Here is a 243925-nt window from a genome sequence, read left to right as displayed (position 1 = left end):
CCTGTGAGAATGTGCATATTACTTGATCCTTAAAAAATTTGTCCTAGTGTGCGAATCTCTTCTGTCACTCTCTACTGTGTGTGAATGCAGAGCCAGACTCTTTGTTCGCTACGATAAGTGGAGCTGTACTCTGCAGACCTGCACATTTTCCACTCAATTGAATGGCCCTCTCAGATCATTAAATGTCCATTCATTAGCGAGGGACACCGAGAGGAACTCAGCAGCAAGGCAAATAAAGGGAGGCCTGTCTGAGGGGCTCTGTCAATGTGGTTTACCACACCATGGGTGGTAACAACGTTCAACCATAGCACCTGAGATGACCACTTTAAGGTAAAACTGGAATTATCACCTCATATTTGTACGCCTACTCCAATTTAGTCAAGTTACAGTTGGGGAAATTGTACCGTGATTAGCACATGTTGCAATCACATTGCTGCAATTCAGTGCATTTAGGCATGTAGAGGTGATCAAGACAACTTGCTGAAGTTCAAACCGAGCATCAGAATGGGGAAGAAAGGGGAATTAAGTGACTTTGAGTGTGGTGTGGTTGTTGGTTCCAGACGGGCTGGTCTGAGTATTTCAGAAACTGCTGATCTACTGGGATTTTCACACACAACCATCTCCAGGGTTTACAGAGAATGGTCCGGAAAAGAGAAAATATCCAGTGAGCGGCAGTTGTGTGGACGAAAATGCCTTGCTCATGTGAGAGGTCAGATGAGAATGGTCAGATTGGTTAGGGTTGACAACCAAGGAATGCAGAATACCATCTCTGAAAACACAACATGGCGAACCTTAAAGAAGATAGAAGACCACCCAAACTGAAAATGATTTAAATGCCACAACCTACCTGAGTATTGCTGACCATGTCCATCCCTTTATGACCACAGTGTACCATCTTCTGACGGCTACTTCCAGCAGGATAATGCACCATGTCACAAAGCTCATATCATCTCAAACTGGTTTCTTGAACATAACAATGAGTTATTGTTATAATATAGTGGCCGGTTTATATATATATATATATATATATATATATATATATATATATATAATATATATAAATATTTATATTTATATATATAGTACTTATATATATATATATATATATATATATATATTGCCCACATATATATATTTATTTATATGTGTGTGTATATGTACAGTCAATTTCTGTTATCACTGTCTACCTACTGTCTATCCCTCTTAGCTAAAGGTGTAAGCTAAGACTTCAGACTACTAGACTTAGTGTTGTCGTCACTTGCCCACATTCAGTGTAAATGTCTGTACAGGAGACAAGGGAGTGGAGATAAGAGGGAGGTCGCTCACATCTTGAGGCCAAATATTTATTCAGAAACTAACACACTGACACACTTTATTTCACTCTGACACATATCACAAAGGTATGGCAGCCACTTTATAAGATGGAGTTTTTGTATCCAAGAAGAAAGGGGGTAATAACAGGAACTCCCAACGAAGACCATGCTCAGACATGCCTGGTGAAATGACATCTCTCTATGCTGTGTTAACAAGCCCACCAAATAACTAGGTGGATGTGTTACACAAGCCCTTTCTGTGATTTTACCTCACACAAAGGATTTCCAGTCAAAGGTTTTTGAGCAGAGTTGAAATTGGGCATTTGAAATTGGTTTATGTTAAATACCTTCACAATGCTGGATGTCAGGACTTTGACACGTGTTTGGAACTTTAAACTGTTTGAATTTATAATTAAAAGTTCATCTTTTATTGTATGATAGAATACAAAAAAAAATCAGTTTGTGAGAACTTTAGGCAGGCATTGACATTCAGAAGATAACCCAAGCTCTCTTTGTAAAAGTGTGAGATAACACATATGAAGGCTCCTCTCCTGAAATCTGCTGTGACCCTTTTGACATGTTGTATCTTGTTAAAAAGCAAAAAAAAATAATTTACTAGAAACACTAGATTTGAGATCTACACCATCTTTCCTGCATATCCAGTGGAGATCGAAGCAGATCGAAGGGAGCAGTTTTATCTAGTCTGTGCGTTTTGGTCTGAGCCAAAACAAACATGCTTGATTTAGGGTGGAGCTTCCTGCCTGAATCCTTGGAGAGGGCATCTCAACCTAAAGTCTGAAGCTATCTCTAAGGCTTCGTATTCACTCTGTAGTGCCAAAAGGGCCTGTGACATAAGGGGTAAAGGGTCAAGATAGATCGTTGGATTGTGGATACAAGGAGTCATGGGAGACTGAGATATTTGCAAATGTTCTAATTTAAATGAGTCTTGGTGGGACTTTGTTTGGAACTTTGCTGCAGCAGGTGGCTCTAAAATACCAATAGTAGATACAAGTATAGCACTGTGAATTCCTTTGGCTGGCAGCCCACTCAGTGTGTCCCAGTGAAAAGAAAAGTTTGAGTGCAAGGTGAACAAAGAGGTAGTAATCAAAGAAGTCCCCCTCTTTGATTAGATCGCTCTCTGAACAGCTGTTTTTGGAGGCCGGTCTTACTCATCCACTCTTGGCAAAGTGGAGCCAGAGAATAGATGCATTCTTGTCAGCAAGGCTGCCGTTGCCAGGATGGGGACACTTGTGCAGATGCCTCTGTGCAGCTTCTGGATTTGGTGCCAGCTAAGTGAGAAAGACGGAGAGGAACTTGCAGGACATGATGGACTGAGAGAGGAGTGTGGACACCAGAGGAACTAAATGATGTGGCATAACTTAAAAAAAGAAAAAAATATATTTAATGAGAAAGCAAAGTGAACTTTGCATCTTCTTGAGAACATCACGTCTCTCTCTGTATATCACACAAACAGTAATTTGTCAGGCTGCCTGTTGTCCAGCTTGCTGGTACTGGCACAGCTCACACTCCACTTGGACAACACCAATCAAATTAGCACAGTCCACTCTTTCAAAGGCTGATTAACATGGAAGCAGTTCAGGTCCGAAGGCCTGTTGCCTCAGTCCAGGAGGTTGTTTGTTTATATCCCCGTTTTTAAAAAGTACTAAAGACTCAATAATTAAGTAGTCGGAGGTCTGGATATACACAACCATGATAGAAGAGTAAGGAAGTGCAACATGTAACAAGGTCGGCATCAAACCGGCACCACTTTGGGGAGGGCAGAACCATGTAAACTACAATATAAAAGTACCTCTGTCATAACTTGCTCTCTTAACTTGTCATAACTTGCGCTACCTATTTTGACTTTTTACCCAATTATCCATTATTATCCATAAGTATTTGAAATATCTGTCCACTTTAACCAATAAGTTCAGCAGTTTATCTTTAACTCAATACACTTATGTTTTCACTACATTTTGAACTATTTAAAACAAATTTCTTGTAGAAAAAGTTTCATCAATTAATTTCAGGCTTTTTAAGTGTTTGACTACCCACTCATTATTACACAGGATAAGATGTTATAATCTTAAATCCAAGATCCAAGGCAAAACACATTTAGAAAAATGACCAGCAGGCTAGCAGTCAGCTACCAACCACCAACAAACAAGGAGACACCAGCTAACTAGCCTAGCCAGCAGTGGGCAGTATGCGCTACATCATTGGGGTTTCCAAGTGGGCACCTTCCTTCAGAGATGTTTCGTTAAGTTTGGCCCACGACACCTCAAGAAGGCTTATCAGTAAGTTCCAGCGTCCTGGAGTCATCCTCCCCTTCCTGCTGCTACCACCCAACCGTGTGACTTACAACCAAAACATTAGCTTAGCCCTACTACTAACTTCTATAACCTTACCTTTAGCATGCTCCACTCACTTTAGCCATAGCCACTCACTTGCTCGCTCTGCTGCTAGGGCCATGTTGTTTACTGAACTGAACTTTGCTGAACAAACATACCACAACCCTTAAATTTGGACCTTAGTGATAATTTCCCCTTGAAAGGTGGTGGTTAAACTCTTCCTGTGAAAAAAAGTCACAGCAACAATTTCAAGTACTTATAGAATTTCAGTGTCTTTGCTCATTTGTTTTCTGTTTTTATATATATTCTCAGCACAGCGCATCAAAAATAACACTGGCCAGTTATTTTTCTCTTGTGGGCCTTTGTCTATGTTTTATTATTTTTATTATTATTACACGCAGAGGCAAGGGAATTTAGTCAAATAAATAGAAATTCCCACGACCTTTTTATCATGTCAGCAGTTATGGATAGGGTTAGGGTTAGAGGCTTGATGCTTCCACTTAAATGCCGAGCATTTTCTGTTTATGGCTTCACAAGTTCCATTTGAAGGTAACGTCAGATTCTAGTCAGATTTCTCTTGGAGTGATTAATCAGCATAATGTGGCTGTAAATTAATAAATACACTCAGAAAAACAATACAATAATAATGAAAACAATCTGTGCATGTAGCAATCTATAGCTGTAGTCTTACAGGAAAAACAACAGAGTCAGATGTTCAAAGGAAGTGTGCTGAGTCTTCAGCGTGACAGCAGCGAGACAAGAGTCATTAGTGCAATTAAAGTCAGCAGATGGCCAATATCAGTGGATCCACTGCGTCTGTCAGCTCGCAGGAGAACCAGTATGGGTGGAAGACATTCTGCAGGGGGAGCCTTTAACTTTGGATATGTTTGGATATGTTTACTTGTGTGTGCGTGTGTGTTTGGGGAAAAGGGTATGCCCTTTAACATCTGGCCACATCTGTCTTCCATTAGCTCTTTGACTGATGTGGCAGCTGTGGACCCCATGGGAACACATTACCCAGGCTTTACCTGGGCTTCTTCCTTTGGTCCCCTTCAATACAATGCAGTGCACACATATGCACACCACCTCTGCACAACTGTCCTGGTGTGAAGCAGCCTGAGAACAGCGGGGCCTCAGTTCCATGTAGCTGAGCCAACTTACAACACCACTGGGAAGTTGGAAACGATCATTTGTTCCAGAAAGATCTCAGATCCAGTTGAGTATTTTTAGTCCTGTGGGATGGGAGCGCTGAAACCTTCTGCCAGTATCAGGGGAAGTAAATTACTATAATTTTTAAATGGCCTTGAGTTTCTCTCTGCGCTGTTATACTGCATTAAGTCATTGTCTGGATAATGCATTTTGCAGAGGTGCACTTAAAGGCCTCCTGAAAACATACAGAGAAAAGGCTGACAGGAGTTCACGCATGAACAGGGAGTGTAAATAAAAAAGCATCACATGTTCTCTTCCTGCCCCCACAGAGCGCTCAAAGTCCTTGACACATTGTTATTTAGTCTTTGTATCTGTAGTCAGAACTAAAAGAGGGAGAAGAGGAGAGAAAGAGAGAGTTAATAGACTTCCAAGTCTCCCACTCACAAGAGTTCCCTGGTCCCCTGAGGGAGCTGACCGTTCAGTCACATCAGCACTAAAGTGGCCTGTGGCACTTCATTATCTCCAGGAGTTCCACGCGGGTGCCTTGAAGTTTTCAAAGGGAGATGAAATTGCATTGAAGGTTGAGGGGGCGTAGGAAGCAATGAGTGGAGTTTGTTTTTGTGGTGCCACGGTCCCCGTTTGTAATTATTAAAGTCTAAACATCCTCCACAGCGTAGGTGTGTGCGTGCGGGGTTATGTGCGCGTTACTGATGGGGATACCTTCGGGTTGCTTATGCATGTTGGACATGTTGGAGATGTAGCGTTCACCGCTACTACAGGGGTCTCTACAGCACACATGGAACAGTAGGTCGTAACTGTATAAATGTTTCTTTCCCTTGCGGTTCAGCTGAGTTTTCAGAAAGGGTTCACAAGAACAGAAGAAAATAGAATGTCCAGCATTTGTCTTGAGGCGTCCATGATACTGTGGGACACTCAGTTGAGTCTGGAATGTAGTTTTTATTTTTTTTATTTTTTTGTCAAACTGAAAAAACAACCGAGCAAGACCCTGGAGGAAAGATATCAATACAGCTTGTACTTGAAGTGAAGCCTTGATAAGCAGAGCTCATGTCTTCACATCAAGGTCCTGATAACATTCACCAGACTCTTTGATTCTCCTGCATACGTTGCATGTCAGGGTCACTCTCATTAGCGTTGCTCTTTTTGGCCCACGGGGTCTCCCTTAATCACACTGATGACTCCCAAGAAGGTTTGAAAAATTGCTTTCTCTGAAGGAAAATTGCTCCATTTGTAATGTAAAGTACAAAAGATACTCCTTTTTTTTCCTCGTCAGCAATCAGACCAAACCCAGTAATTGCGGGATTTTCTCTGTGCATGAACTGAGCTTTTGTCCTGTATTGGAACGATGCCAGCTGTTCCACTTTTGCACACTGCATTAGAAAAGTACAAAACATACTGTCTGGATGCACTCTCGTGTTACTGCGCTGTGAAGGCTTGATTGGCTGAGAAACTTGTGGAGCTCATTTCACCATGTGCAAAATTGATCAGAATTACGTATTAGAGACTTCACAGTACCTGGTTTATACGTTTATACCAGCAAAACATGCAGTGGATAAATCTCATCAGATCATGAAGCAGTATACTGTACCTTTTGTGGATCAAAGAAAACAATCATGTGGCTGGTTGGAGAGTCTGGCTTCTGCGTTATCTCTGAGGATCCCTGCTAATAAATAAATAAATGTTCCGCAGTCTTAGCAACGAGGAAGTCTGTCATAAACCTATAATTAAATTGACACTGTACACGTAGATACAACATGTCAATGTCACATGCAGTGTGCTCTTCCAAAATCATTAGTCAATGAACTGGCCTGAAGTAGTTAAGAAAAAGGAATTAAAAAAAAATAAAAAATCCACGCGCGTGTGGGTAAATTACGGGGGCCAAACTTTTGATGTTCTGATGTTGTTCTAAAAACTGGTTTTACTGTAAAGACTGCACTATGGTTAGTCACTTATTTAGGATGTTTGAGGATAGGGTAAGCGGCTAGGGAACCAGGGAATGCATTATATCACTTTAATGTCCCACGTGAAACGTCCAGTGCCACCACAATCATTTTAAATGGATGAGCACCATCTACTGGATATCGTGTGATATTACAAGCCCTCTTTAACTCATGTCACTGACTGGTATACTGTATAAAAGTGCTGATTATTTTCTGTTCTAACACTTTCTGTGCAAGCGCAAACCTGCTATAAACATAACACGTGCCTCAACAGCTCGATGAAACCGCAGATTTTAACTTTATAAAAAAGCTTGAGAATTTCACTGTGCTTTTCAGACTTGCTAAAATATGCAGTCGGTATATGGGTTCCTTTTGGCAAAATGCTATGGGTGGCTTACCAGTTAGGTAATAAATACTAATCCTTTATATAAAGAATGAAATCTGTCACAGTGTGACAAAAATGTCTGTCTATGAGTGACCGTTCAAAGCAACATAAACATAGAATTATGATCTACACAAGTAGGTAGGTGTAAAACGTTTGGCTGCCTGGATATTTTAGGATCTACTTTAAAGTTATTTTATTATTATTATTTTATAATTTTTTATATATTATTATTTTATTTTTATTCTTTAAAGTTCTTGCCCCACCACACCTCTCTGAGATGCTACACCTTCATAAACCCACCCGCTCTTTCAGGGCGGCTGATCCATTCGTCCTGAGTGCTCCAGCTCCCCGATCATGGAATGATTTGCCTCTCCACATCAGACAGGCCTCTTCTCTGTCTGCTTTCAAGTCACTTCTCAAAGCCCACCTCATCTTCCCTGATGACTTTATTGGGCCAATTGATGCCCTTTTTAACTGCATTTCAGATATCGAGTCATGGATGGCAGCAAATTTCTTACAGCTCAAGCGGGACCAAACTGAGGTTTTAGTTATAGGTCCTGAAGGCCAGAGAGAGAATCTTTTACCAAAACTTCAAGATCTTAAACCAACACAATCAGTAAAAAAATCTGGGCATGATTTTTGACTCTGAGCTGCATTTTATTCCACATATCAAAAATATGACGAAAATAGGTTTTTATCATCTTAAGAATATACCCAGAGTCCGCCCGTTTCTCTCTCAGGCCATTACAGAGGTGCTGATGCTTTTATCTCCTGTTGATTAGATTATTGTAATGCCCTGCTCTCTGGTCTTCCCAAAAAGAGTATTTTAAATCTTCAATTATTACAGAACTCAGCCGCACGCGTGCTGACGAGGACCAGAGGGCGGGAGCACATTACACCGGTTTTAGAGTCGCTGCATTGGCTCCCTGTATGCTTCAGGATCGATTTTAAGTGTCTTTTACTAGTTTTTAAATCTCTTAACGGCCTGGCGCCCTCTTACTTATCTGACCTGCTTTTACCATATCAACCCTCACGGATCCTGAGATCCTCTGGCACTGGCCTTTTATCCATACTAAAACTAAAACCTATGGTGAGACGGCATTTAGCTAATATGGCCCCCACCTGTGGAACAGCCTGCCGGAGAGCCTCAGGACTGCAGAGACTGTTGATATTTTAAAAAGACAGTTAAAAACACACCTTTTTAATCAGGCTTTTAACTAGTATCTTGTTTTTAAGATGATATTAAACTTAAATAATTTTATTTGTTTTACTTATCATTGGTATTATTTTACTCATTATCTTATTTTTATCTTCTTTTAGCTGTTCACTCTATTTACTTATTCTTTTCAGGGTTTTTATCCTTTCTTATGTTTTTAGTTTTTAGCTTTAACTCCAGTGTCTCCTCAGGGGGGTCCTCCACGCTGGGAGCGGTGTCCGGGCTGCTGCTGGGGACGCTGCCCCTGGGTCCCTTCGGTCAGGCTGGCTTTCGTCTGTCAGGGTCGGGGGGCCTGGTGCCCCCTGTGGCACAGCTTGGATGGCTCCAAAGTTAGCGCTTCCTTGATCCTCAGTGTCATCCCATGTTTCCCTATTGTCAGTATTGTGAGTTTGCAGGTGTGTGTGTGTGTGTGTGCGCACACACACACACCTGCACACTCACAATATGGAGGGTGGGGGGTAATTGTTTTTGATTTATGTACTTGTAATTATAATTTCTGTGTTTTTGTTTTTGTTTTTGTGTGTAAAGCACTTTGTGTTGCATGTCTATGCATGAAAGGTGCTCTATAAATAAAGTTTGATTTGATTTTGATTTGATTTGATATTATGTATGTCTTATTGGTTCACTTTGGTGCTTTATAAATAAAACACACTTGGATTGTGAATGAAACTGCTGTTGTTAATTGCAAAACTTTTATATCTGAACAGCTTTCTGCCTCATATAATATTTTATTTATTTTGAATTGCGTGTTACTTCGTTTAATCGAGAGAGGGCGCTATTGCACCAGCCATGACGGGCTCTAAATGAATGCTTTAAAGAAAACTATAAAAATAAAAGTTTCGTTTAAAAAAAAATGTGGACATTGTTTGCAAACTGCTCATTTCACGGGGAAGACCAAGGGCTTCAAAATACAGTTTATTATACAGCTTCAGCTGCGGAAAGCTGTATTTATTATTTATTTGACTGGCGAATATTAAAGTTACATTTACAAATGAATACACCAGGGGGCGATGTGCACCGTGCTTTCAACAGAGGGCAACCAAACTGGAGGGAAAAACTACTATGGACACGTTTTATTTGTTATAAGAGATTGAGAGGGTGCAATGTAGGCTGTGTAGTATATCATGTTATTTAAAAAAATCTACAAATTAACTGAGAGGGGAAAACATTTATACGGTACAGTTCATCTCCTAACAAGATCGGATTTGCATAAACACACACTCACAACACGAACAGCGTGGAGGTATTTGCCCGCAAGCAGCATCAGCTGAATGAGTCTTTTACCTATCTCTTCTATCTCTTTTACGTAAAGTTCACTGTCCGCCAGCACCTTTGAATGACAATGGGCGTCGGTGGGAGACCGGCTGGCCGCCTTTCAATGGACTGAATAAAGTGTGATCTCTAGGCACTGTTAAGAAAACATTGCATAAAACATCAAGGAGACGGTCTGGCTGCAGGATTAGTCTTTGGAAAAGCTCCCTGCTGCTATTGTGTTGCAACATTATGGTGCCACTGTGCAGCCCGTAGAGACGAGTGTTGTTTTTGGACTGACGGTCCCCAAAGGCCTTCAGAACACCATGCTCACCAAGTGAACAGGTAAATGCAAATCTAAAGGGGGAAAAAAACTCACGGCGGTGAGGTATGGCGCTTATGGCTGAAGGCTGGCTTTCACCACGACTTCGCCCGGAGCACAAGGGAGGGGGGGAAACAGTGGAGCCAATGGGAGGGCAGCATCCAGCCCAGCTCTCTATAACTCCGTGTCACAGGCGCTGAGCAATGCCACAACCAAGTTTCTGCAGCTTGAAGACTTTCGGTGGACTATAGGCTCAATACAAGCCCGTGCGTTCAAAGAGCGCGCACACACCACTTCTCTATTGCGATTTTCTCTTTGAACACTCCACAGCAAAACAATCCATCAGTGGACTTTAAAGAAAACACATTATTCTGGAGGGCTGCTATCACCATGAGCGCCGGACAGACGTACGAGAAGAAGATTGCGAGTATTTTGACCGATCTTCCCGGATCTATGAGTTGCCACCCGAGCTCCAAGGACTCTCCTACGCTCCCCGAGTCTTCGGTGACGGACATGGGCTACTACAGCGGACAGACGGCCCATCACGAATACTATCAGAGTCAGCCGTACGGACAGCCCATGAACTCTTACCACCACCAGTTTAATCTGAACGGAATGGGAGCCGCTGGAGCGTACGCCACCAAATCTGAATACCCCTACACGAATAGCTACAGACAGTACGGACATTACAACAGAGATCACCTCCAGGCCTCGCCGCCGGGCTCAGGTAAATGTTGATAATCGCATGTTAAATTGGGGTTTATCTCAGGTGTGCATAACGATGTCTGCGCCAGGAGTAGAACTGTTTACTTATGGTCACTTGTTGAGGCAACTGCTATCTTGTAAAAAAATAAATAAATAAATAAAAAAAAAATAAAACAAAACAGGACCATCACAATTTATTTATTATTTATATGTTTAATTTTAAGTTTGAGCTAAACGTTTGGAGACAAGTTGTCTAAGAATTGAGAGAGGTAAATGCAAGACCATACGATTGACGTATATTTAGACGTAAAGACAACATTTACTCAGCGGTAGCCTGCTGCCTTTTGTTAATGTTGTGTTTTAGCAGCATGGTCGTGAAGGAGCCAGACATTAATTAGAGCCCATAAAACAATGATGGTTTCATCAAAGAAGTAATATTCTCTCCATTCATTTTAAATGTTACCACTGGCTTGCTAAAATGTCAGTTTGGCCTTAAGTCAAATCTGGACAACATTATTTAGTCTGAATAATTTAATTCAGACCGTCCTTTTGAGTCTTGTTGTGTTTTACAAAGGTTCCCTGCTTTCGTTTTTACTCCGGATAATTTTTGTTTACTTCAATGTGATAAAAATATTATAAATTTAAACCCTTTTACGCGGACAGAATTCCCGCATTACTTGAGCAATCTTAGAAGTTTCGTTTTGATGTCCTTACCCTTAATGTTTTGCGCTTGGTTTTACGCTCAACGTTTGCGGTCAGTTGTGTTTACTTCTATTTTATTTTTGTTCACATTTGCAGTGAAAGAAGAGCCAGAGCCTGAGGTGCGCATGGTGAACGGAAAGCCGAAAAAGATTCGCAAGCCGAGGACGATCTACTCCAGCTACCAACTCGCTGCTCTCCAACGGCGCTTCCAGAAAGCGCAGTACCTCGCCCTGCCCGAGAGAGCGGAGCTTGCGGCACAGCTCGGCCTCACTCAGACACAGGTAAGCTGACTGAGCCGTTGTGACACCTGATGTTTCCATTCTGATCAACACTGTAGACTCACGTGAATTTGGGCTTCGAAATATTTCCAGCAGTACGCTTGGTAATTATACTACGGTGCGTAATTACGCACAGCTTTGATTATAGAAGCAGAAGTTGATACATTAAAATGCTTTCAACAAGAATTGAGTTTTGTTAATTTATTTGCGGTTAGAAATAATTATGTGTTGATATTAATTTTAAAGAACGTTTTAATCTTGCATTGCAATTAAAGTCCACACTCCCTTTTTTTCCCAGGTCAAGATCTGGTTCCAGAACAGGAGATCTAAATTCAAGAAGCTGTACAAAAATGGCGAGGTTCCCCTGGAGCACAGTCCCAACGCCAGCGACTCCATGGCCTGCAACTCCCCGCCCTCCCCAGCAGTCTGGGAGAACAGCACCCCTCAGAACACCCCGATCAGCAGACCTCAAGTGCCGCAGCCGACGCACAGCTCTTCGCCGCCTTATCTGGAGGATTATAACAACCACTGGTACCAACAGGGTTCACACCTACAGCACCCGGGGACCGTGCACCACACAGTCCCACAGCAAAGCGTGGGAGCTGTTTATTAACAGACTCCAGAACAGATTCGTCTAATCTGTTGTTTATCTCAAACGAGGTCTCTCCACAATGACTCTGCAGAGCAAATGTTGACTGGACCGGGAGCAGGCCTGAAATGAAACGTCTGTCGTTTTTGTTTTTGGATGAACAAGAATGTTCCAGAAATGGGGTTCCATACGCAAAGCACATGAGGGATGTCGAATCACTTTTGGCAGCATATTTAAAGGACATCTGGCGTGTTTTTTTTCCCTGTTCTTTTAAATTATTTATCGCTTCTGTTGTATTTCCTTAACTCCTTTTGTAAATGAAAATGCAAAGTTTTTTTTTTTTTTTTTTTTTTTTTTTTTTTTTTTTCAAGAAAACAAGTCGCCTAACCACAAACCGAATAATGACAAGAAAAACTGTGCGGGTGATCCATGCTACATTCAAATCATGCATGTGGGTTTGCCCTTACAAAAAACTCAGGTCATATATTTATATAGATTTGTTTAAAAAAAGACAAAAAAAAAAAAACAAAAACTGTCGAAGGCTGTAAATATGTGTTTATATGCAGAACCACTATGATCATTTGTCTGAACGACTGCACTGTGGTGCTCTCAAAACCCCTTTTTATATTCATGTAATTAGTCCACTTGTTGCCTTCCTGTCAACTGAATAAAGGTGTTAATTGCATGTTGTGTGTCTAGCCCTTTTCTAAACCGTCTGTTGTTCAGCCGTATGTTTGAGATGCAAGGGAAAGCGGGAAGATAAGTAAATGTGCGGCCAAAAAGCTCTAGAAATAGAAGGAAAACACAGGCGATTGCATCTTTTTTTTTTCTTTTTCAAATCAATTTAAAAGGATTGTCAGTCATGTACATTATTTAGATCAGCTGTGGATTGGAGTAAATTTGGTTTTATGGGATTAGAAGCGATTTAAAGAATTAGAATATATCACTGTGTTCTTGCGTATTACAATGAAGACAGACATTCACAGGTTACTTAAACTATTTTGTTTTAATTTTAAATTTTACTGGATATTTAACGGGAAAACTAAAAGTTTAATGACTGAATCAGAGCTTAAACATCAAAAAAAAAATAAAATAAATAAATAAATAAAATCTCACTGACCAAAGTGCAAAGACTCCACTTAGATAATAGCCACATTGTAGTGTGACGTGTGGTGCGCACTGATGCAGACATGTTGGAGTCACTCCGGTTTTATTACGATTCTGATGCCAGATAACGAAGGAGAGAGAGAGAGAGAGAGAGAGAGAGAGAGACAGAGAGAAAGAGAGAAAGTGGGCGTGGGTGGCTGTGTGTGTTGGGGGGAAGCAAGTCTGTTGCTGAGGGGGATCTCCCGCGCAGCAGGATGGATGGAAACGCTGCCAAAAACTGAAGGTACAAGAAAACACAACCCCTTTGTATTTTTTTAACGCTTCACTTTAGACACCGGGTTCCCTTCTGTTGCGTTTGGCAAACAAGTTCTCTTGAAAAAAGATCCAAGAGTCCAAATATATTTTTTTTGTTTCAACACGTGTTGTGTAATTTATCTAATGACGCACTTTTACCTAATACACAGTTTCCACAGTTTAACGCAAAACGTTTTTATTAATTAGGATAACTGCGTTGAAATAGACTCGAGGGGGCCGACTGCGACTAAAAGGAAACCTGGAGATATTAATTAGCTAATAGATAAACAAGAACTCTGATCATTCTTGTCAAAGAGGCCCACTCGAAAAAAAATAAAATAAAAACGCACTGTCTCTACGTCATATAGCAAATAATGGAAATGGACAATAAGCTCATTTTGGCTACATAAACCATGCGTTATTAAATATGGTGCATTAAAAAAAAAATTACATGATGGAGAAACCGCTAATGGTGATCTTAGCCACATGGACCACCAAGGCGCACTGAGAGAAAATGCACCCACGCCTCTGGTGGTTTTTATAACATTTTCTACCGCTTTTAGTAAACGGAATGGTATGCGCTTAGTACTGGAGGTGTTACTGTATCAAACTTTATTGCAACATTGTGTCGGTGTCAGTACGCCTCACAGCCTGCCGTAAAGTTCAGATATTCTTAAATTGGATAATTTCTCTTATTTGTTGGGATAAAAAAAAAGCATGTTAGGGAAAAGGGCTAATTACTGTTATTAAGTCTATTGTTATCGCTACTAAATGTCAAATCACGTTAGGTTAGCTGGTGTTACTTTATTCCATAAAAACGTTGCATATATATTTGTTCACATTAGTCTGGTCCAATTTTAAAGTGCAATATCACGAGTGCGTCTCAACACACTTCATAAAAGGAAACTGTAAATGCAGCAATAAAAAGGGAGAAAAAACGTTATTATTAAAGTGGAATTACATCAGATGGATATAAAGCCGTAAGAAATAAAACGTTACACTGAAATGCATTTATCACTTCACCTATTTGAAGAAACGTCTCTGCATATGGCCTATATATTAAAAATAAATCCAATTAAAATGTAATTATAATTAAAGAATTCCCTGACATAATTAATAATAATTCCCTGGCATATTTTCATCTATAATCAACAGATGCTGATTTTATTGTATTATTATGAGCACACATATCTAATAATAATAATGTTGGCCGATATACACCTTTCAGGGAAATAAAGACAGAAAGTAATATTGTGTATTATTTCCAGAACTGTTATTATTAGCAAGTAATTCTTCTAGGTTTCAGTATTGAGGATTGTTCCTAAAATATTTTTAAATATTTCACACTTGGTAGTGTTAATGAACTGTAATTAAATCAATATTTTTGCCATGTTTACCATGAACCCGGTGAGTGCATTTTTCTTTGACAGCTGATGTTTAATTTATTCCATAAACCTTCACACACATTCTCCGATAATTCTGCTAAACAGCGAGCTTTGTCACAGCTCCTAATCCTATTTCCCTAATGTCTTCTTTGGCTTATGTCCCTGAACTCAACACCAGTTGTCTACGGCATCAGTCATCATGTCGGTGCACTGTGCTGATTTGACAGAAGCAGCGTGATTACTATTGCCTTTTAATATCAATGAAATCTCATCAAGAGTACATGTGACCTCCCTCTGGTGGCTCCCTCAGCATGTGTGGCCCTCGGCTGTGGCTGTCAGGGGAAACATTTGTGCCGAAGACAAACGTGTGTTCACTGCAAACTGCCCCGTGTGTGTGTGGGCTGCTAGACATGTCCATATATGTCATCCATAAACATTAACTAGTGTAAGTACCCGTGGAGGTGGAGGTGAACTGTTGAACTTGAATGTGATCCTGCATGGCACAGCATTACAGCACCCTAAATAGAGTCGGTGCCCAGGCCCCTGTAACCCTTCTCCCCTCGTTCCCCCTGCAACAACCAACAGTGCGATGTCAACACTTGTCTCTGGGGTGCGGAGATCATGGGTTGAGGTGGAGGTCGGGAACTGAAATGCATCCATGGAAAGACTTCCAGCAGCTGTCCGACGTTTAGTCCCAGGCTGGGTTGGGCCTCTGCAGCATTCGGATCACTCACGCTCCCCATTTTGGTGTAAACTCCGAAGAAATGAAGGGAGAAAGGCATCTTGACAGCTGTGGACTCGTGAACCCTGGCCGACCTCAGGCCAAGGCAGGGCTGGGCAGGGCTTGGTTGGGCAGGGCTGCGTTGTGTGCTGATGCTTCACTGCCAGTCATCACAGCTTGATAAAGCCTCACCCTTTATGCAGCTTACCTTGACCTAAAAACTAGAACTGCCGCATGTAAGCATGTGTTTTAAAAGGGTAAATGCCACAAAAGACTATAATTCAAACAGAAATGTGTTTTTGCATTTCTGCCGTTCTGTGAATCTAGCACGTGTGTGTTTACGTGCGTGCCTCTCTGCCTGTCAGACTGTGTTCCATCTTTTAGTCCCTCCAGTGAGTGTGTGTGCACACCGTGTCCCAAAATGAAGTCGAGCTCTCCTCGACGCATTCGCTCTCCCTAACAGGGAAACTGCTCACAATTACCCGAGATGTCAGATCATTCAAGTTAATAACAATAATCACCCCAGAGACCTGCTTTGCCGTTTGCCCATTCAAAGCAACCGGGATTTAATAACAAGCTATTTTCCCTCTTATTGCTATCCTGCAATTAAAACCCATCAGACACCTCGTATTTGATAACCCCGAACATCCACATCACTGATACAGTCAGACTTGCCTTTATCATTAAGCCTCAACCCATTTCGCAGCCTTCCATCCCCTCCTCTTAGCTTGTCTATTACACGAAGAGCCTTTTCACTTTCCTTTCAATCTGCCTGCATGATAATTGGTCCCCGTTTGAAAGGTCCTACTCTTCTCTGTCCAACTCCACAAGCCATTATTCTAATCTGGAGATGTGAAATTGCCTATAATTTTCCCTGATGTCCCGTCACTTGGTTCAGCAATGCTCGCCTCTTCTTCCCTGGGCCCGCGTGTTTAACAAGGCACATAATGATCAGGAATGAGGAAAAGGGCACGAGGGTGTATATATATATAAAGAAGGAGATGTTAGTGTAACACAATGTGTCTCGTTATGTGAGAATTTCAGCTCGGAGGAGTGAAAACACAGGGATCTGATGTGGCTTTGTTCTTCACAGAGACACCCTCGAAGGCTTGAGACGTCCCGAACAAGACTGCACTTCTCTGACTAGGTAAGGGCTGAACGCAAGCTGTTTGACTGAGGCTCCTGGAGGCTTGGTGAGCTTCAATGCGGGTTCTGAATGCATCAGTGTGCGGCTGTGATTAAATGGTGTGTTATATGCTGAAAACTACAGGTTTATCAAGAGCTAACTGAGAGAAGCGCATTATTGGAGTTGATTTCCCTTCGATTTAACCGATATGCCAGCTTGCTGCATTGAGTTAGGAACATCTCTGCTAAAGCATGTGATGAACCCTTTAAAATGAGCTCTTATAATGATGCGGAAATATTGTTACTGAAGTGCTTCCTAGCTGCAATAATACAGGATAAATATCACCTGGAAAACTGCACGTTTGATTTCTTATTTTTCCTCTTTGGGAGTGTGACATCATACCAGTGGTGTCTAATGTTTGCCAGACAGCAGCGTGATGAATGAAAACGATAAAAAGAAGTCACTGGATGTTTCTTTAACGCACCGCACAGCTCCATTAATCTGAGATCAGCTCTCCATTTAATCAAGAGCCCACTCCGCCCAGACTGCGGCGAAGTATGTTTGCAAGGATATAAATAAGTAATTGTCTTTATTTAGACAGTATGGGCACTAGAATGAGCAAATCAGTGCAAACGACTATAAATCAGGCGCAGTTTATCGGAAGGACAGCACAGCCATTTATCACGTTATTATGTTTGCTGTTTCACTCAGTGGAGAAGACGGTAAATATTGTTAAAGCTCTGGCTCTCTCTGTTCTCCTCACGGCATGTTCTTCTTCACCAAAGAAAAAAAAAAGAAAAAATGTTGCCTCAGATGTTCTTAACCTTCTTTAAAAGACGATGAAATGTCGACTTTAGGTGTAAAATAAATTAATTAATACATAAGGTTATTCCACAGAAAGTGGAAAATGTAAAAACATATGCTTAACAAATATTTTAAAAAATCATAGAGAGAGAGAGAGAGAGAGAGAGGGAGAGAGAGAGAGAGAGAGAGAGAGAGAGAGAGAGATTGAAATGCTGTAATGATGGATTTCAATTCCAGTTTCAAAGAAACCATTGGAAAGAGACACGCCATCCCGTGCGTAAAAGTTGAAGTATCGTGCGTAAAGGTGATACTATGCTTCCCTTTGTTTCACCCTGCCTGAAATTATGTTTTTACTCTAAGTAAGACTTATTATCTTGAATTTCGATTCAACTTAATCATATTAAAACGTGCAAAGTAAAACGGCGATTTTTCCCCCCAATCCCCGTCATTTCACAAAGCTTGACTACAAGCAGAGTTGCAGGTTTTCATCAATGGCAGCGCAGGAGTGTTGATAAAGAAAATACAGCTGATGATCTTGAGGAGGTCGCTCAGCTGTAGTGCTTAATAAAATGATGTCTATTACAGTAAGTACAGACTGTATTTAACCCAGGGATCCAGAACAGGCGTTTGTTTATCGGGGCCTAGTCCGGAATCTAGATTTATTTAAGTAGTCCGCGGCTCTGTCACGGCTGGATGAAGAATGAAGAATTATTTTACAGTGAAAGTATTTCACTGATAAAGCAGCAAAATAAACGAGCGTGGTACATTATTAATCGCAACCACGTAAGTTGAGCGGTCTGCTGTTTGTGCAAAGCACACCAAAATAAACCAAATGCACACAACATATATTTCTTAAAGCTCTTTTATCCAGAATGTCTTATCAAACACACACAGTTCAGAGAGGTCGCGCAACAGAGGTTGCAGCGACATAAGAAACCTAAAAAAAAAAAAAAAAAACAAAAAAAAAAAAAAAAAAACAACAACAACTACAACAACAACAATTTGATGCCTGGTTGAATTTTGCAGTAAAAACTGGATTCAAAACGCACACGAAATACAGTGAAGAAGGTCTGATAAACACGCTTTCAAACTCAGTTCAGTTCTGAAAGGAGGCCTCAAATGGTTTAGTGTAGGCTGACGTGCGCCTCATAAAGGCCAAGCAACCGGCCTGCGAACACCAAAAACAATCCACTCACATCATCTGAGGCCTGGGCATCGCGTCCTGGTGAGGGTGGTGGTTCGGATACCAGTGGCCGAAACTGTTCATGTAATTGTTCGGGTGCACTGGGGCTCCTTTGTTCGCCATGGAGACCTCCCATAGCTGAGGCAACGCGGGCGAGCAGGGAGACAGCGAGCTGGTGCCGTGGAGATGTTCTCCCTCTGATCCGCTGCCATGCTTCATGATCTTTTTATACTTGGAGCGCTTATTTTGAAACCATATTTTCACCTAAAAGTAAAAGAAGACAAAGGAAAATGCACATAACTGTCATTGTGGTTGGCAGTCAGAAGTCATATAATGCAATTATTGCTGCCAGTGACTTATTTTTATTAGCATATCGCCCCCAATTAAAGTCAAAACACTTTTAATCATAATTGCCCTGAAATTAATGTTGTGAACAATAAAAAGGGAAAACTCCTAATAACATTCTTTTGTGTTGTTTTTTATAAATCCCAGGCCTACCCTTGGCGCAATATTGGCTATGCAGCCTCACGTCTGAGTGGCACTTATAACCCATTAAAACTGAGCTCTCTTATTGTTCGCTGTTTTATAAGTCCAGCGGTGCGTGAGTGTGACAGCAACAAACCGACACTGAGAGTATTGTAAAAATAAATAAAAAAATAAAAAAATAAAGATCTCCAAGAGCGCTGTGGTAGGCCAGAGAAATTTCTTCTGGTTCAAATCAAGATGGCGACACACATAACGCTATAACAATGGTGTGAATATTCATAAAACGAGATCAAAGAACCAGATGAACATCTGAGCAGTAACAGTAACACGAAAGGCAATTGCTGGGAGAAGTGTTGAGGGATTGAGATTGAAGCGCAGGAGGCGGCACTGACAGAGAGGATTTCGTTCCATTGTTTATCTCTTATTTTGAAACTCGGCAATTTCCGCGATGAAAGCAGAGAGAAATAAAAAGCGAGTCGACGTCTAAAGGCCTCATTTTTTTGCCCATTTGATAATGATTACTTGTCACTGACAAGTGCACTTGATTGCCTCCAAAGTGCGCGCTCACTAGGTTTACGGGCCATGGTGCGTGTGCGCCTGTTTTGCGTGTTTATGTGTATAAAGGAATCATCAATCTATCGAGTTCATCGTCTTAGGTTAAAGCATATAAAACCTGACGAAGAAGCTAAGAGAAATTGCTACCGCGGAGATAAATAAAATAAACAAATAACCCCTTGAAAGCAGCTGGCAATCCTTACTTCTGCAGACCTGCAGTGGCATTTGTTTTTTCCCTTTGATAATATCGTAACTGCTCTGTAACTCTATTCACAAAGACTACTTCAAGAACCACGTTTGACAAATGAAATATGGCCACGGTATTAAGTACAGTAAATAAGGCATGCATTAAAGGATTGACCAACAAAGTTACTTTTCATTTGAGGTGCAGAAGCTACGTGATCCTCGATAATGGTGCAAATAAGAGGTTTCCCTTTCAACCGCAGGTAAATAACCAACAACAGCCTCTATCACTTAGATTTTTCTTCACTGTGCTGTGAGTCAAATGGACGTGAGAAATTTAAATATTAGGAAATTCAATGAGCCACTAAAATTCTTAATGTTGGTGGTGTTTGAGGGTTGAAGGTTGTTTAGTTGCAACTTTATTAATAATAAGATAATACAGTGCACGCATCGTCGACCCTGACCCACTCAAGATGCATTGAAGGCCCACCTGAGTCTGGGTGAGCCCCAGCTTCGCCGCCAAGTCAGCGCGCTCCGGTAAGGCCAGGTACTGGGTCTGCTGGAAGCGCTGGTGCAGAGCCTGCAGCTGCAGGCTGGAGTAGATGGTCCGAGGCTTCCGGAGTTTCTTCCCCTTGCCATTTAGTCGAAGGTCCCTGCTTTCAATCACAGTGGACCTGTCGCGGTCTTGTAGGTGAAACAGGGAACAGAAGCATTTAAGTGGAGGCTGTCTATCATCGAGGTGCACGTCAAGACAAACACCAAGTTCCCACAGGCAAACAAATTCGTAATTGCAAACAAGATGAGAGCGCTGAAGTAGAAACAGGATCAGACGAATGTATGGTTAGATTTTGCATATTCAAAATTCATTTGTTCACTTAATTTAGTGGAAATTAAGTGGGTTAACACTGCAGCTGACCGACCCAACATAAAAGCACTGGGGCCTAAAATTAAATAAATTATCCCACAACTTTATTTTGTGAAAATGTTAATCACATGACCACCACTTAAATTAGTCCTAAGATTAGCTGTAATATTTCAGGGAGCAGACTCTAAGTCTCGTGGGTGAAAATATCGTCACACTTAAACGACAAAGAATACTTTGAGTTTTCACAGCTTTCCAGTAAGTACACATGGGATGGGGTTGTAATGTGCACTAACAATGAGGGCAAAAACTAGTTCCTGGGGTAGGCCCAGGCTATAATTGGAATTACCCACAGAAAATTATGGTCAATAAATTTAATGGCACCATCTGCCTTCATTGTATAACGCAAGTAGTGGTAAAGCCAGCATCCCCCCAAAAGACGTGGTAGTTTAATCGTTGACCTTATTTGTACATTAGTGATTCAGTGAGAATAATCTCGCTCACGCCAGTGCTCATTAAACATCGGCCGTCATACATTTTTATGTGAAACAAACACTCAATTTATTTGTGCGAAGCTTGAAATTAATTATTTTTGCCAGCAAGAAAAAAAAACAAAAAAACAAAAAACGCGCCACGGGCGTAATTACGCACAGTGACAAATCAATTTTATAGCCATTAATGAACAGTTTTGCCCTCCTCACTTTGACTCTCTAACATACCTGTCTGCTCTAATCTGCTGTGGGCCAAACTGCTGCTGTTGCTGTGATTGCTGTGCTGGTAGGGCATGTAAGCAGACGGGGGATGAGGGTTCATCGCGCCTGGGTAGGCGTAGCCCAAAGAGCGGCCGTAGGACGTGTTGCCGGGAAAAGGACTTTCGTGCTGGGAATGCCCAGCAGCGTGCAAGCCATGGACGGGGTAAATATGAGAGAGTCCGGGAGAGTGCTGCTGATGCGCCGGATGTCCATGGCTAAATTCCAGAAAGGCAGATTTGGAGGGATCCGAGCCATTCAGACTGTCAGGCATGAAACCCACAGACATCATTAGCTAAAACGGGAGTCCATAAACCGTCGCTCTGAAGAGGGTTTCATGAGTTCTGTCGGACAGCGATGAAAACCTGGGAAAAAATCCACACTTAAGTCCAACGCATCGTTCGTTTAAAAAAATCTCCGAAGTAGTAAGTTAGAATTCACATGATCTCCAGTGTTTGGAAGAATAAAAATAAAAGCGAAAGGGATCCTTCTTTACATCACCAGAGGAGCTGACATGGTTCTTCAAACACCTCCTGCCTGCATAGTCTCAAACATACTGCCTTCCATCTACGAGCTCTGTGATTGGTCTTCAGCTGCCGGCTGTCACTGGAGCTCCACCATTAACTTCATTAACATGTGATAGAGAACGCGGCTCTGCACCATGAGGCGCCTCCTTCCAGAGATTATGAAATAAATACAAAGTGGTCAGGTAGAAATATGATTCAGTGAAATATGCAAAATATATCGGAAAGGAAATGCGGTGTTAAACAATAGAAAATAACAGAAAACGACAGAAAACTCTACCTGGAAAAAAACAAACAAACAAAAAATCTCATTTCAAATCAAAATGTTTATTTCTCCAATTAAGAATTCATGCATTTATTAGCCACAATATACGAAAAACTCTATTTTATAAAGATAATTAACGATCAGAGTAAATGGTAGATTTATTAGGTTTATGACTCACATGCTGGTGCCGTTTTCAAATTTCTTTCTTTCCGAAATAGTTTTAATTAACGTCATTTAATAACAGTTTAAGATCTGAACAGACTCCCTACGTTTATTAGAAATTACCTGTTTATAAATTTCATTAGTAAGTTTATTTCTAGAGAACAACAATGTCCTAAAAGATTTTTTTTTTTCCTGTGGCATTTGTTAATGAAAAGAGGATCATCCCGAGGAACCTGTATTTTTATATTTGGAAATTTGCTTCTTTTAATTCGACAGCAGGCCCTCTATTGCAATATTTTAGCTCTCACAGAAGGGGGGTTGTTAAGACTAGGTGCACACCTGATTTATGGCTTGTTACACCAAGAGAACTACACATTTTACGTCTCGTCGTCAGTACTCCTCAGTCATAGCTTAAGAATTTGAATTTGCACCTAATCAAAAGTTAGATTATAAAAGGTGCAAAATCTAGAAATGTTCAGTGACACATTTCTGAAAATAAAAATGGGACAAAAGCTTTAACATCGTGTTTTCACAAAATGTGAAAGATAAATATTTTCCTGATCTAAACTAGAAATGAAAAACCAAAAAAAAAGAAGAATCCTAAAGGATGTTTCATTTCAGAAACAGAAATACTCGGCCCACGTGTCGCTCATGTTATTAATAACTAAACATTAGGGTTATTAAATAGGAAAAACTTGCCAAAAGAGGGCAGAATTGTGGTGTACACTGCAAAGTCAGCAAAGTTCACCAGGTGTGTGTGGATATCAGTGGGAAGTGGGTAGAGAAGTGTGGCCACTAGCTCAGAGACTTACTGTGCTGTTATATTCTGCCCTGACTGGTACTGACTCACTCTGGACCAGCATGGAGAACGGTGGTGAAACTACTGCTGGCACTGAGGCTGTGTTTTTTATTTATTTATTTAAAAAAAAAAAAAAAATACACAATCTGATAGTCACCAGCATGATTTCACTTCTCATCTCAGTTAAATCACACACACACTGCAGTGGTATAAGTATAAAGAGGGTGTTTGGTGGGTTGAGTGTGGTGCTGAGCTGCTGTCCAACCCCGTCATTTTGGTCATGTCCTACTCTGTCTGCAACTACTGGGAATCCAGAAGCATTAAAGGCCTGCTGGGGGCTGGACTCCTTCCCGATTCCCCACAGGCCTCGGCCGAGCAGCCAGCCAGAGCGAAGCCACAAATTATTATCATAGTAAAAATTACAGTCACAATAAAAACACACAAAAAAAAGAGAGAGAGGCTGCAGTTTTATATTGTGGGCAACAGCTTCAGACCTAACACATGAGGCCTCGCAGCTGTAAATCGTCGCTGGGAAATTATTTCACTGAAGAATGCAGCGCTGCGGCCAAACCTATTAGGAAATTTCTTATAATTTAGAATGATATCATTGGTGTTACTGGCGCAAGACGGTGTCTGCAGTTGCAGGGCAGAGATTGATTCTGCTAAGGAGCAGGGGCTGCGTTCAGTGTTGATGTGTTATGATGAGGAAAACAACAACACGGGGTGACCTTCAGGTTCACGGTGTTCACTCTTTGACGGATGAACGCCGCCTGCGAGGCCTCGAAAACACAGAGGCCCATGGGCATGTACGGCACATGCATCTGAACGCAGAAGACCAAGTCCGGGATGAGATGTGTCACAGGGAAGGTGTGGGCACGAGAGGTGTGTGAAGGCAGAGTGGGAGAGAGAAAGCAAGGCGAGGAGGCTCTTTAAAGGCTTGTAATTATGTCTGTATTATGGGTGAAGAACAAAGGCGAGCCCTGCGGTCATAGAGCAGGGATGGGTCCTCGTCCTGGCTCTATTAATACACGCAAAGGGATGGTGTTAAAAACAGTCACACTCCTGAATGCAGCCCAGACTTACTGGCGTCTAGTTTGCCGTGCAGCACGCATGAGCATACATCCGCAGAGGTGTGTTTGACATCTTTTTCACACACACACACACACACACACACACACACACACACACACACACACACACACACACACACACACACACACACACACCGGTCGAGTTTGTCAATCAGGCCGCTCCAATGCAGAGTAACAGCATTCTTTGTGTACAAACCAAAAGCATATTCTCAGGCAACTGCTGCTGCTGTGATCTTCCCCGCTGGTATGTCATGTTGTACAAGTATCCCTCTGTTAGTGGGGCCGAGCGGAGGCCCTGACTCAGACTGACAGTCCGCAACCCTGACAGGATGCAAGGATTTATTATCATAGGCCCAGCTCACCACATAATAGGCGCGAATACAGGCCCACATGTCCAATTTTACCAGCACAATGTGACGGGGGGGCGAAGCTGAGGTGGTATTGGACACAACTGTCCAACCAGACGTGCATCGAAGTGCAAGTAAGAAATGTGAAAATGTGTTTTAAAGACTGGCAAACATCCGCTGAAAGACTTAAACGAGATGTAGTTATCAGAGTTTAAAGGGCGCACGCTGAAGTCGGTGCCGCGTCCACACAGATCCAATGCTTCCCCTCTTTGCTGTCGTGTAAAAATAAGAAGGTGCCTGTCACTGAAACACCTTCCACTGAACAGGACAGCCGCGTCCCAATCCCTTTTGCATTAACAAAGCCAATGCAAACAATGGGACTGACATTTTTCTGTGACTGTTTTGTGCCTCAGGAGAGAGAAGGGAGCCAAGGAGGAGCCGGAGCAGTGCAGAGGATGAACGGCCTAATCTCTCCTCCGGGCGCCTTCACACAGAAACGCTAATATCTGCACGGCCAGAGTCTCATTCCTCAAGTGCAGCCGCGTTGCTGGTGATGTGTTTTGGCCTTTCTGGCAGCAGCAGCTGAGGGCCCAGAGAGTTCACAAGGCGCACGATCAACATCACTCAAGACTGGCACATGGAGGCCTAATGTTTACATGCTGGGTCATCTGACTAAATAAAGAAAGGAGCCTCTTCATTCTGATTAATATTTAATTCTGCATGAACTGTGCACCTGTAATATAATGGAAGACTAATTTACTGGTTTTACATTTAGATGAAATCGTTCCCTGTGCATACAAATGAACATGGTGCAAGTAGTATTTTTGTATTTTGTTGTAAATGCATTCATTTAAATTATATTTGTTTATTTAATTTCCTACTTTACAAATTGGTAAACCTTAAATAAACCATATAAACCATTTCTTCTTCAAATGATTGCATTTGAGGAAGTGTATGTATAAATTAAAATTAGTTTTGGCCTTTGAATATATAATTAAAATGTTAAAATACATTTTTATGTGCTTGAAAAAGGACTTATCCCTGATAATACCTTTAAATTATTTTACTTTTGATTAAACTGATGAATGATTGATGGATTACATTGATTATTGTTGCAGCAAGAGTTAAAATGACAGTAAAATAATGTTGTGTAATTCAAATCATTTAAGCTATAAATATTTAACCTGTATTTCTCTCTGCATCTATGTCTAATAATAAATATGCACAACAAAGTTTTTTTTTACTGCACGTTATTTAAATTTATTTTTGTATTTATTTTTGTAAATTTTTTGTATTTGTTTTTTTTTTCGATGTCCTAAATAGCTATTTCGAAAGTTCGAAAGCAAATCACGTTTTTAATGCGGAATTACAATTAATTAAAATTAACTGGCCTATTTAATGAGACAATTTAATTAGTACGAAGACACGTACTATGAATTCCATCCCTTCAGGTGTGGAATAGATAAAATAATAGATAAATAAAATAAACGTAAAAGTAACTACAACAAAAGAAAAATAGATTAATGGAAGTCGTAATTAAAAGAAAAAGGCCACAATTAACTCCAAAAACTAAAGTGACTCGGAGTGAATAATGCTGCGTGGGAAATGGCGGAGTGTGTGTGTTTTTTTGGCCCGAGCGTTGAATCCATCACTGGCATAATTGTTGCCAGACAGCGGATGACAGCAGCATCGGCACTGACGCTTAGACTTAAACTTTTAATTGATTGGTTGAATATCGAGGCCTTGGCAAGTCGGCGAAAAGAAGAGAGAAAAGCGTCTGGAGTCCGTTAACCGTAATACCCATAAGCCACTCAGGGTGCAACCCGAGCTCGGTGTCACACGGGGTCTCTGATTTAAATGGCTTCATTTGTACAGAGCGGCGGTCATATGTCTAAATTATACTTTTTTTTTTTTTTTTCAAACCGTCCACACTGCGGCTCAAATGCGCATTTGGTTCCAATTGGGATTGTGGGCGCTGGCACACACAAAACACCCTCACAGTTTACTCACTTTGAAAATCCTGCAGAATCAGGCAGCAAACCTGTCTGTGCCGAATGCAGCAGCGAGAGGCCAGCTGATGGACAGGCAGTGGGACAGCAGTGGCAGTGTGTTGGGTTACAGCTCACGGTTTGGTTGGAGCTGCACTCACAGAGCGCGCCTGCTCCACATCTGGAACAAAGAAGCCAGTCTGGGTCTACCCTCCTGTTTACAGCTCTGTTGTTTTTTCACACTCCTCGCAAAATCTTGCCCAAACACACATTCCAGACTCACCAGCTCAACATGGGGGGAAAAAATATACTATATTTTTCCACTGTAAATCTTGCCCCAGTACCAGGGGGAGAGGCGGGTAGAAAAACAAAAGCTCGGAGCTGGCACGGATCTGAGGTGGAGACGAGAGGGTGGCGGAGGACAGAGATGTCTCCGTGTGAGAATTCTGACTGTGGCTGAGATGGACGTCGAGGGAGGTCAAAAACAGCTGACACGGGTAGCATCTCAAGGCTGCTGAGTTTGCGAACTGTCTTTGGAAGCTTCCGAGGAGACATCTGATGTTGCATTCCGGCAGTATTTCAAAAAACCTCTACTAAGGCCTTTTGTGAAGAAAATAAAAAGTATGAAAACTGCACAGACAGTGTCTTCAGGCCATCAATCTCCTCCAGAAACAATAAAAAGATTCATAACGCTCATAAAGTCACTATGGCGGCCCACAGGTTTAATAAGATGCAGATGCTTAGATGAGGAAAATCATTTTACAAGTGAATTTCTAATGGTTTTCTGTTTTGTTTTGTTTTGTTTTGTTTTTTCTCTCTGTTGAGAGCAGATGAGCTGACAGCCGGAGGTGGAAATACTTAATATACCTGAGTATAATTTACCCAGAGGAGTCACACATGCACACCCAATCAACACACAGTGACACATGGCCCAGAGTTGCCAGGCATAGACACTAGGTCTGTTAAAGACCGGTTTACCAGGTCTGAGGATTATCCATATGAAGTTACCTGCCCCTCTGGTAACGTGAACCCATTTTGTGGACTACAGGGCAACACGGAGAGAGGCAGGCGTCAGTTCGAAATACCAGAGATGAGATGATGGAGACGGGGACAGCCAACCCGGGAGGGTGGGACATCCGTGTGGGCAGCAGGCTGGGTCATCTGGTTTTCCAGGTTCAGCGAGAAGCTTCCACCATTATCTCCAATTAAAAAAACGTGTTATGAAAGTTCCTCGTGCAACCTATATGCCAGAACAGGTTTCCAGCCCAGCACAGCAAAAAAACACCTGCAGTGCATCTCCTATAGATATCCGTCATGTAGAGAATTAATATTTGGCTCCATATGGAGCTTTCACAGCCGTGAGGTCAAAGCCCTTTCTTTGTAGCTCTTCAATGGGAACAACATGACAGGATCAAGTTCAGCTCCTGACAACAAGCCCCAGCTCTGTCAAGTGTTAAGTTCCATTGTGACCTACAATAGGACACAATGGCCCCGCAGCACCGCGCTGCCGATCAAATGACAGCCCCTCTCAGAGACGAACAGGGAAAAACGATATTGAGATATATGGCGATATTAATGTTTATATTTTTGGCGTATATACGGTTTGTGGGATTTTTATTTTATTTTTTTAAATGAACACAAATGTGTCAGTAAGAAATCCTATTGTTTTTGTTCGTGTGGCATCAAAACTCTGAAGTATACAACGATAAAGAGCACAAGAGGTGTTCGGCCCCTCTGAAAGAAATGATTGTGTGAAGCAATATACAGCCAACGGTGACAGATGTCTTGGCCTCTCTGAGTGCGTATTATTATACAAACAATAGCTGAGTCAAAGCAGGCTTAGAGATAATATCTTTAATTATGTGGCGCAATAATGATAATAATAAAAAAAAAAATACTATTAGAAATATTTTCTGCCTTCTTTTTTACCCCCACATCACTGACACCTCCAAAGTATTTTCTTTTCAGGATTCAAGTTATTGTAATTAAAACAGTGCAGGAGGATGAATGAATTAAATAATCACTTGAGGAAAGCAGTGTACACTGCATTGATATATTATTAGATTTTAGCTAGTTAGCGTAATGAACTTGTTAGCAAATAGCATCACAGTACATGGAGAATCACTGGCACTCATTTAGAGTAACGCACGTGTCCATAAGACGACGGTAAGCATTATAACCTTCACTTTTAGCTCTATATTTAGCCTCCGCTGCTAGATGCTTCGCTAGCTAATTGCAAATGTTTTTTTTTTCCATCAGACGATTTGGTGGTGGAGTGAATTCATTAAATGTATTTAGCGGGAGAGAAAAAAGCAGTGGGAGTGAACCAAAATGATAAATTCAAGGGTTTAAGGAGGTTGTAAATCTCCACAGCTGCTAATGATTCTCTGTTTAAGTTTAAGTGCACATCAAATGATATGAAGATTATTGCAGCTTTAATAGCTGTTTTAATTACACATTGTTTTCCTCTAGATTGCATTTACAAAGGGAGAGGAGATCTGTCGTGTAAAACAACCATAAATAAGTGAGCAGTTGTGGTAAACTAGTAATCCGCCCGTCGCTCCCCTGACCCTGGCTTCATTGTGCCATTTGCTGCGGTGCTTCGGGTGTTTAACCTTGTCATATTAAAGCGTTTGTTACTGGAGGGCGAGACAACTGGGGCCAGGCTGGGCCGGGGATTCAATAAGGCCCGCGCTCCCTGATCATCAGATTGTCAGTGGCTGCCTGCCTGCCTGAAGCCTGCCAAAAAAAAAAAAAAACATCAAAGAAACTTGTTCATTTCATCTTCAAACCTTCAAACCTCACTGAACCGAAACACACCTTCCCTTAACCTACCCGGCATGCATCCTCGCCACCCTCCCATCACCTGTTACATTTGATAAATAATAATAAAAAATAAAAAAAAGTACTAAAAACCGGGTTGATAAACACAACTAGACCGAGTGGAAAATTAAAGGAGAAACCGCTTGGGGGGGGGTTGTTGCGGACTTTTTGTGGCGTTTTGTAGTTGTCTGACATGTCGTGCCACCGCTCTGTCAAGACAAGGAGACAGTGTGAGTCTGAGCAAGCCCGTTCTCAGAGGGAGCAGCCTCCCATCAGCTCCCGGGCCAAGATTGATGGCTGTGAAAGAGCTACCTGAGGCAGAGATCAAAGTCAGGCAGGATACATACGCCTCGCCATTTAACTCTTTCATCTCTCGCCCGGTTCTGCGTGAGTCATGACCCTTCACCTGTCTTTCTGTTTCGCTTCTGACTGCCCGTCGAACGGTGTATCGGCGCAGAGAGTGCAATTATATCAATGATAATAAAAAAGAACACGACAGAGAGTGTATTGATGAAAAAAAAAAGTAATGTCTTGTGATACCGCCGTGACAACACAGTGAAAAGTAGCATGGATGTGAGTCAGTATTCTTTCTTTTTTATTTTTTTTCACCCCTCATCCTAATCAGTAGGACCTCGGTTCCTCAACGTGGGCTCTCCTTCATGGTGGAGGCCAGTGGTGGAGGGTTATTTGCATTCCAGCAGTGAGAGTGTGGACAATTAAGCCATTTCCCCTCCAATCTATCTCCCTCCAGCCAGCCATCCAGGCATCCCAGTAGATCAATGGGAAGTGCAGCTGCGCAGCTCATGTGTGCCAGGCTGTGAGACGAGAGAGAGAAGATTGGGGTTAAAACCCTCCTGGCCTTCAGATTGGCTCCATACCTGAGTCAAGGCGCAGACAATCCAGCAGCTGTTGCCAGCCAGAGCAGGGAAACAGAGGTTCTCGTCCCATCTGTAAAAGCATTACACCGTTCCTGGCTTTGGGCCACTGTTTATTTTCTTAATGATTTGAGTTCAAACGTCTGCTTTTTGTATTCAGCGCCTCACACCCGAAGGGACAGAGCTCGCATAGAAACAGGTTCATTTTCCCACCTGCACTGCTACGCATGAAAGAAGCAGCCGCAACTTCCATCATAGTCCATCTCCCCACCACCACCATCACCACCTCCAACTCCACCCACCCCACCCTCAGGCACGCCAGACTGGCCACTCCAAAATCAATTAGGCAAATCACATCTCACAAAAGTAGCTGGGTTCTGCTTTCAGTGGCCAGGCCCCTCAGGTGTCACAGAATCAGCTTAAAGGTACAGGCAGCGAGTCTCGCTTTAAATTGTGTGGGATTAGACCAAACAAAGAGCCATAGATATCTAGCTGCACCTGTGCAAGTTGCTCCTCAAGGACCGCTAATAGGGAGAGGATTTGGTCCAAATGGCAGTTGCTCAGAACTTAATCTCCTGGCTCTCGGGCCATGGCAGGTATCTGTTTCCCCCCCGTTCCCGGCAGCAGAAACTGTCCTGAACTTTGACATAATCGCAGAGCCCTCATGTAACAGGGGACAGCCATCTCTGCCGCCCCTGCCCAGTTCAGGTGATCAATCATTTACATGTGTAATTAGGAACGGGTGTCAAAACAGAAACTGTACACTCACTCTGGGACCCTGTGTGCGGCAGGCTGACATCAGACTTGGCAAGTGGTGGGTAAACAAGGTTGAGAGAAAGAGACAGAGGGAGAGAAGAAGAAAAATGAGATGCTGAGATGTGCAGGTTTTTTTTTCTGACACTTTCAACTTCTTACCACCCAGGGGGTGAAATCCTCTTCAGCATATCAAGTTATGTAAGAGTATATCTCTGTTTATGTGGTTACTGAAATTACCATGTGTTCATCACCGGAGTTACTGGAAACGAATCCACCTATACTGAATGAAACTAAAAACACTTTAGCAGCATTTACACATTACAACATCAAAGAGCTTCGAAATAAAACCCTTCTATAAATCTATATCACACAACAAAGACAGCAACAATGGCCAAAATAAATTCTATTATGGATCATCAACCAACTCTTTATAACCAGTGCCCTTTCCAGAACAAGTCAAACTACTTGTGTTTTACTCAAGTGGCTCAAAGGGCTACTGAGTAGCCAATCAGCCGTGCATTTCAGGTCATAACAAGGGATTACCAGCAACAACAAACATATCCCAGTGTAAGGAGATACTTTGAATACACATGATAAAATGGAAAGGGGGGCTAAGCAACACATTTACATCAGTTTTGATCCCATGTACAAACTTATTTATAGTATTTTTTCGCCCAGTGACCCCTGACCAAATGGGTAGCAGCACGCATTTGACATTTCCACCCTCCTAAAATAAAAAAAATAAATAAATAAGAAATCACATTAGATTACATAGAAAATTTGCAAAAATGAATAAAATGGTGAAAGTGCCGTTTTCCCACGCTCAGTGGGCGTGCCTACGACTGACCGAGAGAATGCTGAAATACCAATGCCCAATAATCCACCTGTCACCTGAGGGGGATAGGTGTGGTGCTGCAGGGTTAAGGAGGGGATATGTGCAGGCCACCGTGACTTATGTGGACTCATCCAGCCGCCACCTCAGTGCCCAGGGGGTTAGTGGGTGTTTAAAGGAGCCTGTCTGGGGCCTAAGTTTAAGGTTTCCCGGTGCAGAGTGGCTGAGCTTTGAAGAGGCAGGTCCAGTAATGAATTAGAGCATTGTCTACTCGGAAGCCTCTGGGTGGAACATCAGATCAAAGGAGGTCTTACTTTATTACTTACAGCGTCAGTTCAGGTATGCAACTGGACAGAGGGCAGATACACTGACCCTTAAAGAAGGACCGCGAGCAAATGTTTACGATGAAAGTTTGTGCATTAATAATCTGACAACAGAACAGTTAACATACTTTGATATTTCTGCGACACCTACAAAATAAGTTCTGTCTTAACAAGAACATCACATAAACTGCATTGCAAGTGATGCCAATTTAATTAAAACTCAATAAACTAAACATTAGGAAACAACATAATTACCTTAGCAAGATAGTTACATTAAAAAGTGACCAAATAGTTGTACAGTGCACTATAATAGGAATATTAAAGATTTGCCTTCATTGATGAGAAGATTCTTAACATGCTTAAACACTATGAGAACATACACCATACAGCTGGCTAACTTAGTTTAGCACAGAACGTGATATAACCTGGCTGTACAAAAGTAACAAGTATTATCAGTTATCAGAAAACTGATACTTTGAGGGTTAGGGTTAGGGTTAGGATTAGGGTTAGGGTTGCACCTACTTCTTGGCCTCTGTTCATTACCAGACAATGTTGGCCCGGCTCGCTTGTTCTTGTGCTTTCTTGAATGCATTAAGAATTTTCTCATTTCTATATATTTTGGTCTGATAACATACTGGGTGTGACACATCAAACCAAAGGTCAGATGAGACCGTGAAACAGGTTCTCTCTGAGGCATCTGGTGGCTCCTTGTCCATGCACCAGGCCACTCTGCCTTTACACCAGAATGCTCTGACCGCTCCTCTTAGGTGGCTCCACATTGTCCTGGGGCTGGACCAGCCTCTCGCAGGGTCATTCTCCCATGACATCCTCTTCAGCGTGGAGAGGGAACAACACACCTCTGCTTTGATGTCAAGAGTGGTCAGGTTTAGAGGATGGGGCAGCGGCGCGAGAGTCACAAACACCTGGATGCGGTGGAACTAAGCAGGAATTCAGAGGTGCTAGATCAGAGCACCGGATCATTTTCCGTGGCTGCATACAGTACATTCCAAAACAATAATGGTGATAATGAAGTCAACAAATCTGGACCGTTAAAATGACACTTCTTTCACACCTCAGAGGTCATAAACACACACCTATGAACACTGATTTATAATATAGCATTAAGAAGACTTGCTATGTTAAAAATGTACACAGTGTCTGTGTAATTTGTAGAAAAATATACAGTATGTTGACTGTACAAAGAAGGCCTCAAGAGAGTGATTGACGAGTAAGACTTTTCATCATCAGCTGATGCAGTGATATTGCAATAGTAATTTTTGATAGTTATGTATGTATGAATGTATAATGATACACTCTAACCCTAACTCTAGCTTCCATGTTGCCTGCAAATTGGAAAAACTAAAACTAGCATCTGTTTTGTCACTACATAGTGTCTGACCAATACATCTGGTCCGCTCTCCATCTCCAAAAAGATGAACTGTGTATTTAGCGTTCAGAACTTAAATAAAAAGATAATAAAATATAAAATTATTATTATTGCCTTGGTACAGATAAATGTCTGCGTTCCACCTATTCATGGACTCCACCGGTTCCAGGCCTTACTTAAAGACACGATTTGGAATCAGGTTTTATTTTTATATTGAACACTGGGGGGTGAAATTTTCTCCCTAGCAAGTGCAGCTACCTAGGGAGTGTACAGAGTCTAGTGTTATAGACAATAAAACTTTTAATTATTCCAAATATTTGGATCACTACTCAGTAATCTACTATATACATTATGTAAAACTATATTTCAGTTCTGATTTGATACGTTTTGTCACTTGTCCACCAGAGCCCATCATAAAAATGAACCTTTAACTGGCCTCAGACTACAACTTCCAAAATGGATATTCTGCTTTCAAACATGCACACACTACATGATTTCATAATGAAGGCAAGGTGAGACTGATGTTGGAAGTATGCCAGTTAACCTTAGTCTAAAGGTCAGTATGTAAATCCTAAACATATATCTAACACATTTTTTGGCGTTCCAGATTGGTATGTGAGTGGTTTGAGGCGCTTTGGAAAGTATCTGTGAAAATGCCATGTTACCAGATCATCCGGGGCTGAAATTTGATACCAAACAAGAGCTGGATCCTATTCCTCCTTCTGCCAGAAGAGGGAAATAGGATCGACTTGACTGGTTTGGGCGTTAGGAAATTATGCCAGCAAGGAAAAGGTTATTATTATTATATAAATTTATGTTATGGTCCCAAAATTATTATTTTATAATGTCATGTACTGACCTGCAATTCATGGAAGTGAATATTTTCCCAAAAATGAATCAAAATAATTCACACCTTGAGCAGAATTCACAATGAGAGCCGAAATCAAATTACTGATGGCTCAACTCGCTACACCTCTACTCCCGGCTGAGTGGCCCAGCATCGGAGCCCCTCTCTGAGGAAGGTAGGATGTTTTCTCTCAGAGTGGTGGATTGCTTTCCTGAGAGAACAGTTGCTCTCTGGTTGCCCATTCCTCCCTTCTGTTTCTCACCAGCTGGGACTGCTGCTCAGCCACCCAGCCATAATGTCATAATTGTCCTGTTCCTCTGCTCCTCTTCAGCAACCGGGACACAATGGCAGAGTGTGAATAAGGGCCCTGACGAACTGGGTGGGTCCCGGATTATTCCCACACCTGCTGCTCGCACCTTGGCAGCATGAAGGTCTCTTTTTAGCCACGCGGCGCCGAGGTAAATGTGCTGTTTGTTTTCACATGGTGTAGAATGAACCAAATGTGGATGCAATGTAGGGAAGCTGCTGTAGCTACTTTTTTTTTTTTTTTTTTTTTTTAGGTGTTCCACGTGCCTAAATTATTGTTATCATGTCTGCTGAGAAAACATTCAGCAGGGACCAGGCTGCACCACAACACCAAACCACCTGAAAACTAAATCATCCGTCAGCGAAGCTCCCCAGGTTTCAATTAGGCCTGATGACATACCAAGGGGGAGCTGGTGTTTAAATCAACCAGGGAAATTATTGCTGGGGAGACATATTTGATTGGTCCTGAGCCCCAGAACCACAAAACAATTACTGATTACTTATTTCTGTTTGTCAGCTACGACAACAGGGGTTTCAATAAAGCGACAGGAAGGGAAAACGAAACTGCACACAAGGGACCGGACCTCAAACTAGAAAAAAAACTGTAGTGGCAGTTTGTTTATACGTAGAAGGTAATGTATGAAGACAGGTTAACGTAAAACTAAATCTGTGTTATATCACAGATTACAGAAATAGATTAAATTCAACATATATTTTTGTGTGAAACACCTTGTGTGATTACTTATTAAAACACAAGCACAAAAACTAAACTGGGGTTATGAAAGTGCGGGGAACAGGTGTACCGTAGACTCGCAGACATCATTCACAGTGTGCACACAAGCACAGCGAAATAATAGGAAGGGAAAAATAAAAAGGATTTTAAAGAAGTTAGTCACCCAAATGTGTGTTTTCCAAAATGTCCTTATAAGTCTCTGTAGCTCGTTTGTGGCAGACGTGACCGGCGTCAACAGTGATGCATTTCCTGTGGGTTTGTCCCTCAGCCTAGGCCATGCAGAGATCCCACGATAAAGGTTTAAACCGGGGCCTGCTTCTCGCCAGCTGCCTCCTCCGGTCACGTTAACTTGGACCTCATTAGTCATAATCTGCTCCCCAGGGCCCGCCTTGAAAAACCTCTGACTGGCAACCGCTTAGAAACGCTCCGAGCAAAATGCTCCTCTTACGACCGAAAGACGAAGAAAATTCAATCTTTTATCTGATGGATTGAGCTTTGGCAGTTTTCCTGTCGGAACGAGGCAAAAAAAAAAAAAAAGGGAACTCTTTCTCTCTGCTTTGAGCTTCGGATAACAGATAAAGCTGCTTTTTAAAAATCTGAATGGGTCGATAAATAATCCTTGTGGTGGTGGACGGGCAGTTGAGACGTTTTTTTTTTTTTTTTTTCTCTTCCACTTATAAAATCATGATCTGACTCGTGAAATCTGCCAAAGCCACGCACGAAAGAGTTTGTATATTTATTTGTGGCCACACTTTTTTATGGAATTTTTTCTTTCTTAAGTCTTTTTAAAGCGGACGCACACGATGGCCTGGTTGTGGCAACTGAGGAATTTGGCCAAGCTTTAGCAGACATGACGAATCGGTACGGATAACGCAGTCAGAATCACTGATCCTGCTCATTCCTGAACATGTAACCTATTTGTTGGCTGTGTAGAGGCTAGCACTTCAAACACATCCATATTTCAGTGACAGGAGGCTGTAGGCTAAAACAACCCATTTACCTGTTATCTGTTTTTTAAGCTAGGAGCAACGAGCCAGACCTGTGACGTTGGGAAATCTGTCTGAGAGGATCTGCCTTGGGAGAATGCGTCAAGAGTTGAAACAAAACAACAACAACAAAAAAAAAAAAAAAAAAACAGAGAAACGAGAAGATATGAGGAGCTTAAATTGACCAGAGTCTGACCCCCATAACTCTGGCTAAATCACTTCAGGCAAACTAATGATTTGTTTTCATGTGGGCCATTTGGAGTGAGGATATCTAGAGGATTTAACATTAAGATGAACAGGTAAACACTTTGAAGTGTGTCTTTAAGATGTGCACATATGAAAAAAAATGAACCCAGTGAAGTATTACAAGTAAACCCAGTGGGATTATTAGATTATTTTTCCGCTTTAAAACCACGAGTAGTTCAGAGGTAAATACGGTAGTTAGTAAATCTCCCTCAGGTGACTTTTCTCGCTCACATTTTTTCTGCCTGTTTACTTTCATTGTCATGCAGTTTTGTCCTCAAAGCCCCGAAGGCCACGAAGGCCCAGAACTGGGGGGGGGGGAGCGGAGCGGGGCAGGGGCGGGGGCGGGGTGGGTGGCGGTTCACATTCTATTGTTTCCCTTAAGATTTAAAAGTCCATTTGTTTTGTTATGTTTCCCCCTTACTGCTGCTGTCCTCCGCTACACACTCGCTGCAGAGCCGGGAGGAATGTTGTATTAAGACCAACAATTACAACAACAACAACAAAAAAAAAAATTCACAAAAGCCAAAGAGCCAAACCCGACTCGTTCACCTCCCCTTGATATACAATGCCCACGCTCACCTCTATGCTTCACCCTGCCCCTCTGTTTCAACGCAGACCTTGCTCCCCTGCCAAGACGAGATTACTGGGGGACAGTGACCCTTTCACCCGGGAGCCCCGTCTTGGTTTCTCAGGAAGATTAGGAGGTGGCAGAGGAACTGGGAGGGTCTCGTGAAGCTAACTGTTGATCCCAGTTGGAGAGCTGTGCGGAGAAGGACCACGTCTGCAATACCCAGGTCTTGAATTTCATTCTGTACTGCGGCAACCTTGTAGGCTTTTGTATGCTTCACTGGTTTGGCTATTACTCAAAAATGTGAAACCGATGCAACTGCAACACAGCAGTTTTCTATTACCGAGCCTTCCATTATGAATAACTGAACGCAGCCTCATTAAAGGGGCTTCTCCTCAGTGGCAGCAGACTGTTAGCAAACATAAAAGTGTGATTGGTGATTTTATGAGCTTCCAAACGCGGTTTCCCTTGACTTCCGTGTTGGCGTTGGAGGGTTGCTCAGAGCCGACGTTCCAGTCGCCCGCACGGCTCCTGGGAGAAAACAACCGCAGGGAGCGCCATCAGGTGTGTTCATCAGGCTGAGGCGCTCATCAGGTGGCCTGGGGCTCCACAGCAGCTGTCTGGGTGGCAACAGAGGGCCACCAACTGCTGACATCCCACAGGTTCCACCGGCAGCATGACAGCGTCTATATGTTTATGTGTGTGTTTACAAGTCTGATTAATTCTTATATCCACACTGATGAAGTTATTTAAAAGTCTTTTCTTCCTTTTAACTGCAAATTGAACTACATGTCTACGATCAAATAAACCTCAAATAAACATACTTTTAACATAGCAAATTAATGTCCAGACGCGGGGCGCATGCCAAAACAAAACGTCTCGAAGCTAGAAGTGTAAAAGCGGCTATAAGGAAATCTCCTGTACATCTGCACAGCACATTTGAGGATTACCTCAACCATATAAAGTCACACCATGTTACACACTGGTGAAAAGACAAACAACAGCAATAGTGGCAAGGAAAACTCCTGACGCACTCCAGATTTTAAGATCTCTGCAACAGCTGGGCGTTACCTCAGCAAACCAAACCAAAGAGAAGAAAAAACTTTTTTTTTCGACAATTAAGGCTTTCACAAAGTCTGAAATTCCGACGTTGAGATAAAAGAGTAATCCGCATCGCTCAGTCCTGATAACCAGGGTTTGCAGCCATTATTACAAAGTGTTACCAGATGCTGCCTCAGCATGATTATCTGTCTCCAGGTTATCGCGTCTTTGCGCTGCAGTTTCTTTATATCACATTTTTGTCATATCCTATTGCATCGAAGTGACGGAAACTTGAATGAACGGATACAGGTATTTAACAGGTGAGTGTGAAAACACTTTAATGACCTAAAACATGATCCTGAAGACAATTTATGACAGAAAATGGCATCGATCAATTGCAGCGCCTGTTTAAAAAGGTAATAACAAGCCTCAAGCTTCCCATCAAGTCACAAATATAACCGTCGTACTCTCACTTAAACTATCTGGGAAGAAGAAATAAGCACATCTGAACAAAGCAAGTGAACAGAATCTTATTTACGCAATGGAAAATATTCATAAACACAATCATTCTGTCATTTGGCAACTTTAAACACTCTGTCAGGGTAAACCTCGTTTTAGTTTAGGGGCCACATACAGCCCAATCTGATTCCAAGCAGGCTGGACCAGTAACATAGCAGCATAATATCACATAATTTAATGACAACTCCAACATTTTACCTTCGTTCCAAAGAAGTACAAGTGCATTATGAAAAATAAATGCAATTTCGGTCTGCTGTTTAGTTCGGGTGTTGCGTTTGATCCAATTCTCTTACCAAAACAGTGGACAAATTAGGAACAGTGTTATGAGCCGTACGTGGCGGTTTTGGCCCCCAGGCCCTGTGTTTGACTCCTCTGCTGTATATGTTGGGCATGATTCAGTTTTACTGTGAATTTTAATCACCTAACACAGACAGTAATTTTGGCATTCTCCTCCTGAGTATTAAATTAGAATATATTTGCCAAATATAGGTTTTATTTTGTTATATTGTTTTATTTACTAATCAAATTAATTGCCACTGTATAAGCCTCATCATGCAAATTAATTGCCATGCTGTCATAATGAAAATTTTCCAAAGTTGCTTTTGGGCTGGCTTTGAGTTTTTTTTTCTTTCTTTCAGGAAACATCACATCACATAATAGCTCCCTGAAAAGTCTAAGTGGCGTAATGCATTGCTCTCGGGTGAATATGTATTTTCTCCAGCTCGATGCTTCGTTTCTGCAGGAAGTCGCAGATTTGTGTGCATCTAGGTGCAGAGGAAGCCCAATCCATCAAGGCAGGGCAAGGCAGGTGGGCCTCTGCTGTTTGACAATATCCAGACACCTTTGTGACAGCCCTGGATTCACAGCTGACATACTCATTACCAAGAATGTAAGTGAGAGACAAAAGATTAGAAAATATAACATTGGAAATATAGTAAGCCTATATAACACCAAGATTCAAGATCACAGTGAGTGTTTATTTATAAAAATACTGCAGGTTCCTATTAGAAAGAAAATTAAGATTTTAATATAATATAATATAATATAATATAATATAATATAATATAATATAATATAATATAATATAATATAATATAAGAATTTTATTTTAATTTATTTTTATATCCATATATCGGTATATATATATTTGTCTTTTTCCACTTTTAACCGTGTCTACGACCAAACAAAAGCATGCACTCTCTGTGTCCAGGGCCATCTGCTAATCCACACAACCAGCTTCCTACTGCAATCAAACCTTTGTAAACTTCACAACTTCGGCAAGATGGCCTCCTCTGCTGCTTTATTTCAACCTCCCTCTGACCACAAATCGGCCTAAATCGACCCAATTACTTAGTGCTTCCTTAAATGCTCAAACCAGATTCACTGATACTTGCCAGTGCTATCTGCTTCGTCTGTTGTCTTTTTGTGTATCCTGTGACAAAACAATTCAGTGGGTCCACAGTGACTCTGGGGAATCTAACGCTGCGGCGCATAACTTGGACTGAAGTGATACAAGTCTGATTTATTTCCATCGTGGACAATTGTGCATAGCAGCTTCGAGGCATCATGTAAAGCTAATTATTCTGTTTAGAATGCAGAATTTTCCATAAAGTTTAATATTAGCACTTCTAAGCCATCACTGAGGATATTTCAACAACGCACACTTGAAACAAAGTGCCTTCTTGCAGTTCTGTGTCAACAGAAAAACCACGGACAGACAGTGTAGGTGACAGATGAGACTCTCCTCTCTGAGTGGGTTAGCATATGGTAACAATCAGGGAAAGTGCGGGTCTGCTGGCCCAACAGTAATTAGCAGACGGCCTCATGTTCATGTTTCTTTTAATAGCTCAACACGACCCACTGTGGACTAAAAATAAACAGGGCAATTAGAGGCGGCAAGGAAGGCCATCATTTGAGGGTCTGACCTTTGAACCCGGGTCAGAATCCATATAGAGGTGTCCATGTGGACCACCTGCATCCCTTTGGGTCACTGGGGAAAGGAGCCATGTTGTGTTTATGTTAGGGGTCAGGCACAGACTCAGGCCATTGTAGGGTAAACTAGATGTGTTAGTTAATAGTGTCTATTTATATCATACAAGGAATTCAAAGCCGTGTTGTTCTTCGGATCTAAGATGCAACAGCTGCACCAGCTGTTCGCAAGTTCAGACTTATCTGAGTAATAATAACATACGTGTTTACAAGTGGAGGGACATACAACAGCCTCAGTAAAATGCATACATACATGTCATGTAATCTAGTCCTCACACTGGGACTAGATGTTCCACACACACCTTACTGTGTCGCCACCTAAACCAACTGAAAGGGCTAATGTTAGCTTAAGAGTGCACCAAACAAAATCAACACATAATGGCGCCTGAATGTAATGTAATATAAAAATAAAAACAGACCAGTATAGCTCTTATGACAAAACATTAACCCTAATATGATTAGATAAAACCAAAGTGTCTGCTAGGTAAACATAATGTGACATTTCCCCATTGATTCTACCGTAATCTGCACAAATCCTCTAGCTCATTAAACAAACTGTACAAACAATGTATTTCTCCATGCAGGCATGAACTAGAAAACCTAAGTGACATGAGCTATCGTGCAGAAATTTTACAGACGAACTGTGCATCTGCAGTAACATGTTTTACATCAACCAGCAAAGAGCTTAAGATCATAGAAACTGTAGCAACAGCGCTGGAGTAGCCAACAGCAACTAGGAGTATGGTGGATCACATGGCAGAAAAAGCTATTGATGTAACCTTCTGTAAATTCTGGTATTCATGAAGAATAAAATGAAATCGATGATGCATCCAAGAAAAGTTACTGAAAATCCAGATAAAAAAGAAACTCTGTTTTAAGAAGAAGACTGAAAGAAAGCAATCTATGTAAGGATAAACTTCTATTTGTGTGGCTACGCTTCCTTGTTGGGGAGCATAGCTGGAAGAGAACTGGCTCCAGACTGTGTACATATGAGCATTTGTGTATTTACTGTCATTACCAGAAGGGGGAGACATATGTCCCGCATTGTAGCTTTAACTTAATATAATTAGCCGCGTAAAACTCTTAGATTTGAAAGCTATGTTAAATTCTAAGAAAGGAAATTCTTGTTTGAATTATGAATTTTTATTTTTATTTTAATGAATAGCAAAATAGCAACCAATTTCTCCCAAATCGTTAAGTTTAATAACGCCAGCCTGAGGGTTGAAACTAGTTCAAAATTATCTTATGGTTAGTTACTGTTACTAAATATACTAAATGTGCCTAAATTACTGATGTGTATATTTTGCTGAAGAAAGGTAACATCTCTGACACAGTGATGTTTAAATCCTATCCTTAACCCACCCATAAGTATGTTTTCTCAAAATTACAGATTCAGAGACTTGAGCTTCCTTCGGCATGACTGTGTTTCTCTGGACTGGCTAGCAGTTCAACACAGATGTTCACATCAACCCAAGAACAACAAGAAAAGTCTTTGACACCTGGCAACTCTCAAACAGAACTTGGCACCAAAGACCATAGAAGGTTGTCCCAGACTGACCTTTCACCTCTTCTGATGTCAATGTTCCTCTTGACCAATTAGATGTTGGAAGCGGCCCTCGGACTTGCCGGACTCCAGACACAAAGACAAATGAGTCTATCAGATTAAATGTTTTTTAATGGCAGACAGAGAGGCCAAATGTGGGTCTTTCACGAGAAGCCATATGTGCATTTCTCTGGTTATCATTCAAAATGAGGCTCATTTGTAACCAATATGTGAATGAAGGGCTAAGATCTGGAAGAGTTTTCTTGTTTGTTCGCTTCGGGGACAGTACACAGAAACGGCAGTACAATAATTTATTTTCCTTCAGTCAATATTGTTCCATCAGTGACATGCTCTAGGATTTGATTGACCATGAAAATAACTGGCAGGTTGTAACGACATGGAATCATATTATGTAGCTTTGCATATGAAGCGGATTATGGGTAATATGTTCTGACCTAAATCTGCCAAGAGAAACACTGAGAGCAAGCCGCACATCCAGAGGCCTCTCTATTTTTAAACCCACATTTGGCCTCGGCGCGCAGTGCCTACCACAGCAAAGGCTGTTGGAGCCATCATCAAACCCGACTCAAAAACATTGTCCCTGAGAAGGGAGCTTCAAAGGAGCAACAAGGTCAAACACTGTATTTTTAATTGTTGGTTCTGGACCACACCATAGAAGTAGACCTCATGAAATGGTACAGTGATGATTTTCCTTATGCACAGGCGTCTGATCACTCACCCTTTGCCCCATTACTCAGACACAGTCAGGTTGTGGAGTCGTCCACCTGGCCACAGGTCGACCTGGTCAATCCCATGGCCCCCCGTCAGTGGATTAGCCCCCCCACCCCCAAGAGAAAAAAGACTCCTGCACCACTTATGAAGTGTTTGTTCTACCTGTCAGCCTTCAATTGAGGATAATTGTCTCTTTTAGATCTTGAGGGCCTGTGATCTGCCATCCATTGAGCCCAAAGGAGGTTATGTTTCACCTCAGGTTGAAAGAGGACAAAGATAGTCCCAGATTCAACAAGGAAGGCCTTGATATTGACGTGAACACAGATTTAACATCAAAAGGTTAAAACTGAATTCTTAAGAGTTATAGTTATTATAGTGTTGTCTCTACTGTGCAATACCTGTGATGAGCGAAGGTACCGAAAAGGCGTCTGAGCTTCAGAAGATGATTCATGTAAACATTCAGACTGAGGGTTAATGTATGCAATGTTTTTATTATTATTATTATTATTATTATTATTATTATTATTATTATTACTATGTTGGCTTTTGTAAAGATGCATCTGTATCCAAATTCACACAAAATTAAAACCCCTCTAATCCCACCTTAACCCACACATGCAGCGAAACGCCCTGCATAGCGTAACAACTTTGGTCCAGATTTGCATTCCATCTCCAGCTCCGCTGACATCAGTGAGGGTTTCCTGCTCTTTCTGCCTTTTACACCTGCAGCAGCTCGGGTCACATAATCAAATCCCAATGGCAGTCCTTTAGCAGAACAGCTGTGTACCACTGCGAGCATGTGGGAAATTAGCATAAGCTAAGCCCCTGCAATGATCTGTACGTCTCCATAACATAGAGATGTAATCATTTTACTTAATGCAGCCTGGATGTTGCCTCTTCCAGGAAAGAGTCACCCACACAGCTCCCCTCCTTTCTTCTTTATCTCTGTATCTCTTTCTGTCTCTCACACACACATACTGTCTGAATTGTGGGTCAGTACCTCATGTGGTGACAATGTGTGCGCTGTGCTGTGGCGGTGGAGGCAGCAGTCAGTCTGTAAAAAGAGGAAGTGGTGCTGCATACCCTGGAGGAGTAGCTAGGGTCCTGGGGAAGAATGTTTATCCTGTCCACCGCCTTTGATCTTTTACTGTTAATCACTTCCTGCACACTGTATATGAACTAAGCTGCTCTGCGTCGCAGTGACACAGGCAGAGGAAGAGGAGGAGCAGCCATTTTGGATTTGCTAAACAGAGGAAAAAAAATAAAGGAGTGAAATTATGCTGTGTGTGGTGCTTTTGAATTATCACGCAATGAATGTTCTGACCACCAAGAGAAAAATATATTAAAGTTTAGAGCTGCCTAATTGTCTTTTAACATGTAACAGGATTGGACGCATAGTGTGGGACTTCCAGGAAGACCAAGCACGGAGAGTTACAGTAAAGCTGCCGTGCTGCAGACTTATGAGGCCCTAATGTGCAACTACCACACCGTGTGGTTTGAGTGGCGGTGACAGTTTGTGGCCATTATAACTCAAAATCTCTGCCAGTGTTACAAAAGTCTCCAACCCTCAATGCCACTGATCGGATGAGGAGAGACTTCTCTCACGTACAGACTGGCTGTCTGGGTTTGGTTTCCACCTCTGTCTCTTTCTTTCTGCCTCGCTGTCTCACAGGAACTTGTGCAGCACCTAACCTCTGAACATTTAACCCTCAAGCATCTGAGAGCATTTATACAGCTTTGGAATTCAAAGGGTCTGAACCTCACACCTGGTGGCTGAAATTAAGATATGCAACCAAGGACATTTGGACTTAAATAAAACGCTTCTGACATCCACACAAATCTCCACGCCTGACTAGATCTGTGCATGTCAGAAGACGCACACTTGCTCTCCACACACACACACACACACGCACGACCATAAGTCTGTGACAGGTTGAAAAGCGCCCATTGCCTGTTTTGGCAGTTGCCACTTAGTTAGCTGGTATGTGCCAGTGGGTGGATGCAGTGCTGAAAGACAAGACATGAAAGCTTTTGTCTCGCTGTGAAATACAGTTGCTGCAGCACATTGCGTGTGTCATGAACTGCTACGAAAAAATAAGTGACGTCACGAGAGAAAGGAGACGCCGAAAAAGATTTCAAGAGCTGCTACTCCTATTCATTTTGGACGCATGTTACGTGTTTGTGTAGACAGGCGGGCTGGTATGTTCATGTAACGTGCATGCGTGTCCGTGTCTCCAGAGCTTTGTTTTAAAGGTCTCTCCTATCAGTCATTCAGCAATGCCCTGGAGCCTGTTCTGAAGCATGCATCCTTCTCGAATAGGCCCTCCTCTCTGGCTCTTTCTGCCTCGCGCACTTTTACTAGAACTATGCGGCATGCTCACACACACACCCCGATAACTCGCCAAAGTGGATTCACTGTTGTCTTTATTGTTACTTTGCTGTTGTAGTGCTTTTTTGTGTATTTTCAGCGGCTGTGTCAAGTAAATGCTAATGCAAATACAAGCCATTGATGCCACAAAGCTATCTGAGAGGCATAAAAATACAAAAATCAGGGCCACAAAAGGTACAAGAATCCCAAATAACCACATAAACCACAAACACGGGCTTAAACAACACTTGAATTTATCATGCCGAGTAGCTCCTCTGACTCATTTGGAGGTTTTTGTCTGTGTTTTCCTGTGACTGTGAGTGTGTGTGTGTGTGTGTGTGGGTATGTGCCTACCTCTGACAGGGCTTGCGTGACTAGTGGAGAGCGTGAGCAGAGTGGAAAGGTTCTTCTCCTGCCTTAGGGAAATAGCAGTGTGCTGTGAACATCTAACCTCATTTAATCCCACAGAAACTTTTAAAAGGCCATGTAAAACAGCGAGCCCCTCAGGTAGTTGCGCGCACGCACATTATCATAATGTTAACACGCGTGAACACTACAGCTCCCACAAAGCCTTTGAGCCACATGTCAAATGTGTGTAAAGACGGTATTTTTTCTCAGATTCACAGGCTTACGCAAACTTCACGTCCTCAAAAAAAATAACTCGAAAATGTTCAAACTGAGGACGTTGCGTGCTGCTCTGTGTTCATCACAACAGGTTTCAGCAGCTGTCTGCAACAGTTGAGTTGAGTCAGACCGTGCAGTGCAAAGTGACTCACTGCCTATCATCTCTCCACCATAACATTTATTATTTTAACCAGTATTTATTTAACAAAACTTTACCAAGCGTGCTCACTCTTCCGTAGTCGCTGCGTATTGACACGACAACACAAATTCACACCTAGTGTCTGCTCTGTAAACCACAGTTGTCTACAGTTGGCTGCAGATCGGCTCCACAAGCAGCTGGGGGTTAAGTGTCCTGCTGGAAGCGGGAAATCCTTTTCATTATGAGAAGGTAGGGAGCGTGTTCAGTTCCCTTGTATTTGAAAAAAAAAACTGGTCGGGCAATTTAAAACAGTCTGGCATTCGCACTTGTTGACATTATGGTCGAAGCAACGTTTTTAACTATTTGTGCTGTCGACAGTAACAGTAATAACAATTACAGTGATGATGATCTGTCACAGAGTGGGTATCTGTATCATAATCCTTTGGCATCTCACCAAAAACAGTTACTCAGCAAACTTTCAAATTATATATGTAAATAATAGATTTAGATAAAGTGGCAAGATGAAGCTGATGTTGTACTGAAATCAAAGGTAAACAAGTGATATGTCTGCAACAGATCCGCACACAGCCTACATTGTTAGCCTAAACGAGTGGCTTACAAACGTGGCCTATGCTGTTGTAAGCAATCAAACTTGTGCACTGGCGTGTCGTAATTATGGCGCTACAACTTTGGTTGGCGGTTAGTCAGTTGTCTTGAGTTTCTTTATGTACTTCGAAAAGTGGTGGTTGGAAATGAACAGCGCATGCTACGGCTGCAGATAATAAAGGCCGAAACAACTGTGGCGTCTGCTGAAATCACTGCAGTGCAAAAAAGATGGAAGGCCGCTCAGTCACTGACAGACGTCAGTGAAGGAGTGGACCAATCACAGCTGCAGTGGTCAGCATCGCCGCGACATGCAGTTACTAGTGATATTTGATACGACCGATTTCCTTTCCGATCCGATACCGAGTAAAATTCAGGCTGGTATCGGCGATACAGATGCGATACCGATACTTTGTGTAAATACACCCTAATGCAGGGGTCTTCAACGTTTTTCAGGCCAAGGACCCCAAACAGACGGACATATTAAGTAGGGACCCCCTACCTTCTATATGTGTTCTATATTAAACTCGGCCTAGTGCTATTTATAAATATACATTATTATTATTATTTTGCATTCAATATTAAGCTTTCCCTTGTCTCTTTACTTAAATATGTTGGATTCATGTTAATGTGTGTTTGCTAAAATGTGTACTAAAAATGTCTAATCAACCAAAGATTTTTGCAACACCCCCCCGGCAGTAAAACCAGAGACCCCCTAGGGGGTTGCAGACCTCCTGCTGAAGACCTATGCCCTAATGTGTCTGTAAACCTAAAAAAATAAAAATAAAAAAAAATAAAAAAGTGGTGTATTTCAAATGATAGCTTCTTAAAGAATACAAAACATCAGAGTGATTTCTTTATTTATTTTAAACTCGGATGTATGTATATCAAGGTAGCGGCCTCATTAACCACATAGCCGAGCTAATACAACAATAGAAACACCAAACAAAGGACACAATCATACAACACATGTGAAAATGCTTTCAAAGAATAAATAAAAAAATGAGTAAAATAATAAGCTTCATTAAAATAAATTGTTGATTAGCTACTATAAAATGAAAACTTGCATCTTGTGTCCTCTTCTGTCCTCCTCATTGTAAATGCCTCGTATTCTCTGTGTTGTGGTTTCATCAAAGGTGTTTCACAAGGTTTGTTGTGTTGCCACAACTCAGTAGTTCAGTTACTTTCCGCTGTTTTCCTACATTACACTGAATGACTTAAGTATCGAAAGTATTGATATGTTTTGATTTGAGAATCAAACTTGGAGCATAAACACCTGGTATTGGAAGTATCGATATTTCAGCATCGTCCCGCACATCAGGCTTATAGGCTACACAGAAAGTAGGCCATAACTTCTCTAGAGCTGTGCTGCTATAGCGCGCTAAAGAGCATGGTAAAAGCAGAACTTTTGCCAGAGGTACACAAACCAGTTTTTTTTTTCAATCACTATTTTTGCTAAAAAAATAAATAAAAAAAAAACTAAAACAAAAAAAACCTCAGTAACGAATTAATACCACATTGAAGTCTCTTCTTTGGTGCTAAGTAGTTGTGGTGGTTCTGTGCTTCAGTTCCCGAGAGATCACTTGTTAATCAAAGAGTGTGGGCTGAACTGTGGTGTCTTTTTTGGATTTTTCTGTTAATGTTGTTTGTGTTTCTTTTATTTGTCTGTTTAAAAGTGGCAGATGTTGCTGCTCACGCTAGCTGCGGAGATCTGCCAGACCAGCCACTGCTGATGTTGCTGGGAAAGCAGAATTCTGTTTTTACTAAACAGACTGGGGAGAAAAAAAAATCAAGACTTTTCACATCCCGGGTGTTTATTTGAAATGATGTTGCATTCAATCGGTGTTACTAGTTAACTCTTCTTTTTTTGCTTGTTTAAGGCAAAATGGGCAGTCACGAACATTCACAAATAAAAGGTCTACACGAGAACGGGGATGGACGCAATGCAGAGAGACTAAAATGGTGGCAAAGAAAGAGGCCCCGTCCCGGAGAGAGGGAGGTGGGTGTAGCTGGGGTGCAGTGGAGATGGATAGAAGGAGGTACCCTGCTGGTTCCCAATCCAAGTGACAGGTGGAGGGGGCTGGCCTGTGTGTGGGTGTTTGTCTCTGTGTGTGACTGCAAGCAAATGAGAGCAGGGCCTCGGGGATGGGGGTTTACCTGTTCCACTCAAGTCCCGACAGGTAAGATACACCTTCTGCCAACGACCCCAGCCCCCCTCCCATATCAACCACTACCACCCCGTACCCACACAGCATCCGAACGGTTTCTTTTATCTCATTTCAGTGTTCAATCTGGTCAGTACGACCCCCCCCCCCACCCCCCCCCCACCCCCCCACCCCCCCCCCAGCTTGAGGAGTCTGAATGTGTGGCAGCTTAAAGATTCCCATCTGCCGTCCTTGACTCCGCGCCAGAGCAGTTGTGAACGGCCGTCTCTGCTGCAGGAAGTACAGCAAATTGTTGAGGCTTTGCTTCCTGGTTGTTTTCCGTGCTCAGGGTTAGGGAGTATTTAATATTTGTGTTGGAAGAAAAATCATTGAGAGTTAACATTACTGATGTAAAGTCAAACTCTTTGTCTGGCTCTCTCACACACAGATGTTAATGAGATCACTCGGAATGATTCTGCAGATGTCAGGATCAAATCTAGTTAATACTAATGCAAATCTTTAAAATGCACTTCCCTCTCGCCGGTTTTGAATTATATCTCTGTAGGTGAAATTACACTAATTTTGATTTGGACGGTGGAAGTTGCAGGAGAGATTCTTTCACTATAGATTATATTGAGGGTTATAATTTGAAAACATGTGGAACATGAAAACATTTCTGCAGGCATCTTTGTTTCTTCCTCCCATTAACTATTTTCATCCACGAAAATGTTGCAACATCCTGGTGTTTTGAGCTACTACAGTTGCTTTCAGACACTAAAGCATGTTGACCAAAAAAAAAAAAAAAAAAAGCATTTTTTCCACATTACCATGTGTTAGCTACTCTGTCATTTCCCCCGTGCTCTTCTGTGTGCTCGCCCCTGCAGGAGACAGGGAAGTGGTCACTTGGTGCCAGTAAACACAGAGCTTTTGTTTGTGGGAATCGGCCTCAGGTGCAGTTGACCTCTGACCCGTAAGCCTGCAGGTTGAACAAAGGGCCATTAAGGAGAGCAGGGCATGTCTCCACTCCAGAATGACTGAGACAGAGAGGTTTAGCAGAAAGTGTGCAAAGGGTCAGTGCTTCAGACATATGAAATTTGCATTTTTCACATGGAGATTTTAAAGAGAATGCACGATTTTTTTGGTGTCGTTTTTTTTTTTTGTTATCATTATTAAATAGAGTCAAACAGCCAGATCGTGCAAAATAAAGAGGATGCATAATACAATACTTTACATAATACTTTACCTACCTCATTGCTAAATTTGCCCCAAAATGTGTATGTGTATGTATGTATATATATATATATATATACATACACAATATATATATATATATATATATATATATATATATATATATATATATATATATATATATATATATATATATATATATATATATATATATATATATATATATGTGTGATGTTCATTACACTACTCATTTTCGCACTACTTATAATTTATTATTTATTTCATGATTTATTTATTCCATATGTTTATCCTATGTTACCTAAGTCTTTAACTGAGCTTTTCCACTCAGTCTTGTGTCTATGTGCCCTTAAATACCCCTGGGGATAAATAAAGTTTTCTGAATACACAAAGAGCCTGTTATGTTATACTAACATTCATCAATCCTCTGGCATTTCTGAGGGACAGCCACCTATCGAGCAAGAGCCGACAGCCGCTATCAACACTCGCGCATCCAGGACCGGGTCACTTCATCATCATCTGATCACTAAAACAAGGTTCTCTTGGAAGTAGGGAAGTAGCCCCTTGTCCTCATGTCACTGCTATAACAAAGTAGAGAGAGAGGGGCGTTCTCCTCCGGGCCATGGCTGGTGACAGGTAGGTCCCTCGAATTCAGCAGCTACACACAATGACTTCAGTCACTGGCAAGCCCGGAGGGAACAATGGGATCACTCAGTCAGAAAAAAAGAAGGTTTGGTGTGTGTGTGTGTGTGTGTGTGTGTGTGTGTGTGTGGTGGTGGTCTGTGTCCTGACTGCCTTTACACCTGAAACTCTCCGGTGCATGATGGCCCGTGAATAATTAAAACATTAGAAATCTGAAATGATACACAAGGGTGTGCAAGTGTGTGTGTGTGTGTGTGTGTGCATACCAGACAAATCGTCCCGTACCTTCCTGCATTCACATTATTCATCGTGGTTATTACACTAATCCCACAAAGATAACCGGTTGTAATGAACTACCACTTCATGAGAGTGACGAAGCGAAACAAATTCCTTGAAGGATTAACAAAGTATTCAGATTCTGATATTGTGCCATTTATGTCATACCTTATTATGCTGCGATACCACAAATTAGCGTTGTTGTTTCTTTATTCTTCTTGTCTCTCTTTATTGTTTATTCACTGGTTTCATCCACCACATCTCCTCCTTTTCTCCCTTACATACATAAACCTCCTAGATTCACCAGTTTCACCGTGCACCCACACAACTTGGTACGCCTACACACACAGTACATAACCTCCTATGTTTTGAAAATGTCTTGCACCAGCTGTTTTGCCTCTGTCCAGTAAGTGTTTCTGTTGTTTGTTAAAAAAAAAGAAAAAAAGAAATCGGAAATAAATGTCCTCTCTTGCTCTGTTTAGCATTTTAATATAACATGTGGAGGACATGCTGTACTTTAAGCCACAATCCAGTCCTCCTCTCATCTCCTCCCGCCCTCCTCTTTCCCTCCACTCTGGCTCAACACTGCCACCCAGTGAACCAACATCATCCAGTCAGTCAGTCACCAGGCTTCAGTCCTGAGGCCTGTGGTTAGGTAGACAGCATGACCTCACTACCAGGGAAATACAGAGGACAGACTGGGATTTTCCATTGCACCCTGGAGGGAGGGTGCCCAGGCCCCTCTCAATCCTCACATGATGAGCTAACAAAGACAAGTGCTTGACATAACCAGACAAGCCTGCAGTGGACACCTATGAAAGTCTGAAAATGTGATTTACGCTTCCGAGCCGCTCTCTCTCTCTCTCTCTCTCTCTCTCTCTCTCTCTGGGAGCCGCTCTGATTTCTTTTCCTGTTGCCGTATTCATTATTTTTGTTCTTTTATCGTAAATCCCGAAAAGCAAGGCGGGCAGCGGCTATGGAGTTGTCACAGCTCTCAGATTCATTCTCAAACACAGGAGAAGGGTTGTGCCTCTGCGCCTAGTGTGATTTAAAACACAAAGTAGACTATCGCACGCGTGCTCGTGTCTTTGATGTGGAGACAAAAGCCTGTCAAGAGTGTCAAACCTCTGAGATGTCAGTGAGGCGTCCTGCTGAGTAGTCAAACAATACAGACACAACGGTTATCATTAGAGGTTATCATTAAAACAAAACATATGACACCTCGAGGTGTTGCTCTGCATGGAAAGATAATCAATGGCAATTCTCACTTTTGGACAGCGAAGCAAACTAGTTTAGACATGAGTAATTTGGAAGGCATTAACAAAGTGTTTCTGTCCCCAAAGCCTCTTAGTTCGCCGTCTTCTGCTATTATCCTAATTGAGAGCACTTCATTAGTGGTTCTCCGGGGGAGACGGGCAAGCCATCAAAATGTAGATGTAATTAGTTACGTGGAGGAAACAGGAGCTGAGAGGAAGGGGGGGGGCGTCTTGTCTCCCGGAGATGTGAGATACGGTTGGTAAAGGTGGTTGAATAATTCAGAGTGAACGTCAGTGAAGGTGCAGCTGCTGCTGCTGCTGCTGCTTTTTGAGCTGTGAATGTGGTCTAACATATCAGAATCATATGTCTGCGAACACGGTGACATTCACATACATGCACATGACGAAGGCAACACCAATCAATATGTTTGGAATTACCACCACAAGACTCTAAAATCCTACCCTTTTGCCTCCTCCTTGTCAGGTCTAAAGAGTATTTTCAGATTAGAAATATATATATAAATATGAAGGTCACCCAATTTATTGAAGGCTAACACACACCACACACACACGCGCGTGTTGCAACATGCTGTGCAACACACTCAATTCTCAGCAGCGTGATCCTCTTCTGCTCTACACCTTGTCGGGATTACAGGTGTTGGTTTTCTTTCCACTGTGCAAGAGGAACCAAGGTCCCGCTCCTACGTGTCTGCACATTTGTATGTATACAAGAGAGCGGGAAACCCGATCGCGTTCAATAATTGATGACAACTCCGAAACCCCTTCATCTCCATCCATTAGCTACTCTAAGACCTCTGGCCTATCGCTACTTTGTAGCTTCTTGAAAACAAGAGAGCGTGTCTCCCAATTGCCTCCACTAATGCCGCGGCTCTCTCACAGTGACAGTGACTAATATGGGCTTTCACACGCAGCTCTGGGTCTGGCTGACTGTTGATCAACTGCACCTTCGAGTGCTGGATATTTATTCAAATTGGATATGCATAAAGTGTGGAGGAGGAGGGTGGCGGTATTAAGTAGGTGTCAGTGTGGTCCAGCTACACTTTGTCTCCGTTTCCCTAATTAATGCGTGCGTCTTTTTCCTGCCACCTACACCAGAGGTAAAAATCCTAGCTGGCACAGATAGTGTGTGTGGGTGGCGGTGGGGGCTGGAAGCGACAAGGGAGCAGCTAATAAATAATGCACGCGGCACACCTCAGAGTGTGACTAATCCAAACCTCTTGACACGAGACGGCCCAGGCTTAGTCATGGCATTAGTCCTGACACTTCCAGGACCCTGGCACCTCTCGGCCTTGGAAATGAGCGCAGCCAGCGCCTGCTTCTGTGTATGTCGCAGACTTTGCCCCCGTTCTGCGATGGCAGCGAAAGTCACACACTCATTTTGATTTGAGTTCATCTACAGTAACAATCTGGCAGCACAACAAAGAGCGCAGGGCTAATTGGAAGCATGCCTGGAGCACTTTATTTTTTTTAACTTATGAGGTCGGTTCGCGTGAGGTGAATATTTGATTACACTGTGTCAGCGGCAGTTCAGAGTTCCTGATCGTTTGTCCAAAGCTGTGACCAAATTTAAATATCAAACGAGCACCAGCAATTATTTTTATTACCTATACCTCTGTTATAATCAAGCTCCAGCTATTTGTAGTGCTTGTTATTGTTATTTAATGGTACAGCTAATGTCATAACTCTCAGCCGATCCCTGCTCACTCTACCACCTGCTGGAATGCAGGTTTCCCTTGATAATTGGGGCAATTAGAGATTCCCCTGCTTCACTCTCCCTGGTCATGGGGGAACCCTGTTATTACTATTACACAACTCAACTGGGAAGACTTACCTCAGGGTCTACAGCTATCTAAATTATCATATTAGTTTGCCTGAGTCAATGGACAAAGACTACAAATACAGCTTTAATGGAGATTACTGACAAAAGAAAGAAGCTCAATTACAGCATAATGACTGCTATTATGAGGTGAATGGGTATGCAAATATGCGAAGTTATTGGCTAATTTTAACTGACCTGATGCGAAAACTCGCTCAATGGGTTTTCATGCACTCCCTGACTGACAAACGAAAAATGTGGATCACAAAGGCCACAGTGTCAAGTGAGATCAAAGAGAGCAGAGCATTTAGGTGTGGCAGTGCTAGAAATGCAACAGAAGTAGTTCCTCTGTTCATCCCACTTGAGCGAGTGTTTCATCTTACGCCGTATGACAGCTCATGGCAATCATCTGCTTTTGTTTGTCAGGCAGTGCCCCAACAATTTTTTTTTTCTCCACACATAAACCCTTTCTTTTTCTAAGAAGACCTTTGCTTTTGTCTCCAAGCTGCCAGAGGGAGATTAATATTCCTCACACACCTTTACCTCACGTTTGGGGCCAACTTGTTGTTGCTTGGCGTTGGGAACCATATCAGAGACTTGAGGACGACATGGGAGAGAAAAGAATACAAGAGGAATATTGTGAGCGATACCGCGTGGTTTCAACACGACCAAAGCCAAAAACAAACATCAAACATGTAACAAAAAGCTCAGGGCCTGGGTAGGATACCTGGGGTACCCCTCAGATCCAACGTCTCCACCAAAGCTCTTGTTTTCCAGTACACAGCGCTGGAGACAGCAGACACAGTAGGTAAGTGTTTGTGTCGGGCCAGGCTAAGCCCCTTAGACTCCGTTAGTCCCCTGACGTCTACTCAGGTTCCTCAGGTTCTCAGGGTTGGACCTGCGTTGTGTTCCCCGAGAGCTATCATGACACTGGCCCTCAATGGCCACAAACACAAACAGTAATTGTGATAGACTCATACAAACAGACACATAAGCGCACACACATACGCACACAAACACACACACACACAGTGTAACACCCCGCCCTTTGCATAAAGAGCATCCCAGTGGAATGTAGTGGTGTGTGTGTCTGACGCCACGTTAAGCCACCTCAGTCCTGCTGAGGAGTCTACTTTTGCAAGCCCTGTCGTCTGCGTCTGGCCATCACAATCATGAGAAAATCACTAGGTGCCTGCAGGGCACATCTCCCAGGTTACAGGTATGCCTGTTGACACATGCCAAATCCTCGTCTTTCTCCCAGGTTGGTGGTGAACACGCTGGAACGCCCTGTCTAAACCGCAGACATCACACAGGCCGCGGAGCACGGCAGGACATGTTGGGTCACATGATGGAACCGCTGCCTGCGTAGATGCCTTGTAAACATGCATGAGTGGAAGAACTGCGTGCTGATTTTTTTTTTTTTTTTTTTACCTGCGCCACATAGACACACGCACATGAGCGTTCTGGCCGTTTAACCAGGTAAGGGGCTCCGGCCCCCGGGGGGAGCTCTCCGGGGCCAGTGCTACGCCTGATCTAGTCAAGCTGCTGATGGATGGGAGTGCTGGCACATTCCTCTGACAGGTGACGGGTGCAGCTCCTATTTGATCTGCCTCCGAGTGCAGAGAGAAGAGGAAGAGCCGGAGAAAATAAAACTGCCCTACATACGTCTCTGGTGACAAACCTGCGAGGTGGTTACGTGGAGATGATGATGACGAGGACGCTGATAGGAGTTCAGAAGTGTTTCAAATCAGTTCCAAAAACGGTACACTAACTGCACTTAAATTACAAAAACCTTACCTGTTTTATTCATGACACCTTTTATTTTTCTGCTCAACCACAGTTTAATAGCATTAGCTGAGACGGGTAGAATGATCATTTCTAATTAAAAAAAAAAAAAAAAGTTTCTTACTATGGATTAAGCTTCACAAAATGTAAATATTACTGTAATAGCTGTACTTAAATTGCTGTTGCACAAAAAGTACATGAACAATATAAAATTATAAACTATTGAATGTACTATTGTTATATAATACATACAAAAATACAAAATACAGCTTTAAGTATTAGTCGTTCAAATAGTTTTGATAATTGTTCAGAACGCCTAAGAGCGTTTCTTCCTATTTTTTTTTTTTAAATTTCCAGTTAACCGATTCATTTAGAATATAAAAAGTAGATTATCCTTAATAAAAACAGTCATTAGTCGCAGATGGATGCAAATAGTTCAAAGTGAGTTCCACCTCAAACAACCGCCGTAAAATCCTGCTTTTAACTTGGTAGTACTCTGGCAATATATAACAGTCACTTTTCATATTTTATGCAAATGCTTGCACCATGTTTACTTAAAACAAAGTCAATCTGCAGCGTGGTAACAATGCTAAGGCAAAGGATCGGAATACTACCGCATTTCAACTGCTGCATCTCTTAACTGTAGCTAACTGTATTGACTAAACATTACATGGAAGGATGAAAACTGATCCTACAATCATATTTCCTCACACATTTCAGCCAGACTTGCGGGCAACTGTCGCAGCCGCCACATGTTACAATAGGTCATATACGGCCCCTGCCGGGAGCGCTTCATCTGCATCTGTGACATCACGAAATTCTCCCATTTATTGTCAGCCAGGCTCGAAACCGCTCTGTGTACATCCCGATACACCCCAAGTCTGCCCACCACATATGCAAGCCACGCCACAGTTCATCCTATGCGCCTAAATGGCCTATTGTCTCCACTCGCAAACCATGACATCCTTTAATGTGGGTGGAAAAGGCAGGGTTTTGCGACTCAGTTGCTACCTTAAATGCATGTATTTGCTTTGCTGCCATAACGACCAGATCCAGGCGGCGGCGGCGGCGGTGGCCGGGGCGGAGGGGGTGGCAAGAACAATAATGGAAACAGGAACAAGGAGATTCAGGTTATCAGCTTGGCATTATAAAAAGAAATATCATAATATATCATCCCAAATCTGACACATGAAATGTCACTACGGCGAGAAGAGATATTACATATGCTGTGGGTGCATCTATCAGCACCAGCTCTACTTGTTTGTTTTCCCCTTGCAGGTATCTGTCATTCTAGCGCAGAGACACAACAAGCTCATTCACACCCCTGGAGATGTATTAGATTTCAAAGCCCGCGGTTGACATACACAGACAGGCAAGAGCAAGTCTGAAGCAGCATAAAGTTCACTGGTGAGGGGGGGGGGAAATGTAAATAAAAGTCTATATCCTCATCAAAAGGGCTACCTATTTCGTTGCAGACTGTAAAAGAGGTGTTTAATTAACGCGGCGCTCTTCTGGCACCAGCGTTTCTGGTGTGTGTAGCTGCCGCATCGCGAGCCGTTCTTGTAAACAAGGCCGTCTTGTATGTGCTGTTGCTTGTCTGGCACGCCGTCTCTATACGGAGAAGAAGAAGAAGGAGGAGGAGGAGGAGGAGGAGGAGGAGGAGGAGAAGGAGAAGGAGAAGAGGAGATGAGGCCCGTGAGTGTGTGCTCCCACTTCTACGTCTTGTACGCTCCTGTGAAACCGTGTGTTTGCTCATGCTTGGGGAGTGGGGTGGACCGTGGAGGGAAGGTGGTTCGGCCACCGCCCTGACTGACTTCCAGGCCCCCCCCGCCCCCGGCAGGACCGCAAACCCCCGCGTCCCCCCTTCGGCTCACCCCTGCAGGGACCGGTGCCAGATTCAACACAGCATCCACGAAACAAACACAAACTCCCACTGTTCTCCTCTACGTGGCCCGCAGCGGTTGTGCAAGACGCTCGGTCGAAAATCCTTGTTTATTTCGCAGCCATAATATGGTGGATCTACAAAGAGAAACTCCGGCCCACGCCAGAACCACTCAAAACATTACTGACCACCTTCTAAACACTGAAATTTAGCCTCGTTTGCAATGTAAAGGTGTGGGGCTACAGAGGTCTGTAGGCTCAGCCTGGAAAAATTCTGTTCATACGCTTTAAATGCATAAGCATCAACAGACGTATACATGAAAAAGTTTGATGTTTGGTGATGTGTGTTTGTTCACAAACCTTGTGCACTCTACTGCTGGAGAAAATTCAGTGATATTCATGCACGAAAGCGTGGTATTTGAATCTATACGTCAGGTTGTAAGAGGCTCAGGAGGGCTGGTCCCCTCATGTCCCCCTCCATAAACCTCCAGCACGCCTCCCAGTCTAAGCACTGCCACTCTGTAATTGTGGGGAAACCACAGCACACAGCCCCATATATAAATACTCTATTCTCCCAGCCTTGTCAAAATAAAGGTTGTGTGGGGAGAAAGAAATAGGGCCTTTTTGGTGGCCCTCTCCCCCACTTCGGAGCTATTTTTGAGCAAGCGAACCCTTTACCTTCGGGTGAAGCTGCAGCGAATGAGTGATACACGAAGGCAAATTCAAGGAGGTTCCTTCCTCGTCAAGAGTATTTTTAAGCGCAGCTCAGCATCAAGAGAGCTAAAAATACGCCGGCTGCCCTCGCTTGCGAAATTTCCACAGCTGAATGAGAAACATAAAAATATGTTGACACAGACGCCGTAGCCGATTGGGTGCCTTTATTACAACATCCAGGTGAGCTGACGTGACTGGGTTAAAAAAGGCGTAAATCCTTTGACACAGTGGCAAAGAAAGACATACAGAGGGCTGTAAAGCGTTGCCTGTGCTGTGTACACATGGCAGCCCGTTGGCGCTGCACGCCTGCTTTGATGTGTGTTTTCAGAGTGCGGAGACTTCCTCGTTGTCTTTGGAGCACACTCACCTGTCTGCGCCTACAGCAGGTCTCCTCTAAACACTCCCCTCAAGACAAAGGAATCTTCAAAATGCCTTTGTCACCTGCTAAGAGGAGACTCCAGGCGGGCTCTTAAGACTTCAAAAGAAAATTATGTAAATACAATTTGTAAAGCTGCATCGGTTGGTCTGCAAATATATCATTAATCAAGGAACAAATTAATTTTAAGAGTCTTTTCATTAATTGCAGGCTGTCTCAACAACTGTGAAATGTGTCTACAAGCGAACATACACACATGTAACACTAATTTACATATTTTCCATGGAATTTGCATTGTATCCTGACAGTAAGCAGCAGGTTGCAAATTGCATGCTGCGAGTTATTAGAGTCTAAATCAAAATAATTGCTGGTGAAAAATATTCTATTTTTTTTTTTATGTGCAACAGTAGGGTGACGGTATCATCTTCTGCCTCGATTTATCCCTTTACTAAAATATGTTGGATTCAGGTTAATGTGTATTTAAAATAATTTGTGCGGGAAAATTAAAAAAATATATAAGAATGTCTAATCAATCAAAGATTTTGCTAACACCCCTCCTGCAGTACCTCTGCAAACCCCCTAGGGGTCCCGGACCCCCTGTTGAAGACCCATGGTCTAAATTATTATTGCAAAGGTTTCTTTTAACCCAAAATGCACGTTGAATTTAAAAGGTTCAAGAAGTAGGTAAATAAACTCTTCCATGAATAGATGTTTTTTTTTTCTCTTGCGATCAGCGTTCAAAGTTTTTCCAACAGTTTGGCACTTCACGTTTAAGTAAACTACCATAGAAAACAAACTGGATGAAAAGGTGACAGTGAACTTACCTGAAAGCGAAGCGGTATATCATTAAAGCGCACGTTTCAGAGAATGACTCACACCACTCAAACATGTTCCTAATTACCATTGCATGTTGCACCATTTACACCTGACAATCACCGAGGCTGTGTCTGAGGGTGAGCTGTGCAGCAATTGTAGAAAATTAAAAATTTTACGGTTCTTGAATATCGAGTGGGAAAATATACGAAAACCGAACTTTGCTCTGATTTAAAACAGTCCACAGGATATTATACTGCTTGTGCATGTCAAAATCATTAAAGACTTAAGTCATACAATAGTGCCAAGGAAATATGTCTATTCGGTGTCAGCGATTTCATCAAGGACTTAGCTGTGCTTCTCCCTCTCAACTTAGATGTCGCGACAGACCCCCTGCTCGGCTTGTTTGCACTATCCATACAGCCAAGATGCAAAACGTGCACACATCCTGTGCACACATCCTAATGCACACATATTGCATCTTTCACACATTTCCTTCCCTTGCTTTCTGTCTCACGCGTATCCACACATACACATACAGGCAGGCAGCCATGGGAGGAGGGAATGCGAGGAATGCTCCAAACCCCGGGCTGGTGTTCTGACTCGTCCCAGACTTCATGCCGTCACCGCCGGGGTCTGTGGCCAGACCTCCCTGTGCCAGACCCACTGGCTCCAACACCCGCCCAGGCCAGCCGAGCAGCAGCTCGCGACCCATAATTAACCAGCAAGCCGCACTGGAGAGCACACACCCCCACACCCCCCCTCCCCCTCCCCTCCCCACACTAGTACTGCAGGGGCCCCTCGGAAACTCGGAGGAAGAATACATGTCCTCATTCTCATTCGGCTCATACGCGAAGATGCTCTGGAAAAGTGCAGAAAACGGATCCATGAGGCATATATGTGTGCCTTTGACAGCATTACGTGTCAACACTTTTAATCATTTGCCTTCAAGTGTTGCAAACTCCCTGGTTGCAATTTAGCGTGCAACGTTTAACTCATAATTATAGCCAGTGATCTTGGCAAAGATCAAAGTTGCATAGCTGAACGGTATTCTGAGGAGTTTACAAACTAGAACCATGAGAAAACAAGAGTATAGTACCTTTTCATAAAGAGAAGGTAAATGTGTGCGCATTAGGAGCACTGCCAGGGCACCAATAATTCTCCCAGACTGGCATAATTACCGATGGGAGACGTCTGGAGGTACACTCGGGGTGTAAGCAGTGATCATCTTCATTCTTCTAAAGGCTGCGCTCGTGTTCAGGCAGGAAAGACTTTTTATTCAAGGTGAGGTTTCTTTAGATCAGCCACAGGGTCTTATTCAAGAATCTTATACCAGCCAAATTTGGTATGCGCAAGCGTTAGCGCTAAACCATGACAGAAGTGCCCAAGGTGTCTGATTTATCACTTCACTTTTATTTTCTTTTGGATGTTGTGCCAAACTCAAAAAGCTTCTGATTACCTGACACTTGGGATTTTTTTTTTTTTTTTTTTTTTTTTTGAAAAGCAGCAAGTTAGCTCCATCAAGCGCCAGAAATAAAGACATAAACCTACATTCATGCCTCCTCTTCCCCGTCGGAGGAGTCTCCTTCCCGCTGATGTGGGGTCATGGCTTGTAAATTTAACAGGGCTTCCTCGAGGAATACCTCATCCTTTGAAAGAGAAACAGGAAAATTACACGCTAGCCAGCCCACTTGGTTTTTCACCCCCTTTCTTGCACTGTAATTTGCTTCTAGAGCGGGTCGGCCTAAAATAACCTTAACCTAATATTCACAACATAAGGAGACTTTGAGTGATGCTGGAGGTCTCCCCTTGGGTGGCGGTGGACAGTCCTCACCCTGTGGGCGTTAAGAGATTGTTTGCTTGCTTACCTCTCCTAGATACATCAAGAACCGAGGTACTCATTTTAGGTCGAATGCCTTCCCCCACTTTTCTAAGTACGATGCGATTTACTGCGAACATATATCAGATCCTCTGCATCTTAGTAAATGGATCTACAGCCTTGTCTCAGCCTTATTCCACAAGTCTACAGAGCTCCGCCAGAAAACCACAAAACCCAAGTGATGGGCATCAAAAGAGAATGCCCATGATCTCACTTGAACCAAAGTTTCCTACAGCCAGGTTTCTCATTAATCTGAGCCATCGCTCTTCTCCATATCCTCATCGTATTTCCACAATCACGAAACCATGACGCCCCAAATGTTTATACAGGCAAGGTTAGAAAAGGCTTGGCCCAAAATCAGCACCGGTATGCACTCTTTGGATTTAGCATCCATATATTTGACAGTGATTTATCATTTTTGATGCGTGGAGGGAGCGTTTGCGGTTTCGGTTATTTCTATTCTTTGGCACCTGAGTGTGTTGTTTGGTTGTGTCACTAATTATTTCTGTTCTACAAGTTATAATAAAGGTATAAAGTCATTCGTTTGTAATAGAATGTAATGGGTTTTAATGGAGCTTTAAATACACACGCATTCGTATGCCAGGACACGACACACATGCCTGGAGACATGTATATATGTTAAGGCAGCGTTTCCTCATAAAAGCATAAAAGCAAACGTACAAACTTACCCCGCTACCCCCATTCCCTCTGTGTAACCCCCCCCAATTCCTCAACCCCCCAACTCTCACACACACCGCAGGCACCACACACACACTGGTTCTCATATGGAATATCGTGGGTGGTGCTGGACCGGTAGAGGGCTCTGTAAATAGCTCAGGAGCAACCCCTCCATTTGAGCGACCTAAATTTCCTTTTCTGAGGTCGGCTGCCTGGGCTGGAAGTGCTGTGCAGCAAGCCTCCAGTCGCCACGGGAGACCACAACGGCCACGCTGACAGCACTTCACAGGGACCACGGCATGGCAGGGGTGACCAGATGGCCCTCCGCACACATCACATGACATGGGCAGACGGAGCCTTCACACACACACAAACACACGCGGGCGCTCCATGCGTGCATAAAACGAACGCACCGGTGCATTTAGCCATGCACGCATGCACCTTCCCAAAAATGCTGTTATGCTTGCAAGAAGACACATGAGACACACCACACAGACCCAGGCACACAAACCGAGCAACTTCTGTCTCAGGCACCGCCAAGGAGAGAGGGGCAGTGGGCGGGAAAGTGGGAGGATGCGTGTGGTGCATGTTTGTGTGTTTGGTTTGTATCTGTGTGTGTAGGAGGCAATTAGTTTGCTTTACTGTTTGAGTTTAAGCATTTGAGACATTGGTTTGCGTTACATGTGTGTGTTTGATGGGAGGGCACAACTCCACAGAGGAGACATGGAAAAACATTGAAATGGAAGATGGGTCCTTTCCACCACCACCACCACCACGTATCATTTCAATTTTACGGCTAGTCGTTTACACTGCAGGTACTGTGTACATTTGTTAAGTACTAACTAAGGTCATTACTGGCACTGCAGCAGGTGTTATTTTTGCTATTACTGCTATTTTGTATACAAGATTTAAATTCATTTAGCATTATTTCGGGAATATTAGTCAAATTTCCATTTTGAGAAAATGCACCTTTTCGCAAAAGAAACTGAAACACAGTTAAATTTTACAGGAGCCCTGGGTACACGTGCTTTGAATCCACATCATTTGGCAAATAAGAACAGGCCTCAGCTGGTCGTTAGATGCCATTGGATCAATAGGTGTCAGTACGATGCTAGCAAAACAGCTAAAAAAGAAGAAAAGACTGAGAAAAATATGGGCACAATTTCATATTTTTCTGTGATAGTTGTAAGTTGTATTTTCCTCATATACACAAAGACAGTTTGTTTGATAAATGTCAAGCAAAACGCTCCTAATTTAAGACAATTCCATTTTATCTACTGAGTTCCAGACCTTCAGCAATGAGTGCATCTCTCAGATTTTAAGTTTCAACGCCCCTTAATTGATATTACAGTGGACATAAGTGAACAGTGTTCGGTGAACGTTCTACACATTGTTAAATGTGTTAGACTTTCTGTGGCCCCTTTAAGGGTTTGGTTATTGTTTTTGTAAGCTAGCAGGGTGAAGAGTTGGCGGCGATCATGTTCAGTCAAGAAAAATGAGAAATTCTCAGAGTCTGCTCTGGCAGTTTCCACAATATCAAATTAAACTGTGGTAGCTGAAAGAGTGCTTGGTTGAGATCATACAAACATGGGATCAAGCAGTTTGTCGTGTAGTGTACTTCCAAAATATTAAAACCTGATCTGGACGTGCAAAACTTTTTAGGAACGTGCACGTTGCGCAGTGCACTAACAGCGTTTATATTCTACGGCGTTTCCAATTTGAAGCCATAACTATGCAGCGTCAGTGCCAATAAACAGTTAAACGTGCCATTCTCTGAGGTTATAATACCCGATCATGTATCTCTACCAGGAAACACACACGCAGCACTTACTAGAAACACAAATGGACTATGAGAAACAAGAGTTTGGGGCAGCAAAGGCAGGGAAAGCAACAGAGACTTCCCCACGTCAGTCCTTCAAAGGCCTTTTGTTTGTAGTGGAGGGACTGAATGTTGCCATTCATGTCGGCCATTTTTACCCGGGACAATATTTTATAAGCCCTTCAGAGAGAACCTTTTGCTTCCTTTTCCTTGTGGTTTGGCCTGGGCCGAGCTGTCGGGAGAGGGGAACAGCCAAACCCAAATGTAGATGCTCAACTTGGCAGGCAGTCGACGGAGTGTCCTGACCAGACAAAAGCAGGGAGAGAAATACAGCCATTTATTTATATTCACTGTGGTTTTGCGTGTTTCGTCCTAGACTTCCAGACCCCGGGTGGATATTCTGTCTGAGGATGAAGACAGATGGATGGCTTTCCATTGACATACTTAAAGGAACCTTCTGGATTAATGTCAGATCCATATGTGTTAATCGAGTGTGAGTATTTGATGTGTGGTCCGACCCCGTCTGCCATTTTTCTTACTTTTTTATAAACAAAATGCTGTAGGTCCATATCTGAAAAGAGGATATGGTTGAAGACACACTATCCTCTTGCGAAGACCTGACATTTCAGATGACTGTCTGTAATGACAGCATCAGAAAAAGTATGAAATTCGAGCATTGTCGGAATCACCGGCTCCGCTTTTCTATGGGGGTGAGCGGGGGGTGACCTCACCACTGTCAGCAAAGGTATGGAACCAATTTAGAGGAGCTCCCCTGAATTGCTCGTGTCTTCAGATTTGTCAAACTCCAGTACATCTGGGCCCACTTCCACTTCAGTTACATGCATACTTTACTACGGCAGAGACTTTGTGTATGGATTGGGGGTTATAACAAAAACTGGAAATTCTTCCAACAGAAACTGTGTGCGAGCCTCTCTGACTCACACCTATGTAGTTTGTCTATGTGGGAGAGCCCATAAATGAGTCAACCAGAGCTATTTCTATATAGGCTCAGAAGCTGGAAGCGGGGAGGATTATATATGTTCACACACAAAAAACACACACATATGCACATAAACACACACACACACACACACTGGCTGTGGCTAGCTAGACCTCTATGGTCAGGAGTGGATGCCAAGTGCAAGCCGAACAGTGGAACACTGGGAGTCTTGTGCCTGATTTTGGAGTCTCTGGCTCTCTCCCGACCTTGCTTCAAAATACACTGCGGCTTCGAGGAACAGCACTCTCAGCAGTAGGGAAGCCAGGCATGGAAAATTTAGATGAGAGAAAAGAGAGGCAGGAGAAATTTATGTGCTCATTCACAGTTGTGGGCATGAGCATTTTCTTAATGTTTTTAACACACTTACTGTAAAGGGGAGAACTCGCGGAAAAATGTCAAATCTGAAAGTGAAAGAAAAAACTGCGCTGTAACAGTAGCTCACTATGTGCCCCAAAACAACTACGCGATTATGCATATGTCGCAACGTGATGACAAGCTGCACAAGCAGGCGTTTTAAAGTGTCATGTCGTATCAGTTTCAGGCACTTTTAAAACAATCAATCCACAGAAATAACCAACCTCCCCCTTGTGACTTTCCATTCAGAAAAACATTATTGTGTTTGTCTCTCTGTTAACGTGTTTGTACTACTCACTTGTTACCGTATAAGCCTGCTGATCCAGCAATTGTGAGAGCATGACGAGTTTCTCTGACATCTCCCCTGACACCAGGGACATAATAACACCTTGTCTTGCTAATAGTGAGTGTTATTACCGCCGTAACCTGTAATCTCTTCCCGTCCTGACGCTGGTAATGACTTGAAATATCAAACTGGCCTGCAGTAACACAATCCGTACAAACGCATGCAAACGCAAATAGCATGTCATACAGTGTGGCATAAACACACACACACACACGTAAACACGCGCACGTTTCGGTATCCGGTGAGCTCACCTGAGCCAGAAAAGGCCTCTTGGCTTTGTCAACAAATGACAATACCTTTGTTTTGGGAATGTTATTCTACCAATGTTTTATTATTGTGAAAAGAAATTTCAGTATTTCAGTCTGTAAATGTGAATAAAATTTGGGAGTGTTTATAAGAATATGGATGCACATGGTCTTTGTTTTCAAATGATCGCATTAAAAGAGAAAAAAATAATAATTTTCCACCTAAAAATCAGCTGGCACAAGATCTGCTAAGCTTAAAGGCCGTCAGATTATCATTATTATTTTTTTTTGTGAACCTATTTGTGCACATGCACACACGGACTGAAATAGCGTCTGTGTCTGTCAGAAATCTTACTTTGTAAAAGTCCCTTTCTCCGTTTAAGAGGATCCTTTACAGTGCACAACTTATGTGTCACCGCTTTCAAAGAGCACAGGTGAGAAGGCGGCCACATAAGAACACGGCGGTATGGTTGAAGTACCATCAGAGGCTCATATCAAACTCAGTGGAAACTTTCTTTTTTTATGTATGTACCACAGCGAAGGCTTCTCTTTCCCTTTTATCGTTTTATTAGCTTGACTGGGAAGAATCACAGTGAGCGTCTTGTATTTTCTCTCACAAAGGCACGGCTAGCCCATTCAGCAGAGCATATCTGAAGAGATGTTTGATCAGTTCTGTGTGGCCCCATCCTGTCTAGCACAGTGCTAATCCCACTGCTCCGGTGCCACAAATTAGTACACAAACTGAACATTCCTCCAGTGGGACTGTAAACAGTTAAATACCTGGAAGACTAGACAATGTTCTCAGGTATTTTATTGGGGATTGTTTTATTAGTCTGGACGCCGGATACAGTTAGTCAAGTGCCTTGGGCTTGCATATACTAATGCATGTAAAAAGTATCAGCTGTGCATATACTGTATATATGGAACCCACACTTTTGAGAAGAATACTGCTGCTTTCCGTTCTCACCTGAAAGGATGAGTAATGCCTGAGGATCTGAAATCAAGCATGTTTTGTCTGGTACTCACTCACAGTTTACCCCTCAACACACCTCAGCACACTTCAACACCGAGTGAGTTATGATGCATGGGCACGCCCGTGGGTGATGGAGGCAGGCGAGCTGAAGGGGGGAGGAAGTTTGGGAAATTCACAGAAACTGGGCCTGGAGAGAGGGGGGGGCGGCGAGAGAGAGAAGGGTGGAAGGTGGAATATGGAAGAGGAAAAGGGGGTGGTGGAGCGGGGAAGACGCAAGTGAATGAGTGAGTGAGTGAGTGAAAAGCTGAAGGAGGGCAGGAGAGGATGAAGGGAGGAAGGAGGGAGGGGGGTTCGCTTCCTGTCGCCATTCCTGCCTGCCCACATAGACAGCCCGAGAAAGAGAGTATCTGGGCGGACTGCAGGCCACATGACATTCTCTCTGGGTCCCTTTGCTTTTCCTCCGCGCCGAGTGATGTGCTCCCTCCCTCCCTTCCCGTTCCCTCCCCCTCTCCCTCCCTTCCCCTGCCCTTCAAAGCTTCGACATGTCATCTCCCACCACAAAAACAGAGGTGGGAAGACTCGCTGGCGCTACCGCTGCCTCAGGGTGTCTGGCACTAAAGCTGACTGCAAATACAGCAGGGAGAGGCGGAGGAGGAGTAGGAGGAGTGAAGAGACAGAGAGAGAGAAAGACATAAAGGAGGGAGGGAAGGAGGAAGAAGGAGATGGAGACAGAAAACTCAAAAGAGAGACAGACACAGAAGCAGAAAGCAGGACAGTGTGCATTAAACGAGACTCATAAAGCCCTCGGCATCAAAGTGTGTGTGTGTGGAGAGGAGCTGTTATTAAGGTGGAGAGACTAAAAGACGAGTCCTGTCTGTCTTTTAAAGTGACACTACTGCAACCGCACTATCTGTCTCTCCTGCCTGTCTACTAAGTTTATAAAGAAAGAGGGACTGAGGGAAAAAGCTGAAACTATGGAGCTGTTGTGGGGGGAGAGGGGGGCGCCTCACAGGGGCAGAGCTGGGACACTTTTGCTATCTGTGTGGCCTGTCCCATAATCAGAACCACAAAAACACAATAATAACCATAAAGGTCGGACAAATGGGATAGATTGCACTAAGGCCAACGTGAAATGCTAGCAAACCGCAGGCTACATTATAATTGAATGTATCTTCCCCACTCGATGTGTAATTTTCCCCAGGACGCTGTAATATTTTCTGTGACTCTAAATGCATACTATTTACGGCCGTTTCTCGTGAATAAACGATTCCAGGCCAAATGTTTGCAGCTCGGATACCACGAAATTTGCAGATTGATTTAAGGAGCAATTATGCACTTGGCTTTTGAACCTCTGAGGCTTTGGGAATGAATTGGTGATTGGCTCCCCGACAAAGTAAGCACATCTGACCGAAAGAGGCCTGCCATAGGTTGAGAGTGTTGAAGAAGCCACAAGGGCCCGGCAAACGAGGACACTGGTAACAGGGCTAATTCTGTTCTTCTGGGGAACCTGTACAACCAACAGACGAGCAATCATACTGGGACAGAGGGACCCAACGTATTAATGACCCAGTCAAGGTGTAAATTAGAAGGGAAATACTGAGGTGTTAATGATAACAATTTCACACATGATTGCAAAAATATGAAAGCACATAGTGTGCTAACGTCAAGTCGGAGTTACCTGATTATACGCTTTGCAATTCTAAATAGACTTTGAGTCCACATTGAAATCACACAAGTGGGAAATGAAAGCTCCAATATGTCCGACTTGGTGCTAAAATGTATTTGAAGTGCGAGCACAGTAAAGTAAACACTGATGACACAGCGACAGTCATGGGTAATTAAATGTAGAAACGTTGCAGCAAATCAACCCTAACTCAATCTAGCTCAAATTACATCCTGAGTGTTTAAGCAGTTTCCTGGTCAGTAGTGTTATGTTGTTTGAAAAGAAATGGGGCTGAAATTTCTTTTAATTTGTTAGTGTTGGGGTTGGCAGAAGCACAGGAAGACTGATACCTGCCATCTTTAGTTTCCAATAACATGAATGCTCACAAGTCGTAAAATTGAGAACCTCTTGTTGTCACCTTCCTTCCATGACGTGAGGACAGCATGATGAATGGGAAGATTCCAGTGTTTGCGACTCGCCAAGCAAGGAAATTCTTCGGTAAAAATAATTTTAATGGCTGCTTTCTGTAAAAGTGTATTCATTTTCTAGTGCAGACTTGGATACTTTAAGGCTACGTCAGATTTCAGTGTATCAAATTTAACAAAAGAGACACCAATTTCCTGGCCTATTTTTAGCGAGGTCTAAAGCCATTTAATCCTTTTAAGGTACAGACACACCAAATCGACATCAAGGAATCATCATCAAATAGAGAGGCGCACCTGAACAAACCATTACACGCCCTGTGATAATTGCAATTTGGGTTCGTTTTTGGGGCAACTGCAAACATTTTAACACGATATCAAGATGAGGCTGTCGTGAATTTCAACATTCACCTCAGACATATTTTCAAGCGACAAAGCAAACTTGGCACAACCAAATTTAAATACATCAACGAAAACTGAAACGTCTGAAAAACACGTCGCAAGTCCTTACTGAGAAAGTCCAGACCTCACTCAGAATTTTGACTTATGAGCTAATTTAGCTTAGCAAAAACACAGGAAAAGGGAACACAGCTAGCTTGACTCTGCCCAAAAATTAGCGTCAAAGCCGACCAGTAATACAGCCTGGCACATTTGAAGAACTAATCCAAATGAGGTTTAAGGTTTTCACTTTGCGGGACCGTGTCCCCATCTCAAGGTTTATGCTAAGCAAAGTCTACAGACTGCTAGCTAAAGCTTCAAGATTGGCTTGCAAACATCACAATGATCACAATCCTCTCATCTAAACTCAACTTTCCACCAGAGGGCGTGTTATGCAAAATGTTCATCTAGTCTTTTCAGAAAAATAGGGCAACCCTAAGTCATTTGCATACAAGCCAAATGTTTTTGGTCTACATGTCTGATGGACGGCCAAAAACAGAAAAAGGAATTACAAAACTAACTAGTTTGACAACATATCAGGGCAGGCTGCTAATATAACCTGTATAGTAACTTACCAACGCTTAACTTGACACAGTGTAAAATCAAGATACTCAGAAGGAATTGTCTTTGAAAAGAGATGCCAGAGCTATAGAAATACTGAGAATATGTTGGTAATGTGCAAGGTAACACCGAAGCACAAACCTCTCTTTCTTGACTTCAAAGCCAAGAATCAGCTGCCTTCAACACAGGCCTCTCCTAGAGAATCTGTTGCTGCTGTTTATGTTTGAGGAGGATCCAGCGAACCTCCGCCACCTGACATCACCTCCAAAAGAGCGTGACCAGTGCGATAAGACGATAACAGAACCTGCCGATGTGTGAGTGTCGCGGGCGGTAGAATGCCTTTATCGCCTATCTGTGAGGAAATCGCTGGTGTTTAATCTGGAGGCCGATCACTTGGCTACTTGTGCAAAACTGCTGTCATAAATCAAAGCCAAGCACCTGCACTTTCTCAGGAGAAAGTTGAGATGGAATCGCTCCGGTGTTTTCGTCGGCATGGACGGAATCGAGCATAAAATCTCACATCTCACGCTGTTTTCGGTGCAGCCGATCACATGACACCAGCCTGTCTCACACTAAAGACAGAACCGCCACAGTACCAGCCTGAAGCCCCCAGTCTGAGCATGCAAAAGCAGACAGTGGTATTTCATTCTCAGAGAGCCTTGAAGAGCCAAATTTATGCCTCTCCAGAGAAACCACACTAAAGTGCCACAGGGCACCAAACGGGAAAAACAACTCAAGGAACAAGAGAGTTCGGAGGCATCCACGCTAACTGCAGCAGTGAAAACTTCAAACATAATTTATAGTTACGTGTACACTAGGATGCGCCGCCTACCATTGTATGAACAGAGTATATCATACAATGTGTGATCTATTCTGGTGTGTGACACTGAATATGAAAACGATCAGGCTCCGCCCTCTCAGTGTATTATAGAAAAAAATGGTCCGTTTTAATTTAATCTATAATTGTGCTTAAAAAGTCACTAGATTCACTTTTGCTTCGTACACAACCTACGTAATGGAGACAAAAATAATTAGCACAATACCCGTATTTGCTATTGATTGTGATTCCAGTTTGGAAACTTTCTGACACTGAAAGCGTTTTAACATGTTTTCTGCATTGTGGTCTGAGCAGATGTCATGACACACAGTCCCATGTTTTTCTTGATTTATGCAAAACTATTTCAAAAGCAGGGTTTTATTCTTTTAATGGGGGTAATTTAATGTCAGTTCACTGAGTACAACAGCAAATAAACAGATATGTTTGTGGGGGCAAAATATTGTATGCTGTTTCCATTTATAAAAATGAACAGCAATGAACCGCAAAGGCTAAAGACAAATCGTCAAAACAATACTTGCACATTCCTTAATTTCTAAGTGTGTCCTTGAAACAGACAAAATACGCCTTACAAGAGGAACATAAAGTCATCATTCTTAGACTTTAAAGTCCTGATGAAATATGTCCAGCGAGTTGGAAACATTTTGGTAGTGAGGCCGCGAGCACTGCAGGCCACGGTTGTCTGATTTTACGTACTATACAACACTGCCACCTCCTGGACAACATGTTCACAGATATGAAAAAAAGAAAATAAAATAAAGATAAATAAAAATAACAAAAATTAGAACTATTTAAGTTAATATGCCACTAAAAGCACCAATATAATATTAAATAAGAAATGTGGTTATTACAATTATTTTCAAAACTTATTTATATATTTAATGTGTATATTTTATTACTTCCTCTGCACAAAAATCTGTCAACAGTTAAACAAATATCTCATTAAACGCAGTGACATAGTATTAAATGGGTTGCAATGAATTTATAAATCATGCCTTAGATTGTTATTTCTGTTTGTATTTCCTTTTGAATGTGTCATGGGGTAAACTTCTCCCCTAAACTTACCATCCAGGTCCAGTGGAAAGAAGTGCAGCATTAGTAAGATGTCTGCATCTTACAGACATCTCTGAAGATTCATTGTTCTTCACTAGACCTTGTGAAACCTGTAAGGAAATGGAACACATGAATTGTTTAATATTTATATGTGCACTGTGTAGACTTTAACTTTTTTTAAAATACATATATGTGCGTGTGTGTTATGAATAAAAATACTAATTATAGCCAACATAAAACAAACAGGGAAAACACATAGATCTCAGAGTGGTATGTCTTTCCTCTGCCTCATCTTGGTTCTGACCCAGAGTTATGGTCTTAATTAAATTAAATTAAATTAAATTAAATTAAATTATGGACAGTCTAAATGAAAGAAAACCTTGCATATAGAGCACAACATTTTTCTTAAATATTATTAAGGTTGTAACATATTTATATAGACCAAGTTATCGATTGGAACAGCTATTTATTTTATTTTAATGGCTGTAATTTACTGTATAAACATTTTAATTTTATATATGTGGAATAATCTCAGGCTGGGTTGTCCAGTTTTTGTGCATATGAGCATGACACCACAAAATAACTCAAAAGAATTAATTTGTTTTAGTTAAATCCTTATACTTTATGAACAAAATTAGGAATTTTAAATTATTGTCACAAATGTTTTGCACCATTTCATGTTTTAGAGACGGCTATATTTCCAGGTCTGTAGTAGTTTTCGCTGTACGTCCTTCTTGCAGCACACGCTTCTCTCCCTTACATTTCCGTCTCTGCTTCCTGGACTTACCAGCTCCAACAAAACTCACTTAGTCTGATGAATGGACTAATTTGTCGGTATTAAGACGGATTAAGATTGCGTGGAGACACAGCAGCGGGACTAACAGCCTTAAGCTGCTCTGTCAGGATCAGAGGTGACGATATCACTCATCTGATAACACAGCTAACAGGAGATTATGGTCCTCAGCTCTGAAAACACAACTGGTTTTGTTAACGTGCATTACTCCTCGATACCGTACCTGCAGCGTATGCTCCGCTTTAAAACTGAACCCAGTCGTGTGCTCCAGTAAATCAGAAATATGGTGGCAATGTGGCAGAGTTATGTAACGCACTCCACAATGGAAAAGATGATGGTTTCTATTAGTGCAGACCACAAAGAAATTAGGCACAGACATTGTCTATTATATCTGTCATGTACCATTTCCCCAGTCGCTGAGAAGTGTAATACAGAAGCCTCTCTCCATGCTCGTGTTATCAGATTTAAATTATGTGACTCACTGAAAAATGTTGAGTCGAATCTATTTCATTCACGCCGAAAGCACCTTTGGAGGCTTGTGTAAACATGACATCAGTCAGCAGCTTCCCCCCAGAGTGGCAGATAAACAGTAAGCAGCTGTTTTCAAGCACTGCAATGACAGCGCCGCACGCTGATCAGGCATAACATTATGACCAATGACAGGAGGAGTAAACGCCACCGATCATCTTCTGACAATTCGGTGTTCTGCTGGGAAAAATTTGGACCTGGCGTTCATGAGGATGTTACTCAGACATGTGCCCCCGCACCATACCAATGACGATGACGCGGCCTGACACAGACACGCAAAGATGGTTTAGGAACAACTCAACAAAACATGCAGGACAGCACAAGGCCTCCAAATTCACTAGAATAGATCAAATAGATCTAGTATCTGTGGGATGATCCTCAGAGGCCCCTCCCCTCGACCCACTAACAACGTTCTGTTGTCAGACACCACAGGACCCTCAGAAGGTCCATGTCTATTCTTGAATGAGCCGCAACTGGTTTGGAGGCACAAGGGGAGACCTACACGATACTAAGAAGGTGGTCATAATGTTACGCCTGATCGTCGCATGTGTAAAACAAGTGGTTCAACAAAAAGACCCTCGAAGAGTCACATTTGAAGGCGAAATGGCTCCGAGGTTAAGCTTCAGACTCGAGAACCTGCAGAGAACCATGGTCGGGCGAGCGGCGCACATCCTGAAACAACCCACCCTGCGTCACATGGAAATGCAGTGTCCTGTCATTACGGGATCTCTTTGTGACTCAACCATTTCATATGCAAATGCATGTGCCTCTGATTCCTTTTGATTCAGCTCTCAACGTTAGCTGTGGGTTAGGCTATGTGCACACGAGGGCTGTTCAGGTGTAATTGCCTTTCAGGCCTAATTGTCCCAGGCTTTTCTTGCTTTCAGAAGCACCTGTGTGCGGATCAAAGCATTTGATGTGTGTGTCAGCTTTGTTTCGAGTGGCCGTCCTTATAGCGCACAGATTGTCAAGTAATTGCCTCTCCAGAAATGTCTATGGCCAGAGTGTTGGAAAAAGAGCCCAGCTTTCATTAGAACCGAGCATTTAAAGGGCTAAGTAAGTAAAGATCATGAAAAGGTTTAATAACAGTGCAATTATCTCAGTGGATGGAAATGAAATGACACATTGCTTCATCTGAGCGGTGCAAAAATTTCAGGTTCTTGCGTGTGACATTAAACTTAATGTCTACTTTTCCATCAGCTGCTGACCATCATGTGTGCAGCCTAATACAGTCTTTGGTTTACTCCTAACAAATCAGTGCAGATCCAATGGGGCCCGTTTTGACCCATCCGCAAATAGCAATTCTCCAAGTCAATTGGCTAGCCAATAAAACCTTCAAAGTGGACGGTTATATTTGCAAAGCGTCGCTCAAAGGCCCGACGCAGCCCGCTTGTCCTGCCCTCCTCCTGGGTGATATCAAAGACGCACACAACCTGGTCACAAATGAGCAACGGGAGAATATTTTTAGAGCAATCCAGATGCGTAATAAAAATGGAGACGAGAGGCGACTGATGTAAACCTGTGAGGCTTTGTTATTTACTGCTGGTAAATATTTGGGTGATGTTCCAGTTCCACCTGTGGAGAAACTAAAGGATTACGTATATTCTATAGAAACTGCAATAATCTTTAATTGACTGTGTAGAAAATTATATTATAAATAAAGTATCTGATCTAATCTAATGTATACCCTCTATGGATGCAAATATGGGACTTTTTAAATCCATGGGAGGCAAGTGCGTAATTATGTTTAGAGGGGAGGGGTCTCGTAGCCGGGGCTGAGGGGTATAAATGCACCGCGGACAGAGTTGGGACAGACAAACTAATACTGACTCACATCCTCCTAACGTCATCCTTTAATGAGTTTTAGCTTTCGTTTTTCAGCCAAAAAAAAAGAAATAAAATAATAACCTGCTTTAATAAAAAAGAAACAAAAATTTTGACCGTGATCAAGACATGGATAACTGGAAGATCCAGCTCGCCGTTGTGACTTTTTGTGCTCTGGTGCAAACCTATGAGGGACTGTCCTGCTGTGCAGAAGAGGAGAGGGGACTTTCTAAAGACTTTCAGGTGAGGAACTACGTTCAGCATGATAGGTTTACTTTGAGATCTTAGATTTGTAATTTTTTTTTTATTTATTTTTATTACAAAAATGCAATAAAAATAGTACCTCTTTTTTTTTTCTGGCAGGATGAGTCCGTGGAGAGCGGTCTGACCAACCGTGCAGTCGGTCTGATGAAAAGATCGAAATCCCTTCGCTTCTACGGGCTCATGGGGAAACGCTCAGGTGGCCTCCAAACTCATCCCTGCAAAAATAACTAAAAGAAAAAAGAAAGAAAATGAAATTATTTATGCATAAATAATGTTTTATACCACTTAAGATGAACATTGACAGCTTGTTTGATTCCCTCACAGGACCAAAGAGACCATTTAAAGTAAACAGACGTGAGTAATTTGATTTTAGTTCCAAAATGCATAAAATGACACTGGAAATATATATATATACACACACACACACACACACACAAATAAATTCTCCTTCTGTAAATGTGATTATCTTCCTTCTCACAGGAAATAAAGGAGAAATGTTCGTGGGCCTAATGGGGAGAAGCATTGCAAGTGACGGTAAAGCAAGAACACCAAAGAATTTTAATTTGAAAATATCATGGCAGCTTTATTGATATTAAAAAATATCAAATGGCTAATACACGTTAAACAGCAATGATTAAAAGCAGAAGGCAAAGACAGTCCCGTTAAAAATGTTTTCTGTTTATTACAGAACCTTTAACCAGAGTGATCCCATCCGCAACAACCACCGCGATCCATGTTTCAGAGAAACCATACAAGCAAGGTATGATTGTGTCAGTATAAAAACCTGAGGTTGTTTTGTTTCTATGTGCATTCCTACAGTGGTGTTATCATTCTTTTATGTTCCCAGAAAACTAAAAAAAACAAACTGTTTTTCCATTATTTGGCAGGTTCACCAGTGGAATGGATCCAAATCATGTATTGATGGAGCTAAATTTTAAAGTAAAGTACATGTTATTATAATCTATACAATTTTACACCAACCAAAGACCATAAATAATACTCCTAAAAACACACCCTGGTCGTAGTTTCAATTCATGCTAACAATTACTGCATTAAATCCAAACAAGAACAACTACCATTTTTAAAACGCACATTTCATGTAAGAAATAAAAAGAACCTGTAAATGCTGCCAAATGTAGTTGCGTTTTTTTTTTTTTCTTCCTTCAACAGACAAAGCAAAACATTCATGTTATCCACCACACTGGACTGTTTATCATTTGACATTCAAAGCTCAGCACACGTAGGAAGCTTGAAAACAAATAGGACTGATTGTTTTGAGTCAAAGACTACTCAGCTTGGAACGCATGATGCATGAAATATAAATGAAGGTAATATATAAAAGTAAAAAAAAAAAAAAAAAAGACACTGATAAGCAGAAATAAACGGGGTAAAAACGTGAAAGAAACGAACACTGATCTTTATTATTGACAGTTCATTGGTCTAGGCTACTTGTGGCTGGTGAGGCTGGAGGTGAGTTCATTCAGTAGCCTGAGGATCTTAGTGCTTATGTCCCTTTGGGAGGGGTCCACTTCAGTGAGCTCGGGTCGATCGTTTTGTTGCTGTTGCCTCGCTTGATCTCCTTCGCTTTCCACTCATCAATCAGGTCCTGGGATGAAGAATAAAAGGTGATGGCAGATTTCAATCAAAAGACAATGCATTAGAAATGAGATGGCAAGTTCATTTAGAGATCAAAGTTTCAAGATTAATGGAAATAATTAAAACAACGCAAGTTTAATGCATGATTTCATTCAACCAAAGGCAAATTAATATTCTTTTGATTCGGTTATACTATTTAAGATGTCATTTTTTATTTAGGGCTGAGGGAAATTATGCAATATGATGGCTTATGGATATGGAAATGCGGCAATAAAATGACAGACTGTAGATAATAGGGAATTAGCAGCGTGCTCTGAAGTCTTGGAAAATAAAACATAAAACAGAGGCTTCACAACAAACCGTCATCTTACCTGCCGCTTCAGTACTAAGTGCTTTCCCTTCCAATACTTCAGCATCTGAAGAGACTGCAGCGTGCTCACTATGTCCACCGGGTTGACGGCCGTTTCCTGACTGATCTCTGCACATCAAGAAAATATTAAAACATTTGTCGTACCTACGTCTACGGCCTTAAACACATGGAAATGGCTCTTGTAATGTGTTAAGAACTCTCTGCCATCACTCAGTCACATTTTAGCATACGTAATGAGCAACCTGAATTATGAGCTCCGTGTTCTCACCTTTGATGGAGATCTCCTTGCCTTGAAAGTTGTACATGTATCTGAGTAACACTTCCTTCCAGTAGCTGCGGTAACTGATAAGGCCCAGGTCAGACAGAGGTCTCTCCGGTGAGCCCACCTTCTCCTCCACTTTCGACAGCAGGTAACCTAAACAAAAGAAGAATTTGCGTTCATTATAAAGCTACGTGAATCATTCTCTCTGATAATCCTCTGAATCAGTCTGACACAGTTAACATATACATACTGAAGTCAATGAGCATCTTGCCAAAGCCCTGTCTCATGTACTGTGGCATCGTCAGGATACAGGACACGTTGTAGTTCAGGAAGGAATTTTTCTCCTTGAAGCAATAAAAAAAAAAAATGATTAAATTGTCCTTTAAAGAAAAGATTTCACTTATATATTATAGAACCTTTTAAAGGATAAATTCATGGTATACATATGTAACATTATTGAGCCCTGTTTTTCTTTTACCTTGGAAAAATATCCCACTAAATGGCAACCGGTGTTGTCAGCCTCGGTCATGACATAGAAGAGGAAAGGCTCCACGTCGTAGTAAAGCGTTTTGTGGTCCAGGAAAAGCTTGGCAAGTAAACACAGGTTTTGGCAGTAGATCTGGGGATGAAGTGGCATTTAATTACTTCATTATGATGGCTTTTTTGATTGGCTTTAAAAGCCCATTGTTCTGATGTTTGCCAGACAAAATCAAGTGGTAAAAGAAAGTCTGAGTCTGCCCACCTTATTCTTTTTGCCATCAACTTCAAATACAGATATAGATCCCTTTCTGTACACCTCGTCTCCTGGGGGATGCTTCCACACACACTTAGCCTGAAAAAAAGGAAGAAAACATTCAATCACATTTGTATTATTTTTCAAATAACTGAGCATGAGAGGATATATTCAACACATTTATTTCAAGGCGGAGAGCCTTTAATTACTATTATCAGTTAATTCCACCACATAATTTGTTTCCGTAGCAGATATCTCAGAAACAAGACGCCCAATATCCCTGGTGTGTCACAGACTTTGGGACTTCAGTCTCTAACTCTCACCATGTGCCGCCTGAGGATGGTCTGGCTCTTCATGTACTTGAGGCAGAACTCGCAGACGTAGAGACGACCCAGTCGTGCATACTCCTCCGGATATGGCGAATGATACCAGGTGTCTAACTCGTAGCGGCCGAACAGGATGGTCTTAATCATGTTGCTGCCTTCAGTGATCTGGCCCTGGATACGTAGCTTCTCCTGCAGGACACAATGCAAAAAAAAAATTAATTAAAAAAGAAAAGATTGCAAAGGCACCCTGTGGTAGAAAAAGTATAAAAAGCTTTTATTTAAACATGGCAAAGTATAAAATCTGATCCAATTATCTAGCAAAAAGTGGGGTCCTGAAAAACTTTATAGGGACACCTGGCTGTTCTAATAAGTGGAAACAGAGGGATACTAGTGTGTGTTGCATCCAACACTACACTTCACAAAAGTGACCCCATTTTTCCTTTCCAGGACTATGAAGAAAAAGAGAGATTTCTTGCAAGCATGACACTGGTGGAGATATGAAGCAAAGCCTCACCAGGTCTTCAGAAGCACGGGCCTGAGCTTTCCTGAACAGCTCCAGGTCATAGTCACTGGTGATGTTCTCCAGCAGGGGCTCTCTGGTGTTGGCGTGCGCCTGCCGATGCTCCTGCAGACGAGACAGAAAAATCAACAAGAGATGAGATGAGGAAACGCCATGGAGGAGTCTTAGTTAAAATGAGCGTAACTGAATGTTGGAGTCGCAGTGGTTTACCATGTGCTTTTCTTTCTGCTCCTTCTGTAGGCCAGAGTTACGGCCCTTCCTCATCTCCGCCACTTGCTCTTTGTATTTGCTCTGTTTTGGAGTTGGTGTCTAGAAATCAAGATAAAAACAAAAAAAATTACTTGCCAACTAGTAATATAAAAATTGGGCAATAACAACTGAAATCCTACTCAAATAATTCAATTTAATGTACATCGGCTCAATTAACAAAACCACTTTCATAACATTCACAGACTTGCTGTTAAAAAAGTAAATTACAATCACTGTAAACCCTACTACCTGGTGACGAGTTGCATGGCGTGAATTGCTTTCCTCCTGTGTCTTCACCTCCTCCTCTTGTTTCTCCCGGCTGATGGCTTTCACCTGTCAATGAGAAGTCACAAATGGGTTATATTTTTTTTTTCCCTCCCTCAATTTTGCTCTTTGATACAGGGATTAGATGCAGCTTCAACTGCCAAACATTATTTTAGGTGTGTTAGGGCTTAACTCATCATATGATAACAATCTTTTGGTACATTTTGGGTGTGATCTCAAGTTGTTATAAAGGTTCAGCTTTAAGCCAGAGATTCTCACTCAGTAAAATATAATTAACAGCCCACAAATCAAATCCCTTAGCATACCTTTCATTCACATTCTCTATTTGGTTACGCTGTTGCCACAAGTTGACGCTGAAGGAATCAATCAGCAAAAAAGTCATTACTCTACTCAAACTCTGGAAATCGTTTCAAAAGCAGTTAAACTGCAATATGCAACATTATAGGAGAAGTCTTTTGTTTTGTGTATTTATAACAACAACATGTTAAATAACATAAGACTCGTGAGGCTCTTTGTATTATGATAACTTGAGAATGAAGAGTGCTCAGCCTGTCAACACGTATTCTTCCCAACAAGTAGGTCTTCAGGTAACATTACTTACATAGTGCATGCAAAATATCAACTATTTATTTAAAGGCTACTTACTGAACAATAAAGATTTCACAATTTCTCTGTACTGTTTATAAAGTTATAGAGCAGCTGCAGTGGAGCTCCAAGTGAGGATCAAACGACTTTTCTCTTTACAGCACAAATGAATAATGAGTCAGACCACGGTTAATGAAAACCACATAAGCGCTAAGGTATGAGGTGGAAGCCCTGAAACTCTTCAGCACAATAAAATATCTGCGGTTTAGGTTTCGTATTTAAATGACATTGTTTCCAGTGACAATTCATGAAGTGGCAATTCATGAAGTCACAATTGAAAATGTTTACTGGATTATTTCTATTCCAAAACTTTAAGCGAAACTGTTGCAATTTGTTTGGCCACTAGCCACTTTATAAAATAAGTGCACATATATTGACTGTACTATGAAGAGGGAAAGCTGTTATAGAAAATAAGGGACAAATATGGGGGTTGCTGCAGCTCAGTAGGTAGAGCGAGTCGCCCAGCGCGATATAAAAATGAGACCATTTACCATATGTTGGTTAAGCCATATGCAACAAATTTCAAGTAAAACCTAACAAATTATTTCCGGCATGTAACTAAAACATTTAACCAGCTTTTAAAAGATACTCACTTTGCACTCATCAGCTGAAAGATTGTGGTAAAGAGGGCAACCCGATACAGCAAAGTGACGTTCATGTTTCCCTGTGAGGTGACCTGAGGGATTAGAGAAAAGAAAGTTTTACTAAATTTATAATATTACGATGATACAGGAAGTTCAAATATAGAAAGCTTGATACTTATGTTCTCATCAAACAATTTTTTTGACAAGATATGTATAAAAAGGGCACAAATATTACCAAGAGAATTACACCCTGGGGTCGGACATTTCATGTTGAAGTTGTAGGTTTCGTGACAGCGGCGGCGTTTTGGGCGATGGGAAAGGTCCTTATCTGAGTCTCTGCTGGCTTGATCTTTGGCCTGGCTCTCATCGTGAGAGGCATTGGGGCTGGAGATGTCCAGCTCAGATTCGGAGGAGGGTGCATTACCCGTGGGCGTCAGTGGCGGAGACTCGTCGTGATCTGCCGCTCGCTTCAAGTCTGGGGTATCTGAGGGACAAGACATAAAACCATCATCCCCTTTAGGTGAACGAAGAACACTGCAACAGCTTTACATTGCCTTTACTGAATATGATGGCCCACCCTGAGAGCTTTGGCTAAGGCGAGTAGAGGCTCTGGTGAGGCGCTGTCTCTTTGTCACGTTGCCATCGCTTTCTGAACTATTGGTCTGTTCCCTTTCGGCAGAGGAGTCTGAGTCTTCAGTTCCATCTGAACCACTCCCAACCATGTGTCTCTATCAAGGTGGAAAAAATCATTAATGAGCAGCACCCTACACAATTACAAGATGAAGTAAATTACACAATAAGAGGTTTTACACACTTAATGGGGCATTTAGATCATAAATATTCTCTTTACATTCATTTGATCAGCAACCGAAAAGCAAGAGCTCTCTGTGGGTTTTCCACTGCAATGCTTTCAGAAATGCCACAATCAGCTGATAGCTGGCTTTGAGCTGTTCTTTTTGTTGTTGTTTTTGCATAGGGCTAACCAGCTGTTACCAACATTTCAGTCTAAATACCTAACGTACGTGTGTTTACCACTGTTCGTAATTGCCACTTGATGAGAAAGTCAAGTAATTTTACAATTGTTAGTCACAGTAATAGCTTATACGAAAAAGTAGCTCGTCTGGATAGCCTCCTCAACCCTATTATTATTGTTGTTAGCTTAGCAGGTCACGTTATCCAAGCTGCTACCGCTGCCCCGGCTAATAGATAAACGGCACCAAATCGTATTGACAATTCTATCATATTAGGATGCAAGGCTTACGGACGATATGTTGGCTGAATATATTTTCACATCACCATACATAGTCCCAAGTGATGTAGCCTTGTGGCAAATTCGGCATACACGGTACCCACAAACAATCGTTAAATTCGAATAAAGCCTAAGGTAAAGTTTAGTATTTGGTTTAGCTCCTTGTTACCGCCCACTAAGGTTTAACCTACTTCAATGTTTGCTAAAAGAAACGTTGACCAACACAAAAATACAATGAAACTGAAAGACAACGAAAATGCTTTAAATTCAGCTTGGTGGTCTGAACAAATAACGCAAATGCCACGTTTTAGCGCGTCCGACTTGTCGGATAATTGAATGGAATATGGTGGGAGCTCCGAGCTAGAGAGAATGGAACACATCGGTGCTAACTTAGCTAACGTTACCCTCCTGTGCGACCTACATGTCTTCTTACCTGTCGTCTACGAGGCATATTCAACTTCTCGGCTGCTACTTCATGGGTGTTTCAAGCAACAAACAAGACAAGCCCAGTAAACGTTAAATAAAAACGTCCAAAGAAACTATTTATTGATTTTTTCCCCCTGCATTAGTTCATATGTACACAGCGTTGTCTCGGTCTCGCGCGCCACATTCCAGGCACAGACAGAGAAGAGAATTGCACTTCCGGTAACAATGTGAGGGCTTCCAGGCCAGCAGGGGGCGACGCCGTGCCTCACCAAAGAATTATGGAAGGACGGGAGTTGATCGACAGCCTCAATGAAAATACACCATATGGTTTGGTACATTCAAATTAACATCGTATTAGCACAAAACGTTTCACTAAGCTTTACAGAAAATAATAAGGTTCATTACTCATCTACAAGCTGCAGTGACTATATTACCTCTTACTGTTGATACTATTTTATTGAGCATGAAAAATTGTAACACTATTTTCGTTAATGATTTTATTTCCAATTACCACGCAGTGTCTTAAAGATATAAATAGTATTTACAGAATAAATATACAGTATTTTGTCCCTAAAAAATGCCCTTGTTCTTTCTTGCTTCAGTCTTCTCCTGTTACATTTTCATGTTGGTGGAAACTTATTTGTAGAACTAAAGTAACCATACAAAAGATAATCTGAGAACTATGCTGTATGTTGTGTTTATTGTATGTATTTACCGTCATACAAACTAATCCCTCACTTTCCTTCATTGCATGGTCTAAGTAACTAAATAGAAAGAAAACTAAAATAGAAGTGTAAGCCAGTGTTTTCCTGTAGGTGGACCGATTTATATATATTTATATATCACTAAATGTAATCTCTGTAGAGAAGAAAAGAAAAAGAAAAAAAATAGTAGTATTTAATGTATTTAACTTGCATTGTCCTGAATGCTGTTTCTGCATTTGTTCCATTTGTTGACATGTTGTTTTCTTTCTCCCTCCCCCGCTGAAGTGTTGCAGAAGATGCCTCTGTTTTCCCGAGTGTTCCACCGTCAGACTATAAAGGGCAGGGAGAAGGCTGTTGAGGGCAAGACTACGGGCAGCTGATACCAAACCGCTCTATATATAGATTCCTGGGCCTGGTCACTGCGTTCGAGGACACAGCCACACACGTTTTGCCTTCCCGTGGTTAAAACTAACAAGAAAATAGCTTCTCTTGTAGTTTTAAACAAGAATTAAAATGAACAAACCTAAAATTGCCAGACCGGACGAGAGGTAAGTGCTGCTAGTCTCTTTGAGTTGTGGGCGACTACTAACGTGTTTTTTTCTTAGCATTTTGATTGTGAAGCGGTTTTATTCTTGGAAAAAAACAAGATGTATGTAAACTATGATACATTTCAACCTCACAATCTTACCTTTTTTTTTTTAACAGTCAGCCTGCACAAGCACTGTGGTATGACAGAAAGAAATATGTCACCGTTACCTTCTTGGTTCACAAACCTAAAGATGTTCAAGTGGACTTCCAGCCAGACAAAATGATTTTATAGTGAGTTCAGTAAAATTCCCCAGACTGAAATCTTTGCCTTGGCTTCTGTCTTGTGTAACTTGCTCAGTGCGACAACAGCTGGGTGGTAGAAAATGTGATTTACAGTTTCTTTGACAACCACGTTCTGTCTGCACAACAGCTGCAAAAACGACACAGATGACGTGATCTACAATGAGCTGCACTTCTACGAAAAAATCTATATCAGTGTAAGCACCTTCTAGACAAAATCATGTAACTCATTTGATCTGATGCATGCTCAGATAAGTGTTCAGCCATTGTGATGTTAAATATGTGTTTTAATCCGGTTATCATATTAAAGGACTCCAGAGAAAAAGTCTTTGACCGCACCATCAATGTCTTGCTGAGGAAGGTGAAGCCTGATTATGCATGGCCTCGTCTCCAGAAGGATCCAGCGAAGGTACGTGTGTGTATGTGTATTCAGACTGATCAGTCACAACATTGGCTCAGCTTCATGTGGATTTTTATAAAATCTATTACATGCCTTTAAAAAAAACACCCTAAGTAGACATGATATTTTCAAGGTGAAGCTTTAGATGAGAATAAATTAAGATGCAGTGTTTCTGCCTTACCCTACTACTGTATCTTTGTACATAAACATAAAATTGGGTGTCCCTTTTCTGTCCTTTTGCAGCCCAGTTGGATTTCTGTGGACTTTGACAACTGGAGGGACTGGGAGCATGAAGAAGATGAAGGAAAGGAAGAGTACGACAGATACGTAGATGTAAGTGATTTTAATATGCTCAGTCGTAAAATATAGGTTCAGATTTCACTTTGTGTGCCTTACGGTCTTTTTCAAGTGTTTTGGTTTTGTTATTTGTGTAAAGAGTCTGGTTTTGTTTTGCAGATGATCCAAGAAATGGCTAGCAGTAACAAAGGAGAAGCACCAGATATGGGGGATCTCAGTGATGTAAGTGACGTGTTGCGGTTGGTGTGAATCTTACCTGTAAATATCATGGAGTACAATCTCTCAATTATAGTTAAATTGGCAAACCATGCAAACAATAGTACTTGCTTGACTTAAACTCCTTTAAACTCCATAACCTTTGCTTTAGAAATTATTACAAATCTTCTGAACATGTATACTGTGAATCATTCGTTTAAATGTGAACACTGACCATTTGTCCTTTCTCTTCTCCTACAGTCTGACTGATGTTGGAGGCTGCTAGAAGTCTGTAGCTATGGTTACTGAAGAGAGTCCTGTTTTCTGAAGCTTGTAATATTGCTTAATACTGTTTTTACATGTATGACTTTTCTATGAGAATATTTATTGACATATTTTTGTCCACTCTACACTGGCATATCATTTCATTTTAATAAAAATATGTTTCATCTACCATCACTTGGTGTTATTTAATTTACAGATGATTATAGATTTTGAAAGTATCACAGAGTATCATTCACTAATTCGTCCATGTATTCCACAATACACAAAGAAACAGATTAAATAACAAAAGTCATAGGAAACCAGTAGTCTATGATACATGTCACTAGATTTTCATTTCTTAACTTGTGTTTTGTTTTTTGTTTTGTTTTTTATAAAGACTGAAATCTGTCAAATTATGTTAATTTTGGTGAAATGAAAGATCGTTTTTGGTGTTGATAGGTAATGACTTTTAAAAATGTGTAAATGTTTTAGTTACTATCCTGTCATTTTATACACGGATTTTTATGACGGATTATAGGTGGTAGAACATGTTTTCTAGGGATGGTAGGAAATTAATTATGTGTGATTATTTTGTGTGTTAATATTGGGTAGACGCAGAGACACCAAGTTTTATTTACTTTCTTACTCTAATTCCTTTCTTTACTAATTTACTTTTTTTATAGCCACAAGGTGGTACTGTTTTACCGTTGAAATGAACTACATTGTTTAAATAATAATAATCTTTTAAAGACAGAGTTTGTTGTTATTTGATTGGTTCGGTTGATCTCATTTCAAGTAATTAAAGTCAAACGAACAGACTGAGAATTTTATCTTATTGGAAAAAACAGAAAGCATACTTGGGTTTTTCTTTGGGGACAGTTTTTGCAGGAGAAACAGTCATAAATCGCAAATATACCCTAACCCTACTTGCTAGTGATTAGGTGCAGTGAGTGGTACAGTCCTGCACCAAATCTTGTCTTCGTGAAGGTTGTGGTATTCAGCATTAAAATCAAATGCTGATTGATGTTGATTTAACGGTATTTTCATAAGAGAACCAGGGTTTTGTTGTACTATCGAACTGTTATACTGGGAGCCCCACTTTAGTCAGTAGGCTAAGCCAAATGGCAGAAACACAATCATGTTTAACAGCACCACAAACTACATCCTCCAAAGTGATCATCCAGTGGAATTAACAGGATTGTTACATTTGAATGCATTCGTTTTCACTGGTGTACTTAATGAACTATTGCTATTTTTCTCTAAAACTACAATAATATAATATGGTGGTGTACTCTTTAATATGCCTATATCACGTGTTGAATGTATTTTATTACCTTTTACTGAACCTAGTTTGTTTTTATGCTTCGGTTTCAAAACAAAATTATGCTTTCTTTTCCCTTCCTTTCCCTTTTTTCTTTGTTTAGCATGTTACATTCACATTCGGGCAACTTCATTTAAAGGGGAAAAAAAAGTCGAAGCCGCTAAGTTTGTGCCATGTTGCTATCCGTCCTGAGCTGACAGCTGTGGTCCGGTCTGTTTCACTTTTCTGAACTCGTGTTAAAACCAGGCAAAGTTTTCCTCACAAACAGCCCAAAATGGCCTTTCAGTGTCAACGGGACTGCTACATGAAAGAGGTATGGACGTGTTTGATTGCACGAGAAAGGACGGCATCGAAATATATCAGATAGATATAGCAATAATCTGCAAAAAGGATTAGCTTGGGTGCTAAGCTAGCTGTGACCACTGTGACTAATGGCACGTTTATTGAAGCACTTTTCACTTTTATTGTTGATTTAACTTTTATTTAAGTATAGGTTATTTGTTTTTTTTTCATGTGTATACTGCATTTACTTGAATTGACACAATTTAAAGAAATCTCCCAAACGTTATGGTTATAATAAAAATCTGAAAAGCGAGATTAATTACCGTTATTAATTTTGTCAAAACAGACTGTAATAAAAAGGTTTTGCACAATTCATACTTCTCCCACGTTGCAAGGCTTTCAAGCTTTTTATGTCCTTTGTTTCCTTTAGTTTGTTACCTCTGTGATATCCTGCTGCCCAGCCGAGCTGAAACATGAAGTCAATGGAAAGAAAGAAACTCTGAAAGGATTCAACGTGAAGCTCCAAGACACCATCTTGTTTCCCGAGGGAGGAGGCCAAGTAAGCTCCTTTTTCAAAGTCTTACTTCTCCATTTCAGTATTTACTGCACACCAATCAAGTCCTATGACTGAACATGCATATAGGGACTTGTTTGTGTCTGAAGTGATACTGAGCAAAGCCACCTCCATAATAAACGGGCACGTTATGTGTTGTAATCTTTCAGCCGGACGACCACGGTCTGATCGGAGATGTCCCAGTTTTGAGGGTGACGAGGCAGGGTCCAGAGGCCGTGCATTTTGTGGCCTCAGCTCTGGACGTGGGTCAGGAGGTGCAGTTGAAGGTGGACTGGGAGAGGAGGTTTGATCATATGCAGCAACACTCAGGTTAGGAACACAAAACGCATGATGTGTGTTTTGACTGGTGCCTCCTCCGTTAGGTTAAACTGTGAATTCATGTTATATTATTATTATTATTTTTATCAAGTACCTTGTGTTCTTTTTTTTTCTTTTCTCTCAGGTCAGCATTTGATCACAGCTTTAGCCGACACGATGTTTGGATACAAGACCACATCCTGGTACTTCCCCATGGTGCAGATTACCGTTCCTGTGAACATGACATAAGACTTGTGGCGTTACTTCTTCATATGTTCTTTTCTTCAGGGAACTGGGGCGTCAGAGAAGCACCATTGAGCTTGACACTCCCTCTGTGAAACCTGCACAGCTGCAGGAGCTGGAAGAAGTTGTAAATGCGAAGATCAGAGCTCAAGTTCCTGTGACTGTTCAGCTTCTCTCTTTAGATGACCCTGCTGTGGAAAAGGTGTGTGTACGAAGATTTTTATCAATACGGGCTTTCTTTTAAATGTATTAAACAAGTCTGTGTGTGTGTGTAAACCAGGTGAGGAGTCGAGGGCTGCCAGACGACCATGCAGGGCCCGTTCGGATCATAGATATAGAGGGTGTCGATGCCAACATGTGCTGCGGAACCCATGTGTCCAACCTCAGCCACTTACAGGTGCCAAGTCATGCATTAAACATGCTTTACACTTAATTTATGCCCCTTTTTATAATTTGATTTATCAGGTGATTCTAAAAATGCTTAATTTTCTTTTTCTTTTTATCTGATTTCTTTAGGTAATAAAGCTATTGGGAACTGAGAAGGGAAAGAAAAACAAAACCAACCTCATCTTCCTGGCAGGAAACAGAGTTCTGAAATACGCGGAAAAAAGCTACAGCACAGAGCGTTCCTTAGTGTCTCTTCTGAAGTAAGTTAAAAGTCAGAACACCACCTGAGTGAAAGTCGTTTTCAAAGGTGAAAATAAGGAGAAAAAAAGTCTTTGTTTGTTAACAAACAGGACTGGACCCGATGAGCACGTCGAGGCAGTTGACAAGTTGCAGAAGTCTGTGAAGCTGCTACAGAAAGTAAGAGAGTTTCGACCGTTATTTCTTCTCTCTTTGAGAAGTGTGTAGGAATTTAAAAGCTTTTGCATTATGTTAGAACAGATGAGGATGTGGAATAGCTAGTAGAATGCTATTTATTTCTTCATTATTATATTGTTTCGTATAAAAACAGATCCACGTAGGCCACCCTCCTCTTAAAAAGTTCAGTCTGCTCAGATTGGTTTGCTCCAGTAGCCTCAGTGCTTCCCACTGTACCACAGTGTGGCTGGAGAAGGAGAGAAGCAGGGGGCGGCGAGAGGGGAGATCATATCTTGAGAAACGTCTCACTTGTCTGTACAGTTTTAACTTTATTTAAGTTCTTTGTTTTTGTATAAGTGAGCAAAGTGACCGGAGTCAGATTCCTTGTATGTCCACACATGCTTGGCTAATAAAGCTGATTCTGATTCTGATAGTGCAGGATGAATCATTTTTCAACAAATTTGAACCCTCTGAACCATCATTATTTGTACTGGGTCTGATACCTGCATATAGATGATGTGTAGCTAATATCACACAAAAACATACCAACAATTATTTTTCCATTCACTTTAAACTGTCTTTGTCAGACTAACCTGAGCCTGCTTCGAGACATGGCTGTCTTAGTCGCTCAGAACTTTAAGAATGACCCCCAGAGAGGCAACTTCTTCACCCTGCACAAGTAAGAAATTCTGCTTCAAGTTCCTTTTTTTTGTGGGTATAGTATGATACATTGTAACCCAATATCTTAGCACAATCATCAGTACGAGAACTTTGGAAATAAAACTTTTTCTTCCTCCAGAAAAGAGGGCGACAATGAGTTCATGAACATCATAGCCAATGAAATAAACACTGAGGTAGGGTCATAGCCAAACTTCTTAGCGCTAGAAATCAGGAGAGAATTGTTATTTTAAAGCCCTTTTTTGTCGGGTCTTAGGAAACTTTGGTTTTCCTGACTGTTGGGGAGGAAAAAGGACCAGGTTTGTTTCTGCTGGCTGGACCCAGTGGACCAGTGACGGAGCTAGGACCACGGTAAGAGACCCCACCACGTATTAATCAAACCACTACCAGCAAAAACAAAATGTGGGTTGTGATTGTTTCTTTGTACCCTTCAGCGTGTTAGAGTTGCTCCAGGGGAAGGGGGCTGGGAAGAACGGACGTTTCCAAGGCAAAGCCAATAGCCTGGCACGTAGAGGAGAGGTGGAGGCCTTATTGCAGCAGCACTGCAAACATCACACCACAGATGAAGAATAAACCCAGCAATCCTTCAGTCACAATACATGTTTGATATTTGCATAAGGGAAACAATTAATTTTGCTTAATCACATTGTGTAAAGAAAATGATGTGTTAAAGTACACATACTAAGAAATTCTCTTAAAAATGTAAATAACTGGGAATGACTGTACAACATGTGCTGTACATATCTTGTCTATTTTAAGTATGAAATGTGAAGTATTGGATTAAGTCATTCAAAAAACTAATTTGTCAACCTTTGTCTTGTTAAGATTATGTTTTCATAATCCCCCCCCCCATGTGAAATCCTGTTTTACATTTACATGAGTTAAATTTATTACATGCCCAGGTCAAGGTACACTAGACTCAATAAAATAGTCTTAATGGAAAAAACACTTTCAGACTCCCGCTGCTATGTTTTACATTTTTAATATTATGCATTTTGTTGTGAGAATGACATATACAAGACAGACAGTACTGAAATTTGTCACAAGTATTTGGCATATTTAAGGTAAAATAAGTAATGCAATCTAATACAACAGCTGTGCAAAGAAGACCTTCGTGATAACATAGAGTAGTGACCTTAGTGATACCTATAACAAGTTAGTGTCTTTTACATACAGTGCATAGTTACTAGAACATTTCAATAGTAAAACCCAGTACACCATAACCACTAAATACCGCCTTAATATTGCCCCGGCAGCACCTTAAGCACAACATTTATTATAGGAGTGTTGTATTAGATTGCATCACAGTGTGCAGTGGTTTGAGTTCTCTGGCGAGCTAACCACAAACGTTCTGGTAATCACAAGTCCTTATGTTGCCACAGTGCAAATGTGCAACTCCCGTTACCATTAAAAAATACTACAGACATTATAAAACATTAAAAACATTTGTAGATATGTTCTGCCAGTATTCATGTCCAGTCAAATGGAAGTACTGAAATGTCCTTGGCGTTCAGCTTCCACTGCTCCTCTAGTGAAGAGCTATTGGAGCGGCTTTACAATCTTCATTGAGATGTAGTTCTGGAACAGTCAAAAGAGAACAATCACATCACTGATTGGTCAGCTGTCTTATGCATTACGTTTAAATTAAGTCCTAAAATCTTGGGGAAATATTCATTTGAACCAATCATTAGTGACATAATGACAATAGAATTTATGACACAGTATATCCAGTGGTTTCCTTCTTGTTAGTCCTTACCGGTAAAGAGTACAACAGGATGGCGACGAAGAGGAGCACTATGGTGAGGATGATGAGGCCGATGAAGAGGCACCTAAACTTTCTCCACAGAATGAACTTCATGGTCTTACATGGATTTGTGAACCAAAAGAAGGATGTTTCTGGGCGCCTGGCAATCATATAGAGAAAGCATGTTTGTTGTTTTGTTTGCCACTTCTACTCACCAGCCAATCTTGTACAAAAAGTTAGGCTCTTACTTGGGTGGGTCCAACTTGGGGTTCATGTTGGGTTCATCTCGTCCTTTTCCAGCAGGTCTCTCATCTGCATCAGTTTCACTGACAATTTCCAGTGTCATCTCCACTTTGCCCTAAAAACAAGACAAATAAACTTTACAAGATGAACTTATCAATCAGTAACTTTATTATTATACCCTAGTGCAGCATTCAGTGGCATGTAATGATATAGAGTAAAATTTATTTCCTTCCAACTCTGTTATTACTCGTTAACATACTCAAAAGTGCTACTGTGGACAAGGCATCATCACATACATATACATATTACATATACATATTACTCTATCCCTGGTGTAAAAGCCATTTATACTTACACCCAGGACCTTCTTCCCATCCTGTTCGATGGAACAAGGCCACCAGCCTCTGACTGACTGCTGAGCAAACAGAGACTTGCTATCATCTGCCTTCTGCGGAGCGTTTCCCTCAAACTCCATCATGTCCAGAGAGCACTTCTCTGGAGTCTTTGTAGGAGCCACCAGGTTACGCAAATCCAGCTCCAGCGCACCTGGGATTACAGCGTATTATGTTCAGTCAGGTATTGTATAGGTTGTCTAATGGACACATGTAGTTTTGACTTTGAATAAAGTTTCTAACCTAGGTAATCATCCAGTGAAAATTTGTCGTTATCCCAGACCTGAACGATCAGCTTGGGGGGAATCCTGAACTCTGTTTTGTCAAGACTCCAGAAATGTTCCTGGTTGGATGAACAATCATCTTTTAGCTTATTAATTTCAACAACATAGGTCTTACTTTTTATTATAATGGACTTTATGCTATACTAAACCAATAATGACAGGCCTCACTTTCTTGGACACGAGGCAAAGCTGTTCAGTTGGCAGGTAGTCAAAGCCAAAGACGTAGCGCCAGTTAAAGTTGCCATCTCCATCCAGAGACCTATAGTGGACATCTGTCTTCTGCTTGTCCTCCTCCATTCCTGGCATCCAGCTAGCCAAGGGATCAACATGTGTGATCATTCATTGTCCTCTTGACATGAATCCTCCATCACAGTTATTCATCTCATGAATTAAATTAAATAAGTACCAGAAAGGCTGACAAACTGTGGGAAAGACAAGTACTGTACACGACTACACATACAACTCTAAACTTGAGCAAAGTGAATGCATTTGGGCAGAATTAGCTCACCCTTTCACATAGATGTCACTCATGCGTTCTCCAGTGATGCTGGTCTCATCCAAAGTCACATCTGTGGTGTTCCAGATGACAACACGCAGAAAATACCTGAACATTAGAACGTGGCCGATGTTAAATCAGTGACATCTAATGTGAGCGGTACTGAAAGCACTGTGGAGGAGCACAGCACATACTTTTTGGGCTTGCGTGGTGTGATGTCAAAGGGAGGTCCAGGTACTCCAATGGCTTTGGGGAAAACATCCACCCACATCTGAAGTTGTCCCTAAAGTAGCACAATATATAAGTTTTAGAAAATAACCCAGTCTGAAGTGGATGCACGCATTAAAAAAATATAGTATGTGTATTTGACCTGAGAAAGATTGGGCTGGAAGGTGCTGTAAAGGGTCCTGGTCTCCACATGTTCGGGGACAAGTCCTTGTGTTCTGAGCACGTGCAGACAGAGTCGTTCATGAGCTGGACCCAAGTGCTGATGAATTTTTTTGTTGTTCTCTTCAAGTAAAAAAAACAAAATCATATTTCCATTACAGACTAACACTCTAAAACACTATAGTGTGTGCAAAGCCTACAAAGTACACTAAATCGTTGCCAAATAAAATAAAGTAGGCTGATTTTAACTGTATTCTTGTAGTACATTATACTTCATTAGAGAAATAATAAGCTCCTGAACCAGTACCAAACTCAGCCAGTGTGTAGTCTTTTCCATTGAAGGTAAGTGAGGTGCCGTTATCTTCGGTCCTGGGTTTGGATAGCCCTTTCATACGAGCCAGGTTCTCAAGGATCTGAGACGGCTTCAGCTGATCCCTCCACTGGTTGACACCGGAACTACAACAAAAACAGGGAAAAGATTCATTAAACTACTGGACTACATCTTTTCTGAAGAGCATTTCAGATTTTCCTAACCCTAACCCTAACCACTTGAACAAAGGTCGTGTCCAGGTGCTTCCTTACATGCAGTAGGTTTGCGGAAGACCGCAGTAAGAGTTGTATCTAGACAGGAAGCGGTTCTCCAGGTCAATCACCGTCTCGCCGACCTTCTCGTCACGGCTCAGTTGGTCATAATCATAGACCGAGATTTTCAGGTCCTTATCCTGGGGCAGGAAACACGTCATCTCGAACATCCTAAACGAGAAAAATGAGTGCTTACTAAATATATAGTGGTTTTTCCATTTATTTGGAGGACAGTTTGTCATGTCACATTTTCAGATGTTTTAATTCCTTGATATGTAAAGTTTACCTTCCAAACACGGGGTTGATGGTGTTGGGTAAGTAATGATCTCTGTCATCAATTGTCTTTTTTCCTAGTGATATTTTTATGTATGGGTCACACTGTGCAAGAGAGAAGAGACATGTTCAAGCAGACTATGTGGTTGTTTGCTGCTGTTAGTAACGTTAATATAGATCAATTCTCACCATGCCGTTATTGTCTTTGGGCTGAAGGTCGATGGCCCGGACCACGTAAATCCTGACCAGACATTCCTGAGGTCCACTGTCTGGTAACTCTCTGAACTGTCGGGGTGGAGGAGAAACTCCGGGGTCGTCTGGCAGGGGGTAAACCTTGAATGAACCCTGGAGATGCGAGAACACATACCAGACAGTACAATCAGGTCATTCTAACCATCCACTGGCTTTGAGGTCAACTTTACTGCAGTAGCTAATTATAATCAAGCTAAGGTCCAGCAAAGATCTCTCTCCAATCATCTGTTTGCCTGTTTCGCTAAAGTCTCCAAACCAGTCAGTCTTTGCTATTTAAATTCATTCTGTCTCTTCTTTTCAGACCGTCTGTTGTGAAACCCTCCATCACCTTGTTCTCCCCGTCTCCACCTCATCCTGGTTTGACCAAAGAATCTAAAATAAACATTAACCCTACTGCTTCACCAAAGGCAGTATCTGGATTCCAGGGGTACTTGCCCCTGTAGCAACAGCTGTGATTGCTCCACTTGGTATTGACTATTTGTGCTTTAGTATTTCTGGCTGCTTCTCCATCTCCGCAATTTTCAAATTGATTATTTTGGATCAATTAAGACGGAAAACGTAGAGGAAAGGTTAACTGAGGAGGATTGGAGATACAAACATTGTTAGGACTTGTCTATGGCAAAATTTAGGTGAAAGTTTTAGTCGCCACTGTTGAATGTGAAATAGGAAGTAGAAACAAAAATTGGCCCAATTGGCAAAAAAGACACGCCATCAACTAGTATTTGGATGGTGTTTTTACAGACAAGTATAAATTGCTTGCACTAGCTTAAGTTACATGTGTATGTTATACAATCTATGTTCCCCATTTAATTGTGTGTATTTTTTCTGAATGGCATCAAACTACCTTGAGCTCTCCAACCACACTGGGGTCATCATCTCCATTTTCATTCTTGCCTCTCAGCAGTTTGAAGGTGTTGCAGAAATCCGTCAGCCCTTTGAAGTCTTTGACATCCTCTAATTCGCATTCGTAGACCTGTAAATCCACACAGTCACATTCAGAAAATAACTACTCGTACATAAATGAATGGCACTCTATGGGTATTGTTGAGGGAAATCAAGCTAGCTTACTGTCAGGGTATCATATCCTTTCTTGACGTAAGGGCGACATTTCTCTTGGTCACCAGTGGAAGCGTAAAATTTACTCCACCAATCAACTGTCTCCTTTTCCTAAAATTGCATTGCATCTTGATTATATATGTCTGTATAATTTTCTACAATTTGTGTCAGAATCTGAAATTTCATATTTTACACTCACCTTCTCTGCAAGCTTTGGGGTAAGAAGTTGTAACAGGGCACAAAAGCAGAAACAAAAGTCACAAACAGGCACATAGAGCAGTGGCTTAAATGCAGAAAGACATACAGTCTACAGTAAAGGTGAATTGTGGTGAAGGGAAGCTCAATGAAAGAAGCTGCAATTTAATGATCGACCACAATTCTGTGAAACAAGGGCGTAACAAAGAGATGTAGACTATTGTGCACGCTACTTTACTGTTTCCACAGCTTTCTGGGACACTCCACTTCACTGATGGGTCCAGATGGGCCCTTTCTGTCTACTGTGAGGGGGCAAAATGTCTGCTGGGAACTTCATCTGTCCACTGTACATGTATGGACAGTTACATAACTTGTGTTATTTTAGCGATTTAAGTTACAGTTGAATATGAATGAATATGGGCTTAAAATGCTACTTTAATTTGATTGCATTCACATCCAAAATGGTCAGACTTGGAATCACCTCCAGACCTTTTACCTGCTTAATTCATAGAATTGATGGAATATCACAAATATATGCAATGCTTGGCCGTTCATGTGTAAACAGATTAAAGCTGAATTTTAACCACATATTCATTATGTATCTGTAACTTGAATACGTTAGCTGTAAACAGCTAAAATAACAGTTCAAACATGTACAGTAGATACCACATATATTCTGGCACAGAGCCCTCCAGAAAAAAGGTCTCCATGTAGGAGAAGGTTACCTTTGGGCTAGTTATTTCCCTCCAGTTCAAATGTTCGTGCTGCGCAACACTAACAGTTGCTTCACATTTAGCCTCTAACTTTGGAATAATTTTTACATCTAGGCATTTTTAATGAGATATCTCCTTTATGTGTTACGCCCTTGCTGTGATAAAAACAAATAAATAAATAAGAATAGTGCCAACTACATTTGGCCAAATCACAGTTATTGTGGCAACATGTATTCAGATTTAAGGGATAGATTTGAATTCTTTGGAACGTGGTTATATGAGGTCTGGTAACTCTGAACTGACGTGGCAGCAACATAACTTATTTTAATAACCTACAACAAGTACCACCTTAGAAAAATCCGCTTTAGTTTATGTGATGTTTTTTCATAGCGCTGATGTTTTCAAAGTTTAAATTACTGTTTCTGTCAGCGGAGTCTGGTGGCTTTGAAGAGAGCAATATATCATCATGATAATATTCTGAAGCTGTGATAATTACATGATGGACAAGTACCTCATACAACCGCATTTCAAAGAAACCGAATTATCCCTTTAACGGCATTGAGGCAGCATTGTGATGGCTTTGCTGAGATGCTTGCTGTAGCGCTGTGGACTGAGTGATTCTCTGGCTTCCTGTGTGATTGGTGCCAAGCCTTGTGGATTAAAAAGCTAAATTAAGTAACCATACATACAAAGTGGGAGGAAGGAGTAGCCATTTTGTTGAGAGCGGTTGACATGCTGTGAATGAACTGTAAGCCAGAGTAATAACGTTTGTCAAATTTGACTTGAAAAGTCAAATTCTGAACTGGTCAGAAAGAAGGCAATTCAGTGAGAGTGTGTGTGTTTGTGTCAGACATGGCTGGCGGTTACCTGAGCTTCTAGCAGAGGCCTCGATTCATCCATGGTAATAGAGACGTGTGAGGGAGGTGAGGCCATCATCAGAGCCACTGTTGATGATGAGAGGACAGCATTAGAGCGAGTCAGATCAGAGATCAGAGATTTTAAGATGATTTTTTTTTTCTGTTTTTATCCTTACTTTTAGAAGACATGGCTCCCTCTGCAGTGATGACGTACGGGTCACATCTGAACTCCTCCAGAGAAGAGATGGTGCATTGGCCTACCACAGGCTTCCTGCCAAATGGACGGTGGTCGATCACCTTCAGCACGATGGGAGGCGTATACATCTCATTCTTTGGAAGGAGCTGGATGAGAAGTGTAGAAAAAAATTAATAAAGGATTATATTAGTAGATGGTTTAGATTTTATATATTAGAATACAATGCGAACTTAAAGTCAGGAAACAGTCAGTTAATTTATTTTTACAGATAGTGCTCAACAGCTTTATATTACTTCATTTTTTGTCCCTCTCTGAAACTTCCATGATTCATTGCTGCGCACACCCCTATGCTGTCATTACCACTTTGATGAAGAGGACGGAGCTGGGGAAGTTGGGGTTCCTTTTCATGTTCTTGATGACTGCTGACTCCACCCTCTGCCCCCCACACTCCACCACAAGGCTGGGCGACGACACCGAGGCCAGCTGGTATGTCTTCATGTTTCTCAGACCCCATGCAAGAATCTGAAATAAGAAAAAAAAAACACACACAAGAGGAGGATTTAGAGACAAAAGGGATGCACAGTTTCTGCAGTGTATAAATTTGCGCATTACCTCCACGGCAGTGAGCTGCACAACAGGCCGGATGCCCTGAGGAACCATGTAGAGGTTCTCTGCTCTCATTGGGGGAACCAGAGGAAGATTTTGGTCACCTGCCTACAGAAACAGAGATGCAATGTATCCATCCAAGATAACTCCCAGAGACACAGAAAACATACCCGTGTTTTAAAGCAACATTATACTGTCAGTCGCTGTGAACAGTAGAGTGCTGTAATTACCACTTGTGGCCACAGATTGTCACTGTTGTCACTGCATTTCCAAAGTTTTATTGCGATAGTTTTTTTTTGTTTGTTTTTTTTAAACTTTCATGCCAAACCTTGTCATTTAGAATGAGCTCAGCGGCCACAAGTGCCTCTCCCGCCTTCTGCCCCTTCTGGAAGATGGGATGCCACAGCAGCTTGGGCGTCTCATCCATGCCAGGATTCAGCTTTATCATTGGGGTGCAAACACTGCGGCCCAGCATCTCATCCTTACCCTAGAGAAAACAAGTGCCACAATTACATCCAAAATAACAAAAAGGGGCACATTTAGGCGCAAGTGGAGAAGGTTAGAAGAAATGTGGACTTCAGGGGAAGCAAAAAAAACTACACAAAATGCAAATATCAAATCAAAATTTTATGATAGAAAGTATGTTTGTTTTCCATTGTTCCAAATATTTCAAAAGTGAAATAAATCACGAAAAATGTCAGGAAAGCATAAAAATGCTATATAATAAAATCAAGAATGAAGCACTGAATTGATACAGTTAATTTTTGAAAAGCCTTGTCTCTACGCAGTATGCATCTCCCACAACCTACCACTTGGTCATAGTCGTAGAACTCCATGACAACATCAGGAGGATTGCTGGCAATGTTCTGAGGGTCTCCATAAATCTGCACATCATTGAAAATCAGGGTTTGGTCCCAGGTTGGGTTCAGCGTCGATCTGAGCTTCTCTGTTGTCTTGCTGACGTGCAGGAAGGAGACGTGCGCGTATGGATCTGTGATGAGGGGGGAAAAAATGGTGCTTAATGTTCAAACCTAAAACCACTGGTATTCTTGACAACTAAATGTTCAAATACGTTTTTACCACCAGGAAAGTTTTACCAGAAAAACTGTCTTTGTCCATAGATGTTATATTCCGTGCCTGATAGACATACACACGGAGGTGGTAGGTAAACGGTCCTACGGAGGAATAAAGGGAATAGTGAAACAAGTGTCACTTGCATTTTGATATTTGCCATCTGTGTGGACTATTAGCACTCACTGTCAAAGGAGCAGGACACAGTGGGTGTGTTGGCACCAAACATCTTGGTGACAGACTTGGAGCCCTTCTCCTTCTCTTCTGTATCAACACCCTGCAGAGTAAACCAATCAGTTAGTAAGTCAATATTTGAAAATATGTGATGACTCAGATTCACTTCCTGCTTTCACACTCTTTTCCTGTCAGAATTCTCGCGATTAACAAGCCACGGTCAGTTTCTCCTTTTTGTGAATTCAAATCTGAACAAGTTGTACACAACACATCAGAATACTTTTTTTTTTACTCACTAGTGCCCCCTCCAGCTGAAAGATGGCGGATGCTCCAAGGCGATCTTCTGGCGCCATCTTTCTCCTCCAGCGCCTACGCCGAAACTGATCCGATGAACGCTCCTGTCTGTGAAATTTCCAGCCAATCAGAGAAGAGAATTCCCAGCCCTCTGGGTCACCTTGGTCCCTCCTCTGTTTGAAAAAAGAGGCACACATCTCAGAAATAAACATTTTTCTGCATTCATATTTTTATAGAGCGGGAAGATAACACGTATTATATTCATCAAAAAAAGCATCCGTTAAAAAGAACTCCTCAAAACACAAACAATACTACGATATACAGTCATGTACTAGTGTCTTCCTCTGACCTCCACCGCTGTTCCTGCAGGGAGGGCAGCTCTCTTGCGAGGTCGGACCAGCCTCCTCCTGCGGTGGACGTGGTATACCTTCTCTGCAGGGACCCAGGACCGGGGCTTGTCATCTGGAGGGATGGTCACTCCGTACTCCCAGCCTTCACAACAGACACGTCGCAACAGTTTGAATAAAAGAACATATGGTATAGACGTTTCATCCTGTTATTGGTTTGAATTCACTTCTCAAATTTGGGCATCTTAAAAATGTGACAGTTCAGCTTTGAGGTGAACGTCTGCACCTTGATCATCCACAGCTCTGTTGTCATCTACGGTCCAGTTGTCCTCCCATCTCCAACCCGCCGGACAATCAAACTCTGCGGGGTTGCGGCTCTTCTCCCCATTCTGTACAACGTAAAAACTTGATTAGCTGCACACGTGATATTCATTTAAAGGCACTGATATGTGCATGTGTGTGAACACTGACTTGTCTGCGGCCCCACACACAATAAACTGCAATGCACTGTGTTTTCTGACACCTTTCTATCAGAGCTAGTGTCAACTTCTTCAGTAATCTGGGATCAGAGAACACAGGCGAACCTTCGCTCCCTGCTGCTGGTTCACCTCTGTTACTTCCTTGGACCACTTTTGATTGATACTGACCACAGCAGACCGGAAACACCCTACATAACTTTAAGGACAAAATGTCCACTTACTCCTTATGACATCATGTCCAATAACAGGTGCCTTGGTGAACAGATCAGTCAGTACGTTTACATGCACATGAAAAAAAATGAATTATTGCCTTAATCGGACTATAACAGGAGAATTTAAGTGCATGTTAACACGTTACTCATTATCCGATTGAGACACCCAGATAATGCGATTGGAATCGGAGTTTTCAATCGGATAATGCGTGTGCGCATGCTCCATGACCACTGCGCTGGGGTGTGACCCCGGAACAAAAACGTCCAAGAAAGTCGGCCGCAGAAGAAGAAGAGAAACAAAGCCGCTAGAAGATCCGTCTGAGGGATAGCGCGGATCTTACCTGCACCATAAGTAGCGCGAACGTTACGTACAAGATTAAAAAATGTACTATTATCCCTGTGGTGGTTGTTTGAAATGCCGGTCTGACGCATGAACGACTCTTGTTTAACGTGGTATTATCCCGCTGAAAAGACACATATCGCCACCCAGTGTGGAGGAGGAGAACAGTTATTTGATTTTCTTGCGCTGCGTGTAAACTGGGACAAGGCCTGTAGTCAGAAAGTCGAATTTTGAGCATAGCTCAATTAAGCTCTGCATGTAAACGCACTGAGTGTTATTTACTTCACGTGTGAGTGGTCATAATCTTACGCCTGATCAGTGCAGGCAAGCAGATTAGGTGTTACGTTTGCAGCTGTACTGCACATTATTTGCATGTTGCCGTGCTGTTCTCACCACGTCGGTGTAGGGCTCGGAGGCAGCCTTCCATTCTCCACCAGGGAAGCGTGTCTCATTCTGGAAAACCTCATCCATGAATTCATTGTGTCCCGCATCTGCCTCTGTTAGCAAACTGAAACGCAAAGCCAAACATATGTTTTCTTGTTTTATTTATTTATTTTTTTAAACAGGCGGTGCTTAAGGTTAGGTTTTTCGTAGGTACCCCTATGTGGCAGCATCCAGAAGTTACACTGTGCAAGATGGTTTTGGTGTGACGTGAGTGAGGAGGATGCGTTTCCATGTTATCTCAAAGACTGTTTACAAGTTGGGAGTTGCCCATCTTACAGTCAACCTCCAGGAAAAGCTGAAACTCAAGTCAAGCTTTCTTGATGCTCCACATAGATGATACTACTTGATATATACTGTCATGGTTCATAAATTAAAGGAAAAAACAACATAAACGTTGGTCTTTCCTTCTCTACAGAGAACTTCAACAGATGCAGAGATTCCCTCTGAGAGATTTCATACTTCTAACTACAGCTTGGACAAAAATCTACTCGAGATGCCAGAATGGAAAACCAAAAAATGCAAAAGCTGATTTCAAGTGAATAGAGGGGAGCTTCCCAAGTTGACCAAAGTAGTTTAAAATGTAAATAGTTTCAGGCACAGGCTGATACTTTACCATTAAATCATGCTCTATGGCACGAGAGGAATGTAAACAGTAGAGAGCCGTCCACTTCCTTCAGTCTACACAGTCCCATGTGCGTTTAAAGGGAAACACTCCTTAACTAATATAAGCTGCATCAGAGTTTTCATTTAACTTGAACAGAAACGTGAACAAACTGAACCAGTGTGAATCTCAAAAGAACGAATTAAAAGGAAGGAAACTTAAATTTACTCACGCTTTTTCTGGGTCAACGAACCAGTCAGACTCCCACTCCCATCCTCTGGGTGGTATGAAGTGCTCCTGTTTCAGCTTCAGTTTGCCCGTTACATCTGAGAATTTATAGCGCCCCACTAGTCCTGTAGTCCCCCACTTCCCAATGATTTTGGCCTGGTTTTCGTACTGTAATGCAAAGGACATGTTTAGTTTCTAGATGCTGATTTAATTTAACAATTAACAATCATTACTTTCTAGTAAACACTTGTAAGGCTGATAACTGTCCGAAAATACTATTTAAAAGGTCCAGAAAGTACGTTGACAGTATTAACCATTACTTGAAACGACTGAATGAAAAAGGACATGTTTGCTTTGTGAGGTTATTTTGAAGGTGAACGCACCAGCTCGGCAAACACACTGAAGGTTCCCTCAGAGAATGAGTTGAACTTTTTCTCATGTGTAGACAAACCCAGCCACATGTTGACTCTGATCTGGACCGGCACCTTCAGGCCGTTGGTCTTGTCCATGGGATACTGAGAGGATTAAAAAAAAAAAAAAAAAGATTACCATAAACTTTATGATCCAGAGAGGCAGACAAAATCTGTAACAGTCTAAGTCTGTTTGACAACTAACATATACCTTTAGAAAGATAGTCTGTGTTTTGCCACAGTGCCGTCCACAGGCCTGCTCACTGTATGTGGAATAGAGGATTTGGTGAGCTGGGATACGACTGTAGGCCACCCTCTTCTCACCTCGTAGCATCCAGATAATCACATCAGGCAAGCTGTTCTGGGGCTGGGCACAGGGACAATAAAACACAATAAAACCATAAATTATGGAAGTTGAGCTTGTAGGACTAGATGGTACAATCCCGTAGATAATCAGAACTTGGCATCGAGTGGGGTTGGGGTAAAAGCTTCACTGAGGTCATCAGGTGGGCACTCTCTTTCACCGGTGTTTCATTGATAGGCCCACGACACCTCCAAAGAGCTCAACGGCGACACCTGGCATCCCAGGAGTGCCCCCCTCCGCTTTTACCCCTCCATATTCATTTTGCAGCCCAGTTGGGGTCCTTTCTCTTGATCCAAAGCCAGTTGCTGCTTCGCTCTGCAGCTTCTGACAGTGACTTGACGGCTTTGCGGAACACCTGTCCTCGGACTCCCATCCTCTTAAGAAGCTTGGTTGTGGACGTGGCAACAAACCCTCTACATCCGACCTCGACCGGAAGCACCTGCGTACGCCAGCTGCGTTGATCTGCCTCGGCTGCTACGTCAGCGTAATTCAGTTGTTTGCGTTCATATGCTTCACCAACTGCAGCCTCTCATGGCACAGTTAGTTCAACAATGAACACAGACTTCTGGGAGGTTGACCACAAGACCAGGTCTGGTCTGAGGTTAGTTGTTATGATCTCAGGCGGGAAGACGAGTTTCTTGTCAAGATCAACCAGCATCCTCCAGTCTCGGGCAGAGTCTAGGATGGTTGTTTCGACTCTTGCAGATGGTTTTGTTGGGAGTTGTCCTGCTCTTACAAAGGTGGTGGTGTTCGAGTGTCTGGGCATTGGTGAAGGGAGGGCGTTGGTGGTGCTTCTCCTTTCTTCCAGGGTGATCGCCAGTTGTCGTAGGACCTGGTTGTGTCTCCAGGTGTATCGACCTTGGGACAAACTGGTTTTGCAGTCAGTGAGGATGTGCCGCAGTGTTCCAGGAGTTTGGCAAAATGCACAGGAGGGATCTTCTCCCAGCCACTGGTTTAGGTTCTTGGGCGTGGGAAGAACATCATAGGTGGCTCTGATGATGAAGCTAATTTGGCTTCCGTCCATTACCCAAAGATCCTTCCATGTGAGCTTCCGATGCTCGATGTTTTCCCAGCTAGTCCACTGCCCCTGTTTGGACTGTGAGACTGCCTTTGCGCATCTCTCTGCCTCCTCTTGTTGCCGCACCTGGCCAATCACCAGCTTTCTCCTCTGGGTAGATGTTGCCTTGTGCCATGTGGGTCGACTCGTTGCAAGTCCAAACCCACCTCTTCCATGCTGTACCTGTCCTACAATGTCTCCATGCCTGAGAGCAGATTTAGCTTGCTGTACGGCCTCAGATGGGATCAATTTCCTTCCTGTTACCAGTCTGGGAGCAGCCGCTCGGATCACATCATCTTGAGAATCAGTCAGGGTCATGTTCAGCCTCACTTTGGTGCATTTAAACTCCTCTATGAGGCTAGAGACGGGCAGTTCTAGGGCACCGTGTCCATACAAGCCGATGTTGCTGAGGCACCGCGGGAGGCCAAGCCACTTCTTGATGTATGAACTGACTGTCCTCTTCAGCTTCTCGACTTTGGTCATAGGGATCTCGTAGACTGTTAGGGGCCACATCAGACGGGGGAGCAACCCAAACTGCAGGCACCATAGTTTCAACTTGCCAGGGAGCAAGGTCTTGTCAATACTGACAAGGCCTTTGATGGCTTCTTCCCTCAGTTGATCACTCTGGTCTGAGTCTTTGAGGCTCGTGTTGTACCATCGCCCCAGGCTCTTGACTGGCAGCTCTGACACCAACGGGATGGGTGTGTTCTCGATATGGAACCTTTGGTCGACGAGTTTTCCTTTGACGATGGATATGCTCCTGGATTTGCTGGGTTTGAACTTCATCCGTGCCCATGAGATGTTTGAATGCAGCTTTCCCAGCAGATTTTTGGTGCATGCGATGGTTGGGGTCAAAGTGGTCATGTCATCCATGTAGGCACGAATGGGAGGCAGCCGCTGTCCACATTGCAGACGTTCTCCTCCCACCACCCACTTAGAAGCCCGGATGATCACTTCCATTGCCATGGTGAAGGCTAGTGGAGAAATGGTACATCCAGCCATTACTCCCACTTCTAAAGATTGCCAGGATGTTGTGTATTCTGGCGTTTTGATACAGAATTGCAGATCTTTGAAGTAGTTTCTGACCAGATTGATGATGGTATCGGGGATGTGGAAGAAACTGAAGGCTGTCCAAATGAGAGAATGGGGGACCGATCCGAAAGCGTTGGCTAGGTCGAGGAATACGACGTGCAGGTCTCTTCCTTCGCGTTTGGCAGATTGGATTTGGTGCCATATCATGCTTGTATGCTCCAAGCATCCTGAGAAACCAGGTATGCCAGCTTTCTGCACAGACGTATCAATCAAGTTGTTTTGCTTGAGATACGTTGTCATCCTTTTGGCAACAATGCTAAAGAAGACCTTCCCTTCAACATTCAGCAGATTGATCTGCCGAAATTGATCGATGTTTGAGGCTTCCTTCTCCTTGGGTATCACCACTCCCCCTGCTCTTCGCCAGGCTTTTGGGATGTTTTGCTTAGTCCATGTCATCTTCATTTGCTTCCACAGAAAGCGTAAGACGTTGGGGGAGTTTTTATACAGCCGGTATGGAACTCCATTTGGTCCTGGAGCTGAGGCTGCCCGTGCCTTCCTCACTGCTTCCTCGACCTCACTCCATCTTGGGGGACTGTCGTCCAGCTGATGTTTTGGTTGAGGAAGTGGTGGCATGTCTGGTGGTATTTCCCTCTGTTCCAGTCTTTGGCTGTCTGTGTGCGTCATTTTCAGGTGATCGTCAAATTCCCTCTTTGGCACCTTAAGTAACCCGCTCTTTTCTTTTGTGAAGAGTCCTTTGACAAATCTGAAGGGATCCTTGTAGAAAGATGTTCTCGCCCTTTCCTTCCTCTTGCGTCGAGTCCTGAGGTTTTCAGCTCTCCGCAGTGTTCCCAGGCGTCCCTTCAGGTCTGCATGTAGGAGGTCAATGCCCGATCTTTCCTCCAATGAGGCTCTCTTCCATCGCTTCCTCAAGACTCTTCTCTCTTTGACTAGACGCTGGATTTCTTTTTGCCTTCTAGACTCAGGAGGAGATGTTGGTGTCTTGTTCTTCCTTCCCGTGTCTTTCGTTCCAAACCTTTCTGCTCCATAAGAGTAGATCAGATCGCCGATTTTCTCCAGCTTCTTCTCCACTGTTCCTTTAACTCCGTCGAGGATCTCGATCAGGTCTGCATCGATTGTTGCCCACTCTTTCTTGCTGCTGGATTTTGGCCACTTCACATGAGGTCTGTGGCCTTGAATGTTCTTCTCCAAAGCAGGTTGCACGGGGCTTAGTTCCAGGTTCTCTAATGTTGTGCTTGAATCACTTTCAGCCACTGGGGTACTGATGCTCGACGGGCTGTGGGGTAAATCCTGCCGCTGAGCTTCACTCGCCTGACTTGACCTTTCTCTCAAGAGATACTGGTCAATGCGAGGTCCCGGCCTCACTTTCTCCAAACACTTCATCCGCCCTTGATGAATTCTTAGGCCTCTGAAGGATGTTACCTTGGACCAGCCACAGCAACATACTTGACATTCCTGTCCTTCAGCTGATGGTGCTTGTGTTGTGCCGATTATCTGGTTCGTCGTCGTGTTCGTTCCAGGGTCAGTTACCGGGTTGTCATTCGATGAGTTATCTTCCGCCCCCGCTCTCGCAAACTCTAGGGTGTTTTCCTCTTTGGACTTTTCGTAGCAATGAGGGTGGCCTTTGTGCACTTATGAAGCGACGGAGCCTGCCATCATGGATAGCTAGTCCATGACAGCCCCGTTGGGGTCTTTCCTTCCTGTCAGCTGTCTTTCCAAGCCGTCACATGGTCTTTCCCTTGTTGTCAGCTGCACTTTCACAGCAGTCACCAGGATTACGGAAACACGGTGCATCAGAGAACAGTAAATCCATTTCCATTAGTTAAGATCAGGCACGTGTTTTACGCCACTGATTTGCCAAACTTGCGGCCAAAAATTATGGACTGACGTAGGCAATTCAACTCATATGTCGTAACACTGGCTAGTTCAAATATGGGCTGAAGAAAAATTCTTTTGAAATGCCTTGGACCAATATGAATTCATTTTTTTCCAAATGACACATTGTTTGCAAACGGTATGAATCATTACAAGACTCCAACCCCACAGCAATTATAGTTTCTTACTTGCATATACAACAATAGTTCCTAGTTTTATCTTATTTACTTGTTATGATTATTGCACCAAACGCTCTTACATAATGGTTCCTTTTCAATCCCTATGACCTGAAGACATTTTTAACCAAGACAATGAAATGTTTCAAGCTTTAAGTCTATCGTTTTGTACCTCCTCCGCCAGCTGTTGAAGTTTTTCTATCCAGGACTCTATGTCAGACAGAGTGTCCTTGATCTCTGTGGCTTCCTCTCTCATTCGTCGAGCTCCCTCCTTGATGGTTGCCAAAGCACTGTCTCGCAGCTTCTTGATTTGCATGTCTAGAGTTGTCAGGTTAGAGTGGCCCTCCAGCTCAGGTGTTGGGAAACTACAGGAGAACACAGAGGAGGGTTTTACCATCTGTGACTATTTTCGGCTAATTTGTTTCACATCTTTGTTCCATTTTGTCAGGCCCTTTTGGATTCATCTGATATTGGTTACATTCACATTGGTTGTTCAGTTCCCTATCCCTAGGTCTTAGATTGGAGGCCAGAGCAATGTCCCTGGCCTTGTGATGGGAAGTCCTCCGATGGGAACCTGAGTCTTACACTGAGAGTTGTGGAGTTACATTTGTTAAAAAAAAAAAATGGCTCTGATAGGTTGAAGGACTAGCCAGAAGCTGAAGCTCACGCCAAAATGTAATCAAATGGAAACTCTGTCTGTCTACACCAGGCTGCCTAGGTCTCTGCAAATATGATAAATTTAGTCCAGACCAAAGCAGAAAAGTCCCGGTTTGCTTAGTGTTCACAAGCATTTTTAGCATCAAACCAAACTATACAAAACTAAAGGCATATGGATAAAGTCATAACTAATTTGGACAACACAAGACTATCTGCTGGGGTAAATGTGCTTTGAATTAATGGCATTATTTTTTACAAAACACAAAATTCCTGTATTTTTGCTGTGTATTGCGTGGCTTGCACATCTATGACAAGTAGAACATGAACCAGCATCATTGGTCCATGCAGTTTTCATTTTTCAGTCACCAGAGCTCTGTTTATTCAAGGTGTCTCTTTCTGCTTCCATATCAACTCTGGTGCTGTTGTTTGGTTTACACACACATTTGAATAAACAGCACTTACAGAGCTATTGCATCTATTCTGACACGTGTGAACACACCCTTAAAAAAAAGAATACACCCTGCTGTATTTCTCATGAACATCACACCCTCTGTTTACCTCTCCAAGTCTTCAATCAGCTGATTGAGCAACTTCAGCCACACTTCGGTCAGTTGGTCCTCGGAGAATTTTGCCGACATGGCTGTTTTAAATGCCTCCAGGTTGGATTTCTGCAACAACAACGGAATAAGGGAGAGGAAATATGTTTTCGTCATACCAGACATTAGGACAGTACTGTGATGAAGCCTTAGGCTAGGGGTCCTCAAACGTTTTCGTTGTGGGCCAAATCAACTTTCCTTATTGTGATGGTGTGCCGGAGAAACTATATGGGCCAAGCTAGCTTACTGCCCTACATGGCGGGACTCATAGCATTGACAAATGTTAAATTCTTTGAATACCAGCACTGTATCTTTACAGATTAGACACACTCAAGCCTCAAGCGGCCACTCAATGAACTGAAGCTTTTTGCACTTCCACATGGGCTTCACCTACACCGGAGGTTAGTCTGCCTGTGGGTAGGGGCAGCGGGGCAGTTCGCTGAGAAAGGTAAAAAGAACGATACGTGCTTTCACATCCGAGTCGCCAAAAATCTCCAAGAGTAACAGAAAAAGTCTCTAGATTTGTCATTAGTCGCTTTCTTGAGAAAAAAAAGTCGCTACAGAGGTTTGAATACTATAGCGACAAAATCGCTAAATTGGCAAAAGGGGTGAAGATGAGCCACTTTCATCAATAGAATTATATATATTTACAATAATATATACATATATAACAGTATTATATTATTGTATAGCCTATATTAAAATGTAATTAGAATGCCACCCTTTAAGTACAGATATGTGATAGGAAAATGAAATTTATCAAGTGGGCCACTCCAATTGGTCTGGGGACCCCTGCCTTAGGCAATAAATTATTTCCTCTGATTCAACTGATAAATTATTCTAAATGTTTGAGGATTACAGATGATAATGCTACATTACCAGGTGTTGAGTAATGTAAAGGATAATGTTGACCGAGTCCGTGCGGTGGCTGATGTCCTCCCAAAATGAGGTAACTACAACAACTGGCTTAGTGTCCGCCCAGGGCAGGTAGTAGTAGTGGTTACCTAGAGAACACCAACAAAAATGGTCAAAAATCAGAGTTTATATTAATACTCTCATCATCCAAAGCAGATTTCACTACTCACCATCAAATATAGCGCAGCTGTACTGTGTAGTGGAGGCCAGCGGTTTGCAGGTGGTGTCCAGTTTGTTGCCGTAGTTACCGATGCTGACCTCAAACTGGATTGGTTCTCCGGGGTCCTGAATCATGGAGGCGCTGTGGAAGACTGCACACAGACAGTATTTTCTCCGCCTCTGGTACTTCTGATTTAGGAAAGGACACAGTTTGAAACTTCAGTGCCACGCCAGGTACTTAAGGGAAAATAATTCATATCCAGTCATACAAGGTCCCGAATTTTGGATAAAATCCACTATCAAACAGAACCGCATGTGTACTTGGTCTCAATACTGTACCTGTACCACCAAGATGTCATCACTGTGTATGCTGTCTACTGTTTTATCTGCTTTTCCCTCCAGTTTAGTGGACAGCTCGACAAGAATCCTGCCCCTGTACGCCACTCCTTCTCCCTTTACAAAGGCAAAGCACGAATATAAAATCCTGACAGGGACAGCAGGAAGTGTAAAAAATGTACTGTAGGTGTTATTTATTAAAAAGCAAAAACGCCTTCTATTCCACTACCTTGCCAAAATTGAGGTCCTCATAGGGGTCCGGCAAGCCAGTGAACTCTCTGGGGCTGCCATACAGGTTGACATAGCAAGGCCCAAACACAGGCAGGAAACCCACCTCAGACTCCCCTGAGTTAGCTGGAGAGACAATCATCTTCATGTAAATATTTAAGCGAAGCTAAGCGTGACCTTAATGTTGGTTAAGTTGGAGACGGAGGGTTTTGGGAAAGCAGGTGGTAGAGACTAAGGTATTACAAAACAGGGTGAAATAACATTTAAATCTTAAAACGGAGGCAAGCACAGAAGTGTGCACGGACAGGATGTTAGCATGCACAACATGCTTAATGCAATATGTTCCATGCAACACAGCGAAAAAGAGCTCAGGTGAACCTTCGTATGATGGTATTTCCAAATCTCCTGCGTGTTCCGCTATTCCAAAGGAAAAAAGGACAATTTGAACACCATGTAGAACAACTTAACACATAAGAGTAAAGCAGATTACACCTAGCAATCCAACTGTAAAGACATGTAAAAGGCTATAGACTTTCACTAATATCAAGACCTCCTGCAACAAACATTGAATTATTGTTCCTTTTTGATTTTCCACAACTAAAATAAAAAAAAACACCTTCTATTTCTCCACCAGAGGAGGCAATCTTGGCCAGGTTCAGGTATGTGGTGCCAATGGCATCATTTCCTGTCAGTCGATCCCTGAAACCACAGACGAAAACTTCAGACTCACAATGCATGCACACATAGCTCTGGACTCTTTTGGTTAACTGTTAAATAACATGTAAATATACTTATTCTTGTACACTGGCACATTCCACATTTTAATATCTCTATTTAGAGACATAAAGGCATTTGGCGTGAATGTTTTTTTACTTCCAAGAGGAAATCTATTGGCTTCAGGGTCTGAGTGTGTTTTTCTAACTTTCTCCACTTGTGCTTATTTCCTTCCAGCCTTCCTGGACCTGAGTAATCTGCACTTGATATCTGACAGTTTCATTTTCATAGAAACACACAACGATGAAAATTTAAGAGGCAGTGCCAACATAGCAATGAGGGGAAGGGAAGGGCCAGCACAGTCTGAGTCACGCTCACTGCTACATTATTCTGCAGTGGTGGGGGCAGAAATACAGACTGACCACACTGAACTGCACAGGCATTGTAGTAACCTTTTTCTAACTCCAAGCGTGTTACTTTGTAACATTTTTGTAACATGGCTTAAATCTAAAACATTTAAAATGTGATCTTGTTCAACTCACCAGTCGAAGACTGTCAGTTTGACACGCTCACACATGGAGGGGAACTTCAGAATACACAAGAAACAGATCAAACAGAGTGAGAATAGAAAATGAATTGCTGATTTCAACGTTACATCGCAGCTTTTCATCCTTAGGATTCATTACCTTGATTTGAAGGTTAAGAACTTGGTTCCACTCAGGGTTTGCATTCTTCTCAATGATCTGAGTGCACAGCTAGATAGATATAAAAACAAGAAAATATATATATCAGCCTTTCTTCAGGAGGCAACACTAGGATTTGCTGAATTAAGCAACTGTGGCCAATATGAGACAAATGTTCGGGAACCTTTTTGCCAGCAAAGCAAGCTTCTACAAATGGATCCACCAAGTTCTTCTTGTTCTCTTCTCCTCCAAACATTTCTTTCAAGGTCTGGACAAATGCATCATCCACTAAAATGAGATGACACCAGAAGAATGAAATGACCATAGTTTATTTAGCAGGGTTCTATCATGCTAAGTTCAACAAACAACTTTCTATTTTTTTTATTTTATTATTGTTTTATTTTTAGCCTGCAGCTACAAATCTTGGATCCCTTCTGATCTAATCCTTCTCTTACTCTGGGGAACATCCTCAGCTCTGAACACCTTCAGCGACAGGGTGGCCCACCGCAGGGTAACGCCCGCTGGCAGCAGCATGTTGCTCTCTATATCATCCTGGTCGTCGTTAGGATCCCTCTTTTCCACCTGCGGTACATGAGATAGACAGAAGAGTCCATAAGAGAAAGTGAACAGGATAACCATCATATTTACATGGGCGAAGAGGAAGCAGCCATAGCCGGTGAAAAGTCATATGGGGCCTGTCACTCCTACCGGAGGCTCATCTCCAGTCCCAATGATGAAGAGGCTGACTTTGAGGTAGCCTTTGGCCCCAGAGCTGCTGTCATCTGGGTCATTCATCAGGAGCCACTTCCTCATCACAGAGTGGGCTGCAATGGGAGCACATGTACAGATTAATGCAGACAGCAATACCGGGCAGAATATTTTAGAAATACCAGATTATACCACTTATACCGCTGCAAAAATGCAACAAATAAATGCTATAGAGCTTATGTGCAGAGCCATGTAAATGATCTAATAATTTGTGGCTTCATGCTACTAAAATAATATATATACATCATATCATGTAAAAGTAAAAGAAAAAAGACATAAGAGTAAGAACGACAAGTTTAAAATGTTTTATGTTCAATTACAGAAATGTGGCAGAAGTCTGTGTGAAATAACATAATATACTCGTACTCTTATCTTCACTGGTCAATGTAAAAGAGCAAATGCAAATGAGAGTCAAATCTGTGGTTTCTAAGGAGCCTACCTGGTTCATCATAAACGTAACCAACGTCCAGCTGCATGAGAGAACAAGAAGAGCTCAGACGGACTCATGAGAGCACATGAACCACACCTTTATTTTAATATTTCTCATTAAGCATTGACAATTTTGCGAGGAAAACATTAAACCAGGTACCTTGAATTCTCCCATGAGGCTGTCAGCCCTCAGTGAGTACGAGTTGTACACCTGCAGGAAAGGAGGGCAGCAATTCAAAGGTCGCACTGACAGAGGACATCGGCACAGACATGGATTGTACGTACCCGGAAGCTGATGTTCTGGTCGAACAGATCTGTTGGTAGCATGTGGACGTTGTAGAAGAACATCTGCAAGAACACAAAAATAAATTAAAATAGACCAAAGGAAAACATTTCACTTTTTAAAAAAAAAAATTTTAAATCTGTGTTGCATTACTGTGTAAAGTGTCAGTACCTCATCAAAGAACGGGTTGTTTCCCGTCCTGATTCTTGTCCTGTGAGTCTGTCCACACACATGAACCTTCACCACTGGTTTGATGTTGTTGCCAGACAACTGACGGGCCTCGATGATTCGGACACGAATCTGAAAGTCACAGAGCATCACAGTATAATAGCACCACAAACTACATCCTCCTAAATGATCATAAAGTTGAATTAACACCTTTCTGGTATTGCTTCAACATAAACTGAACATTATAATGCTCAACTAAAGGGGAGGTAGTGCACGTCTGTTACATCAGCATGCATAAGTTTTAACTTGTGAACCTAATGTTTTGGCAAGTGAGTGTATATGTAATTTATCAAATTTATCAAAGACAAAAAAATAAAATCATGGCTATTTTTTTATTTTTTTTTTGGTTGGTTGGTCAACATGTAGCAAATTAAACTGACCTGGAAGTCCTGGGGTTTATTAACAAGCCGGTGGCGATTCTGTGACCTAGAGAGCCTCTGGCGGAAGTTAACAGGCTGACCAGAGGATGAGGAGAAGCCTGCAGAGCCAATTTGGCCCCCATCTGGTGACATCCCATCACCTCCATCACCACCAGCGCCACCACTGCCTCCTAAAAAACAGAAAAAAAAATGTTTTGTTTAAAATTATATAGAATATAATAGAAAAACCTTTTTTTGTCCCACAATGGGGAAATCGCAGTTTGCAACAGCATACACAGAGCATAAAAATAACAGAATAAAGAGTGGACAGTGTAAAAGTATTGACATATATGCAAAAAGTATTGAATTGCAACAAAAAGAGCTGCAAACAGACGGTGACTGTTGAATATTGCACATGGTTGTAAACATTACAGAGTAAGTTGTGATAATATTAGTAATAGTTATATTGCACATATTACGAGTGTTCATTGTGTTCATTGTGGAGCCTGACAGCAGCAGGAAGGAAAGACCTTCTGTATTGTTCCTTCACACAGTGAGGGTGAAGCACTGAAGCTGCTCCTCAGTGCCGTCCAGTCACCCTGCAGGCGGTTGGTGCTTATTGTCCAGCATAGATTTCAGTTTAGCCAGGACTCTCCTGTCACCCCCCTCCCTCACCGAGTCCAAGGAGCAGCCCAGGACAGAGCTGGACTTCCTGATGACCTTATACAGCTTCTTCGTCTCCCTTTCTGTGATGCTACTGTTCCAGCAGACCACTCCATGCAGAAGGACTGATGCCACTGCAAAGCCATAGAAGGTCTTCAGGAGTGCCCCCCTCACTCACCTCAGTCTCCTCAGAAGGTAGAGTCTGCTCTGTCCTCTGTACATCATTGGAAATCAAATACTGGATATGCCCTGAATCAACTGTAATGCTACTCTGTGCATTATACTGCATCAGTGAAAATGACATAAACATACCGCCATCCAGTTCAGCATCTCCAGCCTGAGGATCATTAGGGTTTGGTGCAGCATTGGCTGGAGCATTGTAGGCAATCACAAGGTTGATTGTAGCCTAAAAAGAAATTATTGGTTAGCCATTTTATTTATATAAAAAAAAATAATAATATGTAAATATTTAATATATGTATTTTTAAATTCATATTGATGGAGCGAAACATACTCCAATATTCTGTCCACTTTCATTGACCAAAGGAACATTTTTCGATGGGAGTGACTTCACTTGACCTGAGGCGAGTTCCCTTAAAAAGATTTTAGCTGACCCAAGGAATCTGGAAAACAAAGTGTGGACACGTTTCATTAAGGAACAGATTTGCATCAGCAGTCAAATGGTGTTATTTAAATGTACATACAACGTTTGAATAGGAAAAACTCGCTGGGACGCAATTCTGTACTGATTTCCTAATTTAAGGCATACACATGCTTCTGATCTTGTCGGCAAACAGATCAGCAATCATATTGCACACAGAATGAAACACCTTGTGTGTGCTCAGTGAAGTCGCGTTCATAAAAGCGGAATAGAAAAAGTCTCCACCCAGAGCTAACAGCCGTGCCCGGGCAGACAAACAGAGCCAGCAAACACTCAACAATACACAGAATTTACCAGCCTGATTTTATGATCCATTCTGATCACCAGCGACTTCCTGCACTGAGAAGTGGAAAAAAAGTCAACTGTTGTATGACTTTCTATTGGGGAGTTGGGCTGAGTTTGGTTTGACGTGTTAAGAACAGAGAGGATGTTAACAGAGGTGTTAAGAGCATTGGTTTCAAACTTGACTCTACATGGTTTTTCTACATGTTTAGCCCACTGACTGCACAATGCCCAGCGTAGGCTTTCTGTGAGGTCTTTTACCTCCGTGAGGAATGTTAATTACAGTGTTTGCCAAGAACAGGATTACTTATTAATTGATGATTAAGAGTTAAATGCTAGTCAAGAAAATCTCATCTCATTCCCCCGGTTAACTCGGCCTTTCATAATTCAAGGGCATGAGATGGTGCTCAAATGGTGATACCGTTTTTACTTTGTTTTTAATACAACGTCTTCTTCAGAGGCATGTGGTAAATAGTCCTGTCTGTCCTGGTTTTGCTGCCAAAAACTACACAGCCCGAAGTGAGGCTTGTTTTTGCTCTGACAGTCAGGACTGATTATGAACAGGACAACAGGAGAACATCTTCAAAAGCTGCGAATAAGTCTTTAAACACCTCTGTGTTTGGGTGGGTGAAATATAGCCCAAGCAATGATGTTAATCCACTGGAGTGTTGTGTATATCATGTAGATCTGTCATAAATTCTTTGGGTGGACTGAGTCATTTTATTTTGGCAGCCTTCCTGAGAATTTTTGTAAGATAGAATCACACACTAGTGGAGGACCTTCAACTTGGCACTGAAGATTCAGACACAACTGGCCAGAAACGAACTCTACAGGCTGTATCCAAATATTTAAAAGGGTTTTCAATTTTGCTAATGTTTCTGCTAACAATCACAAAGCCTATTTAAAGTTTATTAACCAAGAACTTTAATGTCAAAGTAATATTAAATACATACGCCAAAGCTTGATATTTATATCTTAATACTTGTTTCTTGATTTGGTACTTGGTATCATTGTATCACAATGATTTGGATGTCTGTGGCGACATTTCTGGAAAACAAAAATGCCGTATTAGGTTACTACTGATGCAACCTCAATAAACAGATACCTCAGAATGAAAACTCATCAGGCTTAATATTAAAACCACATTTCTAATATTGCGTAGGTCTCCCTTGTGGCTCCAAAACAGTTTTGACTCAGTCCTGTGGTTTCTGGCAACAGAATGTTGTTAGTGGGGGGCTTTGGGTCCTATGTGTTGAGGGGAGGGGCCTCTGTGGATCATCCCACAGATACTTGATCAGTTTGGGATCTAATGAATTTGAAGGCCAGGTCAACACCTTGTGCTGTACTTCATATTTTTTTTAGTTGTTCCTAAACCGTTTTTTTGTGTGTGTGCATCCTGCTGGGGGTGGCTGCTGCCATCAAGGAGGGTCATTACTATGGGGTGGGGGTGTCTGGTCTGGTCTAGGTGGCTGATACATGTCTAAGTAACGTCCACATGAATACCAGGTCCAGAAGTTTCCCAGCAGATCACTGAATTGTAACAAGATGGTCAATGTTATTTACTTCTCCTGTCAGTGGTCATAATGTTATGCCTGATCAGGGCGTGTAGAATACTGAATTGCCATCAGACAATAACCGATGGTTTCAGTTAGTGCAAAACGCCATCAGTCATCTACTAAAAATGACAGTGCAGCCCATCAGTTTGAAATATTGCAGGGACTAATGGCAGAAGAAGGTGCAGCCACAGTGAGCTGTTAAATGAAGAGCTGCAATAAGGAAAGATAAGGAAAGAGGAGGGCTACCCCGGAAAATCAGTGCCTCTATAAAACTGGTATGTAGCCTTAAGTTTTTTGTTCAGTAATAAACTGAACAAGATTTTATAAAAACATTCTCTGCATGCCGAAACCTACTGTCAACAAACCACGAAGGAGGAACGTTTAGGGGGAACGGCTTGTGAGGAGACCCGATTCAGACACAGTAATGTTCCTGGACACATTTAAATTTTGCATCTCTCTTGTTGACTGTGACTTGCAGACACCGACCTTAGCATCTACAGTGAGCTATGGGAAAATGATTACAGCCTTGTGAGGCGCGTATTTTGGACAGATTACGGAAGACGTGTTTGGACTGACAACTTCCCACAAGCTCGCAATGGCAAAAACAAACTATGTGACCATTGTCAAGCCGCGGTGAGTCACGGAGAAAGAAGCAGCAGTCTCGTTCAAAACACCGCACTCACCCACGTTCAGGGAGAATTCCCTGAGGAGTTGTTATCGGATGTGAATGGTTTTCCCATATGTCAGGATGTCTTTCTTTAACCAATGGACCTACAGATAACGGTGCTTCATGTCAACGTGTAGACAGAAATAAACAAGTCTGACCTCTGACCTTTCCACATCTCCTGATATGATGAAGTTGTCCTTTAACTCAGATCAGCAGTAACAATTAACTGTCTGCGAAGTGACTTGGCACAGGCAGCTGTGAAGGTCCTTGGTTGGGTTTTGGCTCAATAAATAACACTCTCCCTCTCTCCCTCTTTCTCTACGTCGCTCTCTCTCTCTGTCATTATTCATTTCCTTGCACACAGCTGTTAGGACGAGTGAGTGTGATTATTCCAGCTCTTCTCACTATGTTAAAAGGAAAATTACAGGAAATTACTCAGGACATGGGTTTTTTCAGCCATATCCTGGAATTTTAGCTTAGGTCTTATCACTATTTCTATATTCCAGCAAAATGGAAAAAAGTCACAACTCTGTTGCTGTTTCCCTGCCGTTAAAAGTCTGCAATGAAAGAGAAAACAATGTTCTTTCAGAGAAGAACGCAAACCAGGTGCATGGATAACAGGGCAGAACACAGGGTTTCAAATGGGTTGCCTCACAGGTTAATTTTTAACCATTTACCGGATAGCTTTTCCTGAAACTTCTGTGTTCTACTAACTTGTAGCCAGACTAGCGCGTGGTCACATGGACACAACTTTGGTCACAACAGGTGATGGTTAGTCACGAAACTGTACACATGTATTATGATCCATGATGATACATTTATGATACATTCTATCTTTGGGGTTATTTTGGGGTTATTTTCCCAGCCCTTGGCCCACAAAATGTGACGATGTCTTGACTTTTCCTCTTCTTTTTTTTTTTTCTTCTAGTGCCCCCATCAGGTTACTGGTGCTTCAATCTCAGCTGCACTAGGCTTTTAGATGTGCAGCTAACCAACATTAGCATGCTACCACACAAACATTATTTGCCAAACATGTTGGCATAGTCAGTGCTTCCATGCTAGTGTCTACTGTGGAGTACATTATGCCTAAGCACAGACTTGAACCGTCTAAAATACTTACACAGACCACATGGAATTCATGCATCAATCATGTGACTAAAGAAATGAGACATTTTCCTATGCACTTATAAGACTGATCCACGGAGTCTCTCCAAAGTTTGTCACGAGGACTTTGCTGTACAATTTTCTGATTCCTTTCTGAAATCTAATTAGTCAAGCGGACAGATTGCTTTTTGGCTCCGTCCAGTTGCCACGACGACAGGGATTACCCAAAACATCATCTGGAAAACTATTTCAAGGAGAGAGAGAGAGAGAGAGAGGTCCTACTCTGATCCTGCTTTGTAGATCTTTTGGGAGTGTGTCAGAAGGGCCAGCCCAGTGGAAAACTTTACTCAATTTAACATGGACTCGCGTGCTGAGAGGAACATTAGAAAAGCTCCTCCCTCAGTTATGACTGCCCCATGCACAAGAGAAACTTTAACTCAGCAAAGCATATCCACAGCAAATGCATTGACGTTTGGGCACATTTCATAAGCAACAAGAGCTGTGATTTCTTTTCTTCTTCCAGACGAGACTGTGATCTTGGTAATTAGTGATGTCAAGGAAACATTCTTTGTGGTTGGTCTAAATTGGTCCCATATGTGACTGGCTTTATTTGGAAGTTTTTTTTCCCCCTGTTCTCTGAGGAAAATGTTTCCTGGTCTGTGTCACATAGTAAAATGGCAGAGAGAAACAGAGCGAGAGAGACGGGAGACAAACAGCAATTCATCCATTGTTACCCAATCGGGATCTGACGTCCCACACAGTCCGACAAGTCTTAGCATGGCAAGCAGGGTGTGGGTCACAGAGACAGCACCACTGCATAACTCAGCCACTGGGTTACTATGAAAGTATGTAACTCTCCTGGCATATTAGTGTAAGAGTGTTGACAAATGCATATCATAGCACCGCATGGCAACCTTGATCATATACTGTAGTGGGTTTGGATTTGTACTAAATGAATGACAGGTCATGTTACTATGAGACACAAAGAAAACCCATACCTCAGCTACTGTGTGCCAAGCAGCGGCCTGGCTAAACACACTTCTTTCCTCGAGAGTCTTTGCTTAGACATGTACGAGTTTGCACTGTGATTGAGCAAGGCGAGGCCCACCTCCACCTATCGTGATCCGTCCTCTTGCACAAAGTATAAAACTGGCTAATGGAGAGCTCAAGTCTTAGACGCTGCACTTACTTGTCTTTCCCAATGGTTTCATAGTCTTTCACAATTACATCAATGTAGGAGCTGGAGTCCAGGGCAGAGCCCTTCAGGTCGAATTCAAGCAACTGCAATGAAAATGTGAGAAATACAGTCAGTCAGACGTGGTACTTGAGTTGGCGTCAGGTCCCAGAGAAGCATACTTTTACAGGTCTAAATGTAAGAAAATGTGTTTTATCAATATATTGAGTGCAAAACCAAACACTAAAATGTCTATAATGGACTTCTAGACTCAACATTATCAGGCGGATACTAATCAATTAACATGGTAAACATAACATTGTGTATCATATGATGACTGGATTCGAAGCATGTGATGTTCAGTACTGCAATTAAAGTGGAAATATCTGGGGACGTAATCTGTGTCGAATGGCTTGGCATAGATTTACCTCGTTCCATACAGGATTGACCTCACTGTCGATGAATTTGGTTTTCTTCTTCTCCTCTGAAAGAGAAACACCGTATTTACGTGGCTTATTCACCACATGACAGTTTAATTGTTTACAGTAAAGAATGCAACAGGATATCAAAGGATCGCACTGTGAGTTGAGAAGGTGGAGGAGGAAAAAGACCACGCCTGTACTGATGATGGCACCAGGAAGAAACGGCGATCTGTATCACACCTGATATCAGCTGAAAGCTGGGCTATCTAAGGTGTTTTTCCGCACAGCCTTTTTTTTGTTTTTTGTTTTTTGTCTGGACTGTTTTGTACACACTATATCCTACAGACCCAACCACAAACCCTCACCCGGGTAATGCACAAAGAGTACTGTTTTATAGTTCTTATTAAATGGGTTAGGGACACTTTATATGCATCACAGCATCATTAAGTGAATAGAGTTTAATCATTAAAAAAGATAAATGAATAATAATAAAAAAAATCTTAAAACTTACTAAATACTTCCAACCAGGGTATTTCTTTCATATGAGAATTTTACCCTAAACTACATCTAATCTGAACTCAACAGATTCAAATAGAGACTTACCTTTAAATATCACAGAGGCAATAGGATCAGGAGTTCCAAGTTTCTTTTTAGGCAGACCTTTGGCCGACTCTACCACGACCCGCAACATGGCAACAAAGTTATCTAACTAAACCAGAGAACTTAAAGGGATAAATGTTAAGATTCCCGTGCTTTGGCATCCTCACCGCCCCATCACAAAGCAGGACTGAGGGGAAGTTTATTTCTAGGACCAGCAAGGGGAGGGAGAGTGAAGGCGTGTCACGGGAGTCCCATTATTATGAGGCGAAATTAGTGGGCCTCTGCTGCCATCTGTGAGGGGACACGGTAAAGACGAACAGCAAGGGAAGATGAGATGCCGCTGAGATTTTTTTTTTTTTCGTTTTAAAGTGAAAGTAACGGCGATGGTTCGGTCAAAGCGTGCGCGTCCCCGACAGCGTGACGCGCAACAGCTTCATACTTAAGCGCTGTTCTGTTCAGTGACTGCAAATGTGTCAGATTTCTGCCCGTGTTAAAGATAGAGGGAAATATACAATAAAAAGAAATAAAAATTCACACCAGGCATCACACCAGGGATTCCCACGAAATGAATTAGAACACGAGCTGCTGTTACATTGCATTGTTTGCATCAGTGCGTCTCAAGCTCAGCTATATTTTTCTCTCCGCGGCAATTAAGAGCCTGTTTACACCTGAGTCCAGGTGGTAGGCAGTGATGGGGGAATTATTCAGATTCCTTTTACTGAGCTAAAAGAATACAGCACTCTGCAGTAAACACCCTGCATGAAAAATGTGGTAAAATTACATAGGCAAAATGTAGTTTAACTGTTACAGCATTAAAAAGTACTGGTTTGGTCCCTTTTACTGATATATATCACAACAGTATGACCACCTTCCTAATACTGTGTAAGTGTCCCTTGTGCGTCCTAAGCAGTTGTGACTCATCAGAGAATGGACATGGGTCTTCTGAGAGTGTCTCGTGGTGTCTGGTAACAGCATGTTGTTAGTGGGGGCCTTTGGGTCCTGTGGGTTTAGGGGAGGGTTCCTCTGTGAATCATCCCACAGACACTTGATCAGCTTGGGATCTAGTGAATTTGACCTTCAGTGTGTTGAATCTGAAAGGCTTGTTGTCTTTTTATGGTCTGGGATTGGCCTCAACATTTATGAATGCACCTTGTGGCAGCTGCAACTTTCTTCTTCTGCAAGACATTAGTGTGAATAACACAAAATACGTACGGAACAATTTATAGAGGGGTTCAGACTGCGAAGAGATCAGATTTATTTAATCAGAAACAACCAAAATCTGTGGATGCTTTACTCTGGTGTATTCTCATTTTCTCACAATCCTTCTTTAAAGTGAACAAATGCAGAGTTAAATCTTTAACTATCTGCACTATTCATGCATTATTCATATAACTTCTTATTTATATTGTATAGCATCACAAAGATAAAATAGGGGACAGATACTTTCATACTTAAGCACTTTCACCAACCTTATAAATCGGATTAAACTACACTTCCAGTCCTACTGGTTATACACCATGTTGTGGTTCCACTCTGGTTGTCACTTGCAATAACTCACCACTAACATTAACTACAATGACTGCTGTAAACCAACTACATGGGTGGCGACCCCAACAGTGCTACAAAAAGGCATTTTGTTTAAAGTAGAAATGCAATAGTGGTTTAGGAACAACTCATAAAACATGAAAAACTTAACAAGGTGTTGACCTGGCCACTAAATTCCCTAGATCCCAAACTGATCAAGTATCTGTGGGATGAACTGGAACAAGCCTGGAACAACGCAGTCTTTAGTATGATTAGTTCCACAGGGGCGAGCTCACTCGTAGTGACGACAAACCAAATGTTACTGTGGGTGAGGGATTTCTCTGTCCATTATTAGTCATTGTACACATTGTATCAGGTTAATTCCCTCAATATTCGAGGCTGTTGGTCTAAAATTAAAACAGGTGCAGGGAATTCCCCCAGCAGACCGCACTCCACGGGGACGTGCGCCTTCATTAAACACAGGACACTCTGGATAGTTCATGCTCACTGGAGTGGGAAGCTAAACTGCTGAGAGTTGCCTTTTGAATAATTAAACCACCTTAGTTAGTAAAGCAAAGAGGAATATGACGATGTAGGTGTTAGTTTTTGATTTTTGGGATAGCTACTCTAGACAGCGTCTTGTTAGGGATCCTGCATAATAGTTGATCTTGATATCAATCTTTATTCCTGTGGGTCCTGGCTAACTTTACCTCTTTAAATGATTAACCCGCTGAGGGCTTGTCTTCGGAGTTCTCGGCTCTGCTACCCCCAGCAGACTTGCAGTTATTTTGGAAACTCTCAGCTCCCCGAGGTCTCCTCTTCAATGATGTGTTTACTTTTCTCCTTTGGTGTGGTCAAACGCTTGTGACAGATCACTTATCGGTCTCTGGATGCGAGCATTCCTTCTCAGTGTGAAGACAAGACGCTTTGTTTGAGGTCTGCACAACAAGACAGAGGAAAGACCGCAAACAAAGGCTCTGCATGTGCAGGCTCAGCGCGTGCTGAGGATCTCAGATTGGCCTCGAGCTCTTGTGAGTGCAACTCGCCGTTGCCGCTGCTGCTTCTTTCTTCGTTTCTTAATCTGAGGACGATTAAATATGGACGGAAGAATTTAAAGAGGGGTTCAGACTGTGAGGAGATCGGATAAGATTTACCAGGATGGCTGCCTCAAGAAACTACAAAAATCTGTGGATGCTTTATGAGAAAGAGGTGCCACACAGCAGGTTTCGGTGAGTTTCATTAGGTTTTGTCTTTGACATTTGATAGTGTTGGAATGAAATTTTTTTTTTTTTTTTTTTACCTCTTGTCATGAAAAGATTGTGATAACGTGATTTATATTAATAGGCATAAAAAGAGAAAAAACACATTATCCTAACTTTATGGACAGTAGTCAATGAATCTTAGATATCCTCATTAAAATTTTCCATAAAGTAAAAAAACAAAAAAAAAAAGTACGTGGTTAAAATCTTAATCTTAATCTTTCTTTCTGATCTTTCCACTGATTTCTCCTCCTCTTTAAACTCCATTCTCAGCAAACTACCTTGTGTTTATTACTTAATGATTTTATGGCTCCATTGGCTGATTGTGAGAAATGGGCAAGATGTAAAGAGCCACTCATGCGTGTCCTGGCAGACCTGGAAAAGAGCTGACAATGCTGAGACATGTGACTTATTGTTTCTGTCTGTAGTCTCCCTGAGCGACAGGACCACACAGGAACTACTGGTGGCAACGTGCGCTTTGATTTTTTTTAAACCAATTTCTTTATCACTCTGAAAAGGGGGAATGTTAACCTTCTTTGTTGGGTCCTGCAGTGTGTTGTCCCAGCTTTGCCACATGGGGGTGCTGCTTTCATTCTAGCCTCATTCAGCCTTTCACCAGACGGCTAAACAGTCAAAACTCACTAACAAAAACCAAACAATGGAAAGGCAACACATTGCCTGTGATTGATTTTACTTTATAAGCTGCTAAGAACTAAATGCTTAAGGAATTAAGGAATTATTTATTACTTAGGGAGTAAGCATGTTTTGTCCTGCTTGTTTTGATCAGCCTGTAGTGGTGGAAACTAACAATGTGTTGAGTTGCACTTGCTCTTAAAAAATATAATAAAAATAGGTTGTATCTAGAGTGATAAACTTAAATTTCTGCCAGACTAACATTTACCTTTAACTGACCGTTGCTCATTACTCTCTGCAGTGATCCAGCCTGTGGCGTCAGTCCCGCTGAGAAGCTGAGTCCAGAGCACCTGGAGCTCTTGAGAAATGCATTTACCTGTCCAAAATCTGGACCACAGAAACAGGAAAAGAGTTTGAAGGGAAGGGATAAGGGTGGAAGTGAAGAACATGGAATGAAGTTTGAAGAATTTCGGGAGGTTCTGAGGTCTGTGATTGGTCCAGATATTCAGGACGCATGGGTTGAGAGATTCTTCAGCGAGGTAAATAGAAAAAGAATGACAGCACAACGCAGCCCATGAGAAAACACAGTCACACAGTCACAATCTTCTGCCTTGTCCATGCCCAGGTAGATATCAGCTGTACCGGGCTTTTAAAGTGGCAGCAGCTGTGCTCCTATTTGATTCTGGAGTACACAGAGAGACAGCGCGCCTCCATTCCCACAGCTGCTCTGCTGGACTCCCAGCCTCAGATCAGACACTGTTCTCACAACAAGGTAACTCTGGGGAAACGCGAAGGAATGCTGCATCTTTGTTAGATGTTCCCGTATCTGAACAAGTACACCGAATGACCCCTTGCTAAAAGTTTTATGACATCAAATTATGGATGCATCATTTATAGACAACAGATTGTGTCCATTAGCTGAGGAAATGTTTTAGCCAGTTGATGAATAGCTAAATCTAAAAGCATTACTGTTAAAGTGGAATCCATTCACTTAGGAAAAACAGCATTTGCCCTGTTTTTCAAAATAATGAGATTATTATTTTGATAATTCAGGAAATAATAATATGTTTTTCTCAGTTAGCTCATTAACTGTCGATAATAATCGTGTTTAAAGTCTCATTAATTAAAAAAAAACGGGATAAATATATTCTTCTCATGTAGATGCCTTTATTTCTTTTCTCTATGCATTTCGTCTAGGTTATTTAATGTTTTTTGCACATGACTCTTTACAATAAATCTTAAAAATATATACATATAATTCTGGAATTCGTACACTAAATTCACCACAGTCAGATTAGTGTTACAAAATGAAATCAAATTAATGTATTTTATGTCAAAATATGTAAAATATTCTGATTCCAAAAGAAACCTTACTAAGGTAGTAATCTGTGCTAGTTCCTGTTCACAACGTTAGCATTTAGTTAGCTAGTACAGAAACATGCAAGCTAAAAACATATTTGGAAGTTGTCCAACAGGAGAAAAAAAAACTAACTATGTAGTATCTTCAATAGGAAGATATTTTAAATAATGTAACATGCAAGTAGCCACATTTTTTGCTAACATGCTCCTCGGGTTAGCTCCTTTCAGCTTAGCCTGATAGCTGTGGTCAAGAGACCTGGTTTGTCTGTTCATTATTTTATTCAGTGAGTACTACAATTCTGACATTTTGCTTCACTATAGCAAATACCATTGGCAATTTTATCGTGTCAGTAAACGACAGTGAGACACAGTGAGACAGCTTGCAGAGTACCAGGATCTTATAGTTAAAGCAGCTGAATTAAGCTTTGCTGGCATTTTTTTTTTCATTTGCAACTGAAGCAGTCTTCATGTCAAAAAGTTTTCAGTGAAGAAGACCTAGGGGCTACTTAAATCATTCAGTGTTAAGTTATAAATGATATAATACTTTCTTTCCTCCACTAACTTATTTTTTTATTTTGCTCTGCAGCGGGAGCCAACAGTCCGTGTGGTTGCAATTTCCCATCCTCCTCCTCTCCGCTACATTAGTGTCAGCAAAGGGGGTCAGATCACTGTCTGGAACAGCAGCCTACACATCATTAAAACTTTAGGGGTGAGTTAAAGTTAGTACTTTAACATCCACATGGATTTGCAAGACACAAACCAACGCTTTCCTCTTTAACGCAGCTTGCTGGAGACCCATCAGAGGAAGTGGCCAACACGAGGAGATTCAGAGGGTGGACCACCGATGCAGTGTATATGGGCACTGTCCATAGGGTTGCCATAGCAACGGACTGCAGGGACTTGCACTTTGTCAATGTCTCTCCAACCAGTGTGTTTGAAGACGTCCACATATTTGGTAGACTATGTTGCTGGCATTACTAAATCGTAAACTGAGCTGATTAGTGTTGAAAATAAGTTAAAATAAGAAATATAACTACTGACTCTTTCATAATTGCTAATAGGGTTTCGCAGCGTCTTGACTGCTCTTTGCTATTGGCACGACACACAGGTAAGACCAATACTCATTGTTTCGACTAGATTGGTACACTCTCCGAAATCAATGGTCATCACTCTGATCTAAGTGTTTTTTCCTCCAAGTGTCCAGAGCAGCCTCCTCTGCTGCTGCTGGGGGATGAAAAGGGAGGAGTCCACCTGCTGTGGTTCCTGAACCCATCTAAAGGTCTTTTCAAGAATCCATCAAAGAAAGACAAAGGCCCACAAAGGATTTTTTTCCCAGTAGGTTTTAACTTCTGTATTCAATAAACTAAATTACTGGTTGTTGGAGAGAATGTATTGTCAGCTCCATTCTCAACAGGACCTTGGAGAGCATAGCAACACAGTCTCCTACCACCACATCCCCAACATCCACCAGGAACCAATCACCAGAGTGATGTTTGAACCCAGCACCAACGTCATCATGACGTCATCAGAAAGTGACACTACGTCTGTGGTCTTTGTGAATGTGTCACTGAAGCAGCAGCCCTACGTTTGGAAATTTAAGCAGGTACCTGACATTGTTAAATGATATGGTGTCTTTAGCAGCTATTTCCATGAATCATAGCTTGTTCTTTGGGTAACATTAATAGTGAGCTTGAATGAATTGCAGCCATCAGAAACCCACATACCCACTTTACAGTCTTAATTGAGTTTCCATGTTTTTTTAGTCATTTTGCGAGCTTTTAAATTACAACATTGCATATTGCCTAGATTAGACTTAGACTGAGACAGACTTTAATGATCAACATGGGAAATTAATTGGTCATAGTAGCTTAATTACCATAAAAACATGGGCTGTTATACAGCTGGATAGAATACGGATTAAAAGAAGTTATGTAGCGTTCACTATGGCAGCGAAGCTGAATCATTCTGCTGGAGAATGAGCTCCTCTACCCCTCTAATGTTTGATGTAGTGGATAGGATGGATTGTCCATAATGGAGAGCAGTTTATCCTCCTGTCCCTCACTGAGACACATGACGTACCAGCCTTTCGGATCAATGTGTTGATCCTACTGAAGTCTTTTTTGCTGGTACAGGTACAAGTACTCACTGCAGCATTGAAAGACCTGAGCTTCCTCAGAAAGTAGAGTTTACTCAGGCCCTGCTGGTACACAGCATCACTGTTGTCTCTCCAGTCCAGCCTGTTGTTCATGTGGACTCCCAGATACTTGTAGTGGTTCACTACTTCCTTCTCCAGACTCTGAATGGTGATGGACTCTTCCTCCTGAGGTCAATGACCAGCTGACCAGTAGGTGGTTTCTCTGGGACCACTCCACAAAATCCACGATCAGTGTCCTATACTCTACCTCCTGTCCATCCCTAATACACCCAAACACTGCAGAGTCATCAGAGAACTTCTGCAGGACCCAGAGCTGTATCGGAAATCAGAGGTGTAAAGAGTGAACAGGAAAGGAGATAAGACAATCCCCTGTGGTCCCCCCACATTACTGACAACAGTATCTGACAGGGAACCCCCCAGACGCCCAAACTGGGCATTGTCAGACAAGTAATCACCAATCCAGGAGACAAGCAATCCACATATACAGTATGTGTATAAATTTCTAAAATGTCTAAAGTTAGAAGAGAAGAAAAGGGACAGATATTTGTTTGTCATCCACTGTTGACATAGATGAAGGTCAAACTGACACATGTAGGTCACAGTACTGAGGCTCGGGTGACACCGACCGGAGGGGGTTGGTGGACTTTTGAAACTACAAATATGACATTTGAGTTAAGTTACTAAGTTATAAAGTCTACCCCTGGCCTGTGTGCACTGGCAGACAATGTCACTGACAGTGGAGAAAGGAGAGAAAAGTCTGCACAAAACATTATTAAACTGGGTGGAGGCGTTTCCTGTTATTCACAACGGCTTGAAATGAACATACTAAGTTTATACTCCAATTAACTGTCTGAACATTTTAACATCATAGCCACTGGTAACAAACTCCCCAATTTAAGCTAATGGCAGTGGCCGACTTCTTTTGTATTCTCATCTATGTACCTCACGTATCTCATTTCAGGGAGCAAAATGCTTTGACTACAATGCGTCTCTGCAGCTGATGGTCACAGGGGGCTGTGACCAGACAGTGAGATTGTGGAATCGATATGTGACCACAAGTCCTGTAGCTACACTGCGGGGTCACCACACTGCTGTATTGGATGTTGCAATCTACCAACCCGTTGGGCAGATCTTCAGCTACTCCAGAGATGTTGTGAGTCTGCTGTGACTAGGATGTGTACAGGGAGCGACTTGTGTCCTCATATTTACACATAGTAAAAGTCCATGCGCCTTCCGAAAAATATGTTTAGTTTAGTCGCTAATGTCTAGATCAGTCATGACTAACAGCAAAATAAGACACATGGAAATTTCTTTCATGGGAAGCATGTCCCCAAATGCAGAATGAGTCTTTCTAAAAATGTTATGTTGTTTTTAAGGAAATGAGAAACTCTGAAGTACATTTCACAATACCTACAAAGCAACGTCTATGACAATGCTGTATAAATAATTAGTTCTTTTCTTTTTTTTTATATTTTATTGTCTTATGTTTGTTCTGTCACCAGGAGCTGAGGATATGGGACATTTCTACCCACCACTGTCTGAAAACTGTCCTTGTGCAGTTTCCCTGCCTCAAACCAGGTCGCATCCCAGAACATGGCAACTTCCCTTTCCTGTTAATGACTCCTCCTCTTCCTGAAGAGACACGACCCCATTTGGTGGTGGCATGCAAAGATTACCTGGCTGTGCTGAGTTTGGCTGAAACAAGACGAGGAGGAGGCGGTTGGTTGAGAGATGAAGGAAAGGAAAATGGAACGGAAATTCAATGTGCTGCATCTCTGGCCTGTGCTCTGTACAACCCCACCCTCAGGCAGGTGGTAACGGGACTTTCGGACTCCTCTATATCTCTGTGGGACGTAGAGACAGGGAGGAGGCGACTTCACATTTCAAATGCTCATGGGGAAGAAGAACTCACCTGTATGACGTTGGACTCCACTCACAGAAGATTGATCACTGGAGCTCGTAATGGCACTATTAAGGTTCAGTGCCACATCTTATAACCATTAGTTTGTATAGAAATGTTTCAAATTCAATGGCACCGTCTGATTCTATTCACCTGTATGTAATCAGTTCAATAAGAATACCCTTGTACTGACTTTCCAAGCAGGTATGGAATCTACTAAATGGTCTTAACTTGCACAAGTTGGAGCCTATCACAGACTCTGAAGTCACTGGGTTGACCTGTCTCCATGACAACCAGCTGCTGGCTGTGGGGTGGAGCCAACGCATTGCTCAGTACAACATTGCAGGAGCCAAGGTAAAAGCAAGGGCATTTTAAATCATAATCCGCAGCTGTTTCACATAAACATAATTTTTGTTAAAGGCTGAAAATCAATGTTTCACTGCACTCTGTGGTTAAAAGTTGTTTTGTTTTGTTTTTGTCTTTTTTACCTTGGGTAGAGGTTGGAGCACAAGATAGGCAAAAGATATTTCAGGGAGAGTGACCACAGCCAGAAATTTATATCTTGCTATAATAATTTAATTGGTTATACCAGGCTTGGCTTTCTAATTTTCGAACCTCAAGGAACAGAACATTAGAGAGTTGAGTTCTTTACAGCGCTGTGCAACAAGCAAAAGCCAAACCAGTCCAAACCAGTTTTTGTCCTTGGCATTGATCTCTTTTTTTTTCTAAAGACTTCCTTGGACTTTTCTTGGATTTATCTCAGTCTGAAATGGAGAATTCACAGAACCATGGTTACATGTGTAACTTTTGTTTCACCACCATATTCCTCATTGTTGTGGCGTATTCTGTCTCTGTCTCTAGGGCTTCCCTCTTCAGTTCATACTAATATCATATCTGATATTCTGTGGACTATCACCATAGATATCAAAACCACATAGCACAGTGTGAACTTATTTTGCAAGAGCTCGAGCTGACATTTATTTACTATATACTGTATGTAGAACTGACAATGGCTATAAAACCTTTACAAAGCCCCTTTATGGAAATTTTTAAACATAAGTTGTCCATATATGGCATATAGCAGTCTTCCATTTCATTTGTTTTTCCAGCTCATTGCTGCATTTCCTGGCATACTGCCAACAGAAGCCATTAAAAAGTGTAACAACATAAAACTGTCTATGATTGGGAAACACCTATAAAATCTTGGCTTTATTATGCTACCTGTCATCGGTGGTACTTAATGCATGTAAAGCTTCCAGTTGTGTGTGGCATGCATTCAATAAACCATATGAACCAGAATTTCCTAGATTCTTGTGCATAAAATATCTCTAACTGTTGGGTCTTTTTGTGGGGGAAATGCTCAGCAGTCAATTCTGGATTAAAAGTAATGGCTGTTTGTTTCAAAAATGGAGGATAACTGTATGGTTGGCAAGAGCTGTGACATTATTTGTTAATTGAGGGGGAAGAAAAAAAAATAAAAGCCACGCTGTCCAAAAGAGAAAATCCCAACATTAAATACATTGCAAAAGATTGATTACCTAGACTGTGATTCTGGGAAATGCAGCAAGCCTGTTAATTAATCACCAAAAGCCTCAAAATATCGTCTCTCACTCTCTCTCTCAACAAGTTCATGGCTGGATGAGTCCCACACAAACATCTGTCACCATAGCAACTAATCTGGTACAGTCTTAAAACACTGCATTTCTCTTAAGAATATTGGCAACAGAGTTTGTCCCGAGTAAGCTCAGAAAATACTTCCTTCAACACTAACCTTAAACTCAACCAAGCTATTCAGTAAATTCACAAATTTACATCAGACCTTTGGCGTCTTTATGTTGCTGCTGCTGCAAAAAATTTAGAATACAAACCCATAACCACCTCCACATCTATACATGCCGGCACATGTGCCTTAATGTTTAAATATGAAGCAGTCTGGGAGTGCAGACTATATTTTCATGCCTTAAATTCTTGTGTTACATTCAACCTACAACCACAATCTGTCTGTGGTTTTTTGTCGTCCCTTAAAGAAAACAGTCAGCCTTCATGATTCTCCAGCAGATTCTTGATGTTGATTTTTCTTTTTACCCAGTTATAATGTCTTTGATTGTGAAGAACCTTGTTATCAGCCAATTATATTTACGCATTGCACCTGGTGAGAACAAAGACGTGTGTGCCAGTGTTTCTCTAATGTCCATCACGCTGAGCGCCCACATAATCCATTTAAAAGACCCTACCGCAGCACGGTAGCCCAGAGGTGTAAACAAAACCAACAAACCGGAGCAGGAAATGGGGCTGCTTTCCACAAGGCAATGCAAACAATTACATGCTATTTCAGACCATTTGCAAACTGTCACACAGTGTGAGCAAAGTGAGTTTCACAATTTCAACCTGAGAGCTCGAACAGAGACAATAAAAACAATACTGGACTTTTTCTGGGAAAAAAACCCTCCGCGTAAGCACAAACCTGCTAGATCTGGACGTGTTTCTATACATTTTAGAACGACGATCACAGAAAAAGACGTGTGTTTGTACTGTGCTTTCAGGATTTGAAAGTGAGAGCAGACATGTCGTGGAAGTCCACCGGGGTCCACAAATCAGACATCCTGGCCGTCGGTCAGTGTCCCTCTCTGGGGGTTGTTGCTACGGCGAGTTATGATGGAGAGGTAGTCATCTGGAGGCTGGAGACTCAAGGCCCACTGCTGCATCTACGGAACAAGACACAGGGCCGGTGAGGCCATCCAAACATGTGTGCTCTCTGCTAGAATTTGTACAAACGTTCATTTACTTGACACCTCCGGACAGATCTGACTCTCACTCATCTGCAAGTTTTGTCATGATCAAACTGCCATTCATAGGTCACTGTCTTTCACCATTTGATTTGTAAATTGTATGTGAAGTCACGTTTTTAGGTTGTCATTCTCTGGGGACCTGTGGATGCATTTTCGCCAAAGGGACCAGGGTTTAAATCAATTTCTTTGGTTAGTCCATTGCGTGGCGATGTCACAGTTGGTCTTTTGCAATACATCACGAGTAAAAACAGCCGTTGCTTTTTCATGTGTCTGTGGACTTAGTCGTGATGGAAAGAGAGACAACGAGCGGTTTGATGGAACCTTTTAGTTCCTTGAAAAGAGTGGAGATTAAAAGTTCTGAGTACTATCTGTGGAAAAGCCACTACTGACAGAGCAAAGTGTTCTGGCACTCTTTATTCAAAACATGTCAAGGATACCGCAATAAAGACTTATTTCTAGTGGCGCAATTTTCATTACTGAATAATTTGCGCATGAGCTTCGGGTTGTCAGGGGGTCTATAAAAAGAAAAGAAAAGAAAAAAAGGAAAAATGCACTTAATTCACGAAGCTCTCAAGCTCATAAAAGATTTAAACAACAAATTCGGCTGAATAATGAACCTCTGTGATCCTTGATGGAAAGATGAGCTACATAATACAACAAAAGCGACTCTTTCATCGTCCCTGTCAGTTTCATCACACGTGCAAATCAAACATCCAGACAGAACAAGGTTTCATGCATCATGTGTGCATTCATGTGCATTCCTGGTGCCATGGAAGCTGAAAAGCTATGTGCCACTGTTGCTTTTGAATCTCTGCAAGCAGAATTTGGCAGCTCTCACTGTAGCCTAGTGGTTACCAACTTTGTCAAAAGCTACCACATCCTTACTTTTTTATTTTGTTTTTTATTTTTTTTTTTCTGCCTGTGTGCATCCAGAGCGACACTCCCCGTGGAGAACCTCTTGTTCCTCCAGCACCGAGCCGGCAACAAAAAGTTGAGAAACAGGGGCGTCCTGGTCCTGTCACAGGCTGGCTGGCTGCGGTTCTGGGGTATCACCGGAGAGGAGCATAGTTATGGTGAGAGTCACGCGCGTGGTCAGGTTGCTGGAGAGATAAATGCGAGGCCGTTCAGAAAGAAAAGAAAAGTGGAAGCGAAGCTAAGAGGCATTAAATTCAAATAAAAGTCAGCTGACAAGTAGCTGTCAGGTTTAATGATCCTCCTTCATTAAGATGGATTTACAAACAGCACGAGCAGTGACAGTTAGGCTGAACTGTGGACTTGGACTCCTGCCGGTACCATTCCTGGCAGCCCACAGCTATGTCTCTTTCCAGATCCCATCTGTGTTTAGTGGTGAGGGATTCATGCACTCTGACCGCTGCATATGTGTACGAGCTCGCTGGGGCATGAGTGTATGTGTGTGTGTGTGTGTGTGTTGGGGACCAGTGTGACTGTATACGTCTGTCCATGTATTTTTCTAGCAGACAAGAATTCCAGGTCATGACATAACAGGAAGACGGTTGACATAACAAAGAGTATTTGAGGGTAGCAATTTGTCTCAGAAGTAAATTTGTCATTTAATTCAAAACAGAAATGTTGAAATTGGTACAAAGTGTGAATATAAATAGATTTGTGTGCATGCAGCTTTGAGTGAACCGGCAGACCTTTCTGCTGCTCATGAAAATATACAAGGGTCTAGCTAAAGGTTGGTAGTTTCAGATTGTGCTTCATATTTTACGTTGGTATTTCTTTTTCCACCTTATTCCAGGTCAGTTCTTTGCTCCAGAGGAGTCAGGTGAGTGTGTGCTCTCCCTGAGCTCCGATCAACCCAAAAACACAATTCTGGTCTCAGGTGACACAACAGGGAGGCTTCAGATCTGGGACATCTCTTCCTACGCATTGGACGTCCAGCATGAGGTGAGCTGGTAAACTGATATGAAACTACAAAGCGTACTCTACAGCAGATATCCTGTGCTTAGTGATGTGCTCCCTTTCCGTGCAGCCCATTTGTGAACGTCCTCCCTTGCTCCAGTGCTGGCTGGCTCATAAAAGGGCTGTGGTGTGCGTGGAAGTCATTGAAGTAGCTGACAGGCTGTTGGTGCTCACAGCATCGGTTGACGGTTCAGCTGGACTGTGGACGAAAGACGGAGGCCGTGTGGGCCTCTTTGGACAGGAAGCGATTTGGAATGTCTCCACCCCAGCTGCTTATCATAGGTGAGGTCAGTCAGCCTTTCTGATATTTAATCACCAGTGCACTGATTACATCCAGGGTTTATCAAACACCAAACTGCAATATGTCTAAAGTCCCAAAACAGGATGAGGACAGGATCAGTAGGGCCGAACAAATTAAGCAAATATGACTATACTGACTAGCTGAACTGAACTCAGCAGGAGTTCATTTATTGTCACTCAATTTTGTGCTAACTTTTTCATGATTGGTTCACTGGGGCAACATAGGTCTTCAAAGTGGGGTCCGTGACCCCTAGAGGGTCCGCGGTGGTTCTGCAGGTGGGTCACAAAATCTTTGGTTGATTAGACATTTTCTATATGGATTTTTTTTTTTGTTAGATTTCCCCACACACATTTAAATTTCTTTAAATAGACATTATCATTAATCAAATATATTTTAGTAAAGGGATATATATATATATATATATATATATGTATATATATATATATATATATATATCAATGTATATTTGTATGTTTGCGTCAGGTATGACAAATGTATATTTGAACCTGTGTATTATTTGATTGGCTTAATGCAAAATGGTGATAATAATGTATATTTAGAAATAGCACTGGGCCAAGTTTAATATAGAACCCCTAGGTCGGGAGTCCCTACTTAATCTCTAATCAGTTTGGGGTCCTTGGCCTGAAAAACGTTGAAGACCTCTGCTCGACGGCATTTCTGCCATCTGTTGGGTAACATGGACATGCCAAGATCAGGTGATTTAATTTACCGGGGAAGAAAAAGTTGAAGTTAATGTGAAAGATGGAGCAAACGCTTGCTCAGAAACATAAATAAATGTCTTTCCACACAAACGTCAGCACGGTCGGTTGTTACGGTAAACCCCGGCATCCTGTTTCTGTGCTCACGTACGTCCAGCCCGTTCTTGTAACTGGGATACATGTATCTCAGGAATGTCTTGGCAGGACTTGTTCAGATTTGGCGCAAAAAAAAATTTACTTGATAGGATTTAGGGAGCGAAACGCCAAGAACACTGTGACCCTGCAAAACACATTTTAGGCCCTGAATCAACTCATTTTCAGCAACGCTCACTTGGACTCAAGGATGAACTGATTAGATTCTGAGGGCTCATAATGTTTTTGCAAAACCGCTTCTCTAGTCCTCCCTATAAATATTAAAACTGTTAAAACTGAATCCAGACCTCGTGAAGAGTGTATAATTTATGCTTTAAGTGTTTATGGAGGACGCTGACAGTAGAAAAATACTGTATCTGCTAACACATTTGATTAATGGACGTGTAAAATCTGAATTCCAAATATACTGTATGCAATTGTTGAATCATCAGACCTTTTTCCGATTTTTTCCCCCCACGAATGACTCAAGCAATTAAAATGTCAACAACCAGCGTAAAAACGCCGCGTGGGCTCACAAGCTCATAATTTGGGAAGCTGAGATTCGGCGTGTGGCGACATTATAATATCGGTTTTAGCTTATCCTGTAAAGCTGTTCTAAAACGCGCCCTCGCGGAGCACACACAGTACTCAAACAGGGGGGGGGCAGCCAGGCCGCAGAGATGGAGAACAGTAACAGTCCTGGCTTGAATCAGATCTAACAATAAACATCCTCTCAGAAATCAGCCCCTGTGACAAAAAACCATGCAAGCGGCATCAGCAGATCTAAGTCCTGTCTAGTTTTAGGAGTTTGACGTGGGCGAAGCTGGGAAACCTGTGTCCAAAGTAAATCCCTTTGTGTTTGTACAAGTGGTTTCTCTTCCATAAAGAGGGGAATCTTTTGGTTCTGACAGGAAGATGGAGAGTGATCAGAGGAAAGAGGAGAAGACTGACAAACTGGGACTCGAGAGGGTCAGATGCCAAGTACCTGAGTCCGCCAGTCGGGGTCCTACTTCACAGGAAGAGGAGGAGGAGGAGGAGGAGGAGGAGGAGGAGGAGTGCTGTTCTGATGGTAAGCACTCAATAGAAACAGGTGTTTTTACAAGCAGTGCACACACACAAACAGATGGCCTCTCGCTGACCCACGCCTGTATCAGTCATATTATGTGCCGGGAATGTCCCTTCCAGTAATTACCACTTGTATCAGAACCCATCTGTCATAAAAAAAAAAGAAAAAAGAAAAAAAAAAGACTCAAACAGTACAAGTCAGGTACTTCAAGGTAATTAAACCAGATTCAATCATGTCCAGTCTCACCACGTTACGAAGAGAAGATTCTTCACATTCCCCCTCCTCCCGAAGTCTGGAGCTCAGCTTTGGAACATTTGGGCGATGTTGTGCTCCAAAGACCCGGGCCAGGTTTTTAAAAGCGCACAAATGCTCAAGGTTTGTGTGTGTGAGGCTGTGTGTGTGTGTGTGTGTACGTGTGAGTGTATCTGCAAGACATTTCCTACACTTTCCCTTCACTGTCTGCCCGTTACTCGGGACTTGCCAAAGTAAGCGATTAGCTGTGCTTTCTCTGCTGCCACACCCAGACACAAACACACACATTCACTCACTCAGATTTGTCTCCTGTCATCCACTTTAGCGTCATCCACCGGCCCGGCAGAGAACGATCAAGAGCAACCTCAGCAGCCCATGGTAACCAGCACACACAACACACGAGCGGCGGCTGACGAGCGTGAACTCTGGGATTTGTCATTTTCACCGTAGTCGTCTCGTTTCCCTCCCTCACGCACGCACGTCCGTCAAATCCATCATCTGCGCGTCGGGCTGTGTCAGTATCTGTGTGAGGAGGTTTGCCAAACAGTGGCTTCATCCCGCGGGAGGAGACGTCTCACTGATGACATCGACCGCAGCAGTCACCGCTGATTGGCTCCGCTTCATCAGACTGCATGCAGGTCCTGCAGGTGAGCTCGGTACTGATTACTAGAGGCCGGCTCCTCTCTTGTCCTCCGTTCTGCTTTATGAGTACCTTCTGTTTGTGTGCTGTTGTTTCCTTAGTGACGGCAATAACGAATAATTTATATATTTAGTTCCTTTTCGGTCAAATGTGTTGCTCCACAAGAATAACAAATATTGTGCAAATGAGCAAATCCATTTAAAATAAATTGTTCGGCACTGCGCTTACATGTAAAACCGGCCAAAAGTTAGATGAGAAGATGGATATCTCCCTTAACGAGGGAGGTCACTGGTTCAGATCTCATCAATTTCCATGACCACAGTGCCCTAAGCAAGAACATAATACCGCTGCAAAAGCTCCCATGAGCACCCTGCATGGCTGCAGGGAACTAATTCCATGTATTTATACATATACACATTGCAAATAAGGCTGATTTCATCTTAATTGTGCTGCAGCCAGTTGTCCGGGCTCATAGGTCTTCAATAGGGGTTCCGCGACCCTTAGGGGGTCCGTGGAGGTACGGCAAAGGGGTCACAAAGGCTTTGGTTGGATATTTTCATATATATATTTTTAAATTTCATTCACAAATTTAAATTTCTTTAATTAACATTAATCCAACATATTTTAGTAGCCCTAAATAGCCCTAATCAGCTCTTACAACTGGCTGCTGCTACTGGCTCACTGGCTACCTAGCCTAGGTTTGAGGACTACCAGATGAGGCCAGCATAAAAATAGTGGCGCACACAGGCAACAATAAAAGGCTCAATCAATTCTGGAGGAATGTGACAGCGCAGTTCCACTTCCTCTTTTCCTAGTTCTGTGGCTGCAGCTCAACGGTCACGCTGAAGTTGTCCAAAAAAACATGATTGATGGGAAGGGATAATGAAGAAGGAAAGAAGGAAGGATTACTGCCATTCTATTTAAGATGCATTTGATGGATAAGTCTTTGTTTTTTTCTATTTCTTTATAGACTGGATCCTGCACGGCCTTCCTGATTCCTCCTCTATTTCATGTTTTGTCTTATTGTTGATCCTTCTCTTCTTTAACCTCAATGTCTGTCAGTCTCATCCCTTTAAATGTGAACGCCGCCACATTGTGAATTTGTGGCCCAGTCGCTGGTTTGTGTGTAGAGGCCACTGGGAGGTCAAACGGGTATTTCTGTTCTTCAGCTGTTCTGTGAAGGAAACGTCTTAATGATATTGCTCCGTAATCTCCACGTTTATGAAAAAATATTTTCTGAAGCTGAAAAGTCTGTTTTTTATTTTTCTGTTTTTTTTGTTTTTTTTTCATTCCACCTCCAGGAGGATTTACCCACAATCCACTGAGACTGGTATCAGAATCTGACTGGCAACACGCAGCCCAGTTCACTGTGTCTGGAAGGAAAAGTGAGTTTCCAGTCAGACATAGACGAAGATCCACAACATTGTTTCTCTGCATTCCTTTGATTTTATGAGGTCGCCTCGAAACTGCAAACTGAATGTGTCCATTTGAATTTTTGATATTGATACTGTGCTACAGGATATCCACTTTGAATCAGGCTGCAGTATACTGTACAATGCACTGTCTGTCCTCCACTGTAGATACTTGGTGTTCCCTTTCTTATTTTATTGCACTCGCATCTTTTCTTGATGTCTGGCGCATTTCTTGTTGACAACATACATTTTTTATGAAGAAAACGATTTGGCATTTATATGCTGAGACTACGGTGGCAAAGTTTAGCTTAATAGAAAGACAGTGATTAGAGTAAATGGCTAAAAGTAACACATAGTAGCATTACAGAAAGTTGTGAACTATTGTACTTTGCGCATCTGTTTTGGCGTTTTAAGACTTAATATCTAATTTTCTCTGTCAATTTCGACCATAGACGGTATAAAAGCCAAAGCAAATAGAGCTCCCCCTGGTGGCTGGCTGCTGTATAGGTTATAAGCTCCACCTCCTCCATGTTAGTGGATGGGCCAAAATAAAACACCAAAACAAAAAAACAAACAAAAAAACACCTTAGCTATACCAAACTAAGCTTTTAGCACATACCAAAATTGCAAACTGCTCCTTTAAAGTAAGCTGCGGAGTGGCTTGTTACAGCTCTGATATCAGCAGATAATTTGACACTTGATAGGAGATATCTGGGTCATCCAGACAATCATCTAGACAAACAGCCAAGAAAGCCATCGCACCCATTCATCTCAACAAAAGCCACCCGGCACACGCTTATCAGCACAGATCCGCTAGATGGCACAAATTGGTGACACGAAACCCGGTGCCCTATTTTTTGTAGGTTTGTTTTCCATATTTGATTTTGCATCTTGTTCTTTTTTTGCATGTGTTTTTGTGCTCGTGCCTCAAAACTGGGTTATTTTGGGAACCGGCCTGGAAGTTTAGGCAGAGGAGCTCAGAGCTCTTTATGGAGTTTGTGTCAGGGATAAATACAAACAGACACAGCTGAGGCATTTCACCCAGACAGCTTGTTGTCCCCTAAAGCATCCATAAGGCGGGCAAATGCATCGTGTTGCCAGAAATATCTCGAGCTGATGTACATTATCAGCCAAACTCGCAGCTCTCTCTTGAGCAGTGGGCTCTGCTTGTTGTTTTGATCCAAATGCGTCGAGTAAAGAAGCTTTCAGAAAACAGTGTCTGTGTTTGCTTTTGATGTGTATAAAAAAAAACTATGGATGTCAGTGACCCACTCAGAGTGGAGGCAAAACAGATGTCCCTCTACGATCCGGTTAAATGGCAGGTTCCTTTAACTAATTTCCACCGATGCCGCCTCTCAGCCTGTTTTCTCTTCAGAGTGGGTAAAACACCCCGGAGAGCTGCTCCCAGACACTGGTGCGCAATTTTGCCAGAGTTCCACATACACGGCAAACGACAGATGTTCCAAAATACCACAGCAACAACAGCGCAGATGCGGGCCCTGTGAGATTTTCATTGCTCCACTATAAAGCTGCTTAACCCCTTCAGACGAGACGCGAGCAACAAGCGCCAACCGCAGTTTATGCACATTTAATGTTTTCACAGTGTGGGAGAGACTGAAGAAATGAGGGCTTGAGGTGTTATTTAAAGTTGTGCAAGAACTTTTTTCTTTTTTTTTTTACCCAGAGGGGCTGCCTGCTCTGAGCGCGTGTCTCTCCGCGGATCAGCGTGACAGGGAGAAAAGCGAGGGATTCATGTGTGGGAAACTCAGCAGGAAGGGAAGTGCAGCTGGGAATTTTTCGCCTGGAGCGGAGACGAAGCGCGGCGAAGACGCAGCGCGAGGGGGGGAGGCGGGGACGGGAGGGGAGAGCTAATGAGGAGGGGCAGGGTGGAGGGCGGCGAGAAGGTGACGGAGGGAAGGGAATCCTGAGGGCGGCGTCGAGGCAACCTGCGAAGTTGCGTTCAGCAGCCCTCCTACCTGTGGTCCTGGAGGAATTACAGCTGGCTAACACACACACACACACACGTGCTAATAAAAACTGGATCTGCACACACACACGCACGCACACACATGCGTTGCATCTGTGGATCTGCTGGCAGGACGTGGTTTCATTGAGAAGTGGTGCATCGTATCCACCTCTTCCTGCTTCCTTCCAGGGACTTCTGCTGTGACTCTTCAAGAGCGTCAGAGTGTGTGTTTCTCAGTCTGCAAACCCGTAATTTGATGTTTGTGTACATACCTGCACACACGCCGCCCTCTCTCTCTCTCTCTCTTTTTCTCTCTCTCTCTTTCTCTTTCCCCAGTGTACACACTCACTCGCACACACTGCGCCGCTCTCCCTCGGAGCAGCAGGTCCCTGGAAGCGGCCAAACTGTCAGTGACTGCTGCTAACACATGCTCGCTCTCAGCTCGGCTTTTTCTTTAGTTGCTGCCAAGGGAAGAGGAGGAGGAGGAGGAGGAGGAGGAGTAGGAGGAGGAGGAGGGAGGAGGAGAAACAGTGAGGCTGGAGGGAACAGACTGAAATAAAGATAGAAAGGAGAAAGAGGGAGAAGTGGACCAACCTGTGACTGCTCTGCCTCTGCCTTGGCTGACTGTGTGTGAGACAGGAGGAAGCCTGAAAGTGATGCCTCGCACACTCCGGAGACGCACATAGACAGGACTTTCTTTATCTCCCTGTTGTTGTTGTTTTTTTGTTGTTTTCTTTTTGTTTTCCCTCGTCTTTCTGTCACTAACCCCCTCTGCCTCAATGATGAGAAGAGACCGCCTCTTCTTAGCCGCGACCCTCGCCGCTATCTTCTCCGCCGACTTCTACTTCATCCTCCTGCCAAAGCTGCGGAGCATGGGCCGCACGTCGCCCGGACACCTCTGCACGTGCGGCCACGGCAACCTCACCCTCCCCAGGCAGGGGGGCCTCGCCACGCCCCAGCTCTCCAACTGGACGTCTGTGCTGCTCCTGGATGGCTCCGCACCTGAGCTGGCGGACGGAGGCTCCAAACTGGGGAGGCTGTTTTCTCACCCTCTGTACAACATCCAGACTCCGGCGCTGGGGCCAGAGGAGAGGCTGCTGCAGGCGGAGCAGCTGATTGAGTACTACAGGAAGAAGGTGTCCCGCTGGGAAAGGTCAGTTTGGGCGACGTCGTCTTTAATTTTGCAGCTGTTAACGTCAACACTTGTCAGTGTTACTTAACTTTATTGTGAAAGGAGAGTGTGTCATTCTTGGAAGTTCCTCCCGTGGGAGCACGTGTTGAGGCTCGACTGTGGTGGAGAGGCAGGGGTCAGTGACATTACGGTCAAACGCGCCCGAGGCTCACACACACACAGACACACAAACACAAACACACATCCATTCATTTGTTCAGAGGTACGCCCACAGACGCGCATCGATAAGTCTCCGCGTGTCATAAAAGTCCAGCGCTGAGAGCTGAAAGCCCTCGCAAACACGCCGCTCTGAGAGCTCGAGTCTGCTCAAGGTAAACAAGGACTTAAAACTGCCAAAGCCCCGTCTTAATCTTTGGAAGCCGTAGCTGTCTTGGCTTACGAGGCTGTCTGTCTACCCCGACACAGCTCTCTCCCTCAGAGAGATACAGATTTTGGGCTGTTGGGTGGAAAATAAGAAGAAATATGAGCAATGGATCTCCCTTCTCCGCTAGTTTATAAAAAGACATGTTGCAAAATATTGCAACAGCATTTCAACACCTTTCAACAGAGGCTGCCGCTCAAACCGACACAGTGAGCTGCTCGCATATTCTGCACGTGTGTCCATTCTTCTTCACCGCGCTCCGTGGCCTACACCCGTCCAGTGTCCTTATTACCCCGATCTGTCACCTCACGGTTGCTAGGTGACCAAGTGTGTAGGATTGCCCAAGGAGCAAACTTGTATTTTTAGCCTTTTGCTCCATTATCTCAGTGCATTATCCCAGCCTTGGACTTTGTTTGGGCAGAGACTTGACCAACCCACTCAGTGCGGTCAGCTCTGGCCAAGTAGTGCCCCTCCGCACCGCAGACTCGTTTCTTTTTGTGTCAGGTTATTGTTGCTCCCGCTTTAGCTAGAGGGGAGAGGAACGGAGGTGGGGGGTGGTGGGGGGAGGCTGTGGAAATGTTGATTTGTTACAAGTGCTCTTCAAAACAACAGTGGCAGCAATGTAACCAATAAAACTAGAGTATAAATCAAATACGGGGGCGAGTGTCTCAACGTGGATTCTCAGATTTTCCTTGGTTTTTAATGAGCCTATATGTAAGACCTGAAAAACTGAAATAAAAGAGAGAAAATGTCATAGATTTATGGCCCTTAATATTCTGTGGTCTTACTTCCTATAAAAAAAAAATGTTCTGTCTGCCCAACTAGACTTCTTTTTTTATTACAGTGTGCAATCCCCGGTTTAACAAGAGCAATATTGTGTCTTAAATCTCTGCTACCTCATTCATTTAAAGAAATGGAACATTTATAGCAGCTTTACAGAGACTAATGTGCGATATATAAATGTGTCAGCCACTGTCTATATCAGGGGTCGGCAACCTTCAACACTCAAAGAGCCATTTGGACCCGTTTCCCACAGAAAAGAAAACACTGGGAGCTGCAAAACCCCTTTGACATCTAAAATAAAGATAACACTGCATATATCGTTTGTTTTTTTTTTTACCTCTATGCTATGTATAAAAAACTATAGTGTGTTGCATTTATGAAATAAAAGAACTACTACAGAGAAAACAAAACTGTATTTATGCATATATAACAGGGATTTATCCACGGTTGGCTTACCTGCGGTCGAAAAGTTCAATAAATAGCGACCTGGACCTGACGACGGGTGTCGCACATCGGCAGTTGTGACGTATATTTTGAGCGTCAAAAAAATAAACATGTTTTATTTTAATGTTACAAGATCACCATAAATTCAAATTTAGAATTATATATATATTTAAAAGTGAAGTGAAATAAAATGCATTTGAATTAAATACTCGATAACAAGGAGTAGACTATATGTGCTGCAATGCACTGTGAGAGTCGAGTGCTTTTGTTCGATGTTATGTGTTAAACCATGAGTGTGAGTAGTGTGGCATTCAATATTATTCTGTTGTTGAGTAGCTGCTGTTTGATTTTCTACTATTGACTGGACAGCTATCGCTTTTCTAAGGCAGTTAGCGAAAAACAACTTTAATCAGCGTCCTTGCCCCGCACGCCATGGAGAGCCGCAGCAGAGGACCGTAAGAGCCGCATGCGGCTCCGGAGCCGCGGGTTGCCGACCCCCTGGTCTGTATCATGGGTCCCCCTAGGGGGTCCACAAAGGCACTGCAGGGGGCGGGGGTCGCATCCTAGCGCCATGCCTGTATATACCTATTTTAAATTTCTTTAAATACATATTATCATAAATCCAACGTATGTGTCCCCAGTTAACCTATGGCCTATATTCCTCTGCTTGACGCCTTACTCCTCCTCAGGCACATGAAGCTGTACAGCGAGGCAGCGGCCGTGTCCAACATCACCGTGACGGAGCATGAGGTGACCTACGACCCCGACGCCAGCTGGATGAATTTCCATCTGGGGATCAGCCGCTACGCCCTGTACTCGCGAGACGACCCCGCTATCCCCCGGCTTCTCCGGGACATGCGGAGGATGGCGGTCATCAGCGCAGGTGAAGGGTTGGACGGGGTTTAAAGCGTCTGTGTCCCAATAATCAGTCAATCAGTTTTCATGATGTGGACGTTTAAAGGTCTGTTTACCCTCCTTCCCGTCTTCCAGTGCCATCATGTGTTCAGATGTCAAAATAAATCCGATTACAAATAATGACAAGCATATTATTTTACAGATTACACTCAAGATGAGAAAGCCTTAAAAGGAGCATGCGATTGCACCCAAGGTAACTTGTCATTGCCTTTAATTAGATTTGTATTCTGTCATCCTTTGGGCTTTTATGGTCTTTATCTCATATCTCATGTTGTGCTGCTCTGCGCTTTGTGCACAGCAGCAAACTGGCCTCCTTTGTTTCCCTTCCTCTCTCCCGTTTCTGCCTGGTGGTAACATCAGGGGCGGACACACTGCTGCCTTTGTGATAGTGAGAATTGTGTTGTCATTTGGCACAGAAATCCAGAAATGTCTTCCCCGTGTACACGACGCTCGCTCTGGGGCAAAACACACTGGTTTGTTTTTCGGAGGCAGAGCCCTTAATTAAATGTTTGATGTCTGCATGCTCCGAGGGAAGCCGACGTCTCGCACACCACCTACGCTGTCATCACCGGCGTGTACGGTTGGATAATTGAAAGCTAGCAGCAAACAATGAGAAATATGATAGAATATTGATAGAGTACACGCGTGAAGTCTCTTTTCCAGGTAGATTTATGAGGGTTCAGGGTCTCTCCCACTCAAACAAACCAGCACAGATTAAGTCAGCTGCACTTCCTGTTTTCTCCCGTCTGTCCACACCAGCATCCCATGCACAGAGAAGTGGGCGGCCACACAAACACCATCCACTGCCAAGGAGAAGAGGAACAAAACAATCAGTCCCCCCTGTTTAAATTTAACCTCACCAGGCTTTCTCATTAGTCTGCTCGAAAGCAGCTTGCGCCAGTCTGATCCCCTTTGATTCGGTGCCAGAAAATGTTTGATTGTAAACCATATACGAGCGTTAACTATTAATACGCTGGAATTTCAGCCGCCGCAGCGGGGGGGGGGGGGGGGGGGGGGGCGTGTGTGCGGTTAGTGTGGCCCACTGCTGTGACATAACGTACAGCCACACAGCTGAGCTGAGGGAGCGCAAGCTGCATTACCAGCTTTCAGTTACCACAGGGAACAGGAAGGCCACGATTTTCCGGTTTGAACTAACCTCGGGGGGGTTTACGTTAAAAACGGACTCCGTTACCTGATGATCAGTGCTTGCCAACCTCATGTTTGATCTCAAACATTTACTCAGAGGTATGTCAGTTTCGAAATAACGTTGCTTAATGTTTTTTTTTTCTTCTATGTCTCCTGCAGTGGTGAAACCCAGCGGACATCACTTGAAACTGGCTCTGAAAATGCGCAACTTTGCTAAAGCCATGTTTAAACCAATGAGGTGAGGATTCAGTTAACGTGTGATGATCTCTATCCTTTTTTTTTTATTAGCAGGAATGTCACTAAAAAGTCATATAGTGTGTTTAAGTACGATTTTGAGCGATCAGCCACAACATTAAAACCACTGACACGTGAAGTAAATATCATTGACAAACTTGTGACAATTCAGTGGCCTGCTGGGAAACTTTTGGACCCAGCAGTCGTGTGGACCACCCACCTAGACCAGACCAGACACCCCCACCCCATAGCAATGACACTCCTTGATGGCAGCAGCCATCCCCAGCAGGATGCAGCCTGACACAGACACACACACAAAAACAGGAACAATTCAAAAAAAGTAAAGGCCCAAGTCCATTCTCTATTACTTCTATTTTGGAAGCACAAGGGAGACTTGCACAATATAAGGCAGGCGGTCATAATGTTATGCCCAATTGGTTACTTAAGTATGTACATTTGATACAGCTTTATACTTCTGTTCCTCTACATCACATAGACAAATACTGTACTTTTTTCAGGTGGCGTTGCTTTTCACGTTGCATATTTTCAAATCTTTTCTTGTCCTGTGAAAAGCAGAGGACGCTGCAAACAGAAGATGATCTTGTAGAATATGATGCATTGCGGACGCAGCAGTAAAATGCAATGATAATGTAATAAATCCAAAGATATTGTATAATATATAGTAGTAAAATACTAAGAGGAAGTATTTGTCACTTGTAATACCCATACAGTATTTTCACAGCGTAGGATAAATTATTTTTTTTACTTAGTAAAGACAATTAATATTATTTATTTTAACCAAAGAAGCTTGCCAGTTCATTAGGTACGCTTGTGAAAACAAATGCATTCTAATAAAATAGTCCAGCTCTACGTCTCAGCTTCATGAAGGTTTCCAACGTTTGTTTGAAATAAGAAATGTTGATTAAACTGTGAGTTTTATTTTAGAGGCTGTGGTTTGTAATACCACAGAAATGTATTGTGTACCACTAGTGTACCAGATGGACTGGCAATTAAGTATATATATCCAAAAGTGCCCATTTTAAATACTTGGCGAGTTGGTGTCCATAAAATCTGATCAGATGTTGATGTTAAATTATGTCATGTTCGATCTTAATTTATATCGGGTTAAATCTCAATCAGCTCTATTTGTTGTTTATTATGTACTCCAGTCTGTTGCCACTAACAGCTTGGTGGTTTCTGTGCGTCTCAGGCAGCAGAGAGATGAGGAGACTCCAGAGGACTTCTTCTATTTTGTTGACTTCCAGAGACATAATGCAGAGATTGCCGCTTTCCATCTGGACAGGTGAGGCGTCTTTACCGCTCCGTTGTTTCTGCTGTTTCACTGTCATCAGTGTTTTTAGGGTCTGCTCGGTGAAATTATGTGACAGCGGTGCTTGAGGGCTGGCTTAGTTTCGGGCCGGACAGCTGTCGCTTTATTGGTGCAGGTTGTGTCCTTGAGGTGCAACAGATTGTTTTGTGCAGGGGCGCGTGGAGCCATTTGATAAACAAAATACTTAGTTATTGCCTTTTTACCGTGTTTATATTGAGCCATTCAGCCACAGTGCTGCTCTTAATGGAAATGTTGGTCGGTCAGCCGTCATTCCCCGTGTCTTCATGTCCCCGGTGCTCTGTGTTTACTCAACCTGGTGTGGGCTTTTATGGGAACACGTCAAAGGGGTTTAGTGTTCCCCAGCACTGTTGTATGTCTCTGAAGCTAAACAAGAGGTTTGAGGTAAATTTTCTCCACAGATCAGTAAAGATTCTTTAGCATTCGGTGCAGACACCAAAGATATCATATATTTTGTATATTTTTTTAGAAACGTTCAAAATAAAATACATCACCTTGTTGTATTTATAGCTGTTGATGCTATATTTCTGAAATCTTTTAACTTTAAAAAGATCAAATTTGACCCACATAAAATATGTGTTGACAGAAACTTCATGCGAGGAACATAAAACCCTGGGAACTACATACGTCCCTGTTCAGCTGAAATATCCCATAATCTTGTTTGTTCTGAAAATATGAACAGAGTACCATGACACAACTGACATTTGTAAATTTTGATCAAATGTTTAAATATTCTTGCTTCCACGTAGAAGAACTTGAGTAACTTGTCATCCAATGTTCGCTCAAACTTTACTTAACTCAGTTTAAATGATATCGTAGCTTAAAGTAATGTATTAATAAGGGTAACAGGTAGCTAGCCATCAGCTTGGGCATCAGCTGCCCACCTCGACTCCACCCCTTAGCCGGGAAGCTCTTCCAAAATGGCGGCGGCCAGAACCACCTGCATTGAGCTTCGAAACCACACTTCATGAAATCTGCGGGTGACCTCACAGAACATTCATCCATCCTCATGTCCAGTCAGAAATCAGCACCGTGAGCTTATTGCCGCACTGACATCAGCAGTCAGCACAGAATCAGCGTGCCGCTGTCCTTGCTGACTTTTCTCTTACGGTAAAAAATAACTGAAATGACCAAAAACACGAGAAGCGGTGATGAAATTAAACAGTAATCACACGTAGACGTAGAGGCATCCACTGACAAACAAAACAAAAAATTCATTTTAAAAAATGGACTGAAAAACAAACAAGTCTCCTCCTACCAACAAATGTACAGTACACTGTGCCTCTTAAAAGATTGCGACATAGTTGCTCAGCCCAGGATTTCCCAACATGATATCTCATGAGTATGAACCACAGTATTTGGACACAGACGGGGATTTACACATCTTTGTGCGATTGCACCTTGGGTGAGGCGAGGTGATGACTCACTCTAAAACCCAGACACCTGAGCGAGACGGTATCATTAGCAAGCTAAAGTCATCGCCTGGCCACACAAGGCCGTCAGCACGGCGACTCAAACAGTAATTACCCCCCAAACGTGCACCCCCTTGACCACATGCTTCCACTTTCGATATGTCTTATAAATGTAGGCATCGTGTACAGATTCTGCTCTCCCCTGTTTTTATTGCGATGTGTGTTTTTAATCTGCGGCAGTGCGTCGTGTCCCTCTGTTGTGTCTGACTCAACTGCCAGAAGGCCTTTTCATTATCACTCGCAATCAGGGGTTGGGGAATGCCAACAATTTTAGAAGCAGCAATTCAGCTCCACACACTGATTGTTGTGTGATTACTGTTTGTGAGACATGACTGAAATACAGCCCTCGGGGAGATATAAGCTCTTGATAGTGTGTATGACCACAGCTTGGAGAATTACACAGTGCACAGGCTGACAAGTGGATACACTCATTGATGAGAATCAGCGAAACCGCAGCGTGGGTCCCCGCGAAATGAGGTAGGGATGGTAGGGAGATAAGGCTAGCATCATCTTCAGAGGGTTCGCTGTGCGTTTGCATTTATGCAAGTGGGAACTTTTCGTTGCGCACACACACACACACACACACACACACACACACACACACACACACACTCTGAGATAACTCACCTCCGTAAGGGTTTTCACTCTGATTCTCGACAACCTGTTTGCCAGGATCTTGGACTTCCGGAGGGTCCCGCCGGTGACTGGCAGGCTGGTGAACGTTACAGGAGAAATCCTCCAAGTAACCCACAATGACGACCTGCGAGCTGTGTTCTTCACCTCACCAGGTAGAGGATCAACACGCGTTCTTTAAAACGGGGCTCTTCAACGTTTTTCAGGCCAAAGACCCCCAAAACTGATGAGTGATTAAGTCGGGACCCCCCATGTGTTCTACTGTACGTTAAACTCGGCCTAGTGCTATTTTTAAATATACATTATTATCGTCATTTTTTAGTCAATATTAATCTATTCAAATAATTTCACCTGGGGCGGGGCCTGCTGTGTCTTAGAATGACAGGTCTAGTGTGCTGTTGAGACAACTCCTGTATAAATGCTGACTTAAAGATAACATCGTCTGCCTCCATTTATCCCTTCACTAAAATATGTTGAATTCATCTTAATGTGTCTTTAAAGAAATTTCAATTTGCGGGGGGAAAATCAAAAAAATATATTAAAAAAATGTCCAATCAACCAAAGACTTTTTACAACCCCTCTGCAGTACCTCTATGGACCCCCTAGGGGTCACGGACCCCCTATTGAAGAGCTATGCTTTAAAAGGAATGAACACGATTTTCAACTAGTGTTAGAAAAACTAAGTATTGTTGTTATGATGCAGAAGTTAGACGATAACTGGTCTTTTTCTACCATCATCTACATAATATAGCCTACAGGCATCAACATTACATTACCGGTAACTTAATACAGCATTTCTTCCACGGGTTTAGCCACACATGAACAATAATACCAATACATACAGTAAGTACTGCAAACAAGCTTTCATCAGTGTACTGTAGACTCAGTCACGGTTGTATTATCTCATTCAACAGCAGATAGTCATTTAAACAACTGTGCTCTGCCAGAAGGTAACCAGATTGCCTACATTCTGATTTTTTATTTATTTATTTTTTTACTTATAGGATCTTTATAGATGAAATATTTGCATAATTATCTAGGAAGTTTTACCGTCATGCCAAATATTTAGATATATAAAATGTGTCTTCGTTGCAACAGTGTGGCCACATTAATATAATCTGCTTATTCTGTGTAGGTGACATTAAATACCAATCCCTGATTTAAACCTTTCCTCATCCCCACCCTTATCCCTTTGTGAACGATCAAACCTGTGTGAACCCAAGCTCATCCGTGGGATATTTTTTGTGCCTGGCTCTGTGTTTTTCTTAGTGGGTGACACGGCATCCGGCTAGAGGGAAATGCAGAGCCGATCAAAAAGCATGTAATTGTATATGATTGGGAAACTCATTTTGGATTCTGCTCTGCTTCCTCAAACAGCCAACAACACGTGCTTCTTTGCCAAGTGCCTGTATGTGTGCAAGACAGAGTACGCTGTGTGTGGGAGCCCCGACCTGCTGGAGGGCTCCATGTCCGCCTACCTGCCCGGCCTCAGCATCGCTCCCCGCATCTCCATCCCCAACCCCTGGATACGCTCCTACACCTTCAGCGGGCGTGAGGAGTAAGACCTTAACCTTGCATCTTATATCATGTTTTTTTAGCGCAGTACTTGCTCTCAATGATCGGTTCATGTTTGTAAGTATATAACAATAACAAAATACTACATTTCCCATCAATCCTGTTGATGGGAAATCAGACTTAATGTTCATTTCTTAGGTCAAAGAGTTTTTCCATTTTAGGATAAAACTGTAGTTTTTAATCACGCACTATTTCTGTCCCCTCTCAAGTCAGTTTGCAGCAGACGGATAACAACCACGTCCTGTTTTGGGCCATAAATAAGCCGAGCACTTTTCAATAAAAAAAAAAAAAAAAAAAATGCGTGGAGGTTGCCTGCCTTTTTAAAGACCGTGTTGGTTCACATTTTTGCAGTGGGGCAAGAAAAGCGCTCTGAGATAATTAGGGACCAAATATAGACACGTTTTCAGACATTATTCCAACTTTTTGTTTGAATTCCAGAGATTATCTTCCCCAAATGCTAATTTCTTTTATATATATATATATATTCTTTTTAGGTGGGAAGTGAACCCATTCTACTGTGACACCATAAAGCAGCTGTATCCCTACAACTCCGGCAACAGGCTCCTCAACATCATAGACATGTCCATCTTCGACTTTCTCATTGGTATTTTATCCTGCTCATATGAGCTCTAAGCATTTCATGACAGACGATCCAGCTGATTCTAAGGGTCTCTGCTTCTCTAAGGTAAAGTTTTTGTTGCAGGTAACATGGACAGACACCACTATGAGATTTTCACCAGATTTGGCGATGAAGGATTCCTTCTCCACTTGGACAATGCCAGAGGGTGAGACAGCAACACTTCTGAGCTTTGACATACTGTGAAATTATTAGTTTCAGTTGTTTGATTTTTTTTTTTTTTTTTTTTAACCTCATGCTGTGTTTATCAGATTTGGAAAGCATTCTCAAGATGAGATGTCCATCCTGGCTCCTCTGTCTCAGTGCTGCATGTGAGTATGAACTTGTGCATTGGTCTTCAAAAGGGGGTCTGCGACCCCTAGGGGGTCCACAGAGGTACTGCAGGGGGATCACAAAATCTTTGGTTGATTAGACATTTTTAATATATATTATTTTTTATTTTTCCCCACAAATTGAAATTTGAAGCACTAGGCTGAGTTTAACGTAGAACACGTATGGGGTCCCTACTTAATCTCTCATCTAGTGTGAGGCAGCTTAATCTGTTCGTTGTGAATTTAGATTGGAAAAATCTCAATTAAAAAAAAAGTCGGGAAATAAAGATGTTCGGGAATCATTCTATTGGTTTATCATGTGCTATCCTCAGGATAAAGCGCTCCACGCTGCTGAGACTGCAGCTCCTCGTCCGGTCCGAGTTCAGGCTCAGCGACGTGATGAGGGAGTCCCTGCAGGGAGACCCTCTGCGGCCCGTCCTGACCGAGCCTCACCTGTCGGCGCTGGACCGCAGGTTACAGAAGGTCCTCCGAGTGGTCCAGCGCTGCATGCGGAGGCGGGGGGAGGACGAGGTGATCACCAATGACTTTGTCAAATCGACAGCGACCCCTCAGGCTGACACAGAGACGAGAAAGGCCAGGTAACGAAGGAGGAAATGCTCGAGGGGCGAGCCAGCGGAGGAAGGCGGCGGGGAGCTTTCAGTGATCACGAGAAGGAAGGAATCTCATCGTTCAGGTTCGGAACATGAATCGCTGAGAGACCTCAAGCACAGACGGAGTCTCCCCGTTTCCTTCTGTTGCTCTCGTGGCCATAAATTCAATTCAGGCTCCATTTTGGGACAGAACCCTTGTTTTCCAAGTTCACCATAGATCAAGGGTTTAAAACCTGTGAAGGAAAAACTGAAGACCTGTTTCCCAAAAGCAGCATACAGGAGATTTAACTCTAACTCTCATACACATCAGTATCAGCAGTGGAGTTATTATTTATAAGACGGAGCTGTGATGCACTGGACCAGCTGTTCAATAAATGAGCGGTGGTGTGTATTGTATATTGGGAAGAAAGATTGCAATGACTGTAAATTAAAGTTATTTTATGTGATGGCACTGCACATTCAGAAGAGCCGTTACTGCCGAGAAGTAAGAGAAGGGTGTGTAAGCAAAGTGCTACCTATTAAACAGCCATTTAGTTCACTCCACCCCGTCCTCCAGACATGCAATCCTCCGTCTCATCAGAGAGCTTAAAGAGCTTCACTGTCAACAAAAAAGCGAGGCCGAGGCAGAGAAACGGCAGACCCGGGGCAATGAACAAAACTCTATTTTATCACGACACCGTGCCGACGCTGAACCGATACCAACTTTCTGCTGTCGTGAATTTACGGGCTGCGTTTCCCCCTCTGTGAACATGTCACAGCTCTGGCCTCCGTTTCCTTTGTTTTCATCCAACATACCTGATGTGTTCCACGCCTCTGTGTGATGTAAAGCAAGACGAACAACCGCAGCTATTTTTAAGAGGTCGTGAAGCTGGCGAGTCCCTCCAAATAAGGAACGGAGCAGACAGTGATAAGCAGCTCCTTATCGTAAAATGTGATCTGAAGCGCACGTGAATGCACGCACACCACGTCATTTATACCGTCTACATGCCAGCAGGAGTGGAGGCTTAAGGAGGCTGTCAAGGATGAAGGATTCCTTAATAAGACATGAAGAAACTGTGGCTTTTTCTATCACAGCAGCAGCTTAAAGTCTGCTTATTTGAAAGTGTCACTGCGTAGAAAAGAAAAACCTTTCAAGTGTCTTACCGACGGTATATTAAAAGCTGGCACAAAATGAATTCTGAAAAGTTACCAGTGGATTCATTTATTTTAGCCCTGTGTTGAGCAAATGGACATTTTCGGAACATACAGCAGCTTTATGTCTCCCCCTGCTGTGTAGTTGCGATATTACACCTACAGATGCCAGTACACAATAATGCGGAGATTAGGATGAAAACACTCATTGATCTATTGAGTTTATGAAAGAAACTGCAACTGTTTTAATAATTGATTAAAATCTGTGTGACAAAAAAAAAAAATCTCTATTCAGTTTTCTACTGTTAATCTGCTCTTGTATCGATTACAAGATGCTACGACACAAGACGCCTGAAACTGGAATGGATGAATAAGATTGAATCACTCATGACAGTTGCAACATTTACATAAACACTATCATCTAGCATGTGTTCAGTAGGGAAATATTAGTGCCTAACCTAACAACCATGTAAACCGTGTGTGCATATTTGCTCCATGGGGGGTAAACATCAGATGATGTGATTAGGGACAGAAACATGGAGGTAGCAAAAAATGGACAAAGCTGGATCGTCATCTTCTTTCAAATGAATTGACCGTGTAATGAAGTTGAGGGAAAAACTTTTTCTATTTCTAGATCCACTTTCTGATTGATTGCACAAGTCGTGCTGATCAATCCCATCTTATCAGATCGTTGTGTTTAACATACTTGTAAACAGCTACTTTGCAATCTGAATGATCTGACTATCAATCGGTTAATAGTTGCCACAAGTTGCCATGGAAACACAGATTCAACATCCGAAAACAATGATCGCCTGTTGCGCTACAAGTCTGGTTTCAGTGTGAATTGAGAGACGTTTGTAAGTCCACAAAGACAGATCAAGCCTGAGACCGGTTCTTTTTTACTTTTTTATTGCTTAAACTGCCATCTGGAACAATCTATACCAAAAGGATAAACATCTTTGCACATACAGGAGGTCAAACTAAATACAGGGTAGAATAGAAAAAGAATGGTCCTCTGGTGGCCTGCAGCTCTCAGTGCCGCAGGCCTAACAAACTCACTGGAGGTCGGGCTAGCAGGAGTGACTGACTACTACTGTAAGCCCAGGTTAGGTAAGCTAAGGCAAACCGGGACGATTGCAGTGTGGCTAAAACCTTTTGGACTAAAACCAATGATGCAGATATTTACATGAAAACAAGGTGAAACCCTCACCCCTAACGGAGTCAACTTCCTGTGGAACGGGACAAACAGGATGTGTTGTCAGTGGACACAAACCCACGTGTTGCCACATCCACAAGGATAACCTGAGGGTTAGGGGGGAACAGATGATCAGTTTTAAGTGTAAAGAAACATACACTCGTGTCCGTTAACGAAGGGTCTTCTCGCCAGCCTGACTACCCTGCAATCGGCACCCAAATCAAAAACTTTTTGGACGTACAAACACACATCTCAATCCTAAACGCGCACAAGTGCTGTGAATGAAACATAAACATGACTGAGTACAGGTCTGGAAACAGACAGTGAGGCAGGAATGAAAAGCCTATAATCCAGAAGTTGTGTTTGGTGAAGATCTTTAAAAAAGAAAATAAAAGATATAACATTTTATACCATCTAAATAGTCATGAAGCAGTTAAGCTAGAGAGTAACAAACCAAATATTTGACAAAGTTCCTGCTTCTCCACAAAGCTGCAGGACACTTTTTTCTTCTTCTTTTTTTTTTTTTAGTTTTTTTTTTAAATACACGCTTCCATTCATACCGGATCACTGGATGCCTAAAACATCATGCCAAATAAGCATAAAGAACAGGTCACAAGCTACTCTGATGAAAAGACAGCCACCTTTTCAAATAGGCAATAAGCAATGACACTAGTATTAAATACACATCTGCTCGCTCTGCCCGTCAGCTCACCGGCGTGAAGCCTCGACACATAAATACTTCACATGTCCTGAAAATCCATCTCGCTCGTTTGATTCCTTCCACTTCCATAAAACTTTAACTAAACCTCTTGATCTATTTTTAAAAAGTTTTAACCCATGACATTTTTACACAATACAATTACATACTGTTTCGTCAGTTGACAAGAAGAAGCGTTTATTTACTTTGTGGCACTGGACACCTAAAATAGAATTTATGGAAAAATAAGTGTTTACAAAAGACAGTTAAACATATTTTTTTTTAAAGATCACCAGCACTCCAAACCATAAGATCATCATTTTAACTATACTATGATAACATTTCTGATTACAAACCATAGCAGAAGAGTGACCAAGTTATTTGGTATATACTAAATAAACTCAATACTGAAATACATTTAATACTATTTTTTTTCCTTTCTTTTTATTTATTTATTTATTTTTCCTCAGAGTAGTCAAGGCAGTTCTTGTATGTTCATTCTATGGATTAAGAGGACAGCAAGAGTGAGAACTACTTCCTGTTCCTCCGACACACACTGCATCTCCACGGCTATGCATCTTTGCGTTGTGACAATAATCATTTGGCACTAGCCTGGTAGCTGCACATTAAAAGTCTTAAGTTGTACAAGCTCTCTCAAACTAAAACAAACCCCGTCAACGTCGTCTCGTCTTTTACAAATCAACCATAAACGACAGGTGGAGCATCTTATCACAGCTGAAACCTAAAAAACAATTTGATGCGACCGTATTCTTCCTGCCTTCTAGGGTTTCTGCTCTACTCTGTAGGTCTAATCAAGCTAACTCAAGGAAACTTTAAATGGGGAATAAGCAGTCTTCTCACTTTACTTCCATCGAAAACAGAAATCTGTAACAAATTCAGCGAAAGCGCCATGTAAAGTCTTGATTGTCTGTCTCATCAGTCTGAGACCCTAAAGTCTTTCTCCTGCTTTGTGTTTAAAAAGAAAGCATAACCAGCAAATACATATATAAGTAACATGTGATGTAACTGTGCCTACAAGGTAGCGTACAGCAGCTGGTACAAGCGCTGGTGAAGGGCTAAAAGTCACCTCTGCGTGACGGGCGGTAACAACAAAATCATGTGTGTGTGTAAAACAAAGAGAGAGGAGGGTGGGGGGAAAGCAAACAGAAACGAGAAGAAAGTGACGAAAAGCAAATTGCATTGGTGGACCCTGGGTCTGAAAGGAGAGAGGACAGGGTGAAGGGTGTGGGGAGAGGAGGGGATGGGGAGAAGTGCTCCCTCAGACGGACAGCGAGACGAAGCTGTTGTACTGTTGGATGTTACGTTTGAGGATGTCTGAGCAGGGGCCCAGCACGCGCTCGAAGCGTGGCCGGTCCAGCTTGACGCACTTCAGGGGGCCGCGGGCGACCACGGTGGCAGCGCGGGGACGGTTCATCAGCAGGGCGATCTCACCTGAAAGCCACAGAGGAACACAGAGCTCACAAACACTGGATGTGCGCAAAGACGTGCATTTCTGTATAACAGAAGTCTAATCCTTTAAAAAACGTCTAACAACAAGGAATAATTGACTCTTTGTCAAAACCAGCCTCCCTGTGTTACTGCTGCTGGGTTAGACAAGCAATAGGAATGCAGGGACTCCATTGCCACAGAGAAACTTTGAAACCCTGTTTACTTAGTTTAGATAGAAGATTACCACAACTACTGTGAGTGTGGTTGTCCATGTTCACTTTTGGGGTTGAGTCACACACAACTTTTAACACTTTTGCTTTTCTTAATTCTCTCTGCTTTAAGTTCACCGGCTCGTTTGTCAAACTGCAGATTTGTTAGCAGCAGTAACCATGGGAGGGAACCTCCTGATTGGTGGATAATAAACTAATAACAACATAAATTAAAAAATAAAACATCATGAAAACATTAGTGAATAATTGCAACTACAATGCTTATATTCCTACCAAAGTAGTCCGATGGTCCTAATCTCCCAACTTCCACAAACTCCTCGTTCTCTGAGCGACGCTGCAACACTGCAGCAGAGCCCTGAGAAGACCACACAAACACAACCATCAGCTTTGCCAGCGTTTTGTATTGGAGGAGAGGGCACTTTAAAATGAACAAATGTCTGGAAAGTATCCAAGAGTTTTTAGATAATTGTTGACGCTTTATGACGACTCAGATTTAAATGATTCAAATGGCACATTGAGAAAAATGGTCAATTATGAAAAGAAAAAAAAAACAATTATCATGTATGTAGACTCTATCACAGTTCAATACTGTTTCCCAAGACTAAAAAAGCTTTAATACTTTAATGTAACCAGGTCTGTGTCTAATTATTATTTCCTTAAATAGTTGACTGCCTATAAATAGAATTTAGCAACTGTAGCAGTTTAGTGTTAATTTAATCTAAATATTTTAATAATGACCCTCTGATCAACAAATGCTTAGGATGAAGCAACATTTTTACATCGCCACAAGAGGGTGTTTGTGTACAATATAGTCCAACGACGGAAAATACAGCAGCCGACTGCAGAGCTGATTAAATAATACAGGCAACATTAACAGACACCTCAGAGGACAATAATAAAACTCCCTAATGAAAGTGTGACAAACCTAGTCTGTATGAAGATGTGTGTGTGTGTGTGCGTGTGTTTGAGTTACTAATCAAGTGGATACCTCCAGGATGATGAAGAACTCATCTCCAGGCTCTCCCTGCACAACAATCTTTTGTCCGTCCTCAAACTGGACGGGCTCCAAGGCATCGGCGACTGTCAGACGCTCCCATTTGTCAAGAGACTCTGAGGAGGAAGAACACAGGACCATTTTCAGGTGGATGACAGAATCGATTTTGACACTTTTTACTAGTTGTGTTTTAAGGCGAGATATTATTGAAGGTTATTTAACCTCAACAAAACTAATTTTGTTCTTCCTATATTTTTTATGCTTTGGAACAAGGCTGATTTTAAAAGATTAACTCACCTAAAATGGACACTTTCCTGAGGAATTCTTCATACATCTTCCTCTTTCTCAAAGTGCTTCCCTAAAGAGACAGACAATTTGTTAGCGCAACAAAAACAAAACTAATGACAGAAGATTTGAAATAAGATATAAGAAAGATGCCACATATTACAATAAGCCAAATCATAAATATATGCAGAAAAACTACAATACAAAAAGAGCTCAAATATTTTGGGACACAGCTACAACAGTGGTCTCCCTTTTGACCCTAAGATACTACAATATCCCTCCTCACCATAAGTATTCTCCTGTAGCTGTCTCTGTCAATGCCCCACAGTTTGACGTTGGTCTTGGCTCTGACTGTAGCCGCCCTCGGGGTACCGTATATCAGTGCCAGTTCTCCAAAGCTGCCTCCTTCCCCAATGCTGGTCACCCATTCATTGTTCACATACACCTGTCATAACGGAACGATACACGCCAACATATTGTTCAGTAAAAGACACAAACAAAATTGTATTTAAGGAAAAATATATTTTTCTCCAATAACCCTTGACGTGGATCAGATACTCACATCCATCTCCCCTTGGTCAATAACATAGAAATTGTCCCCTTCGTCACCTGGAGACATATAAAAAACCTGTTAGTTTCACTGAGACACAATATTTGATTTGGATTAATATTTGTTTAACTGAATGGAAAGATGTGACCCTACCCTGCAGAATAACAGTCTCCCCAGCAATATAGGTGACTGGAAACATTGCATCAAATATGTCACTGGAAAAAAACAGATTTGTTAGCCAAATGTTTGGGAACCATAAAACCGAACACTGTCTGAGATATGTACCTCCTCTCGTTGTCATCCAGGTGTGAGAAGAGCACGTTCTTTTCAATAGCTTTGGCTAAGGCAGCCATTGTTTTGTAGTCTTTTGGAATGACCTTAGAAAACGAATGAAAGCTGGTGTGAGGATGTTTTCACAAACGTTTAAACCAAATGTAAAATCTGAAAGCGTAATGTCTTGACAAATATTTCCATCTCTACCTTTCTGACATATGAGGCTGCATCCTCCTCTGTGTAAACCTCTGCGCTGAAGGCTCCTCTCCGCCGGCGACCCTTCACCACAGGGTTCATGGGTGGAGACACCTCCTCATCACGTGAGTCTGAACGGGAACTGCTGGCCTTCTGCTGGTTCTGAATCTGCTTGGCCTCCTCCTGGAGAGGATGGAGGGGATGGAGTCAGTAAGAGAAAAGATGCTGATGTATATACAGTTCAGCGAATATTTGGAAAAATAAAATTTTGTTCACTGTGGAAAATGACTAATACCACATTAAAATCCTAGGCTTTCCCAGAGATTTATAAACTACTGAGTGGGAGATATAGCCCCCATTAACAAATAGGGAGGGGGGTTCAAAAGTCTGCCTTTAGTCTGGTGTTCAGCGAGGGGAATGTAGCTCAGCTGAACTGACATCAGGTGACTGGTTTGTCCAATGAGTTCTGGTGCATTTTCTGAATCTGGGCACAAAGAAGGCCCCTGCATGCCCTTTATTCATCCTGGGGCTTCTATCACTGGTTGAATCATCAATACATTCGATTGTGCCAGTTCCTCTGGCAGCAGTATGTGTGCAAGCCACAATTCCCTCTATGTATCACTTTGATAACTTTTGCTTTGTCAGTCCATACAACATAATCAGATCTACCAAGTTATTTCTTCTTGTTCTCCTGTGCTTACCTGTTTTATACACATGTACCCCACTGTTGAATTATAGACTAGCTTTCCATCAATGTGTTATTTATCATAAACAACTAAATCAACTAAGACAACTGAATTCATAAATGGCCTGTGTTTTGTGACTGAACTAAAATAATCACAAATTTCAAGAAATATTAAGTGTCCAATTACTTCTGAACATTTCGAATTTGGTGGAAAAAAATACATCTGAACTATATTTCACATGCAGTTCTTTTCATATGAACATAATAGTCAAAATCGAAATTAAAGACACACGGCATTTTGAAATAGTATGATTTTTCCCAAAAAACATATTAAATGAATGTTTTAAAGCAAAGAACACAAAGAACAAAAATATATATATATGTATATACTGTATATATAAATACTTGTGATGTGGAAGAATTGAATGTTCTAAAAATAATAATAATAATAATACAAAAATTATATATAAATGTAGTTACTTATTATCGTATGTTTACTCCTCTAGTTAACATATATGCTGTGGTTTCCCCAAAAAACATTTCCAAACTATTTATAATAACAATATTCAATTATTGTTGTGCATTGCAGATGTGTCATCATATTATCATGACTGCAAATTATTATTGCTTTTAATGGAACAATTTTTATAACTGAAAAATTGCTGAAAGTTTGTTAAACAAACTTCTATTTTCAAATATAAAGACAAAAGAAATAAAAGTTACAAAAACTTTAATCCAAAACACTGGATCTATGAGACTGAATGTGTGGAACTGATAAACTGATTTGATTGAAATGAAATGAAATTTTTGTGAAAGCAAAAATCAGGTGGCTAACGACACAGTAATTCTTCGTGTGGTATAAGGGTGTATTCAATATTCAGTGTTGACTGTGTAAAGATTTGCTTTCTGCCCCCCAACCAATAGGAACAAAAAAACATGCATGTGCACAAACACAAACCTTCTCCAGCCTCTCGAAGTACTCCCTGAGGAAGGCCATGGGCCTGTCTGGCCTGGAGGTGCACAGCTGAACAATGCAGTCCTTCAGCAGCTGTTGAATGTTGTGTTTCTGCACGTACTGCTCACACTCTCGGAGACTCCGCTCCTCCTCACTGCTCGTACTTCCAGATGCCATGACGACAACCGCAACCCTGCTCTGTGACCTCTAACCTTTGAAGTGGACAGGGACAAGGACCGTGACGTTAGATCATCGCTGTGCAACATGGACTTATTTGCTAAAGAGAGAGTGTGCGGGAGTCAAAGTGTGCGAGCGTCAGGATTAGAAACACACAAAAAATGTGAGAAAAATAGAGCCAGAGTGAGAAAGCACGGAGAGGTGGGGTGCTGTTTTGTCACTATGGAGCCTGTTTGCTCCAAAGTGTCAGGAATGAATACTGGTCATATGATGTGATCACACATATCTGACTGCAGACAAAACAACAAAGATGAGCACACTATCTGCCCTGAGCTTATTTACACAAAACAAAATTTCACCAACTTAAATGAACCTTTCTAATACAGTCAGTTCCTAGTATAGTCAGTTAAACATTGTCATACACAAGGCCTAAACAGGACAGGAGACATATAGGCCTGTGAATTAATCTTCTGTGACAAAAGTACAAACCATAAAAATAAGTGCACATGCTTTAGATTTCAGACCACAACGTTGCTTGAGCAACTCTGCCTGACTTATCCGAGATCATCTGATCAGTCCCTGTGATATAAGTTCCGTCAGGCGCCTCTGAGCTTCAAGTAACAGTGTAGTCTGAAACAGGAAGGCCCCTGAAGCCCTGCAGCAACCAATGTGTGCATTCTAGAGGAGCAAACAAGCAAACAAAGTCCTATTGAGCAAACGGCACAATCCATTCTGCACCTGCAAGTGTATCATGCATGTGCATCAGTATAATAGGATTCGGATCATTTCTAATCTGACAAGGCCCAGGGGAGATTACTAACAATGTTATCAAAGATGAGGCTGGCAGAGTCTTTACGCAACTAACTACACTATTTGAAGAAACTTGGCAGACAGGAATTAATCTAAACCTACCACAGGAATAACCAAGTGGTAAATGATACTGTTTTTAGAACAGCTGGTATAAATTAAGAGCCTCAGGCAACATCTACGAACAAGGCTCTTTAGTCTTATGTAATAAACAAGTCTGCTTAAGTTGGGTACATCTAAGGTCGTTAAATATTTTGCTAACACGTTCGTGTTCAACGTTTTATATAGTTTCTATGCAGCATCATCACCTCGGATGTCCACTATCAAACGAATGTCAATTAAATTAAGAGATGCAGAATGACCTTGCTGAAAAAGAGAAAAGACAGCACGGATGGGGTGTAATAACGCATCTAAGGGTGAAAAAAAATAGGAAACACTACCGCCTTCAGATACCGTATGGGAGCAAATGCCCTGTCTGTTGCACCGTCTAGGTCAGGAAGGCTTCACGGGAAGGCTGACGGCTGCAGTCAAGTTACTAACAGCAGCAAGATTAATGCTTAAAACACGACCAACCAAATATGATAAAATCATAACGTGTTAGCACAAACTGAAATAAAAGATAAGCGTGTAATACTTTTGTTCAACTATCTTTGGCCTACGTTATGTCAGAGCGTCTGGTTTGATGCCTAGCTGGCTAGCTCCGTGCAAAGGCAAAGCGCTCCTCCAATGACGCCATCTTGAGTTCTATCATAAACAAACGAGAGACGGAGGAAACAAATTTCACCTATACAGAGGTCACATATTCCCCCCGTCGAAACGACACGATACTCACAAGAAACTGTAAAATCCTTCCGAGCCTTTCGATAGCGACTCGGGGCGTATGATATTTCTCAAAGCGCACCGTTACCAGATCCTCCTCCTCGCTTCGATTTTTTTTTTTTTTTTTTACCGAGCCCTGGACCGCTGCCCCACCGGATACGGCTGAGAACCAATCAACAGCCGTCACTGACGTCAATTCTCCTCGTTCTGACATGTGAGCCCGTAACCCCTGGCAACCTTAAAGGAGACAGCACGGAAATCGTGACGTCAAGGAAATGGTTAAGAAATGAAAAAGAAAAAAAAAATCGATTGATATCTGATTAAAATGGTGAGCTAACGAACATATCACTTTATTATCGCTATGTAGAAAAAGTTATAAGTCAGAAATGACGAAAAGTATTGCGGCTGGAAGATAACGTTTGCTCTAAAAAAAAGTAAATAAAGGCATTAGTAAATCTTTTTATGTAGATACTTAAATAAATAAAAATAAATTGTAGCCCATAGGCGAAATAATTACAGGGTTAAAACTCAGTATACGTTTCCTGAATTCAATATGAATATGAAATACTAATTTAGAACAAATATTACATCTAATATTTTTATTATAATAAAATAATAATAATAATAATAACCAAAAGCATATTATTTTATGTTATCATAAGTGTAAACGTTATTTTTGTGTTAAATGTCCGAACCGGTGCACAATGTGTTGCGTAGTTTAAGAATAAAGCGTACAATAATTAGTAATATTTGTTAAGATAGTAGCATAACTAAATTGTATTGTACATTTATTTTTCATTTTTATTTAGATATTTTATTCTTTATAGAATACAATTCTAATCTAGAAAACAGACGCCTTCTTTTTTCTTCTTCTTTTTCTTTTTTTTTTTTAACTTGGTCAAATATTGCCTAAATATCTGATATCTGAGCAGTTGGACGTCCCCCTCAGGCTTGTTGATGTGTCGCTGTGTTTTATCCAATCAAATTATGAAAACAATTCCTCGTGACAAGACTGAAAGTACAGCTTACCAATCAGAAGCGTTTCCTCTACATGGGCGTCTCTTGTTTGATTAACAGACGCTTTATCGAATCATTCACGGACACTTAAAAGCTTGTCCAATTAAAATGATGAAGAGGTGGGGCTTGATTTGTTGCAGTCAGCCAATGGCGTTGCACCTCACAGTGACGCATCCTCCCATCAGCTGTTTTTGTTTTGCTGGGGTGAACGCTGGAAGTTAATAACATAATAATAACAACGGTGTCGACTGACCGAAGTGAAACGGCTGCTGAGGGAAGTGCTGCCGCAGATCTTTCATCCTGTTTGACGTCGGGATAGTAATACACCGGGCGTTATGATGTGTGCCATCTGAGCCAGCCAGCCCGGACATTCCTCTCCCTGAAGAGTGTGAGCGTGGCGCTTGGAGTCGGGGAGTAGAGGAGGGGAAGCGGGCTCCGGCGGGGATCGACCCGTGTCCAAGGCCTCCGACCTCCACCGGGAAGAGGAGAGGGAATTTGGCAGCTCGGATGGAGTCCCAAGATGTGCCGGACGACCCCGGGGTGCACCGAGGTTTCATCTGTGCCTCGTTTAACCAGGACACCACGTAAGCGACCTGCGGGCCGGGCCCAGCATGAACTCAATCTCCTTGATGCACCTGACTGTTGTATAATTACTTTCAGTTGCATTGACATACTCTCATTTATTTTCTTATAATAGCGAGTAGGGAGTTGTACAGCGTGGATGCGTCCACAAGGAATGCACAGGCTTCTGTGAACTTCTAGATGAGTCACTATGAGCTGAAAGTGAAGTAGGCCACTGTGTTAATCTCCAGGGCCTGTTGCACACTTAACTAGTCCTTTATTACTGTCACCAAACTTCTGAATGCTGTGTAATGAGACACTGCTTCATACACTGTTTTAAACATAGGCCTGTTGAGTGGCTCACTCTTTCTTCTTGATTAATGACTCCAGATCACATGCAAAATGGCATGTTAATAATTAACATGTAACAACAGCAAGTCCCAATGTGGTGTTTTCTGCCTGCTTTCTGTTGTCCCACGCCTCTATATTGTCAGAGGGTAAATTGTGAACCAACAGACAAATTCATCAGATCATCCAGCTGCAGGTGTGCCTCCTTACCTAAACATCTCCCTCGGCTCGCATCGTAAAACTAAGCAGGTGGCCAAACAGTCAGCGCGACCTTCTTATCTCTGTGTTGTTTTCATCTCCAGCCATGATAAGATAAGACAGCTTTCCCATGCTAATTAGCACCTTTAATAGAAGCTGTGTTATGGTTGCATTGCCTATGAAAAACACGATAAGAAAAACATAAATAAATCATGTCGCGGGTGTCTTGCCAAACACGCTGCACATGAGTGAATCAGACCTGGTCACCACATCCTGCTCCTCCTGTCAGTGACGGCTATATGTTGACCTCGTGCTACTACACTGATGTAGACATCAGTAGTTAACCTCAGCTTATTTATAAGCATATGACGACCACACACTGTATGTTTACGTGATGCCTCCAACAATCATTTCATGCAGTTTTGCAGCACCACACTAGCGACTAAACGTACAGAACTGTATGTTCAAGCTGTCCCTTCTGATCACATCCACTCATTAAACTCTTTTTGGTGGCAACAAGCTAAAGAAAGAAACTCCCCGTCATTGTTTTACTCAAACAATAGCAGTGTATCAAAACAGAAAATGTTGGGTTGGCATGTGTTAGGTATGTGACAGCAAAAACAGTATAATAGAAGTAGAAACCACCAGAGGCCCCACAGTACGATTTAATCACAATGCGCGATTCAACTGTGTTGAATGTTCCCAAAAGTTCATTTAAACTTAGACTTAGAGACATACATATGGCACATTTCAACGTTCCTCCTCTTAGAGTCCTCCATCTTAGTTTTACCAACATCCTCCTGCATGGTGACCAATCTACTGGACCACTACAGAACGACTAACAATTGGTTTTATTATTCTAGTAGCAAAAACTCCTTGATATACACTCACCAGCCACTTTATTAGGTACAACTGTTAGTTAAAGGCTCAACTGCTTTTGCCTTTAGAGTTCTAAAGCCTTAATTCTTTGTGACATACTTTCAACAAGGTGTTGGAAACATTCCTCAGAGACTTTGGTCCATATTGACATGATAGCATCACACATTTGCTGTATATTTGTCGGCTGAACATCTATGAAGCAAATCTCCTACCACATCCCAAAGGTACTCTATTGGATATAGATCTGGTGACTGTGGAGGCCATTGGAGTACAGTGAACTCAGTGTCATGTTCAAGAAACCAGTTTGAGATGATATGAGCTTTGTGACATTGTGCATTATCCTGCTGGAAGTAGCCATCAGAAGATGGTACACTGTGGTCATAAAGGGATGGACATGGTTAGCATCAATACTCAGGTAGACTGTGGCATTTAAACCATGCTCAGTTTGTACTAAGGGACCCAAAGTGTGCCGAGAAAATATCCCCCACACCATCACACCACCACCACCTGCCTGAATCGTTGATACAAGGAAGAATGGATCCAAGCTGACCCTGCCATCTGAATGTCCCAGCTGAAATTGAGACTCATCAGACCAGGCAACGTTTTCCAATCTTCTATTGTCCAGTTTTGTTGAGCCTATGTGAACTGTAGTCTCAGTTTCCTGTTCTTAGCTGACAGGAGTGGCACCTGGTGTGGTCTTCTGGATATTTTCTCTTTTTCGGACCATTCTCTGTAAACCCTAGAGATGGTTTTGTGTGAAAATCCCAGTAGATCAGCAGTTTGTGAAATACTCAGACCATCCCGTCTGGCACCAACAACCATACTACACTCAAAGTCACTTAAATCCCCTTTCTTCCCCATTCTGACGCTCGGTTTGCATTGATCACTTCTACACGCCTAAATGCATTGAATTGCAGTCATGTGATTGGCTGATTAGCTATTTTTGTTAACAAGCGATTGAACAGGTGTACCTAAAAAAGTGGCCAGTGAGTGTATATTTGCAGCTGATATAAAATATCATGTTACTATGTTGTATTGATTCTTTTTCTACCTCTAAAATATAATGCATTCGATGTCAAGTGGATGGTTTAAGAGGCATTTTTCAGTATTGTTCAGTAAGATGTGTTTGTGTGTGTTTTTATTGTAGCTCTCTGTCAGTGGGCACCAAGACCGGCTATCGTCTCTTCTCTGTAACTGCTGTGGACAAATTAGACTGCATCCACGAGGGAGGTACGAAGAAAAACAGTTCATATGTACGCAGGGGTCATGAACACATATACAGGAGTGCGCTCTTCATATGGGCAACCACGCCTGCAGCGCATGTTTTTGCTAATTTATAAATCAGCCATGCACACAGCAAGTACACAGTGACATACCTGCATTCCCTCCCTAAGATGACATGATTGCAGAGTGACAGAAGCCTACAAAGAAAGATATGAGCTGTGGTCACGTTCACCTTGGTCATGCAGCAGCTCAGATAGAGTGCAACATGTTTGCTCTTCTGAATGCGGTCGGCAGAAGCTTTCCAATCCTCAATATCCACAGTGAAACAGAAAGTTAAATGTCTGAAATCAGTTCTTCTTTTCTGACAGTTTCTCTCCTTGTTTTGATAAACTGGATTGGTGGTAATAATCGTAGCTATGTAATTATTAAGCAATGGGAATGTGTTAGTATATGGAAAATTTGTATCTTCCATTGTTAATACACTGTTAATACATTGCTGACTCAAAGATTTCTCCCGTCCTTCTCCCAGTGGAGTGTCCAGATGTCTATATAGTGGAGCGACTGTTCTCCAGCAGCCTGGTAGTGGTGGTCAGTCTGTCCATGCCTCGGCGAATGAACGTCTATCATTTCAAGAAAGGTACAGAAATCTGCAACTACAGCTACAGCAACAACATCCTCTCCGTCAGGCTCAACAGGCAGGTAGGAACAGCAAAACTCACCTTTCCGCAATCTTCTGGTTGGCGCTGCGGAATGTGAACGCCCGCGTGCAGGACTGATGCCGTCTCTTTCCGTGTCTCAGCGGCTCGTGGTGTGCCTGGAAGAGTCCATCTACATTCACAACATCAAAGACATGAAGCTACTCAAGACCCTGCTCAACACACCCACCAACCCCTCAGGTACGCTCGAGCTGCTGGACGCACTGAAAGAGGATAAAGGAGAAATCTTACACCACGTCTGTTACTGATCTCTGCCTGAACATTTTCAGTCTGTTCTGAAATCTTATATACGGCTGAAACGTTTGTAATTGTAGTCTCCAGTGAAGCCACCATCCGCTAGAAAAATAAAATATGTTTAATAGCTCCAAAAGGGGGCAGATTGGTTAAACAGTTGTGAAATTGGGAAAAAAAATATTCTGAAAATAATCTTTCCCTCTCCTGCCTCATAGGTCTCTGTGCACTTTCCGTCAATCACGGTAACTCCTACCTTGCGTACCCTGGGAGCGCCACCATCGGAGAGATCACGGTCTACGATGCCAACAACCTGGTGAGGTTTCATTGAACGCAACGTAGCAGCAAAGGAAAAACTGCAGCTGTTGTCATGTCACTTGAAAACCCCATGGCAGGAAAAGCTCTGGTGTAATCAGAAAGCTCTTGTTTGCTCTTTTAGAGCACCGTGACCCTGATCCAGGCCCACGACAGTCCCCTGGCAGCCCTCACATTCAACGCCTCCGGTACTAAACTGGCCAGTGCATCGGAGAAGGTGAGGGCTTCATTTCTGTTCATCCCTCCTTCTGTTTTATCACCCATCGGCCTGTTTGACCACGCTCTCCTCTACAGGGTACAGTTATCAGAGTCTTCAGCATTCCTGAAGGACAGAAGCTGTTTGAATTCCGGCGAGGGATGAAGAGGTCAGCGCTCGTACTCTCTCGCGCTTCCGTTGTAAAGTATTAAAAAGGAAACAGTGGACAACAAGATTCACAGTGTACGACAAAGGTTAAACAAGTTCTTGTGAGAGGAAGGATAGCAGTTCAAATGACCCACTGATTCCTTTAACAGACGTTTTGGAGAGAAAGATACTTTCCTCCTCATGAGCTCAGTAGCCAGTAGAAGTTTGTGAATGCTTCCAGCGTCAGTGACTGGGTTTCAGTAATGTGAGTAGTGGACTCGTGGAAACGTTAGACCGAAAGTCAGACACAGCATTTTAGTACTCACTCTGTGATCAGACTGTCCAGGAGATAGTCAATTTGTGTATCTGCTAAGTCATGAGCATCTACTGTATTGTTTTTTGACAATTCTATTTTGTGTTGTTTTCCTGTTTTGTGTGCCAGATATGTTAGCATCAGCTCGTTGTCCTTCAGTGCTGATGCACAGTTCCTGTGTGCCTCAAGCAACACTGAGACCGTCCATATCTTTAAACTGGAGCAACACAGTCCCAGGTAAACACCCAAGACACAGACTAAGGCAATAGGATGTCTGATTATAGGTAGTGATGAGTGGCGTCCTGCTTCATCAAAATAAATATAGCACTGTTATAAAGCAAACGTAAAATAATTGTTTCTTTCCAGTGGGATTTTTACTACAGTGAACTCTGTACCTTTAACCATCTCCCATCATGCTTCCTTGCAGTAGAGAGGAAGAGTCCCCGACATGGTCAGCGTACGTGGGCAAAATGTTCACAGCAGCCAGTACCTACTTGCCCACACAGGTGTCTGACATGATGCATCAGGACAGAGCCTTCGCCACTGTACGTCTCAACATGTTTGGCTTGAAGAACATCTGCGCGCTGGCTACGTAAGGCAGCACAAGACGTTAACAAGACAATGATGCTTGTATTTTTTTGTATGTGTGTATTGGTGCATGATCAATCATCGTTTGTGTGTGTGTGTCAGGATTCAGAAGCTTCCTCGCTTGCTTGTGGCGTCCTCAGACGGCCATCTTTACATCTATAATGTGGATCCACAGGATGGAGGCGAGTGTGTCCTGGTCCAAAAACACAGGTGGGATTCATCCTTAATATATGTTTGGATGTAAAGTCCAACCTTATATTAGAATGAGAATACTTTTGGAGTGGATTTTAGTTTCAATTTGAGGTGCAAAAAAAAAAAAAAAAGAAATTGGGAAGTGAAAGCATTATTCATCATTTGCATTATGCACTCAAACTACAGCAAAAACTTTAAGCTGATTGAAAACTGAAATCATGGTTTACAATTCCAAAATTAACAAAAATGTCAAAGAAGAACAAGATGAATTTACTGTACACGGCACCAATGTGTTGGCTATCTATATTACACAGAAGTAAACGGGTCCAGATCTTGCAGATTTCTACTTTTAAATGTCAGATCTGTTGTGTGTTGCATTGTTAAGCCGTTGTTTGCTCCCTTTCTCCAGGCTCTTTGACTACAGTGAGGAGCAGGTGGAACAGAAGGAAGATGAGAACCCAGAGGATGTTCCTCCGCAGCCACAGCCGGCCAGCCAATCATATGCTGCCACTGTGGCTCTCCCTTCAACTCCACCTTCCTCTGCCACTCTCATGGGTAAGGCTTCCTTAATCACAAACTGTTCAAATCTTTTCCAAGAAGTGGAATTCTGAATTCAATACATGGGGCAGTACTTCTTTTTTTTTTAACCTGATTTTTTAACTAGGATTTCTACAGTTGTTTATGCATATGTTATGTTTATGCTGGTGTGTATATAGTTTAAAAAACTCATGCAAAGAATAACAGAAATACTTATTGTAATGTATAACATGGTTTTTACCTTGAATAGTTTTATTAACAGTGTGTATAGCGACATCCAGTGGTGATGTTGCTAATTGCAGACACTTGACCCAAACTTTGGTAAATGGCTAAATGGTAAATGGTAAATCCCTTAATTTGTTCATTGTGGGCTACTGTAGCAATATGGTGAAGCAACATGGTGGCCTCTGTGGAAGGAAACTCTTCCTCTGAGGATACAGATATGAGGATTATGATCACTAATAAGGGTCTGCAAGAAATGTGTATTTCATTTATTTTCTTCTCAGGATATTCTGAAGATGGAGGAGCCCAAAAGGGCGAAGTAATCCCAGAGCATGAATTTGCAGAGGGCCCCGTTTGTCTGGATGACGAGAAAGAGTTTCCTCCAGTCGGCAACCAGAGTAACTGACCAAACCCCCCCCCAAAAAACCAATCTGCCCCTGCACAAAAATCAGACCAACTTGTTGCAAGCAGGGAGGATGGACAAAAAATATTCCTGTGGTGTTGAGACATTGTGGCACCTCCAACCTACCACAAGTTCCTCTGCTGACGTAGGGTCAGATCTTATAGGGTTATTACTTCCTGTTGTTCCTGTATTCTGAGACTCTCTAAGTTTTTAAAGGGAATATAGAAAAAAAAAAACACTACAGATGATCCACTCATCTTAACAAAGCATCTTCAGAACATTTTCAGAACATTTTCATTAAGACTAGACACATTCGAAAGCTGTCTGAAGAGTCGAATCTACTGTGAACTCCTGTGTAATGCCATTAACGACAGTGTTAAACACTTAGTAAGTAACCAGTGCGCACAGCAAGAAATACTGACGATACACAATTACATTATCATTGAACACAGGTGCTGCTGTTGGAGAATACTATGTCCCAACAAAATATTGTGATGGTAGCTACCAAATGAGGATGCAAGTATTATGAACAGAATGACAATACTAGATTGGATTAGATTTCACTAATTGTAGCAGCTTCGTTCGAAGCCAAGTGCAATGTAAAAATGGCCTAATAACATCTGTCTAAATCTGACCATCTTAATCACATTTGCTGTCACAAGTCTTAGGATTTAGGATCTTAAATGTATAATATGCAGAGATTTCATGAAAACTTAGATTCATGCGAAAGTCATCATTCTCAGTCATCCCTTGTGACACATTAGAAGAGTGTGGAAGTTTATTTATCTCTGGAGACACTCCCTTGGGGGCAGTATTTTCTTCGTGTTTTGCTGCGTTTGGGACATTTTGGGGATGCAACTTTTGGAAAGTGGGTGGGCACTGGGCTGAGAGAGTGCTACATTCACACAAAATCCAACAATGTGGCCTTCCTGCAGGGTTGTGTGTTTTAGAGCCTAAATGGAGTGAAACCGACAAAAAATAATGGCACATTTCTCTGTTTTGTTCTGACGCTGCTCCCTCTCTTCATTCACTCTGTAGATGACGCTGCTCTCTCTCTGCTCGTTGAGCCGGGGGAGGAGGGGCCAAGTTTGAATGTTGTGTTTACAAACGGTAACCAACAAATACTACGTATTAAACCTTAAAGATCTATCATTAGGGGGGGTTCCCCAGGACTTTTGGAGCTTATCAGTGGGCATTAAATGTGTCATACCTCAAGAGAGAAGCAGTAGTTCACTCAAGAAGGTAAAAGATGTTGTGTGATACACTATTTAAATCATGATACATGCCGCTAGTATCATATGACTCGCAGATGCAGCTGTGATACTAATTATGGTAGCAATAGACGAGACTGAAAACTTGCAGAGTCACAAATGTAACCTAATAATATATTTGGAAGAGTGGGCTCAACAGCTAAATGTTATAAGCCTGGAGACGAGCTGTACATGACAAAGTTACAGGTCCTTCAATTTCAGCGATACCCTGAAGACCCTTTTATTTACTACATGATGCTGAATATGTTAACATGCAAGTCATAGTTATTTTTACATTGATGTATTAAATATTCTTTTGCAAATTGTTTAAAGTATTACACATCAACACATAGACTTACCATGCGTAAATATAAAGTAAGGATTTCTACTGTGTGTATAATGTATATATAACATTTCTATATAGTACTGTTGTAATAAGTAACATAGTAATACCATATGATTTGCCAAAAGATGGCGCTGTTAGGACACCCTTGAGCTGCAATGAGCTGTTCAGTACTGGACATTTACACCAGAAACTCATTAAACCAGAGAAATGACTCAACATCTGCATTGTGTGGTTTTGATTTTTAAAGCTAGCATAATTTACTCTGTACAAAAAGAAAAATCAAATATCCAGTAAAATTAAGCATTGTTGAACATTTTTAAATTTTTGAAAGTTAAATTGTTGCTTTAGCTACATTGCCAAATAAATGCGTCCATAACTTTTTACGTGTTTGATAAGCTGGTATTTGTTATTTTTCTCAAATGATGGACCTCCCAGAGAATCACATCAGCTTCACCACTTCTCTACTAAGTGGACGAAGTTCAGCCAGCTGATTCTCTCTGCTCCGTCTCTTGTTTGCACATCTCCTACTGCATCTGGACGTTGAACCTCCCAAACAACAACCTTACACAAACAAACTGCCGAGCTCATCCAAAGGAGATGTTTTTCACAACATCTGTTTGCTCATACACATCTGTGTGCCTCTCTTATCAGCCATTTGTTTACATGTTCGGCTTTCGCCCCTCAGCCCAGTGTGTGGCACCTGCAAACAGCCTGTCGGGGATCACAGCATGGTGCAGCTGATTCGTCTGTTCTGTAGTCTGCGGTGGACACTGACTTGTCTGTGGCGATGTCCCATAATAGCTCCTCCCTCCGGCGGGCGATCCTCTCTGCTGCCGCCTTGTATTCAGGTGTGTCGACTGCCAGGGGTGTTTCCTCAGCCTCGTCTCGCTCCAGATCAAATATTAGCGGCGGGTTGTGGACCTTCTGCATTCCTGTTCCACCACCACATGCCTCTGCTGCACCTGCACCACATTCCACCGCATTTCTCTTAATATTACGTGTTACAACAACATTACAGTTAACAATTTTTAATTAAACATGAAAATATTAATTTCAACGTAGCTTTAGGAATTACTGTGTAATTAAAAATATGTCTATACGTAACGTACAACTAACACCATGTTGACGCGGATACTCTCCACCATAGTGGCAGCGGCTGATTTATGTTGTTTGTTGTTGTATTACTTACTTCTCGGCCCATCTGACACATATTCATATTTGGAGAGTACCTGTGATGTAAAATGCCTTGTGTTTCCCAGTTCGAACTGTCTGCAGGTCACCAAACGACCCAGCAGCACCACTGTTAGGGTGGAAGAGAAACTACAAGAAAGACGGGAAGTAACATCATATGCAGCAAACTTGACCAAAGTTAAATTTACTACTATGACACTTCACTTGTACCTCGTGGCCCATCTCTTCACGGCGCATGAGGACATTTGTGGCATCGATGCCATCGTAGCGCCTGTCTGTGGGCGGTGTCACCCCTGCCAGGGACAGAACAGTTGGAAAGATGTCCATACCACTGCATGAAAAGAAAATTAGTTATTTATTTTAGTCATTTTTAGTTTAGACTTTTTAGTAACTAATAGTGTACTAATACATGGGAATATCATCAAGTCCCTACTAAGTCCTTATATACTACTTGAGTTTATGACTACATCAGGTAGATCTATGTAGTTACTCATCTCAATACACACATGCATGTATGTATATACATATGTGAGAGTGTACCTGAGCAGGGCAGAGCTGGTGGTGTTTGCAGGAATCCTTCCAGGCCAATAGGCCACTGTCGGCACTCTGTGACCTCCCTCCCAGGTGGTCCGCTTAGCTGATCCTCCACCTAACACACAAGCAAAATCTGACTTTAGAAATATGATTGCTTAAGACAATACGCGCAGGACATACAGTCGCTACCATATAACTGAACCCAACAGTGCCCCTCATTAAGCATTGCTGAGCTTGACTCCAAAAGTGCATTTTTTATACCCTTGCTGGTCTGCCATTTTCCCGTGAAGGGTCCTACACTTCCTGCGTATTGGCACTTCTGTTCCCAAGGGCCATTGTCACCTAAATAAAATGTGCACACATTAAACAGTATTTGAGGACTCGTCAGGTTAACAGACGCTGGTATGAGGACATAATTACTCCATCTGACTAACCGGTGAACCAGATGAGTGTGTTGTCTTTGTCTGAGTTATCAGAAACTGTCTTTATTGCCCCGACCAGGCTGTCCATCTCTCTCAGACTGGCAGCGTACACTCCATCATTTGAGAGCTGAGCGGTGGTTGGTGCTTCTGTAGAGAGTGGAGGGGCCAATGGGACGTGCATGTGTGCCAGTGCGATGTAGAGCAGGTAGGGCTGTCCTCGCTCCCTGAAAAGACAATTATCAGTTATTCTTCAATTTAGTCCAAGCTGCAAATGCTACATATACACAACTTCTACATCAGTATAAACACATGTCCAGTCAAAAACATATTTGTCAGTATTTTAAACAACATAGAGTTAGTTATCCATGCAATAAATATGCATTTGTATTCACTGTTCTTCATCACCTGCACATAAAAACAATTATCAAACCATTTTAACTCTTGTATATGGTGATGAGTTCTATGTGACATTCCTGTTTTCTACATTTTGCAGGAATGTGGGTCTTTGCATCTGGAACGCAGCACTCACTTCAAATTACTTTGATGAATGAAAGCTTGCTGTTGAGTCTGGGCTGCATGTGACTGACAGAACTGTTCTCGTTCACATGACCTCGTAGTATAGCTTCAAGGCATGATGCCTTTCACACACAGCTGCAAACAGCAGGGTTTACCGCCCTCCTCCCATCCCTCCAACACACACACACACACCCACAGACACACACAATACAGTACACAAGTAGCACAGTTCTGTACAACTACCAATATTCTCCTCACAGATATGTACATTCATGAATCTCCTGAATTCTCAGTATAGTATAGTTCATAGCTGTTGGTTTTGATGCCATTATATTGTATCTAGAAATTATTGACACTTTGTCAGGAAGATACAGGCTAATAACTCTAAATAATTTATCCTTAGGTCAGAACCCAGAGATGGTTGTTGAGTGCAGCATTTCCTCATATCCCATCCAAGGCAGTGACTTGCACGTTGCTACAAATGTGAGCAACTCATGTTGATTTACTTAATCATCACTCATCACTTCCTTAAGTAATATGTTTACATTATTCAGATCTCTCCAATAAAAATGGCTGCACACCTACAAATTCTCGGAACACTGACAAACTTAAGGGAAGCATGAGAGCTTTTAATAATAAAAAAAAAACAAAAAAACAGCACCACCGTGTTTTCTATTGTGGTTCACAAGGTAATTATGCAGGAATTCATAACGAATTTCAGTTTGGTGCTCATGACTACGTCGAGAGATACTCTGACACTGTTTGCTTAGCCAGTTTATAACATTCGGGCACAAAATAGAAACTTGTATGTCATTTAATGAGCACCTGCCGGTGTCACACACACACACACACACAGGTCAAACGCTATGCTGCTGCTCTGAGTCTCTATGACCTCTACATTAACACCATATTTGCATTGTAGCAGAAAGTCAACATCTAACACAGGTTATTCTGATTTTCAGATCATTAAATTCTGTTATTGTGAATAACAGATGAAGTTCATTGTGCACAAATGCATATTGGTTTATGATCTCTGTATCAATGCCCCACATTATTTAAATGGTTGCGATTGGCGCGGCTTAAATGTCAAGAAAGCCAGATGCATTCAGAGCAAATGAAACACAAGCGCTCTGATCACCATATCCAAACACCTTGTAGAAACAGTTTGCTCAATAACACATGGATCATCCATTTTATAATCCGTGTGTATTTTTGCAGCTGTGTTGTACCTTGCACTGTGTATAATCCTGAGTGCTGCAGATTTGTATTGTTCTGTCAGTGTCCACAGGTCAAGTGGCTGCTCCACGATACTCCTGTTTTCAATGAGAGGCAGCCCCACTTTGGAATAACAGCCTCCATGCACGCTCCTCCTCAATCTAGAGCATGAGAACAATAAAACATACTGATGATAAATTATATGCGTGTTTGTGTGACTGAGTGGTTCTAAGGTCTGGAATTAGTTAGAGTGTTGTAGGGAGACTGGATGTGGACTAATCAGAAAGGATTAATAGTTGATACTATTTTGTAAGCAGCGTGCTAATGTTGGTCTTAAGTTAGTTAAATAGCAGAGTTTGTGTTTGTGTTACTCAGAAACGTATAAACCTAGATCATTTACATGCTAATCATCATGATGTTGTTAAGTCAAGATGTCACCAACACCATGTCAAACACCAGAATGGAAACTAATCACCTGATCACTTGAGGTCCAGATGTGTCACAGGGCAGACACTGGGGTAAATTATATCCTGGTCTGTCTGTACAGCCCATGTCATTACTATAGGGAATACCCAAGTAGTAGTCAAAACCTGTGCAAGAGACAAGTCTGGTTACTAAGACACTAAGTACTTCTATCAATTAGTCTTTTGAGTATTATTACAGATTTACGCATTACTAACAACGATCCTGTTGCAATAAAGAAAAAGGTCACACATCTCACTGGGACATTAGGGCTTCAGAAGAAGAAGAAGAAGAAGGAGGAGGAGGAGGAGGAGGAGGAGGAGGAGGACTTTAATGTCAGTGCACATAAGTTACAACGAAATTTTGTTTGGAAACAGTCTCCAGTAGCAGGTCGATGTCAGGTGTTTAAGGTAATAATATATTAAATATAAAAAACATAAAAAACACTCATCTGCAACACACATCATCGCTGTTGCATATGAACCGTAAAAATTACTGAGCACAAGGAAGGCTTGGCCAGTCAGTGGGATCGGCGAAAGACTCTGATGAGCTGAGTCAGCAGAAGGAGAAGAGTCAGGTGCAACCGCGTCGTCACAAGCCGACACAGCTGGACGGAGTTTGTGATTAGTGACCCGGTCTATTTCCCGGGGTGAGGCTGACACACGCTCAACGTGTTTGGAAAAGTCCAAAACCTGACACACTACGAACTGGAAAAATACAGCATTGTGCAACATATTCCTCTGTTTTACAAGGCAGATGTAAATTAGATTTTTAGATAGTTTCAAAAATGTATTTTAAAGAAAAATAATTTGTATTTAACTCTTTCAAAGTTCAAGCAGATTGCACAAAACGAAATTTTCCAAATTCCAGCCTGACCCATGACTGTAGCATCCAGTTGAACCTCGACAAACAAAAAGTTTAAATACCAAGCTCCCACTTACCTCTGTGAGTTGGACTATATGGGCCATTGTGTCCGAGGTGCCATTTTCCAATCATGGCAGTGTAATATCCTTCCCCCTGTAGCAGCTGGGGCAAGGTGACTTCAGACAGAGGCAGACCAGCCACAGAACCCACCGCAAAGTTATGAGTCACGCCGTTTCTTAGGCCGTAGCGGCCTGTCAGGATGGCAGCACGGGATGGAGAGCATGTCGAAGCTGGGGAATGGAAGTCTGTCAGTCTGCGAAAAGAATATTATATTTAGCCAGAAATGATCTCTCAGAAATCTGCCATGTTGACAGGATAAATGATGTAAAATACGCAGTCATTCAAATGATGGTACAGAATGTTAAAATGACATTTTAGAGCTGGTATTAAATGAATTCAGTTCCCTACCTCAATCCTTGTAGGGCCATCAGGTTGAGGTTAGGTGTATTATTTGCCTTCTCCTCAGGCTGGTTAGCATCCAGGTCACCCCAGCCTATATCGTCTGCTAGTATGATGATGAAATTGGGCTTTCTATTGAGCTTATCAACCCTGGCTTCATGTTGGGACAACGTGTGGAGCAGCATCCCGAACAACAGCATCCCGGACAGAAGCAACTGGGTTACGACAGCCACCATTTTGGATCAGGATCTGTCATGGGTCACACAGGTGTCACTTAAAAGATTGTCAGACCAAGTTATTATTCAAACACTGAATTTATATGAGGCATTTCTTGCGATTAGCTTGAAAGACGATGCACAACTACATAATTCACCTTAACAGCTGGCTACACATCTCTTGGATAAACAGTGCAACATGTTCTGCAAAAAACACGTTTCTCTGAAAACTCTCAAACTTTTTGCTGAGACACTGGATAATCTGAATGTTTCTTGAAATGAAAACATGAGTAGTTTAGAAAGACAAACTGGCTCTTTGTGAGAAGATAGAATCTGAAAAGGTTGGAGAACAATGATTTAATATTGAATGAGTTGTATTCTAAATGTGTTTTTTATTCATTGTTGTATGAAATCCTAATCTTTACAGTGTTAAATCTGTCAAACAAACATTGCTGAGTATATAGTATAAAAAGAAAAGATATAAGTCCACATACCTCAAAACTACAACTTAGCACTTGAGTACACGTACTTAGTTTCTTTCCACTACATTTAACTGGGCGGTATGAGAGTTGGGATCAAATGAACGTGTAAGCGTGCAAGACTAAATTTCAATTTGGAAAAAGGCAAAACATTATTTATATTTACTACGATGCTTGGCAGAACTGAAGTAGATGTGGGACCACTGACTTTCTGGCTGTTCATGTACAGCACGTATTATCTGATCAACAAATGCACACAACATTTATTCATAAAGCATTATATGGTGGTCAAAAAAAAAAAATCAACAAAGAAATCTCAGGTCGAATAAAGTTATGACACAAACCAAACATTTCTACAAAATAGGATCATTCTAATTCCTTCATGTGCTAATCATGTTCACCTGCCTTAACCCCATCAAATAATCCATTGCATGCAATAGTAAAAGCGAAGAAACTCATTACCGTCTCTCCATCCTTCTTCATCATACCAGTATATCTTGACAAACTTGTATCTCACATGTAGAGAACATGTTGTACTTGGGCTGTCCTCAGGACAGTCTCCATAGATCAACAACTTTAGATATTAAGATAATGTCATAATTTAAATTTAATTAAACATGTATAGACAGAAAGTCATTTTAAAGGTGCAATCAGATTTTATGAGAGGACTTGGTCACTTCGGAGAGGAAGTTGTAGTAGTACTACAAGCCGTATGATGACTGAAAATATTGTGGTGTGGGGAAGCTGTAACTTTAGACCGTCACTTAAAAATTGAAAAAACGCACTGATTTGTCGGTAGTGAAAACAAATTCATTCTAATATAACAGTCCTGCCCTAAATCTCAGTCGTATGAAGGTTATGGTCTCCAGTATTTGTTTAAAATAACCTAGAGAGCTGTAATTCAACTGTTTCCATTTTGAAGTTTGTGGTTTCATAGTACAATTGAACCGTGCTGTGTTGTATGAGTGCATGCTGACATTGTTTTGAGAACCTTTTTTTGATTTTAATCAGTGGGCTAAATTAAATTATACAAACACTTCAGTGTTTAATTCTGTCCAGTTTAACAGCACCACAAACTCCACCCTCTAAAATAAAAAAAAAAGGATCATATAGTTGAATTATTACCATTGACGATGGTTCAAGATAAACTCCTTCATTAGTGTGCCTAATATTTTGGCAAGCGTGGGCTTTCAGAAAACAGTGAATGATGCAGACTCAGAATTGATGCCATACAGAGAGACATATTTGATTATAGTACATAGGGGCATATTTCCCAACAGCGATAACTTTACGCAAAAACACACAGTGTTGTGGTGGTGGTGGTGGGTTGAGGGAGTAAGCGCCATGAGCTCAGACCTCACAACTGCACTCCAAATTGAAGGAGTGTGTGTGTGTGCGCGCGCGCGATCAGAGACAGAGTAGATCTGCACGCGGATACGGAGAACTGGTTTCAACCAGATCTCTTTAACCCTTCTTTCCCCCCGGTTCCTACCCATGAATGTAAACTCGTCTCAGACATACATAATGTCCCAGTGTCCGGCGAGTGTTTACGGCGGACAAGTTCTCGTGAGAGTACGTGCACCCCGTAAACCACTGAGGTTTACTGAAGAATCGCGCGGCACTTAAGGGATTACACGAGTGGAGGGAGGACTATCTTTTTGTTATTTTTTTTTTTTTTATTTTTTATCTGAAACTAGCGACCTGCAGGTGAGACAGAACCTGAAATAACTTCAATATAAACCGCCACAATTAGTTGAGTTAAATCTCACTGGAAAAACGCGCCTTTATTTAGGATATTTGGCCCAAGTAGGCGATAACAGGTACTTACAAAGTGTGTATGTTGTTGTTAGAGTATCATTGCCCACTGACCGCACGAGCCGCCGCTGGACTGAGTACATTGCGTCAGCCGCACGAGGACTGGCTAAACGGCTCCTAAAAATCAACAACCCCCTTCCCTCCACTCTTCATTTGAAAGTATAAACGACATAACGTTCCCTTTAAATCCAATGTATTATTATTTTTTAAATGGTTAACGGGAACCAAATCCATACAGCATTCTATACGCGTGATAACTATTATAATTGTGTTTATTTATTTATTTATTTTGTCGGCTTTTACCTAAAGGGAAATCATTGATTTGAATAAACTGGTTATGGTCTTGTTTAACATACATTCAGTACTTTTGTTGGGCATACTTAAGAACACAAGTAATAAAAATCAGAAACATTAAAAAACACTCATTGAAAGAGCATCCTTCCAAACTATAGGCTATTGTTCGCCAATTATCAGTATTTCAACCCCATAGTGTCAAACATATCTTTGTCTTTCAGTTTCATCTTGCTGACTGTTGTTCTTTATTGTGCATTTATTTGTTATTCAGAAAGAAGCTAAACTGTAAGCTATGAAATGAGCCGGTTTTGGGCCATTTGTAAGTATTGTGTATGTTTGAAATTGCTAAGACTTTATAAAAACTCTCCATATTAATATATTCACGACAAAGTGTAATGAAACATTTTGCATGTAAGAAGCAGATGTCACTTGCATTAAAAGAATGTCACTGCACCAGTCACTACACTGTGTATGGGTAAGTCTGCCACGCCTATATTCAGCTTTAGCAGTATCAATAAAGGTTTGCAAGACTACACACTTTTACCTTCTGTGCAGTCATTCATAATTCATGTTGCTTTAAATAATAAAGTTTTACCTGAACAACTATCATGAAGAGTAGTTGTGTTAATTTAAACTTCACAGCAAGATTATGGGTGTTGTAAGATGGAATATGTGAATTCAAGAGTTTTAAAACAAAGGGGTTTACACTAAGCTTAACATACCAGTACAGCTTATGAGAGGTATCTCCTATTATTACATATGACAAAGCTGGATGAATTGTGAGGTCAAATGAAATGCCATGTATATTATTAAAGCAAACATACTAGGTAAAAGAAAGCATGCATGCACAACAATGTAGAATATCTCTGGATGGCACAGTTCCGAACTAGGTCTTAGCTCCATGGGGGTTTTTGGTGTTCAGCATTTGTTTAAAATAATAGAAACAGAGCTGTTAATTCCACTGTGTTTACATTTTCTGTGGTTCGTAGTTCTACTGAAATGTCTAGGGTTGTACAGACCACTTATTTGGACCACCCCATTTTAGTCTGTAGGTTGTATATAGGTTTTAAAGGCACCATGATTTAAGTAGATGACTAGCTTATACCAAAACAGTTTATGTAAGGGATAATGTCCAACGAGGTGTCCAATATCAGAAAGGTGTTCAATATAATTTCTGATAATGGACACCTCGAAGGGCATTATCCCACTTATACCATGGTCACTTACGAAATAAATAAATATTAGGTCAATTGTTAATAAGTTAATGATGTCTTTTTTTTGTTTGTTTTTACCGTTTAAATCATAAGTTTTTCCACAAGAAGCGGCTGAGCGGACTATTTAACCGGGATGAAATAACGTATGTTCTGTGTTTCTGTTGCCACGGTTACCAAAGCGTTTGAGCCAGCGCAATGATTTAGAACTGTCATCAGGCAATTTGACCGGACCGTCTTTATGGTGTCCATTATCCCCTTTTAATGTACACCCAGTATATACAGTCAGTGTGTACACCCCGCAGCCAATCAGAATCGAGGATTCACCCGGACCATTGTATAAGTAGCGTCATTTCATACATTAATTAAGAAAAATAGCAATTAAAAAAAAACAGAGAAACATTAAAGGCGTTGATATCCTGCTTGATGAAGCTGTGTAACATTTACACCTATATATTTACACACTGGACCCCAGCTCTCAGTCTGTCTAGAATCAGTGCATTGTAGATCTGATTTAGCCTCTATTGCACAACATGCCAGAAACATCTCATTTAGCCAATTCTCCTCCCAGCTCATTAATAATTGATTAGGTCCAGTCTTGTGCAGAGAGGGGCCGAACTTAAACTACCGCTGCTTTCCCCTCCTTGCTGTCTTTGGTTACAGTGTTTGCACTTTAAACAGTACTTAATAACGATGTACAGAAGTAGCTAAAAAAAAGGGGAGGGGGGGATATGAGGGAGGGGGTAAGATTTTTTCAGCACCAAATCAGCTGCGCAAGACTACTCATATCTGACCACAGGAGTCCGCTTTAGACTTCTTCACTGCTGCTTAAACTCATTACTTATCCTCAACCTTGTTGCAAAAGCCGCCGAATTCGCTCCACCTCTGCTCGATTAAAACACCGCTTTTCTGGTTGTGCTGCAGAAATATTGCCGAAATATTTGTGAATTACTCACTGTGGCTCCAGGTGTTGTGAGGAAGCTCTGGCTACGGTGGGCTGGTACGCGTTCACGCTTACCCGTGGTGCGCGTTCACGATTTAAACGAGCATTTATTAACGGATTCATTTTGCTGCCAAATTAGTTTATTTCGTTAAGACAGAGATCCAGTCTAAGTAAGCGCATTTTTTAAATAAAATTTCATGTTTTTTATTATTTCTTAATCTTACTTCTTTTTCTCTTTCCAGGACATGTCGCTGTGTGGAGTCATGCATATACGATTCTTGGGGCCCAATGTGTACTCGGAGGCCCCGGACGGAGGCTGGGGATGGGTGATCGCTGTGGCTTTTTTCTTGGTGGAAGTTTTCACCTACGGCTCCATCAAGAGCTTCGGCATCTTCCTCCAGGCCCTGATGGAAGAGTTTGGAGAGAGCAACAGTCGGGTCTCCTGGATCGTTTCCATATGTGTATTTGTTATGACCTTCAATGGTGAGTACAGACGTCGTGGTTAAATGGGCGTAATCCCAGCAAGGTTAGACTTCTGATTGAAACCCTTTCACCATGGGTCCTCAGGTCCTCTCTCTTCTGTCATGACTAGCCGGTTTGGTTTCCAAGTTGTTGTCATGATTGGAGGATTACTCATTTCCTCGGGGACCATCGCCACCAGCTTTACCACCTCCATCAATCAAATGTACCTTACGTATGGATTCATTGCAGGTATCAAACTGGTTGCTTATTCCTTAATCTACCCTTTTAAACTTTACCAGACTATTATTTGTTCCTTAACAATGCCACCAAGTAAAATCTGTGTCTTTTTAACTCTTCAGGCTTGGGTTACTGTTTGACCTTCCTGCCCACTGTAACCATACTTTCTCAGTACTTTAACCAACGAAGACCCCTGGTCACAGCTCTGGCTTCCACCGGAGAGTCACTATCAATGTTTGCACTGGCACCGGGTGAGAGCAACAACTTCCACTGACGTTTCGATGCGTACGCTTAGACAAGTTGAAAGAAAACTGTGCAGCAGTCTGTATAAATTGTTTAGCAAAAGGACAAAATTAAGCCTTCATTTTAAGAAACTATCAACAGTTTTCAAGAAATTAATAGCAATCAATGTACTGATCCTGTTTACCAGCAGAAAGGTGACAACCTCTGCTCCTTCATATATCACAGCATGCCTCTTCTTGTCTCTTAGCCTTTTCTGCATTAAGGGATCGTATTGGCTGGCGCCATACCATGGCAGTGATTGGAGCTTTGCAAAGCATCATCATCATCTGTGGCGTGCTGCTTCGGCCAATCATTATCAGACCCAAGGCGAGCCACAGGACAGAGACAGACAGGTTGTCCCTAAAGGAACAAGAAGCCAATCCTGAAAGTTTAGAGGCCAAAAACCCAGAGGACAATGTGATGAAGGAAAACGAGCTGACTAAAGGCTCTGTGAGCACTGGAGACTCCGGGGTTCAGTCTCTGAAGGACACTGACAGCTGCAGTCATGAGGAAAAAAATATACTGCACAGAGAAGAAAGGTCGGAGACACAACAAAATTCTGCCGAGCCCAGAATGTCAGAGATTAAAGAATCTGAATCAGACGGCAAAACGGACAGACACGCAGAAAAACAAGAGATGAAACACGAAGAAAATCAGTCGGGTAATGAAAAGAAGAATTCTAAACTCTTAGACTTCTCGGTCCTCAGAGAGTGCAGCTTCATCTTGTATTCTCTGTTTGGACTGTTTGCCACTCTGGGCTTCTTCGCCCCTCAACTCTACATCATTGAGCTGAGTGTGAATCGAGGCGTGGAACGGGACCGCGCCGCCTACATGCTCTCCATCATGGCTGTGGCTGAAATCTTAGGGCGATTCTCCATTGGGTGGATCCTGACACGGAAGCTGTTCAGGAGTAACAAGCTTCTTGTGCTTCTGGTATGTGTTGTCATAATGACTGTGGATCTGGTGGGATTCACCTTGGTTAGAGAGTTTTATGGCCTAGCCGTGTGCTGCGCAGTGTACGGCTTCTTTATGGGAACCCTGGCGTGCACTCACATCCCCTTGCTGGCTGAGGATGATGTGGTGGGAATTGAGAGGATGTCCTCAGCTGCTGGCGTCTATGTGTTCATCCACAGTTTTGCTGGGCTGGCTGGACCACCACTCGGAGGTAAGGGAGACATTTCTAATGTCACATTTATCATAAATAACGCTTACAATTATGCTTAGGCCATAACTTGTATCTTGTCATAAAAAAGCTTGAATTTATGATTGGGAAAAATATCATTTAATATAATTTTGGTGACATTAGTCATGAAATGCATGCATTTTAATGTGTTTTCTAAATAAACTGGACAAGTCATTGGCTATATCCTTTGGTAATGTAAATATCGTGCAATCAAATCCTAAAAACAGAGAGAAACTAAATATCACAGTAAGTACACGTCTACAAGTCCAATCTGATATAATAATAAAAAAAAAATTATTACTGCACTGAAATCAATATATATGACTTCAAATTAATTATCTGTTATATTGGATGGAACAACATAGCAGCCACCTCAGATGCTCAGTATGCTTTGTTCTAAATGGTCTTAATATAATAAATCAGCGCTTCTCTTAAGTAGTGATGTACATGTGTTTAACAAGCATTTGTAGACGCTTAAAGAACACCTGAAGGCAGCCATGGTTTTTCCCACTTTCTGTGTCAAGTGCATGGAGGTGGAAGGTGACATGTTTTTGGGTTTCAGCTCCCCACTTCCATGGTAATGGTCCAGAATAAGTGTTAACTGAACCTGATGTGTAACATTGTTGGAGAGCCCCCTTACAGCCTCCTTTTAGCTCTAACTGTCCTCCCCTCCACAGGTGTGCTGGTGGACGTGACTCAGGACTACGGGTCAGCCTTCTACTCCTGTGCAGTGGGCATGGGACTGAGTGCCGTGTTCCTGGGTTTGGTAAAACCGGCTAAAAGAGGATTGCTTTGTAAGAAGAGAAACTTAAACTGCTCAGAAGAACAACGAGAAAGGAAAGCAGAATGCAGTGAACAGAGCGGAGGGCCGACGATGGAAACAGCAAAATGCAGTGAACAGAGCGGAGGGCCGATGATGGAAAAAGTCTAAACAACTGTTCTGAATCAAACGACAGCGTGGACACGGCAGATGTTGAGGTTTTACATTTTGCTTGAGATTGCACATTAGGGTTAAGCCATATAACGGTGAAAGGTAAAAACTACAGGAGGCAGAATAATGAAGTGGCATGAATACAGTGAGGATGAGGACAAACGCTAAATGTTTCGGATCCAGTTTCTGACACTAACCATTTAGATCATAATGTCTGTGTAGCAGTTATGCCTTAATTGCCTGATATACCAAACTAGAGCCACTATCACTAGGAGTAAAACCAAGGTTCCTTTAAATAATCTTCAGTGATACATGGTCTTGGTTTACCTGTGTTGAACCGTGAATGATGCATTATTAACGGAGGTGCCGAAGATTTAGATATTTCACTCAAACTTGATAATTACCTGCTGTTAATCCATAACATAATGATACCTGGAAAAGCTATGAACCAAAATGTAGCTGCAGGAATGCAGATAAGCTGCACAGATTCTGTAACACTTGTCGTAGGAAATACTTAAAGCTCAGGAGTATGATTAAAATGGTTTCTTCTTAATCAAACCGTCGCACAGTTGATCTGTAATGTGAGATTTCAAAGTATTTTTGTAATAAAAGCGTGTTCAATCACAATAAAGCAACAATGTGACTGTCACTGACTTGTCACTGATGTGCAACTGCTGCTGTTTTTCTAAACCTTTAGCTCAGACGATAGATACTTAATAATATTTAGTATATTTCATGTACATAAAGAAATTTCATTTACAATTTAGAAAACAAATCTAAACTCATTTTTATTTAGTTACAGTTACTAAAGCTGGTCTTCCTCCAGTATGCCCAGACACCTGCGGAGCCACTGTGTGGATGGATGAAAGGCCTCTGTGGGTTTGGGAAAGCAGGGTGCAGTGTGACTGGCCGAGGCGCTCTCTGCTCCTGATGTCTGACTCTGATCCTCTTCCATCCATCGCAGTAAGGCCTGTTGAACACATAAATACTGACTTACTGAGTACGAAGCGAACCAAACACCTGACTCTGTGAGTTTGGTGAACTGATTTTTTTGTCAGCTCACAATAAATATGTGTAGAAATCCCTCCAGGTTGAATACTCTTTAAAGGAACTGTTCGTTCACCTGTCACAGAAAACTGCTTTACTGTAATGCAGTTGCCATAGTAAAAATGATCCCTTCTATGCACGGGCCGTCATTGTCAAACAGTCTGTCTCCTTCGGCATCTACTAGCTCAGCACGTTGAGCTTAAAATTCATTTTGCTTTAAGGACTCCCTGTGAACCGAAGCATGGCAGACAGCTGAGGACATTCTCGTCGCTGTGCATACATGCTGCTAGAAAGTGGGTTGAAATACTTGTGTGACATGTGATACACTGTGTGAACTCCTGACCCAGCTCTGCATCTGCGTGTATACCCAAATGAACTTGTGCTATTTTAGTTGATCATGACCTCCTGAACATTTGAGTCGGTACTACAGAATTATATAATGATAATGATGTTCCCTGTTCACCTTCTTCCAGTTAAAGGTTTTTTGGACATCTTGAAAAGTCAAAGCAGGAAGAGCCCACCTGTAACTTGTGGTGACAATGATGACTGCATTCCATATAGGTTAGTCAGCCCAAGGTTTCTACAGTGCATTGTAAGTCGTTTTGTTTCATTACCTTGTATCTTTCAGCTATTTTGAAGCCAATGGATGTGTGTAGTTTGCGAAGGCAGATGGGACAGAAATCCAGTGGCCTACGATCTGACTCCTCGAGGTGGTTGGAGCCCTGCATGACACAGTTCAGCCACTGGCAATGCCGTATTCCAAACATATGGCCAATCTCATGGGTCATAGTCTGGAAAGAAGTACTTAGCGTTATAGTACACATTAGACCACACAAAGGTTCATAGCACTGAAATTGAGCAAGTGGAGAAGTTTCTTAACAACCTTGCAGGATCGAAGCAGCAGAGTGCTGCTGATGGGTGGAGTGTAGTATCCCTCAAACACAGAATAGTCCCCTCGCCTTGGCTTAAGTCCTTTCTTAAGTCTACCAGCATAACTTCTGGAGTAGAAGTTGTCATCATATCGGGCAAAGCTGAAAACACCCATTCCTGTATATATGTACAAAAAGGATTCAGTACACGAGGAAGAGAAGCACCAATATGTTCTAATAAATATCTCTTTAGCATCATCTAGTGGCTACTCAGCTGCATTACATCACCAGATCAGCATCTATGTAGTACTTGGACCAAACACTTTTACTGATTAAGACATTACTGATTCTCTTCCCTTACTACTCACAGAGCAAGTAAATCCTCACCCATGCTGAGAGAAGCCTGTCCGAAGACAAAGTTCCAGGACTCTCTGGGGTAGAGGTCAATCATTGTGATTCCAACAATGCAAAAAGCATCTTTTGGTTTTCTTTTCTCCAGAAATCGAAGCAGGTCACCTCAATTTCAATAGGAAACAAAAATATAATCAAACAAATGGTGAAAGTTCAAGCTAATACTTCTGCAGTTTCACCCTTAAAGAGGCAGCCCAGCCTCAAACCAAATGTACATTTTTTCAGTACAAATCAAGTGCAAACTGATTGATTGAAATCAACTCTCTGCGTTACCGGTGAGGATCTGAAGGTTGTGTGAGTTACTGTTAACCCTGAAAGAACATCCTGTTTCGGACACAGTTACTGATGGCAGCAATTTGACTGAAAGCCCATAGAAGAAGGCCTGGGAGTAGTCCTTGAGCCACTCCACATACTGGTCCGTCTGTGGCCCTCCTTCTCCAAAGGAACCTATAACAAACATATTGCAGAGTTAGATCAAGTAAACATGTTTACCTGTAACACATGGGAGTCCCTAAAATGCTTTATAACATACAAGATAGGCCAAAACCATCTGTAAAGCACACAGCTCAATGAAAACCTTGCATGTCTTAGTCACTGAGGGCAGGTTTATTTCTCAAAGACAGAGAAATAATAAATATGCTCAAATGTCAATGGATTGAAAGCTTTTGTACTGTGAAAACACCAGCAAACCGAGGAAAGCAGAGGCGTTATACTCACCTATGGTTTGAATATAAATAGTGTTGCGGTTTTCATTGGGAGTTTTGCGGTAAGGGTCTCTATAAAATGACTCAAAGTCTTGAGGATTCTCCGGGTGAGCTGGGATCCAGTCTGAGTCAGAGTGCACAGTGATGGGCTGGAAAAGGGAATCCGGCTGCCCCGGTTTGAATGCTTCCTCCAGAAGGCGTCTTTCTCCTTTCGTATACTTTTTGTACTTTTTAACCAAGTCCCCAGAATTAGAGACCAAAGCTGTGTGGAGTGTCTCTGGAGTGTGCTGGATCACCTTCATCTGCAGGACAAATTCACAGCATTAACATTTTGCTTTATGTGCTGGTTCACGCGCCTTTGTCAAAAGTCAACAACTGACTCCAACTGACTCCAAGTTGTTGCTAACCTCAGTTCAAAAACTACTGGCCAAACACAAAGATCCATAGTACAGCTGAACACTGCACAAGTCTTCAAGCAAACATATACGATTATAAACAACCCCTCAAATATTCCCTAATCACTTTAATCTAAAGCCACCAGGGTTGTGTTTTGGATTGCCTGTGTGAAAACAACTAGAAGGAAGACACAAGAAATGGTTGGTTTGCTGTGTGCAGACTTACTAACTCATAAATTCATATACTAGTATTGCTGCGCTGTGGCGATATTGCTTGCCATTTATGGACTGGCCTCTACCCAAGGCCTTCCTTTTGGTACTGCCATTTTGTTGTCGTTTGTTGTTATTCGTGTCATTTGGTGTTTCAGGAATGGTTTTGAAAAGCATCTTTAGACAATTTGCATTACTAATGATACATCAATCTGTTTTTACTTTCATGCTTTAATGGGTGAATGGTATTACGTATACTATGTGTTCTTGTGTGTAGTACTCAAAACCATTTTCATTTGACTCTCAAGTAAAAAATGCAGTGTTTTAAAATGCAAATGGAATATCTTTAATTAAATTTGACCTTGAAGACTTGAATATGCCCTGGCCACATCGATTAATTGTCATATATACGTGAAACTATAAACTAGTCTACAACCGAATAAGGGTAGGCAGACGTTAGCGGAAATAGGTAAACACCGAATATTTATTAGCATTACCATTATCTTACTACTTCTACAAGAACGCCCCCAAAAGTAAAGTCGTTTTAATGTATCTAACTATGTTGTTAACTAAACTGTCCTGTCCTCTGTACAAACACGTACCGAGAACTAAATATGCCCCGTCTAAAATCCTGCCAGGACACAACAGAGACATTGTTGATATCGGGTTAGCTCAATGCTAAATGAAATTTCTTATTAAGTATTCACGTTGGTAAACTTCCGCGCGACAGCAGAGCTCCCTGTCCTTGCATATAAAACCCTTCTTCTTCTTCTGTGACAATGTAGTTTGCATACTCGTTGGAAAGGATAAAAACTGGAACATACAATAACCAAACAGCTCAGTGTTGACACCGGAAGCCGTGGGCGGTGGCGTCATGTAAACAGGGGGCGGGGCTACTTTCTTAGGGAGGAAAATAACCAAAGACAAGCTCACTGTAGCGGTACACAAAATGACTCGGGAGTATCGGTGAACTTACTTCAGAAGACGTTAAATTGGATTTACCTTTAATGTAATTGTCTGGTCATCAGCTGTGCGTCTGACTGCTACCAACAACTCGCCACAGTTAACGGCAAGTGGACGAAATACGAAAGCGGAAGAAGTTTCAGTTAGCATCAGTTAGCAGCTAAAGTAGTTAGCTTGACAACTAGCTGTCAGAGCGTTACATCGTAGCAGCTAGCGGGCTAGCTTGCTCCCTTTTCGCTGTCATGCCAGGAGTTCTCCGAGATTTCACTGCGTAAACGTGAATATCCAGCTCGTTAGCTCGCTAGCTGTTCACCGGCAGGTTGTACCGCCATCGAAACGTTGTCAGGGCGGACGGGACCCAAAGCGGTGACGGGTCTGAACTAGCTTCACAGTTGAGGTTCGTGCCTTACTGCGGCGACCAGTGCTTCAGCCGGCTGGAGATAGCAGCTCTCACACACCCTGCACTTTCCCATGAGATAGGAGAGATCTTGCCATACAGAGCTTCAGCGAAATGGTCGTGGAGCTGTAACACAGCCAAAGCTTTAAGACGAGACATCTCAGCCCGGCTGACAAGAAGTGTCAACCTTTCTCTTTGCCAAAAAAAGAACCCTTCAACTCTGCAGAAATGCTGACTGACAGCAGGTAATGAAACATTTTTACTATACTATTCATTGCAGGATCATCATGACATGCAACGTTACATCGACCAGCATTGTAACGTCTCGTAGTGGATAAATCACATATTGCAGTAATTGAAATTGAAGTCAAACTCCTTGTCAGATAAGTCAATTGATGCAATCTGAGTGTTTCTACATAGACCATAGTGAAGGTGTAATAGTCATTTCATCCCTAGAATGGGAGTGTCACATGCCTGATCATGTAACTGCCTGAGAGTGTGTTACTATTTTTGGTCCCTCTTCTCTTTCTAATACTCTGCCTTTATGTGCTCAATCTCTCTCTCTGCGTCATTTCTGTCACATAATCTCATGGTTCCTTTCACTTCTTTACTGTGCAGGAAACGACACCGTAGCTGTGACAGTGAAGAGGACCAACAGCTGAGACCTCAGGCCAAGAGGTCAGGAGGAGGGGGTCCCTCCCTTCTTGTGTCAGATCTGGACTCTGAGGTGAGACGGAATTGATTTTTACATTCATCTTTAAATCCTCACGCAGGCATGAAGGTCCACTTGCTGGTATTCGTTGAGAGTGTGTGATAAAACATTTGTTCTGTCTATAGGCTGTTGCCATTTACAAATAGAGTACGCGACTTGGCGTCAGGCATATAAATAGATGCAGTGTACCGCTGTCAGAAAAGGCTCACAATGTTTTATTTACAGCCTCTGCATCTATCCATGAAGCTGCTGTTCAGACCCCCCTCTCTGTTCTGTATTTGTAGTCTTCCAGCAGCGACAGCAGTAACGGGATCAGTAGTCCAGAGAGAGCAATAGTGGCCACCACGAGACCATGCATACACAGCCAGAACAACTGCATCACCCAGCACTCCCACAGCCCAAAGCCTGAAGACTCGGCCAGCTCTTTGCAGCACGGTTTCCATGGTGACGGTAGAAGTGTCTCATACGACTACATCAACAGAGTCCTGAGGGAGGCGCACTTCAGCAGTCTGCAGACCAGGGGTCGTCCAGGCTCGACATGACCGTGACCTCTGACCTCTCTTCTGACCCTTTTCTCCCTCACCCATCAGTGCTGGCACTACTGACATCATGATGGCTCCTCCTTGAAAGCCTCAAGCGACACACTTGGGTCAGGGGGTAAGGGGATGATGTGTGGGGAGGTTTACAGATTTTGGGCACAACGGCTCATGCCCACCTCAACATGTACCATTTGTCAAGACCATAAGCACATCCGCCTTTCCATGGCCCAGCCACTGTGGTTTTCTGTGCAGTATTGATGTGTACGTGTGTTTGTGTGTGTGTGTGTGTGTGCGCGCACCTTGTGCACTTTATAAAGAGGTATCGGTCTCTTTACATGCGTGCGTCAATGCGTGGACATTTTCATTGGTGCTAATCACAAGAAAAGTGTGATAATGATCCAAAGTGCTTGCAAAACTAAATAAAGCTTAGCACTTTACTCAATAATTCCTTCTGTTTACTGTCGACTGGGGAGGTCAGTCGCGCTATCTGTGAAGTGGGAGTTCAAAAAGTAAGTTGATGGAGTCCAACAGATTTACTCCTAAGGAGCATTATTGAAACAATCTAGTTAAGAACATTTTAGGCCTTAGTTGTTTTCTCTAACCAAAGTTTTTATTTCTTAATGACCCTTAAGTCTTGGTGTGGTAGTTTAGTGGGTTTAAGGTACAGGAACAGAGATTCTTCAGGAGCCTCACCACCAAAAACCAACCTTAGATTAGACCCTGGTTAATTATAGAGCAGTGAGCAGGCACTGGAGACTTCAGCTCAGGCAGCAGTATGTTCAGCACAGTGCTTCCAACAAAAACAAGCCCTCGAAAAATGCTCTAAGTAGAATTTAGAACCTGGTGTTTACTTTTAACATTTTACGCATTGTGTATCTGTTCGTCATAAGCCTGTCAGCCATACTTGTTTATGGATGGTTTAATATGACCAGTACACTGTGTTGCAAATGCAAAATGTGAAAGTGATTCATTTGTTATGTAATTTTCCAAATCATTAAACATTGAAATAAAGTGTTGCTAAAAGTGATGTCTGCAACATATTGCATATAAATACAGGGTATCAAATGGTGTAGTTGGTGCTGTAACAAAAATACAGCATGTTTTATTGTTCAACAGAATTGCTTATGTTTACTGAACAAAATACAGCTGTGGTGTTCATTACAGTACCTGCAGGTTGAATTACTTTTTGGCTGTGTACAGTAGTCAACACTGCACTACTGTATGTAACTGAAACCACTGTTGAAAGAGTAAAGGCAATGATTGTTCTTGAAGTTGCAAATATTTGTAGTTTGCTGACTACATATGTTTTAAACACAGATGCCATACATCAGTTATGCACATACAATATCTCAGTAATCAGTTCCTGCATTAGTTCCCCTTAATTTTTAAACATGCACACTACAACCACTCTTATGGATACATGAGTCAATACAGGGTAAACTTAATAAATAATTATTAACGTTGATAATAGCTTAGTACCAAAAATAATGGAAGACCACTATCATTTGTAGATAAGACTTCATAAGAAAAGCAACTGTAGTGCAAATCACAAGTTGAGGAATTCTCCCTCAAGAGGTTCACGCTGTGCTGCGGAGGTGCAGGTTGTTACTTAAAAGAAATCCTGAGATAAAGCAACCGTCTGCACTGCCATACAAAGTCAAAACACAGGAACTTCACGTTTGGTCAAAATGGAGATCAGAAGACAATCTGACTTTCTGACACGTCAACATTAGGACTTATTAGTGTGTAATATGAAACATATGTAAAAACAAAACATCAGTGGCTGCACACTGGCTAGTTAGCCAATAGCTGCTGATGTAGCATTAAGAAAAGCCAAGTCACCCACATTTTTTTCTATTTCTATGCTCCAATAGTACATGGGTTTGCAAATAAAACAACAGAACAAAAAATACTACATAAACCAATGCAGCTAAAAGCTAACTAGCCTAGCTTAGCAAAGTGAAGAAAATGCAGTCATGTGATTTTATTAGATTAAACTTCCTTTCAAGGAGCAGTGCGGAAATGTAATACAGTATCCATGATAATGTTTCCTTTAGTGTAAGACCACCTGCAGCTACTAATCAGTGTGTCTTTGTTTACTTAGAATGAGCCCTTCACAGTGCATAGGAGCCTCTTCCACCGAGTCTGACATGATAGATATATGGATAGATACTTTATTTATTCCAGGGCAAATCTGGGAAAGCGGCTTTTCATAGAACTATCATGAACAATTTGGTGGTGCAATACCCAACGGTTAAAGTAGGTTCTCCGACCTGCTATTCAGTTGGATACAATCTGCAACCTCACCACTAGATGTCACTAAATCCAACACATGGGTCCTTTAAATCATATATTTCAATTTAGTCTTGTGAAATTGTGTTTACCTTGCGCCTTTGACTTGGAAATCAAAGGAATGGACATAGCAAACTGACATCAAGGAACTATGGCTCCTGATTCAACATGTTGAATTGACTAAAAAGCCAGTGACACGAGTCCCAAGTAGTGTGAGACACACCATAAAACAAGACACATCATGTTAGCTTGGTGGCTTAACCTTAAAACACTTTTCTTCTTTGTTTGTGTTAGAAATGTCCTCTTGACTTTGTAAGGCAGAGTAGTAACATCTACTCCAAGACAACCTTACTTGTTAAATACTTTTAAAGAAATGAAACCTCAGCCAACACACAAAATAGCTAAAGTTTTTTGACAAGCTTCTCATACTGACTTCAGATCACCATCATCTGTAGTTTACAAGACATACAGTAATAAATCTCCGTCTCTTGGCCCTGCCTGCTGCTCAAACACAGCTTCTGGGGAGGCACACTGATAAGAAAACCCAAGCACAACTGGAATCTGTTTTCTATGTATATAGAGTTACAACGTTACAGGGCAAATCTCAGAAAATAAAATAGATTTCTAAAAGGATATACATGATGACATCATTGGTTTTAAGTGTAACAGTTGCAGCTCTAAAAACTTGGTCGGTGGTCAAAAGTTGAGAAATGAGAACGCTGATAAAGACTGACTGTTGTCAGAGTCAACAGAACCGCTGACTGATGAACTGTCCTCAGTGGATTTAATGCAAGTTGTAGAGGATTTCACCGGACAGTCAGAGTTATGCACAGTTTGATTACCTCTTAAGCTGTTGTCTATTTTGTCCAACTCTCTCTGGGATGTATCTCTTTCATACAGTGGCCTCCCCTTGGTCACCAGCTCCATACCACTGAATAGGGACAGTTTGCCCAGATGCTGTGGCTTGTTCTGGGGCTCAGGTGAGGGAGAGGTGCTTTTGTCTCTGGTAAGCTGTAGATCTTCCTCAGATAAGTGTAAGTCAGCAGTCCTGACTGGCTGTTCCTCATTTTCCACCAACTCGTGCTGAATGGGATAAAGGTTCTCCTCGCTACCATCATTCAGAAGCTCCACTGTGGAGCAGCTCTGAGGAAGGTCCAGACTAGAAGGGGAGGATGGGTGAGTTGGTGGGTGTGTGGCATCCCCAGGGGGGGTTTCAGGCTGATTAACTTTGAGGTTGGTTTCGACAGAGTGTAAATTGAGTGAAGATGTAAGCTGATTAAATGTAGTCTGATGGTTACTGTCCCCCAGATCCTGCCTGGCAGCATGTGAAGGTCCACCCATCAGAGCCTCAAACTGTCGTAGGATCTGGTAAAAGAAGATAAGCATAAGAAATACACCCTGATTCCGAGTATTGTTGTGAGTCCTGTCAGTTTTCACAGTGCGGAGTTTCTCTTACCTTGGTGGCTTTGTTTGCCACAGGTCCTGGAGGCCCCTCACTCAGCTGGCAAAGTCTACGCTGAGTAGCACTAAACATTTGTTCCAGAGAGAGGAGGTCAGAGGTCATGAGGCATGCAACAGCACACAGCGCCCGCTGCAGGATTGGACACACAACACGCTATCAGGAAATATGTAAAACATCATAAAGAAAATGCATCTACTAAGTTGTTGTTGTTGTTACCATCTTAACAGCGTATGAGGGATCTTGAAGCTTGCTTGAGAGCAACTCCACCACGACCTCGCAGTTGAGAATGAAGCACCTGACAGATTAAATAAGACAGAAATCAGGTGGCAAATCCCAGCAACCACAAGTTAACAGATGTGCTCATAAATAAATAATCAGCTTTAGTCTTTTGGAAACACTGACTCTTTGATGAAGTGTTGGCTCTCTTCTCTGGACAGGAAAACTTTGGAACCTTCGGTCAGTCTGTTGATGAGCGCCATCTCCTGGCCACAGTCCCCCAACTGCAAGGCTTCCACTCTGGGGAATTTACAATCATCAAGTACAAACTGAGGCAATGTGGGTTACTTCCTGCTAATTTTGCTAAAGACAATAAAAAAATCTGTCTCAACTATGTAATTTGGGCAAATTGCCAACAGGATTTTCAGAGATTAAAGCTGCAGAAAATGCACAGGATCATTTTTTCACTGACCGCTCTGATAGGTCTCCACTACTCTCTCTGCTGGCCCCTGACTGGCTCCCAGTACCAGCTGACTTGCTGCCCACTGAGGTCCTGCTGTTGGCAGCGATGTCCTGAGAAGAGTTGTGAGAGGAGCTGTTGCCGCTGTCGGTCTCTTCCCAGCCGCCTCCTATCTGCCCCGGACACCGCTGGTTCACTGGTGCAGTGAAGACACGTGTTGTCAATTATTGTCACTAAAAAAAAATCAAAAGATTTCCATCACAGCAAATAATATCTGACCTTTTGGTTTACGAGCAGGCAGGTTGTAAGCACACGCTGGCACGGCCACCTCTATGGGCGCAGAAGGCGCCACCACGGCCCGGTAATGGTTGTCATGGAGACGGATTCCCTGCTGCTCCATTGGAGGGAGAACAGCACTTGCCACAACTTCAGCAGCTTTCTGGATCTTATCTAGCAGCGAATCACTGCCCACTGGAAGGTAGAAGCAATGATGTTTGTGTGGAAGCTTACAATCATTTGATTTGTGCAAACTGTGAAGCATGCGACACCTACTCGTCCCCTGCTTCCCTGGACAGTATCCAAAGCCCTGCATTCCTGACCTGTGGGATGTTGCTGATCCCATACCTGCACGGAAAAAAAGGAGATCTTCTGTGTTCAAGGTACATCACTGACAAAATGGCTTCCTACAGAGATTAATTTTCTTCTAATATGAATTCCTTAGATGGACACTGATGTCACATACTGTACAGCACTAGCCAGGTGATGTACATTTTGACATATTGCATACGATACTTAAGGAGAAGCTCCAAAAGGTTGCAAGCATCCTTCATTAGCCAACAGAAAAGTCATAGATCTTAGTAGTAAATATTATACATGACACAGTCAAAGTGCTCAGATTAAATACTGCCTTAGATTCAATAAATGCATACATCTGCATAACTCTCTGACATTATCGGTGAAAGGTGAGTGCTGTGTATGGTCATGATTAGTTTTCTTATTTTTACTCACCCATGGCTGGAGGGGCTACGCTGGGTGGAGACACACTACTTTTAGTTGAAATTGCATCTGTGAAAAGTAACTGGGCCACTTCCTATAAATGAAAAGTAAACACTTTTTGATTTAACTTCGTGTCATAGATGCACAACTGATATATTGATATGATGCTAAATTTAAGTCTTTGTCTCACCTGTGCTGTATTCCTCACTTTTTGGTATAGCGCTGTGCCATGGATGGGATCAGGAGGGCCACTATAAACTTAAAGAGAAAAATATGCAACAACAAATGAGATGAATATTCAGTCACCAATCAGCCACAGAGCCGTGAGAGTTAAATGGAGCTAAGAGCCCAAGCGACTAATATCTAACCTGATGCTTGCTGGATGAAGGTGGAATTCCTTCTGAGTTCTGTAAGGAAATGTGTTGAGCCATGACCACAGAGATGGACAAAAATCTTCAGCACCTGAGAACAGAAATTGAAGTTACTTACGACGAGTAACAAAACAAAAACAAACCTTATAGGCATTGAGAAGCTCATTGAGTCCTCTCACCTTAAGTTTGACATGACAAGACTCCACTTGTAGCCTCTCCAGAAGGTATTCCAGTAAACACTGGCCACAGCCTGAAGACTCGTGGGAGATTTCTACAGTGTGACGAGCGTTAAAGGTATAACGCATCTGATATCTATATAAAAATGTTTTCCTTGAAACTTTTGGCAAAGGTAAGTCCTGCTTTTGGATTAAAAATTAAAGTGTGGGTTCTAAAGTATACATTTTTACTGAGAAAGCTGCAGTTACTTTAGGTCTTTTTGCGACAACAACATTAAAACAATAGAGAGCGCAATAATTATTTTTTTAGTAACATTGTCACTAATCTATGCCATGGGCTACAGGTTAGGACATAGCAGCGTATTGTTTTACTTAACTTTCCTTAGTATTTACCCATAGGACACTATCAAAGTGGGCTAATGATCACCAACTTAAATGACACCTGCATATGGGACCAAAATATGTATTTGTACCGCCTTCAGAGTTTACAGTAGGTTAAATAGCTCACTCAAACACAGCAGTTGCTGTTGAAGGATACTTCCAATTTCTTGGAAAAGGTAACCAGGGCAGGGGTTTTCATCATCTGCTGTGGCCTTCATCAGGGTGGGCACCTGGCATTGGTAAAAGAGATTATTAAGACAGGCTTAAAGGGCTCTGACATATTTAGTTTCCATTAATGTACATTTCATATATTCCTCAAAACATTTGAACTGCGTAATGCTTAACAGAGAAACGTATTCTGAACAAATAATGAACTTGGCATGGTATTTAACTAAACAGCCTGACATGTCCAGTCCAGTGAACATGGATAAGCAATTAATTAAGCTAATTTGTTTTTCATACTGTTAGCTAGCAGGCTAAAAGCAAGCTACAGTTTCGCAGATTTAAACACATATTTCAACCCTAAGTCGTATTCGAAACACCTAATTTCAGCTGTTTATTACTTGCTCGAATGGAAATAAATGATAAATATGACTTACTTTCTGAAGAAAGGCTAGTCGCTCCATAAATGTTGCCATGATCTAGCAGTCCTAGCTGCGGGTTACTCATCTTCCTCCATGTACGGGGGAGGCGGGGCTTGAGTTGACAGCTAGCCAATCAGAGATCACTTGGTAACAATCCTTTAGTCTATTGGTTTCCTGGTTTACGCTGAAGTTGGATATTAGCGAATCAGCTCCTGCAAAGCGAGGGCGACAGTTTGATTGACACAAATATGAGCCAATCATATTACAGAATAGTCGTTTGGAGGTTTTCTCCATGACAGGGTCAACAATATGGCGCCTTCCATGGTTTTCATGAATGCTTCATCTGCAGGATGATATGTTTGCTTCATTTAGATGTATTTAGAATTTTTTAACAATCTGTGAAGCGGCCTTTGCTTTGGAGTTATTCTCTTTCGCAGACTGAAAAACACCAAAGGACTTCTGAGCAGCACCATGTCCGGGTCAAATGTCTGGAGTCGCAGCAGGGAAAAAATGAGACTTTTCCCAGAACTTTTCGCACAGTGTGCGGACCAGGTAGGAACTGACAAATGTAATGCTGTTATAAATAAGCAGGGTTATTGTGCTGAGGGTACCTTTGAGACTGAAACGAAACCCAGTTTATCAGTGAAGCATCTAATAATAGAGCACATCTCGGCTTTGTGCCTCAATTAAAAACACAATGTGCATTGTTATCTCACCTATTTTGTCGCTGTGGTACAGTGTAGTGCAGGATAAAAGAACACATCAGTTATAAAACTATACACTAAAGTTTAAAATTACAATAAATACTTCCATTACATTGTACAAACGAGATAAAAACTGAGGGATAAACATAATTCAGACAACTAGGACACTACTATACAAATATATAGGTACGCAACATAACAAATTGCTGGGTGAAGTGTAGTAAGGAAGGCTGTACTAAAACTAAAATCAACAAAAATCACAGTAGAATAACAGAGAAGTGGTAGTTTAATGGGTGAAGTTTCCTCTCTAAGATCCTACTATTATAAACTGGCTCATGGGGAAAAAAAAACAAAAAAAAAACATTTATTCTGGTAAGTTACATAAAAATCAAGACACAACAGGGAAACCTCTGCAGATGAAGCAAGTTTACACTCTGTGTACGTGTGTGATCCAGGCAGCAGTGTATGGACGCTGTGTAACAGCTACGACGACTAGCAGACAGGAGCTGAGGAAGGACCTGTGTGCCAAGGAGTTCGAGGCACTAAAGACCTGCTTTACAAATGCGGTGAGTGGCAACACCAGTCACATGTGGAATTACTGTTGTATTTAATTTGCCATTTTTGAATTTATTCAGTGTTTACATTTGCTAATCCTGTGTGCAGTCCTTGCACACACTATATGCTGCTGCAACACTGCAATTTCCCATAAATCATTGCCTTATAATGATGTATTTGTTTTACAGGCCAAGAAAAGACTCAAATGATCAGAAACTATGTGTTGGAGTGGCAAAGTCAGTGGACCAACCTCAGTTGTTCAGCTCAGCAGGACAAGATCTGTTTTCACTTTTAAATGTTTGTCATCTGCATGTTGTTTTACAGTCCCTACATTCTTGAATATAAAGACCTGAATAAAATATTGTTGATATCATCAGTTCTAACAGAGACCAACAGTCTTGGTTGTGGTAGCGATCTTTTATTATTATCAGCAAAAATGGACAGAAATACCGTGCACATAGAAAAATATCCCCCAAAAAATAGCCTCTTGTACAAAGCAAAGTTAAGGTCCTACGTGTTGCTGTGCTAACTGATGGAGGGATTTCCTTCCGGTGTTATTATCACCATGTTTTCTTTTAAACATCTTCACCTTCGGGAGAGGTTCAGTGGAGGAAAACCACAGGTTTTGTTTTAATATAACAGCACTTCGGCAGCATATGGACCGGAAGGCACTGACACGTCAACGAGGAACAGATACTAAACATGGAATGATTATTAACCTGATCCACTGATCCGAGATGTTCTGGATGAAGCTGCTACACTGTCCACAGTTGATCACAGAGTAAGGCTACAGAATATATATCGATATATTTACCTCAACTTTCATTTGAAAATTTAATACTAACACTGACCGCCTAAACTTAAAATCTGAACCCACATTACATTCAATATTTGGTACACGTGGTTTCTAATAAATTCCATACACAAACGACAATTAAAACAGATTTACAGTATTTACATCTCAAAGTAACAGACGCACGTGAAGCTTTCAAGAAAGAGAAGACAGAGTACAAACAGCTACGACAGAGATGGACTCTACAAACTCTACAAATAGAAAAGCAATTAAAGTGACTTTGATACAAACATTAAAGATTTGCCCTGACAAAACTCTCCATAGAAAGGTATTTGCATAGATGTATATACAGTTCAACAATGACCTCTTCATAGTTCTCTCTAAAGGCAAAAATAAGTTAATATTTACATATATCGTTTCTCTTTGTAAAGGCAATGGCTTACACAGCATCAAGAAAGAGAGAATGTTATTGTCCTTAACATTTCTGAAGGCAAGTGAGAACGTAAGGCAACGGTAACATGGTTCATGATCCACAGTATTAGAGGAGTTTCTGTATGTGTACAGTACGTGTCCGACTGTTAAACAGGAATGTGTTATTTTGCACCATCATCCTCTGAGGCTTGTTTAATTTGCCTCGAGTGCACCATCGCCCCGGCCAGCAGCTGCTCCTCCAGGGCCGCGTGCAGGTTGGAGCCTCCCAGTTCCAGCAGGGGCTCCAGCCCTGCAACCCCCCTGGACATCTCGGTGTCCTCCAGGGGTCCTCCTGCGTCTTTGGGTCCCAGTGCCCTACGCCTCCGCCTCAGATCCGTCTCTCCCTGGTCCCTGGCCTTCTCATGGGAGCCCTGGGGGCGAGCCTCGGCTTTGACGGCCCCACCTTGCGCACCTTCTCTGGGGTCTTCCTGAGCGGGAGCCTCTTCTTTGAGGTCTCGTCCTCCTTTCTTCAAAGCTTCACCATCTTCTCTCTCGCCCCCCTGTGCAGCTTTTTTAGCTTCTATGACTCGCTCCAGCTGTGCCTGGCTCTCCCGGGCCTCCTCTGCCTCCTTCTCTTTTTTCCCTCTCTCAAGTATTTCGTTGCCTACTTTCTGTAGCTCCTGCTGGACTGCGTCTTTCTGAGCCTTCTCTTGAGCAGCTTTCTGTTTTATCGCCCTCTCTTTCTCCAGCTCCTGCTCTCTGATCAGCTTTTCTCTTCTCTCCCTTTCCAGTCGTTCTTTTTCCACCCTCGCCTGCACTTCTTTCTCTATCCTTTCCTTCTCCAGTCTTTCTTTTTCTAACTCCTGCTCCCTAATGTTGCTCTCAAGTTGTTCTTTCTCCAGTTTAGCCTGAATTTCTTTTTCTAGCCTTTCCAATCTCTCTTTTTCTTTCTCCAGACTATTTTCTTCATCTGTCAGTTGAGCTACCTGATTGTTCTGCAGTGCAGCCTCATGGTCATCAGTTTTCTTCTTTCCCAGTGGTACTCCCCTCGCCCCCAGCTCACTGTCCTTGTGGGATTCTTCTGCAGGTACAACGTTGCTATCCTCCTTGTAAGCTGCTGGAACAACTACTTTAGCAGCACCGGCCTCAGCAGCCTTATCCCCAGCCTGAGCTTGGTTCTGAACCACGACGTGAATGTCATCTCCTCCAGCCGGTGGCACTCCAGCGCCGCCTATCTCTTTGGACTGCTTCAACTCAGACGTCTGCCCGGTCTCTTTGGGCTTCGCCGCTCCACCTTCCATCACCTCTGGCTGCCCTTGGATGCTCTTCTCTGCCTCACCTTCCACAGCAGCGCCTTTACATTATAAAAAAAGGTTGTAACATTTCAAATTAAATAGCTGTGCAATATGTGGACACAGTCTGAAGTGATGTGTAAAAGTACATATATCTACTCACCAGCAGGTTGTTTCTGGTGGATCTCCTTGTGTTGTTCCTCTATGACAGCCAGCAGCTTCTCCTGCTGGTCAAGAAGCCTCTTCTGTTGCTTTTGTTGCTCCTTGATCACCTGCAGCAGCACCGCGTGGTCAAGCTGTCCCTCTACATGGAGACAAAAATGTTGAATTAAATTAAGTAACAAGCTGCTCAGAGGACTAAACTAAGACGCTGATGTATGGCCAGTCTCTAGGTGAGAGGGAAGACAGGAAATAGACAATATCCCACTAATAACAGGACATGCACTCACTTGCCATTTCATTAGGTACACTAGTGAAAACAAATGTATTCTACTGTAATAGTCCCGCACTGGATCGTAGCTTCATGAAGGTTGTGGCCTTTGGGATTAGTTTGAAATAACAGCTGTTGATTTAGCTTTTCATTCTGGAGGCTGTGGTTTGTAGTATGGTGAATTGTATTTTGTTGTACCAGTGCACATTTCTGTTATTTTGACAAACCCATTTTATTCTAGGCTAAATAACAGAAACAATTTTAGTGTTTAATTAAAACCAGTTTCACAGCACCGCAAACTACATCCTCCGAAATGATCATACAATCATCTTTCTGATGCCATTTTAACATAAACTTAGTTTTTTCACCAATCACGAAGACAGTTAAAGATTTACTGCATGACTGTTAAATTAGAATGCATTTGGTTTCACTAGTGTACCTAATGTTTTGGCAAGTCAGTGTACATCTCTAGAGTTTATCATTGTACCGTAATGAGCAGTAATGGGCAGATGTGGAAACACACACACTATGTTAGGGGGCAAAGGGGTAAGGAGATTTCTACACTGGCACATTATTTAGTAATATACTGTTTGCTCATAAGAGGAATTATGAATTTAAAAAGATGGCCCACTGTGTGAATGTTGGAGAATTCGAGTGACAGATCAAGATGAAGAGAAGAAAAGGCAAGAGCGAATTCATACCTGCAACCAGCTTTTTTATCACTGTGACAGGAGTCCAGCAGAGAGAGAGAGAGAGAGAGAGAAAAGGGATAAAGGTGGAGAAGGAGAGAGGACAAAAGAAAACAACAGAACAAGAAAGTCAACAAAAGCCAAATAAAGACAGCTGAGAGTATCAGGCCAAGTCAAGAAGTAAAAGGAAGACAACTTTCTTGTGCTTTACACCATCAAAAGGAGAGCGATATACATGGAGCACGGTGAGATTACATTTGATAAAATGTACGTAAAAATACGTGAGATGAAGGGAAGGAGAGGAAATGGCCACAACAGCATGCATCAGACCACGAGTCAGTCTGAATCAGACAATTAGAAGAAAATCCTCCCAACAATCACTATCAAACTGTATCAAACTCTAAAGTACTAGGGGGCAAAAAGGACAACTGTATTTCATGGACTACAACGGGTTTCAACAAGATGCACATACAATCAATTCAGATATTAAAAATACCAAATCCAGAAAAGGCCTGCAGTTTGACTTTAATCAGAATTTTTTGCATCACAAGTGTCAGATCTTGACACTTACCGTCCATCTTCTCGTCTCCTGTGTCTTTGTTGCCTGCTGCTACAGCCTCGTCTACTGCGGGCTGATGATCTCCTTCAGGAACTGGAGCAGAAAGATTATCAAATATCAAACGCCATTGCTACACTTTCCCGCTTTCCTAGAGTAACTGCCTTACAAAGCTTCAAATACTCACGTTTTCCTGCAGCGTCTGGAGCTTTGGCCACTTTATCAACCTGTGGTACTGCAGCCTGATTGGCCCCCGCACCTGCATTCTCTGCTACAGGCTCTTTAACGGGATTGAGATTCTCCACCTCCTTTAGTGGAGCATCCTCCTTTCTGTCTGCTTCTGCAACAGGATTCTCCAGAAGTTCGTTGGACAAGACCTCGCCTCCGCCCAAGTCCACTTCCTCTTTCCCAGCAGCGTCTGGGGGTTTCTTGTCAACCTTGTCATCTTTTTGGTCATCTACCTTCAGAGCGTTCCCTAAACCTTGCTCCTCATTTCTTTTGGGCACTTCGTCGACGCCTCCAGCCGGAGGAACAGGTTGCTTCTTGTCCTCCTCCAGCTCTGCATTGTTTTTTCTTAAGTCTACCCTGACCTCGTCATGAGGGATGGGTGGTTCGTGGCGATGGGCCTCTCCCTCTGGTACCACGACACCTGTGGAAAAACAGACAGAACTAGTTCTACACAGTTCAAGATCCAGATAACATTCAGTATTTGGTTTAGTTTCCTTACCGGCATCAGGACGATCCAACTGCACCTCCTCCACTTTCTTCCTCTCAGGTTCCACCGGCCCTTTAATCTGGGGAGGCTCCCCCTGTTCCCTCTCAACAGGTTGTAACCCAGGATGGTCAGGCTTTTCTATCTCCACTGGCTTCTTGTTTGCAGGTTGGTCTGTAGCAAAAAAACACAGTCCTGTTAGAACACCGACTACTTCTACCAGGTACAAGGCTCTTCACTATGACAATCTATGTTCAGATATCCATCACAGTCCAAAAAACCCTTTTGCTAAACCGTGCTTCCGGTGAGGGAAAGACACAAGCTGAGTGTGTCTACATGCGCATCTTGAGTGACCACTTATGATTAAATCTTAATTCCACGCTCTGTGTGCAAATAAACACCTACATCATATGTGGCGCCGTATAACATTGTGCAAACAGCTACTGTCTCAAGATAGTGTATCACGAATTAAATTAAATTAGACAGATACTATATTCATCCATGAATAGCACTTTTCTTTGTGTATGGGGTGAGTTAAATTGCTTTTCATGATGAATTACACACAGTCTTCTCATATTTGAAAACTGTTAATTTGTTCTTGATTTTTTTATGAGATAACAGCTATAGGGAAAAATATTACAATGTATTCCTTCTAATAAATAGAAACCAAATGTATCACTTCTTAGAGAACATCTAATAGACTGTAAATCCCAGTATACACCTACTCTTGTTTAGTACTGTTCAGTTGCTGGTGGACTTTTTGTTTCTTCGTGCTGTTTTTTTTTTTTTTTTTATGAGAAAAGTGTTATCACTTTATTGAATTTAACTGGATCTATCACTAGCCCTGATATTTACTCTTTCTTTTCATGCACAGTGATGCTTATCTGACACATAAACAGTTGGCATCAAAATAAATAATCTTATGTGCGCCGTGCAACTGATCCCTGAAAAGCTCATCCACTAGGTGGCAGCAAATACCGAAAATGGCAACATCGATACAATAGATATGTATAATAAACTAGGGAGACAGCAGATAGAAGAAAGAGAGATGAAGCATAATTTAAACTGACAAACAGGAAACTGGTGTGGAATTGGGCCCTTTTAAAGTTTCATTTAGTGTAAAGATAGGAGGGGGAAAAAACACTAACAAGAAGGAAGGAAAGATGGAAACAAGAGTTGCTTGATGTCTGTGAACAGGCTAACACAAGACGGTGTAACAGGAGAAACAGGCAGCGTAAGGGGAGAAAGAGTAGCTGTCAGGACTCCCTCCACACCTGCTCGTTTCAACCCAAACCTGAAAATGTTACGTCAAAAGGTTTCCAGAGTTTCATCTCCATTTGTATGGTTTCTCAGCCCCTCTCCTTCATGCAGCCACAGCTTGCAGGCATTTTATGGCAGCCACAGGAGATATGGGGGCGAAGGGGGTGCAGACAATGAATTTTGTGGGGAAGGGGTGGCAGGAGAAATGAACAGGGGTAGAGGGGTGGAGAGAAATTGCTGGAGTTTGAAGGGCATCAATCGCGCTTCATCAATGTCAAGCACTCAGCACTGCTTTCAGATATTATCAAGAGGTTATCTACTCACCCTGCCTGTCTGTCTATCAGTCACCCTGTCTGTCTTCATCTTTTCTTCTCAGAGAGATAAAAGAAACCCTTTCTTCTGGTGCAGCTCTGTGCTTTTGTTTTACTCTCACTGGCCCTTTGCTACTGGTTCACATTGTCTTTACGTGCGTGCCACAGCAGCCCATGACTTTGAAAATAATAGAAGAAATAAACATGTCTCACATACCACCGGAGCCTTTTACAGTACATGAAATAATTACATGCAGCACTGCTGTCCAATCTCAGACGCTACAGACAACGCTGGCTCCGGCCCATTGAGGTAAATGTTTCCATGGCTCATTAGTAAACCACTTTCATTTACAGTCCATCAAGTGGGTAAGTGATGCCAGCCATTAGAGAAAGTCATGATCTTTACCGTGCAGTTCAGGAAGGTTTTGTGGCGGCAGGTTGTTCTTGCTGTCAGGGGCAGGGGCAGGGGGAGGAGGAGCTTGGACCTTGCTGGTGGGGCTCCTGGCTGAAATTGAGAGGGTGGTAAAGGTGCTGATCAACAGGATGCCCAGGCCAACACAAAGCACCAGCTGCAGGAAAGAAAGAAGACGAGCACAACAAGTCAGAAACACGGACTACAAATATTATCACCCCATGAAAGGAAAGAATAAATTCAGACTATGCAACCTGAGCGATGAGGCCATTCTTCTGAATCTTCCTGTAGATGAGAGCAGGACATATGAAGCAGATGAGGCTCCCCATGGTGGCTCCGGTTAGACCAAGGATGGTTTCCACTACAGAGAGAAAGACACAAGGATAATGTTAAGATCATTGAAGCTCATTTCAGTTCCTGTTAGGACATTAGTAATGAATACATTTCTGATATATTTACTAAACACTAATAGATAAATAGATAAAATAGTAAGTTAAAGTAATAGATACACAGTACTAATAATTACCTAAGGATAACTGTTCGGCCGTGAGACTGATTTAATAATAAAAGCAATGGAGCCTGTGATCTAGCACGATGCAAACTAATGTAAGATGGACTGGATGAAGAAATAAACTGTGGGAAAACATGGCACCGTCAATGCCAGAGCTGACGAGTCTGCGTCTGAGTGCACCGTTCCATATCCCTTCTGCTAAATAAAAAAAAGAAAAAAAAAGAAAGAACCCTCGCCGGATCTAAGCTCCTTATCGCTAGCTACATTCATACCTGCCTCTCCCATTCATAACCGAGTTGTGTCTAGTCCCATGCAGGCCCAATCCATGGCACGCTGCTCCTGGCAGCAGCGAGCCTTGGCCCCACCCATGCCTCTGTGGACAGGCCGGCTGGGCGTCGCGCCCGGAAACCCATCGTTCATCCAGAGGACGGACAACATATTGTTTCCCTCAGATTTAGTGTCCATTCTCCCCAGGGTCCTTACCTCCCTTCTCCTCAGTCTATTAGTCTGATTAGATACACAAAGAGCCATCCAAACCTGCTGTGTGAGAGTGTGTGTGTGTTCACCCAATCAAATGTTTAACAAACAGCAGCCATATAAAAGGCAGAATAAAACATAAACTAATGCTAACCTTTAGATCGCCACCATTTTGGAGCCGTTTGTGACTGGGGCAGACCATCTTAAAGAACCACCGAGCCAATATTGGTGTGTACATGAACTTGTGTGGTGTTTGTGCGAGTGCGAGTGTGTGAGAAAGAGGGTCTGGGAAAATAATAGCCCTATCTTCCTGTCTGCCCATCTAAAAGGAGATAAAAGTTAGGGCCCTGATTTAAGGACTGTGCTAGAGTGTGACAGTCACTGACTCGTAAAGTCACATTCACACACGTCGTAAAGCTCCCCGGCTACTCCGCCCACATAAAGCAACACATGCACCTTAAAGACCTCCAGCAAGCTACAACCACACACACACACACAGAACTGCATCCATGCCCAATTGTTCACAACCAGAGACACACACACACGCAGGATGTACCGTTGGGGATGAGAATGCCTCCCAGCATGGTGCCGAACACAATGCAGAGGGTGATCATCTTGAAGCGCAGAGGTGGCATGTACCCGCCAGCAGCAAATGTTCCATCCTTCTGCTGTAAGAACGGATACAGAGAGGCATAAGAGAAAAGGGAAAATATTCAAAGTGACACCACTGACTGGTTTGTGGACTAACACTTTGATGCTCTAACTCTGGCACTATGACCACCAGCACCTTGGTTTTTTTGAAGCCATATATGGATGGGAAGGTGGAGCTGGGGTAGAGCATAGCATAGCATAGCATAGCAGATTCTAATTTAACAGTTAATATTACCTAGCTAGCTTTAGAAAGGTGCAAAGAGAATGTAGGTTAACTCTGATTAAAGCTGCCTTCACATGGAACTTGTGAAGTTGTGGTTGCAACTTGTAAAGTCATGCATACAAAATGCTTGGCCTTCAACTTTTTTTTTTTTGCAAACATTTAGGGCTGGGCATCATGGCCAATTTCCTAAACTGATTCGATTTCGATTCATAAGGTCCTGAATCGATTAATCATGATTCGATTCGATACGATGCGATTCGATTCAATCTGTTCTTACATCATGAAAATGGCTCAACTTTGTTACAAAATACAAATGTACTTTATTTTTTCTTCTCACCATAAACAACAGGTTTTAAGTGCAAACTTGTAAATTGGACGGTTTAAACTTCAACTGTAAACAAAACTGTCTCAAGTCTCAAAGGTGCAATTGAAATTATAACTGAATTGCAAGAGAAAGTTTTCTTGAACTACAACACTCCATCACTGCAAATTTCATTAAGGCATTGTTTCTTAATGTGCAAAGATAATAATAACAATGGTAACAAAACTGAAAGTAAACTCAAACACTCTTAAGTCAAGACCTGTTGTGGTGACTTTGTTCTCAATTGGTAAATGTGAGATAGCTTCTTGTGCAGGAAATTGAGCTCATTGACATGATCCGGGATTAGGCAGCTCCTTTTTGCAGTGGAAAACACCATCTCCGACGCAATACCGGTCCCTGGGACACAAAGTTATCCTGTATGGCCCCCGTCAACATAATAGATATATAACTAGCGTTGAGGGTCGTGAGAACCTCGGTGGTCTGTAGCACATGAGACATAAGGCACCACTCGTTGTCGATGTAATGAGAAGTCACTGTCAGGTACGACTGAGTTGACACTGATGTCACAAGTTACGCCAAATCTCTCTGCTGACTGCATTTCGTTAGGAATGCGTCGTCTTTCACACACGTGTACATCCATGGGGATAACTGTTTCAGACAAATGTTTACATGGCACCATAACGTGGTGCGGATCGAGCACATGAACGAGCCGCTTTAAGCCTTCGTTTTCCACTACGGGCGTAAATCTTTGCAGACAAAAGTTGCGATGGCCTCTGTTATCTTCATGGCCCGCGGACAATTGGCTGGTAATGTTAGCGATTCCCTCAGTTTGTTTTGTTTTGCCCCGGAAAGCTTGTCGGAAGCTAACGTTAAGCGTTGTCAAGTCTTTTCTGAGGTTTGTAACATTTCTACAATAACTGACCTCCGCTCCGCAGATCACGTAAACCACTTTGATTTCATCCGGCTTTTTGTCCTTTGTTGTTTTAAATCCGAAATGGTTCGAAACGTCAGACTTTTGTTGGGACGGCTCGCTGAGCGGAGTTTCGCCTGCGTTAACCATCTTGCAGCGCTTGTGCGCTTGAATGTCAAGCGGACGTGAACGCGCCACAGCTGCATCACGCACAAGACTATTGGGGTTAACTTCATGGGGAAAAATCTATCTCACGCCCTATGAATCCATACTGCAAACTTTAATCGATTGAATCGATTTTTTTTTTTTGTACCCTCATCCCTGCTGGTCATTACAAAGAATGCAGCAGTTCTGGCTTCTCTTTTCAGACACAGACGCTACGTCTTGATGACACACAGCTCTTGTGTTTATGCATTTTTCTGTTGTAGCCACATTGATTCTTGTCCACAGTAAGCTTTTTCAAATGTCTCTGTTTACATCTGTTTACATCGTTTAAATCATTTCTGTTTTTTTTTTTAACTGTCAAACTGAAAAGCAGTAAAGTGAACACAAATAAAAAGGGAAAACGCTTGTTGAAAGTTAAATTCAGGCAACTACTAACCGAAGGTGCTATGAACATCTGTATCCAGTTTGTATCAAATCTCTTTACCGTTCACATGATTCAAACAGAGAAATATAAGATAAAGTAACAATTTCCAACAATTGTGACGTACAGAACGTGTGAACCGTCCACAGACTGTGCACATTAAGTGTGTGAGGAGTGACCGAGCTCACCTGCTGCTCAAAAAGCATGGTGTTGATAGCCTGTCGGCATGGCAGGATCATCATGGGAAATCCGACAGCCACGCTCATCATAAAGCCCACACGGATCATTTCTGTCACCAGGTTGGATGGGAAGTTCATCAGCACGTTGCCCGCGATGTTCTCTGTGAAGCTGACGTAGCCAAAAAACCCCACCTGATTCGGTTGGAGGTAGAGAGAAATGAAGACAGTGTTGGGAGGATTATAAGGAAGACAACTTGAGTTGTTGTTTTTTTGGAAAAGAAACTGCACATGCATATGTCACCGATGAATGAAAAGTCTTAATGTCATATGCCAAAGAATGATTTTATGTTCGGTGCAAATACAGAAAAACATGGACACTGAAAACTGCCGACTACTGTGTAACATCAAAAGGTTTGAATGTGGCAGAAGTGACAGGGGGCAAATGATGAGAATGGTGGTGACGGGGCTGGTGTGTGTGTGTGTGTGTGTGTGTGGAAGTGCGGTCCCACTCACAGTGATGTAGAAGATGGTGACTACGTTGAGGGCCGAGGTGAAGATGGTGCTCATGCGTTTGACTGACGGCTCGTCCAGGCTGTCGTACGTCGGCAGCACCTGCCTGCGAGAGACAAGCAGCCCAAAAAAACACTCTGCGTGTCGGATGACACAGGACCACACTGCTACCGCTGTTGTATGTATTCATGTGCTGTCTGAGTTATCTCACACACACACATATTCCCCTAGGGGAAGTGGCACTTAACCATCCCAAGACTGGCAGGGAGGTCAAGAAATGTAGTCCCACATATGTTCCATAAATCAAATAGTTTTTTCTGGCTAAACAGATGACAATGTGACAGTCTTCGTAGCCACTTATTTCAAATTTGGTGGTGGGAACTGCTCTGTAGAGTTCTTTAATGAGCAGCCATATGGGGGCCCATTTGTGCTGCTCAGTAATCAAATGATGCATCTCTTTCCTCGTGTCCTTGTCAGCATTCGTTTCTTTTTCTTTGTTTATTCCATTAAAGTTTTTAACGCCTCTAATGCCATCGCGATAAACATTTCATATTAAGATGTGTGGCATCTTCTGAGCTGTAGCATTTTTTCAGTGATTGCAATTCATTCCAATTTACTAGTTTTTTTGTCAACTTTGGCAAAGCTGCTCTTGAAAGTAAAATAAATAAATTAAAAATAGAATTAAATAAATAATAAAAATAATAAAGCTGTGATTTGTTGATTTAATTTCTTCTGAGGTATCATCCCAGTGTGGAACATTAATATTACAATATTATATCAATCCTTTTCATTTAGTGAATTTGTTGAGTTTTAATTTTTGTTTTATCTCAATTACATTACTATTAAATACAGAACACATTATTTAAATAATTTAGTGATTTACTTAGTCAGTTTATTAATTATGCAGCTGACTACGAACTACAAAAATGGGCCCCCAAAATGTTTACAAACTGTTTTGATGCATGTAAAGAGCATTACAATTCAAGTTGTGAGTCTAACAGTACAAGCACATGAATGCAACAAGTTCATCATGTAGAATAAATATGTTTGAATTTGGGGCAAAGTGGCATTAGATGAGAGGAAGAGAATGGCAGTGGGAGGCGGTGTATGTTGAAAGTGTTTGCCAACATGTGTGTGACGCAGAATGGGCGACAGTAGTCAAGGCTGGCTGAGGCTGAACCCGAGAAAGTCTGTCTGTTAACCCAGGTGTTTGTTTCCCTCCATCATTTCCTGTTCTGCGCCGTAAGACAGGGTGGGAGTGTGGAGTGAACCGCCGGCACATTAACCAGTGAATTTACAGGCTTTATATATAACAGCGAGTGCCTGACAGGTTTTAGAGCATTATAAACTTTCTTGGCAGACCCTTTTTTTTTCTCGCTCGCCTCCTTTCTCCCTCTTCCTCTCATACATGTGAAAGGAAGAACCGTGGAGTAGAAAGGAGAGACAGAGACGGAGGCCATAACTTTCTCTGCCTCTTGTTCTCGCTTTGCCTGTCTCTCTTTCACACACTCCGGTTTTATTAGCGAGCGCCGTCCCACGATGCTATTCCTCGACGCTTGTTTAATCTGCCTACCTGTAAATCTTATGGCCAAGGTTAACTGAAACGGTATATTCAAAGTGCGGAGGTAAAAATTTGAATGGCCCGTCCTGACTCAGAGTCCTAATCAGAGGTAAAATGACGGAGCGAGTCTCCAAAGTGAATGTGAGGAAGTGCGCGCATGTACTGGCAGATAGCGCCGTTAACGTAGAATTACCGACAGTAGCATCACAGAGGGACTTTTCTGCGCACACGTTTTTTTTTTTCTTATGTCTCTCCATTATGAGCTAACTGCTGCTCGCTATTCAAACGTTCAGCCAAAAAACAACGGGGCCAGCTCCCATCCCATCATAATGGCGATGTTAAGTAATGTTTTAACTGAAAGTAAACACATTTCATGAATGTAATAAAAATCCAATGTGCTGAGAGCTGTTTAATCAGCCTGTGAATACATCAGTGTGTCTGTAAGATGGCGGCAGTCCAATGTGTTGATTAGTGGTTTGGCTTAAGCTGCCTGCCGCCTAACGGAGCGCTTGCCTCGCTCAGCCTGACCACAGGCCAAGAAACCACCCTGCCAAATATCACTCAGCACTACTAGTGGGAACCGACGCACAAAACACACATACATAAACACATATAGCACATGCTTTCTTCAGGCTGGATCATATGCACACCTCAGTCGCTAATGAACACGCCCGCCATACCATAATGTTATGTTGGCTGTGCGCGATTACATTAATTAAAGTCGTGCTTCGGTCTCAAGGCTACCGTCACCCACTCCTATCACTTACCTCACCCTGTCTCACGCAAACAAAGCCATACACTGCCACCACCCAAACATCTGGCCCCTAATGACCTCACCAGAACACGTCCCAAGTGCGTGCACTCAGATGAAAGATAATCTTCGTCCACCAACCCGTTCAGTTCAGCTGACTGCAAACCCGGAGCGAGCGGTGAAGCAGAGAGGACAGGACAACAGAGGCAGTGACAGAGCATGCAGATGGATGAAAACGGAGGAATAAATGAACGAAGCCGCTCAGAGAAGTTGTGATTAGTGGAAAGATCGTGGTTTGATTTCTGCATACAGGGAAAGTTAATGATAAGCCAGTGAAAACTACCCATTACATCTTTATGTCATTTAAAGTGGCAATCATATAGATTTCAATTTAAAATCTCTTTTGTCACTTTGCCCTAATTAGGTAACACAGTGTGAGCCTATCACCCACGCATTAAATGATTGCAATGAGAGTCTTACAATATTTAAAGCTGGGTGTCTGTGTAGACATTCCCACATGTCCCACACGGTTAGTGACACATGTTTCATCACACAGTAGCCATCTTTCTGCCAGAGAGGGTGGGCAGAGCTAACATTTAACTGCCTGACAATGTGACACAAGCAACATCATTTGGATCTCTGCGTACTGAGGTCGCACACACAAACGCAGTTGCCACTGTTTGCCATATGTACCGCCTATGAGAACAAAACAGACATCTTTGAGAGTGCCACTTTAACAAATTGCCCACATCATGTTTGTATTATTTCTTTTGCAGTAAGTCCCTACTTTAGTTGTTGCGTCCATAATGGAAACGTTTTTTTGACACACAAACAGCTGTCTGTGTTTAATTGCCGAACTGCATTTAACTCTCGTTGCGTCAGAAGAAGCAAGAGGAGAAGTGCGGGCGAAACACCATTTGAATTGTCATGTTAATGCTACAGGCGGCGGAGCAGAAGCGGATGAGCCAACTGCACGAAGCACCAATACGTCGCTTCCTTTTTGCAATAGGAGAAGCCTCATCAACCATCCCGTCTCCACCACAAATCTGTGTTTCCCTTCGTATTACAAATTCACTCCGAACCCTCCACTGCAGATAAAAGATTGCTGTAAGCAAACATGCACTAATTGTGACATTTGCTCAGTTTCATCATGCAACAAGGAAGAAAGATTTAATTTGCTGTGTTGCCGAGTGAAAGAGCCCACCTTACAGGATTTACCCATCACATATTTTGTGGAGTACTGGCAGATTTCCCCCTTTTCTAAATCAATGAGCTTTCAACTTAACAATTCTTTATAGTCTTGTTTGACATTACTTTGATTACATGATCCTGTGCGGGTGGAGGGGCGTGAGGAGTACTTACGACTGACAGGCGAAGGCCATCCCACAGATGGGGAGACAGCGAAACACACCCTCCCAGCGCACCACATAGACCTGCCCTAGCCACCCGCCGCTGAGCAGCCCGTGTTTGAACGAGGACAGCACCATCTGAGGGGAAGGAGGCGGGAGGGGGGGGGTTACAGCCCAAACCAAATGAAGACAAGTGGAGGGGGGAGTACAGAGGAGAAGAGGGGAGGGGGGGGCTGCACCCATGCTGACGGCTCACAGACAGATAATGACAGTAATGAATGAGGGGAGAAAACCAGAGAAAATGAAGAAAGGGAAAACAACAAAGAGACATGACAGGAGACCCCGCACTGAACAAAAAACCTGTCATAGCTGAAAAAGCTGAGTAATGAAGGTGATACAACATGAATAAAAGTGAAATCATAAATTTTACCAAAAAAATGAGGGGTACGCGAAAAGGTAAAAACTACCTCACAGGTTTTTCACCAGCGTGCGTTTCCTACGTCCTCCTCCTTTCATTACCTGGTAAAATCCCAAAAGACGGCAGACGACCTCCCGCCAGCCACACCCACACCCAGGCGGCTCATCCTGAGTGGGGCGCGGCCAAGACGGAACTTTCACGTCACTACGTTTTACTCCTCAGCCTTTTTGCTACTGCCACCAGAGACACACACACACAGTCACAGAGCGCAAACGGCTCAGACCAAACCAGAACTAAAGGTGAAAAATGGGGATGAGTGAAACGAGTGGGCAGAAGGTTCAGGTAAGTTCGGGGGGGGGGGGTTAAAGAGCGTCAAGTTGCAAAGGAACTGTTGGGCTTACTTCACTCTCTACCCCTCCCACTGCCCTTACAGTGGTGTTATTTTGGGGGGTGGTTGCCATGGTTTACTTACGGGTGACAGCAGAAGGTTGTGGCGATAATGGGCAGGCACTGAATGACGCCCTTGAGGCGCCACAGTTGAACCCGCTCCACCCAGGAGCCCGAGATTATGCCGTAGCGCAGGGACGACAACACTATCTACAGCACCAGAAGCAGAAACAGCAGCGGGAAAGTGGGGAGCAAACAAAAGGTGAGGAGGAAGAGAGGGAGGTAATAAAGGAGAGGAAAAGACAGAAAGCAGTACAATGAAGAGAGAAAGAGAGAGGGGGGACAATTAAGAGTAGGATGAAAACAGGGAGGAAAGGAGATACATCACTGTTAGAGGGTTAGGGGTCTGGACTGGGCCGGGTCTGGATCTAGAGCCGGACACACACCACACCACTGTTCCAGGTTATCTGCATGCTACAGGACTAAAAGTCACATTACACAGAGAGACCGTAAACAGCACATTGAAGTCGAAGAGTAAATGAGCTAAATCACACGAGGCAGAAAACTGCTGCTGGACTGTCTCTGGGTGCAAACGTTTTGGAGTACGGCACATTAAAACGTGTGCTGAATCTGACCACTATCTAGACTTTAACCATCAGCTGTGAGGGAGCTCTGAGTCTAGTGCTGTTTCATCTTAAATGCCAACAGCAGAGAAGTCAACATCCTGTTGCATAATTTGTTAATGTGAGCATTTTGTCAGGTATTGATTGCAAGCATTTCAATTTAGCTGAGAATGTGCTCCACGTTGTACTGATTTCTACTTCATTAGACCGTTTACATGCAACAGGTGCACTTCTCTTTGCACTAGTATAGAATCCTACCAGCAAAGTAAAAGGTAAAACAGCATTCATTGCAGGAAACCATGTATATTTATAAGATAACAATTTTTATCAACATATCCCTTGCACTGATTATGATGTGGCCGGAAGTTTGTCAAGAACAATGAGGGCAGAACTATATAGCAGTAAATGTATGCGACTCTTTTTAATTTCCTGAAGGAGCTTCAGGTAAATTCAGAGAGAACAGACAATAAAGTCCAGAGACTTGAGAAAAGACCATAAAGTCCACCTTTTTACAAATAAATAAATAAATACTACTGAAATGTTAAGCAAAAACAGAAATTCAATAGAGTGGCACATAAATAAACTGCAACCGACATAAATAGATCTGCCACACAATGAGTGAGCAAATACAGGAAGACACTTCCCTTTAGTGGAACTGACCATCCGAGCTCCATTTACTTCCCTCTTATAGTACTTATAATGTCTCTAGTGGCCATTTCCAAGAAGTGTCTTCCCAGGGGAGAACCTTTGATTCGGTCTATAAAGAGAAATGCAGCAACAGTTTTCTGTCTGATAGAATTTAGTGTGGATTTGCTCTTTAACAAGAGAGGAGCAAGACGATACAAGATTGTGCTGGTGAGGAAGACGTAGTTCTGTACAGTGGAGCAAATAGGGAGGAATAAACACAGAGTACAACAGAATAACAGGTGTCCAAACAATATCCTGAAAATCAGATGTTAAAACACCAGGTAAGGTTAATAGAAGCTATAAATGAGTATGTCTGATTTAATGTACGTATGCAGTAATTGAACAGAAAAAGTGTAATACTCAATATGGTATGATGGCAATCCTTTCTAAACTCTTACTAATGATGGAGAGCTGCATATTTTGCCATAAAGCCAATATAATAAATATTTGTTTCTTTTTGTGTCAAGTTCTGTAACTGAAACCAAAAGCAGATAGTAGCAGCAGTGTGGCGGTGCACTCACCGTGAACATGAAGAAGGTGTAGAACATGAGAGCCATGGCTGAGAAAGACTGGATGGAGGACATCATGTTCCTCTGCAGACTCAGAGGGAGGACAACTAACAGAGACACCGCAATCAGCAGCACCACACGAAAACTGCCCGTCACCTTTCAGAGACAAAGAAACACAGAAAACACTTTTCAGACTTCATTGTTGTTGACTGAGTCCAAGTCAATTAAATCAATACTTGTCAAATACAGTACAGGCTACATGCTTTAACTACTTTGGCTGCATACTGTAACAGTGAAGGTAATTTGAGGTAGACAAGAGCGGTGGAGGAGACAAAACATACAGTAGAACAAGATCACATTCATGTTAAGAAATGTGCAGACAGAGATTTAAAACCCAAACAATGATCTCAAACCTGTAAACCCAACAGCTGTGCGAAGAAATTTGAGCCCAAATCAGCGATGACAACATAGAAGGCAATGCAGGTGCCCAACATCAAACCGATCATACTGCAGGGACAGAGAAAAGGTTCAAGACACATCCATCAACTCCATGATTTTGAGCATGCATTCATTTTATTTTTGCTTTAAACTCAAACATATTTGCTGTGTTTGCTTTCAGTATACACAGTGGATAATGTAAAGCTCTTCTTAGTTCCATAAAACTTGTTTTTGTAATGGCACCATGCACACATAAAACACAGCATAAGGTGTAAATAAATAATAAAGCTTGCCTTGTCTCCACCAGTGTTTTTCCTGGTTTCCCATATGCATGGAAGGCTACAGAGGAAAGAGTGACACTAGTGTGAATAACGTGAAGAAAAACAGATGGCCATGTCCTAGAAATAGTTTGTCTGATTAAACTTGCATAACTATGGTTATCTAGCACTTATAACAAACTGGTCCTTCACTACGGGGCCAACAACAAAGCAGTCTAAAGGCACAGTCGGGTTCTACAGGCAGAATTTAAATTAATATTTCATACATTTACAATCCCAAGTTTTGTTTCTGTTAGTTTAGCAAATGTAATATTAATTCACACTTATTGCTACTTTTACTCACCTAGTCCAGCGTAGGTTCTGCGTTTGGTGTTGCTGGCTGTGTGGACCAGAAACATGCAAGACTTGTGTGTCATCCACGAACAGAAGAACAACAGGAGAGTTCCCAGCACTATCCCACACTGTGAGAGGAAAGATGGAGTTAACAAGCATGTCCACACAGTTGTGTCCGTCTGGCGAGTACAAACTAGCGCCTTAACAAACCTCTCTTGACAACTTTTAGTTTTTAGTTATAAACATTAAGTAAATAACAGCATAACATTGCACGGGATGTCCAGAACATACAGACTCTTGACAGAAACATGCTTTGTCATCATATCATAATGATAGGTTTATTTACAGCCTCTAGTGATTTTGGTGAATCTCTGTTGTGGTTACATTATCTTGAAATATTAGACAGAAGTGTATTAACTACTTTTAACGTCGTGAAGATGTCATCTTTTAAAAGAAATTAAACGTTACACATTTACCACAAGCCCTGATTTTGTTAACACACAACACAGAAAGACTCTGAGACACGACGCTGTCTGACGAAAATTACAGGAATTCCTCTTCTTTATCTTTTGAACTAATTTAAATATGCAGGCCAAAGGCTACTGCAGAAGAGCTTTGGCAAACACTGAGGAACTAAAATAAACATTTGCAGGAATAATAATAATAAAAAAAACACGATAGGATAATGTATTGAAATCAGACCGCTGCTGCAGTCACACAACAGATGGCGTATGCAAGATTCAACCATGCATTGACTGGTCTTATAAGGAAGTTAACTGGCTATGTAACACAGCCATTCATTAAGCAAATTTCCCTTTATACAAAACAGCAATAAACACAAAGCTTGTTCCAGTGAATAAAGAATTTCGAGGCCAGGTCAACAACTTGTGCCGTTTTTCATGTGTTGTTTTTTTTTTAGTTGTTCCTTAAGTTGTTTTTAGTAACAGCAGAAGACTGAATTGTCAGAAGATGAACAACGTTACACACTCTATCAGTCTTGTTCATAATATCATGTCTGTTGGTGTATAAAAATATATTGTATGATTACAAAATGAGTTGTGTCACTGTTAAAATTAGCTTAACCTTGAACGGGGAAATTTTGTGAAATGTTTAGTGAAGTATCTCTTTGCAGACTTAGTGTTTTGCCGTTTCCGACTAAGCAAGTGATCCGCAAACGTCGCCCGCATACATTCAGAAAAAAGCCCCATTTCTCGGAGGGATTTTGGCGCGACACCTGCGTGTGGGTCACCTGTTTGAAGCAGAAGGGCATGGTGAGCACGCTGACTCCCACGATGCTGTTTACCACGTTCATGATTATCCCCGAGTTGGACGCCGTCATTTTGGACCTTTGAGAGACGAGTCCTGCCTCGGTAAGAAACCGTCAAACAACACGGAGACACTCAGCAGCACATTAAAAGCTAGCGGCCAAGTGGACAGGTCTAATCTCTGGTCCACGGAGGACTAGTCCACCAGTGTATTTCTCTGACTGCTCCGCCGATCAATGACGTGGCGCTCTGGGAGGAAACACAAAGAGAGGCGACTAAGGTTAACGTTTAATACACTATTACTGCTTTACTTTTTACTAAATACCCACCAATTAATCAGAACATTTTAATATAACGTCACTCGCCAACAGATAGTCAATAATTTTAGCGTTTAGCCCTTTGCTAACTTAATTAACCTTTGATAGTTTCACAAGCTCACCTTTCTCTGAGCCCTCCGCCTCTGTGTCCTGTTTATGTTATCATCGGTAATTTCGTGACATTAAACGCCCATTTATTGTCCAAAAGTTGTACGAGCAACGGGTTATTAGAAACTCTGTCTAGGACGATAATAACAAGTCCAACCTGGCTGGTTTTTTGGAACGCGTATCCAGGAAGTAGAGGTTGTAGCCGAGGAAGAAGGGGAAGACAACTCCGCCTGCTGGTTTCTCTACTGTAGAAATATTTGAGCGCCTACTAGTGGTCACACAGTGCACATCATTTTGGTGTCATCGGACATAACGCCACAGTTTGAAGCCCTTCTTCCACTCCCTATCGACTTTCTTCCACAGTATTTCTATTTTTATACTAATTCCCAACCTTTTGTATATGTGCATAAAACTACTCCCATGCTAAATCCCCAAAGAGGGCATTTTTAAGAGGTAATTATTTTGAAGTTGCAAGTAATCGGTTCATTTTCTTTATATTTCTGCTTCATCACAATTTAGAAAGAAATATTGATCTTTGCTGTTGCTTTACATTCATCTAATGGAGAGTTTACCAAGAAAAAGAGCTTAATGATGATTTGTCTTGAGATTCACCAGAATAAATAATACACGGATCAGCCACAGCGTCAAAAGCACTGGCCTGTGAAATGAATAATATTGATGATGTCATTACAATGTAATGTTCCTCTTGGACACCTGGGTCCTGACGTTTACGTGGATGTTCCTCACACCACATGAACACATTTTTGCAGACCAAACGCATCCTGTGGTGTTGGGAAGGATGCGTTCTTACATCTTGATGCTATGTTGGCTATCCATATGATGCAAAAGTGAAATACGTGATTCATCATAATAAGGCACCTTCTTCCACTGCTCCGTGGTCAAGTTCTGATGTTCATGCGAACGTTGTAGGTGCAGTGGATGAATAGACCCGACCGGACTTCAGCTATGCAGCTCCATAAAAAAACAAACTGTGATCCACTGTGTGAATTTCTATCAGGACCGGCATTAACTTTTTCAGCAACTTTATTTACGTCAGCTCACACCATACTAACCTCTGCAGGCAGGGAACAACCTCAGATGCTCTGACCCAGTCATCTAGCAATCAGGGTACTCAGATCCTTCCACTTGACCATTTTTTTTTCTGTTTCTAACACCCTCACGACAAAATGTTCACAATGTTCACTTCCTGCCTAATATATTCCACCCACTGACTAGTGCTCATAATAATGGGATCATCAGTGTGACTTGACCAGTAATAGTGATTGGTCATAATGTTATGGATGATCGGTGTATTTAAAAGTTGTTGGATGAACTAATCTAAGAATAATTATTATTATGATTCTATATAAAATATATGATTTATAATAATACATAATGTATAAGAACAATATGTTTGAATTTCATGCCTTTTCTTCTGAAGGGCTCTACATTATAATGAGGTTTTTTCACATTGCTATTTTGCTTCTTTTATACTTAACTCAAGGGTCTGAACTCTTCTTCCACCAGTGACTGGCTCTGTTATAACAATACCAACAGCCACGCTTGGATCCTGTTTTTCCAGAAGCCTCTGATATTCCCAGCAGGAAAGGGAAACAAGCCACAAAAGACTAAAACAGAGCACAGCAAACGTGGATGACGTCGGAGAAAAAATTTTCAGCCTTGCACCTGAAACGTTGCTGGCAGAGGCCCGGTTTGTTTCCGCTAGCTGCAGTGCCTGCCTGGTGCCCTCCCCGATAGACGACCATTGTGTTGTTTGACCAGGAAAGAGAAGAAGGAGCCCGGGGTTGGGCGAAGGGGAAGGGGGGGGGGGGTTGACCTAAGAGCTCTCCCCCAGCCGGGTGTGCGTTCCCCCAGGGATGAAGGATTTTCAGAGGCAGGGATGTGATGAGGCTTTGAGAGGGAAAGAAGGGGAATTTTGAATCGCAGAGAGGTATGTTTGTGTGCACATGTGTGTCGGAAGAATTTGCATATTCTTTTAACATAATCGTATACATGTGTCCAATTCATAATTTATCTTATATTTAATGTGCGTATAATTTCTAACCTTACATAATTACTTTTTAACACAGTTATTCCATCTTATTTTTTCTTTTACCTTCAATTTTTACCATTCACACTCCACTATTGTTACTTTTCACCCGTCCAGAAAGCGCTTTTCCAGTTCTGCGTTCTTACATAGATGACATATAAATAATGTTTATTGTCATTATGTTTGAATTTGTCTGTGTGTGTGTGTGTGTGTGTGCATATGTGCATGATCAGAAAGGTTAAGACAGGAAAACCCTGGCCATTGTGCACCAGTGACCCTTCAAAATCAATGTGACAGACTGGTTGATTGGCTGGAGGGTCCTGTCTCTCTGCACCTAATCCCTCTAGGTAGACCCTCAGCCAGGCCTGCTGCGCTCATGAGTGTGTGTGTGTGCGCGCGCGGTTGTATCTGCGCTTGTATGTGTGTCTTTCTGCACCTAATCCCTCAAGATAGACCAAAGGCCAAGGGATGGGGTATTAGTGCAGTTACAGGGGGTCAGGCCTGCTTGTGTGTGCGACGGAGAGAGAGCTTCTCCACAGTAGTCCAATTAGACTCCAGAGTGGCCTATGTATTTCTATGGCACTCGGTTATGCGCGGAGGTAGTAGTGGTTTTTAGGCAGGGCTCGGAGGGGGTTGGAGGAAGGGGGGGGGGCAAATTTTAGAGCAGATTTGGACGGATAACCCGGTTGGGGCGAAATTAGACGCAGGAATCTGGATTTGACCCCAGGCCCTCGGCGTAACCCCCGGGTCACTCGAGGGTCACGGGGCACAAAGCAGAGCGCTGACCCTGCGCAGGTCAAGCATGCGGGCGGCTGAAAGGACGCCTTTGTGGGGCCTGGCATGCTCAGTATTTCCCATGAGCACCAGGGGACCGTGTCTGCCCAGGAAACTGGACCGGAGAGCGGCCCAGACAAGGTGTGTGTTACTGCGCGCGTTGATGGAAACCATAATTGATTTTTGTTTATATTTCTACTTGTTTGCCTTACGATTATCACTGACTGCAGGTCATAGTTTATCCTGATTTTTATTTACCGCCGCATGTCCTGGTATGCGTTTGTTTGTTTTCGCGCGTTTTGGGGAGGCTTTGGTGGGCTACAGACTGTCAGGTAAAAGCCTCGCAACTCCGGTTCATGTTTTAAGTTCCAGTTGAGGGATCGTGTTGGTTAAAAAGAAGCCCAACCACCCTTCGGCGCGTTCCCTTTCATATCCACTCGCGCTTTTCTCAGCGCCTGAATAGTTGACGTTCTAGAGGTTCGTGATTTTTTACTTCTGTTTGTGTTTGTGTCAGGGAGAGAGAACTGGCTTAGATTTTTAGGTATGCCTGTGGTTGTTGCTTGTGTACATCTGTTAGCGCCTCCTTAATGAGCGCATGCACGCTGCCTCCAGTCCTGTGTGTGGCCCTCAGAGAGGGAGAGAGAAGCCCTCTGCTCCAGTAATCACATTTAATTACGCACCAGCATTAGACGGCCTATGAATGGGGTTTTTAGGCAGGCCTCTCACACAGAAATTGGCTGCATCCAGCTGAACATTGCCCACCTTTGTCCTGCCCGTCCCACTATATTCTATTAAGACTTTGTCATTTGACCATCATCAAAGCACTATGGTCTAGCACTAACAACTGCTGGACTAATGCTACACATTAAAAAAAAGGGAAGGTAAAGGGAACAATAAGCGTTTTCTTGGCTGAACGGCTAGCGTCTGCCCCATTAATGAAGCAAATGGACCACACATTAGACCCCATCCACAATTACGTAGCATCTAGAATCGCAGATAAAGGACGTGCACTCCCAAGAAAAACCCTCCGCGTCCGCCTATCCGAGGTTCGAGCAGAAGTCTGCGGGTGTTTCTTTAAGAGGGAAGAAGTGGAATTTACTTTGTTAATCTCCAGGAGGGTTCTCGCACTGTGAAATCAATTTGGGAGCGGAACACTTTTAAGATGATAGGGGATTTTGAGTTGCGGGGAAGGCGGATGCCAAGTCGCCATCTGCACCGCTCGGCTCTGCGCGTTGTGTGTTTGCGCGTTAATATCGACATTAATCACCGTGTTTACAGGCGGGGAGAATTTTTCGGAAAACCCGGTTTTGGGTCAACGCACATGTTACTGTAGCATGAAAACATTTGCGCATTTACTTCGTCAGTGCTTGCCAATGTCCACTCCCAGACCATTATGGGGGACCTCTGTTTTTGTTTTTTTTTTCCAGTTTTGCTGTTGCTACTGTTTCAAATAACTGAAAGACCAGTGGAACCAGTATCCAGGTGCAATTATCATGTAATTATGTATGATTATCATATCATTATCATATGATTTTTTTTTAGTTTTAGTTTTTTGCTATTGTGGTTGAGAAATCTCAGGATGTCACATATATTAGTATCTAGTATGAGTTATATCGTATTTCAGGCATCAGTTTACTCAACAGTTTAATTTAATATTACAGCAGGGTATTTACTTATGCAACTTAATATATTGCATAGCAACATTAGGAAACAGTGTCTAAACAAAATGTACTGGCTTGAGTTTTCTTGAAGCTTCAACTTTGTTTAAGGCGGACCACAATCTGGGCGACAGGGAATCCTCACTGACATTATGCCGGGATTTTACGGTAAAAACAGCCTCTATATCATTTTCATGGTCCACCTACTTGCATTAGGGAGAAAGGCCCCTCTTTCATTCCCTTTCCACCCCCAAATACGCCTCTTCTGGCATGCACCTTTAGCTGATCCAATAAGATGAGAAGCGTGTTCAGTTTAAATCACTGCGTCAGACACCTTCAACTAAGGGTCTTCAGCTAGCTATAAGGAGAAGCTAGCTCACTGTTTTCAGTGCGGACGTCATGCCTGAGGTTAAGAGACCGAAGAAGGCGCTTACGTAGGAAACTGGAACAAGTAAAAGACAAAGTGGCCCGGCAAAATTAAACCTTTTAAGTGGAATCTGCGAGACAGATGCCGAGTTGGCCTTCTTGCCGTTACTGCTAACTAATAGCATCTGACTTGCAAAGTCTTGTTTTGTTGCACTTGCCCAACTATCATGACGAAGTTTGCCTGCTAGCTAAACATTTTACGGCCGTCATGTAAAAGTGAATTCGAAAGCTATGGAGGCGCCCGGCTAGATCGGAGGCCAGCCCGAAGTTCCCCCGCCCGTAATATTTTAGCTGGGGAATTTCAGTCTGGAGTGTGGCTCTGTTGGGAATTTAGGCCAGGATAGTGAAATCATTTGGACGGGCTTTATGTGGTGAAGGACAGAAGAGACGTTGGAGTGCTGGTGAGTTTATTTCATTCCCAAAAAAATGGCTGTTGTTAAAGATGTACAAGTAAGTTTAAAAGAAGATCAGCAATTAAAGAAGCACAGGTAGCATAACGCTCCGATTACGACTATTCAGTTGCGTACAGAGGTGTTTTTTTTTCCCCCTTCATCAATTGAAATCAATTGAAACAGACTCTATAATGAAGTCCAAATGTGTTACCAGACTCAGACCCTGAAAGGAGTTCTAGAGATCTACTACGCCAGTCTAGCAGCTAATCGCAAATATTAGCAATTCTTGCGTAATCTGTTTTTAACCCTCAATTTTCCCAGCGAGGCATACGTCTTGAAGTAAACACAGCGCTGATAACCATCTCATCCCTTTGAATGTTTACGCTTTAAACTCGCCACCGTTGACAGCAAACGAGACAAATTTTGCAGCTCAGAGGCTCACACACACACACACACACACACACACACACACACACACACACACACACACACACACACCGTCTGTGAGATAGTGCCCAAACTGACCATAAATCCAGGGTGTTTTTAAAAGGCCAGACTCATAAAGAGAAGAGGTGACAGAGCAGCAGTGATGGGTCAATATGGCCCCTGCCTCGCACACATTCACGCTCAGATGTGGTAAATACAGTAAATGCACTCGCACGCTTGACCATACACACACACACACACAACATGGAGCGCGGTGTACACCCACACGCTGCCTTATTTGCATGAGAACGCTCCCAATCAGATTCATATATGCGTATCACACACACATGCAGCCAACCACACATGCGGTGCGCGCCGGAGCACATGACGGGCGGCGCGTCCGCTCCTCGCACGTGCGTGTGCATTAACACGCACGCACGCACACGCACACACACAGGGCCAGTATGTTGTGAATGGTGTGTTTGACTGGAACAGAATGACTGCGGGGATTCATGCTGGGTTTCCTCTATTAAAGTCTGCAATAAGGCTCACTGTGTATGAGAGCGCTGACGTCCCTGCCCACCTCAATGATCTACGGCCTGTGCGCGCACGCTAAATTCTCTACCTGTTCCCAGTGATCTATAGCTCCAGGGGATTTTATATGCCACATACGAACATTTGTGTGCATTTGTGTGTGTTTAAATCAATGTTTGCGAGTGAGCGTATCCACATGGGCGTGCAGCTGCATGCTTCACGGCCTCGGTTTGCAAAGATTTGGGGTTTGGCACACGGAGGGAGGGAATTCCTTCAGATTCGGACAGAGACAGAGGAGGGTCTCACTGGTGACTCCGAAACTGCAGCAAACCTTGGACGGGGGAGTGTTAATTTACAGTCAGAGTGGGCTGCAACTGAAGGGGACTTAGTGAAGTGGTGGAAACGGGCCGGCCCGTATATCTCCCAGTAATTGACGGCGTTTGAGGCCAGAGCAGAGTTCAGAGCCAGGAGGGACGGCGTTACCCCAGGTTCTCCTCAGGTTCCTCCACTGCTCCTTTCTCTCTGGCCATTTGCGGCCGCTCGGCCCAGAAACAGGCTTTTCATTTGAAACGCTGCTTTATATGGCTCACTGGTGCCAGCAGCATCATTAGGATTTTAGGAGTGGTACTTATCACATGAACAGCCAGGTCCTTACCCGGCGAATATTAGGATTAGTCCTGCTTTTTTTTTTTTTCCTTTTTTTTTTTTTACGGCTTTGCTGATTTATTACAGAACAGAGGAACAGAACAGTGCCTGAACGGCCTCAACAAATCCAGTAAATAGCCTCGTATGAAACAGTCCAGACTAAAAAACTTGACATGTACTTAATGTGTGTGGGAGAGAGAATGTGAGGAGAATTTTCTTAACCCCCCCCACACACACACACACACACACACACACAAAAAAAAACAAAACAAAAAAAACAGATCGATAGATATTGTTTAGAACTATAAATAAAAAAAAATGAGCATCCCAACAAAACTGCAACACATTCAACAGAATTTAAACAATAATAAATAATTGTTTAAACTCAATAATTAATTGAGTACATAAGTAAATCAATAATAGCTAAACAAAAGAAATAGCATGTATAAAAGTAACAGATGTGCCTAACTGATTAACTGTGAGACATGTGTCTAATTTCTTTCTCCGCTCCGTGTAGCAATGCATTAGACAAGCTGCTTCTTTTTTTTTTCTTTTTGCATTTTTCTACATAACAACAATAAAGATGAAATAAGTATCGTAGATGATTCTGCGGATCACTGTTAGACGTTTTCAGACACGTTTTAAATGTTTAATGCGTATAAAATATATATTTTTTTCTAATTCCGCATTTAAGTGGAACCAAAAACCTGACAAAATAAAAAAAAAGAAAACTTATTTTGTTCTCATTTCGGAGAGTGCACCCTCGCTCGGTTTCTCTTCTAGGATGCTGCGGTTTCTGACTGAACAACACGAGCAACGGTCACGGGGTCGCGTTCAAGCCCACAACTCAATACATGTTAACATCCCGCTAACATCACGTCAGGACAGGAAAAAAAAAAAAAAAGAATTGACAGATGATACAAATCTTAACTTTCAGCTGCTGTTTTTCTCCCCCACTTGTGTGTGTGTGTGTGTGTGTGTGTGTGTGTGTGTGTGTGTGTGTGTGTGTGTGTGTGTGTGTGTGTGTGTGTGTGTGTGTGTGCGTGCGTGCGTGCAGGCTTCCACCCCATAAACAGGAAATATCTCTTAAATTCCAGCAAATAAGACACAGGCATTCACTTGTCAGCTCAAATTATGGGCCGAGTTACACAGTTATGGATTTAATCAGAAGTGCACACCTCAAACTATTCATGACGATTCATTTTCATTATAATCATTATTCATTATAATCTCACATTCTTGGCCTGATTTCCAGCATCGAGCCCCGAGAAGCTCGCGCAGTCATACGGCCCGCTACGCAGTTTTCCACATTCCTCCCATTTCTTTATTTTCCTTGAAGGATATACTATCCTTCTTCCCTCTCTCCCTTTTCACATGCCTTCCCCGCCTCTGCTTGTTCTCCCTTCCTCTTCCTTTCTTCTGTTCTCATCGAAATTCAGCTGTGTAATTCTCCTCTCCGAGGACACCATTGATCTCTCCCTTCCTGCGTGTTTGAGAGACGCTGGGCGGGCGGACCTCGGGTCTTAGCGTCGGAGAGGAGCGACGCGGAGATAGCGAGAGGGGAGAAGGGGTGAAGAGGAGCGGGGGATGACAGGAGCGAACTAGAGAGAAGCAGGAAGCAGAAAGAGAAAGCCATGGAGGGGGGGGAGGAGAGGAGGAGAAGAAAGGGCAAAGAAGAAGAAGAAGAAGAAGAAGAGGAGGAAGGGGGGGTGGGCAGAAGAGGACCCCCTCTATAGAGGCTGGAGAAGAAAAGACACGGGCTTTCCTCGTGATCGCATCTTCCGCCCCTCTTTTTGAAGCACAGAGAGACAAGAGAGCAGCTATTTACTGGAGCCCGCACATAATGGCCACTTTTATTTACTTTCGTCCATTTAGCTTCTGCCAAGGACCCTCTAGTGTGCGGGCCAAAAACAGAAACCCGAGGTGTTTTACAAAGTACCAAAGCCCCCCTCCCCCCCTCCCTCCCTCCGCCACCTCTCCCTCCCCTGTGCGTGTCTGCGATCTTCATTTATTCGCAGATATCTAACTCGCAATCACCCACAAAACAAAACATCCAAAGCAGGGGTGACATGAATCCTCCGCTCAACATGTGGGCATATTTATATGTGACCTGCTTTCAATCCTGCTTCAGGCCAGGCCACATCCACACACACACACACACACAGAGGGAGACCCCTGCTCTGACACCAGAAAGGTCACCAGTACTACCCCAGCAATGATGGCGCTGACCCTCTGTCCCGAGGCGTGCTTGATGACCAAGCGGTCCTCGGCGCCGCTCCTCCATTCCTCTGCGTTCACCGCTGACCTTTAAGAGAGTTTCATTGCTACCAGACCTCAGACAAAACAGCTCATCAGGAAAATCCGCCTCCGTGGACTCCCTTCTCCTGTTAGAAAATCTGACTTTTGTCCTAGAATTGGGAAAATTTAATGTTATTCGTTTAGATTGAACTTTTTCTTTAATTTCCCAAATATCACTAAATATGAAAAAGTTCATATAATTTTTTTGTGTTTCCGTTAAAATACTTAATATTGAGGAGACTGATTGTGGAAAAAATTGTGTCTGTGCATTATTAGTTTACATTTTTATTTTGCAAACAGATTCTTTTTTTTCTTTTTCCTTTTTTTTTTCCTGTTTATGTCCAAAATTAGCTCTGTCTAAAACTCGTTTCAGGCAGTTCTGAATTCACCAAAACACTACGACAATTTTACCAACCTTTTAATCCTTCATTTGGAGACGCAGTATTTGCAGACGTATTGTTTTAAACGCCTCAACACTGACGGCACATGTCAACATTTTGAAAATGGACCGAAAAGTCTCAACGTGTGGTTCTCCCGTCTCAGAAATTTAGGATTTGACTACTCTATAAATCTATTATTTTATTTATTTATTAGATTTATCCAGCAAAATAGTGACACATATTATCTTTTTTATTTCCTTTCTTGGAAATGGCAATCTAAACTCGCAAGTCCATAAAATAATTATATATTAATTTATTCATGGCTTAAACTATTAGTGAAAGTTTAAATTGCAGTGACAGAAATTACCTGAACGCACTTTCTGATTATAATTTAGTTGGTGATATATTTAAACTGGAGGGAGCCGCTAGTTTGCTGCGTTCAAGTGAACTGTTCGTTACGTTTTGCTCGAGTTTCTTCAACTTTTGTGAACCCGGATCACAATGCTGCTTTTCGATTTCTCCTTTCTCAGTGACTCATCCGTCTCTTTTACCTTGTGAAACTGCGTCGAGTGCGTGACTGATCATCCTGCTCTCGCTCCGCGCTCCTTTTTCTCCCTATTCTCTCTTTCTCTGCGAAAAGAGAAGCTACTTTCTCTCAAATGAAGCTCACAAGGGGCCGATCACAAGACGGCGCAGCTCGTGTGACGTCCTCCCTTCCTTCTTTTCTGTCTCCTTGTGTGTGTGTGTGTGTGTGTGTGTCTGCTGACAGTACAGTGACGGATGCCCCTCTTGCCCTGTGCTTGATGCCTTCAGTTAGGGGCCTCTGAGCCTCCTGCATTCAAAAACAAATAAGCCGCCACATAAAGATCATCCCTCATTTCTTCTCAAGTCACTCAGAGCCTCAGCCCCTGAGAGACACACACACACACACACACACACACACACACACACACACACACACACACACACACACACACCAATCACTAACATGCCTCCTTTTAAAAGTGTCCCGTGCTTTGCAAGTTGCGTTCACTAAGCATCCACGCTACGCACACACACCCAGGCATGCACCAGAGGCTAACATCTGTAAGGGATTTGTACAGTGAGATGATACCCAATAATAAATAATGTGAACATTTGAAACTCATTTCAGTCCCCCCTCTGTGTGACCCCAAACAAGGTCAGAGGAAAGCGTGTGTGTTTGCAGGAGAAGGGAAGAGCGAGGGCCCGCGTGCATGTACGCGCTGTATCGGTGTATTATTCATGCATGTCTATGAAATGACGAATCCCACAATCCCACAGGTGTTCCCAATTCCCAGTTACAGCGGTGACCTCGCCTCGGTGTCCCTTCTCTCACCCGGCGCCATTTCCGCCCGAGGAATAAAAACACTTTCCATCAAATCTCACCTCCTCTGCGTGGCTTTTAATCATATAGATCCTTTAATTGGTTCGGTTAATGAGACACAGATGATTCGGGATCAGAAAGACGGTCCCCCCTCTGTTCTGGCCGGGTGCGCTCTGGTATGTGGCCAGTAGGGGAGGCTGTGGCACATCCTTTTAAAGACTCCACATCCCACAACACGAAACCAGCTGATCTCGCCGGTCAGAGGTCAGCAGACGGCCTCTGAGAAGCACCGGGCGTTCCAGTTGAGCTGATTCAGAGGTTAGCGGACAAAAACCTGAAGATGGGTGGTGTGTGTGTGTCTGTGTGTGTGTCTGTGTGTGTGTGTGTGTGTGTGTAAAGTCAGTGCAGTGGTTGAAGTTCACACTTGAGGAAGATGTGACTCCTCATCCCCTCCACCTCCTCCCTCTTTTTCTTCTTCTTCTTTTTGTTGTTGTTGTCATGACAGCTGAGGATCGCTTGAGACCAGATCGCCTGTTATGTCACCCGACCTCACCCTGAACCCCCACCCCCGGCCTCCCCCCCACAAAAAAAAAAACGTGGCGTGATGTCACCTCAGACGGGCCAGCTTTGACTCCAAGAGAAGCCCCATGTTCTGCTGCGACGTGTCACTCGGTTTTATGGGTGTGTGTTGAGCATGCATGTGCGATTTTGTGTCCTATAGAGGAATGCGGGGAGGCGGAGACTCGGCCGAGCGTGTGTTCTTTGTCTATTTCCAGTTTTGTGAAGGTGAGAACGGGGGAGAAAAGGAGCGTGGAGGTGGCACATGACATATATGTCAACCTGGGGAGGCGGAGGAAGGAGGAGTAAATCTGACCTTGTCACACAGTTTGCAGCATAAACACACACACACACACACAAGTGAATGCACACGGCTTCACATCTGGTTTGGTCATCGGTCCACTTCTCACTGGACGTACCCCTCCTCCAACACACACACACACACACACACACACACATTAATTCCCCCCGTAGAGCTGCTCCTCACCCCTTTCTCTATCACTGGCAAAGTAAACCCACCATGTGAGAATGATGAATGGGCCATTCTGCACCGGAAGCACACGTTAGAAACCCCCTGCCACCGTAGCCCTGCTTCACACACACACACACACACACACACACACACCTGCACACACACATGCTTCCTCCCTCGCTTTCTCTCACCCGCTCAGATCTGCTATCCTCTCTCCTCCTCTTTCTCCCCTGGTGACCTCGCAGACCTCCTTCCTTCCTGGTCGTCACATCTACTCTCCCCGCGCACACACACACACACACACACACACACACACACACACACACACACACACACACACACACACACAAAAATCCCAATGTGCGTTTGCGCGAGACCAGCACAGAGAGCGCAGTGTCTTGTGGACGGTGTCCAGTGTCGCACACACACCTGCAGGTCATGTGCTTGTGTTTATTGCGTGCTTTGTGTGAGTGAGTAAACTGCTGTGCGTGTGTGTGTGTTGAGGCGGAGGCTGAAGGATTATGTGTTCCAGCAATAAAAACTAGAAAGCTGGAAATATTCTATACTCTCTGTACTTTATTTCGAATTGCGAGCATGACACAGGACATATTTTAATGAAGCAGAAACACAGTCCAGTCGAGCGAGTGACACCACGCCGCTCTTCTCCAGCTACGGACGTCACATATATGATCTGGGATCGGCCGGGGGAAATGATGAAACTCCAGGTGGTCCGTGAGCAATTAAATAAAGCATCACCACGGCCCTTTTTGATATGCACACACGGTGGAAAGTAACCCTCGAGATGCAAAAATAGAAGCTAAAAAAAAATAAAAAATCTTTTTTTTTATAAATAAAAAAAAAACCCTAATGTTGGAGGGGGGAAGCGAAGAAACAAGTTTCATTTTCTGTCGAAACATTTGTAGTGGAATTAAACATATGGATGCCACAGGCGAAGTGAGGGCTGGAATACATTAGAGCTGCACAATGTTACACTAACCCTCCAGTATCTTACACCGCTCCGAGAGATTAATGGAATAAAGAGGAGAAAAAGAGAGGGGTGGGGGGGAGAGAAAAGAGTGAGTGCCGGTCCGTCTCTCTCAGGCCACTGCAAAATCAATATTTTTGCCGTGATCCACAGCTCTCGCTTTTGGCCGCATTTAACCCATCAAAACTTAAATATTACGCGTCCCGTACTGTTGCCCGGCTTCAGAGCTGATCGAGCCCGTCTGCTCGAAATTATAGTATTTGATTTGTTTATGAGTCCGTTCATTCGAGGTTTCCCAGTTTTACAGTAAACCCCGACAGACATTGTCTCCTTAGAGCTTTCCAACACACTCCAGCAAAGTGTAAGTGGGTCGTCATTCCTCACTTTACAGATAATATTTTGCGCCCAGTTCCAACACGTTTGTTCCCATCATAACAACATGCTGGTGTTTAAAAAAAAAAAAAAAAAAAAAAAAGAGAGAGAGAAGAAGCTCAAGGAGTGAATGCTGGGCCGTTTTTTTCTTCTTTTCTTTTTCCAGTTCTATTAAATAAGCTTGTTTCAAGGTAAATATGGAGGCTTGTATGAGTAGATTTCAGTGTTTAGAGGGAGAGAAGGCAAGAAAAAAACAGGAATGTGCAGATACGCTCACACAAATGAATAGCGGGCTTGTTGTTTTATGCCCTCAGTAAGGAGTGAATTGAACTATGCGTTGAGCGTCTCAGGGGAGCAGGGCCTGATGGAAGGGAGGAGCAGCTCACCAGCCACGTCTGTCGTCTCAAATCTTAACTTTGGCTTGATATGGATCAGCTCGGAAAGCTGCACGGTCACTTTAAGAGACGAAGAAATTACTGAAAAAGGAGTCGTATATCCAAAAAAAAAAATCATCATGCTTTTCACTCCTCCTTCAGAATCCCTAGAAACTCGTGGAGCTGTAGCCGGCGTGATGCCGCTTACTGCGATGTTTTGCTACGAAAAGGAGCCATGGATGAGTTTCATGGTTCACGCGCTCGCCAGGTGAATCTGGCTTGAACCTGTCACATCAAACGTGTCCGTAAAGTTTCACAAGGTGGCATCTAACTAATTAAATCTAAATCACTTTCCCTTCATTTTCAAATTCTTCCCTATTGAGGTTTGAGCTGGATCTAAGTGACATTTAGGCTGCAGGCGAGGGCTGAGATTTTCATTTGAGCTTTTATCTGATGGTGAAAACAGCTGATAGAGCGAGGCTGAAGTGAAACCCACTGATTAAACTTGGTGCTGATTTTACACAATACTTGTTTGGGGGATCAGGCAGATCATAGATTATCAGTCGTAGCAGATTTATCCAGAAATGGTGGCATTATTTATTGGGAAGTTAAAGAAAATAGTCCTTTAATTGCCTGAGAGTAGAAAAAAAGATGCTCTTATTTTGTCATTTCCTCAACTAGAAAATGTCAAAACATGTTTTATGGTGTATGGAAGAATATTAAATTTGTCAAGCTTTACTCTTGGGGGGGAAAAAAAGAAAAAAAAAGCAGAGTTCAGCTTTGACGTGCAATTCTCAAATCTTTTCCTGGCTCCCAGTCAGAGTGTGAGTTCTAATCACTTCCTGTGATATTTGTGTGAATTCGCAACAAACGTGACAACCTTTAAAATTCATATTTTCAAATTCTCCGGCGCAAACACCTGACTGATTTTGAATGCCTTTCATAAATGTTTTAAATGAGCTTCTATGGTTTTGTTCTCCAGGCTCCGGAGGCTGCAGGTAAAGACCCCGTCCCTCCCTCTTCCTCCTCCTCCTCCTCCTCTCCGACTGAGCACTCTCTGCGTTTGTAATTATTGTTTACACTGTTTACTGCTAAACCATCTTTTGCCATGTACTAATTTCACGCTAGACAGCCACAAAATTATTCAGCATTCTCGCAATATGCGAAAGTCGTAGATACATTTTTATTTTGCAAGTGGCAGCCCTCTCTTTCTCTCTGTTTTTTTTTATTTATTTATTTTTTTATTCTCTGGGTAACAATGTGGCAATTTAGCCCGTGTAGCAGTTTGACCTTAAACACACGCTTTTAGAGACAAACCTGGTTATTTGAGGAGGAATTTCCTAACAAAAGGCGCAGACAGACAGTTGCCCCTCCTCGACTAAATTTGGTAAATGTGGCCCTGTGCATATTTTACATAACGATTCCGCCTATTATTGCAATTTCGGAGATCCTACAGTGTGAGAACGACGACCAATTTATCATTCATTGCGGTAAATCGCAGCGGAGACTGCATTTAATTGAGTTTGTATTGTATTTCGTAGCTGGGTGCCTTCTCGCTATAGGGTGGGGGATTCTCTCTCAGGCCATCCCAGAGCAGAAGGAGGAGGGGGGTGGGGGGTGGAGGTGTGTGGAGAGAGGAGGGGGTGGGGGAGGAGAGCGTGGGGGCCCTTCCACCACCACCACCAACTCACCCCTCCTCCCCTCAGCTCCGCCTCTGTCTTACAAAACAATCAACTGGTAGTGAAAATGGGCTCCGAAAGTGGAGCACCGACAGGCCATTCTCGAAATAGAAAAGTGGATATTTTTATGTAAAACACCGACTGGTGCGTTTTAAATGATGGCGATAAACCAGTGTTAAATAGAGAGCTGGGGAGTTAGCTCCATGCACGTGTGTGTGTGTTATCCGAACTGACTGGGTCTCAGCTTGTATTGATGAACGTTTTGAATCTTTGCATCACCGGCCCACCAGTTTTCATTTTCTTTTATTTATTTATTTATTTATTTTTTTAATTTGGGACCCGATTGCTTACTGCGCCATTCTGGAGATATGTCTGGCGAGAGGACCACGCAGATCGCCGCATAAACTCCTTAAAAAGTCTTCAGTTTTGTCGCCCAAAACTTGCTGTTAAAAGCGCCACCGAGCAGAGGACACATCCCAGCATGCCCCGCCGCCGAGTCCCGTCACGGCCCCCAGGTTTCCCCCGACCGACTGTAAAAGTCTGAACGCGTTAGGGAAGGAAAAAAAAAGAAAGAAAAGAAACCTACATTTGCACTACATTCAGCAGAAGCCATCAGCAGCAGACGTTCTTTCAGGTTTGCTTACACAAACACAGCCACGCAAACACACACAGCTGTGATGTTTGTCTTGCAAATTTTTTAAATAATTCAGGCAAACCTATAACAAATATGCACATGAGACACAAATGGCGCGCACAGGGGTCGCTTTGCAGGCAAATACAGCTGACAATATCACTCCTTCCCACTTAATGAGTATTCATTCTGACACGAGGAAGCGAAATAGACGACCACAAAAAAAAAAAAGAAAAACATAAAAACTGTAAGCGTTTTTTTTATTTTTTATTATTTTTTTTAGAACCAAAGTACAATTTATTATAAGCAGTTCTATTAAATGTATCCTACACAGACTAGCAATGCAAAAAAAAAAGAAAGAAAAAAATACCATACTGATATATACAGCCTCAAATATCTGCTGTATTAGCGTGAAAATTTGGTCATTATCTCAACGTAAACAATTCTCAAAACACATTTGCGAAACAAATATATATATAATATTATATATGAATTCATTTATTTATGGTATATCTAGAACTGCTTAATATATTTTTAAATATATTTATTACTTTATTTTATTTTGAATCTGGACTAAAATTGTATTTAATTTTTTTTAATAATTTTGTTAGCTAAGATATGACATAATCATTTATTTATGAGTACCATTTTATCAAAGGTACACATGCAACTAGTGAGAACAATTATTATTCCTATTATTGTTAGAATATTTTATTTTATAGCTGTAATCAAATCGTGTTGAACTGCGATGCACCGTGAGGTTCACTGCAGCTTTACGCGTCCAACACACGTGGATATAAAAATGGACTCTCTCCGGCTGCTGCGAAGTTAGTTTCTGCTCCGCCTGTATTTTAGGCCTGCGAGTCTGTGTCTTCTAAGTTTTGTTATTGCTATTATTGTCTCATCGGTGCCGCCACAGAAGAGCTGTCCGTCCAGCTGTAGTCACTTTGCATTAACTTACTTCACCGCCAAAACAGGAACCTTATCACCGCCTCAAAACGCAAAGGTTATTTATTTATTTATTTATTTATTCATTTTTGTGCAAACTCCCCGAATTTGCAGCCAAACGCACCTCGCCACGGAAGCGGTTTGTCATCGTGAGGGGTTATCCAAGACAACCCCAGCCACTCAGATGTGTTAACGGCGAGACAAATGAACGCAGAAAAGAAAACAGAACTCTGTCTTTTGTCAAAAATCCTCAAACCGAACGAGAGAAACCGCGAATAAAATAATAAGGATAATATCTTTGCATTTTAATGAGCTGCTGTTGCGCACGCTGTGATGATTAGTAGGAGTAAAAGCGTGTTCTTCAAAGTGAGCAGACTAGTGTACTGTATGTAATTATGTAAAGTAGGCCTGAACCTGCAGCCAGCCTGTAATTTAACATTTTCCCAAGCCCGTGCACGTTAATAAAATAAGAGAAAATATCAGATCAGACATTAAGAGATGTGAGGAAAAATCCCTATTAATAAATAAAAATAAATAAATGAATAGCCCTTTTTAGGAAATAAAATCTGCTCCTCTCTCTGGTGTCAGATTCGCTGCAGGTTATTGTGTGAATTCCTGGTCTTTGTGATGCAACAAACATTGAAATATAAAATAAATCTACAAATATAATTTAATATCTAAATTTGGACACTTATTGTGTATTATGTATCATTTTGATTTACATCAAATAAAGGTCATTGTAATAGGATATCTGGACACACACACACACACACACACACACAAAGGATCTCAACATGGTCAATGTGGCTCCTCTATCCTCTATAGTTTTAGTTTTAATGACTTAAAATAATTTAAACAATCGAGTAAAATGTAATTTTAAAAGTCAGACAGTAAAAAAAATGATAACCGAATAAAGGAGTTCGGATTAAAATTATTGTTTCTTGTGTAATAACATTACATCTATTTGTGTGAGGTCAGTTTAATCACATAGCACTGTAACAGCCTATTTCCCATGTAACTACAGCGAATATACTATTTCATTTTCATTCACTTAAAATTAAAAATGTTGTGAAAATATATATATTTGCCATAAACAACAATATTAACTGCTGGGTGTTAGTAAATTACCAACTATTAATCTTAAAAATTCTCACCTTTGCAACAAAAATATTTTAAAAAATGTAAAAGAAAGAAAAAGAAAGAAGAGTCGAAAAAGAGCGTGTAAGAGGTCCCGTCCAGATTTCTTGTTTTCCTCAGTCCGTGCTCTGCTACGACTGTAACATGAGAAGGCAGGACGGGCAGCAGCCCTCCTGCAGCAAAACACATCTCATATGCAAAGAGGGCTTTTGAAAATGGCGCCCCAGCGAACGCCTCCCTGTCAGCGTGGTGCGGGAGGAGGCGAAGGGGCGTGCCATGTGTGCTGTGTTGCGCGCAATGGGGCTGTAGCCTCTGCTCCCGTGACTGTTGTAGTATCTGGATATGAAACCGTCCCCGGTATTCGCCGGCATAGCCTCATTCGTTGAACCCCCCTCCTCCTCCTCCTCCTCTCCACCCTCCCATCTTCCTCCTTTCGTCAATAGCACGTCGGTGGAACCACCGGAGAGACGCGTCGTGTCATTACGCACCGGATAAAAGCGCACTTCTCGGGCATTCCTGGCTTTCTGAGCTTCCCCCATCCCCCCTTCCCTTCCCTCTCCTTTCAAAAACACGGTGCAGTTCCCCGCTCCTTCCGCGACTTTCGCTGGCTAACCCAGCCTCGGCGTGCGCGCACGGACTCTCTCTTCGCCCTATCCTGCCGTCTCTATCCGTTCGTTCGCTCCGTGGCGCAAAACGAACCGTCCGCGGAGCGCCATACCGGAGCGCAGGCGGGCTGCCCGTGTAACCGCGCGGTCTAGCCAGCAGCTGAGGCTTCCAGGGGAGAATTGTGAAGAGGGGATCTCTCTCTCTCTCTCTCTCTCTCTCTCTCTCACTCTCTCTCTCTCTCTCTCTCTCTCCCCTTCCCTCAACGGCGGAACGGCAGCAAGGGAGAAGAAAAAAGGAGGAGGAAGAGGAGGAGGAGGGAGAAGGAGGGGGAAGCCCACGCTGATAGCTGGAGGGAGCCCCAGCGTGTTGAGCTTGTGTGTGTGTGTGTGTGTGTGTGTGTGTGTGTGTGTGTGTGTGTGCGTGTGCGCGCGTGTGTGTGTGTCGCATTATAATCGTTGCTAGGAAATCCTTCATCGTGTGTGAGGGAGGACCTACGAGCAGGAGAAGGCAGCTGCAATGGGGGGAAAAAATTAAGCAAAATGAAATCAACTTTTAATCTCTTTCAAATATAGATTCTGGTCTTTCTTTTCTCCTTCGGTTTTTGTTGGAAGTGTAAGGTATGGATTTGTCGGAGGGGGCGGGGGCGTGCGTGTAATGTGCTCTCTTCTTTTGCGCGGTGTTTGCATGCATGTGTGCAGCTGCGTGTTAATCCACACACACACACTGGCGCAAGTGAAATGGGCTGTCCATAGTGAAGGAATTGATTCAGCGCAGAGTTATATATGTGTGTGTGTGTGGTTACTGGTGGTATTTTCAGATAAATCACTCTCGGCTTGCAGAACAGTCAGTCCTCACCTATGTAAACGCACCCCTGAGGGCAACAGATTTATCTGCAAGAAGACGGTTCACCTCCCTCATAGGGGCACACACACACACACACACATGCGTACACACACACACACATGCGTGCACACACCTCTCCCCTCCCCCCTTCCCTCCCTCCTCTACCTCCCTTTCCCCTCAGCATGGAGATGGATGGCCCATGTCCCTTTTGTCTAGATGCAAATGGACTTTAACCCCGAATTAATGGATAACTCCCCAGAAAGGCCTAATAATGCTCCGCTCACATGATGTACACGCACACACGTTCACTGGCAGCCACTGCCGACCTCTTCAGACATACTCAGTTTGTCTTTGCACTGTATGCATCATGCTAATTAGCCGGGTCATCTGTCAGTAAAGCAGTATATATATACATGCGACTTGCTGCAATTAACTAACTAGTGTTTTTAGTTTTCTCCAGCGGTAGGGCTTTCAAGCACGCCAGCTTGGAGGGGGAAGGAGGGAAGGGGGAGCTGGGAGTCGCAAAACCACACAACCACTGTGACCAACCTTCTCTCCACAACAGTAAAAGAAATCCTGCAAGCACATACTGCATGCTGTTTTCCCACCTTCCTTTATAACCGCCGTTACACAGAAATATCACATTGTTGTAATTCTATTTCCGTTTTATGTGCGGACATTTGAACTCTCGGGCCCGTTATACGCTGCGCCGGGCGCGCGAGACGACGGCTGGGGCTTAGCGTGGAGCTGGGTGTGGGAATGGGGATGTAGATATGATCCCCCATTAGCTGTGGCGCCATGCTGCTCCGCAACATTACCACGGCACTAAAATTTTATTTTAGTAGCCCGCTCGCTCAGGTTGATCAAGAGAAGGAGGGGAGAAGGAGAACAGGAAGATGGAAAGCCTCAAAGCAGGCGTGTTGTGTGTGTGTGTGTGTGTGTGTACAGGAACGTACGTGCGAGCACTTGTTGTATTTTCGTGAACGATAAACCCACCTTCCCCGTGTGTACCTGTCACCCCTGAGCACAGTCAATGAAACACCCCCATTTGGTTCACGTCAAGAGCAGACTGCATTACCACGGATGTAAAAATTCATCTGGGGAAGAGGCCACTTGTTGCTGGAGATAGCTGGCTGGGGGAGGGAGAGGGAGGGACGGAGGGAGGTAGGGAGGAGGGGGAGAATAATTTCATCCAAGTAAGATGGATGTTTTAATGCATCTGCTTCATGTAAAGTCCTCCACAACATGCCACATAAACATATCTGTCTTCATGAACGCGGCTGCTGGGATGATACTAGAGGACGTTGGTGAAGAGTCAGGAATGAATGAGGCAGAGGAGGCTGTGGCACTGTTTCTCTGCAGGGAGTAAGCAAGTATGTATATATACATATATATAGATAGATATATAGATAAGTGACGCCTATGAAGATAGATCCCCATCGGAATATTTTAACTTTTTGTTGTGTATTTAAAAAAGCGAACAAATGTATCTCTGTCTGATCTGGAAGAAAGATTAGAGCCGCTCTGATCAAACCAAAGGGCAATTAAGGATTTTCTTAGAGCCGCATTTGTTTTAAATAAAAGCAAACACAGAGCAATCATAACTGGAACACATAAACTACCCGTTTTTTTTTTTTTTTCCACAAACGTTCGCTCACTTCCCTCTCGCGGCCTCAGCAAATCCTCTGAACTTTTCACTCCTTCCTCAGCCTCTGGTTGTGCCACATTGGCTCAGTCTCATGATCAGTGGAGGGTGTATACACGGGCTATTGTTGCAGAGAAAGATGTCTACGGCAGATGAGGGAGCTTTGTCAGTGGGCGACAGTACGCCCATGCTTCCCGATACCGACTACACCTGCGGCAGAGTCAGTTTACGCTTGCACTGCAGCCAGCGACTGCGCCTCTGCTGACCTTCGTAATACTGAGAAAGAGCTCGCTGTGACGTAACGAGTAGGACTCCGACAGAGCTGTGGCGTGGCTCCTTACACTACGCCGTTGGTTATGGCCTCGTGTGCGTGCCGATGTAGCGGTCAGAAGTTGTGATTTCTGCAAAATGCCTTTCGCTGCTCACGTGTCTCACAAACGCAGAAGGTTCAACCTTCTACAGACTATCTATATCTTCTCTGTGTTCCACATTTCTTAACTTCAGCTCCAATATGGGCTGACGGTCGTGAAAAATGGATTAGCTTGCTGGCTAATGATTTGTTGGCGTAATCGCAGAACAGTGCAGACACTCCAGTGCTTCCTGCAAATTCGGTTGTGGAGCACGAGTGGAGCTGAGGTAGACGAGTGACGCCTAAGCAGATATCTAGCGAGCTGAGAAGGCCCCCACCAGTCACTCAAAACAGCCACACACTTAATTTTGCACATTCATCGTATAGTTATATATAAAAGATTCACATTTTTCATAAATGGAGAATTAGCTATAGCTGTATTCTGCTGTAACGCTGGATGTTTTAATGTGATTGTGAATTGACGCTCTATTGAAGCAAGCCTCAAGTGGCCATTTGAGGAACTGCAGTTTTTTGGCTCCGGGATTAAAACTGTAGACCGGTTTCCAAAATCACACTAATATTGGCCCCGTGGTGATTCTCCATTTTCTTGCCCTCATAGTTTTATCCTCATGTGTGACGCCTGACACTATTTGCACATTTTAGGAGTCCACAATGACCATTCCTTGAACACTCGACGTCGAGCTCGAGGACATGTTCTCGTGAAATATCTGATTTGTGTTTATGTTTAGTTTTACTAACCACATCTGTGCGCCTTTATTTGCAGTCAACCCCGGGCTCCATAGAGCGATATTACGGTCAGACCACAGGCCAAACAGCAAATAAGAAAGGAACAATGGTAGTAAAGACTGGAAAAATAAGGGGTAAAGTGAGTGACTCTTTTGTAGCTTCAACTGATTGGATCAGCGTTGCGTTGACCTCTGACCTCCCAGCTGGACCAAAAATAAGTTTCGACACACACTTCCCTTTTCTTCTCCAAGGCAGCAGCCGCTGCGGCGATCACATGACTCTCCCGGGCCGGCCATGCCAGGCCTCGTGATGCTGCTGCAGATGTGAAGGGAAGCGGGTGGGGGGAATATAAAAGGAAGAAAAGAAGTTTTTAGTGAAAGATTGGAAGGGGAACAAGGGCTAGGGGATGACATGGAGAACAAGCAAACGCGTCAGCAGACAGTGAGGAGGGGGTGAGGGTCACAAAGCTAGCTTTGTTTCTGCTCTGGCTGCTACATTAGCAGCTGCAATAAAAATAAAAAAATAAAAAAGCTAGGGAGAGGAGGATGGACGATGGCATGGACGGGTGAATGTCCTGGCATGACGTTTTAGAGATGTCTCTATGTGTCTCCTCAGTGTTCTGTGTTCTAATGCTGCTTCTTAGGATATGCGTACAGGCCGTAACTCGTAAAAGAGAAATGAAGACCCGCATGGCAGATTCGAGA

The 243925-nt window shown here is 42.4% G+C and overlaps 16 protein-coding genes and 1 long non-coding RNA gene across 32 annotated transcripts; 8 read left to right on the top strand and 9 right to left on the bottom strand.

The window, feature by feature from the left end:
• The first annotated feature begins 10136 nt into the window (after positions 1 to 10136).
• Positions 10137 to 12904, top strand: dlx3b (distal-less homeobox 3b). Its single transcript, XM_047608108.1, has 3 exons — positions 10137 to 10672; positions 11449 to 11633; positions 11929 to 12904. Exons 1-3 carry the CDS (start codon positions 10336 to 10338, stop codon positions 12241 to 12243), a joined length of 837 nt encoding a protein of 278 aa, XP_047464064.1. The 5' UTR covers positions 10137 to 10335; the 3' UTR covers positions 12244 to 12904.
• Positions 12905 to 18502: 5598 nt separating this feature from the next.
• dlx4b (distal-less homeobox 4b) lies at positions 18503 to 22266 on the bottom strand. Its single transcript, XM_047608380.1, has 3 exons — positions 21645 to 22266; positions 20554 to 20747; positions 18503 to 19103 (listed from the first exon to the last, which is right to left on the bottom strand). Exons 1-3 carry the CDS (start codon positions 21964 to 21966, stop codon positions 18849 to 18851), a joined length of 771 nt encoding a protein of 256 aa, XP_047464336.1. The 5' UTR covers positions 21967 to 22266; the 3' UTR covers positions 18503 to 18848.
• Positions 22267 to 75445: 53179 nt separating this feature from the next.
• si:ch211-131k2.2 lies at positions 75446 to 76855 on the top strand. Its single transcript, XM_047608537.1, has 6 exons — positions 75446 to 75677; positions 75798 to 75894; positions 76023 to 76052; positions 76179 to 76232; positions 76387 to 76458; positions 76586 to 76855. Exons 1-6 carry the CDS (start codon positions 75564 to 75566, stop codon positions 76618 to 76620), a joined length of 402 nt encoding a protein of 133 aa, XP_047464493.1. The 5' UTR covers positions 75446 to 75563; the 3' UTR covers positions 76621 to 76855.
• Positions 76255 to 83143, bottom strand: kat7b (K(lysine) acetyltransferase 7b). The gene is made up of 14 exons (XM_047608536.1): positions 82951 to 83143; positions 81846 to 81996; positions 81504 to 81752; positions 81278 to 81360; positions 80004 to 80087; positions 79716 to 79814; positions 79500 to 79610; positions 78983 to 79174; positions 78669 to 78758; positions 78405 to 78545; positions 78177 to 78270; positions 77933 to 78079; positions 77666 to 77772; positions 76255 to 77304 (listed from the first exon to the last, which is right to left on the bottom strand). Exons 1-14 carry the CDS (start codon positions 82966 to 82968, stop codon positions 77203 to 77205), a joined length of 1668 nt encoding a protein of 555 aa, XP_047464492.1. The 5' UTR covers positions 82969 to 83143; the 3' UTR covers positions 76255 to 77202.
• An 830-nt stretch (positions 83144 to 83973) lies between these two features.
• LOC125022158 (alanyl-tRNA editing protein Aarsd1-like) lies at positions 83974 to 90640 on the top strand. Its single transcript, XM_047608539.1, has 17 exons — positions 83974 to 84195; positions 84353 to 84466; positions 84606 to 84672; positions 84786 to 84884; positions 85119 to 85208; positions 85332 to 85394; positions 87665 to 87793; positions 87958 to 88117; positions 88251 to 88308; positions 88394 to 88550; positions 88629 to 88745; positions 88865 to 88995; positions 89086 to 89152; positions 89737 to 89828; positions 89949 to 90003; positions 90084 to 90178; positions 90262 to 90640. Exons 1-17 carry the CDS (start codon positions 84161 to 84163, stop codon positions 90398 to 90400), a joined length of 1668 nt encoding a protein of 555 aa, XP_047464495.1. The 5' UTR covers positions 83974 to 84160; the 3' UTR covers positions 90401 to 90640.
• Positions 90641 to 90793: 153 nt separating this feature from the next.
• myof (myoferlin) lies at positions 90794 to 120909 on the bottom strand. Of its 4 annotated transcripts, XM_047608532.1 has the most exons (55): positions 120713 to 120909; positions 120116 to 120171; positions 119703 to 119794; positions 114758 to 114866; positions 114556 to 114649; positions 113602 to 113771; positions 113165 to 113293; positions 112996 to 113058; positions 112871 to 112921; positions 112721 to 112751; positions 112222 to 112337; positions 111969 to 112095; positions 111698 to 111801; positions 111517 to 111585; positions 111373 to 111416; positions 110733 to 110815; positions 110495 to 110533; positions 110118 to 110242; positions 109892 to 110005; positions 109564 to 109741; positions 109358 to 109482; positions 108441 to 108550; positions 107398 to 107590; positions 102915 to 103070; positions 102677 to 102808; positions 102298 to 102461; positions 101414 to 101528; positions 100276 to 100378; positions 99992 to 100134; positions 99645 to 99815; positions 99361 to 99451; positions 99201 to 99278; positions 98913 to 99094; positions 98432 to 98590; positions 98110 to 98211; positions 97858 to 98019; positions 97478 to 97643; positions 97312 to 97388; positions 97134 to 97190; positions 95736 to 95747; positions 95549 to 95647; positions 95325 to 95453; positions 94418 to 94573; positions 94242 to 94333; positions 93956 to 94126; positions 93681 to 93829; positions 93357 to 93496; positions 93181 to 93269; positions 92999 to 93094; positions 92659 to 92800; positions 92450 to 92549; positions 92170 to 92360; positions 91820 to 91929; positions 91584 to 91731; positions 90794 to 91405 (listed from the first exon to the last, which is right to left on the bottom strand). In XM_047608532.1, exons 1-55 carry the CDS (start codon positions 120798 to 120800, stop codon positions 91367 to 91369), a joined length of 6231 nt encoding a protein of 2076 aa, XP_047464488.1. In that variant the 5' UTR covers positions 120801 to 120909; the 3' UTR covers positions 90794 to 91366. The 4 variants fall into 4 exon arrangements, with proteins under 4 accessions (XP_047464488.1, XP_047464490.1, XP_047464489.1 ...); XM_047608534.1 differs by lacking the exon at positions 97134 to 97190; XM_047608533.1 differs by lacking the exon at positions 110495 to 110533.
• A 1934-nt stretch (positions 120910 to 122843) lies between these two features.
• On the top strand, positions 122844 to 139029 carry LOC125021948 (WD repeat-containing protein 49-like). Of its 3 annotated transcripts, XM_047608151.1 has the most exons (19): positions 122844 to 123462; positions 124427 to 124664; positions 124751 to 124897; positions 126071 to 126193; positions 126268 to 126439; positions 126546 to 126592; positions 126682 to 126819; positions 126899 to 127087; positions 128601 to 128792; positions 129142 to 129615; positions 129744 to 129893; positions 132083 to 132267; positions 133262 to 133401; positions 134091 to 134239; positions 134325 to 134536; positions 136318 to 136475; positions 137050 to 137102; positions 137244 to 137371; positions 138335 to 139029. In XM_047608151.1, the coding sequence occupies exons 1-18, from the start codon at positions 123392 to 123394 to the stop codon at positions 137331 to 137333; spliced, it is 2928 nt and encodes a 975-aa protein (XP_047464107.1). In that variant the 5' UTR covers positions 122844 to 123391; the 3' UTR covers positions 137334 to 137371; positions 138335 to 139029. The 3 variants fall into 3 exon arrangements, with proteins under 3 accessions (XP_047464107.1, XP_047464108.1, XP_047464109.1); XM_047608152.1 differs by lacking the exons at positions 137244 to 137371; positions 138335 to 139029 and having other exon boundaries at positions 136318 to 137178; XM_047608153.1 differs by lacking the exons at positions 136318 to 136475; positions 137050 to 137102; positions 137244 to 137371; positions 138335 to 139029 and having other exon boundaries at positions 134325 to 134540.
• Positions 139030 to 139171: 142 nt separating this feature from the next.
• LOC125021958 lies at positions 139172 to 141476 on the bottom strand. Its single transcript, XR_007114391.1, has 2 exons — positions 141337 to 141476; positions 139172 to 141203 (listed from the first exon to the last, which is right to left on the bottom strand). It is a non-coding gene; the product is annotated as an uncharacterized LOC125021958 (long non-coding RNA).
• fam20a (FAM20A golgi associated secretory pathway pseudokinase) lies at positions 141241 to 153819 on the top strand. Of its 2 annotated transcripts, none has more exons than XM_047608160.1 (11): positions 141241 to 141895; positions 144212 to 144405; positions 144580 to 144630; positions 145743 to 145821; positions 147028 to 147120; positions 149310 to 149425; positions 150648 to 150828; positions 151340 to 151449; positions 151549 to 151630; positions 151734 to 151793; positions 152126 to 153819. In XM_047608160.1, the coding sequence occupies exons 1-11, from the start codon at positions 141522 to 141524 to the stop codon at positions 152394 to 152396; spliced, it is 1611 nt and encodes a 536-aa protein (XP_047464116.1). In that variant the 5' UTR covers positions 141241 to 141521; the 3' UTR covers positions 152397 to 153819. The 2 variants fall into 2 exon arrangements, with proteins under 2 accessions (XP_047464116.1, XP_047464118.1); XM_047608162.1 differs by lacking the exon at positions 141241 to 141895 and adding an exon at positions 143713 to 144023.
• Positions 153820 to 154427: 608 nt separating this feature from the next.
• On the bottom strand, positions 154428 to 163080 carry LOC125021954 (cAMP-dependent protein kinase type I-alpha regulatory subunit). Of its 2 annotated transcripts, none has more exons than XM_047608163.1 (11): positions 162860 to 163080; positions 161047 to 161250; positions 159416 to 159586; positions 159221 to 159312; positions 159089 to 159150; positions 158948 to 158994; positions 158672 to 158830; positions 158398 to 158458; positions 158095 to 158216; positions 157380 to 157461; positions 154428 to 156879 (listed from the first exon to the last, which is right to left on the bottom strand). In XM_047608163.1, exons 1-11 carry the CDS (start codon positions 163058 to 163060, stop codon positions 156707 to 156709), a joined length of 1374 nt encoding a protein of 457 aa, XP_047464119.1. In that variant the 5' UTR covers positions 163061 to 163080; the 3' UTR covers positions 154428 to 156706. The 2 variants fall into 2 exon arrangements, with proteins under 2 accessions (XP_047464119.1, XP_047464120.1); XM_047608164.1 differs by having other exon boundaries at positions 161047 to 161255; positions 162860 to 163059.
• Positions 163081 to 163965: 885 nt separating this feature from the next.
• Positions 163966 to 172745, top strand: LOC125021955 (WD repeat domain phosphoinositide-interacting protein 1-like). The gene is made up of 12 exons (XM_047608165.1): positions 163966 to 164447; positions 166997 to 167079; positions 167603 to 167772; positions 167873 to 167969; positions 168239 to 168336; positions 168460 to 168552; positions 168630 to 168700; positions 169121 to 169228; positions 169419 to 169583; positions 169682 to 169789; positions 170181 to 170326; positions 170815 to 172745. Exons 1-12 carry the CDS (start codon positions 164371 to 164373, stop codon positions 170934 to 170936), a joined length of 1338 nt encoding a protein of 445 aa, XP_047464121.1. The 5' UTR covers positions 163966 to 164370; the 3' UTR covers positions 170937 to 172745.
• arsg (arylsulfatase G) lies at positions 171146 to 183215 on the bottom strand. 2 transcript variants are annotated; one of them, XM_047608159.1, is made up of 11 exons: positions 183163 to 183215; positions 178202 to 178441; positions 177811 to 178046; positions 176883 to 176997; positions 176422 to 176568; positions 174689 to 174900; positions 174516 to 174596; positions 174261 to 174369; positions 173931 to 174051; positions 173759 to 173849; positions 171146 to 173491 (listed from the first exon to the last, which is right to left on the bottom strand). In XM_047608159.1, exons 2-11 carry the CDS (start codon positions 178426 to 178428, stop codon positions 173211 to 173213), a joined length of 1620 nt encoding a protein of 539 aa, XP_047464115.1. In that variant the 5' UTR covers positions 178429 to 178441; positions 183163 to 183215; the 3' UTR covers positions 171146 to 173210. The 2 variants fall into 2 exon arrangements, with proteins under 2 accessions (XP_047464115.1, XP_047464114.1); XM_047608158.1 differs by lacking the exon at positions 183163 to 183215 and adding an exon at positions 180715 to 181598.
• Positions 180322 to 186871, top strand: LOC125021950 (monocarboxylate transporter 7-like). 3 transcript variants are annotated; one of them, XM_047608156.1, is made up of 6 exons: positions 180322 to 180593; positions 183392 to 183632; positions 183717 to 183860; positions 183971 to 184099; positions 184339 to 185295; positions 185991 to 186871. In XM_047608156.1, exons 2-6 carry the CDS (start codon positions 183395 to 183397, stop codon positions 186242 to 186244), a joined length of 1722 nt encoding a protein of 573 aa, XP_047464112.1. In that variant the 5' UTR covers positions 180322 to 180593; positions 183392 to 183394; the 3' UTR covers positions 186245 to 186871. The 3 variants fall into 3 exon arrangements, with proteins under 3 accessions (XP_047464112.1, XP_047464113.1, XP_047464111.1); XM_047608157.1 differs by lacking the exon at positions 180322 to 180593 and adding an exon at positions 182957 to 183206; XM_047608155.1 differs by lacking the exon at positions 180322 to 180593 and adding an exon at positions 183169 to 183319.
• A 135-nt stretch (positions 186872 to 187006) lies between these two features.
• Positions 187007 to 191027, bottom strand: LOC125021956 (archaemetzincin-2). Of its 4 annotated transcripts, none has more exons than XM_047608166.1 (7): positions 190883 to 191027; positions 189289 to 189577; positions 188845 to 189018; positions 188548 to 188676; positions 188175 to 188338; positions 187906 to 188082; positions 187007 to 187214 (listed from the first exon to the last, which is right to left on the bottom strand). In XM_047608166.1, exons 1-7 carry the CDS (start codon positions 190991 to 190993, stop codon positions 187050 to 187052), a joined length of 1209 nt encoding a protein of 402 aa, XP_047464122.1. In that variant the 5' UTR covers positions 190994 to 191027; the 3' UTR covers positions 187007 to 187049. The 4 variants fall into 4 exon arrangements, with proteins under 4 accessions (XP_047464122.1, XP_047464123.1, XP_047464125.1 ...); XM_047608167.1 differs by lacking the exon at positions 190883 to 191027 and adding an exon at positions 190705 to 190764; XM_047608169.1 differs by lacking the exon at positions 190883 to 191027 and adding an exon at positions 190588 to 190716.
• A 314-nt stretch (positions 191028 to 191341) lies between these two features.
• On the top strand, positions 191342 to 193518 carry si:dkey-21c1.1 (uncharacterized protein LOC100150256 homolog). Its single transcript, XM_047608172.1, has 3 exons — positions 191342 to 191485; positions 191859 to 191967; positions 192237 to 193518. The coding sequence occupies exons 1-3, from the start codon at positions 191469 to 191471 to the stop codon at positions 192492 to 192494; spliced, it is 384 nt and encodes a 127-aa protein (XP_047464128.1). The 5' UTR covers positions 191342 to 191468; the 3' UTR covers positions 192495 to 193518.
• Positions 193519 to 193561: 43 nt separating this feature from the next.
• On the bottom strand, positions 193562 to 199901 carry tepsin (TEPSIN adaptor related protein complex 4 accessory protein). The gene is made up of 13 exons (XM_047608154.1): positions 199445 to 199901; positions 199003 to 199075; positions 198468 to 198559; positions 198286 to 198379; positions 198108 to 198175; positions 197930 to 198011; positions 197474 to 197545; positions 197201 to 197392; positions 196934 to 197117; positions 196648 to 196761; positions 196462 to 196540; positions 196240 to 196374; positions 193562 to 196148 (listed from the first exon to the last, which is right to left on the bottom strand). The coding sequence occupies exons 1-13, from the start codon at positions 199481 to 199483 to the stop codon at positions 195480 to 195482; spliced, it is 1893 nt and encodes a 630-aa protein (XP_047464110.1). The 5' UTR covers positions 199484 to 199901; the 3' UTR covers positions 193562 to 195479.
• Positions 199902 to 201090: 1189 nt separating this feature from the next.
• Positions 201091 to 221151, bottom strand: slc38a10 (solute carrier family 38 member 10). Of its 3 annotated transcripts, none has more exons than XM_047608148.1 (18): positions 220962 to 221151; positions 220507 to 220771; positions 219268 to 219385; positions 218940 to 218985; positions 218622 to 218715; positions 218221 to 218364; positions 216475 to 216599; positions 211927 to 212029; positions 211423 to 211605; positions 209099 to 209210; positions 207809 to 207915; positions 207549 to 207711; positions 205587 to 205745; positions 205047 to 205508; positions 204875 to 204955; positions 204316 to 204336; positions 203348 to 203488; positions 201091 to 203246 (listed from the first exon to the last, which is right to left on the bottom strand). In XM_047608148.1, exons 2-18 carry the CDS (start codon positions 220594 to 220596, stop codon positions 202075 to 202077), a joined length of 3321 nt encoding a protein of 1106 aa, XP_047464104.1. In that variant the 5' UTR covers positions 220597 to 220771; positions 220962 to 221151; the 3' UTR covers positions 201091 to 202074. The 3 variants fall into 3 exon arrangements, with proteins under 3 accessions (XP_047464104.1, XP_047464105.1, XP_047464106.1); XM_047608149.1 differs by lacking the exon at positions 216475 to 216599 and adding an exon at positions 215598 to 215722; XM_047608150.1 differs by lacking the exon at positions 204316 to 204336.
• Between the last annotated feature and the right edge of the window lie 22774 nt (positions 221152 to 243925).

Source organism: Mugil cephalus, chromosome 16 (genome assembly GCF_022458985.1).
Source record: "Mugil cephalus isolate CIBA_MC_2020 chromosome 16, CIBA_Mcephalus_1.1, whole genome shotgun sequence".
NCBI classification, from domain to species: domain Eukaryota; kingdom Metazoa; phylum Chordata; class Actinopteri; order Mugiliformes; family Mugilidae; genus Mugil; species Mugil cephalus.
The sequence above is the reverse complement of the archived record's forward strand: the minus strand, read 5'-3'. Positions and strand labels throughout refer to the sequence as shown.

What these genes read in the sequence shown, in the direction of transcription:
- slc38a10 (XM_047608148.1), bottom strand. Translation starts at nt 220,596, where the DNA reads ATGACGGCGTCCAACTCGGGGATAATCATGAACGTGGTAAACAGCATC. An exon ending in TCACCATCTTCTACATCACT is followed by an intron (nt 211,606 to 211,926) that starts GTGAGTGGGACC and finishes CAACCGAATCAG; the next exon opens with GTGGGGTTTTTTGGCTACGT. An exon ending in CCACCAGAAACAACCTGCTG is followed by an intron (nt 203,247 to 203,347) that starts GTGAGTAGATAT and finishes TATAATGTAAAG; the next exon opens with GCGCTGCTGTGGAAGGTGAG.
- LOC125021954 (XM_047608163.1), bottom strand. Translation starts at nt 163,060, where the DNA reads ATGTCAGAACGAGGAGAATTGACGTCAGTGACGGCTGTTGATTGGTTC. An exon ending in CAGCCTCATATGTCAGAAAG is followed by an intron (nt 159,313 to 159,415) that starts GTAGAGATGGAA and finishes TCGTTTTCTAAG; the next exon opens with GTCATTCCAAAAGACTACAA. An exon ending in AGGACCATCGGACTACTTTG is followed by an intron (nt 156,880 to 157,379) that starts GTAGGAATATAA and finishes TGTGGCTTTCAG; the next exon opens with GTGAGATCGCCCTGCTGATG.
- si:dkey-21c1.1 (XM_047608172.1), top strand. An exon ending in TGTCAGATCTGGACTCTGAG is followed by an intron (nt 191,968 to 192,236) that starts GTGAGACGGAAT and finishes CTGTATTTGTAG; the next exon opens with TCTTCCAGCAGCGACAGCAG.
- fam20a (XM_047608160.1), top strand. Translation starts at nt 141,522, where the DNA reads ATGATGAGAAGAGACCGCCTCTTCTTAGCCGCGACCCTCGCCGCTATC. An exon ending in GCCGCTTTCCATCTGGACAG is followed by an intron (nt 147,121 to 149,309) that starts GTGAGGCGTCTT and finishes CCTGTTTGCCAG; the next exon opens with GATCTTGGACTTCCGGAGGG. An exon ending in ACCTTCAGCGGGCGTGAGGA is followed by an intron (nt 150,829 to 151,339) that starts GTAAGACCTTAA and finishes TATTCTTTTTAG; the next exon opens with GTGGGAAGTGAACCCATTCT.
- tepsin (XM_047608154.1), bottom strand. Translation starts at nt 199,483, where the DNA reads ATGGCAACATTTATGGAGCGACTAGCCTTTCTTCAGAAA. An exon ending in CGTAGCCCCTCCAGCCATGG is followed by an intron (nt 197,546 to 197,929) that starts GTGAGTAAAAAT and finishes TTTTCCGTGCAG; the next exon opens with GTATGGGATCAGCAACATCC. An exon ending in AGCCAACACTTCATCAAAGA is followed by an intron (nt 196,541 to 196,647) that starts GTCAGTGTTTCC and finishes TTAATCTGTCAG; the next exon opens with GTGCTTCATTCTCAACTGCG.
- dlx4b (XM_047608380.1), bottom strand. Translation starts at nt 21,966, where the DNA reads ATGATGTCTGTGGGTTTCATGCCTGACAGTCTGAATGGCTCGGATCCC. An exon ending in CAGCAGATTAGAGCAGACAG is followed by an intron (nt 20,748 to 21,644) that starts GTATGTTAGAGA and finishes TTCACCTACAAG; the next exon opens with ACCGCGACAGGTCCACTGTG. An exon ending in TGGGGCTCACCCAGACTCAG is followed by an intron (nt 19,104 to 20,553) that starts GTGGGCCTTCAA and finishes TTTTACTTTTAG; the next exon opens with GTGAAAATATGGTTTCAAAA.
- myof (XM_047608532.1), bottom strand. Translation starts at nt 120,800, where the DNA reads ATGTTGCGGGTCGTGGTAGAGTCGGCCAAAGGTCTGCCTAAAAAGAAA. An exon ending in TCAATCCTGTATGGAACGAG is followed by an intron (nt 119,795 to 120,115) that starts GTAAATCTATGC and finishes TTTTCATTGCAG; the next exon opens with TTGCTTGAATTCGACCTGAA. An exon ending in TCCTGTTGTACTCTTTACCG is followed by an intron (nt 91,406 to 91,583) that starts GTAAGGACTAAC and finishes TGACTGTTCCAG; the next exon opens with AACTACATCTCAATGAAGAT.
- si:ch211-131k2.2 (XM_047608537.1), top strand. Translation starts at nt 75,564, where the DNA reads ATGGATAACTGGAAGATCCAGCTCGCCGTTGTGACTTTTTGTGCTCTG. An exon ending in GCTCATGGGGAAACGCTCAG is followed by an intron (nt 75,895 to 76,022) that starts GTGGCCTCCAAA and finishes ATTCCCTCACAG; the next exon opens with GACCAAAGAGACCATTTAAA. An exon ending in ACCATTTAAAGTAAACAGAC is followed by an intron (nt 76,053 to 76,178) that starts GTGAGTAATTTG and finishes TCCTTCTCACAG; the next exon opens with GAAATAAAGGAGAAATGTTC.
- LOC125022158 (XM_047608539.1), top strand. Translation starts at nt 84,161, where the DNA reads ATGAACAAACCTAAAATTGCCAGACCGGACGAGAG. An exon ending in ATATGGGGGATCTCAGTGAT is followed by an intron (nt 85,395 to 87,664) that starts GTAAGTGACGTG and finishes TGTTTCCTTTAG; the next exon opens with TTTGTTACCTCTGTGATATC. An exon ending in CCAACCTCAGCCACTTACAG is followed by an intron (nt 88,746 to 88,864) that starts GTGCCAAGTCAT and finishes TGATTTCTTTAG; the next exon opens with GTAATAAAGCTATTGGGAAC.
- kat7b (XM_047608536.1), bottom strand. An exon ending in CAAGATGCTCATTGACTTCA is followed by an intron (nt 78,080 to 78,176) that starts GTATGTATATGT and finishes TCTTTTGTTTAG; the next exon opens with GTTACCTGCTGTCGAAAGTG. An exon ending in ACTTAGTACTGAAGCGGCAG is followed by an intron (nt 77,305 to 77,665) that starts GTAAGATGACGG and finishes TCTTCATCCCAG; the next exon opens with GACCTGATTGATGAGTGGAA.
- arsg (XM_047608159.1), bottom strand. Translation starts at nt 178,428, where the DNA reads ATGGTGGCTGTCGTAACCCAGTTGCTTCTGTCCGGGATGCTGTTGTTC. An exon ending in TCTGGACCTCAAGTGATCAG is followed by an intron (nt 176,569 to 176,882) that starts GTGATTAGTTTC and finishes CTCATGCTCTAG; the next exon opens with ATTGAGGAGGAGCGTGCATG. An exon ending in GTGAAGAGATGGGCCACGAG is followed by an intron (nt 173,850 to 173,930) that starts GTACAAGTGAAG and finishes TCTTTCTTGTAG; the next exon opens with TTTCTCTTCCACCCTAACAG.
- LOC125021948 (XM_047608151.1), top strand. Translation starts at nt 123,392, where the DNA reads ATGGCTGCCTCAAGAAACTACAAAAATCTGTGGATGCTTTATGAGAAA. An exon ending in TTGAGAGATTCTTCAGCGAG is followed by an intron (nt 124,665 to 124,750) that starts GTAAATAGAAAA and finishes GTCCATGCCCAG; the next exon opens with GTAGATATCAGCTGTACCGG. An exon ending in ACCCCAGCTGCTTATCATAG is followed by an intron (nt 134,537 to 136,317) that starts GTGAGGTCAGTC and finishes TGGTTCTGACAG; the next exon opens with GAAGATGGAGAGTGATCAGA.
- dlx3b (XM_047608108.1), top strand. Translation starts at nt 10,336, where the DNA reads ATGAGCGCCGGACAGACGTACGAGAAGAAGATTGCGAGTATTTTGACC. An exon ending in GGCCTCGCCGCCGGGCTCAG is followed by an intron (nt 10,673 to 11,448) that starts GTAAATGTTGAT and finishes TCACATTTGCAG; the next exon opens with TGAAAGAAGAGCCAGAGCCT. An exon ending in TCGGCCTCACTCAGACACAG is followed by an intron (nt 11,634 to 11,928) that starts GTAAGCTGACTG and finishes TTTTTTTCCCAG; the next exon opens with GTCAAGATCTGGTTCCAGAA.
- LOC125021950 (XM_047608156.1), top strand. Translation starts at nt 183,395, where the DNA reads ATGTCGCTGTGTGGAGTCATGCATATACGATTCTTGGGGCCCAATGTG. An exon ending in ATTTGTTATGACCTTCAATG is followed by an intron (nt 183,633 to 183,716) that starts GTGAGTACAGAC and finishes ATGGGTCCTCAG; the next exon opens with GTCCTCTCTCTTCTGTCATG. An exon ending in TACGTATGGATTCATTGCAG is followed by an intron (nt 183,861 to 183,970) that starts GTATCAAACTGG and finishes TTAACTCTTCAG; the next exon opens with GCTTGGGTTACTGTTTGACC.
- LOC125021956 (XM_047608166.1), bottom strand. Translation starts at nt 190,993, where the DNA reads ATGCTAACTGAAACTTCTTCCGCTTTCGTATTTCGTCCACTTGCCGTT. An exon ending in CAACCTTCAGATCCTCACCG is followed by an intron (nt 188,677 to 188,844) that starts GTAACGCAGAGA and finishes ATTGAAATTGAG; the next exon opens with GTGACCTGCTTCGATTTCTG. An exon ending in TGCTGCTTCGATCCTGCAAG is followed by an intron (nt 188,083 to 188,174) that starts GTTGTTAAGAAA and finishes ACTTCTTTCCAG; the next exon opens with ACTATGACCCATGAGATTGG.
- LOC125021955 (XM_047608165.1), top strand. Translation starts at nt 164,371, where the DNA reads ATGGAGTCCCAAGATGTGCCGGACGACCCCGGGGTGCACCGAGGTTTC. An exon ending in CACACCCACCAACCCCTCAG is followed by an intron (nt 167,970 to 168,238) that starts GTACGCTCGAGC and finishes CCTGCCTCATAG; the next exon opens with GTCTCTGTGCACTTTCCGTC. An exon ending in TGGCCAGTGCATCGGAGAAG is followed by an intron (nt 168,553 to 168,629) that starts GTGAGGGCTTCA and finishes TCTCCTCTACAG; the next exon opens with GGTACAGTTATCAGAGTCTT.